Source organism: Sorex araneus, chromosome 1 (genome assembly GCF_027595985.1).
Source record: "Sorex araneus isolate mSorAra2 chromosome 1, mSorAra2.pri, whole genome shotgun sequence".
NCBI lineage: Eukaryota > Metazoa > Chordata > Mammalia > Eulipotyphla > Soricidae > Sorex > Sorex araneus.
The window spans coordinates 93,926,083-94,167,110 of NC_073302.1; the positions used below are offsets into that span (position 1 = coordinate 93,926,083).

A 241,028-nucleotide genomic window follows, 5' to 3' on the forward strand; every position below is an offset into this window, starting at 1 on the left:
CTGGTGGCCACCACTGTTACTGCAGGTTCTGACACCCACCCAGCCCAGCCCCCTGTCAAGGGGCTATCTGGGGAATGGACGCTCTGGCCCCTCTCTGCTCCACCCTCCACCGTCCCTCCCAGCTCCCCTTTCTCATCCTCTTCATTCATCCTGCCATGACTTAACACGGATATCTGCTGCTAAACCCAGCCAGGCAGTTCCCGCTCCGCCCCCTGCCCCCGCCCCAGTGCCCACCTGGGACACTGACTGAAGCCAGGGACTCGTGATGTGTCACTGTCAGCACGTCAATCCACACGGAATCGGGGACTGGTGGTGCAGAGAATGAAGAATGACAGGGGCGATGGATGGTGACTGGATGGTGGGGGGTGTTCAGCAGGACCACGACCCAGAGGTGGAGCCCTAGGGTGGGTACGAGGGTACCCCAGGGGGCGGTGAGGCTGGAGAGCCGTGGGATCATGGGGGACCAGCCAAATTCCCTAGGGGAGATGTGCTTCTTCATAATTCTGGGAAACCCCCTCAGATCTAGCCACATCTTCGGCACCACCCGAATCAGAATCACCTCTTCCCTTTGTGGGGCCACGGCCCCTTCCCTCCCCTCCCCCACTGCCTGACTCTTTTCATCAGCTTAAATGTCACCTCCTCTGCAGATATGACCCAGTAGGGCACAGCACATGCCCTACATGTATAAAGTCCTGGGTTGCAGACGGCAGGCACCACATGCAAAAATGAAACAAACATAAAAACCACACAAAACAAAAATGCCCAATTCCCCAAAAGGTTGCCTCTTCCAAGAAGCCCTCCCTGATTAGCTATCTCAAATAAACTCCCTACCTCCCACACTGAACTCCAAGAGCTCTAGGTTTTCTTTTCCCTGGCTGTCATACGCCCTCCCCCTAGGCTCCCCCACCACTGAGCAGGGCTTCCTTGGGTTTCCACCATGCCTAGAAGAGTCTGAGACATGGCAGGCGTGCAGCAAGGCCAGCGTCAGGAATGGATGGATGGGAGCACAGGCTTGTTCCGTCTCACACCGTGGGCCACCCTGCCAAGGGAGAACTGGGGGGAAGAGTCTCCCCACCCCACTCATAACATCCCCACCTCAAGGGACCATGAGCCTCAAATCAGGGACAATTCCTGGACCCGACACATCAGGAGAAAAACACCTTTCATGCCTGAAATAATAATAAATATTATATTATATTTTTGTTTTGGGGTAGGCCCAGTGGTGCTCCGGATGACTCCTGGCTCTGTGCTCAGGGATCACTGCTGGTGGTGCTCGGGGAACCCTGTGATGTGCCAGATATGGAACCCGGGTCCACCCTCCCCTCTTTACTCTGGCTCTGGGCCCCATGACTAAAATTTTATCCTTCCAGGTCTGTGGTTTCCTCCCCTGTAGGCTGACCCGAGCGCTCCTGTCCCAGCAGGCAGCCAGGTAACAACCCACTTCTCTGTCCCCAGGACAGGCAGGAGCATCTGGCAGTGTCTCCCCGCAGATGGGACTGTGAGCTGGTGTTGAGTCTCCGTCTGGTCACTACATTTGTGGCTCCAATGCAGGGACTTCTGTTCAGGTGGGAGCGGGGCTGGCTGTGCTCCTCTCTGGTGCTCACAGCTCAGTTCTTTCCTCGAAGCCTCCTCTGATCCACAAGAAAAACAAAGGCAGGAGACGGTGACGCGCCCTCTGCCACACCATCCTCAGGCAGGAGAGTGACAAGATGACACAGTGCATTGACAGGTCACACTGGGCCAAGAGTCTCGGGTAGTTTCAGGAAGGAGACGTGGGATGTGGCTCCTGCCTGAGTGACCAGCTCTCTGTTTGAGGCCACTTTTTTGTTGCTTATTTTGTTGATTTGAGTGGGCCACAGTAGTGGTGCTCAAGGATCACTCCTGTCAGGACAGGGGGACTGTATGGGTGCAAGGGGTCCAATGCTGATTACACTAATTTGGATGGTTTTTTTGGGAAGTTGCTGAAGGGGAGGGGCCATACCCAGTGGTTCTCAGAGGGTATTTCTGGCTTGGTACGCAGGTTTTCCATCTGGCAGTGTTAGAGGGACCATATGGGATGGTGGTAACACCAGCCCTACCCGCTGTCCATGGACCCGCTGTCCTGTTACTCTCATGTTTATTTTTGTGCCACACTGGCAGTGCTCAGGGATTCCTCTTGGCTCTCTGCTCCAGATTCACCCCTGAGAGGCATCTGAGACCTCCAGTGTGTGGGGTATGTATGTACCCTAATGGCTACAAATGTCTCAGGCCCCAGGACTGGCGTTTGCCCTATATTGTCCTTCCAGCTCTGAGAGACTCGCCTGCTCAGGCACACAGTCTCACGTTCACACGCTGCTGTGTGTGAAGTTCTGGGCATGTGCCTGTCCCAGGGAGTTGGCGCAAAGGGCCTCAGGGTCGAGTCATTTTTACCTACTTTGAGATGAATTAGGGGCAGCCCTTGTATTTGTAAGGACTGTGGGAACACATTCACTCACTCCTCCTTATTACACATAGTAATATTCATACTGGAAAGTAAACTTATGTGAGCAATGCAGGAAGGCCTACACTATGCCCTCAAGTCTTAGAATCACAGGAGAATTGATCTTGGAAACAGACTCTACATATGTAAGGACTGTGGGAAGGCCTTCACTCAAACTTGGCATCTTATTAAGCACAGAAAAAAATCATATTGGAAAGAAACCACATAATTGACTTGTGGGAAGGCCTTCACTCTGCCCTCTAGCCTTACTATGCATTTGCAATGTCATAGCGGAGAGAAATCTTATATATGTAAGGAATCTGCAAGGCCTTCTCTCAACCTGTAACCCTTACCATATGAAAATGTATACTGGAGAGAAATCTTGTGTTTGTAAATGTCAAACGACCTATGTATATCTCTCAAGCCTTTCAGACATCATAAAATGCACACTGTATGAGTTTATCCCTTCAGAATAGCTCCCACTAGGGAAGACAAGTTTTGTTTGGACCAGGAGTGTTAGGGGGCTGGAAGAGTGCAGCCAAGAAGCAAATAATCCAGGTAGCATGTGACAAGCTTCCAGTGACATCATTACTATAAGGGAAAGGTACTTGCTGATTATCACGTAGGCGTCGGCCATAGCAGTGACCAGCATTTGGATTTCACATGTATGTTAACTTGTAGATAATGGGTCTTGGCAATGGAAGTCAGGATTAAGGTGATTAAATAAAACTGCACTGTACTGCACTGCCATCCCGTTGTTCATTGATTTGCTTGAGCTGCACGAGTAATGTCTCCATTGTGAGACTTGTGGTTACTGTTTTTGGCATATCAAATATGCCACAGGTAGCTTTCCAGACTCTTCCATGCAGGTGGAATATTCTCAGTAGCTTGCCGGGCTTTCCGAGAAGGACGGAGGAATCGAACCCCAGTCAGTTGCGTGCAAGGCAAACGCCCTACCCACTGTGCTATTATGCCAAGAAATAAATATAAATAGGTAATGCCTCTTGAACTTACAAAAAGATTCAAAAATTCTTAGTCTTAAAAACCCTGCAATCAGATATAACAACCAATGTATCACTGTCATCCCATTGTTCATCAATTTGCTCGAGCGGGCACCAGTAACGTCTCCATTCGTCCTAGCCCTGAGGTTTTAGCAGCCTCTTTTTACTCGTCATTCCCAATGGTACTGCATTTGAGGCTCTTTTAGGATCAGGGGAAAGAGACCCATCACTGTTACTGTTTTGGCATATTGAATATGTCACAGGGAGCCTGCCAGGCTCTACCATGTGGGCAGGATACTCTCAGTACTATCTTTCAGATATAACAATACTCACATAAATTTATTTTCTACAACTATTTGAGATTGGAAGTTTGTTTTCTCATCAGTTTTAATCCTTGACTTTTAACAATAGTTTGCACTTTTTGTCTTTAGTAAATAAAATACATACATGCATAAACACCCCTCACTTGGGACTGCTAAGATACACCATTGTCTTAGTGTTTGCTCTGATTCTGTCTTGACTCAGAGGCCCTGTTTTGAAGGAGTTAAAGGCGGACATCAACCACAATGTTGCTGAAAATCATAAATCAAAAATGAGCCAAACCTTCATTTTTCAGGCCTTCCTGTTTTATGCCTGAGGGAGCTGTGGTCAGGCCTACATGTGGCTCTCAGCTCAGGGGGCTCCATCCCTGGAAGAGTTCGCGCACGTTATGGATGCAGGGGTTGGAATACAGGTCGCCCATATTTATAAGCACCTTACCCGCTTTATCTCTCTGCATACATGGTGTTCAAGATATTATTTTAGACTTTTATATGGATTAAGGATACATATTTCCAAAAGCTGTCATCTTAGGAGAATGGCCCTGGAAATGTTCTTTAATAAGGTAGATGGGTTGGGGGCTGGAGCGATAGCACAGTGGGTAGGGCATTTGCCTTCCACGCAGCCAACCTGGGTTCGATTCCCAGCATCCATATGGTCCCCTGAGCACCACCAGGAGTAATTCCTGAGCGCAGAGCCAGGACTAACCCCTGTGCATCGCCAGATGTGACCCCCAAAACCAAAAAAAAAATAAAAAGAGTAGATGGGGAGAGCCCAGCTCCCCCCATGTCAGCATGTCAGAGGGCAGTTCCGTTCAGCTGTGGTTGTTGAACAGTCAGGGTGTCACAACCCGGACCCCACCTTTCCCATTTCAGAGAAAGAAACAGCCCTTTAAGGCTGGCGGAAGTGGAGCTGATGTCACAGACGGGGCCTTCCGGAAGCTTCCTGGTATTGGCGTCACAGTCACTTCAGTCCGGCCGCCTTTTGTCACCTAGTTTGAGGACAATGTGGCCTCTTGGCGTGGAAGGGGACAGTGAGGCCGACTCTGTCGAGGGCGAGCGGTCTCCGCATTGTGACCCGCGGGGCCTCGCCTGCTTTGGGGGGTGCTTTCGCGCTTGTTTGCCACTTGTCCCCGATATCCAGGCGGTTCCTGAGGCGCGGCGGAGGCTTTGGGGGGTGTGGTGGGGTTTGTTCCTGGGTGCAGGGGTTGGGGGTGCCAGTGCGTGATCCTGGGGGTCCCTCCAGCTCAGCGATGGGGAAGCAGCAAGTGGGTGTGGGCGGTTCCGACCCTTCCGACACTGGGCCGAGCTGGGCCCTGTCCTGGACCCTTTGGCCGGACATGAGTGAGCCGAGACCCTCCAGATTCACTCAGGGGCACCGTTAAGCCCCCACTGGCAAGAGGTCAGGTTTTCTCTATCTTTTTCATGGGTTGCCGGAAAATGCGGGCCGCCCAGGATGTGGCTCTCACAAGTGGCTGGAGTTTGCCAAAGAAAATTTACGTTTTACCCTATTTTTGGTTTGCTGTTTATATTTTTTTCAAATGCGTTCCTCCCGGAGATGCTCAGGTTTGACTCCTGTCTCCGGGCTCAGGAATTATTCCCTCGGGGCTAAGGAGGTCATATTGGATGCGGAAGATTGGTCGGGGTCAGCAAGGCAAGCATCCTACCTGATTATCTGTTTTACCCCAAAATTGGTGTTTTGTTTAGGTCAGGAATTTCTATTCTCAACGTCAAGAAACAAACCACCCCTCACTTCAAATCTCCCTGATCTGGTGACCCCCCGGAGACTGGCCACTGGGTGAGTACAGTGAGTAGTTTTGTTTTTCTGGGTCGTGTTTTTGGAGGCAGGTAGTGTTTTGTGGAGATGGGAATTTTACTTGAGGATCACTGGATCACTTCTAGTGTGCTGGGGAAGAGTTTACTCAGCAATGCCCAGAGCCGTAGTACAGAGATTAGGGCGCTTGCCTTGCACCTGCCAAGCAAAGCCTGAGCCCTGCATCTCAGGATTCCTCAGACCTGCCGAGACTGATCCCTGAGTGCAGAGCTTGGAATCACTCCTGAGCACTGCCGCTTCTGGCCCAACACACACACACACACACACACACACACACACACACACACACACACACACACACACACACACTATGTGAGAGCAGAGACAAAGAAGAATGAGGATTCAGGAGAAACCATAGGCTTCTGCAGCATAGAAAAAGCCATTAAACAGGGTTTTAAGGACATGCTCTTTGACTCTTTAAATGTTTCATGTGAGAATTTGTCTTTGCATGTGAATTTTTCTTTTTTTCCCCCTCCTTTGTTAGTTTCCATTTTGTTGTTGCTGTACTTCTGGGCCACACTCTACAGTGCTCAGGCCTTACTCCTGATTCTGAACTCAGGGATCACTGCTGCCAGTCGCCCATAAGGTTTGCCCAGGTATTGGTCTTGGGTAAGCTGATAATACATGCTCTACTATCACTCTGTCCCCCAGAATGGAAGATTTATAGTTAAATAATAGAAACAGTTCATATCATGGTCCTTAGTAAACAGCCAGATATAGGATACTTATACTCTACAACACGCTGTTTGTGCAATTCTCAAATATATTGTTGCAAGACAGGAGCGAGTGCTGGATGAGGCCCATGCAGTTGTGCTGATTGGGATTAGAGTAAATCAGGACCCAGAAGAGACGGGTACTAGCTGGACAGACCTGGGGCTCTACCTTGGGCTGACCTGGACATAGAAGTGACCCTGGGCTCCAGTAGAGATGTCCCACGCACATGTCCCTGTCCACACTGCCAGAGAGTGAAGGTTCATGCATGCTGAACTCCTTTGGCTGCCCCCATGGCAGAGACACTTTCAGGGCTGGGTTCACTGGGGGCAGGGCAGGGGGCAGCCCTAGTGTGGGCCTGCAGGGGGCGCTGATGTGCTTAAGCACCTGGGCTCAGTCAGCCCCTGGTGCCCGCCTTTAGGGACCTTCCTGTAGGGTTCAGGGAAGAGTCCCAGGGCTCAGTTTCCTCTCCTGTAGCCCAAGCCCAACACTCCGGTCAGGTCTGACAGCCTGGTTCCCAACCCACTTTGTGTCTGCAGGAGAAGAAGGAGCTTCTGGCAGGTGTCTTCCCCAGGTGGGTCAGGGATCTGGTGCTGGATTATTTTCGCTGGTCAGAATGTTTCCAGTTCCAGTGCTGGGACTTCTGGTCAAGGTTGGGAGATTGTGCTCCTCTCTGGTGCTCACGGCTCTGACTTTTCCTCTAGGTCTTGCACAGAGCTTATTTCAGATCCTCAGGAATTAGAGACGAGAAGATGATGACAAGCTATCTGATTCACTGTCCCTAGGCAGGAGGAGAGTAACAGGATGATACGAGTAGTGACAGGTGTGAACAGGCTTCCTGGCCGATCTGTCTCGAGCTGTTTTAGGAGGGAGCCCTGGGATAGGGTTCCTGGCAGGGGTGACTGAGTTCTCTCTGAGGCCACTTTTGTCCCTGTTTGTTTTGTTATATTTAGATTTGATGGTGGTCAAGAAGTACTCCCAACTCAGTGCTCCTGGATCACTGCTGTCAGACTCGGATCTTATTGGGTACTAGTGGTACAAGGTTAACTACTTGCTGGGGGTTGTTTTATTGGGGAGGTGATGGGGGGCCACATCCTGTGATTCTTGGTATTATTCCTGGCTCTGCACTCCACATTGCATCTCAGGGTTCTTGGTGGACCATATGGACAGCAGGGATTGCCAGCCCTACCCGGGTTTCCTGGACTCACTGTCCTGTTACTCCATCCTCCTACTTTGCATTCTTTCATTTTTGTTTTTGTGCCACAGTGGAGATGCTCATGTTTTCCTCTTAGCTCTGTGCTCTGGATTCACCCCTGACGGTCATCAAGGCCCAGGAGTATGGCCCTGTATGCGGCCTGGAAACTCCAGTGACTCTGGCCCCGGGATATGCCTTTCCAGTGCTTTGTCCTTCCTCTCTGAGAGCCTCGCCTGCTCAGTCACACAGTCTCTCATTCACTTGCTGCTGTATATGTGCAGTTCTGAGGATGCGCCTGTCCCTGGGAGCGAAGGATCTTGGGCCGGCAGAGGTATTGGGGGCCAAGTCACTTTTACCTGCTTCAGGAAGAATTTGGGGTGGCCCTAAAACAGGACTTCCAAGTCCTACAGGCACATAGGTCCTCACACAGCTTTGAGTCACTCGCTGGACTTGAGGATGAGAAGGATGAGTCCCTTCTCATCCCTGGAACATAGAACAAGGACTGTGGGATATGGCATTGGTGGGGGAGGAGTGTCTAGTGTTTTGGTCCAACTCAGTGTTGCCTTTTTTGGTCATGCTGGGTCTATGCTCAGGTGTTACCCTCTACAGTGTTCATTGGATTTATCCCAGGGGTGACTGAGCGCAAGTCCAGAACCTGCAGGAACCTTCTGGTATAGTGTCATTATAGCACATCTGGCTTCTTGTGAGGTATTTCTGGGCTCATCCGCCTGAAATGTGGGTGAAGGCCGGTTCCTCCTGACAGGAGTTGGGGGGAGAAGCCCTGAGCTCCTCTAGGGCGCTGGGGTGTCTCATACTCATGCCCCATAGAATGGGTTTGGGTATGTTTACTCTTGTCCCCTGTGAGTGTCAGTTCAGGACACCGTGACCTACTCCGATGTGGACGTGAGCTTCACCCCAGAGGAATGACAGAGGTCAGAACACTAAGTGTATGCAGGGTATAGGCGAGCCCCAACCTGCTAGAGTATCTCCCCAGTCCCTGGCTTTATTTCTTATGAGTTCAACTTAATTTTTTGCTTTCATTTTGGGGCCCAGCTGGTGATGCACATGAGTGACTCCAGTTCTGTACTCAGGAATCACTCCTGGTTCGATCCCCGGCATCCAATATGTACCCCAGGCATGGCCAGGAGTATTTCCTCAGCCCAGAGCCCTGAATAAGCCCTATGATTACTATCTGTGACCCACAACAACCAAATAAATTTACTTTTCTTTCCACACTTAACTTGAGTGCTTTGCTTTTGCTCTTGGTATTGTTTTAGGGACACACTTGGCATTTTCATCTTCTCTTATTTGTAATTTTTTAATTCCACTCATTTTTTGGCTTTTGGACCACACTTATTAGTATTCAGGGATTACTCTTGGCCAGGAATTACTCCTGGCAGTGCTCGGGGACCATATAGAATGCCGGGATCCAAACCCTGTGATTTGCGTGCAAGGAAAATCCCCTGCCACTATGCTGTCATTCCAGCCCCTAAGATCATTTATTTCGAAGAGTCTCACCCCCTCAGTTGCTTTTTGGCTCGGTGCTTGGGGTCACTTCAAATGATCTTCGTAGACCAGGTGGCGCCCGGCATCAAATCAGAGGTCCCCGCATGCAAAGCATGTTCCCCAATCCTGTGCATTGTCGCCTGCCTCCATTGGACTCTTTTAGGTCTTTGAAAATTTGCTTTGGGCCAAACCAGCAGGACTCAGGGTTTGTTCCTGGGCTCTGCACTCAGGGATCATGCCTGGCTGGTGGGGGACCATATGGGGTTGTCAGGGATTAAACCTGGATTGATGGGTAAAACTTTTGCTTACCTGCTGTACTATCTCCCTACCCCCCATCTTCCCTTTTTTTTGGGGGGGGGGGTTACACCAGGTGTTGCACAGGGGTTACTCCTGGCTCATGCACTCAGGAATGACTCCTGGAGGTCCTCTGGGGGCCATATGGGATGCTGTGCATCGAACCCGGGTCGGCCGCATGCATGGCCAACACCTTACTCACTGTGCTATGGCTCCAGCCTCCCCCCTTTGTTTTTATCTTAATATAAATTTGGGGGGCTTGCTATCTTTGTCCTTGCTTGGGTGCTTGGGTTTACTCCTGACTCTGCACTCAGTGAGAGTGACTATGGGCCTCCAGAGGCTGGTATCCTGGACACTGGGTCTAGCAGTCATTGTTCACGTGGATAAAGGACAAAGTAGGGTCCCTTCTTGGAAAACTGACTGTAAAGGCCGATTTTGTGGCAGGACACGAGACCTGCAGTGAGAGCCTCGCTCCTTCCCATGTCTACACTGTGAGTGGTCGGGCTGCGTCAGTGTGGGGGGCACTTTCATGTTTGTTTTTCACTTGTTCCAATATCCCAGCAGTTCCTGAGGCTCGGTGGTGGCTTAAAGGGAATGTGGAGTTTTGCGGGATGCTGTGGGGATTGTACTGGGACACAGGAGTTGTGTGTGTGAGTGTGTGATCCTGGGAGACTCCTTTGGCCACCATTGCCACCTCCTCCGGGATGGGGCAGTGGCAGGTGGGTGCAGGGCTGAACACTGGGCCTGCTATGGTGGGGGAGGGGAACAGGGCTTGGCCTTCCTGACCCTAACAGCACAAGACTGTGCTGGACCCTGTCCATGAACCTTTTATTTTGTTGTGTGGCCTTGTGTTGCTCTAGGTTGGTTTTTCCTTGGTGGTCCTCAGGCCGTCCTTTGGGCAGTACTCAGGGAACAGCCCCTGTCACCCTGTACACCTACCTGCTGTTCTTTCTCTGACCCACTAAGAGATTTTCTTCCACATTTATGTTGAAAAGTGAAGGAGTGAGCCCATAGCAAATCTAGTTGTGTGGAGCGACAGTACAGTGGGGAGGGTGTTGGTCTTACCCATGACCGACCAGGGTTTGATCCCCAGTATCCTATACGTTCCCCCAAATATCACCAGTTCTAGTCAAATACAAAAGCCCAAGAATTAGTTTGAGGATTGTCAGGCTCCTCACAGCGATCATCCCAAAGGACTTTCCCTTTGCCCTGGGCCTGTTTGGACTGTGAGAACCACAGAGATGCCCTCCACTTCCTCGGCCTATCCTCCCAGGGATTATTCGACTAATTCTTACCTTGATTGCTGTGATTGATTTCAGAACTCAAGCCACAGCTTCAGGATTTGGTGGTGTTGCAATTTGACTTGAGAATGTGGTCACCAAATAGGAGTGAATGGCAAGATTCACACATGGAATAGACATTTTTATGCTGGTGGGATAGCTCAGTGGAGCGAGCATCCCCACCACCACATCTCTGGTCTCTTAACAGCTCAGGAGGAAATCCAGAGCCTAATACTGGGAGTGGAGGGCCTTAGTCTCACTGGATACTGAAATTAATCAAATTGAAACCTAAAAATATTGTATTATTCTTCATACTAAAGGAATATTGTGCTTGCCTCTGTAGAAAGTTAGTACAAGTGTTAATTGTTTCAAAGAAGCGGTTTGTGGGCCCTAGTGATAGCACAGTGGGGAGGAAACTTGCTTTGTATGGAGTAGAAAGCTGGATCCATCCCCAACACACCATAGACCCCCAGCGCCCCACTAAGACTCATCCCTGAGCATTGCTTGATGTGCCCCCTCACAAAATTAATACAGTGCTGGAGTGATAGCACAACGGTCAGTGCGTTTGCCTTGCACGCAGCCGACCTGGGCTCGATTCCTCCGTCCCGCACGGCAGAGCCTGGCAAGCTACCTGTGGCGTATTCGATATGCCCAAAACAGTAACAAGTCTCACAATGAAGACGTTACTAGCGCCCACTTGAGCAAATTGATGAACAACGGGATGACAGTGCTACTGTAAAAAACATCAAATTATAGCTGAACAATAGGTCAACATATCTGGAAAAAAAAGACTTTCTCCTACACAACCACTGTACAATTCTTCTTGACTACAAATTCAAATTTTGAAGAATTTAATTTTTGTTTCATAATAGCACAGCGGGTAGAGCATTTGCTTTGCGTGCAGCTGACCTGGGTTCGATTCCTCCGTCTCTCTCGGAGAGCCTCGCAGGCTACCAAGAGTTTCCTGCCGGTACGGCAGAGCCTGGCAAGCTCCACGTGGCATATTCGATATGCCAAAAACAGTAACAAGAAGTCTCACAATGGAGAGGTTACTGGTGCCCGCTTGAGCAAATTGATGAGCATCTGAATGACAGGGCTACAGTGCAATTCATCCACTACGAAACTACTAAATGACTACTCATTACAGAGCAGGGAAGGGACCTTCCGTTCATGTGGCTGATCCATTTTAGATCCCAGTTAAACTCAGTGCATAGTTGAACTTGAGCACTGTTTGAAAAGTTGCTGAGCACAGAGCTAGGAGCAGCTTGAGAACATCAATGGCTATGAGCACACTCAGACACATATAAAGGAATATTGATTATACATATAATATACATATAATACTTTTCCATTCACCAATTTCTAAGCCTGATTCTGGGTCACCCACAAAATTAGTTTAACTAATTCTGGGCATGTGATTCACTTAGTTTCTAGCTCGCTCCTGTAACTGAATACATAAACAGTTGGAGCTGCTCCAGCAATTGGAGTTCAGTGCAATGTAAACAAAACAAAAATCAGGACAGTCCAGCTGGGAGGTGCTGACCCAGGATCCATGGTTAGAACCCCAGAGGGTTCCCTAAGCCCAGTTTGGAGTGATCCCTGAGCAGTCAAGCAAAAGTGCTCAGCACTACAGAATGTGCCCCCCAAAAATGGATCAATGAACAGAAAACATTATGATATCTGGATATTTACGCCCAGTGATTTCTAAGCATTGTTTTTTTGTGGTGTTGGTTGGGGATCAGGGTTGGGGAGCTTACTGTGGGTATTTGCAAGGAAATCGTTGTGGATTTTATTCCCTTAGTGAAAACATAAAAACTTTGGCTTCATATGTCATGTGTTCACTCTGTCTATCCAGTACCTGGCGACCCCTGAGATGTCCAGCTGACTTGATCCAATATCAAAAACGGGGAAAAAATCAACTTTCCTGACCAGAAAGTACCCGGTCAGGAATAGCTGGAGTCTGGCCCCTTAAAACTGGCCGGAACATTTAAGTTTTGTGAACTGGGGAACACTCCATTTAAGTACAGAGCTCGGGAGTATTTGGGGAAAATCATAAATGTAATACAGATAAATGACTGAAACTCAAACATGGAAACTTTGTAACTGTAGCTCACGGTGATTCAATCAAAACATTTTTAAAAGAAAAAAAATTTAAAAAAATAATAAAACTGGCTGGAAGTGTGGGTGACGTCACAGAGTTCCGGTCTGAAGTTGGCGGCATTTCCGGTCGGCCGCCATTGTTGGAGCTTGAGGAGTGGGGTCCGCGCCAGGGCGGAGAGGGGGTCCCGGCGGTCACTCTGTGATGGGGGCCAGGGGCAGCGGCCCCCACCTGGGTGCGCCCAGCGTCCTGCTGAGGTTTGTCTCATACATTCCTGCCCTTCAGGGAGACGAGGGGGTTTCTGAGGGAACTTACCTCAGAGCTGCTGATGGGGTGAGAGTCCCAGGGAGGCCTGGTCGCGCCCAGCGGGCCTCGTGGCTGACTCCAGGCTCTGTGCTTGGGATCCTCCGGGGGGTGGGGGACCCCATGGGGTGTCGGGACAAGGCCCACACCCTCCCTGCTGCCCTATCGCTCTGGCCCCCAACCAAAGGGAATGTGAGACAAGAGAGAGAGAGCCTCAGTTTCCCCAGTTGCCCCGATGTCAGTGGGGCGTGCGCGGCCGCCTCACCATTGGTTCCTGCAGGGACACTCAGAGCCCCTGGGGAGTCACAGGCTGGGGCTGGGGATCACCCAGGAATGTTCCAAGACTGGTCTTTTGCGGTCCACTTCCATCATTAGGGTAATTATGGGGTCAGGGTCAAAGGGTTGGTTTCCCTGGAAAGGGGTGGAAGGCGATTCTCTATTTTTTTTAAATTAAAAAACAATGTTTTTTTTTCTTTTTTTTTTTTGCTTTTTGGGTCACACCCAGCGATGCTCAGGGGTTATCCCTGGCTTTGCACTCAGAAATTACTCCTGGCGGTGCTTGGGGGACCATATGGGATGCCGGGGATCAAACCGGGTCGGCTGCGTGCAAGGCAAACGCCCTCCCCACTGTGCTATCGCTCCGGCCCCAAAACAATGTTTTGTTTCATAATTTTTTGATCGACATCCCGTGGCGTTCAGGGTCACTCCTGGCTCTGCACTAGGGGACTCTTCTGGTGGTACTCAGAACCCTCTGGAATGTCAGGCTCAGTCCTGGTCAGCCTCGTGCAAGGCAGATGCTCTCCCAGTGCACTACCCTCTTCACTTGCTTTGGATTCAGAAGTATTTGGCTGACCGTTTGCTTTTCCCAGGTTCCATGCTCCTGTGGTAGGTTTTTGGGATCCTGGGAGATGTGGAGCTGTAAGAGATGCTGGCGGAAGAGGGTGTAGCATCTGGGCTGTGTTGGACAAGAGGGGTTTGTGCAACCAAGTGTGAAAATGTAGCAGAATGTAGCCTGGTCACTTCCAGGATGTACCCAAAGCCCTAACAACATGGAATCTAGGATCACCGTTGGTCACTACACCTTTAATTATTTTTAAAAATTTGTAGTGTTTTTCTTTTTTTCAGGGGAGAGAACACTTGGCAACGTTCAAGAGTTATTCCTACCTCTGCACTCAGGGATCACTCCTGGTGGTGCTCAGGGAAACATGGCATGCTGGTAATCAAACCTGGGTTAGTCATGTGCAAGACAAGAACCCCACCCACTGTATTTTTATTTCTTAATATCATTATTAATAATTGTAGTTTGTGGCTGGACTAGAGTGATAGCACAGCGGGCAGGGCATTTGCCTTGCATGCAGCCAACCCTGGTTTGATTCCTCCACCCCTCGGAGAGACTGCCAGCTACCAAGACTATCTTGTCCACACGGCAGAGCCTGGCAAGCTCCCTGTGGCATATTCGATATGCCAAAAACAGTAACAACAAATCTTACAATGGAGACATTACTGGTGCCTGCTCGAGCAAATCGATGAGCCTCCCCACCCGGGCCCACAGAAAGGACCCTAAGGCCAGGGACAAACTCTGAGGACAGGAGCTTCCACGCAGATGTGGCCCCTGCAGGCCTCAGTGACCACAGCCCCATTGGGGCTCTGCTGTGGGGGCACCCACAGAGAATCTCCAGGGGAGAAAGAAGTGGGTTTGGATAAACCTTCAGCTGCCCTGTTGCAGAGTGGACGGGGACATGGGCCTGGGCTCTTTCTTCCAGGGACCAAGGTCACTTCTGGGTTCAGGTTAGCCCCAGGCAGTCCCAGCTCTAACCTGCTGGCCCTGGGCTCGTCCTGCTCATGATTTACTATAATCCCGAGTCAGCACATCTGCATGAGCCTCATCAAGCACTTGCTCTTGTCGTGCAGGAATATTTCTGAAAACCATACAAGGTGTGTTGTATCACAAAATTATATAAACATCCAGGGCATTTGCTACTATTAACCACGCTATGTATGTCTAACAACTGGAGCTTCTAGAGTGAGTCTACTTTTAAATCATGAATACTGTATCTTAGGGACCGGGGTGGTTAATACAACGAGTAAGGCATTCACCTTGCACTTGGCAGACCCAGACTCAATACCCGAGCCCCGACCCCTGCCAGAAGTGATCCCTGAGCTCAGAGGCAGGAATAAGTCACGGGTTGTGCACGGGCACAATGCAGTCATCCCGTTGTTGCACATCTATTTGCTCGAGTGGGCACCAGTAACATCCCACTGTAAGACTTGTTGTTACTGTTTTTGGCCTATCGAATTTGCCACAGTTAGCTTGCCATGCTCTGCCATGTGGATGAGAGTATCTCAGTAGCATGTCGGGCTCTCCGAGAGGGGTGGAGTAATCGAACCTGGGTCAGCCGTGTGCAAGGCAAAAGCCCTACCTGCTGTGCTAATGAAACAAAACAACAACAACAAACACTCAAGTGTGAATTCTGAGGCGCCTACCCTGGGCCGCCAGATGTGAAGAAAACTGAGTCGGTAGGTCCCATGATCGGATGCATTTGGTGTTCTGTCTCTTCAGAGGAACAAAGAGACAGGGACCACAACAATTGATGACCAATGGACCAGTGCACAGTGGCCCTTTAATTCAGAACCGAATATCATACTTACAGAACATGTGAGGGCATCTGAGGTACAGGACTGCATGTCTTGTGATTCACTATTTACAGGTCAAGTGTTTCAACAGAGGCATTTCTTTTTGGGGAATTAACTCAAGGAGACATTCTGTCTGAGACTATACTGAGAAATTCGCTCAGGGGCTACAAGCATCTGTGTTGCTTTGCTCTTTCCCTGCTAGTACATATGAAACAATTAAGTTTACCTCTTATTAATATTTGCAGTTATCTGGATACACACAGGAAGAAACATACACTCTAAAACTTGCTTCTCTGGGGTCAGGAGCTAAGGTTAAAAGCTGGTTGGGCTTTTACCATAAATTCCACATGGAGTCCTCGGGACAGTTTAGCTTCCCCTACTCCATGGGGTCGGATCTTTTAGGTCATGACGGCCTGTAACAAGATAGTGCTTTATGATTTCTAGACTGTTCCATATTGAAAACAGGGGAGCTTTGAGATTCTCTGTGGATTCAGCTTTCTGGGGTGTTAAAAACTACGGCAACTGAAGACTGAGCAAATTATGACGAAGTAATTATCCCCAGGAGCATATATATTTCAGATCAATTAACTCCCAAATATTAAGAGTACAGATTTAACAGCTTTTCTGTTTTGAATCACAGAACATTGCTCTATAGTAATAGATTATAGATTATATTGGTTATAGGGGAAAGAGAAATACAAATCAATTACTACAGACACGAAGTCCAGAGTCACCAAAAGGTTTGACTTTATGAGTTACAGATAAACTGGGGGGATTGTGAGAGCTCATAAGAGCACTATAACCTTCTATGAGGGAGGAAAATTAGCAATACACTGATCAAGCCTAAAACACTCAGGATTAACATCCAACACTCATGTGTAAAGAAAAATTCTAGAATGAAACATTTAAAGCAGATCCTTAAGCCCCTTTTCTGTTTTTTTTTTCTATGCTGCAGAAATCCATGTTTTCTCCTGAATACAATTACTCTTTCATGGCTCTTTGTCAATTTGTCTAAATTGACAAATTTTGTCCCTAGTAACATTAACAACATTAATTTTGTTCCTGTGCATGTATAATAAACATATAGACATCTCTCTATATGCTAAGTCTAGGCCTCTCCCCCCAACTTCAAACTGTACTGCAAAGCAGTAGTAATTAAAACAGCATGATATTGGACTAGAAACAGACCCACAGACCAATGGAACAGAGCTGAATATTCTGTCATAGACTCTCAAATATATGATCACTTAATTTTTGATAAAGGAGCAAGACGTGAAGTGGAACAAGGAAAGTCTTAACAAGTGGTTCTGGGAAAACTGCACAACTAATTGCAAAAAAATAAACTTGAACCTCTGTCTAATGCCAGGCACAAAAGTCAGATCAAAGTGGATTAAAGACCTCAATATCAGACCCGAATCCATAAAGAACATGTAGGCAGAACTCTCCATGATATTGAAGCTGAAAACATCTTTAAGGATGAGACACCACTGACCAAGCAAGTGGAAACAAACATAAACAAATAGGACTACATCAAACTAAGAAGCGTCTGCACCTCAAAGGAAACAGTGACAAGATACAGAGAGAGCCCACAGGATGGGAAAGAATATTTACCCAATACCAATCTGATAAGGGATTAATATTCAGCATATACAAGACAATAGAATAGTACAAGAAAAAACCTCCTACCCCATCAAATAATGGGGAGAAGAAATGAACAGAAGCTTCCTCAACAAACAAATACAAATGGCCAAAAGGCATAATAAAAAATGTTCCACGTCGCTAATCATCAGGGAGATGCAAATCAAAACAACAATGAGATATCATCTCACACCACAGAGACTGACACACATCAAAAAGAACAAAAACAACCAGTGCTGGTGAGAATCTGGGGAGAAAGGGACTCTCTTTCAATGTTGGTGGGAATGGGACTGGTCCAGCCTTTTTGGAAAACAATTTGGACAGTCCTTAAAAAACTAGAAATTGAGCTTCCATATGACCCTGCAATAACACTTCTGTGAATATATCCCGAGTGCAAAAAAAGCACAGTAGAAATGACATGTGCACCTGTATGTTCATTGCATCACATTTCACAATAGCCAGAATCTGGAAACAACCCAAGAAGACTGGTTAAAAAAACTATATCTGTGGTATATCTACACAATGGAATACTATGCATCTGTTAGGAAAGATGAAGTCATAAAATTTGCTTATAAGTGGATGGTCATGGAGAGTGTCATATTAAGTGAAATGAGTCAGAGAGTGGGATTAGATATGGAATGACTGCACTCATTTATGGACTATAAAATAACATAATATGAGACTGACACTCAAGAACAGTAGAGACAGGGCCAGAAATATTGTTCCATGGTTGGAATCCTGTATCATGAGCTGGGGAAGAGGGCAGCTGGAATAGATATGGGATCACTAAGTCAATGATGGTTGGAGGAATTGTCCGGGATGGGAGATGTGTGCTGAAGTGGATAAAGGACCAAATGTTATAGCCTCTCAGTATATGTATTGCAAACCATAATGCCTAAAGTAGAGAGAGAGAGTATGGGGTATATTGTTTGCCATAGAGGCAGGGGGAGGTGGGATGGGGGGAATACTGGGGACATTGGTGGTGCAAAATGTGCGCTGGTGATGGGTGTTTGATCATTGTATAACTGAAACTCAAACATGAAAGCTTTGTAAATGTATCTCACGGTGATTCAATAAAATAAAAAAAAAACTAGTCCTGGGGCTGGAGCGATAGCACAGCGGGTAGGGTGTTTGCCTTGCACGTGGCCGACCTGGGTTCGGTTCCCAGCATCCCATATGGTCCCCTGAGTACCGCCAGGGGCAATTCCTGAGTGCAGAGCCAGGAGTAACCCCTGTGCATCACCAGGTGTGACCCAAAAAAAGCAAAAACAAACAAACAACAAAAAAAAGACTAGGCCTCTGTATATCATATATTTGTAAAGTTCCAATAATACAATTAAAAATGAAAGTAATAAGTGAGGAATGTCAGCGCAATGTGTCTCAAGTGGTAAAGCGTATATGTTGCAAGTGTGAGGTCCTGTGTTGAGTCCCTGGAACATTCCCTGAGCATTGTCCAGCTCAAACACTAAGCAGCATGGCTCTCAAAATAAACACAAAACAGCTGCAGCTGTTTCCTCTTGGAATATGTCAAATTATTCACTGAGCCCTGTGTCTTCTAGTCTTATTTAGATATTTCTTTTCTATGATTAAAGCAAAGTGAATCTCTTTCCATATGCTTCTGGTCATATCTCTCACTCACCCCAAGTTTGTCTGTTTTCCTCTGGCTGGTAAGAAGGACATGGACAAGACTTCAGTCCAGGCAGTTTAGTGTGTACTCACTCCCTTGTCACTACATGAATACCTTGACCTGTTTGCTGATTAAGGATCTGATTTTCACAAGACCTTGAAGGACATGAGTGGGAAGAGGGACAGAGACTGAACTAGATCATGAAGGCTTGGACTTTTGACAGAAATGGAGGTAAATAGGGGTAAGCATACTCTGGCCGCAGTCTCACTGCAGTCTCCTGTGATTGCTGACGCTGCCCCAGTGTCACCATTTTCTAACTAGCAGAGGTGGCGAAGGCCTCTGAGATGCTCTACTCCTGTTTGCCTCATCTTTTCTCTTGGACAGTTCTTACACATTCAACATGTGTTAGCTTCTAGGGAAAACGTTCCCTAGTCATTCCTCCATTGCATTGGAAGCACTGGTAGACACCGCCATGTCTTCCTATACTTCAGTTTTCTCATAAACTATGCTGCAAATTCAGCAAGAATAAGGTCTCTGTCTTGCATATATCATGCCAATTATAGAATTTCAATAACATTGTTAGATCAATAAGCACACTGAGTGGGTGACCAAAGTTCAAACATTCAGATGGTTCATCAAGTACTGCCTCTCTTATCATTTGTTAGGGAAAAACAAAAAGAAACACCCCAAAGTTCTACAAATAACTGTATAAGAAAACAGGCTTTCTATTTCACTCCTTTACGCCACTAATATACTCAGATCCCCTGACTGAATATCCAAACCACAGAGTCGATAACACTACACACTAGAGATCCAAACTACAGCAATCCAAGTTATAAATGTGCCTATCAAGATGACAAGCTCAGGGGGAGGGGCAGGGTAGGAACCTGGGAACCCTGGTGGAGGGAAGAAGACACTTGCAGTGGGACTAGTGCTGGAACATAACATTCCTAAAACCCAAATATGAATGACTTTGTTCCTGGAGCGAGCAGACTCCATTGGGCTACACTAGCACGCAACAGAGACAAATGAAGACATAACTGGCGCCCGCTTGAGCAAATTGATGAGTAATGGGGTGACAAATGATACAAGTGATACGTTAAAAATATTTTTAAAAGAAAAGCTTTCTAAAATCTAAAATTTAGGTCTTGGCCCAATACTTTGGAGAGTAGGGTGCTTGCCTGGCAAGCGGCTGACCTGGGCTTGGCCTGGTCTCCCATCTGGCCTCCTAAGCACCAGCAGGAGTGATTGCTGACTGCAGAGCCAGCAGTAAGCCATAAACACTGCTGACTGTGGCCCCAAAAGCAAAATCATCTACACAGAAATGATATAAAGTGTTATACATTGCCAAGTCTCCTTCCTGGTTCTTTGACTATCCATACTACTCCCACCCCTCCATACCACTAATAGTTTTTATTAATCTTTGCTTTTTCTCAGTTTTTTATGCATATGAATGTTTTCTTTCTTATTCCCCTCCCCATTACACAGAAGACTATATCAAAGATATTATTTGTGCCCTAATTTTTCCCCTATGTATAATTTGGAGATGTACTGGGTCAGTACATACACAACCCCGTCTCCCCTTAGCTTTAAATGTTTATAATGTATTTGAGGGGTCAAAGAGATAGTACAGTAGGTCATTTACTTGCCCTGAACCCAGCTGACCCAGGTTTAATCCCTGGCATCACATAGGGTCCCTGAAGACCGCCAGAAGTAACCCCTGAGCACAGAGCCAGGAGTAATCCCTGAACATTGCTGAGTGTGAACCCCAAATTTTAAAAAGCTTATACAATGTATTCCAAGGTATAAAGGGCCCATAGTTTAATCAGATCTGTATTAATGGTATGTGATTATTTCTAATATATTTTATTACAGTGTTGTATTGGATAATCTTTAACATCAAGAGAAAATGATCTCCAACTAGTAAAAATAAGAGGGTTTTACATCATTAAATAGTCTGGCAATTAGCTAAGAACAGTCACTTTGTGGATTAAGGGAGGGAAAGGATTGAAACAGGAGCCTGTGAATGACCAGGAAGCTGTGTCAAGGGAAACCTTTCTTTGGGCTAGTTTTCCATAAGTTTAATGCACAGATGGTTTTGGAGAGTATATAACAAGTAGAAAAACTCACTTATAGAAATTATCACTCACCTACGGGGTGGGTTGGGGGTTGAGGGGTGGGATGTATACTGTTTTTTCTTTTGTTTGTTTGTTTGTTTGTTTGTTTTTTGCTTTTGTTTTTGTTTTTATTGGTGGTGGAATATGGGCACTGGTGAAGGGATGGGTGTTTGAGCATTGTGTAACTGAGATATAAGCCTGAGAACTTTGTAACTTTCCACTTGGTGATTCAATAAAATAAATTAAAAAAAATTCTGATAAAGCAAAAAAAAAAAAGAAAAACTCACTTATATAGTTCTAAATTTAATAAATGTTGGTTTAGTGCTTGTACTATAATATCTGTCTTTAAGGAGATGAGTGAATTATTTATTTGCATATTTTTTGGTTTGGGGGCCACATCCAAAGATGCTCAGGGGTTACTCCTGGCTTTGCACTCAGGAATCACTCCTGACAGTGCTTGGCAGACGATACGGGATGCCGGGAATAGAATCCAGGTCTGCCATACCTCCTGTACTGTTGCTCACACCCCCAAACAAATTATTTATAAAAGACTCCTAAGTAGATATGGTACAGCAGATGTTTGGGGCCCACCCAAACTCCTCCCCTTTTCACCCTGGCTGTAGATCTCTGCCTTTGATAGTCCTTTTTCACCTCACTCCCTTTCCCCTTCACCTCTCTCCACACACACACACACACACACACACACACACACACAGACACATACGTGTGTATATATAAACATACATGTATATATATAAATATACACACATAAATGTGTATATATAAACATATATGTATGTATACATATATATAAAAACATGTGTGTGTCTCTGTGTGTGTAACTATAGAGAGAGAGACACATTAAGACACATTAGTTAGAGAACATAGACTGTCTCACTCCCAGCCAGATCAAATCCTGATTGACCTTAGTCAGTGGCCAACTATGGAAAGAGATGAAGATTCTTGCTTGAGTACTTTTTTTTTTTAAGAATCAAATTTTGATTGATGACAGCAGAAGACAAGTCCCCTAAGGGGTGGGTTTGACCGTTAGAAGTTAGTGTTATGGTCTTTTTCTTTTTGTCATGTGCCCAAAGGTAATATCTCCAATGTATGCCCAGTTCTCTTAGCCAGGTCCTCGTGGGAGCAGAGAATCCTCCCTACCTGACCCAATCACTCCAGAGTCAGTGAGAGGTGGACAGTGAGCACCTGAGCAGGTACACCTTCAAATGATCGTCTTAAAGTTTTTACATCATGAATTTGGGGAGAAAGAGATTTTTGAATAATGCTTTACTAGAAATACCTGTGTCACCTGTCACCTGTTATCCTGTTGATCATCGATTTGCTCCAGCGGGTGCCAGTAACATCTCCATCCGTCCCTGTCGCATGCTTTTATCAGCCTCTCCTTACTCATCCGTCCCAATACTGCCAAACTGGGGGCTCTTTAAAACTGGGGGAATGAGGCCCATTTTTGTTACTGTTTTTGGCATAGCGAATACACCACTGGTAGCTTGTTAGGCTCTCCTGTGTGGGCGGGATACCCTTGTTAGCTTGCCAGGATCTCCGAGAGGGATGGAGGCTTTTGGGGTGGCCTCTAATCACCCACTGGAAACACATTAACCTGAATTCTAATCGAAGCAGTCAGTACTGTGAGAACATCAGTTTACTTTTCCTGAAGTTCTTTCTTTCCTAGCTCTTTTTTCATGAATTTTTTGGGGGTTGGGGGAAGTGGGGAGGCCAGGCAAGTGCCGTAAAGGTTTAAAGCAAGATATACAGATCAGGTAACCAAAAAAATCACACCAGGCTAGAGAAAAAATACACTGGATAGGGTGCTTGCCTTGCATGCAACCAACCCAGATTTGATTCCCAGCACCACAAATAGTCCCCCAAACCCCATCAGGAGGGATCTCTGAACACAGCTCCAGGAGTAAGCCCTGAACCCTGAAAGGTGTGGCCCAAATAAACATAAAAACAAAGAACAGATCATACTTTTAAGAGGGACAACTCTATCCACGCGTTTGGTCTTAGAGTCTGTTCTTTTGACATTTGTTAGAGGTTGCTTGTAGGTGTTGCAGAAAAATTCATGAGAAGTCAAAGTCTGATTTAGGTATTGCTCCCCCTCTCCTTTAAATTCCTCTCACTGGAAGTTGTTCAGAAATTGCCAATTTGTGTTTCATCATCTCTATTCCCCATGCCTACCCCCCCACCAAGTGATAAGCACAACAACAATAGACCGGCTCTCACAATACCTAAATGCACTGCTCTGTAACAGATGAATACAATACAAGCCATGAGTGTAATATACAAGTAGAGTGCAGAAAAAATACCTTTTGGTGACGTTTTAGCATAAACTGGTTCATAGTGGGGTGGAAAAATTGTTTCAGAGTCCAAAAAGAGGCCAGCTTTTGCATAGTTTGCAGCATCCAGTTCCACAAAAAAATGTGGGCCACAATTTTAGACAGTTATTAGGATAGTTAAGATAGTAAAAGAAGAAAAATTATGATAAACCTCCCTTGTGGAGTGGGTGTGAGGTTTAATGAAAAGCATTTTGCATAATAGGGGCACTTTTTAGTTGTGGTACCACAGAAAGAGCCTGAGGTGGTACAAACTATGATTGAGTCACATCCCTGATCCTTCTCTTCCTTCTTTAATCTGAGTTGTAATGTCTTTTCTAGAGCAGTTGTTTTCTAAGCATTCTGCTGGGCCAGAATGTCTTATATCCCCTTTCAGCTATCTATTGTTGGAGTGAACTTTATGAAATTGTTCATCTCATTACGTGTGACTTCACTGTATCACTGTATATCACTGTCATTCCATTGTTCATTGGTTTACTCAAGCGGGCACCAGTAACGTCTCTATTCCTCCCAGCCCTGAAATTTTAGCAGCTTGTCCTTACTTGTCTTTCCCAATGATTGGAGGCTCTTTCAGAGTCAGGGTATGAGACCTATCGTTACTGTTTTTGGCATATCAAATATGCCACAGGTAGCTTGTCAGGCTCTGCCCATGCGGGCGGGATATTCTCGGTAGCTTGCCAGGCTCTCTGAGAGGTGTGTGTGTGTGTGTGTGTGTGTGTGTATATACATAAGAGTAGGCAACAAATCATAGATAATTATATATATGTATATATATAATGGAATCCATATCCAATACGCATGGGTGGCTTGCCAGGCTCTGCCACATGGGCTCGATACTCTCGGTAGCTTGCCAGGCTCTCCGAGAGGGGCGGATATGCCAAAAACAGTAACAATAAGTCTCTCAATGAGAGATGTTACTGGTGCCCGCTCGAACAAATCGATGAGCAACGGGATGACAGTGACAGTGACAAAATGGAAATTGAATATGGTTCAACCATATGATAAAGACACATTTATCAGTGTAATTTTTGGTTCTGGGAGGTCATACCTGGCAGTTTTCAGGGCTTACTTCTAGCTCTGTGTTCAGAGATACTCCTGGAAATGCTCAGTCAGAGATCACGTCTACTTGGGACCACATGGTATGTGGAGGATCAAATCTAGATAAAGTAAGTGGAAGGCAAATACTCTATCCTATGTACTATCTCTCCAGCCCTAAAATTCCAGTTCTTAGTGTCTATGTGTTTGTGTGTGTGTAGTGGGGGTGGGCGTGCAGGAATTACACCTGACGATGCTCAGGGGTTACTCCTGGCTCTTCACTCAGGAATTACTCCTGGTGGTACTTGGGGGATCATGCACCGGGAAATGAACCCAGGTTGGCTGCATGCAAGGCAAGCGCCCTCCCTGTTTTGCTATCTCTCTTTCCCTTGTGCTCCTGCTTACAGTATCGTTCCATGATTTAAATCAACACATGTTGATTTAAATCTTTCCTAGGTTAGTATTCGAACCTGGACACCACTTCTTCCCATATCCGCACCTCAGGCATCTCCTCGAAGGACCCTGAGCCTCCCCACCTCCCCAAGCACCAACCCATCCGCCCTGAACCACCCTCCAGCACCACTCCTGGGTTTCTCCCTCTCCCAGGTTTATGCCCCGCACCTACATCATGGAAGTGGGCATGGCCTCTGCAAATGGGTGTGGTCTATTTTGGGACGGGTGGCTGCCACCTAGCCACAGTTATTTCCCCCTTTTCTGGCACTCAGAAATCACATCTTCATTTCCATCACCAAATTCTATGGACATTATCCTGGCCATCTAGAAAACATTAAGACAGTAGTCCAGTAGCGTATTCCAATTGCACCATAATACTGGATTCACTAGAAGCTCCACCAGTCCAATATTAAAAACCACCTCCTCCAAAGCTTCACTAGAGACCTCACCTAAGCCGCTGAGGAGCTCCTGAGAGGAAGAGGGTAATACTGATAGTGAACTGGTAGGTTCCACCACCACCCTACTACAAAACATGAAAAAACAATGAAAATCCCTACCACAAGGAGATGTTGAAAGGGGTCTAGGCGCCTCAACAAGCATTACCCACAAATATGATCTCTCTGGGGCTGGAGCAATAGTACAGCTGTAGGGCATTCACCTTTCACGCGGCCGACCCATGTTTGATTCCTCTACCCCCTCGGAGAGCCTGGCAAGCTATCGAGAGTATCGTGCCCACACAGCAGAGCCTGGCAAGCTACCCGTGGTGTATTTGATATGCCAAAAACCAGTACCAACCAGTCTCTCAATGAGAGATGTTACTGGTGCCCGCTTGAACAAATCGATGAGCAATGGGATGACAGTGACAGTGATGATCTCTCTGATAAAGAATTCAGAGATGAAATATTGAAGATGTTCAATGAACTCAAAGAAATGGCTCAACAGACACCCAGAAAATTAAAGGAGGACATGAAAGAAACAATGGAATGGACAGCAGAGAAAACACAGGAAGAATAAGAGCAGAAATAAAAAAGCTACAAAATGAAGTGTCACAAATTAAGGATTCTGTAGATGGAATTTAAAACTTAGTGGGGGGGCTGGAGTGATAGCACAGCGGGTAGGGCGTTTGCCTTGCACGTGGTAGACCCGGGTTCAAATCCCAGCATCCCATATGGTCCCCTGAGCACCGCCAGGGGTGATTCCTGAGTGCATGAGCCAGGAGTGACCCCTGTGCATTGCTGGGTGTGACCCAAAAAGCAAATAAAATAAAATAAAATAAAATAAAACTCAGTGGGTGCCCTCAATAGTAGAATGGCCACAGCCGAAGACAGAATCAGTGAGCTTGAAGATGAGCTGCAGGAAGCTTGCCTTTCAGGCAAAAACAAGCAATAGGAAAAGACCTCAAAATAACTCTTAGGCAAATCAGAGACCTAGGAGATGATTTCAAGAGGAACAACATTAGAATCATAGGAGTACTAGAAGGACAGGGAGACAACCCCAATGAAAAAGCCACAGTTAAAAATATCATTGCTGAAAAGTTCCCAGAGCTGGAGAATGCTGGCATCCAGATCCAAGGAGCCTGAAGAGTGTCAGCTAAAAGAGACCCTAGTAAAAAGACTCCAAGACATATCATAGTCAGAATGATGGATGCCACAGATAGAGACGTAATACTGCAAGCAGCAAGGTCAAAGAAAGAAATCACATACAAAGGAGCCCCCCTTAGATTTACAGCAGACCTATCAGAGGAAACCTTCCAAGTCCAAAGACAATGAGGAAATATAGTGAAAAACTCAATGAAATGAACACCTCACCAGGAATACTTTATCAGGATAAACTCTCACTCAAACTTGAAGGGACGATACACTATTTCATGGATAAACTCAAGAACTTCATAGACTCAAAACCAAACTTAAAAGAATGACTAAAGGGGCTACTGTAAGACAAGAAAAGCCCTACAAGCACAACAAACCCCTACAGAAAGATGGCACAAACCCATGACAATAATCTCCCTCAATATTAATGGCCTAAATGCACTAATTAAGAGACACAGAGTGGCAAAATGGATTCAGAAACTAAACTCAACATTCTGCTGCCTACAAGAAACACATCTGAACAGTCAGAGCAAACACAGACTCAAAGTCAAAGGATGGAAAACAATCTTGCAAGCAAATAACTCCCTCAAAAAAGCTGGGGTGGCCATACTGGTATCCGACAACATAGATTGCAGGTTCAAAAAGATTAGAAGGGACAGTGAAGGCCAATGTTTACTAGTCAAAAGATATGTACAGCAGGAAGAAATCACACTCCTAAATATGTACGTGTACCTAATGAGGGACCAGCTAAATACTTAAAACAATTGCTAACAGATTTTAACAAGGACATTGCTAACAACACAACAGTAGTTGGAGACTTCAACACTCCCCTATCTCCTCTAGATATATCTACAAGATTAAAACTCAGCAAGGAAATACTGGCTTTGAAGGAAGAGACAGAAGAGAGAGGGCTAATAGGTCTATACAGGGCTTTGCATCCCGAAAAGAAAGAATACACATTTTTTTCCCAGTGCACACAGTACATTTTCCAAAATAGACCATGTGCTGGTTCACAAAACATACCTCAATAGAATCAGGAAGATAGAAATTGTGCCAACTACCTTTGCAGACCATGATGCACTGAAGATAGAAGTCAACCACGCACAGACTGTTGGTGGGAATGCCGAATGGCTCAGCCCTTTTAGAAAATAGTATGGACGCTTCTCAAAAAATTAGAAATTGAGCTTCCATTTGACCCAGCAGTACCATTCCTGGGAATATATCCCAGAGATGCAAAAAAGTATAGTAGAAATGACACCTGCATTTACATGTTCATTGCAGCACTGTTGATAATACACAGAATCTGGGAAAAAAAAACCCGAGTACCCGAGAACAGTTAAAGAAACCTTGGTACATCTACACAACAGAATACTATGCAGCTATTAGAAAGATGAAGTCATGAAATTTGTACATAGGTGGCGCAACATGGAAAGTATCATGTTAAGTGAAATGAGTCAGAAAGAGAGGGACTGACATAGAAAGATTGCACTCATTTGTGGAATGTAAAGTAACAGAATGGAGACTAACACCAAAGAAAAGCAGAGATAAGTACCATAAGGATTACTTCACAGCTTAGAAGCCAGTCTCAAATGCTGGGGGAAAAGGCAGCTCAGATAGAGAAGGGACCACCAAGTAAAGGGTGCTAAAATGGCCTGTTCAGGATGGGAGAGGCAAACTGAAAGACTATAGACCGAACATGATGGCCACTTAATACCTCTACAATAAACCACAACACCCAAAAGAAGAGACAGAACAAAAGGGAATGCCCTGCCACAGAGGCAGGGTGGGGTGGGGTGGGGGTAACAGTGTGGGGGTGGTGAGAGGGATGCAGGAACCATTGGTGGTGGAAAATGGGCACTGCTGAAGGGATGGGTACTCGATCATTATATGACTGAAATGCAGGCATGAAAGTTTGTAAGTCTGTAACGGTACCCCCACAGTGATTCACTAACAATTTTTTTTTAAAAAAATCAACACCTGATCCTCATCTTTGCACCACCACAGTGGTGCCCCAAAATATTTGTAAATACAATAGATACAAAATACAAAAATACAAAATATTTGTAAAAACAACACCTACAAGCAACCTCTAACAAATGTCAAGAGAACAGATTCTAAGACCAAATGCATGGATAGGGTTGTGTCTCTTAAAAGTATGATTTGCTTTTTGTTTTTATGTTTATTTGGGCCACACCATTCAGTGCTCAGGGCTTACTCCTGGAGCTGTGTTCAGCGATCACTCCTGGTAGGGCTTGGGGGACCATTTGTGGTGCTGGGAATTGAAACTGGATTTGTTGCCTTGCATGCAACCAACAAAATATGAGCCAGAGAGACCACCTGAGCAGGGCTTGGAGTGGGCTTTCACCGGTATATAGGAGGAAGGCTGGGGGTGGAAGGGGTGAGGGTAAAGTCTTTGACACCCACAGGTACCAGACCCCTCACTCAGCAATTTTAAGTGGGTTTGGAGAGGAGTACGGCTTCTCTGACCAGCCTATTTGTAAACTTGATTGTTTTCTTTTCACTGCCCCCCGCAATGCCCTTACCCCACAATACACATATAAATTGTTGAAGTTCTCTGTATTCTGTTGCACAGAGCACGCACAAAAATTTACTCTTTTCTGTACTTTCTCCATGCTACTTAAGATCTCCTTAGGATATTTACAAATATTTTGGGCACCCCTGTGGTGGTGCAAGGTGAGGAACACTTGTTGATCTAAATAATGGAACACTACTGTAAGCAGGAGGCACAAATCACAATAATAAAACAAAAAATGTGCCTTTCATGGCAGACTGAGTGTTTGAGAATTGGCAGGGAACCTGACCCTGGTGGGGAGATTGATACATGAACATTGTATACCTGAACAACATTGTAAATAAATCATGGTACCTATAGAAAAATAACTGTCACTGTCATCCCGTTGCTCATTGATTTGTTCAAGCGGGCACCAGTAACATCTCTCATTAAGAGACTTATTGTTACTACTTTTGGCATATCCAATATGCACGGGTAGCTTGCCAGACTCTGCCATGTGGGCTCCATACTCTCGGTAGCTTGCCGGGCTCTCCGAGAGGGGTGGAGGAATCGAACACAGGTCGGCCGCGTGAAAGGCGAATGCCCTACCGCTGTGCTATCACTCCAGCCTAAAAATAAAACAAAAACAAAGATAAACCCTTAGGAGTCAGCGAGTTAGTGCAGATGTTCAGGTGCTTGCCTTGCATGCTGCTGGCCCACTTTAACGTGGGCACCACACAGCCTCCTGAGCAGGAAGTAGCCCAGGGGACCTTCAAGTATGACCCAAAACATGTCCTCCAAGGAATGAAAAATTAAAAAGCCCTTTATACAGATTCTGTTATAAGTATTTCTCCCTTTTACTATCTGACTAATTCTACACACTGAAAATGAGTTTATACATCAGTTTCTCTATTAAATATCACTGACAGTATTCCATACTGTCTCCATACTTCCCAACCTTTACTCTTAGGCAGATGGTGAGGGGGGTATGTGTTGTGTGTGAGCATGCGCAAGTGTTGTAACACACTGTGGAAACACATTACACTGCACTCCAACTGCTTTTTTACCCTAGACAGTGTGAAAACCTTCTGGGCAAGAAAACATACACCATGCTTAATCTCAATGCCTCTTCCCAGAGGTTAGCACTCTGGAGACAATAAAAGTGTGGCATTGTCATGGAGCTCCCAGTTTCTGCCAGTGACCAAGTAGCCTCAGCAGATTAATGTTGTTAATTTGAAATAAGGAAAGAAAATAATGAATGTTTCTTCTTCTTAGAAGTGAACATAATTACCTTCTTGAATAGTAAAAAGTCCTGGATTAAAATTTTAAAAATTCAAAGTGCTTCAAAATAATGATAGAGTATAGAATTAATAAAGTAATGAGCTAAAAATGATGAGCCTAAAATAAGTCAGAATATTTGTCCCTATATTCTTATTTTTTTACATGTCAAAAAAAGTTATAAATCTGGTCCAGAATGTATACAGGCCTGCCTTACACAGCTGACCCTGGTCCCATCTGTGGCACTCACTACTTGTGGCCCAAGGGGGCCAGGTGTGGTTCCTCTGCACAGAGGAGTACTCTGGGCCACCGGGTGTGGCTCCCAAACAAACAAAAACCAATTTTCTTTTAGTTCAGTAATGTAGTTCCTTCTTTAATAGGAGAAAATTTATATTTAACACCAAAATATTAATAGAGTTGGAGGAAATAGGTTTAAAACTTGTGTGAGGCAAGGTGAGTGCCACTTGCTTGAAAATTATTAAAAAGAAAGTAACTGATTTTAGGTATCTATTTTGGAGGGGCTTTGGCAGCAGAGCTGGGACCATTGGCTGCAGGCCTGATGTTCAATGGTGTGTCAGTGGTGCTGGGAGCACCAGCCATTCCCAAATGAAGGGCTGTGGGGAACCACTCAGTGTTGGGTTTCAAGCATGCAAAGTATGTCCTCCAGGTCTTCAGCTAATCTAGCACCCTGAGTGATACTTTTTAATAAACTATTATGTAACCATTGGCACTCTTGGCACCAAAATGGATGAAATCAATACATCATTATGATCTATTTCAAGGTATTCATAATGTTTATATAATAGCTAGAGACACCAAAGTAAGGAAGTGAAATATATTTTTAAAGTAGTCTCTTTATGCAAATATACAATTTGATAACTATTGCAGTGTTGTAATGATATAACTTGGCATTCAAAATCCAACAAAAATACATTCCTCTCAAAGTTTTTCAGAGAGGAAAAATTACTTGTAAGAAGGTATTATCAATAAAAACATTTACTATGAATTGCTATAGGGGTCATACCTAGCTATGATTTGTTACCCTGTTACTGGTTACTTGTTGAATCAGGGCATTTTCTCCATTCAGCAAATTATGAAATAGTCACTAAAATGACTGATATTTGCATGTCTAAGTGTTGTTCTTAAGGAGAAAACCAAGAAAATCAAATGTGATCTATAGTTCGAGAAAAATAAAAGCTGGTTGATTTCACTTATTTCAATCTTATTGCTCATAAGAAATGTTTACTTTGGTAAAGAATTCCTAGATCTTTGTTTTCTAAGCCAGTATAAATAAAATGAAACAAAATAAAAAGAAACTGTGACAAAACAGGTGAAACAGTTTCTTGGCCAGTTGCGAAATCATTTTTTTCCTGCAAGTTATCCTTGCTAGCAAGGGTATCCATGACTAACAACTTAAAATCTCATCTAGCTACAAGATACTTATTATCCTAATTTTTCACAACATTAAATAGTACTTTGAAGATTCTCTTAAATCATAGGAGCTTCTAATTTAAAAAAAAATTTAGGCTATATGAAGATATTGGAAGTTGAGAAAGAATAATGTTATGGAAGACTGGAGGAACTTTACTGATATCCAATTGATGGAGATTTCAAGGCTCAACAAAGAAATCTGGGTGATGTATTCTAGGTGGTAGGAATAAAAATACCCTTTATAACATTGATGTTACATCAATGTTATAAAAGCTTTGTGCTGTAGTTTTTCTAGCCACATTTTGCTTCGAAGCGTACTAAATGGAATGCCGCCTCTCCTCTCCATGCTGAGAGACAGATAGGGGTTTTAAGAACTGGAGGCCTGGAGACCCCTCCTTAGGGGAAGAGATGGCGGAGTTTGGCATTAAGCTCTCGCTCCTTGCTCAAAAGATCCAGACTGTGCTTCCGGAAGGCTTCAGACTGCAGCCTGAGCTCGTCGTAGGCCTTCTGCAGCATGTCGACCTTGCGCTGCAGCTCCTGCACCCGCAAGCTGCCGTCCACCTTGGCGGCTTCGACCTCGAAGCGCTTGAGCGCCCGCCCCCGGGCCTCGTCGGCCGCCTGCAGCTGGTCCTGCAGCAGGCGGGTCTCGGCCTGCTGGCTCTGCAGCGCCTGGCCCCTCTCCGCGCACAGCGCCAGCAGCTCCTCCTTCTCGCGCGTGGCGCTCTGCAGCCGGGCCTGCAGCTGCTGGCTCTGGCTGTGGTGAGCCTGCTGCGCCTCGGCCATCTGCTCCACGGCCTGCTGGTGCTGCAGCTGCAGGCTCTGCAGCTGGCCGCGGAGCTGCTCCGTGTCGCGGCTCTGCAGCGCCCGGAGCTCCTGCTCGCGGCTCTGCGCGGCGCGCGCGTCCTGCACGCGCTCCTCCTGCAGCGCCCGCAGCTGGCGGCCGAGGGCCTCGCTGTGCGCCGTGAGCTGCGCCACCCGGGCCTCCTGCTCCCGCAGTGCCTGGCTGAAGAGCGTCTCGTTCTCCCGCCTCAGCTTCTCGTTCTCCTCCCGCAGCTGCACGTTCTGGCTCTTGTGCTCGTCCTTGAAGCGGATCATGGCCTCGTGGTTGCGCGCCAGGGTGCGGAAGCGCTCCTCCAGCCTCCGGCCGTGCTCGCTCTGCCTGCGCAGGCTCGCGGCGTCGCGCGTCCGCCTCTCCTCCAGCTCCGAGTTGAGCAGCTCCAGGGCCTGGCAGCGCTCCAGGGCCTCGTCGGCCCGCCGCTTCAGGATGCAGATGAGCTGCGACTGCTCGTGGATGCGCGAGCACAGCATGGCCTTCTCACCCTTCTCCTCCTCGCTCAGGCCTCGGAGGTTGGCCAGGGCTTCCTTCAGGCCGTGCAGCGCCTTCTGCTCCCGGCTCTCGGGTTCCGGCTCCGGTACCTCCTTCGGCTTCTCCGTGGCTTCTTCAGCCGCAGGGGTGTCCATCCCGAGTGCCCGGGGCACGGGCGGCTCCTCCACGGCCAGCCGGCCCCACAGGTCGACACCACGATCAAAAGCCACCGAGCGTTGCTAGGGCCTCCTGGCACTTGGCAGCAGTTGGTGGCCGGCTGGTGCCAACAAGCGGCCCAGTGATTAGCCGGCCAGCCTGGAGCGTGCCGTGAGGTAGCGGGCCGGGATTGGGCGAGGCCAGAGCCAACCACAGCCCCGCTCGCTGCCCGGTGCCCGCAGCACCCACGGAGAAAGAGGCCAAGCTCTCCCGGAAGGTACCGAGTGCCACTAATGTCTGGCGCAAGCAGAATGACCAAGGCTCGAAGTGACACACCCCACCCCACTTTGTCCTCAGTTGCCGTTGCCGTGAAAATGAATTCATCACTAAGGAAACATCTTCGGCTTTTGACACAATCGCAATTGTGAAATAGGAGGAGGAGCGGTACTTGCAGAACCGGAACCCACAACAACTGAGTTTGTACCTGTAGTTTGACATCTCAGTAAAAGAGCAAATCTCAGGTTTTTTTTTTTTTTTTTTTTTTTTTTTTTTTTTTTTTTTTTTTTTTTTTGCTGTTGTTGGTTTCCTTTACCACTATTCTCGGCTGAAAATGCATTTTGTGTGTGTGCTTTGTGGGTCACACCCAGCGATGCTCAGGGGTCATTCCTGGCTCTGCACTCAGGAATTACCCCTGGCCGTGCTTAGGGAACCATATGGGATGCTGGGAATCGAACCCGGGTCGGCCACGTGCAAGGCAAACGCCCTACCTGCTGTGCTATCGCTCCAGCCCCTGAAAATGCATTTTATTAAATATTCGGTACTTGTTGGTTTTACCCATCAGAAAGGTTGCAGAAAAAAATGTTATGAGCAGTTAGGCTAACTATTGTAACAGGAAAAAAAAACGACTCGTACCCTCGTATGTCAAAAGTCAGTTCCAGATGAAGGCAAGAGATTTAAAGAGTAAAACAAAAGAACTAAAAAATGGAGACTGGGGATTGGGAGAAAGTACTGTGGTTAGAGCACATATGCATGACAGATTTGATTCTAGATACCTGGACCCTGAGCATCACCTGGCACAGACCTGGAAACTCCCCCACCTCACCCCCGTGCACCCCTTTCCCCCTTCCCCCTGCAGAGGGCCGGACATGCTGGGCACCACAGGGCTAGAACAGCACGGAAATGTCAGGCCCTTGCAACAAATCACTTGCAGGGCTGGCTCTCAAGTACCCTGAGCACTGCTTGGGAGCCCCACCCCCAATAAATACATATACACATAAGATAAAGGTAAAAGAGAAATAGAAATAAGAGGTAAATGTAAATTTCAACTCTCTGTGCCAGGAAGGACTTAGCTTGAGTATTAAGAGAGTAGGATATGGGATATAAAGAAACAAAGTGACAGAAAGCAAGTGGCCTAAGGCATCAGAACTGGATATTTTGTCTACAAAGTTGAGTTTATATGGGTGAAAGGGTGGTGGCTGGGAGGGGACTTTGAGTCACAGGGCAGCCGGCACTTCAGTGATGGGTGTGGGGTTGGAATGATGCATGCATGAAAGGATAATTAACAATTAACAATTGGAGTACCTCAATCAAAATGGTAAAAAACCCAAACCATTAAAAAATCTACTTCAAAAAGAGGAAGGGTAAGGAAAAAGCTTTGTCAATTTGACTTCATTGATCATTTCTAACCAGGTATAATTTTATTGTATTTATTTTTGCATGACACCTGGCTATGCACAGATGCACAGAGGTTACTCCTGGCTTTGCACTCAGGAATTACTCCTGGCGGTGCTTGGGGGACCATATGGGATGCTGGGAATCAAAACTGAGTTGGCTGTGTTCAAAACAAACGCCCTACCCACTGTGCTATCGCTCTAGCCCCAACTAGGTATAATTTTAAAAAGTTACATGACTTCTGAAATCTCTCCAGATTCTTTTTAATATGAAAAAAGATTTTGCTTAATGCTTTTCTATAGTTTGGTTTATAACACTAAAAAATATCAGCCAAAATGTGAAAAAAAATAGCGAAAATGTTAAGAATATTACATTTCCATAAACAAAAAGTGATCTAACCATTAAACACAATCGTGTTTAGATTAATTTTTTTGTCATGTAAAATGCTAATGTTAGAAAAATAACCCAAAGAAGATCAAAAACTTAAAATTCAGAATGAACTTAATGCTGTAAAATTAAGCACTTGGCAAGTAAGAAGTGAAGGAACAACAGCAAAGCAGAATGAAAGTCTAAAGGGAATTCAGGAGGCTGATGCTCAGGAGGTGGCAGTGAAAATGACCAGCAGAGATGAGAAAGAAGCCCAGTGGGGTGTATTCAAAAGGGGTGGGCACGAACCATGTGCATTTGGTGGTCAGGAGCTGCTTCCCTCACCTGGGACAGCAGATGGCAATGGACTAAACGAAGGAGGAAATGGGGTGGGGTGGGGGCAGGCTGGTTGGTGATCAGTCGCTGTTTATTCCAACCTAGATTCCCTCTGCTTCCTTCCAGTCTTACCCACTGCCTTATTCTGTCTCCTCTTGCCCATATTCCGGTCTCCTGTTATAGTCCCTCTCCTTCTAGTCTCCCCACAAGCCCCGTCTTAGTTATAGAGAAATCATCAAGGGTTAGGGGTAGCAATTACACATAGGTGTTGTTGCACAATCAACAGATGTAAAGACTTTCCCTCAGGGGAAGCTTGCCTAGGATGAATTCTCAACCTGCAAGGAGATCCACCCAAGGGCAGATTATCATCTAGGCATATTTCTCCATTCCTTTGTCTATATCCATTTAAACAGTAATCTTAACTTTACTTCTTAATAATATTTTTAAGAATAGAACTCCCAGAACGACTACCAACTGGGAGCTCTTTGACACTATTGCGGCAATATGGGAAGATGCCGTTGTTGACAACATCGATGAGTAATACGATTGACTGGTTCAGAACCTCCATGATTGTGCAAGGAATGCTGAGAGAGAGAAAGTCACAAAAAAGAGGCCTGTCTTCGGAAACTCTCGAGCTCATTCGCCAACATGGTTTGGCGTGAGCCTCAGGCAATCACAAGCTAACATCCAAGCTCACAAAACCGTGCAGAGAAGCGATAAAGACCTCAAAGAGAGAAGAGTGGCAGTGTTGGCTGATATGGCAGAAGTCGGGAAAAGTATTCGCAAAGCCCACCTGTCCTTCGCCAACTATAAAATGACTGCCTTCTGACATTCTGATGGATCTATCACATTTTCCAGAAGGGCAATGGAAAAGGTTATCCACAACTTCTACTCAGATCTCTTTGATAGCCACGTCCACCTGCCCACATACCAAATTCCACAGGATGGAAAGTCATTCCCAATGTCCTTCCTTCCAAAGTCCGACACGCTATTTTATTGGTAAAGAAGTGTACAGCACCTGGTTCAGACAAGGTCAGACCCGAACACCTAAAGAATCTACTGCCAGTACTCATCAATATACTGGCTCGGCTCTTCACATGCTACCTGTCTGAATGCAAGTTTCTGTCCCAATGGAAAACCAGCAGGAATGTCCTGTTGTACAGGAAGGGAGATATCCACAACATCGGCGGCTATTGCCCGATCTGCCTGTTGTCCATCATCTATAAGTTATTCACTGGAGTCATCCTGAATAGGATTGGCAGGACACTAGACAAAGGACAACCATGTGAGCAAGCTGGGTTCCAAAAAGGATTCAGCACAATCCACACGGTAACCAAGCTCACTGAGGTTTCACAAGAGTTCAAGATGTCGCTCTGTCTAATGTTCATCAATTTAAAGAAGGCCTTTGATTCTGTTGAGACTAAAGTGGTCATCGAAGCCCTAGCCAAATAGGGTACTCAAACTCAGTATATCAGGATCCTCCACGAGCTGTATTACAGATTCACCACCAGGATCTCACCATTCTACAAGGAAGTGATTATTAACATGAAGAGAGGGGTTTGACAAGGCGATGCCATTTCACTAAAACTCTTCAGTGCCACCCTCGAGAACATCATGTGATGGCTGGAATGGGAAGGAATGGGAATGAAGATAGACAGCAACTACACCACCTCTGCTTTGCTGATGACATTATTCTAATAACACCAAACATTAGCCAAGCGGCACAAATGCTGGCCAACTTCTACCGTGAGTGTGGAAAGGTCTGACTGCAGCTGAATCTCATGAAAACAATGTTTATGAGAAATGGACTAGTTCCTGACGTTCCATTTGCTCTCAATGGAATGAACACCTCTGAATGCAGCAGTTATGTGTACCTGGGTCAAGAACTCAACATGACAAACGACCTGGCACCTAAGCTGCGCAGGAGGAAGAGAGCGACGTGGAACGCCTTCAAGAGCATAGAAGAAGTTGTTAAGAGGACAAAGAACCTCTGGTCTGGGCACATCTTTTTGACTCCACTGTTCTTCCTGCACTAACATACACCTCAGAGCCGGGCCCTATGAAAACAGGATAAGAATGCTATTCGGGTCTCCCAAAGAGGAATCAAAAGAGCTATGTTTGGAGTATCACGTTTCACTCAAGTGAGAGAAGGAATCCGGAGTTCTGACCTCCGTTGACAATTGAGAATCAGGGACACTGTCTCGTTTGCCAAGTCATCAAAAATCAGATGGCCCGCTCTCCACCCAGATAAGATCCAGAGCTGCCACACGAGAAACGGACCCTCTGCTCCTAAGGACTATGATCCGAGAGGTCTTTTAACCCATTTTGGCACCCAGAGCGGCTTCTTACAGAAATGCATCTAGACTGTGAACTGAGCTAAAATATCAGAAATCCAAAACTGCGGAGCCGCGACAGCAGCCACGGGAGCTCATAGAGTCTTCATTCTCAGCAATGAAAAGAAATTATTAAATGATGCCTTTTCAGCAGGCCTGATTGTTGGGGGGAAATTCCAGACAATAATAGTGAGTTCTCTATTGAAATGTTGAATGGATTCAAAGTATAGAGAGAATAAAGTAAAGACCATTAGCTACTTAGGTGGGGGGTGGGTGGGAGGGGGGTATATTGGGGTTCTTGGTGGTGGAACATGTGCACTGGTGAAGGGATGGGAGTTTAATCATTATATGACTGAGACTTAAAAAAATCAGATGGGGGGCTGAAGCAATAGCTCAGGGGTAGGGCATTTGCCTTGCACGCGGCCAACCCGGATTCGAGTCCCAGCATCCCATATGGTCTCCTGAGCTCAGCCAGGGATAATTCCTGAGTGCAGAGCCAGGAGTGACCCTTGTGCATCGCCGGGTGTGACCCAAAAGCAAAAAAAAAAAAAAATCAGATGGGCTGAACACATAATGTGATTTGGAAATGACCGCCAGACTAGAGCCGTTACCAACTGGATTCCACAGGACATCACAAGAACGCCTGACTGCCCACCTACGAGATGGTAAGACTTTTTTGTCAAGTCCCTGAACGAATGGTGTGCCTGGAGCGAGCAGACACCAGTGAGTTATGCTAGCACGTGACAGGGACGAATGGAGATGTTAAGGGTGAACGCTCAAACAAATCAATGAGCAATGGGATGACAAGTGATACAAGTGAATAATATTTTTAGTCATTTTGTATGGACACAGTAAGAGATATGTTAAGCTTAAAGGGTGACTTTCCTGAGGACATCTCACTATAGATCTCAGACTACAGACCTCAGGCCAGGTTAGTCCTTCCTAACCCCAGCAGGGTTCTTATCTGTTGCTTCCCTTTGGACTGTGACAGAATTTGTCCATGACTGTGCTCTTAATTTAAGTTTTATGGTGGTTGACCTATCCCTTTTAAATCCCAGGGTAGCTCACAGCTTGCCCTGGGTCCATCCAAGTCCCTTTGTTGGGACCCTTCTTTGGGGTGCTAGTAACTAAAGGAAACTGAAGCTTAAGTCGAGTAAATAGGACAGATGCACAGGAGTAAATATTATTTGGAGTCAATTAATTCCCAAGCTACAAAAGCATAGCAGTAACTGTCTTCCTGTGTCTATACTAAGAGGACATTGCTCTAAAGTAAACTATGCAAAGGACATAAAGGAAAGAGCAAAGCAATATTTTACTTACAAATAAAAAGTCCAGAGTCCTTAGAGAAGAATCTGACCTTATAAGTCACAGGGTCTGATTTGGGGATATAAGTGATTAACAGAGGAAACAGAGCGCAAAGGAGATGTAAACACAGAGGAATGGGAGTGCCTTGGGAGCACTGTGATGGGTGTAACTAAAAAACCTAAGCTCCTTCTTGTGAGAAGAAAGGACAAACCAATGTTATCCAATAGAGTGGATTCCTTGGTGCCTCATCTTAGTCTAATTCTCTGGGTGGAATTAGACTAACACTAATGACACTATTCATGCTATTAGAATCCTAGGCCAGGTGAGCAAGCCATGGGCCATGAGTAACCATTACTCACTTAGATGCCGCAGCAATCATGAGGCTGGGGAAATTTAGTTCTCTCTTCAATGATTCAGAAGTGACTCTTTGAAATATCACTTCATTTTCAGAAATTCAGTGAAACTGTGAAGTATTTCCATTTGCAGGGCTGGAGCGATAGCACAGCGTGTAGGGCGTTTGCCTTGCACATGGCTGACCCAGGTTCGATTCCCAGCATCCCATATGCTCCCTTGAGCATTGCCAGGAGTAATTCCTGAGTGCAGAGCCAGGAGTAACCCCTGTACATTGCTGGATGTGACCCCAAAAGAAAAAAAAAGTATTTTCATTTTGGGGAGACCCACAGGTAGCTGACCAACTTTCGATCTCTCCAATATCCATAGGGTAGATTCCCTAATCCAGATGGGGTAAGTTATAAATCTTATTTCTGGCCACAGTGTATGGCCCAAGAGGTTAGAACATGATTCAAGCCTGTCTAGGCTTCAAAAAACAAACAAACAAACAAACAAACAAACAAACAAACAAACACCGCCCTCCCAAACTCTAATCTGAACCCGGGGAGAGGAGTGGGGAGGGAACCACTCGTACTTTTTCCTGAAGTTTCCAGTGACATAATTTTTCTCTGAGGAAGATTGAGGAGGGGCAGTGTTGAATTTCTGGTTTTAGACTGAGTGCCCAGTGGAACATAGCTGTCTTCAGTACATCTTTAGTTTTGTGTGTTAATTCAGTATGTTTCCAATGAGGTCCCCTTTTAGCTTATTTCTAGTTGAGTTTCTTAGGAGTGGAAAATCTGGGGTGGGGGTTGGTGGGTGGGGTGGGATGGACTAAAATGGGAAGCTTAAGGAGTTACTTCTAATTTAAGAAAATATGAATGAAAAATTTATCAAAGTCTGCCTAAAAGTCCCATCCAGTCCAAAGACTCCAACTTGATTCACCGATGAATTCAGATGGCATGAACTTTAAAAAGTGAGAAAGCCCCATTTTTCTTTCCTTGTGCAATTAAGTGCAATTTGGTTGATGATATTCTGTTTTTCAGGAAGAAATAATGGGGAGTCTTTATAGATATCTTGAAGTAGTAGTAAATTCTGAGGGAAGATGCAGAGTGAAATTATTGTCCATTCACTCCGGTATTTTGAAGGTGAAGGGTCTGGTTACAGGAGGAACAGAAAATGGTTTATTTTAGGTAAGAATTCTAGAACCAAGCTCATTGCTGCTCTAAGGATAGTAGCAGAGTAGGGAATGAACCGAGAACTGAGAGGGGAGACAATAGAGTGTACTGTGAAGTGCAGAAGCTAGAACAGAGTTTAGAACAGAGGGTGAGTGTACCCCTACTCAGTTTCTCCTGCACTCTCTAAAACAAAAAGGGCGGAACAAGGGGGAGGGAGAGAAAGATATATATATATACATATACATATATATATACATATATATACATATATGTATATATATACATGTATATGTATATATACATATACATATATGTATATATATATATATAGAGAGAGAGAGAGAGACTAAACACTACCTCCTCTAAAAGATCCCAAAGTAATTGGAAGATTAAGTTGGTACGTTTTACTGGCAAACTGGTAAGACGTTCCTGTATTGGTTTGTGAATGGGTTTGTGAATTTGTTAACTGCCTATTGTCAGATCCCATTCTGACCTCTCAGGATCTCCTAAGTTCTTCAACATTCCAAATTAGTGTTGATTTGGGGCAGGAAGGCTAGTAAAGTGGATAGGTCATTTGCCTTGCACAAAGCCAACCCAGGTTCAATCCCTGGCATCCCATATGGTCCCCTGAGCATCGTCATTATGCTTGAGCATCATTGGGTGTGACCCCAAACAAAGTAAAAACCAAATTAGCACTGATTTTGAGAAATACAAACTGGCTGGGTTCAAAACAGTAGAGTGGAAAGGCACTTGCCTTGTGTGTGGCTGACCTAGGTTTGATCCCTAGTACCACCTGTGGTACTCCTGAGTCAGCCAGGAGTTGTAAAAAACTAAGGCTCATCGAGGGGCGCGTGCACTTGCGGGCTCTCAGGGCAGCTCTGTCTCACCGCCCACATTCGGTGCCCTGGAACCGCTGTGTGTGCCGTCGGTCAAGGGCAGGCGACGGATGGAAGAAGGCCAAACTGGTTGCTCGATCAGTTTATTTCATTCTCTCTCTCTGCTTCTCTCCCGCTCTCGCTCTCGGTCTCTCTCTGGATCTGTGGATCTGGCCCCCAACCCACTCTTACAGCATAGTTAAATCTCCCCAGCACGAGGGGGTTGGGGCGTACACCTAGGTGTGGTCACAATCAATAGGGTAAAGGTTCCTTTCCCTTAGGGGATGCTTCTCCTAGGACTTAATTCTCTTTCAGCAGGAGGATCCACCCAAGGGCGGAATCCCATGAGTGTTTCTCTTCTCCTCAGCCAGCAAACATATAAGAATTCATAATATTAATCATTTTGTATGGGCACAATAAGAGATGCATTAAAGCTTATAGAATTGCTCTCCTGGGGCCATCTCAATCTCAGACTACAGTGCTCAGGCCAGATCAGTCTTTCCTATCTCTAGCAGGGTCCTAGTCTCATAGCTCTTAACTTATAGTTAAGAATTAGGCACTTTGGCCAGGCCCATCTCGATGCCAGGGTAGCACATTACTCACCGCTTGCCCTGGATCCGTCCCGTCCCTTGTCGGGACCCTGCTTTTGGGGTGCTAGGAACTGAGGGCAACTGAGGCTTAAGTGGAGAAAGCAGATGCCCGGGAGGGAATAATATTCGAAGCCAATTAAGTCCCAAGTTACAAAAACATAATATTGTCTTCTTGTGTCTATACAAAAAAGACATAGCTTTAAAGTAAATTATTCAAAAGGCATAAAGAGGAGAGAAAGGCAATGTTATAATATTCAGTGTCCTAGGAAGGTCTGACCTTACAAATTAGCAGAGTCAGATTACGGGAAAGCCTCGGATTAACTCTTTTGGGGAAGAGAGCATGGAGAAGTGATTATAGCTAAACAAAGGGATGGGAGAGATACGGGAACACCTTGATGGGTGTGACTGGGGTAAGCCTAAACTCCGGGAAAAACCTGGACAAGCTACTCATGGCAAGGAGAGAGAGGACAAAGTAATGTCATCCTACAAGGAGTGATGTGAAAATAATCCCAAAATGTCTCTGGGTAAGCCTTTTAAGAAATAAATATTTATTGTCAAAGTTTTGCAATTTTAAAAAATAAAATGACACTATTAATAATATACCCAAATATCCCCACTTGGAGAAAATGCTGCAGTGATGCTCAGAGTTCAAAAAAAGACTGAGAAATATTAGCTCAACAGAAGTTCTTTAGCCTTGCTAGGAAATTTGGATTTTGTTAGATTTATAAAAAGCATGTCATTGCGGGGCTGGAGCGATAACAAAGCGGGTAGGACATTTGCCTTGCACACGGCCGACCTGGGTTTGATTCCCAGCATCCCATATGGTCCCCTGAGCACCGCCAGGGGTAATTCCTGAGTGCAGAGCCAGGAGTGACCCCTGTGCATCGCTGGGTGTGACCCAAAAAGAAAAAAAAAAGCATGTCATTGAAAATGATAAATAAACTTAACAATATAATTAAATCACATAATAATTTATTTTATGGCTTTTTACAAAATACTTGCTTAAAATTATACATAGGAAGTACAGCACATTTTAATAATTTACATTCTAATTAAACTTTCTGACAAATCATGTCAGTGACAATTTTAATATTTAATATAGTAGAGCTTTAAGAAAAAAATGATATTATATCTGCAAGTTTTGGGTTTTGCTTTGTGTTTCATACTTTCGAAAACAGATGGAGACTGGGTTTAGAAAAAAATTAAACCACAAACTAAATTCCATCTGTGGCCAGTGGGTGGCACCAAAGCTCAGTTAAGACATCTGTTTTAACACTGGGAAACGCAGAAAGCAGTTTCTTAAGATTGGAATACATGCAGTAAGTTCGGTCTCATGGCCATACCATTAATTTCTTATTTAAACAGAGATGGATGGGATGGTATATGGCTCAGCGGTAGAATACGTGTCTCGCATGTCTGAGGCCCTGGGTTTGATCCCTACGCGCGCGCGCGCACACACCACACACACACACACACACACACACACACACACACACACACACATTCAATTACAGAATAGTTTCTTCTCACTAATAGGAGTATCCTTCTGTCATTTTTCTACAACCCACATATTTTAATTTTTTGCAAGTCTTCAGCAATCACATGGTAGCCCTCAGTGCAGAAAGGGAAGTAGTGTGGAACATCTGATAGCAAATTGGAAAATGCCACTTGTTAGCTATAGCCCAGACTGAATAGTTTCTTGACAACTTTTGTTTTGAAGCAGCAGCATCTGTTTGGTTTTCAGAGCTTTCCCAAAGACTTTCTCTAATACTGCAGTCTTAAGTCACACCTTTTGATATTACTTTAATTTCTTAGACTCTAGCATTTGTTAGAGGAAATAGGAAGGGAAAAAAAAATCTCTGTCCATAAGGCCAAAATTTCAACATCAGATTTCACCCATTTAGTAGTTTCTAGTGGAAGACTTTGGTTCACTTGGAAATTTTGGCAATCAGCAGCATCCTGAGAGGCAGAGTTGCTTCAACCCAAGTATTGGGGGCATTTACCATCTTCTCCCAAAGAGCAACTTCTTCTGAAGTAGAGTCCATCCAGTCCACTTCAGTACCATAGCTCTCACCTGAAAAGGAGGATGGTTTCATTTAGAAAGGAGTAGCTCATTGGGAATAAAAAAAGATCATTTCCTAACCATAACGATACAAGAAGGCAGCTGAAAAATGTACTAACATTTTAATACATGGCAGGGCAGATCTGGAGTTCAACATTAAATGGACTTTAATTATCTGATGTCTAATAGTACGATGGACTGGAACAGTAGCACAGCGGGTAGGGCCCTTGTTTGCCTTGAATGCGGCTGACCCGGGTTCGATTCCTCCATCCTTCTCGAAGAACCAGCAAACTATCGAGAGTTTCCTATCTGCACAGCAGAGCCTGGCAAGCTACCTGTGGCATATTCGATATGCCAAAAACAGTAACAGGAAGTCTCACAATGGAGACATTACTGGTGCCTGCTCAAGAAAACTGATGAACAGGGATGACAGTGATACCGTGCTACAATAGTACGATGCTTCATAATCTGGACTATTGTAATCAACCAGAGTAATCTTTTCTCTTCACATAAATAGAAATGCTATAGTACATTCTGTCAGGACATGGAGGACGAGTGGGTAAGACACATATATTGGTGCAGAAGAAGCGATGGTTTATCTCTAAGGAAACGTAATTGAGGTGTTTGGGTCTGGCAAACTCAAACTTAAATCTTGGCTTCACCACTTATTAGCTTTGTTACTCTCATAGAACATCAGTTCCTTTGTGGATAACTTTAGTTAACTACTCAGAAAACTGTTGTAGGAGCAAATGAAATAGTGAAAGAAAACACTCAGCATGGAGACTAGTTCTTTATAAATGCTAATTACTGTTATTTTTAAAAGCATTCAGAGCTGGAGAGATAGTATAGTGGGTAAGGTGTTTGCCTTGCATGTGGCCAACTGGGTTCAATCCCCAGACCCCCATAAGGTCCCCCAAGCACCACCAGGAGTAATTTCTGAGTGCAAAGTCAGGAGTAACTCCTGAGCATTGCCAGGTGTGGCCCCAAAACAAAAACAAAGAATGAAAGGGCTAGGGGCTAGAGTGATAGTACTGCGAGCAGGTAGGGTGTTTGCCTTGCTGACCTGGGTTCCATTTTCGGTGTCCTATATGGTCCCTCAAACACTGCCAGGTGTAATTCCTGAGCATCACTGGGATGACCCAAAAAAGCAATAAGTGAATAAATAGACATATAAGGAGACCGGAGCGATCTATAGTGGGTAGGGCACTTGACTTGTATGTGACTGACCAGGGTTCAATCCCCAGCATCCAGTATGATTCCCTAAGCATTTCCAGGAGTAATTCCTGAGTGCAAATTGAGGAGTAACCCCTGAATATCACCAGGTATGACCACCAAACAAACAAAAAAAAAATTAGCCACAAAGAACCAGAAATGTTTTCTTTAGGAAAGATTGCCAAAGAAGGCTTTTCTGTTACCACTACAATAAGTGAAGCTCTGTGGAGATAAACATTACAAAGTCTTTTTTTTTTTTTCACAAGAGTCCCTGGCCTACAGCCTGACATTCCTTTCTTTGCTCATTCATTTAATCACATACAAGACAGAAAGAATATCTATTTTCATTAGTAAGCTGACTCTAGTATCCAGAAGCACTTGGCTCATAGAGATTTAAAATGTATTAAATGTTACCTGTTCCAAAACCAATCCTAAGACCTCCCAAAAATTGGTTGGTCAATTTGTAATGGTCCCAGACGGTCAGCTCGACACAGGCTTCCATCAGATCTTCAGGCCTGAAGCCATCATACACCATCGTGTGGTTGAAGATGGGATTGGTGGTTTTCCCTACAGTTCTTGTCTTCTGGCGACTTTTCTTACTCGTATCTGGAAGGATGATGCTACAAAAGGAAACATTAGTGTGAGAATATTTTAATAAGATAATGGACATTTAGGTTCAGTGCACCTCAATATAGCTACTACTGAGAGGAGATAAGAAGAGGAGAGAGACAGTGTTGTGATCAGGGGCATAGAGGATCCTGAGGAAAAGACTGCACAAAGTGGGTAACACTTGCTTTAAATACTCACGGTAGGTCTGTGTTGAATGGAAAGTTACTTAATCTCTCAGACACTTGCTTCCACATTTATAAAATGGGAATGATGCTACCTACTTTATAATGTTAATACTAGAATTCCATATTAAAAAACAATCACGTTTAGTGCATTTATCAAGAACTAATTTGGGGGGACGGAGTGATAGTACAGCAGGTTGGGCGTTTGCCTTGCAGGCAGGCTGACCCAGGTTTGATCCCTGGCATCCTATATGGTCCTCCAGAACTGCCAGGAGTGATTCCTTTAGTGCAGAGCCAGGAAAATCCCCTGAGCATCCCTGGGTGTGGCCCAAAACGCCAAAAAAAAAAGAACTAATTTGGTAGATTTTCCCTGAGGATTTCTTATAAAGTTAGAAGCATGGTCCAGCATATTATCAGCAATAACATAGGGAAACTGTCTTATATAGAACTTAAAAAAGAAGGGAGCATCTCAAATTTGTTAGATTTGCTAATACTTGGAAAAGATCTTAATGTCCCCATGCTTCTTGTAAGAGTAAACATGTCTCAGAGTGCTCTCAGTACTGAGGGTTAACCTTAGCTGGAAAAAATCTTCCCAGTAGAGAGCTATGAAGACTCTATGAAGGGGAACTCATAGTGATTGCATATAAATAGCTAACATAACTTATATAAAATTAAATGCCTGAGGTAATCACAGTTAGTCCATTGGTAGACGTCACATAGTTAGAGTCAGTCAGGGGAAGTTAGGATAGCTCTCTAACTCCTCAATTTGCACTCATACTTGTTTAGTAACTATCTGCTAGATTCCAGGATTTTGTATGAAAAATAGAGAATAAAGTTTGTCACTTAAAGACATAACAGTCTTAAGCTATTACGAGCTAACAATTATTAAGGGGCGGTTTAGCAAATCATTGCCCAAGCTCCTATAGGCTGGCAAAAATGCCTTTGCAAAATGGGCCACAAAGGACTGGAGGAAAATTTTCCCCTAATCCACACAAGGAATCAAGGGATTTAGCATCGTGCCACTAGTACTCTTTGATATTTAATATTGATCTCACCTGCAGACGCACCTCCTAGAAGATGTTATAATTCTACATATCTGAGTAGGTAGTCTCTGGTTTCACTTATATGAATTCCATCTTATCTTTATGATTTTAAAAGTAGGTAAAGTTTTAGGGAGTTCTGTCACAGCTCTCTTCAATTCATGTCATCACTGCCACAAATTATCTCATTTAAACTATGAATGTGGAGTTTTGCTATTATTAGAGAAAACAAAAACCATCTATAAAGGCCTGGATATCTATCATAATATGAGTGAGGCAGGTTTTTTACTGCTGTTACCATTTAACAAAGGAATTTAGATGGCTTCCCCTTAGCTGTGGTAAATCAATGCATTCCTTCACCCAGATGTGTACTTCTCCAGTTGTAGCAATTTTCTTATCTGTGATATAAAAAGGAGAGAAAAAAAAATCATTTGTTATTCTCCTCTTTGCAACACAGCATTCGAAATGTCAATCTGAAAATATCTGGAGAGATATAACTAGCATCTGATGATTTGATGATAATTTGTTAAATATACATACTTAACTTCATATATTGTAGTCTGACTATACAGAACACAGATAATTCTATGAAAATAATTTATATTTACTCTAAGTTCAGATTATTTCCTCATGCTTGTTGAGTTTTGTTTAGTTCCAAAAGATCAAATATAGATAACAGCTTTGTGAATCATTCATTTATTTTAAAGCCATCTTAATGAAATGTGTATCTCTCAAATAATATCAAAAGGGCCCACAGGAGGCATTTTAATTATATTTGAATGTAAGTTAATAAAAATAAACTTTGACTAAGAAATAGTTACTCTTGGGATGTGGTTCAGAGTAGGAATGTATCCCTCATATATGTGGAGCTCTAGGTTTTATTGCTAGCAACACACACACACACACAAATAATCACTTTTTTTGTAACCATATCTCATGGTGATTTAAAAAAAGCATATTACTAGAATTAGGCTGAGTAATGCCTGAGAAGTTGCCTTAGTTTGAAGTTATTGTCTATGTTGAGTACACATGGGCAGAGCAACACTATCATGTTTTTCTGAATGGGTTAACTCAATCAACCAGTCAATCAGTATTTAATGAGCATCTATTGCATGCTGAGACCCTAAGTTAAAAATGTCATTTAATATATAAGGAAACCTATATCCTTGAAAAATTTGGTAGAGAATTGTTCAGATAAAAACAATGAAAATATAGAACATGCATATATACAATATAAAATATAGAATTACAGAATAAATTACCAAGTTATCCCTATAATATTATGTGATCAGTACCAGTGAATCTAGTTTTAGGAAAAGCTTTATGGATTAGATTGGGCTTCATCTATGACTTGGTAGGCTGGAGAGAAGAATAAGTCATTATAAGGAAGAGACACTTCATGAACAAACTCAGGCCACAAGGAGATACCATGACAAATCAGTTCCTCTAGCTATCTCATCATCACAGGAAGGCTGTGGGAACTGGGTAGAATTTATATGCATATTGACCCAAAGTTATAGGATACAAATTATATACCAAAATTTTTAGAAAGATCTAGAAGCAGTGAATAGCTGGTATAAAAGCCAGTTGGCCTAAATATATACTTGGTTTTCCCTCCTATTCTAAAAACAAAAACAAAAAGCAACCAATACAACAAAACCGAATTAGCACGCTGTTTTTAATGGATCAGTTGAGTGTAGACTTTGTACGTGGGAGGCCTGAGTTTGGTCCCTGGCATATGTGGTCCCACAAGCAAGCACAGAGCCAGAAGTAGCCCCTGAGTGGTGAAAAAAAAAAGAATACTTTCTTTAATTTGGCAACTACTCTCCCTATCCGTTTTATCTTTCACTCCACTAGCTTCACAGCTTGGGTACTGAAAGCATTTAACTTACAAATCCTGATGTCAGCCATAGCTGTCATATAAAACCTTTAGAGGAATGACCTAGGAAACTTGCTTAGGAATTAGAAGAGGGGGGTGGGGGACTGGCAATCATTTCTTGCCAGTCTCTTGCCACTTAACTTGGTTGCATATTGAGTCTTAAAGGATAAAATTAGTCATTTTGATGGGAAAAAAACTTTCCTTTCATAATGAGACTGTGAGAATAAGGGATCAGTGAGCTCTAAGGGTTGAATTCTTCCAATTCCTACCTAGATTCCTAGAATATTCCTAGCCATCTCTAGCCTCATCATCACAGTTACAAAATGGGAACTGGGTAGTTATCACAACATATCAATAGGGTCAAACTCTAAATTGTTATCACAATTGTTATTACAACATAACAATAGAATCAAACTCTAAATACAGGAAAGACCATTCATTGGGCAGGTACAGACTTTTAGACAGTGAGCTGAAAATTAAAACAAGGACTGTACAGTGGACTGGAAGAAATTTCTCTTACTAGACACAAAGCAGAATGAAATTAACAGGGACTTGGTGTAGTGGTAGAAGTATTTGAAGAGTAAAGAGTTTCAGTTTTACTGTATGAGAAATTTCTAAAGATTTCCTTTCACAACAGGAAAGGAATGTAAATGAGAAAACTTTAAAATGGTTAAGATGATCAAGTTCATGCTATATTTTTTAACACAGAATGATAATTTTCTTTGTGTGTGTATGTTTGGGCTTCACCCAGCAGTGCTCAGGGCTTACTTCTGACTCTGCACTCAGGGATGGCTGCTGGTGGGACCATATGCAGTGCTGGGGATCAAACTTGGGTTGCCCCGTGCAAGCCAAGAGCCCTACCTGCTACACTATAGCTACAGCCTCCGAAAGATAATTTTCTAATTCACAATGGTGAATAAACTCACAATATACTAAGTAAATATGTTTAAATATCACAATCTCCAGATATCCTTGGAAAGAAGAGATTAAGTGAGGGCCCAGATATAGATACAGCATTCTTACCAACAATCGGCTCTGGGACGTACTGGAGAGCTAACTTCATTTCCCCTCTGTGCTCTGCTTCAAGGGCAGTTGGCGCTGTCTGGAAAGAAGCACAGTAACAGGTGTGAGCCAAAGACCATATCATTCTTCCTACTTCCAGGTACCCTGCTAGGGACCATTATCTGTGGCATTTCTGGGATTGTGCATCATGCATGAGAGCCCTGGATGGGAACTCCCCTCCCTGTTAAAGCTAGACTGTTTTCACAAAAACACGCTAAATAACTTAAATAGATCCACAGATTACTCACCCATATAAGGAATATGGGGCAGAATAAAAAGGTGTAAAAGCCCAAACAATATATACACATTCTAATTTCCAATGCAACTTTAGAGGAACTTCCTCTGATACTCCAGGCCCTAAATCAATCAAACCAAAACTCTGAACTCACCTTCCGTTTCAGAGGATACCATTTCAATTGTTTATTCTCTTTGTTGTTCCAATCCCAATTTTCCAAATCAAGCTCCACTTCTCCTAGAAAACTGTTGCGCTTAAATGTATCCCTATGCCAAACGGACAGGTTCAGCTTCTGTGTCTTTAAGACTTGTTTTTCAATTTTATACTGCAATCAAAGTAAGAAATGTAAATTAAAGTGGCTTATGTCAAAGTTATGACAAAGATGAGGGGAAATTCCTCTGTGTAGATTAGATTCTCTTTTCTAATTGGGTTTTAGGTCTCAAAAATATTTCAGTCATCTTTTTCAAAGTATCTTATTTCAAAAAGCTAAATTCCATCTTTCACCAAAAAAATGGATTTTCTTCCACCCTCTGGAAAAGCAAACCAGGGTTTAAATTTCATAACTGGTAATAACTCTCTAAAAACAAGAGTCAATTTTACATTTTTTAAAAAACTGAGTGTTTTTAGTTCTACCTAAATTAGTTCAATTCAATCTAAAAATAAATTAAGTTGAACCAGTGCCTGTTTTCTACTTAAGAATACAGTATTTTTAAAAATACTGGTTTTTAGAACAGTTTTATATTCACATGATGATTCATCAGAAAGTACATTTATATACCACTTGTCTCACAGACTACTCACTGTCTTTCCCTTTTTCAGTATTCTGCAAGCATAGGAAGTTTTTAAAAAGAAAAGATACACTCATTTTTCCCAACATCATATTGTCAAGAGGAAAAAGGTTGGCATCCAAAATGTTTTTCATCTAAAATATAGTCATTCCTTGATTATATGTAATCATAGAAGGGATAATAGTACTTCTAATCTAAAAATAATCTTTATTTGGCTTTCCCATGTCCTGATGTTCAGTTTAGTTGTCACAAATGTGCCATTTAAATTAGTTGGCTTTTCCTGAGTATAGGGTTGAAGTAGATGACCTAAAATAGCCAGGGTATTAGGACATATTTCATAGTCAAACTATAATTAAAAACATGGTATAGAAAGTTCACCCATGGATGAAAGAAATTAATTTCACTTTTGCTTCTTTTCTCAAAAGATAGTCAAGTACTTGGACAGAATTTTCAGAAAGAGGAGGTGAATGAGAAGCGTGTATTTTTAGTTTGAAATGATACTAGTCATGACTAAGGCAGCATGATGCAGTTTGAAGGAAACTGGGTATTTGAGCCAGATATACCTTATATTCATTTGTTCATCTATCCTGACAATGAACATTTATTTTTGAGTACCTACCCTGACACTGTAGTAAGAAACAATATCTACAAAATGTTTAACATATGCTAGCCAACATTTTGCACAAATTAGCTCAGTATTTACAATATTAAGGTAGCTAAATAGGTCCCAGGATTGCAGATCCCTGTAGACAGGTTAGGTTATTTGCTCAAGGGTACACTGTTTATAAATAGCACTGGTTCCTACCTCCAATGAACTTAGATTTTTGTGGGATTAAAGAGTGTTTCTCATTGGAAGTTACATTTTAGACTGTAGGAGATGTTGGGGAGAAAGGTTCTATTATGAAGGAACAAAAAGAAATAAAAGTGATTGGAACAAAAGCTATGGGTTCTTTTGTCAGGGCTGTACCTGACTATGCCAGGGACTTGGGTGTCCACAGATATTGCCAGGGATTGCATCCAGACTGCTGCACACAAGGCAAATACCCTCCCCAGTGTACTATCTCTCTGGCCCCTGGAACAAAAACTATGGAAGCGAAAGATGAACTGGAGCGCAGGTGTGTGTTATGAATTGACTTGACCCTGGGGGTTATGGGAATTCTGAAAGAGAAATAACATCCAAATTGTGTTTTTGGAAAATCATTTTGGTTGCAATGCTCATCTTGATCAGCTGTGTATCCTTGAAAAAGCTACTTTTTACTCTAAGCCTCTTTTGCCTCATTTGAGAGATGCAGATTGCTGGCAGGGTTTGTGGAGAGTGAATGTGATGTAAACAACATTATCTTTATCTGAGTTTATCAGCTCAGATAAAGCAACTCTTATGCGTTCTTCTCTCTTGGTGACTGGTTTCATCTGTGGAAACTATCCAGGAGAACACGTTCATATAAATTACTGAGTCAATATGGAGAACTTTTCTAGAGACAAATTTCATAGATACCCGCAGGATCTCGTTATACACAGGATTCAATGTTTTCTTCATGATAAGTGTTTTCTTCTTGCCCATTTTACCCTTGTCTGGTAATAAATAGGTCTTTACATATCTAAAAACAAATGAAAAGGTAAGGTCAGAAAAAATAAAAGTGATGCTCCTACCTTAACAGGTAGTGGAAATCTTTTTTTGTGATATTGAGAAAAAGCAGTAATAAATGTCCTTGTCAACACCTTTAATATGTAACATTTAAAGAAATCTCAGCAGAATTGTGAGTTTTATATTGCTTTGAAGATTTTGTTTGTTGGTTCTTGGGTCACACCCAGGCTTATTTCTGGGTCTGTGCTCAGGGATCATCATTCACGTTGGGGTCAGGGGACCACCACACAGAATGCCAGGGATCGTCCAACCCAGGTCAACTGCTGCAGGCAAGCACCCTACATTGAATTAATGCCTGCGTTAAAGGTTTTTAAAGGGTATTTCCTAAATTTCATTTTTCCTTTAGTCTTACCTAATGTTAGAGAGAGTGGAGAGCAAGACAACTTTCTTTATTCTCTTACTTTCTAGTAAGAAAAAGTTTTGGGAAAAACAGTGTTGGTGTGGATATGGGGAAAAAGGATCCTCATTCACTGCTGGTAGGGATATTGACTGATCCAATCTTTTGGGAAAACAATATGAACATTTATTCAAAAATCTAGTAATTGATCTTCTATACAATCCAGTAATTGCACATTTTGGCATGTACTCTGAGGACCCCAAAACTCAATCTATTTTTTCTTTTGGGGTCACACCCAGCAATGCTCAGGGATTTCTCCTTGCTCTGCACTCAGGAATTACTCCTGGCAATGCTCAGAGGACCATATAGGATGCCAGGGATTGAACCAGGGTTAGTTTGCAAGACAAATGCCCTACCCACTGTACTATTGCTCCTTCCTCACCCCCCCCCCCAGACTCTATTCTGATAATCCTATGTCAGAATAGACATTGAAGCACTCCTATGTCATCACACTCCTATGTATTCACAATAGCTAAAATCTGGAAGCAACCCAAGTGTCTGAGAACAGATGACTGGATAAAGAAACTATGGTACATATATGTAATGGAATACCAGTCAGCTATAAGGAAGGCAAAATCATGCAACTTGCTGTTATATGGTTGGATCTGGAAAATAGCATGCTGAGTGAAATTAATCAGAAGGGGAGGGACAGACACACAATGATCTTTCATATGTGGGATATGAGACTTCCAAGCCTGCTCGGATCGGGACTGGGCCTCTTCCTCCCAGATTCCCCAGTTTCCAGTGTCTAGGTGGTCACACCCAGGAACTGCCCCCAGCGCCGTGTAATCCCACCAACAGCCAACAACTAGAGACTATAACACCAAGCTCCTGGAAGCACATGACATCTTTTAGCCTAGTTCTCCCTGTGGGAGAACCTGGCAAGCTACCGAGAGTTTCTTGCCCACATGGGAGAGCCTTGCAAACTCCCCATGGAGTATTCATATGCCAAAACCAGTAACAATGATGGATCTCATTCCCCTGACCCTGAAAAAGCCTCCAATGTGGCACCATTGGAAAGGACATGTAAAGAGAGGCTTCTAAAATCTCAGGGCTAGGACAAATGGAGATGTTACTGAGACTGCTTGAAAAATTCGACGATCAACAGGATGATGATGATATGGGATATAAAGAAACATAAAGAAAAGAACATAAACATAAAGAAACATAGTAAAGAAATAAAAATTCCCAAAGGCAACAAAAATGGATAACTGGTCTCCAAAAATGGAGAAGTTGACCAGGCAGAGGAATGGGGGTGGTAGATAGAATGGGGTGGGAGGACCTGGACAATGTGGAGGGAAGTGGATATTCTAGTAGGGGGTGTGGTGCTGGTGATGTAGGTAGGTAGATAGGGAAAGGCCCTTGGCAATGAAACAGATTAACAAAGTCTCTAGGAAGGAGAATCCTGAGACTGACCCACCTTGTGGATACAGAAAACAGACCTGATAAGACCTTCAGCAGACCCTGAGGAGGTTGGACCCCTCCCCATGAAGTTCCTCAATTCTGTCAACCTCTCCCTTAATCTGATTAAAATGTGATCCAGCCTAAGGAAGACCCAGCCTCCCTGGTAACCTTAGCAACGGACTTTTACCTGGAAAGAAGCCCCCACGTGGGGGCAGGTTGGAGAAACCCTATAAAGGCCACCTTGAACAAAGGAAGTGCGTGCATATGCTGCCTGAGCCCATGTGCTGCTTGTGCCATGTGGCCGAGCACATGTGTCGCCCGCATCTCCCCACTTGAGATGTGTACTTTCATGCTTTCATGTCCAGTGCTAGGGTGTGTGTAGAGCTTCCTCCACCCTTGGAGAAGCCCGCGTTCTCTCTTGAGCGCGTTACTCCTACTGGTTCTTCTTTTCCACTTATCCCTTCCTCCCTCCCTCAGAAACCTCTGAATAAAATCTATTTACTTCACTGCTTGTCTACTCCTGAAATTCTTTTCCGCGAGCGAGACAAGAACCCAGTTACCGTGGGTCCCGGGTGTTTGAGGCGGTAGGAGAGAAAGTGACCGTCTTTCTCCTCCCCGCTTCACGAAAGTCACCCTTGGGGCCCACCGACATCACTGGAACATTGATGCATGAAACACTGCCATTAACAGTACTATCGCTCCAGCTCCCAAATTTGGAAAACAAAAATAAAATGCAGGTGAGAAAGAAAGAAAGAAAGAAAGAAAGAAAGAAAGAAAGAAAGAAAGAAAGAAAGAAAGAAAGAAAGAAAGAAAGAAAGAAAGAAAGAAAGAAAGAAAGAAAGAAAGAAAGAAAGAAAGAAAGAAAGAAAGAAAGAAAGAAAGAAAGAAAGAAAGAAAGAAAGAAAGAAAGGAAAGAAGAGCTTTCAGGTTAAAAGTTTTCATTGCTGGTGCTGAGGTGACAGCTCAAAGGGCTGGACTGCTTGCTTTGCATATAGCAGTCCTGGGTTTGACGCCAAGCAACTCCCAGTCCTCACCAGCACTTCGAGGGGAGACTCCAAACACTGCACAGAGAAGCCCCCTTCTGCACTGCCAGGTGAGGCTTAAAAACAAACAGAAAGGGGCTGGAGCAATAGCACAGTGGGTAGGGCATTTGCCTTGCACGCGGCCAACCCGGGCTCGATTCCAGCATCCCATATGGTCCCCTGAGTGCAGAGCCAGGAGCAACCCCTGTGCATCACCAGGTGTGACCCAAAAAGAAAAAAAAAGAAAAAAAAACAGAAAGTTTTCCTGCTGTCTTTTAGGGAAAACATTAATACACACCTAAGGTAGATTTAATGTAAAAAAACATGGATATTGAACCCAGTTGTTTCTATAACAAAAGCAAAAATATTGTGCTAGCTAAATAACTAAGTATCATACTTATGTGTATGAATTGAGGGCCAGGGATGCCATTCAAATTTTGCAAATAAAACTAAGTGCAAATAAATTTAAACTTAAATCTAAAAGATGAGTTGTGGGGGCTGGAGTGACAGCACCGAGGGTAGGGTGTTTGCCTTGCACGAGGCTGACCCGGGTTCGATTCCCAGCATCATATATGGTTCCCCGAGCACCACCAGGAGTAATTCCTGAGTGCATGAGCCAGGAGTGACCCCTGTGCATTACTGGGTGTGACCCAAAAACCAAAAAAGGAAAAAAAATATGAGTTGTTCTTTTTCCTAAGAGTTCTTTGTGGAATAGAATTTAAATATGAAAACTACTTCAGAATCTCAACAATTTATGTTGAACATTATAAAATATGCCCCACAGCACCCAAATACTAGAGAAAGTCTGAGACTATAATGAAGAGACAAGAGTTCAACCCCTTATTTTGCTGTTGTCTGAATTTGTGTAAGTAAGAAGAGCCTGGCAAGCTACCCGTGGCGTATTTGATATGCCAAAAACAGTAACAAGTCTCACAATGGAGACATTACTGGTGCTTGCTCAGAAAAAAGAAATTTGTCTTTGCTGGTCTTTTTTCCTTCTCTGTAAAAATCAGTTACCCCTGAAAATATGACTTCAAACATCCTTTCAACTTGAAACACTTTCTGGGACTGTGACATTTTAATTTTTGTAATAAAAATATTCTATATAAATTGTGTGAAGTATGCATAACTTACAAATCATTGTCAAACATTTCAAGATAATTTAATAAGTTCTATATTTAAATTTATAAATACATAAAACAGCATTCCCCCCATTTATTGAAACACAGCACACATGTTCCTCCCCTTATTTTATTCCGTTCCCAATTTCTAAAAGATGAAAAGTTTGATCTCTGGAGCACTGCCAGGAGTGATCTCTGAACACAGAGACAGGACTAAGCCTCAAGCACCACTAGGTGTGGTCCCAAAACCAAAAATGAAGTTTGAAAACTAAGGCGAAATAGTGATACCAAAATGTACTTACGGGTCTGAACGTTGCTTTTTAATATCTGCTGCTGCTAAGTCTTTACACTGGGCCACAAAAACATGTAATTCCTGCAGAGATTCCATGTAGTCAATTGCAAATTGAATATTTCCTTTGACTTCCAGATTGCCAAAATCACCACTGTAAACGCTCATCACACTGCCACTCACCTGAAAACATTGGAAACAGACAGTTTGTCCCTATCTCATTTTTGAATACAACACCAGGGCCAGGGATATAATTCTTGCTTGTTTGTCCCTATTTTTCTAGATTGCATATAGAGGTGGTTAATTCAATATGCCATAAAGGCATAGCAACCTGGCCTTACATGAACTGTACAATAAGATTAAGTATCTTTGGAAAATTGCCTCAGAAGTCACAAATGAAGAGTGAAATGTGAAACGAAATGCAAAGATGCAGGCTCATTTCAAAGTGTGGTTTTGTAGGGCAATCAGTGTTCCATATGTAGGTATGCTCAGCGTTTAAAATGGCAAAGAAAAAAAGAAAGGATGTGACGAGAGGCACACAAATCACAGCAACGTGTGCACTATCAAATTTCCAAGACTCTAAAAAGGAATTTGATTATGTTTCCCATTCACTGAATCTAGGAAAATGCTTACTGAGTCATAGGCTTTTAGAGGTCAACAAGGATAAAGAATGGATGATTGATAGAGAGTGTAGAGGCTTCCCAAGGGCGTTCACCAGATTGTTATCAGCAGAAATTCAATTTAAATATATTCTAAAACACAAAGTTTGAGAAATATAAGACTTGCAAGGAATTTAGTACAGATATTCCTTTTGCTTAATATATCTGCTGAGATATGTCCATAGAAACTTTTGGATGGGTGTATGTAGGCATATTTACATACATATTCCATACACACTATTTGTATACAAAACCACCTCACTTTATCAAGAGGTTCTATGCAAGGTGAAATTCTCTAACACAATTCTGAGCAAAAACACATAGGGAAATTTTTTAAAAAAAAAAAACTGTTTTGAATCTACTTTGGCAAAAAAAAACACACAAAAAAACAAAACAAAACAAAAAACAACCTCTTCTTTAGTGTCTTTAGTATCTTTATCAGAGTAGCAAAAAAGAAAGATACAATTCTGTAGCTGCAAATGACATTTAAAAGCATACCTGAGCTAAGCAGACTTTATCATAGCTACCCCATTTGTGAAATAGAAATAAATTGTGCTTTATCTTATTGGCAATTTAGATAGAACATTTATTTACAATGGCTATGTAAATTCATTTATGAACGGGAAAAGAAGATGATTAAGAAGGAGGAGGAGAAGAAAAGGCAAGAGAAGGAAGAAGAAGGAATAGAAGAAAAAGGAAGATTTAGCTAGCCAGGTTAAAGAAAAACTGGTGGGTTAGAGAAGAAGTGGATCCCCATGGAATCTGAAAAGGACAGCAGGAACAGTGAGGGCAAGGTTCACAGAAGCAGAGAGCTTTTGTTTACATACAGAAGACAAGGACGTCATGCCAGAGGAGCTGCTAAGATTGGTTAAAGAGCCGGGGCTCTTCTTGTATCTGCTGAGCTGGTAACTGCTTTCTGATGCTGTATCTGTTTCTCTGTCATCACTCTACAAAACAGCATACAATATAGATAAAATTTCAATGCAGAATGAATCAAGATTAGAATCTCTGTGGAGGCAAAGAGACTATCTTGGTATCTCACTGCTCTGTGGCATTTCTCGAGGTCAGAGGATAGAGGACACCTGCTCCTGACCAAGGACAGGGACCTGGGGTGGGGGGAGTGGGGGTGAGGAGAGTGAGGACTGCCTGGGTCCTCACCTATGCAGGACAGAGTTTAGTTACTGAAATAATAAAGTGAGTCATTCTATCTGCAAATTGACCCCTGGGGGCTTCTTTTCACTCTCTTAATATAGATGTATTTTGTTTAAAAATTTTTACTGATGTATCAATAATGAAATTAATGAGAAATTTCACTGACCCACAAAAATATAAAGCTCCAAGACTTATTGAAAAACACAAGATGTTATGCTAATTCCTCTCATTAATAGATACTAGTCACTGGGGTGCAGGGGGACACACAGCTGGCAATGCTCAGAGGACTGCCATGCCAGAGATCAAATCCAGGGCCCCTGCAGGTCAAGCATATGCTCCAGCCCTTTGAATCACCTCACTGGCCCAGTCCCTCTCATTCTTAGCAAGCCTTAACTTTCCTAAAAATCCAACCTTTCAGCTGAGACACGATGTGTGATCACATACTCATCTTTATAGGGATGATTCACTTATCTTTGTTAACCATAGGAAAGTACATTAACAAATTCTGCCCAAATTAGATTTTTGTGGAGGGGTGGGGTGAAAGGGACAGCAACAGCGAGAGTACTCATTTTAAATAAATCACAGGGACTGTTCACTGAGATAAAGAAATAAAAGTGGCAATAATAAACTTTACTATATTGATATCTAAAACTTCTGAAGGTAGCTTAAGAAGTTCACGATTCTGAATGTGTTTCCTTGGGAGTTAAAGGGTTGATGGAGACTTTCAGTGCCTCCTGGTGTTAGAAAAACAAACACTAATGGAGTAGTAGTTAGTTCATGCCAACACATTCCAGGGCCATGCAATTATGTGTAAGCATGACAAATGCCAATTCTAATGCATATTAAGAAAGAGTTAAAACAAAATGTATGACTTGGATAAGAATTATGCCTCTAAAGAATTAAAGAAACATCCATATCTTTTTAATGTCTGTTGTCACAATATCCCTTGACATAACACCCTGTATTATAGCACTTTCTGCATCCTGTCTACCATATCAGACCATTAGTGAATTATTGGAAGGATGAACCTTGTCTTGTTGACCTGGAACACCAATTTTTATATAGTAGGCACTCAATACTAATGCTAAATGCAGAAAGCAATAAGGTCTGACTTCAAATCTATTTACTTTAATATTCGGTCCAACCTAATGTACATTGACAGTAAGATGATATGCTGAATCTTATACTTATGATGTACAAACTCAGATGGTTTGAATTCTTCTTTATGTGTAGCTATGAGACAGTTGGTGAAAACTAAGAAAAAGAAAAAAAAAACTAGGAACTGGTATCATTTGCTTCTTAAACTATTAGGAAGCTCATTCATTTAATCAAGACAAAGGATATTTTCAAAGATAAAAAAACATTTGGGACTTGGTGAGGTACTGCCATCAGCCTAAAGATAATAAGTTGGTTACAAAGACTGAGTGATTATTTATGAAGGAAACTACAGTATGGGCTCTTCAGGACTGAATGCCTGCATATACAGTTCATTTAAGGTCTAAGAATGGATAGAAGAGCATGTGAAGGAATGTGATTGGTATGAAGTAGGGTGTCTTCTTGACATGCCATCCACCAAGAAAATGCTTGAGGATGAAGCTTTTTACTTCACCAACAAAAATCAGGTAACAGCTGCAAATATCAACACCTCACATTTACTCGGTGCTTGTTGTGTACAAGGCACCGTGCTGTCTGTGTGTTTTCCCGGCATGATCTCATTGTAGGCTCACAATCTATGTGGTAAAGATTGGGAATTGAGATAAATGGGAACTAAGTAACTTGTTCATAGCTATGTAACAAATTAGTGACATTGCCAGGACTTGGATTTTCTGACTTAAATGCTCAGGGCTCCAATTACCTGAATGTAAGAACATGGAATAATAATCAAATAAAAGTCCCTGATTTATTTTTTAGTAGCTGTTAGACTTGGAGAAAGTAACTTAATCTATTTTTTATAAAATGTAGGAAGTGGGGGCTGGAGCGATAGCACAGCGGATAGGGCATTTGCCTTGCACACGGCCGACCCAGGTTCGATTCCCGGGTTCGATTCCCAGCATCCCATATGGTCCCCTGAGCACCGCCAGGAGTAATTCCTGAGTGCAAAGCCAGGAGTAACCCCTGTGCACTGCCGGGTGTGACCCAAAAAGAAAAAAAACGTAGGAAGTAGTGGGGCCAGAGTGACAGCACAGTGGGTAGGGTATTTGCCTTGCACGTGGCTGACCTGGGTTCAATCTCTGGCACCCCATATGGTTCCACAGGCACCGCCAGGAGTAATTCCTGAGTAACCGCTGGGTGTGACCCAAAAAGCAAAAAAAAAAAAAAAAAGTAGAAAGTATTACCTACATATTTAGCAAGATCTGGATATCAGAAATGAATATTTAGTGGCAGGTACATATTGAATAATGAATAATAGTCATGTCTTTACTTGAGACAGTAGCTATAGTGGTTAACAGCATGGTAGTAACATGTGGGTACCAGTTTTGACTTAGTCTCTTTGTACATGATGAGGTTATTTCATCTCTTAGTTTTAATTTCCTTACTTAATGGAGTTTGCGAGGGATGAAAGTGCCCACTGTCAGGGTTATGGAAGCCATGAAATGAAGATAATGGATGTAAAAAAATCTATATCTAGGAGATTCTTTTCAAAGTGTATTACGTCAATGATACTTCCTTATTTGAAGAATTATTTTCAAGAGTTATTCTACCTCCGCTAAATTTTCACAAGTCAATTTTAAGCTACAGAGCACATGCCTGCATATTTCTCCCCAAATTTCTTTTTTTTGTATCCACTTTGAAAAAAAGAACACATTCAACAATCTATGCAATTTAACTTCATTGACTAAAAGAGCTATGTTCAAGTCAAATGGCAGAGGCCTTGCCTCAGTAGCACCACCTCTATTGATGCAAAAGTCACTTGAGTACTGTTGACACTTTAGTTTCTACCACAGCAGATTACAAATACATCAACTCTGACATAACAAATCTACCTACTTGATCCCATTTTCCTGAAAGTTCAAAAGACAAACTTGCCTCATCTTGGAGGAATTCTGGAACAGACTTGCTCATCCTTTTGAGTTTGTCAGGATGGGAAAACTGATTATCAGGTTGTGAAGGCACTGTGGAAACTAAACAGCAGCATTTCCATTCAAAATAATCCTTACAATTGGCAGACATTATATGTAAGTTGAAAACACATCTTTCTTTTGTTTATGAACAGAGGTATTTTTTAAACAACAACAAAAAAGCACAGTTAGCATGCACAGGTTCATAAAGTAAGCAACATGCAGTTTTTATACGGAAATCATTACCAAGGAGTTGAACCAAAGAGAAAATAGAAATTAATTTGAACATCATTGACTTACACTATATTAGAAACACTGCATGAGAGTTAGTTTCAACATATTTAATCACACTTATTAATTCACGTTGTTTTGAAATAAAAGCTCTTTCATACATTGGTTCATCTCTTTAGGTGCATTTTATACATGCTGCAGGCTGAAAAAACTATTTCATTAGACAGCAGGGCTTTCTACACACAACTTAACAATAAAAGTATCCTGACATTGGGGCTGGAGCGATAGCACAGTGGGTAGGGCATTTGCCTTGCACGTGGCCGACCCAGGTTTGATTCCCAGCCAGCATCCCTATGGTTCCCTGAACACCACCAGGGGTAATTCCTGAGTGCAGAGCCAGAAGTGACCCCTGTGCATGGTCAGGTATGACTAAAAAAGAAAAAAAAGGGGGGGGGGCTGGAGTGATAGCACAGCAGATAGGGCATTTGCCTTGCACTTGGCCAACCTGGGTTTGATTACCAGCATCCCATATAGTCCCCTGAGCACCGCCAGGGGTGATTCCTGAGTGCAGAGCCAGGAGTAACCCCTGTGCATTGCCAGGTGTGACAGTACCCTGACATTGAGTCTTAAAAGAGATTGTTTAGTTGATAATGAAGATTACTTTTCTGATAGTATCTCACTGATGTTAAAGTCGATAATTTGAAAACATTTCTTGAACACAAATAATTTATGAACCTGTAAAGTCAGAGAATTTTTAATAGAGATATCCTTATCCCCTGTATAAATGACTCATGTTAGGCTATGTAGTTTGTGTTTATGATACTGGAGATAAAATTCAGTGCCTCAGTGAGTGATCGTGAGTGCTCAGCCATTCAGCTACATCCTGGTACTTCACGTTAGATTACCCCGAGATCTCAAGAAAATGTAGGTAATGGTTTATTTTTGACACCCTAAGTATGTGATAGTCAAAATAAGGCAAATTCTGTTCTAATCAGTATAACTCTAGCTGGAAAACTCTGATGAGTAAGAGAGGTTTTGTTGAACGAGATAATATTTTTTAAGGTATTTAGAGTAATACCTTAAAAACGAGATAATATTTTTTAAGGTATTTAGAGTAATGCATGTTATAGTTGGGCTCATACCAGTATTTTCTGGTAATAAATATCTCGTAGAGAATCTTTAAGTTGTCTTCAAATATGTCTCAAGTATATGAACTTAGTCTAATAATTGACAGAGGTACTGGAAAATAGAAATAAAATCATTCTTCTATCTATAATTAAAAATGATTGAACATTCTGATGAGCATTAAATTCATCTTTTAAAGAAATATAATGAGGGGGCTGGAGTGATAGCACAGCGGGTAGGGCATTTGCCTGCACACAGCCAACCCAGGTTCGATACCCAGCATCCCATATGGTCCCCTGAGCACTGCCAGGAGTAATTCCTGAGTGCAGAGCCAGCAGTAAACCCTGTGCATCGCTGGATGTGACCCAAAAGCAAAAAAATAAAAGCATCATTAGTAACACTATTCTCGTGTGTGTGTGTGTGTGTGTGTGTGTGTGTGTTTGAATATATTATACTGGCAATGGCGTTAGGTACCACAGGGTGCAGTATGGTCCAATGAGTATGCCAAAAGAATCACTATAACACTATTCCCTGGAGTGTATGTGTTAGGGGGGAGGGCTGTGTGTGTAAAAGAGTTGCTAGATTTCAATCCAGAACCCCAGATGTGTAAAGCATGTGCTCTACCACTGAGCTACATCCCTATCCTGTTTCTATTATTTTCAAAATATATACATACTACTTAAACATAGTTTTACATTTATGGGCTTGAATAATTTATGCTTTGAATGTGTATTTGATTTTTTTCCTGTGGTAACAATATATTCTTTACCAGAGTAAAAGAGTAATCTTGGTTCAGGTATTATGAGTCATTTCAGAAAATATGATGAAAAGAAGTAGTAAGTTATCCAGAATTTTGCATGATTGGACAATCTTTTCGCCTTGACCAATACTTGACCACTAAGTAGGAGATCACAAATGAAAATGCAAATTAATTAGGTATACATGTGTCCATGGATGTTCTGGTTTTTACCTTAGGTTGAATGTTGGACAAAACATAACAAGATAAATAAGGTGCCCAAACTTATGTGTCTACTGGTTCAAATACAACTGGAAACCCAACCCCCCCGAGGAAAAGGAGTCTGGCTTCCTCTGCAGCAGTTGGACAGAGGGGGCACAGGCAAGTGTTGGGACTTAGATTATCTTCTTTCCTAGGTGGTTGACAAGAATTTATCAGGCCATAGGCCAAAGTTGGCATCCTCAGTTCTGGCAGGAGGCCTCTCTGAACAGTGTCAGGTTTCATGGCAGAGGCCTGGCCTGCTGGAAGAGCAAATGGCTCCTTCATTGAGCAGTTCTTCTCATTAAGACCTATTCGCACACCCCAAAGTTGTAGGAAAATGGCCTTTAAAAATCCTGTGGCTTCCTCTGGGTAAGCACCCCTTAGTACCTAACATGATAAAGCTAATACTGGGAGACTAAAATGCTACAAAGATGATACAAATTTGCTAGGCTCCCCACACAGCTATTGATGTACCATCTGTTTTTAAGACAGTAGCTGCAACTACCTAAGCAGAGCAATTTTTGTGTTTTTATTTGGGGGCCACACCCAGTGGGGGGAAAGGGGTGAGGCAGCCACTCCTTGCTCTGTGAGGTTCCAGGGACTGAAGCCCAACCCCCTAGCTAATATTAACCAACCCCTAGTTGGCTGACATTAGCTAGTACAGTGTACATTTCTTTCTTAAAATTTAGATGTTACTTTCCCTTGCATATTGAATTTAAAGTTTGAGTTTGATTTTGAGACTTGGAGTTTAAACCTTGGACAACTTAAAAGTTGTCTCTTGATATATTTAGTACTAATTTTCAAAGAATAGTTTTTCCTCTGGTGCAAATAAATTATAAATGGCTCATGTCTGTTATCTTGTACAAAAGAAAAAAGTGATTCAATGCTCAAGACCACAACTGAACATGAAAACCAAGTAATAACAGAAGTTTGCAACTTGATTTTAAGAAGGTTCACAGAGCAGATTTTAAAAAGTATATTATTAGGGGCCTGGAGAGATAGTACAGTGGGTAGGGAGCTCATCTTGCATGTGATTCATCTAGGTTTGATCCTTGGCATCCCAGATGGTCCCTGGGCCCTGCCAGGGTTATCCCTGAATCCAAAGCCAGGAGTGAACCCTGAGTACAGCCAGGTGTGGCCCAGAGGTAAAAAAAAAAAAAAATAAGTATAATACTCAGTAATAACAGGTGGATACAAAACATGTTTAATCTTGGGGCTGGATTGATAGCACAGGCGGTAGGGCGTTTGCCTTGCACGTGAACAACTCGGGTTCGATTCCAAGCACGCCATATGGTCCTCCAGCACTGCCAGGAGTAATTCCTGAGTGCAGAGCCAGGAGTAACCCCTGTGCATCGCTGGGTGTGACCCAAAAAGAAAAACAAAACAAAACAAAACAAAATGTTTAATCTAAGTGTTACATGGATATGTATATAAATGTTAAAATATATATTATATTATAATATTTAATATACAAAATATATAATATATAGTTCAGTGGAAATATGAATTAATCTTTTGACAGCTATAAAACATTTTTAAATAAAACCCTTGTCAGAATGAAATAGTTTTGCAAACTGAATAAGTTTAGTACTAATAATAAATGATGTGTTATTAATGGGGTTAGTTATTTCAGTTTTACACCATGTAGAATGGCAACATTTAGTCATTTATGACAAAGATCCTGCTACTCACTTCCTGGAATGCATTCATTTGTGTCTGGTTCCTGATCTGCTTTTTGATCTACTCAGAAGAGCAACATTGAGAAAAAATACCATCTTAATAGAAGGATTAAAGTGACAAGAAAGTAAAGTTCCAGTGTCATTTGTACAAATGAGAATTTGAATATAACTGACAGGTTTTCGTCTGGCTTTTATCCACTTCATTCACAGTCCACTTTTACTCACTTCAGTGTGACTCTTTATTAGTCTCTTTAAGGTCTCCTGTTCAACTAAAAACCCAAGTTCCAACATAGGAGATATTCAGCATCTTTTCTCTAACGAATAATCCATACCATGGAGCCTGGAGGGGGCACTGCACTAGGAGTAACAAAACTGGGATCTTATTCACACTCATCTACTGACTTTTCTACTACAGGATATTAGACAAGTCTCCCAGTTCTACAGAGCTTTTACATAAACTATTACATAAATGTATGCAATGACCTTTGAGAAATTCTCTTGCTGCATCTTCTACGGGAAATCTAAGTGAATACATATTTTTATTATTATCATAAAAGCAATTTGGTATGTAAAATTCTAACATACAAATTTAAGTTTATGTAGCAGTACTGCACATATTAAATAATATATTGGGTCTATTGTCAAAAATAAGAAAATATCATTAGAAAACAAAAATAAATTTTAATTTTTCTTTGCATAAATGGTGAACTATAAAAAAACGACTCAATTCCATCCCCCCCAGAAGTATTTCTTGATTTTAAAATTAAGTCGAGAAATTCCTGATTCATTGACAAGATTCACCACTTGAGTCCTGACTATTCAGAATTAATTATATTCTGTCTATATTTATTTACACAATATCAGAGGAGGATTCCCCTTCCTGATCTGGGACCCCTTTGAATTAAAGCTTTACTTGTTCTCAGAGTTATCTAAATGCTGAAGTTGACAATCAAATAACTAGGAATGGAGGACTAACTTAATTCAGGAATAACTTAATCTACTTTCCCTGTCTTCAAAGGACTTCTCATAAATCAGAGTAGCAGAAATCAGCTCATATGCATTGAAATGTAATTGCCTATTTATAGAAACCCTCACTTCCCAAAGGTTTCTGATGAGATCCCCATAATAGGATCACCCGAAGAACCCTTAAGAAAACAAACAATTAGTATTAAATGCACCAAGAAGAGCTGTTTAATAATAACTTAAGCAGCATTCACCACATAGTGGCAAATGACATTCTTTTATTCATACAACAGCTGCGTCCCGGTCCGGGTGACTGCCCAAACCCCCCTGGAACCTAATACACAAACATACATGCAAATACGTAAAGATATTTACCATCTTCAGCACTACGTACTAATTCCTCTGGCAGGTTATCTACATTTGCTTGATCTGTGCAGGAGAAATTGACACACGGTTAACACTGCTGACTCCGGTGGAGAAAGAACAATGCGCTTGTCCCTGGAAGCCCGGGAGTTGAAAGCAATTAATCAAGATGCAGCGAGGGGTGCAAGCAAGATGTCTTCCCCCAAATACTTTCTCTTTGGATGAGGACTGAGCTGGTGCCCTAGCGGGAGCTCCCGTTTCAGCCCTGATGCAGCGTCCCTCAGCGCTCTGCTGCACAGACTTCCCCAGGGTTAGAGGGTTAGCTCAGAGCAAGCAATCCGGGCGGCCGCAAGGGCTTCTCTCCTGCAGAGTCAGATCCTGGCCATGACTAACACCTTCCCAAAACCATGGTCATTAACAAATATTTCTGTGCGTACATCATGGTTGGTGCATGCCTCTGGGGGGCTTGCTTGGGAAGCCAGCTGAAGAGATGGAACTGGGGACCAGCTGCTAAATGGAATCTTGGCAGGCTAGTGTGAGAGTGGGCATTGGTATTTGGAAGGGATCGCGTAAGAATACCAGTCAGCTGATGGCGATTTTTTTTAACCCTACACATTCCTGAGTACTTTAAAGCTGCACCATGGAAATAGCCCCAGGCTTTGCAGGCAAAAGCAGAACAATTGCTGCTGAATTGTTGCTTTGTGACTGTGACTAGGGACCTATCACTAGCAAGGGGTGGGGGGAAACAATCAGGGTGGTTCAACAAAGGATGAGACTTGCTTCCCCTACAAGCATTCAGGCAAATGTAGGGGTCCACCTGTTGAGGACCCTTTAGAGAGAACGGCCTGCATTGTGGGGAGCTTGGAATGGCTGACCTTCAAGGTTCCTTCCAATCCTGAGATTCCAAGACCTCTGAACGGGTCAGGGCTGCATTCCAAATCATACTGTCTTCAGATCCCCAAGCATCTCTGAACTTTAGAAATGGCAAAGTGGCTTTCATCTTTTATTCTAAAAACTTTGGCTTTTTAGTTTTTACTGCAGATATACAAAAATAGTCAAAACATGTCAATGATCAACTTCTAATCATGTCAGTTTGGCAGTGGTTAAATTCCACTAAGTAATTTTCTCATGTCACTTTATAATCCCAAGGGTGCGCTTCAGATTAAAAACAGTAAAAATAGAACTCTAGAAGTGTGTCCTCTTGGTTCATTTTGTCTAGCTCACAAGTTTCTATATACTCGATATGCACTAGGCTTTCTGTTAGTACCCAGAAACCCTTCACCAGTCGGGAAGCAACAGCCAGTAGGGATCAGGAGGCCTAAAGTCAGGCATGTCAGAGTCTTTGTGCTTAAAGTTCCAGTACCCAAAAGAAATGTGTAAATAGAAAAAGATAAAAGAGGAAGTCCTTGAAACCAGTGATTGGCTTATCTCCATTCCGTGCAAAACTTATCAGCATCCAGCACCATTATAATTGGATTGATTGTGTTGATTTTTTTTTTTTTGAGTTCCATCTCTGCTGAGTGACACTAAGCAAATTACCATTCCAATTTCATTTTCCTCTCTACTGGGAATAATAAAATTAGTTTCTTTCATGGTTGCTCATTCCAGTCGCACAAGTGAAATATGTAGGCCAAGTCTTGGCAACTCATGCTGCATGAATGTTAGCCCTCACCACTAATCCCACTCTGCCTGCTAACTGCCTCCACCTTTGGAAATTCACTACACTGGACTAAACACTCAAACTGGAATTCTTCAATTCAAGCAAACGTAGTATTCTTGTAACCAAATATCCTAAGTATCCTTAGAAGCTACTCTAGGGTGAGTCTCCAGATGACCTGGGATAGTTATTTGCATCTGCTAGCCTCCCCCTCTTTTTGGGTCCAGCGCATGCAATGGGCCTTGGAAGAGCACATCAGCCTGTTGAAGCTTAGTTGGGTCAGACAGAGTGGGGCAAGCTTTATTCTCACTTGATGAATCAGATGAAATATCTTCTAGACTTTTGGAAGGCATTTTCCTAGGAGTACTCCTTTCCAGAGTTTTCAAAACAGGCCTGGGTTCTTCCTCTGAACCTGTTATAAGACAAAATTGATGAACACTGCACAATATAAACAAACATTTAATAAACAATGGATGTTGAAATGGCAGGTTGAAAAGAGGTATCATGCCATAAACCTCTAAATTAGTCCTGTCCCATAGTGGTGAAGGTGGGGGGAAGGAGAACAAAATTTCCTCACTAATCATATGAACTTCAAAGTAATTTTACAAGTATAAAGCATACCACAACAAGATCTTTACATAATAGAAATGTAACTGCCTTGTTTTCTACACCTTTATTTCGGACACACAATTTGTTCTGTGCCAGAATTTGAGTTGTCTCACTTCACATTCTGCTTTTGAAGACAGCCATGAAATAACTTTAGGAGTATTTAAAAAATTAACTGAAAACCATGGAAAGAAAGACTCAGATGTTAAACATCTGTATATAATCAGATAAATATATGGGGAAGATGAACAGATGTAAGCTTTTGAACTTCATGGGCTAGTAAAATTCTCACTAAATGTTCTAAATGTTGGGAAATAACATGAGGGAGTCAATTTTTTATTTTACTACGGCTTTGGAAAGTTTGGAGAACCTTGATCCTTATTTCACAAAAGAAGGTATTTTAGGAAAAACTACAAAATAAGACACAACATTATAGTAAGAATAATCCTTTAGATACCTAGTTACAAAAATTGTCTAGAATTTTTAGTTTGTCAATTTGAAAGAGATAACTATCACAAATAAGCCCTGATCTGAGTGCTGTGATTATCACCATTATCTTCTTAGTGACGAAGACAAATTTTAACAACAGGCACTCTATTTTTTACTTTATTTTAAAAATTTCTATGTTTTGGGCCACACACCACTGTGCTGAGGGCTTACTCTGTGCTGAGAGATCAGCCCTGAAGGGTTGAGGGACCGTATATAACTGCTGGGAATCGAACCCAGGCCAACCAGGTTCAGAGCAAGTGCCCAAACCAACATATGAAGTCTTTGGCCCCAGCACTTTAAATACTTGCTAAGTCACTGAATTAGGCCTTTAATGAGTCAATGAATTTGGGGACCACTCCTCTAGATAATATCTTGAAACACATCCAGGTTCTGGGCTAGAGCGATAGCACAGTTGTTGGGCTTTCGCCTTTCACGCGGCCAACCCGTGTTCGATTCCTCCGCCGCTCTCGGAGAGCCTGGCAAGCTACCAAGAATATCAAGCTCACCCGGCAGAGCCTGGCAAGTTACCCGTGTGTATTGGATATGCCAAAAACAGTAACAATAAGTCTCTCAATGAGAGATGTTACTGATGCCCACTCAAACAAATCGATGAGCGACGGGATGACAGTGACATCTAGGTTCTGCCTAATGTTCACAGACATGACACAAAGAAACTAACTGAAAATAAATTAGATTTGGGATGTTCTGGGTTAAAATTTAAAGGCTTCTTTGGACAGAGAGATGGCACAAAGGGCTAGAGTGCATGCCTGAGTTCAATCTCTGGTACCACACTGATACTCCATTTCTGCTTGGCCCTGGGCAGCATATCTGCTTCACTCTGATGGTTCTGAAGCACTACAGGGCCTAAGCAGTAACTTTATATCATAAATATAAGAGCCGAACCATCTGCCTGCATGGCTGAGTTGAGTATTCCTGGGAGTGGCCCCAAGACCCTTTGAAGATGGCTGTAGAGGCCTGCATCCCCGTCAAAAAAAAAAAAAATAGTCTGATTCTGACTATAGACCTTTTGTGAAACTTTGATACATTAATGATGTAATTATCTCCTGGCATTTGTTATTTTTAAAGGAGCATATCTAGAAACTGAGTTTGCCACACAGTACACATGTTAGGGTGCATAAGAGTATTATGAGCTTTGTAGTCAAGTTCCTTCCTTGCTCACTCCCACCACAGTTTGTTTTAAGATAATAAAGTCAGAGGATATAAAATTATCTGCCATTTGGTACTTCTGATTTGTCTTGTAATTCTTAAAGTATATTGAATTCCTCTGGGTGGCTATTTAATTTTAAAGTAGGCCTTTTTTGTTGTTATTCATTCATTTGTTAGAGGAACTTTAACATGATTACTTGAAGTTTCTGGGTCAGTTTTTAAGAAGAGGTCTTATTGTTATTTGAAAAGGAACCCAAACCTTGCAAGTGAACAACCCAGTAAAGCTTGTTTATTCTCACTGAGCCTGAAGGAAATTACAAAATGACAAATTCCATTAAAATGCTAGAAATGTGACAAAGGTGCTGTGCAACTTTAAGATTTCTCACCCAGGGGCAGGGATTGGGGTTTGGTATGGAAATACCTGAATTATGGTGGTGGGAAGGTGTAGTGATGGTGGGATTCGTGTTTGAATATTAAATGTAATCAAATATTGTGAACTACTTTATAAAATAAAAAAAAAATTTTCCACCCAGAAAACATCTTTGTCAATCACTCTAATCAGGTAACTCCTCATTTCTATTTGTCCCTGGATTCTCTGCTAAAATGCAGAGAATAAAATCGAAGTTTGGAGCCAAAGAAATGCAAGGAGCTAGGCAATACCCTGGCTCATGTGGCATCATGTGATATCATCTGACCAAAGTCTGCAGAGTAAGATTCTTCAGACAACTGAAGATGAGAGGTAGAGACAGATATGGCCCCAAAGCAAATACAAAACCAAACAAAACCCACTACTGCACAAGTTATCTAAAGAAAGAAAATTTCAGCTTTGTACTTTGTTCCTGGTATCACTACTGTGGTAAAATATAGTTCCTAAAAGGAAAATCTGTGGCTATTTGTGATACTTCCTTGCCATAAATATTATGACACAAATTCCTCTATGAATTGCCAATAAGAAAGAAATTCTCAATTTCAGGAGCAAAGCTAGCTCGAACATTTGAAAGATACTATCTAAATGCTAATGTTCTTTAGAAGCATTTTCAAAGGATAAAAATGTTATTGGTTGAGTAATGAAAATAAGGTCAGATTCTGAAGTACTGATTTATAAGTTGTCTCTATGTAACTCATTTGATTAGGGACGATAAAAAGAAAATATTTTTATCTCTTCTATTAAGAAATTCTGGGAGGAACTAAAGTTATAAGAATTTTATCACCAGTTGGGATTGCCAAATTAATCCCAATTAAAAATGTATATCATTCTTTAACATTCAAAAAAATCAACTTATTTAACAATAACAACAAAAAAAACCCCTTTAAAATGCTCACTGGAAGTAGTTCTCCAGCTTTCTGCATTAGAACAAATGTTTCCATCTGAAAAATCAGGATCAGAGAAAGCTTCTTTTTCCTCTTCTTTCTCTTGTTTCTTACATGGCGATGCCAGAATCAATTCCACTTTGCTGGCTTTCATAAGATTTTTGTTATCTATCAGAAAAGGTTGTCTGTCTCTGGACTCACTCATTGCTTCTGTGGCCACTTTAGAGCTGGGCTCCTGAACAGGACTTTCTTGAATGTCTTGAACCTCACCTTCTCTGTCTCTGTGCTTCATAGTTTCTTTGTTCTCTCTTTTAAAGTCCATACAAAATTGTGGGGTTTCAGGAATCTCAAGTCCATTTTCAGAACCGTAGACTTTTACAGATAAATTACTCAAATCTTTGTCTCCTCCCTTTACTTTATCATACTGGTTTACTTGAGATTTGAAATCATTACTTTTAAGCATCATTTCAAGGGCCTAAGAGTGGGTCTGGTGAAACTGGGGCAAGGCCCATAAGAACCTGGCTCCCTCTGACTGTGAAAGTCTCTTCTTAGAAGTTTCTTCCTGCATGGACTCTTGGAGCTGATAAGAAGGAGATCCATATGTTTCTCTAAGGAGTTTCTCAAAACCAACATCAAAAGCACTTTTGGTTATGGGTGCAGCCTCAGACTTCTCTATGGTTTCTTTTATTTTCTCAGGATGAAATTGAGAAGAGGTTTGTTTAGTCACCTCAGTGACCTCTGATAGAGAACGAGTTCCACTATCATTTTCATGTTTTGAGATTTCAGTTGATTCCTTCAACAGTCTTTCTATGCCAGCATGGAACTCAAGGAGTTCTGGTTTAGGTTGAATAATTGTTTCCTTTACAATTTCTGCCACTTCCTGAGGCAACTCTTTATCATACTGAGCAACTGTAGAATCAGATGAGTCAAGGCTTTGTTCTGATGGCAACAACTGGGCAGGAAAATGAGATCCAACATGATAAGATTCGTTAGAAACTATATTAAAAGAATAAATATCCTTTTTGTCTGGAACTATGACATCTGTCGTAGCCCATGGTGCCATTAGTCCTAGAGAATTTTGAGAACTGCCAGTTGTTGCCTGAACTCTGTTAGGAAATTCTGGTTTTACTTCTTCAGGAACTACTTCCCTTATAGTTGGATAACTGAACCAAGCTTCTCTAAGAAGTTTTTTCAATGCAGTATTCATACCATTCAATGCAGATTTGGGAGGAAGAACGACTTTTTCGATAGTCTCTGAGATTTCTCTTTGAGGAGACAGTGTCTTATCACAAGGAGCAAGATGAGTATCCCCCAAAGAAGGCATAATCTGAGGAGAATTGGCCACATTTACAAAAGAACCTTTTTTGTGAAGATGGGAAGGTGGAGCCAATGAATTAGAGCCTCTTACAGTTACCTGAAACAGGTTCTCCATGTTTGGCTGGCATTTGCCACTTTCTGATTTCTGGGGAAGAGTTTTATTTCCCAAAGTTTGTTTCTCCTCTGGAAAAGTAGTTAATATCTTTCTCCCACAGGCTGATATGTTGTGATTCCCTTCAGTCTCCTCTTCAAAAACTTTACTCTCTTCAGGTTCAGAGTTGATCTTAGTGGTAATAGAATTAAAACTAATTTGTGAGAGAGATGGTGAACTTCCTGTTTCTTCCTTCAGGATTTTGTCTAGAGTAGCAGTCCAAGTGTCTGGTTTGACCCTGGGAGGAGCTATTGTTTTGTCCACATGCTCATTAGCAGCCTCCTTAGGTCCTATGGAATCTATTTCCATCTCAGCAAGATCCGTCTTTGTGGGCGATGTCTTATTTTCAGAACCCCCCAGTGTGAGCTCTTGTTTTTCATGACCAGAAGGTCTGGTTGCAGATGAAGATGCTACCGAATGCAGTTTATGTAGGCTGTCATTAAAGGTGTCTTTGGAATCTTTAGACAAAACACTCATTTTCACCATGAATTCTTCAACCGCTTGGTCTGCGTAATCCTTTTCTTCCTTGGACATGGGACTAACAAGCCATTTCCTATTCTTTTCCATGGTTTCTTCTGATGACTCATTTCTCAGCAAATGATGAGTGGACTTTATGGGTGGTCTCAGTGGAAATGCGGTTTCATCTGGTGACACCTGGAGTATGGGCACTGAATTTAATTTTTCTATTTCCTCTCCTGCTGGAACATTCCTTTGGTAAAGACGTGTATCTACTTCATGGGTAGTTTCTCCTGATGATCTAATATGACTGAATTCTTTGTGTTTCTGATTGCTAAAAGTCTCAGGATTTTGTATTCTTGTTGTAATATTACCCTTCTCAATGTTTTGGCCATTGTTTGGATTGGCTCCTAAGTTCCAAAACTTTCTCAAATTTTCAAATTGAGCATAATTATAGGTTTGCTCTGTATTGGGTTCCTCCATTCTTTCTCTTAAGGACATAACTTTAAAGTTGGTTTTTGAGTCACCAATTAGAGATCTGTCATCCTGCAAAGGAGTATGCATTTCATTCCTAATATTTGGAGGATATTGCAACAATGGTAAAATAATGTCCCCTCTAGAATGCAAACTGTCTACAACTGACAATCTTTTCACAGACTCATTGATACTATTCTGAAAAAGAACTGCTTTATCCGTTAGGTCAGTTGAAGGAAAATTTTCAGATGAGTGTGATATTTGGAACCTGGCCTCTTTAGGTTTATCTAAGGGATAAAAATTGAAAAGATCTGTTGCTTCATCTTCCTCTTCTAGGAACACCTGTTTGGCAGTGACTTGATGATATTCACCCTCACCTATAGAAAGAGTATCCATGGACACATCCTGTGACTTGACAGCTAGACATTCTTTAGAAATTTGTCCATGCCTATGTGATGTTGATTCTTTATGCCATAGCTTGGAAGACGCTGTCTCACCTTCCCAAAATGATATTCTGTCACTCACTCTTTTGTATTTTTCTCTTTGTACCTGGCTCTTGGGAACATTACCAGTTTCTTCTTGTAGTGCAACTGCAGGCTGCATCCAAGGATATATGTTTTGGGGAGTCTCAGGTGATAATTTAATATTCCCTGGCACTACAGAAATTTCGTTTCTTTTTGTCTTCTGGACATTTTTCAAATTGGGTTCTATGGCAATTGTTGAAGAGTCAAAATTCACTTCTAAATTTACCCCACTTTTTTCATGAGCTTGAAGCTTCAGCTCTTCTTCAGCCAAGCTGCCAGTGTCCATAATATTGCATAGATATGGATCTTCAGCAGCAGATCCTTTGAAATTAATGTAGGAATAGTTACTGGATGGGGAAAATACTCTTTCTTCTGTGCTTCTTGAAACTTGGCCATTGTCCATATTCCTCACTTTATTTGAACTGTAAATTTCAAATGGTTGCGATATACCTGATCTTTTCTTGCCTTGCTTGCTAGATCTGGGGTTGATATTCACATTATAATCTTGGAAATTTCTAGAAGGAATAATATTTCTCTCTACCTGTAATGGTGAAGTAGATCCCATAGATGAGAGTTCAGCTTTGGTGGATGATGGAGGCTTTGAGTCACTTTCTTTTAGATTGGTATCATCTACCAACAAGGCAGTCTGTGATTCTGGGTCTTTTTCTTCAGGCTCTGTTCCTCGGAGATGTTGAATAGATGAATTACTGTCATCTGAATGTGTACTTCGGTTAAACCAGTCTAGAACTTTAGATATGGAATCATCAACTGTCTTCCTTATCTCAGTGCCATATGGATCAGAGGGTGAGGCCGTCTTAGCTTTTAGGCCTTTGAGAAGAAGGGGCTTACCTTGCTGACGATCTTTAGAACTGTGATCTGGCACCCGAGATGACTCAGGCTCAACATGAGACAGTTCATCTGCAACACAGAAATGCTTTTAAAAATAAGAAAAGAGAATGTCTGAAGAGTTGCTATGCAATTACTCATAGTATCTTTTTAAAAAGCACTTTGTACATGATTAACTATACTTTCCACATGATTAGCTGTTTTTATCAGCATGTTTCAGGCCAGTAATTTAAGCTAGTTTAATTAAATATTTTACAAAAGAAAGCAGTAATAGTAAAACAAAAAAGTAAATGTAAATGTTTAAAAGTATGATGTATAGTCTCAATTGGGGCATTTCTTTGAAATCTCTTACTTTAAAAATTCATGTAAATTTTATATTTGCTTCACTTTGTATTTTAAATACTAATTTTCTCCTACTCTCAATTTTTTAAACATAAAAGAAACACTCCAGGAAGATATGTCATGTTGATTTCATGACTATAGCCCTCTCCCAGCAGAATCACAAACCCTCAGGGGACTTATATTCAGGCTTGAGGAACTAACATTTTGATGATTCCAGGAGTTGGAGAAACAACATTAAAGGGTAATTAAATAAGGAAGCCCCTCAAGAGCCTTAGAATGGCATAGCAAAGATATTATTGTTTCTGGGCTTTATTTTTGATAGATTACACTATAATTTCTGAAGATAGAGGCCAAGAACCATTACTAATTATCATTTAACAACCATTGTTTCAAGAGACTTCTCCATAGTCCTCCTTATAATTATTTAAGTTAAAATTAGTTGCTGTGATCCAGTGTACAATGGGGGCCAATGGAGAATGTGACCATTGCCGGTTCTCTGTTACTGGTTAATCAGTAGTGTGTTTAGCTGAGGGAGCTCAGATATTTTCTTTTGCTTTAATTAAGACTCAGGTACTTACAAAGAACTATGGAACATCTACACAATGGAATACTAAACAGCTGTTAGGAAATATGAAGTCATGAAATTTGCCTACAGATGGATGGACATGGAGAGTATCATGCTGAGTGAAATGAGTCAGGAGGAAAGGGACAGATATAGAATGACTACATTCATTTGTGGTATATAAAAAAACATATAATAGAAGAGTAATATCCATGGCCACGGAAAACAGGGGTTAGAAGGACTGGTCAGTGGTTGGAACTAACCACAAGTGTATGGGGGGCTGAGAGTAGGTAAGATAGAGAAGAGACCAATATGACTTAATAGCTGGGGATGATCATGCTGGATAAGATCTGAGGGTTAAAAGGGATATTCTTGATAAATTTTCAGTATCAACACTGCAAACCACAATGCCCAAAAGGGTGGAGGGAAGAGAGACAAAAGCAGAGACAGAGAGACAGAGACAGGGAGAAGAAAAACACCTTCCATAGAGGCAGGCAGGAGGTGAAGGTTGATAGGAGGGAACCTGGGGACACTGGTGCTGGGAAATGTACACTGGTGGAGGGATGGGTGTTGGAATACTGTATGATTGAAATCCAATGATGAACAGCTTTGTATTGGTATATCTCACAGTGATTCAATAAAAATGTAAAAAGAAAAAAACCCTCTAGGTACTTGGATCTTTCTTTATTTTCCTTACTAATGCAATACCTGCCTTTGTAATTTATGTGAGCTGAGTTTTTATGGAGTCAGCAACATCTCAAATACACTAAGAGAATGTCAGTTAAAAAATAGTCTATCTTTAATTTTAATTGTCAACTCTACCTAAATGTAAAAACAACAGAAGATTGTATAACTGTCTCTAATGGATGCTGACTTCTTAACTACACACATTTTGTTGTTAAATAAATATGTGATTTAATTATGAAATTTCTTGGAAAAAGCTTTAAGAATTCTTTGCTAGTCTACTTAATAAGATTCATTATAAAATAACTATTTGTAACATATTATTAGCATAAAAGAGAAGCCTAGAGTATAAATATAATTTTAAATTATATCATGCCTGAAAATTATTCAAAGATTCTACAACAAGATGTTAGCAGCAGCTGATATTGAATGAAGATATTACAGATGATATTTATTTTATTTTATGTTCATTTCTTCTTTTTAGTGTTTTAAAATTAATATGTATTAGTTTAAAAATAAAAATGGTTTATTTAAGAAACTTGATGACAGACAACATTTGGTTTCCACTGAGAGACTCTTCATTTTTTCCAGTATAATAATGAGTATAACAAATTGATTTCTGAAAGTAGGAAAAAAAAGTCAAACCATCATAATTATGACACTTCAAGTTTAACATTCTGGGATCTCAATTTTCCTTTTATGCTCCATTATTTTCTGTATATATATTTTTGTGCTTAGAAAGGGAAACAGCAGGTCATCAATTAATAATCTGAAATATCCATTAGGGCTAAGGCCAGAAGGCCTATCAATCAAAAGGGGCATAGCTGATTATGCTGTACTTTCAAACTTCATGTTTAGTGGAATTAAAAAATTCAGAAAGCACAAACATGTCTTATAATTTAAAGATAATTATTTAAAGATATTTAAAGCTATCTAATTTTTTTTTTTTTTTTGCTTTTTGGGTCACATCCGGCGATGCACAGAGGTTATTCCTGGCTCTGTACTCAGGAATTACCCCTGGCGGTGCTCAGGGGACCATATGGGATGTATGGGATGCTAGGAATCGAACCCAGGTCGGCCGTGTGCAAGGCAAACCCCCTACCCACTGTGCTATCACTCCAGCTCCTAAAGCTATCTAATTATTATTTAAAGATAATCTGTGGGAAAGCAAATACAATTGGCAAGATAAAAAAGTTTCACTCTTTTTCCCACTAAAAATTATAATAATGCAAAATATTACCAAAGAATTTTGTCATCTTCTCCTTAATTAGCTCCTTTATTTCATTTCTTGAAGAAGTATCTGCTGATTTTTAAGTTAAAATAAAACAATCTGTTTAAATGATTTTAAATGTCCAGGGCAAAAAATAGTGAAAATGCTTCACCTTTTAAAAAGCGGATTGAAGAACTGGAAATCATTGGCAGAGGAAACACTACACTATGAGACCCTAGATTTGATCCCTGGTACCTAGTGCATATCTCCCCGCACCAAAAAAAAAAAAAAAAAAGTAGTGGATCTACCTAAACAAATACGAAAATCTAGGAATGAAAAAATTAATGAGGATTAATTTTAACATTAATAGGGGAGAGAAAATAATTTAGAAATTTGACTGTAGTTATTACATTTTTGACTATAAAAATATCATGTTTAGATGAAGACTTAATGAAGGTCAATAAGAGTAAACAGTATGGTTCCCTCCATTGTTTTTATTATTTTTTTCTTAATGTAAGAATTATATAGCAATCATGCAGTCACAGTAAAGTGGTTTGAAGTATCCTCTGAGAGTTAAGATCTTCATGAAAGAGCTAGTAAGCAGGAAATGGTAGTACTTTCATTGCCTCTTACCACACACCAACTGAAGAAGAGACTTTTTTATAACAAGTATTCAAAGTCTAGGTTCCCAAACTTAGAGGCAAATAAAGTGAAGTTTCTATTGACATTGAAAGAGGAATCAAAATTTGATTAAATGGTAATTGCTTATTTGCATTAGGTGAGTAACAATTTTACTCTATAAAGAGGTATTAGCATATAATCTAATTCTTACACTGTATATGTAATCTTTATTTAACCCCAAACATTCTAATTTGTTTAAAAACTGAGAAGTTTATTATTTTAGGGGAAAAAACAGAAACTGTGCCATTCCTGTTCTTTTAGTTATTGGTGATTAAGAAGAGCTTTTAAATCCATCACGAAAGCTAAGAATCCCCTAGTGGGATATGCGTGATTTCTCTCTGGGAAACCTAGAAGCAAAATGGAGCTTTTTGGACAGGACCACTGGCCCCATCATTCCAAAGCTATTAGGTAATCTTTTATAGTTTCATAGTGACAGCTTTCTTACCAGCAGGGCTTTTGGTTAACTCTGATTTAAGCCTTAGTGATTTTGGTGATTTGGTTTTGTCTTCATTGACTGTGGGTAAATTCTCAATAGACTGTGGTCTTGTAGTTAAAACTTCTGAGGAAGAATGGTGCCCACTAACTTGAAGCTGATGTGTTTCATTTTTTGATGCACTTGGTCTTGTTTCTGATTGATGAAAATGCAAAGACTTTCTATCTGGGGAAGGCTCAGGGTCATTGCAAAATGTTTCTGTGACTGCTGCATCTTTGCTCCCTTTCTTCAGCCTGCCAGATTCGAACATACTAAATTCTTCCACTTTGTGGTGATGGATTACCCCAGGGCTCTGGGGAAGCGCCTCCTTCACAGACAAGAATCTCACATGCTTTAATGGTTCTGGCGAGTTTAAGGAGCTGTCATCTTCTAATGAATGCTCCTTCTCAGAAATTCTCTCATGAATGGTCAGGCCAGGTGACACAGTTTTGCTTTTGTGTTCAATGTTCTGAGAAAAACGAATGATTTCTGAATCTGTGCTGCTGGAACTGGAGTTTCGCTTTAGAATACTTCTTGGAGTCCTTTTTGCATTCAGGGAGTCTGTCCTTGGTCTAGGAAATGGCTGGTTATTATTTTGTTTTAAATCATTCGATTTGTTGATCATCTTCCTGGGTCTCGGGACTGGAACCTTGATCTGGGATCCATTCTCAGGACACGGAAAAATCTGCTTTGGTTTTTCTAATTTTTCACTTGAAATATCCATGATAGAAGACTTTTCTTTTGATTTTGACAGTTCACCTAAAAATAAACACAACAGAAAATGCATTCAATAAAGGGTAGCTATAAATTAAAACAGCTATCATAACTGTAGTTATTTAGCAAATTTGTTAAAAGCAAATTTGTTAAAATATTAAGATATGAGGCATATAGCACAAATGCAGACCTAATTGAAAAACCTTTAAAATTTATGCATGAACTAAATTGAACTGCATACTTAAGATTACTGTCATTCAACCTACAAAATGGGAAAGGATATTCACCAAATACCCCTCTGATAAGGGGTTGATATCAAGGGTATATAAGGCACTGGTTGAACTCTACAAGAAGAAAACATCCAACCCCTCAGAAAATGGGACAAAGAAATGAACAGAAACCTTCCCAAGGAAGGGATATGAATGGCCAAAGGCACATTAAAAAATGCTCTTCATCACTAATCATCAGGGAGATGCAGATCAAAACAACTATGAGATACTACCTCACACTACAGAGACTGGCACACATCCAAAAGAACAGAAGCAACCACTGTTGGAGAGGATGTGGGGAGAAAGGGACCCTTCTACACTGCTGATGGGAATGCCGACTGGTTCAGTCCTTTGGAAAACAATATGGATGCTTCTCAAAAAATTAGAAATTGAGCTCCCATTTGAACCAGAAATACCATTTCTAGGAATATACCCTGGAGAAGCAAAAAAGTATAGTCGAAATGACATCTGCACTTATATGTTCATCGCAGCACTGTTTACAATAGTCAGAATCTGGAAAAAACCCGAATGCCTGAGAACAGATGACTGGTTAAAGAAACTTTGGTACATCTATATAATGGAATACTATGCAGCTGTTAGAAAAGATGAAGTCATGAACTTTGGATATAAGTGGTTCAACATGGAAAGTATCATGCTAAGTGAAACGAGTCAGAAAGAGAGAGACCAACATAGAAAGATTGCACTCATCTGTGGAATATAAAATAACAGGATAGGAGACTAACACCCAAGAATAGTAGAAATAAGTACCAGGAGGTTGGTTCCATGGCTTGGAAGCTGGCCCCACATGCTGGGGGAAAAGGCAACTCAGAGAGAGAAGGGAACACCAAGTAAAATGTGGTTGGAGAACCTGCTGGGAAGGGAGATGCGTGCTGTAAGTAGACTATAGATTGAACACAATGGCCACGCAGTGCCTCTGTTGCAAACCACAACACCCAAAAGGAGAGAGAGAACAAAAGGGAATGCCCTGCCACAGAGGCAGGATGGGGTGGGGGCAATGGGATTGTGGGGTGGAAGGGATATTGCGGGGTGGGAGGGATACTGGGTTCATTGGTGGTGGAGAATGGGCACTGGTGGAGGGATGGGTTCTCGAGCATTGTATGACGGAAACACAAGCACGAAAATGTGTAAATATGTAACTGTACCCTCACGGTGATTCACTAATTAAAAAATTAAAAAAATTAAAAAGAAAATATCACAGTAAAAATAAATTGTCATTTCCATCCATACGAAAAAGGATAACATTCAAAATGTGTAAAACTAAGGAACTTAAAGAACTTAAGCAAAAAATGCACATAAAATAAATGGAAGAAAAGCTACTGACACTTCTCCAAAGAAGTTACACAAATAGCCAATAGACTAAAAAAAAATGTTTATCAGCTGAACAGACATTTCCCCAAAGAAGACATACAGGCATATGTCAACATGCCAACTTATAGGCATATGTTAACACTGGCCAACAGGCTCATCATCACTCACGATTAGGGAAATTCAAATCAAAACAACGAGATATTGTCTCAGGCGTGTGAGAATGGCATGTATCAAAAAAGCTAGAAACTGCCAGTGTTGGCAGGGTTGTAGTGAGAATGGAAGTTCATCCACTACTGGTGAGAATTTCATCCAGGTCAGCCTTTAAAAGCAATATGGATACCTGTCAAAAAATGGGGGGAGGAAGGAATAGAACTACTATATGACCCAGTGATACCACTTCTTGGCATCTACCTCCAAATCACAAAAACATTGATTTGAAAGTATATATGCACACATATGTTCATTGAAAAATTTAATACAACAGCCAAAACACAGAAGCAACCTACATGCACCAACTAGGGATGAATGGATCAAGAAGTTGTGGCATATATACACAATGGAATCTATGTAGCTCTAAGAAAGAATAAAATTAGGCAATTCATAGCAGCATGGATAGAACTAAAGAAAATCATGATGAATAAAACCAGAAGCAAAAGCATAGATACACAATGATCGTTCTCATGTGTGGAACTTAAAGAAACATAGAAGGTAACTACAAAGGTCCAAAGGCAACATAACGGGAGAACTGATCCACAAAACTAAGTTGAGGTCCTCTGAGTTAGGATCAACTGAGTTTTAACCCCACAAAACCAAGGGGTTAGGAGAGAGGGGTGTTGAGGTCCTCAGTACACTGGTGATGGATGTGATGTTGGGATAATGTAGGACAACATTGGTTTGTCTTTTCTGCCTTGCCACAGGGAGCTTAGGTTTATTGGGTTACTCCCATCACAGTGCTCCCATTCCTCTGTGTTTATCTGTAACCTCTTTCTTTGTGCTCTGCTTTCCCAACCGGTCAATCACCTTTATCTCCTAATCAGACTCTGTTAACTTGTCAATATTGATTTTCTCTTCTCCTTAAGTTCTTTGCATAGTTAATTCAGAGCAATGCCCTTTTTGTATAGACACAGGAAGGCAGTTAATACTATGCTTTTGTAACTTGAGAGTTAATTGTCTCTGAATGATAGTCACTCCTGGGCTTTTTTCTCTTGACTTAAGCCTCAGTTGCCCTTAGTTCCTAGTACCCCAAAAGCAGAGTCCCGATGAGGGACTGGATGGACCCAAGGCAAGCTGTGAGCTACCCTGGCATCGAAATGGGCCAGGCAAAAGAGCCATGATACTTAACTCTAAGTTAAGACCACAGTCATGGACAAATTCTGTCATGATCCAAAAAGTAATAATTGGACAAGAACCCTGCTAGGGTTAGGAAAGACTAATCTGGCCTGAGCATTGTAGTCTGGGATCTGTAGTGAGATGTTCCCAGGAGAGCCACCCTACAAGCTTAATGTATCTCTTACTGTGTCCATACAAAATAACTAATAAGTAGAATTAAAATGAATGTTTAAATGGTATTGGACTAAGGAAAGGAGAAAAACCCCTGGGTGATATTTCTGCCCTTGAGTCTCCACTCAAGGGCTTTCGTATGCTGATTGTGCTACAGGACCTTTGTGTGTGGTTGCTACCCCCAAATCGGGGAGTTGGTAAGAGATGAGAGAAACCAAGGCAACAAGTTGGAGAGCTGAGAGATGAGTGAGGAAGAGGAGGAGACAGGAATGAGGGGCTTAGTGAGACTGAATAGGCGCTTGAAGAGAATGGAACAAATGGCAACTGATCACCAACCAGCCTGTCCCTCGTTTCCTCCTCTGTCTGCCCATGGCGGGTGGGGGAGCGGCATAAGACCACCGAACATAGGTGGTGAGAGAGAGCAGCAGGATTCATAGTCACTTGGTGATTACACAATCAATAGTACTGTAAACCACAGAATCTCAATCACAAAAAGAGAATAAAAATGTTCATCACTGATTATCAGGAAACTTCAAACCAAACAACAATATGTCACTTCCTATGAGGATAATTTCTACCAAAAACCCAGAAACAAGTGCTGGAAGGGATGAGGAAAGTAACCTTCACCCCCTGTTGGTGGGAATATCATCTAGTTTAGATGCTTTGCAAAGCAGCATAGACACTTCTCACAAAGTCAAAAATAGAACTACCTACCATGTGATCCAGCAATTCCACCCTTTCTCTCCCCTAAAGACAAAAGCAATAGATCAAACACTGTACATGCATACTTATGTTCAAGGTAGCCAAGAGATGGAAATAATCTGAGTGCCCAACAACAGAGGAGTAGATAAAGAAGTTCTGGAGTTCCTGGACACCTCCATATGTCACAATATTGGCATCTCATTAGGAGCACAACAAGTTAGATGGTAAAGTTACAGAAGCCAACTAAACTCAAGAAACAAAAACAAGGAAGGCTCAACTAGCAACAAACAGTTCAGTAAACCCTCAGACAAGGACTTAATGACCTCATGGAAAGGTATAACAATTTTCAAAAATTTTCTTTTACTGAAGTATTTTTTTATAATTCAATTATAATAAGCAATATAATATAAATTATTCAGTGCCAGACTTTTAGGGGTGAGTGGGAAAACCGGGGACAATGGTGGAGAGAAGGTCACACTAGAGGTGGGATTAGAATACCAAATGCCCATAACATCTATATTATGAACAACTTTGTAAACCATGGTGATTAAATAAAGAAAGGGGGGGAGAAAAAGTCAGTACCTCACAAAAATTAATTTTAAAAGAAATGAAATACATTCTAATATTCTGTAAAACATTTTATGCTACATAAAGTATAACATTTCATTTCATGGAAATGAAAAACATACAAATATTAAAATAGACTACTTGAAACTCAGGAAATCTGGGAGCCCCAACCGTAATCCTGGGCCAATGGGCGACTGGTCTGGAACAACGGTCTGATGCTGTGATGCTGCTCTGGCCTGAAGTGCTGGTGTCAGGGATACCTGAGCCAGCCCAGGGGAAGGGTTCTGCAGGGCCACATCTAGTGGTACTCAAGGCTTGCAGAGCCGCAGCTGGTGATGGGGAAGGAACATGTGGTGTCAGGAAAAGAACCTGGGCCAGGAGCATGTTAAGGCTACACCCAAACCACTGTACTATCTCCAGACCACTTGTGGCATATAGTAGAGTTTAAAAAGATTGAATTGTCTTAGTATTTCATCTTAATGGTATGGAAAAATGGTAAAATTCCCTAAGAGGTGAAGGTAATCAATCAAACTACAAACCGACTCAAAACTCCTATAAAACAGAGCTGGGAAAATGCAGATTAGAAGCTCATAATATTGTTAAGGGATCTTTAAGTTTTTCTTCCTTTTTGGGGGGACAGGGGCTACTCCTGGTTCTGCACTCAGGAATGCTTGGGGGACCATATAAGATGTCAGGGATCAAACCTGGGTCAGTGGCATATAAGGCAGGTACTATTGTTCATTCCCTAACTTGCTTTTTTTTTTTTTTAGACAATGTCTTAATTTTAAGTAGAGAACTGTGTCTGCACAGGTATACATCCAATAAAAGTTATTAAATAATGACTGAATGCCCCTGGTCAAAATATTTCCCAGTTCACTGAGGGGAAGCCCAAGGCATAAAGGACATACAACAAATGTCAGCTTCAAGATCATACTGCACAAATATTTAATTTCTCAGATTTCTGATTTCTTCCTTCAGACAGGAAATTATTGAACATTATAAAACAAGAAAACCATCAGGATTTCCCACTTTCACTTGAGGGTTATTTTAGTGAAGGAACTCTGAGAATTTCTCTGTGCCAACAGATAACAAAGATAAAAATATCTAGTCAATAAAAATAATACTTACCCTCTTTTGAAGTCTGAAAGAAACCAGCCCTTCCATTTTTTGACTGCTCACTTTTGGTTTGTTGAGATAAGTGATCTTCTGGTAACTCTGAACTATTAAATGGATTCTTCCTTAGCTGGGGAAAAATATTACTTATTAAACTCATTTTAAATGTCATATCAACTCAGTATTAGAATTGTTTATCTCCAATATATGATAGTTTATTTACTCTGTTATTTTGCAAATTTAAAAGGCGATTATACCAAAAAACCTGGTTACCACAGAACCACCATATATTTTCTACAAAAAAAAAAACTCTAAAATATATTCAATTCCGTAGTTCTATAATGTTAGAACAGAACCAGCCCCTCAGACCTCAAGTCCACATTTTGTATAGGGGCAGAAAACGTAGGCCTGGATCTATGGAAGATCAGATTTAAGGCAGGGAAACATCAGGTCTCCCTTGCCAGACCCTTATCACACCCTCACCAGAGTTTCTACCCAGTGAGGTTATAACTGTGCTAAATTAAAGCTTTTTAAAACAGAGTTTTAACTGCCCGTCTCCATCTATAATAACATGTATCATTGCATCTCTAAATGCTCCAGAGTCTATTGTTCTCTATTACCATGACAGAGTATTAGTAGTAAAAACATTTTTTCATTTTTTGGGGGGGGCAAACCCAGTAGTGCTCAGTCCTTACTCTTCACTCTGTGCTCAGAGATTACTCCTTGGCTGTGCCTGGGGGACCATATGGGGTTCCTGGGATGAAACCTGGATTACTTGCTTATAAGGCAAGCACCCTACCTGCTATACTATCTTTCTGGTACTCAGTAGCTAAAATTTTAAATTAATATAAGACTAATATTTTACTACCCATATTTCAAAAATTTGCATTTCCATCTCATAAGCAGCTCTATAACATAGATCAAGAAATTTATGGCTAACAATGAGGACTATCGTGTAAATAAGATGTTACAGTCTATATGTTTAAAAGAGGCATATGGTCCAGAATCCATCTCCACCCTGAAGGCTGGTCCACATCTCAGTCTGAGACGGGTATACTCAGGTGTTTCCCCTCTGGAGAAGTCCATGTTCTCTTGCCTATGCATCTCTCTCCCCTCATGTTCTCCTAACTAAATTTCTCTTTAAATAAAACTATTTTTGCTTCACTGAAAAAAGGCGTTTCCCCCAAAGCTTCAAATGTTTTGTTTTCTAGGGCAAGAAATCTGAATCTTTAGCATTGCATAACACAGTACCCATCAACTTTTCCATCATAAGAATGATTTACTTTCATAAGTCCATTTTTCTATTAAGTTAAAAATCATTTATATTTGTACAGAAGTATAAATACTACCCCAGTCCCCCTTTATTTCTTGACGTTTTTGTAAATTAGAAGAATGACATTCCCTCCAAAAATAAGATTTTTGAAGTCTGAATATGTACCTTGGATGGAGACACAGGTGTTTTTTTTATGTTTCCTTGAGGCATATCCATCATGGTGGAAGCTGGACGAACCATGCTGAAATTGCAACACAATAAATCAGAGAACAAAAGAAAATCACTCTGAAGAAGTATTACTCATTACTCTGAACCTCAAAAATATCAAGGCTGGGTAAGAATCACTGTCACTGTCATCCCGTTGCTCATCGATTTGTTTGAGCGGGCACCAGTAACATCTCTCATTGAGAGACTTATTGTTACTGTTTTTGGCATATCCTTTATGCACGGGTAGCTTGCCAGGCTCTGCCGCACGGGCTTGATACTCTTGGTAGCTTGCCGGGCTCTCCGAGAGGGGTGGAGGAATAGAACTTGGGTCGGCCGCGTGAAAGGCAAATGCCCAACCGCTTTAAAACTAAACTTCCAGATATCCCCTGCTCATGGATTGGAAGAATTAATATTGTCAAAATGGCAATTCTTCCCAAAGCATTGTACAAATTCAATGCGATCCCTATAGGGATACCCTTGTCATTCTTCAAAGAAATGGAGCAAGCGCTCCTGAAATTCATATGGAATAATAAGCCCCCACGAATAGCTAAAGCAATCCTTGGGAAAAAGAAAATGGGAGGAATCAACCTCCCCAACTTCCAACTCTACTACAAAGCAGTAGTCATTAAAACAGCATGGTACTGGAACAAAGGCAGAACTGCAGACCAATGGAACAGGGTTGAATACTCTGACACATCCCCCCAAACATATGATCATCTAACCTTTGATAAGGGAGCAAGAAATGTGAAGTGGAGCAAGGGAAGCATGTTTAACAAATTGTGCTGGCAAAACTGGACAGCTACATGCAAAAAAATGGGCTTAGACCTCCACCTATCACCATGTACAAAAGTCAGATCAAAATGGATTAAAGACCTCAACATCAGACCAAAATCCCTAAGGTACATTGAAGACAAGGTCGGCAAAACCCTCCACAACATTGAAGCCAATGGTATCTTCAAAGATGACACGCCACTGGCCAAGCAAGTGAAAACAGAGATAAATAAATGGAACTATCTCAAACTAAGAAGCTTCTGCACCTCAAGAGAAACAGTGACTGAAGTACAAAGACAATCTACAGAATGGGAAAGGATATTTACGCAGTACCCATCCAATAAAGGGTTGATATCAAGGATATACAATGCACTGGGTGAACTCCACAAGAAGAAAACTGCCAACCTGATCAAAAAATGGGGTGATGAAATGAACAGAAACTTTCCCAAAGAAGAAATCTAAATGGCTGAGAGGCACATGAGAAAATGTTCAACATCACTAATCATCAGGGAGATGCAGATCAAAACAACAATGAGATATCGTCTCACACCACAGAGACTGGCCCACATCCCAAAAAACAAAAGCAACCAGTGTTGGCATGGATGTGGGGAGAAAGGGACTCTCCTTCATCGCTGGTGGGAATGCCGACTTGGTCAGCCCTTTTGGAAAACAATATGGATGATTCTCAAAAAATTAGAAATTGAGCTTCCATTTGACCGAGCAATAACACTCCTGGGAATAAATCCCAGAGAGGCAAAAAGGTATAGTAGAGATGACATCTGCATTTCTATGTTCATTGCAGCACTGTTTACAATAGCCATAATCTGGAAAAAACCAGAGTGCCCAAAAACAGATGACTGGCTAAAGAAACTCTGGTACATCTACACAATGGAATACTATGTGACTTTCAGAAAACATGAAGTCATGAAATTTGCATATAAGTGTATCAACATGGAAAGTATCATGCTTAGTGAAATGAGTCAGAAAGAAAGAGACAGACATAGAAAGATTGCACTCATATGTGGAATATAATATAGCTGAGAAGTACAAGTTTGCAATGACGCTATTTCTGGCAGATATTTCTCTGGACTTAGTTACTAAAATACTAAAATACAGAAATCCAAAATCGTGTGGCCGCTAGTGCGGCCACTCCACCTCATATCACTTCATTCTCAGCAATGGAAAACAAATTATCAAATGCTTCCTTTTCAGCAGGTCCGACTTTAAGGGGGAGAAACTCCAAACAATAATAGTGAGTTTTGTGTTGGAATATTGAATGTAATCAAAGTAAAAAGAAAGTGAAATTTACCAGTTACACAGGTGGGGTGGAGCTATACTGTGATTCTTGGTGGTGGAATATGTGCACTGGTGAAGGGATGGGTGTTCAAGCATTGTATAACTGAGACTTAAACCTGAAACCTTTGTAACTTTCCACATGGTGATTCAATAAAAGAAAAAAAAAACTAAACTTCCAGAAAAGGAGAGGGAATTAGGATCTAGAGAAAATTAAGCAGTGAAGCAAAAACAATGACAGAAGGAAAATGAAAGACAAATATGAGACAGGATGAAAGCAACCATCAGACTAAGCCTTTAAGTTTTTGTCATAGCCCCAAACACAAAGATTCACACTTTAAATCTGTAAAAAATTAACACGCCTCAAAGGCAGAAGCAAGTATTATATATTATGCCAGAAAGCAAGCAATTGATATCAATAAAGTAAGGTTCCTGCTGAAATAAAGTGCCGGGGATTTCAGGGACTGATTCCACAGATGAGGGTCAAGATTGAAGTGCTTACACTAATTCAGGTATGGACAGCTCAAGGCTCTGGTGAAACAAGTGAATTGGCCAAAGAACATATCTGAGATGTGCTATACAGGAAGGTGATGTGCGAGGCAACTTACTGAAAATTCTCAGCCCAGCTCTTCAGCCTAGCCAGGCATGTTCTTGCTCCGTGAGAGGGAGAAGGACAAGTGGGGACTCCAGGAGACAGGGGTTGCCAGAAGCAACCCCATTCAGAGCACATAGTCAGACACCAAGACAAGTCTCCCATGATTTCCTACCAAAGTCCAGGCCAGCTCAGGGTGGAAGTGAAGAGACATAAATAAATAGATAAAAGATAATGGAACAACTTTGTAACTGTATATATCAAGGTGATTCATTAAGAAAAAAGGAGGTAACATGAAAAAGAGGGACCAAGCTCCCCCCCCGCCAAGTACAACTGTTCTCCTGGCAGAAAGGTCAGAGTGGCCTACAGGGGGAGCAAAACTACCTGTTGGGACTTCTTACTCTGACCTCACCGCAGGTCTAAGAGGTGAAGTCATGTTGGCTAGAATTGCTGTGCTCTGTTCAGCTTCACAGGTTTTCTTAGTGGAATCCGAAAGTTAAAAACTTGGAAAACACCCAGAAAGATACTGGCTAGCTAGCATGCAGAGAAGGAGCTGGAAGCTGGGGTGAGCTGCAGTCCCGCATGTTTCCAGAATCTGGAAACAACCCAAGTGCCTAAGAACAGACGACTGGATAAAGATGCTATGGTACATCTATACAATGGAACACTATGTAGCTACTAGAAGAAAACAGTCATGAAATACACTTATAACTGTGTGGACATGGAGAGTATCATGCTGAGTGAAATGAGTCAGAAGGAGAGGGACAGATACTGCTATGGTTTGCATGGTTTGCAATACAGATACTGAGAGGCCATCATGTTTGGTCCTTTACCTACTTTCAGCACACATCTCCCATCCAGAGCGATCCCTTCCAATCATCATTGCCATAATTTTTTATATTCCACTGCTCTGTGGAATATTAAAAAACATAGTATAAAAAGACACCCAAGTAACACCCAGTAGAGCCTCAGGAGAATTGGTTAATGGTTGGAAGCTGCCTCAAGGACTGGGGGGAGAGGGAAGTTGGGATAGAGAAGAGACAATCATGACAATGATGACTGGAAGGGACCGCTCTGGATAGGAGATATGTGCAGAAAGTGAGTAAAGAGGATGACCTCTCTGTATCTGTATTGCAAACCATAATGCCCAAAAGGAGGACAGTGGGGGAGAGGGAAAGAGTGAGAGAGGAAGAGACGGAGAGGTGGGGATAGAGGGAGTAAGAGGGAGAGAGACCAGGAGAGAGAGAGAGAGAGGGAGAAGGGAGGAAGGGAAAGAGGGAGAGGCATATTATTTAGGTGTTTGACAAATTATTATTTGCCTGCTATTTAGAAAGTGAAATAAAGAGATGAGATATTCAGAGCACATAGTCAGACACCAACATATCAGAAATATATAGTATTCACTAAATTATCTTATGGATGGGATAGCAGAAAATGGGATAAGAGTGGGCTACTTGTTTATAGTTTGGCAAATCTGTATAACTAGAATAAAATTAAATGAGGCTCTTCTTGCATTTCTGTCACACTTGGTGATGCTCAGGGGTTACTCCTGGCTCTGTACTCAGCAATTAGTCCTGGCAGTGCTCAGGGGGACCATGAGGGATGCTGTAGATTGAACCTGGGTCAGCCATGTGCAAGTCAAGTGCCCTACCCACTGTACTATCACTCTGGCCCCAGGATCTTATGTGTCAAATTTTGTCTCTATAAATAGTTTCTTCCTAAATAAAATTTTGTCTTTCCTTTTTTAAAAGAAAGTTTTGCTTTCCTGTCTTATACTGGACAATTATTACAGCTACCATACTAATTACAACCAATGCTTGCAAAAATCTCTGAGGTATGAATCCTTCTCTATATCTTACTCATGAGAAGACTGGGGCTTGGGAATGTAACAAATGTCAATGTCACAAATAAAGTAGAGGAATGGGTGATTTGAACAGTGAATTTCAGACCCTGATTCCAAAGGCAATCATTGTAAGGCTAAACTATATTGCTTCTGACTTCTCATAGCAAAGTGATGGTTTATAGCAAGAAGACCAGAGAAAAGTTCATTAGTTCACCCAGTGATGGTCACATTGTCTGTTCTTTTTCAACTGGATGGATGCTCTTTAATTTCTGTCAATTTTATTTTATCCACATCAGATCTTCTCACCCCAAATTTCTGTCCCATGGTCATTTCACCACTAAACTGGAATGATCACAACTCTGATTATGCCTTTCTTTCTTTCTTTCTTTCTTTTTCTTTCTTTCTTTCTTTCTTTCTTTCTTTCTTTCTTTCTTTCTTTCTTTCTTTCTTTCTTTCTTTCTTTCTTTCTTTCTTTCTTTCTTTCTTTCTTTCTTTTTCCTTCTTTCTTTCTTTCTGAGTCTCAGTCATACAATGATCAAACACCCATCCCTTCACCAGTGCACATGTTCCACCACCAATAACCCCAGCATACCCCCCCTCCCACTCCCCCTCTGCCTGTGTGGCAGATGATTTTCACTTTACTCTTTCCTTACTTTGATTACATTCCATTTTCTTCAGGAAACTCACTACCATTATTTGGAATTTTTCCCCCAACAGTCAGACCTGTTGAAATGGCATCATTAGATTGTTTGTTTTCTATTGTTGGTAACAAAGAGCATATGATGTTGCACAGTCGCGAAAGCGGCCGCCCAGTTTTGGAATTCTGATATTAAGTCCAGAGGAACTTCTGCCAGCAGCCGCTGCATTCCAGGATTGGTTTCTGTGGCTCTGGGATTGTGGCTGTTCACAAGCAGAGGAACTTTTTATAAGTGACCGCTCAGGGTCTCATTTGGGCAGGAGGCAGGGCCGGTTCTGCCTCCCCCATCACAAGATTCCCCATGCATCCTGTCCCATCAATGCAAACTCCTACCTCTCTGTCCAATTGGTTCTGAACAGTGGCGGTCACCATGCTGTCCAGGGGGGAAAAGGCCGAGGGACAGAAACCCTTCCCCTCCCGGGATTATGCCCTTCTTTTGCTCGTTAACTTTCCAAGATTTCTTGCAGCCTATTGGATGGAATTCAAATACTTTAGAAAACAAATGGAGATGCTCCACCAATAGTCCCAACATACCTTTCATTGATTCATGCTCAAGTAGCCTCTGTGCTCCCCACTCCGCACTCATTCTCCCCTTTGCTGTCTCCAAGGGACATATCCCCAGCCTATTCCTCAAGGGTTCCCTCTGCTCTCTTCGTCCAAATCCTCAAAATCATCTTCAAGTCCCACTCGGGTTGAAAGGTGCATGCTGTAAGTAGACTATAGACTGAACATGATGGCCACTCAATACCTCTATTGCAAACTACAATATCCAACAGGAGAAAGAACAAAATGGAATGCCCTGCTGAAGAGGCAGGATAGGGTGGTGGGGGTTGAGGTAGGGGTGGTGGGAGGGATACTGGGAACACTGGTGGAGGAGAATGGGCACTGGTGGAGGGATGCAAACATGAAAGTTCATACCTCACGGTGATTCACTAATAACAATTTTTTAAAAAATCATCTCCAAGTCCAGGCAAAATTTCATCGCCTTCATGATGCTACCCCCATAGCAGTCCAACAAGAATCAATCTCAAATCTCCTGGTCTCAAATATTGCAGCACATTTTGTGATAATTTTAATGAGGAATTTGCTCCATTCCTGGCATTACTCATCATAATTTGGTCAAATGTCCATATACAATATAGTACTTTTCCTAAGAGAATAAATACAACCTCTTAAGTCAGATATTCTATCTTTTGCATATTAGAAACCCTCTGGGTAGGCAGTAAACTGTATCCTACATATATAAGATATTCAATATATTTTACTTCATAAAACTTTTAAACTGTGCAGCAAGCCAATTCCATACAAGTGCTCTATAATCTCTCCCTTCAGGCATACTTTTAAAAGTACCTGCAATATTAGAGGAAGCACTCAACAAAATCTGTCTACTTTGTTGAGACAACATATTAAAATTTTAGACCACCATATTGACATTTGGATTACCCTTCTATAAGTGTTCGCGTAAAGTCAGATACTGTCAAAGCGATACTTGGGTAAAAGGAAAGACTTTTAACAACCTTAAAATCATTCCATAGAGACAACTGATATTCCACCTACTTCTATGTCCAGCCATACTGCTCAGGACATGCAGCAAGTCTATAAATTTTCCAAACCTTAACCAGCCTTCCTCTCAAATCAGTTAAAAATAATAGCAGAGGACCAGCAGGATAGCTCAAGAGTAACACATACCTTGTACATGTGAGGCCCTGAGTTTGATCCATATCATAGCACCATATGCTCTGCCCTGTATCACCGGGTGTGACCCTGGCACTTCTGGGTCTTAAAATCACACTGCCTTACTGAGTCTTAACATTGAACTTGCATTGTCTGGCCAATTATCTCCAGGAGCATGCCCTGAGCGCCAAGGAGTGATTACCACATCCCCTCTTACACACACACACACACACACACACCAAAATAGTTAAAGAGGTTCGTGCAAAGTGTCACAGCATCTGCCTTACAAGTGAGAAGTCACGAATTCAATCCCTGGCACTGCTGCAGGTATCAAGCAAGATCCTGGCAGCACTGCCATTTGGAGCTCCTGGCACCACAACAAAGTGTGGATCACAGAAAATAAAAGAGAGGTTGAGCATCACAACCAAGTATGTATATCTCCCGAGCATCACAACAACATCACAACATCAAAGAAAACCCCAAACTTATACTACATTCTGATGCTTCTTCCATCTTAAATTTTAACAAGTGATCAGAAGCAGAATCAAATTCTACAAGTGATTTATATTCCATGTTTTTTGTTGTTATTATGGATCTCTTCCTTTGGACTAGAATTTCCTTAGAAATAGATGCTGTGATTCATCCCAGAACCCAGTACTGCCCTTGCCCATATTATCTTATATTATATTCAATGAAACTTAAACCAATAGACAAGCACATGAAGAAATGGATCATGGGTAGTTAGAAACCAAATAATTCTGCAACAAAATGTTCATATCAGTATTTTTAAAGTAAAATATTCTCTGCTTTATTCTACTCCAGAGAAGCCTTCTTGAACATATATACATGAATACATATATACACACTCACCCATATACACATATCTCTCCACTCACACTTCTATAAGTAAATTTCTTTCAATAAAACTATTATACTTAAATTAAAAAAATATTACTTTTGTCCAGGGATTGGTGCTCAAACATTGTATCCCTGAAATTCAATCATAAGTAACGCTGTAATTCATGGTGATTCAATAAGTTAATTAAAAATATTATTTTGTGGGATAAGATCCAGAGCTGCTGAGCATGAAACAAACCCTCTGCTCCTAAAGACTATGATCCCAGAGGTCTTCTAACCCATTTTGGCATCTAGAGCGGCTTCTTAGAGAAATGCATCTAGACTGTGAGCTGTGCTACAACTTTGTGCCGCCCAGGGATGGAGTTTTCCTCTCCACCCGGTTTTTCTGTGCGGAAAATGGCAGTGGCAGCAATATTCACGTGGCGAGAGCCACTTTCTAAGACAACCCAGAGGTACGATTTTTGCAGTTTTGTGGCTCATAAGCGATCATGGGAAGCAGGTGTTACCGGCACGCCCTCGACCCAGTTAAGATCCAAAGTTGCTGAGTGCGAAACAAACCCTCTGCTCCTAAAGACTATGATCCCAGAGGTCTTCTAACCCATTTTGGAACCTAGAGTGGCTTCTTACAGAAATGCATCTAGACTGTGAACTGAGTTAAAATATCAGAAATCGAAAACTGCGTGGCCGCAATAGCGGCCATAGTTCATAGAGTCTTCATTCTCAGCAACGAAAAGAAATTATTAAATGATGCCTTTTCAGCAGGCCTGATTGTTGGGGGGAAATTCCAAAGAATAATAGTGAGTCCTCTATTGAAATATTGAATGTATTCAAAGTATAGAGAGAATAAAGTAAATATCATTAGCTATTTAGGTGGGGCTGGGTGGGAGGGGGTATTTTGGGGTTCTTGGTCGTGGAACATGTGCACTGGTGAAGGGATGGGGGTTCAATCATTATATGACTGAGACTTAAACCTGAAAGCTTTGTTTTTTATAGTGATTCAATAAAATAGAAACTTAAAAAAATATATATAAAAATATTATTTTGTGCATACATTGTTCTCTACTCCTATCAAACTTTGTGCTGACTAAAGATTTATCTAACATAAATGTTCCCATACAAGTTCAAGACAGAAGTTATACTAAAACTATTCCTACAACAATTGCTTTGGGTAAATGCAAGACCCTGTAATATTAAGAGGGATTCTTTTTAAAACGAATATTTTATTAAAGTGCCATGATTTACAGTTATTCATAGTTGAGTTTTAGACATACAATTTTGTGGTACTGATCACACCACTGTGTCAACCTCCCTCCACCAATGTCCTGAGGTTCCCTCCCAAATACTGACACCACCCTCCACCCCCATCACACCCTATTGACAGGCATCTTTCTGAGTTTGGTTGTTAAAAATTGGGTCTCTTGATTTCAGTGTTGTTGGCTCTGTGGCTTGGATATTTGGCTCTATCATGCCTTAACAGCATCTCGGTACCTGACTTCCTGACCTGGTTTCCGTTACTTCTCATCCATCTCTTCTCCCTCTCCTCGCCACTCTTTCTTTCCTTCTCTAACCACTTGATAGAAATCACTCTGTGGAGCTGGTCTCAAAGAAATGAAACTATCACTGGATTTTCAAGGACAAAAGAACAAATGTATTGTTCTATAGAACAACTCATCTCTACCTTGTCTTTGGGAACAAGACAGGTGTCTCACAACTATATTGGCACTGGGCATAAGGGCCAGGAGCTAATCCTTATGTGAAAAGAGTGTCAAATACAAACGAAGCTCTTCTAAACCCTTCGAGAGAGTATTAGAGTGTAAAATATTATTTGACTTTAGTTGATTGGTTTCCATTCAACAGGGAATAAGCAGGTATCACTGGAAACACAGAAAATGCAGCTCAAAAACTAGCATTTGGGGTCTATCATGATGATTTGCAAGGAAATAGTGCTTTAATTCTACTGGAAATGAGTTGGAAGAGGGTTGGAGAGTAAGTGGGCGGGGTCCTGCCCTGCATGCACCAGCCGGGTGTTGGTCACGGGCACTCCAGCTGCCTCCCCACAGCCAGAAGTGACCCCTGAGCACAGAATCAGGAGCAAGTCTTGAGCACCACTGAGTGGCCTGAAAAACCCCAAACAAACAAAAAGTGAGGCAAGGGTACACAGTTTCATTTCCAACACTTGTTTTCTTTTCATTTCATAGGGATGTTCCAGAGGGAAAACTGCCAATGTCATAGGGGGAAAAAATCACACCGGGAAGGAAGTCTTTATCCTGCTGAACCTTAACTCATTTTGCAGAGATTCTGTAGAGTTTACTTTAAGTGATGTTACAAAACTCTGCAGCAATCAGGCATCTTTTAACTCCATACCTCATAGTTTGCCATCTTGAATACTCTCTTCTAATTATCCACATTTGGAGATACCCCTCTAATTTTCTTTCATTTTTTATGATCACTTGAACTTGTGATCCTTCTGACACAAGGGCTTCTCAGTAACAGAAAACAATTAAATATGGATGCTATTAATGCTTTTCGTTTTTACTTTTTATTTAGGGGCCACTCCTGGCAGTGTCCAGGGGTTAATCCTAGTTCTGCACTCAGGAACAATTCCTGGTGGTCCTTGGGGAACATATGGGTTGCTGGGATTGAACCCAATCGGCTGCAGAAGGCAAGCATTCTACCTACTGTACCATCTCTTGTGGCCCTCAATGCTGTTCTTATGTTGTAGGGTTTTATCTCCTTTCTCCTTATTTTCTACTCATTCCTGAAGGAATTACTTATTACTTATATATTACAAATTACTTCAAGTATTTTTTCCCTCATTTCTTAAATTAGTTAACCCTTCATTCATCAGACGTCTTTATTTTAGAATTTACACAATTGAGGAGTCTCTCACTCTGTTTATTTTTATTCATTTATGCACTCCATAAGACAATTGTTATGTTGCTATGTTAACATTGTTAGCAAAATAAATGTGTGAGAAATTTTGGGTAGTGAGCAAAATACAATACAGTAGCAAACAAAAATTTCTTTTCCATGTTGATCTGAAGAGAGAATGCAATAAATACATACAAAATAATAGGTTGGGGGGAATATTTCAGTGTTCAAGTGACTACCACATGGAAAGAAGTTGCAGGATGCCATTGAACTCTTGGCACCACCTGGCATCCTGAATGCTACCCTAGCAACTAGGTGAGTGATCCTTGTAACCCTGTAACTAATGATACACGATGAGTACTTCAACTAACTGGCTTGGTGCCTATGATTGCAACAATAGCTAGAAGGCAAAGGGAAAAAGATAATCAGCATATGATGAAATTTTAGATAGTGATAAGAGATGGAAGATGATGAGAGTATTCATTCGCTCATTAGTTCTTAGATATTGCTATATTTATAGATACTGCCATGGTGCAAGATACAGTCTCAGATGCTTGGGACATGATAGTGATAATCTTACTAGTATTCTACCCTTAGAAAAATGCAGTGATGCCCAGCACTGGAAATATTTTTTTTAATTTTTTTGGAAATTCTGACATAGAGGTTATGGTTGAGAACCTCTCACCAGGCTAGCTCCATGTTCTATATCAATAATGAGATACCTCTGCATCATAAAAGTACCTCAAACTGCTTCTAATATTACCCCTAACACTCTATAATATGTTTCTTCTTTTCTCAATTCCTTGATTAGGTTCTTCCCTCCTCTCATCCAAACTTCTCCTATAATGTCCCAATTAAAGTGTTTGATACTATCCTCCACACAGTTAATAGAATGCTTACTATCGAAAGTATATTAGAACAGAAAATCATTTTGTGGCACCCAATGATTCAGAGGGAAAATAATCCATCCTTTTGGCAAATATTTCAAGTATTTCATAGTATGGCTCCAACTTCTTTCAGCAGAATTGTCCTACAAGACCATTTCTAGGTCCCCAACCCGGGAAGTCCTGCCAAATTCACATGCATTCCTTCTGTCTGCACATCCTCTCTCCTTGCCTACCTAACACCCTTTTGCCTTCAAGAACTGCTTCAGATATGTGTTTCTCTACATACTCTACTGAATACCTTCCATTCACTAGGCTGCATCTGCTGTACTCTTTCTGTGTACTGTTTCTTAAATATCCTTACAACCTCACATCACTATCTATGATTATACATGTAAGTTCTTTTTTTTCTAAACAATATGCTTCTCAAGGACAGGGCTCATAATTTTTTCATCCTTGACCATTAATTGTCATTTCAAATAACAGAGAAGGGGCTTTTGAATCCCAGAATAGATCAACCTCTAAGTCAGGACCTCGAAATTGAGTAGACTCTTAATCCACATGACTTTCTCACACCTTGACTTTGTTCTCTCCATGTTGGCTTAGCCATATCCTATGGATTATTGCACATGCTGCACAATTATTTGTGGGGTGGTGGGCAATGATGCACTACTAATATGTGGACCAGTGTCAGTATATTACTGGCTCACAATTCATGTACTAAGAGAAATACATAAATCAAGAATATACATTTAAAATAGTTTCTAGAAATCTGCTGGATGTCCAGATCTGTGAGCTCATATGTTGCATACCTTCATTCCTTTCTGCCTTCCATTTTTCCAGGTTATAAAAGATATATAAATCTGTGATGATTAGAAATAAAAACTTTTTAAAAAAAACCCACAAGTTTGTTACAGTTTATTCCAAGACTGTCTACAGTCCAATCAAAACTGTTGACTGTTAAATATCAGAAACCAGAACTTCAAACCTCTGGAGTTTCCCCTTTGCTGCTTGAAAGAAAACCTCACTGTCTGTCCCTCAGTTCATCAAACCTCTACCTCTTCACCTGGAGGTACAAAAATGCTTTGCTATCAAGGTAAAGAGAAAATGAAGTGAAATTTATCAGCTATGCAGGCGGAAGTGGGGGGGTGGGAGGTATGCTGGGGTTTTTGGTGGTGGGATATGGGCACTGGTGAAGGAACAGGAGTTCAAGCATTGTATAACTGAGACATAAGCCTGAAAACTTTGTAACTTTCCACATGGTGATTTAATAAAATAAATAAATTTAAAAAAAATAAAAATAAAAATGCTTTACGAAAGCACACAGGTGACTTCCAATGTTTGCATATATGCTGGGTGTTTTAGTCCCTTACAGGAAGACCAGAAAGGATTCTGCCTCAAATCCCAGCTAAAAACTCTTAGAAATAGCAATATTGAGGCGCTGTTGCCTCATGCTCTCAGACTCCTGGCTAAGAAAATATTGACCAGGTGTTGAGTCATTCTGTTGAAGTTCACTGAGGTAAAAAGTGTGGGCCTCACAATACATGAACACACCCACTTCTCAAAGGTTAAAGTGTAAGTGAGAAACACTGCAGGAAGCTGAGTAAAGAGAGTTTCTGACACAGAAAGGAAGCAACAAACTAAAGCTCCTTCTAAGTTCTAGATGACTCCCACTCAGGCCATGTAATGAGCACAGCATGCTGGACGGTAATCTGTTTGTTCTTTCCTTCTCACCACATGACATCTGTGTCATAAGTAAATATAATGCCATCTAACAAATTGACTGTTTTCTAGCTTTCTGAGATATGTTAAGGGGTCACCACATCCCATTTCATTCCATTTCACAACATCTTGGTTAGGCAGCTCTGTTCTGACTTTATAGATGAAATCCTCGAATTTATTCAAGGTCATTCATGCAAACAAACAATGGAGATACATATTGTGGAGGCTTTACCAATAGCCTCAAGTTAAAGAAAAGAGGGAGAGGTCCACAGGTCCATCTAAGGTCATGGAGAATAGAGTCAGGCTTTGAGTGTAGTGGTACTACTGGCACTTAAGTCCTTTGAGACAAACTGAGTTCATGAAAGGACAAAAAGTCAACCCAGATAAAACTTTGAAAAGTTGTTTGTCTCTGATACTCCAAATTTTCATCTTTTCCCTCAGGTGACAGACATGTATATACTCCTCCTTTAGTCCATGCTTTACTATTTCCATCCCCCATAAACCTGGGGCTCTTGGGAGCTACTCTCAGTTCCTTTGTGGTTATCCCAAATGATTGTGCACACATTCTAAGCTTTCTGAAATGTGTGTGTGAAAGACGATGCTTCTATTTGCTGAGCACCGAGTATTTGCTAAGAATTCTATCTTCACTAGTGTTACATTTTTCAATAATCTTGCTGTCAAAACATTACCATCCCTATTTTACAGCTGAGTAAGCAAAGTCTCAAAATAGTTAAGCCACTTGTAATGTAAGGTTTGACTTGAGTGTTTGGCTATTGTTGAGGCATTTTAACCCTAGCCAATTAGCCTCTACAGATATGATTAATGTCTCATCCAGAGAGAATGTAATGAAGTTTACTCTGCATGAAAAAGAGAGTATTCTATAGGGAAATAGGTACATGATGGGAAATGTCACAGAATCAATGTTTTATATGAATGTGAAATAACTTCACTAATATTTGACTCTGAAATGCCTCTTGGTGCCTATATTATAGATCATATTCCACCAGAGGGTCAACACAGTGAATCCTGTGTCCACAGCTTTCTATTCGGACACAGTGACTGTCATCCCAACAAATTCGATCCAGTTGGAGATGCTGAAATAAATTGTCTTCACTGAGTTAAAATGCAACTGTCTTCATATCAAAGGTAATAAATAAACCTAAGGGATAGATGCCAGTGGACTGGAATGATAGCACAGTGGGTAGGGTGTTTGCCTTGCACGCGGCCGACCTGGGTTTGATTCCTCCATCCCTCTCGGAGAACCTGGCCAAGCTACTTAGAGTTTCCCGCCCACACGGCAGAGCCCACCACGGGGTGTATTGGATATGCCAAAAACAGTAACAGCAAGTCTCACAATGGAGACATTACTGGTGCCCGCTCGAGCAAATTGATGAACAATGGGATGACAGTAATATAGATGCCAGTGGAATGATCCTTAAATACCCAAAAGCAAATCATATGTGTCGGAGACTAGAGTCAATATACTCTCACAATTGGCTACTTCAAAAGGATGAACTACTGTATATTTTGCTGGTAATAAATATGTAAAGCACCAAAAATCAAGGCAACATTAAGGATAATCTTCATCTTAAGAGGCATTTACTGAGCAACTACTACCTACTAAGATCCAGTTATGATCATTTCTATCCAAATGCTTCGTATGTTGGAGTCCCAGGTTTGATCTCTGGTACCACATGGACCCCCAAGCATTGAATTGGAAGTAGTCCTTAGGCACTGCCAGTTGTGGCCCCAAAACAAGACAGGAAAATAGGTCCAGAAAGATTCGATGGTTTTCCCACAAGCAAATTAAGAAAAAATGACATATTTAGGATTTAGGGCCCATGTGTGGTTCTCATACTTGAGCTTCATCTATTGCATCAGGCTGTTAACATTTGATTATAATTTATTTCTTTCCCCAAATGTTATTTTAAAATACTTCTTTATTTCTACTTGAGACTCCCCCATTACAAATTTGCTATTTGTACCAGAAGAAATTGCTGTTTCATGTTTTAATTTTATTTAATGCTTGAATGTTAGAAATCTGGAAACTGGGAAGGACTACTTCCCAGGCTCTATCCATGTCAGGACTCAGAATTTTCTCATGCCTGCCTCTTCCCCATGCTGTGAGAGACTTCCAGTCAGTCCATGTTGCAAACACACCAGGCATGGTTCCACAGGCAAAACCTTCCCCCACAGCTTCTTACCTTGGATTTGATCTGTCCTCCTCTGACTCAGCAACACCAGCTAGGTCTGGGGGGAGGAAAGCATCTTTGGTGACACTATTCACATAGTTTTTCTTTGCCCCATTTGTTGTGTCTTTACTCTGCTCAGCTGAAACAGGGAACAATCAAGACAGGAAGTTTATCTTTTACCTCTATGAACTACAGTTAGTATCAACTGTTATCACTAAAGGCTCAAACATGAATTTCAAGGCCTTAGGAGTGCCAAGTCAAGAACTAATCAGTCTTAGTACTTGGATTCAGAATTGCATCTCTGAGAGGAGTAGATTCTCTAACTGTGGAGTTCCCTCCTTAGGCTGAGTCCTTTTAAATGTGAAGGTAATTCAGAGAGACCACTGGGAAAAATTCTTAGTGCCTCTACCTGGTTCCCTGAGTATGTCCCATAGCTCAGGAGGGAATGTGTGTGGCTAGGGGATACTCAGGGCAGGAGTCTGACTGAAACAGAAGCACTATCATTCTCAAGCCTTAATGTGGCCACGACAGCACTGGGCTCTGAGATCTTGCACTGGAAACAAAACACTTGTGGTAAGTAGAATCCCTCTCCACTGTCTCTTCCTTTCTCCAGTCATTACATTTCTAAATTCTGGACTGTCAACACCCAACTCAGATACCAGCCCCTATACGCACTCTGCTATTCCATCTTCAGGAAGTAATTGTCCTTGGCCACCTCTGCAGACCCAGAGCTCTTTACCTGTATCTCCTGGATGGTTAGCATCACCCTAATGATAACTAGGTGGCAAGCCCACACATGTATTGCATGTACTATCCTGAAAGAAGGGAGATGTTCTCGAAGCTTCCAGATTTGAAATTGATGATAAATGAGTTCAAGAAACGTGTAAGGCCAGCCAGTTAGCAAATAACATGAATACATCATTCAAGTTGAGAATGGCTCCCAATTCCAGGACAGTATTCTACATAAGTCTATTTCTGAAAGTATAGTTTCTTGATTTGAAAACAGAGTCCCCATTACTGATCCTCTTTCCTTCAAAATTTATGAAAGTTTGGGTGATTTTGAAAATCAAGAAGGCTGTGATGGATGAATGGCATTTACCAAACATTCACTAATCCCTTTTAACAAGAAGTGTGGCTCTTATTCCCAAAGACAGAAATTCAAGCTCTGATAATTGCCAACTATAAGCTTGGGTAAGTTATTTTACTTCTCCAATTTTTATATGTTCCATAGAAAGAATGGCGATAATACCAAACTTACAAAATTGTTGCTATAATTATAAATAATAGAGAACAGTTATTTATCATAAATAATATGCTCAAATGAAATAGCAAATTTTCCTAAAACTATAATAACTAGGGTATTCCAAGGAATAAAGATTTGTATAGACTTGTGCAGTTATCTAGAGAAAAGGCACCCTATAAATATTTTAGGAATGTAACATAATTCCAAAGAACTATTCAAAACAGAGTTTTTGTAATCCTGATATACTGGGTTAATTAAAGAAGTGTCAGGTATCAGGATCATTGACCAGGAAGGTTAATCTTTTCTGTCTAAGCTTTTTACTCCACCCAGAAGATTCTGACTCTTGAGAGAAAAGGAGAAGAAGTGGCAGATATTTTGTAAATCTCAACAGTCTCCACTAGCAAAACTCAACGTAGCATGTAAAAGATTTTCTTTCACCACACTAAATCACTTAGCCTGCAGTTATCACTTAACATCTAGAAAAAGATTTTGAACTAGAAGTGTACAGACATTATGCAGAACATGCCTCCAAGATTTTTCCTCAAATTTCAGTAATAATTCTAAAATCCCTTCTCCTGACTCCTCCTCCCCAAATAGATACTGATTTTTCAATGTATCAGCCAGAATCCACTCACCTGCCACTGGGAGTTTCTTCTTCCTCATAGATGCTCTGATGATATCTGTGCCGTGGATTCTATCCCTGTGCCTTTTTGCCTTAGCTTCATAAAACCATTGGCCACTCATATTCTTCAGCTGTTGGTCATCCTTAATTTTTTCAGGCAAATGTCTACAAAAAGGAAAGAGCTTTACTTTGCTGAGAACTGAGAGTAAATAATGAATTCACTGTGATACTGACTAAGGACCCTTATAAACATACAGTCAAAATGAAGGCTTGATCTTTCAGAAGATCCATCCAGGATTAACAAATGTAAGTTCTCCTTCACTAAAACCAAGGCCAGCATTTAAAAAAATTTAATCCATGATCCCCAGAAAATGCTTGACATTTTTCAGGAGCAAATTTGTCTTTACTGCAGTCTTCTGTATCTCCAATTCCAATGCAGACAACTCACAGATTCTTTAAGCCTTAGTTTCTTTATCTGGTAAGAACGGTTAATAACAGCAACTCATTTCATGAGGTTGGGGTGAGGATTCTATTAGTTACTCCTTTTGTATATGCCTGGCACACAATAAACATTTGGCAAGTAGCTAGAGGGATAGTTATCAGTTTACAGTTACTATTTCAGTGAACAGGGTTTATCACACTTTCCTGGAAACCTGCTGGGGAGAATGCAGGACTTTCCCACTTATTGTTAGAGAGTGAATACCCAGAATTAGGGGATCTGAAATGCATGGGGGTGTGGAGAGGAGGAATACTCATTTTGAGTACTGCTTTAAAAGATTCCATAATCACTCCTGATCTCTGAATTAGGGGATCTGAAATGCATGGGGGAGTGGAGAGGAGGAATACTCATTTTGAGTACTGCTTTAAAAGATTCCATAATCACTCCTGATCTCTGAAATGCTGAAACTTAAAGAACAAACCAAGTATTGTCTTCTGAAACCCTTCCAATAGATACTGACTGGGAAAAACAACACCCTCCTTCGAACATCGCCAGTTCTCTATTCATATCAGTCACATGAAAATCACAACATCTTTAACTTATAGACAAGAACAAAGCAGGCATCTGCCACAGGCTCTGATTAACAGTGTGTCCTTACTCTGCAGTACTTCACCTGCTTTTCTTTAGGGCACTTTTTTTTTTCTTTTGGCCTTTCTTTATCCTTTCTGGGGAATTCCATGTTCTTCTTGTACTTAGCATCTTCCCCAATACAACTATTTTACTTTACACACACACACAGACACACACACACGTGAAATGAATGATGAATGGTATAAAGTAGAACAAAGACCTGACTGAGACCCCAAGCTCTTGGAAGATGATGTGCTGCATGAATCTGAGAGGGTTTTATATTCATCATTCAAGCTAACATGCAGCTTTCCTAAAGTGCCACTCCGTGCCTGGCAGAGAGAGTAAAAAGCAGCCACACAAAGGCTGTGGCAGGGCCAGACATCAGTACTGCTCAGACGCAGGCTCTGGAATAGGGAGGAAAGGAGAAGAGTGCTGTCCACTCTTCCATTCCCTGTCCTTTCTTGGCAAGAAGTGAGCCACTCCCAAGCACTGCCATTCATAACCTTGGGTCAGTCATGACAGTTCAGCACCAAAGTCTGATGAGGAGGTGTCACTCAATACTTCAGGATTCCGACTCACCCTAGAAGCCATGATTCTTATTACAAGTTGTAATGGTTATGACTTACTAAAAGATATAAACTGATGAAGGCTTCCCATTGCCTAGGTTTTCAGAAGAGCAAATAAACTCCACTAAACACATTTAATAAACACATTTCAAATAAACATATTTCTTCCCGATTATCTTGGTTGCTGGAGGAGCATTTGTTTCCTTCCCAAAGAATCAGAATTCAACTCTCAATTCTAGAAGATAAAAGTGCTAGCTCTAGCTGCGTGGGCCTCATGCCTGCACTCAGCACGATGCTGCTCGGGCTCTGCAGTTTATCTGAAGAAGCTAAGGCCCTGATCCATCTGACTTAAGGTTACTTTGTTTTTGGGTTTTTTTGGGGGGTTTGTTGGGGGGAGGGGAGAAGAGTGGGCTTGTGCCACAGCCAACTGTGCTCAAGCTGACTCCTCACTCAGGGATCACTTTTGGCAGTGCTCAGTGGCCCATATGCAGTGCCAGGAATTGAACTGAGATCAGCAAGAAGCTTCCTTATGGATCCAAAGTTATCTTTGTATGTGTGCATGTGTTTAAAAAATTAATTTGATATTTATTCCCCCACCTAGTCCCATGTCTTCACTTGCATTGCAACATGTTGATATAAGACTTCTCACTATTTTCTAAACTGCCCTTTCATGATTTTTGTAAACACTGGAAGCAGGAAGTTGTGGAAGAAAGATGATGGGTGTGAAGTCTCTTCAAATTATGTCTAGACCTTTCCAAAATGTGACCTTGGGAAGATAACTGAATACCTCTAAGTTTCAGTCTCCTTGCTGCTAAGGACAGGGAATAAATGAAAGTAACTTTCCAAGACTTCTGAGATGATTCCATGAGGAATATACCTGGAAGTGTCTGGATCTTTGTAAGAAGTAAATAAATGTGAAGTCTTTGAAAATTTCTCCCATCCCCCACACCAGCTCATTGAAGTTGAGCTCTGAAAATGCCTTCAAGGTGTAGACATCCTAATCACGTTGGCAATGCCAATGTTCCTTCCGATGGAAAATGAGGAAACACACAACCTTTGCTTTGACAAAACACAGGACCAGAAAACACCAAGCCCTGAAAAGCAGCCCTTCCATGTCAACTGTCTTAATGAACAGAAACAAAGCCTTAAAGAAGCAGATTCAAATCATGAGATGCAGTTGCAGCTGAGATGGTATCTATTATGAGGATGTCCCACACTACAGAGGAGGTGTGTGTGAGGGGAGAAGAGGCATGTATGGTTGGTGTTCAGATGCATGTGGAAAGCAATTTCCTGCAGCACAGCAAACACCAGCTCTAGAATAGGTCATTTTCAAAGCATAAAAGAGTGGCTTCTGTTTCCCCTCTGCCTCAGCTGTGGTGTTAGGCCTGCTTCACACCACACAGCTCTGCTCGGCTTTGCTTCTGCAGAACCAGTCAGCGGCAGTCACAAACAAGCTGTGAAACAGACACTAGGGTGAATTCTCTCTCTCTCTCTCTTTCTCTCTCTCTCTCTCTCTCTCTCTCTCTCTCTCTCTCTTCCCCTCCCCCCTCCCTCCCTCTCCCTCCCATAGAGACACATATGTGTCTCAGAGGGCAAAAGTGATAAAATTCATTAGTTACGATTTCAGGTTTGTGAAGGGTTATATTCTATAGTTCATAAAGAATTAGCCTTTAAAACAAAAGTTTGAATTTTAGAGACTATTTTGCCTAATAATGTCTTACATAAGTTAATATCATAATGATACAACTTCTGTTTCTAAAGCTAGAAAGCAACTATAACGAAGAATGGCAGAGCTATTGTAAAATCAAGCTTGAGAAACAAAGACTCTAAATCAATAAAAATATCAAATAACCCAAAACCCTATTTCTAAGGAAAAGGCCCCACTGAGCAGCTCACTGCAGAGATGCCTCTGGACTTTAAGCCAGGCTGTCTTCACTGGGTACCTCAAACTGGGGCAGGCATAGTCCCTCCACTTGCCCTAAAAACCTGGCAACAGCCAATCTCCAGAACCCAGTGAGAAGTGCAGGTACGTGGGTTCAGTGAAAACAAACTTCAGGCTTCAAGTGATAATGGATGGGCCGGTCCTTCTCATTCCCCCTTCCCTCCCCGTGGGACTCTGGGTGTCATGCACAAAAACTGCCTCTGGCTGCTACTTAAGCTCCTTAATAGCCATGATCCAGAGACACATGAATCTCCAAAGCCGAGCAGCTCACTTCAGATTTCTCCAGACCCTAATTATCTAAAATTTTAGAATTCTAGGAGCATGTGGCTGCTCTTGTAGCCACATAACATCTTATGCTATTCATAACAAGCAATACAAATTAGAGTATGGGGGAGATTGTCTGCCATAGAGGCAGGGGGAGGGCTGGGATGGGGGGGATACTGGGGACCTTGGTGGTGGAAGATGTGCACTGGTGGAGGGTTGGGTGTCTGATCACTGTATGACTGAAACTCAAACAGGAAAACTTTGTAACTGAATCTCATGGTGATTAAAAACTAATAATAAAATAATAATAAAATGAAATTAACACTCTGAATTAAAAAAAGTAATGTGGAGTCCATGTCCAATTCAATCAGCTTAATCAATAGCTGAATACTCCTACATTATCCTACAATGATAATCTCCTCATTGGCCACCCTCCAGATCTCAATGGCTGCTCCTCCCAGATGGGAGTATAAAATGAGGCCCCCATAGCCATGCCACCAGACTCTGTGCCAGGCTGTTTTCACTCAGGGCGCCCCAGAGGGGGGCGGGTGAGACACCTGCCCCCCCAAGGGACCCAGCCCCAGAAGCCGACCTCCACTACCCAACCACTGCCACTCTCCAGGCTGCTTTCCAGACACATTATAAGACACTTCCTACCCACTTTTCATAATTACCACACCATATTTGATGGAATACAGACAGTAGGCAACAAATCATAGAGAGCATGATACACACACACACACACACACACACACACATATATATATATATATATATATATATATATATATATATATATCTCGCAGAGCCTGGCAAGCTACCGAGAGTATCCTGCCCATATAGGGAGAGCCTGGCAAGCTCCCCATGGTGTATTAAATATGCAAAAAACAGTAACAACAAATCTCACAATGGAGATGTTACTGGTGTCCGCTCGAGCAAATCTATGAACAGTGGGACAACAGTGCTACAGTGCTAAATAATTGTTTTATAATTAATTTTCTCCTGAAAAATCAGATGAATAAATAGAGAATTGCTTGTTTTCAAAGGAAGAAGTGGTGGAAAGAAATGAAAATGTATATATCATCTGTTATGTACTACAACATTAAAAATTCTTTTTTGGGTGGGCATACCAAGTGATAAGCAGGGCTTACTTCTGGCTCTGTGCTTAGAGATTACTCCTACAGGGTTTGGTGGAGGATATGGGGTACAGGAAAGCAAATACAGGTCAGATATGTGCAAGACAAGCTCCCTTACTTGCTGATGTATCCCTCTAGCCCCTAAAAATTCTTATTTTTGACTTTACTATCAAGGTCATTACTGTCTATGTGGTAAAGGCGAGAGAGTATAAATAACTTGTCCAATGCGCCACAGTTAATTAACGGTGAATGCAGAATGCAGAAAACTCCTGTCGGTTTTGACATCAGTTTTCACCTTTGCTGTTCTCTTCACCGTGGTATTGTTCTTCTGAAAGAATGATGCCAATGAGCTCTATGCAGCAGGGGGTCAGCATTGAGCCAAGAGTTTTCCTTACTGACTTCTCCAGAGACTACTTGTGATGCTGAGCAAATCAAAGCCTGCCTTTGGGCTTCACCTTCTGCTTCTACATGTGGAACCATATAAGAGATCTGATAGGTAACAAAAAGAAAATCTCTTCACAAAAACCTGTCAGCCTGTAACTCTGAGGAATGGCCAACAAGAGACAGCTGGCAGGGAGTAAAGGGGCTGAAAAGCAAAAGCCTATGGAGTAGCACTCTGAAGGACCACGGACCTCCTGCTGGTTCCACCAGTCCAGGCACGGAACACACTCAGAACCATCACGAGTCTCTACAGTTCTGAAGTGTCTTCACTCCCAAGAAGGGAGTGAGAAGCATGGCTCCTCTCATGAGGGTCAGCCATGGTGGCTCCCTGGTCACAGGCTTCTGCCCTGACCCTGCCGCTGGGCCAAGTTAGCATCTGCTATTTGGTGCCTGGTGAGAAGCCCACTAGAACATTCCCTAGATTGTCTAAAGTTCCCTGGGGTGGATGGGGCTAGAGTCACATCAGATTTTTCACTCCCCCAGATATCTTATCTATCAGCTTATAAAACCAAACACCAGGGTACAGCCAGTGGCGGCCATTAGGGCATTTCAGAAATAGCAAAGAAAAGGAAATCAAACCCGCTGAGACCAAAAGACTTGGGGCTTGTGCTGCAGTCGTGGTTGGGCTAGTGCTGAAAACTACATGTGCAAACCTAGTTCTGGGCACAACTTGGCATGTATGCTGACATTTCATCAGGGGCTGCCTGAAGGAAGATTGCACAACCTGTGGCCAAGAAAATGTAGAATGAAGAGGAGCCAGGCCAATCTTCAGAGTCTGATTCGATGCAGGAGGTGGAAAGACAGACCATGCAAACACCTTGGAAGTGGAAGAAACCAAAGGACATTCTCCAATGTTCTCAGTTTTCCGCATGAGCGAGCCAGAGGGAATCAATGTAATCCCTGCTCTTCTGTTCGCTTTCCAAGTCTCTTCATCTCATCTCCCAAGGAACGAAAGGAAAGATTCCCATTCCCCACTATGCTTTTAAGGATCACTGAATAAATTCTGAGCTTCACCGTCTCCTTTTTTTCTAAGTGGTTGTAACAGAACTTCCTTGCCAAATCTCAGGGTTGCTTAAAGGGATCATATTCTCTAAAAGGCATTACACACTGTCAATGAGTAAAGACTTGCTGGGAAGAAGGAATTCTAGCCAGGTTCACGGAATCCTGCGGGTGATTTGTGCATGAAAGGTGATGAACCTCACACTCACTGCTACTTCCAGACACTTCCTGTCAACATCCCAGATCGCTAGTACTATTCCTTTCTCATGACATTTCCTGTAAGGCCTGTCATTGTTTCCTCAATGAGAGGAGTGAGAATCACAGGGATGAGATTCTCAATTCTGTCGCCTATACAGTTGCATGAGGTAGGACAAGTTACCTGACACACTCGAAGTTAATTTCCTTGACATCAAGTGTAAACAATTCCACCCCACTCTTAACTAGACAAGCATTGTGAGCTCAGAAGCAACAATAGTCATGAATCTCCTTGCAATTTGTAAGTTTTTGAGTTGTTATTAGTAGCCCAAATCAGAAGTTCTGGAATGTTTGAAGTGGATTTTTTTTTCCAGAAAGCATCCATGTTCAATTAAGGGTCAAAATAAGGGAAATGGTATGAATAACTCCATTATTCATGATTATCAAGTCCCAGAAAAGAAGAAATTGGCTCATGCTCCTTTTGGATAACTCCCAGGCTGAGGGTCATGCAGCTGATAATATTAATTCATGTTTAGGAAGCCTTTCATTGTTTTCAAAGTCCCAAGATGAGAGACAATAGAGGCAGGGCCTGGACCCCACTCCTTCATCTTCCTGGTCTTGTGTTTCCACTGGCTCACAGGTGAGAGAAACGGGTGGAAACACTGACCAGGAACACCTGGGATCCTCCTAACAAGAACCATGTGCCAAAGTCTCTCTTTTCACTCTTTTTCGTGTGTGTGACACAGATGGAAACTGGCCCAGAGCCAATTTTAATAGCTGTTGAAGCCAATTCAAACATTTCTGGAAATATGCAGAAATGTGAGTTATTTTTCAATTTATTTTTGAAATTTAAAACACTCCCATGATTCAGTGAAAGTAAGTGAATTCAGTTTGGAAAAAAAAGTGGATAAACACTTTTGGATGCATTTGTATTTCATTTTTATAGATATATATATTTCATTTTTAATTCAGTGTTTTATAAGTTATAGGAGTTTAGTTAGGTTTTGGTGTTTATTCATTTTTGTGATGCCAGGGATCCAAGGCCCCACACATGCAAAGAGTGGAATCCACACTGAGCCACATCACTGGCTGGCTAATTTAGGGGTTTTTGAGGGTTGTTTTTTGCATTTGGGGGCCACATACAGCCATGCTCAGGAGTGACCTTTGGCAGTGCTTCAGGGACTGGGGATTAGGTATATGATATATATGAGATATACGATACTGGGGATTAGAACCAGAGTCAAGCAAGACAAGTGCCTTTCCTCCTTCTTATCTTTCTCACCCTAAGTTAGGTATTTAATCAAAACTACTTGAGGCATGAGTCCTAAAGGATAAACTAAGAGACATAAAGGAGAAAAAAGTTCTGTCTAGTATGTTAACCTAAAACTGGAACCCATGAGTTTAGACTCCAAGTCAGAACTCCCGCCTATGATTGAGAAAACAGTATCTGTCTTCTGACTGACCTCCTCCTTCCCACATCCAGGGCACCTCTGGCCACTTACCTGACTCTCTCTTCCTCTTTCATCTTCAGGACTGCATCACGCTGCAGAACCTTCATGATAGCCTCTTGCTCCTCCTCCGTCAAGAAACTTAAGTCAATCATTTTGAAAAGTGTTCAAAAAAATAAATGTAACCAATATGGCTTAAATTACCAAAGCCAAAAATTGTAATAGTCCAGATGATTGAAATATTCAAGAACAAAACAAAATCAGACTGTTCAGTTATGCAACTAAAGTCTTATTTTGCTTCAGGAAGTCTTCAGTGTCCAACTGCAATATCTTAAGGCCAGAGCTGCGGGAACGAAGTAGAAGAGAGGGTTCAGAAGGATGCTCCACACCGTGCCAGGCACATCACTAATTCCCCATTGTCAGTCCTATTCAGGTGCTTTGGGTCTTGATTTATTCCTTTTCGGTCCTTGTCGTCAATGGGATGAGACAATGGCACCTGAGCAGCACCTGCCTAGGGAATCATGAGACAATAATGCCAGTGAGAGGCTGTTTAATAAAACATTTCTTATTGTTTCAAGAATAAGGTTTAACACACGCCTGAGTGAAAATAAAAAACAGATTCCACAAGATGGTTGATCTTTGAGATCAGGCAAACCAGTTCTGCTGGCTGAACAAACAGAAATGGGTTATGACACATGCTTAAACTCAACTCCAGACCCCAACATACCAATATTGGTTCACATACAGAGTCTGATGTGGTTTACCCAAGCACTAAGGAATGGAAAAGATAACTGCAAATAGAAGTAGCTTCTTTCTCTCTCTCTCTCTCTCTCTCTCTCTCTCTCTCTCTTCCTTTCTCTTCCCTCTCTCTCCCTCTCTCTCCCTCTCTCTTCCCTTTCTCTCCCTCTTTCTTTTTCCCTCTCTCCCTCTCTTCCTCTGCCTCTCGCTCTCCATCCCTCCCTCCCTCCCCCCCTCTCTCTCCGCCCCCCCAACACCACGGAACACTGAGCTAAAAATTCATGAGTCACTGCAACTATGTGGACAGGATTCCAGTTGTCAGAAACTAGAAACAAAAACTCACAAATTCTTACTTAAAGCAGGCAAGGTCTGCACAGTATACCTTTGCTCCCTAAAGACAGGGGAGCTAAAATTAAATAAAGGTAGGTTGTACAGTAGTGGAATTATTCCTCTTTACCTAGACCCACCTCTAATTTTTTGCTTAGCATGGAACAACTCACCAAACTTGTCTCACCTCATTTCTGAGGATAAAATACATTGTGTTGTGTATATAGACTAGGGGGAAGAAAAAGGCAAAATTTCAAAACATACTACCAACCAATGTGAGTACTTTCAAAGTAGGACTGTAGGCAAGAATCTTATTTTCTTTGAATCATGCCAAACCCATATGCAATGAGAAAGTGAAACTTGAAGAATGTTTGAAACCACATGAACTCAGAGATAATCTTCCCCAAATTATTATGTGCCCTTTAATAAGCCTATCTCTGAATACAACACTGAACACTAGGTGTTTATTAAATTTTTAATCAATTTCACTAAAAATCTGAGTTGTGTACATTAGTGAGCAATCATTCTAAATTCTTAATTACTTTTTCCAAATAGAACTATTGGGAAGTAACCTCATTCCTGGCTTCCAGGGTATAAGCCATTAGGCAAATTACCTCCACTCTGAAGTTTACTTTTTTAATTTGTACTGGATATTAGGTCATTTCCTCACAGGTCATAAGGATTAAGAGAAATAAGGGACAGAAAACAGCACATCTCTTTATCCTGTACCAAAATTGGTCTTGAACTTTATGAACTCACGCTTTTCTTCCATCTAGTTAAATTAGATTGTAGGTGGATATGAAATTGCTTTTCTCTTTTGCATTATATTTATTTATGATCTCCTCCATGAGGTATGGATATCATGGAAAGTGGCCCTTGTTTTATCTTCCTGTAGCTCTTTGCCTATTTGCCAACAACAAATACTCGAGTAAATATTCAAAATACTTCATTCTCTTCTTTTAAAATCTGTGTGGGAGACCAGGAAGAAAACAAAGAAGAAAAACAACTGAAGTTGTCCAACAGCAGTAATGGTGGGGTTGCTAAAGGAGAAAATGTTGGTTTTCACACCTCTTAGCAGAACTGCAAGTCAACCAGAGCGTCTGTGTTAAACATAGACCTTCAAAGAGCTTCAAAGGGTTAAACCTTCTTCCTAAAATATAGCCTATTAAGGAGACAAAGAGCCAGTCCTCCCTCAATAAAGAATAAAGGGTTAGAAATCTTGACTATTACTTCAGTGATCAGGTGTGTTAGGCAATCAAGTAGCAGGAAAGCCCTCGAATGGTAATTAAGATCTGTCAGTATCACTGCTCGTCCAGATCCCAATATCTTGACACTGTCTATGGCTGCAAATTGAGCATGTTATGCTTCTAGTCATTCAACAAACTTCCAGCGAGAACTGCGAGTGTGCCAGGCATTCTTGGAAGCACTGAAGCAATTGTTAGTGGCAATGAGTATGCTAGAAAAAACCCACTTCCTATCCTAGTAGAGTACATGGGCTTGTTAGGGAAGATATGATTAAATATAATTTATATTTAAATAAAAAGAAATCACTGGAGGTGAGAAGAACTTCCTGTCATGTGTTGTGTGGATGTTGCTTCTCGATCTCTGAGAGCCAAATGTCTGGAGTTTATTGATGTCATGGCGGCTATACCAGGCAGCCCTGAAGCCACAAAATGAACATATTGAGTTATACCATAAGCACTGTGGGTATCTTTTAGGTTACCATAGGAAAAACAGTGAGAAAGAAGGTCAAGAGGCTTGGGGCTGGAGTGATAGCATAGCGGGTAGGGCGTTTGCCTTGCATGCAGCCGACCCGGGTTCAAATCCCAGCATCCCATATGGTCCCCTGAGCACCGCCAGGAGTAATTCCTGAGTGCAGAGCCAGGAGTAACCCCTGTGCATCGCCAGGTGTGACCCAAAAACAAAAAAAAAAAAAAGAAGGTCAAGAGGCTAATAAACATTCAAAGAAAGCAAAAAATGATTTAGTCTGAAAGCAAAGCTCTAACCATAAACAGTCCCATGCTGAGAAAATCACTGTATCACTGTCACTGTCATCCTGTTGCTCATTGATTTGCTCGAGCGGGCACCAGTAACATCTCCATTGTGAGACTTGTTGTTACTGTTTTTGGCATATGGAACATGTCATGGGTAGCTTGCCAGGCTCTGCCGTGCAGGTGGCATGTAGGGAGGTGGCCCCCTTCTCACTCCTCACTTATCTACAATCAAACTAAGAATATATACATATATATTTTTGCTTATATATGTATGTAAAAACATTAATAGTAACTTTACTATCGCTCCAGCCCTTGCTGCCGCTGTACTATCGCTCCTCCAGCTTGGGTTGGAGCTGAAAAAATATAAATTAAAAAAAGACTTAATATGCATGAAAAGAGAAACACCAAACAAAAGAATGATGAAATGTCGCTACAAGGAGCAGTTCTGTGTATCTGCTGGACAAAGAGTGACAATTTGGAGCTAAAGTTCTTTCCAATATGATAAAATAAAAATGAAAAGAGAAAGTTGGAAAATGGTAAAAATTTCCTCTGCCCAAAGTTCATGTCCAGGGAGATACAGAAATATTAAAAGTTATTCAAGAAGAAAAAAAGAGAAAGAGCATGGAAGAGGATGGTTACTAAAGCTGCTTTGTTGGAGATGGCATAAACATGAAAACCACCTAAATATGAAAGATTCATTAGGCCAATGAATTTATGTTTCAAAAAACCCATATAACACCCCTTGAACTGAAAGGTACTTTTTGCCTGCCAATACTTGGTATAAAGAAGAATCACTCATCTCTACTATATACAACTTTGGTTTTTATCAAGAGATATTATTAAAGAGAATATAAGTGAGTTGGGCCTTGTCACATGGGAAGGCAAGATTATTTGGGGGAATATGCCTAGGTTACCAACAATATTGAAAATGACGGTTGCATAAATGCAGTGTTACTGGTTTGACACAGCAGGTTCATACAAATAACTCCTTATAATTATGGAAGACTACATGGCAATCAAGAAAAGCACCACTGACTACCAAAAAGCCTAATAATCAGCAAAAAAACCCACATATGTATATTGTGAACCCCCACATATGTGGTGGAGTAAATTTTTGACAAAGGTGCTTCAAACATAAAATAAAAACTGTCTTTTCAACAAACAGTGCTGGCAAAATTAGATAACCATGTGTACAAAATTGAAACCGAATCCATATCTCACACCTTACATACAAGTCGATTCAAAGTGGATAAAAGACCTTGAGATCAGATCATAATCTATAAAATATATTGAGAAAAATATAGGCAGAACACTCCAAGACTTGGACCTTAAAGTTGTCTTCAGTGATACAATGCGACTGGCAAAGGTGATAGAATGAAAAATAAACAAATGGGACTATATCAAATTAAAGACTTTCTGCATTGGCTAAAACTAAAGACAGATAACTGAATGTGAGAAAATATTTGTGGTCATCATAACAGATAAAGGATTGATATACAGGATATATAAAGTGCTCACAAAGATCAGCAACAAAAGAGTCCAAAAACCTCATCAAAAACTGCAGAAAGTAAATCAATAGTAACTTCTCTGAGAAGATTCACAGATGGCCAACAGGCATATGAAAAAAGGCTCACCATCACTTATTATTAGGAAAATCCAAATCAAAACAAAATGAAGCACCATCTCACACTAGTGAGGATGGCACATACCAAAAATAATGGGAACAATGCTTTGGGGAGTATTGTCATTTTGACAATATTGATTCTCCCTATCCATGACATTCTTCAAAGAAATGGATCAAGCAATCCTAAAATTCATATGGAACAACAAACGCCCACGGATAGCTAAAACAATTCTTGGGAAAAAGATGATGGGAGGCATCACCCTCCCCAACCTCAAACTCTACTACAAAGCAGTAACAATTAAAACAGCATGGTACTGGAACAAAGGCAGAGCCGTAGACCAATGGAACAGGGTGGAATATCCCTACACACAACCCCAAATGTATGATCATCTAATCTTTGATAAGGGAGCAAGAGATGTGAAGTGGAACAAGGAAAGTCTCTTCAACAAATGGTGCTGGAACAACTGGACAACCACATGCAAAAAAATGGGCTTAGACCTTGACCTGACACCATGCACAAAAGTCAGATCAAAATGGATTAAAGACCTCAACATTCGACCACAAACCATAAGGTACATTGAAGACAAGGTCGGCAAAACCCTCCACGATATTGAAGATAAAGGTATCTTCAAAGGTGACACAGAACTAAGCAATCTAGTAAAAACAGAGATCAACAAATGGGACTACATTAAACTAAAAAGCTTCTGCACCGCAAAAGATACAGTGACCAGAATACAAAGACCATCCACAGAATGGGAAAGGATATTTACACAATACCCATCAGATAAGGGGTTGATATCAATGGTATATAAAGCACTGGTTGAACTCTACAAGAAGAAAACATCCAACCCCATCAAAAAATGGGGCGAAGAAATGAACAGAAACTTTACCAAGGAAGAAATACGAATGGCCAAAAGGCACATGAAAAAGTGCTCTGCATCACTAATCATCAGAGAGATGCAGATCAAAACAACCATGAGATACCACCTCACACCACAGAGACTAGCACACATCCAAAAGAACAAAAGCAACCGCTGTTGGAGAGGATGTGGGGAGAAAGGGACCCTTCTTCACTGCTGGTGGGAATGCCGACTGGTTCAGCCCTTCTGGAAAACAATTTGGACGACTCTCAAAAAATTAGATATTGAATTCCCATTTGACCCAGCAATACCACTGCTGGGAATATATCCCAGAGAGGCAAAAAAGTACAATCGAAACAACATCTGCACATGTATGTTCATCGCAGCACTGTTTACAATAGCCAGAATCTGGAAAAAACCCGAATGCCCCAGAACGGATGACTGGTTGAGGAAACTTTGGTACATCTATACAATGGAATACTATGCAGCTGTCAGAAAAAAGGAGGTCATGAATTTTGTAGTTAAGTGGATGGGCATGAAAAGTTTCATGCTGAGTGAAATGAGTCAGAAAGAGAGAGACAGACATACAAAGATTGCGCTCATCTAGGGTATATAGAATAACAGAGTGGGAGACTAACACCCAAGAATTGTAGAAATAAGTACTAGGAGGTTGACTCCATGGCTTGGAGGCTGGCCTCACATTCTGGGGAAAGGGCAACTCAGAGAAGGGATCACCAACTATAATGTAGTCGAAGGCCATGTGGGGGAAGGGAGTTGCAGGCTGAATGAGGGCTAGAGACTGAGCACAGTGGCCACTCAACACCTTTATTGCAAACCACAACAGCTAATTAGAGAGAGAGAACAGAAGGGAATGCCCTGCCACAGTGGCAGGGCGGGGTGGGGGGAGATGGGATCGGGGAGGGTGGGAGGGACACTGGGTTTACTGGTGGTGGAGAATGGGCACTGGTGAAGGGATGGGTTCCCAAACTTTGTATGAGGGAAGCATAAGCACAAAAGTGTATAAGTCTGTAAATGTGCCCTCATGGTGATTCACGAATTAAAAATAAATTAATTAATTAAAAAAAAGTTTTGAAATAAAAATAAATCTATTATGGAGACATATAATCTCACTCTATATACTCTACTTAAGACTACTGAGATTTTGGCTATGTCAAAGTTTATCTAACCTTTTTTTAAAAAAAAAAATAAAACTGATGAAAATTTGAAAAAAAAAAACCAAAAAAAAAATAATGGGAACAATCTGTGTTAGCAGGTATGTAGTGAAAAACTAACTCTCATTCACTGCTGGTGGGAATATTGTCTGGTTAAATACCTATGGAAAATGGTATGGAGGGTTCTCAGTAAACTTAAAATTGAGCTTCCATATAACTCAGCATTCTACTTTTGGGTATCCACCCCCTGGACAGAAAAACATTATTTAAAAAGGACTTATACACACCATTATTCATTGCAGCTCTCAGTACAGTAGCTAAGATTTGGAATAAATCTAGATGTCCATCAACAGATCAGTGGATCATGAAGATATGGTCTATATATACAATTCAATCCCACACAGCTGTAATGAATGATGAACTCAAGCAATTTGTTGCAACTTGGATGGAACTGGAAGACATCATGGTGAATGAAGCAAACCAGAAAAAGAAGGACAAACACAGGATGACATCATTATATGTGGTATTTAGAGTAACTGGATGAAGAAAGGCAGTGGTTTAAAGGGGAGATGCCTAGGTCATCCTCAGCCCAGAACACCGAGAGAAGGTGAGAGAGAGTGAAGAGTGAAGGGAACGGGAGGTGAGATGGATGAGAAGCAACAGGGGCAGAGGTCAAGGGGGTCAGATACATCACTGGTGTGAAGGAACAGTAGCACTGTCTCTAACCCACAGAGTCAACAGCACTGACTGAAATCACAAGACCCAGACTTTAACAACCAAGCTTATAAGGTGCCTGTCAGGGGAGGAGAGGGAACCTGGGAACTCTGGTAGAGGGATGGTGACACTGGTGGTGGGATCAACAAAGGAACACTGTCTGTCCAAACACAACTATGAGTAAGTTTGTAACTCACAATGCTTTAATAAAATAAAATTGGGGGGAGGGAGGGGAAGAAATGTATATGATGCTGAAAAAAAACCTCAAACATTAAAATGGTCTAATTTATTTATTTTATTTTTTTAAGGCAAGAAGAGCTCAAGGGATAACACAGGACAGGGAAATCATCAGGTGGGAAAAGTTGGAATTTTAAAGATAATAAGAGAACTCAAGATGATCTGTGCACAGAGACTTGTGAGAGATGAGTAAGCGTGCCATGGAGGCATGGAAGGGTTGAGAGGGGAATCTCAAGTTTCAAAAAGAAATATGGAGGCAAGTGTCGAACCTGTGGCTAGAAAAGAGAAGACACAGCAGATCAGAAAGGAAACAGATCAAACTAGTATATCAGCACTATTACCGGCCTGACCTGAGAAGGGCTCTGACGATCCTGGCTTTTACTTAAGAAAAGGCAGAGGGTTGAAGAGATAGTAAGCACAATGGTTAAGGCACTTGCCCTGCTCACGGCAACCCTGGTTTGGTACCAGGCCCCACGTATATTCCCCTGAGGAGTGGTTCTGATCTTTCCAGGAGAGGTCCCTGAGCACAGCACTAGGAGTCAGCCCTGAGTACAACTCTCCTCAAAAAAGGTAGGGGAAAAACAAGATGCAGGAAAAGAAATATTAATTGGATGCGTCCTACATGTTTGACACTTTACATATATCATCTCAAAAGGTTCTCATAAAGAATCAAGGAAGGTATTTAATTATTTATGTTTTCCAAATGAGAGGTGAGAGGCTCAGGGGAGTGCTTGCAACAGCTGAGGAATGGCAGAGTGGTATTTGCCAGTGGTTTTTCTCGGATGAAGCCACCCTAATGTTAATATTCCACTGAACTTTCCCCTTTATACTGATTTCTTTCCGCTAGGAACAAAGATCTAAAGTCTTTCTGGGGACTGGGGAGATAGTTCAAAGGTTTGGAGTGCAAGTATGGCATACACAAGGCTCTGAGTTTAATCCCCCATGCCCAGGGTTGGATTCCCAGTGCCACATGGCTATCTGAGTCTTGCTAGGAGTGGTCCTGCTGGCCCCAGTACTGCAGGGCCTGGGCCTGAACACACCTTTCAGGCCAGGGATAACAATTTTTCTGGGAGTGGCCTTTAGAGTACAAGCAATGCTGTAGAGTGACCCCCCACCCCCAAACACACACCAGAATTCTCTTAGGCTAGATATGAGTGGTGTGGAGGTGGGGTCAGAATGGGGGGACACTGAGGCAAGCACCAAGAGGAATACATTTTGGCATCAGGCACCTACGTCCCTTCACACCCACCCTCTGGAATCTACAGAAGTTTTCCCCAAAACTCCAATCTGTCACAGCCTTATTCCCACGGCCTTCACCAGCTCCCACTGCAGCTAGCAAGGCTTGATGTCTCAGAGTCTAGAACTTTATGAACATTCCTCTGCTTTCCTCGTTTTCCCTTAATCCCTGAGGCCCCAGCCACACGCAACCTTTTTCAGCTCCTTTCGTTTTCAGACCTTCACATTTGCGGTTGGTTCCTTCCTCCTGGAGCACTATCTCTGACTTCTTGGCTCTCAGATGAGAGGCCACTTTCTGCCCAGAGCTACCCCAGCCTCACACGCTGGCTTGATGCTGCCCAGGCTGCACAGACACTCATCACACAATCTGAATCCCTCCGTCCAATAATATTTCCCACACCAGCTCAGGAACAAAAAGAGACCTCTGAGTGCTTCATATGTCCAGGACCTGTGCCTTGCATCTACTCAGCACTCACGAACTCCATACATGAACATAGGCAAGACAGAATTTTGGTTTTACTCCTCCCTTATGTCAACCTGACCTAAAGCTTGTAATAGAAGTAGCAGGTCCCTATTATTCATTGGGTTCCAGGTCCAAATGTCTCACATAACACTGTTGCTGAAATGAATCACACTTTTCCAAGCCTCATATTTCTTATCTGTCTGATGGGTATATTCTCTCCTATCTTGCCCTTTTTCATGGAGATTAATGAAGGACACTGTTAAAGACAAGTACATAATGGGCAATAGTATCACAAAAAGGAAACTGGTGAACACTTACTCCAATTTTCTAAGAGTCAGCCCTTCTTTGCCATGTTATTAGAGGCCCAAATTCTTCCTATCAAGTGTCCAAAAATTAAGCTAGAGAGAGGTCTCAAACAGAAGGTACTTGTTTTTTATTGCACAAGGAACTAGACTTGTAGCCTTAATCGCAGTCATTTTACCCAACCAGACCCAGGTTAAGGCATGAAATCCCCCTACGTTCTCTGGGCAGGGTGGAACCTAGAGAGAAGCCCCCAAAGCCAGACCAGTGCTTACCCTAAACTCTAAAGATAAGAAAAACTTATCCCCATTTAATTTTTTCAAAAAAATCCTAACCTTTTATTTTGTTTAGATTTGTAGAGAAGAATTTGGCAACCAGCCCACAGAGAATTTTATTGTTCATTTTGGAACTCTCTGGTCTGAAGTCTACCCTTTCTTCCGTATTCTTTCCCTGTAAAATCTTGAGATCATGTAGACAAGATGGTTTCCTTGAAAGCATGAGTTCACCATTATTTAACCTGCTAACGAGTGGTCAAAAAAGCTCCTTCTTGATCTGTCACAGTATCCTACCCCTGAGTGTCAGTGGAATTGAACCTTCACCATTGAACTCCTTGCCCACATGACTGTGGTTGTAGGAAAATCTCCATATCCCAAGGAAGGAAAGGAAAACTCAAGTAAAGTAGTGACTCTCACATGATGAAGTTTTCAGAGGAGAAGCAAATTGTTCTAAAAGCCTCGTGACATCAGGAATGAATGTTAGAGAGAAAAATCTGGAAAGACGATGAACAATTATGCTTCAGAGGTAGGGAGGGGCAGAAAGAAGTTGTTAGGGAAAGCACAAAGAAGCCCATCCATCCAGTGGCTTTGCCCAGTGAGAAGCCTCACATGAAATAAAATGCTCTAGAAACTTCTGAGATCACAGCAGTGCTCAGGATGAGGGGAAGAAGCCACAGATGGTTCAGGAGGAGGCGAGCAGGAGACTGAACTGGAGCTCATCTTCTGCACAGTGCAGAGATACATCCCCCAAGACCTTTGTGAAGGACCCACAGACCAATAGGGCCACCCTGCTGAGGCGACCCTGCTCAACACACTGTTCTGGGCTCTCCTCATCTCAGGCTTAGTTTGCACTGACTGAACCGCCATGCATTTTCCAGTCCTTCGCCTCCTACTTTCCCGAACTTCTGCCTTCCATGCAATGATTTATTAGGAGGAAGCATTTGCATTCTGAGTCTCCTCTGTAGAGAGGATGAACTTTCTTCTTCCCTCAGCTGTTCTTCACATGATCTTTTCTAAGACTTGGATGATCTTGACAGTTTCTATCCTCCACCCTGTCCCTGAAGTACAACTAAGCAGGAGGGCTAAGTGCTTTACCTGTGTGGTCCCCGTTAATGGTCTGACCTCCAAGAAAGACAGGTAATCTATATACTGCGTGGAAAACACTGGGATTAAGGAATGACTTCACCCAAGAAAATGTGTAAATCTGTAATTGTACCCTCACGATGACTCACTAATTAAAAAATAAATAAATTTTTTTTAAAAAAAGCAATGACTTCACTCACTACAGCACAGACAACTGAAAGGTGATCTGAACCAAAGGCTAGAAGATTCCTCACAATTATTTTTCATTGTTCACCTTGTCCCTTTACTCAAAGAGTGACTGCACAGCTATTGGGGTACATTGATGAGGTTGGACCCCCAGATTTCCTGACTCTAGCCCAGATCTGTTTTCACCTTCTGTTCTTTCTTCGGTGAATTATATTTTCTTCTTTGTCATTTTTCTCTGAGCAAGATGAATTGATTGGCCTGAAAAGTGTGGCAAACTCTTCTGGCACAACTTATTACAAAGAGGAAAATGATTGGGCTCTTTGGGTTTGTTTGATGGATAAAAATAGAAAAGACAAGCATCAGACAGAGAGGGAAAGGCATGTATGTCAACATGCAGGTGTTTATTCATGCCCATTTGCTTCTTAGAATGGGCAGAAATACCAGTAACCAGAAACAACACTAAAAGAACCTCCTTCACAGCTTCTAATCCATACAGAATTGTATATTTTTATACAGAAATGTATCTAGAAGAAAAACCAACCTTAGATTTCATAGCACTATCAGGAAAGAATTGGAGATGAATATTTTCTGGTCTATGTCTTGTCAGAACTTTTATCATATTATTTTTAAAAAATATGTTCAACCTAATTTACTGCCTAAATTGGACTTCTGGAAAGAAAAGAATAATTGTCTTGGGACTGGTTCAATGTTACCTCTCAAAAAAAATGAGTTGAAGAAAAATAAGATAAAAAATAATCTATTATGTGTACAGATGAAAGGTATAGATAGTATTAGAAAGAAAAAAGTCTGCTTGCTATACAATGACTTCTTTAAATAGAGAAACAAATGAAAAATCAAGATTTTGGACACCTTCAAGATACAAAGCTTTTACTTTTGTGAAATTTGTGAAGATTCTCTCAAAAGTAGAAGCCATTTTTTTCCTACATCATTCATTATCTTCAGCTTCTGACTGATGTAACTGACAACTGTTTCCCAAGACAGACCTAGTGGTCTCAAGTGGAGAGTATGAAATAGGGGGAGGAAAAGAAAATGTATGTGTGACAGTTCTTCCTAATCTTAATTCTTAACACAAGGCTTCCTGGAGAAATATGTTCTCTGTCAACCATAAACATAACAGTGATATAGCTGGGAGTTGTATCACTTTAACTATACTTATGGTTGTTTGTATTCAAATCATATCAATAAGCAACAGATTTTCAGACATTATTCAAGGCCTACTGTATCAAAATCTTCAGGGATGAAGCTCAAGAAATAGTGTTTTCTAAAATAATTCCCCTAGAGAGAAAGAAGAAAAGTGCCTGCCACTGAGGTAGGCAAGTGTGTGGGGGAGGGAAAATGGGGACATTGGTGGTAGGAAATGTACAGTGATGAAGGAAAAGTGTTGGAACATTGTATGACTGAAACCCAAAAATGAACAACTTTATAACCGTGTATTTCACTGTGATTCAATTAAAAAAAACTAAACGAAAATAAAATTTAAAAAATTAAAATACTACCATTAGAATCAAGTTTTGGTCTGGACTGGGAATCACATATCTAAAGGATTCTCAATGGTTCAGAAATGGCAGATAACATATTTAAGAGCACAGCCAATGCCAAAAGTAGTATGTGTATTTACATATAAATTGCTTTCTAGCTAAAGATGAGCACACATAAAAATGAAATAACAACTGAATCTGAGTCACAACTAGTTACCTCGTTTCTTAGTTTCTTATCTGATAAGAAAGCTAAGATACAAAGAGATTAGATCATTTTTTTACATCACACAAACACATAATGTGAAAATTAGAATGCCTAGAGGAGCCCTCCTTGTCCACCAGGGCACATATCATTTCAATTTAAATAAGGATTTGTAATTTTTAAAAAAATGGGCTGGGCTATATTTCAACAGAACTAATGAAAGCAGAATGGTGACAATAGGCATTACAGATGGATCCTAGGTTTAATTATTTTCTAGGTCTCAAATTCAGAGGAAGAGAGTGGAGGAAACCAGCTAATTTATTAACCAGGCTGGAATTAAAGCCGAAATTATAAACTCAACTACTCTTTAGCAATCACCAACTCAGACTCTAAAAGGATTATATAAACCTCATTTTTTTTTTTTGTAAAAATCATGCACATGGGGACTGGAGCGATAGCACAGCGGGTAGGGCGTTTGCATTGCATGCAGCCAACCCGGGTTCAATTCCCAGCATCCCATATGGTCCCCTGAGCACTGCCAAGGGTAATTCCTGAGTGCAGAGCCAGGAGCAAACCCTTGAGCATCGCTGGGTGTGACCCAAAAAGCAAAAAAAAAAAAAAAAAAAAATCATGCACATTCCTCTCCCACCTGAAAGTAAAGAGCTGGCTGCACATTAGCTTCACCTAATAAAGCCTAATAAGAAAAAACAAAAACAAAAAACAAACCCTACCAAACAAACAAACAAAAAACCCAAACCAAAAAGCACATCCAGGTTTCTCCACCTGTTTTCCTGCTGCACTTCTTGGATGAGCCCCTACCTGGAATAGGTGACAAAAGCACGGTATCCAAGGAGACAAAGTAAAATAGTCCTGGAACAACCTGGGTGTGAGCAGTGTTGCTGCACTGTTAGAAAGATTATTATTTTTTTTTCTATCTATGATTCCACATTCACAGATTCAAACAACCATTGATGTCACTTGCTTAAATGCCCCCTGTATTGGAAACCATATTAACGGCCAATTCTAAGTTACAGAAGAATTTTTGACTACAAAGAGGGGGCTGTCCCTAACTTTTCATTTTCAAGGCAAAGTTGTCTACAGCCCTGCAAGTGAGCGCCTTCTCAAATGAGAGTATAGACTTAAGGAGACTGGTCTCGGCTGCTGTGAGAAAGATTCCCATGTGGAATGACTTTGTCTTCATAGATTCTGAGTCCTGGGCACGTCACTTGACCTTCCCTAGTCCCAGACATACTCAGTTTCCTAAAGTCAGGCCACAAATGATTCCACTAACAGCACATCAAGGTCATCCTATGTGCCAGTTCTTCCCTGTGCTGACACTTTGACACTGATGCAGGTGAATGATGACTGTGACATCCGTTTCCTTGCCCTTGAAACATAAAAGGATGCTGTGATGAAGCAGAATGTACTGACTTTTGTTTCTATTAAATTCACTGAGGAAAACATAGACAAGATCTCCAAGATCTTGACCTCAGAGAAGTCTTCAATGACACAATCACATTGGCAAAGAAAAGCAGAAATGAACAAATGGGACTTCAACAAATAAAAGACTACAGTACTGATAAAGAAATGAAGCCTAAAATAAAAAGATACCCCCACTGATTTGGAGAAAATAATCACAGTGACATCAATGGGCTAATAAATACAAATATACATTGCATGTAGTATTTATATATTAAAACATGCAAGATATATAAAGCACTTCAAAGCTCAGCAACAAAACAACAAACAACCCCATTAGAAAATGTGGAGGAAGCAGGAGAAATAGTGGGGAGGGTACTTGCCTTACCCGCAGCGGTCCCAGGTTGTTCAATCTCCTGCACCCTTATATGGTCCCCTGAACACTGACAGGAGTTATCCCTGAGTGAAGAGTTAGGAGTAAGCTAAATCACCAGAATTATTGGGCTGGAGACATAGGACACTTGCCTTGCACATGGTTGATCCAAGTTTAATCCTCACACCCCATTTGGACCACGAGCTTGCCAGGAATTATCTCCAAGCATAGGCAGGAATAAGATTTGAGCACCTCTTGGTGTGACCCCCGATAACAAAAACAAAAAATAAATCACCATAATTACCAAGGCTTGAATCAGAGTTAACCGAAAGTGCTTCTGGTAAGAGAGCTATCAATGAGACTATAAGAAGGAAGTGGTTTCAGAATCAAATACTGATTGAAGTGGAATTGACCTTTGAGTAGCTCCTTGGTACTTACTCAAAGGACTCTGGGTTTGTGTCTTCATCTAATATTTATGGGCAGGAAGAGCTACATAACAGGTCTTGTGATAGGGCTTTAGGCTTTAAGAAATACAGTCTAGAATACAGTAAATACCTCATGAACACTGGTTAACAAATATCCAACATTTTACTCATTCACTCACTCATTTTGAGATTAGAGCATTGTCTCTGAGTCTAACCTACCATTTAAGATGTCAAATTCCTGGGTCCTGAAAGCCCCACCTACCTTCCTGAAGACTTTAAGAAGACCAAAATATCTTCTGGATTGTGGTAGGGTGTGGGAGATTGGTAGTACATAGAGAAGTTGGGTTGGGAGGATTCCATTTTTTTAATTATAAGGTTTCATCTAAATCTCTCCATTGTAAACTTGGATCTAATTTTAGAAAACCAAGTCAAGACTCTAACATCTTGGTTTTCAGTTTGACATTAACAGCCTTCATCTAATTCTTCTTTTCTATGGATAATATAAAAGTATACTTGAACATCCACTTACACAACTAGCAAGGTTCAGGCACACAGAAGCTATCTTGTTTATGGAACAAATAAAGGAAAGAAGAAAGATAAAGAAAGAGGATTAAAGCAAGAGATTTTGGTGTTTTTTTTTTCTTTTTGGGTCACACCCAGCGATGCTCAGGGGTTACTCCTGGCTTTGCACTCAGGAATTACTCCTGGAGGTGCTTGGGGGACCATATGGGATGCCGGGGATTGAACCCGGGTCGGCCGCGTGCAAGGCAAATGCCCTACCCGCTGTGCTATCACTCCAGCCCAAGCAAGAGATTTTGTTGGCATACAAAAATATATAAAATGTATATAAGTGAAGAAATATACAACAGTATTACCGAAACATCTAACAAGTCATCTTTCATCAATGTTTCTCAAAATATATATATTTTATACATAATATATATGAGATTATATTTCTCATAATATATAACATCTCTATATTTTAATGCTATTTATTCAGCCATTGTATATCATGTATATTATAATAAATATATCTTTATCATTATACTCATACACATTAACTCTCTGTAGGTAGACTAATGGTCTTTGAAAGATGGCCACATCTGAAAATACCTGACACTCTCAAATACACTTACAGATACAATCAAATCAATAATTTTTGATATGGAATAAATCTAGGTGCTCAACGACAGATGAATGGACTATGAAGATGTGGTATATATACACAATGGATGCAAGAAACAGTGAAATCACGCAATTTGCTGCAAGGTGGCTGGAACCAGAAGGTATTATGTTGAATGAAGTAAACCAGAAGAAGAAAGACAAATGCAGAGTGATCTCACTTATCTGTGGAATACAAAACACTGGATGAAGAAATGTATTGCAGTAAAGGAAGTATGCCTAAATCACCCTTGACCCCAGTGGCCAGAAAAGAGAAGGACAGAGAAGGAAAGAAATCGAAGAGGGAAGAAGAGAAAGGGAAGTGATGGTGAACAGGCATCAGGGCTTCAGTTACACTGGTAACATGAGTGAGTGGTGTAGCCATATACCCAAGTAATAGGCTCAGCAAAACTGAAAATGTAAGACCTAAGCTGCAACCACTGGAACTTTGTAATGTGCCTGTCAAGGTGACAGGAGGCAATGGGTGGGAGTTGGAATGGGGAGGGAATATGGGAACATTAATGGAGGGAAGTTGACACTGGTAGTGGGGTGGGTATTGAAATATTATATTCCTAAAACTCAATTATCAACATGTGTTTCTACTATAACAAATTTTCCAGTAAAGTTCAATTTGAGGTACACAGTTTTTCATGCCTTTTAATTCTATTCCCAGAACAATTATGAGTATATGTTTTATGCTGCCATCTTAATGTCCTTGAGTTCTAGCTCAGAAACAGCAGGTTTTCCAGAACCAGTCAAACAAATTTCAGTTTGCCTCCATCTGCTTTAGTATTCCAAGCTAAAGATGTTCCTTCAAGCCTCAATTAGGTGCAAATCTTGGTGAACATAGCCACTAAGTGTGGAAGCACTGTGGCCTGGCATGCAAATCAAATGACAAAGGTGTGAACACCACAGCCAGACATGTATGTGTGTAATTCTGTCATTGCAACAGCACCAACAATAAAGGGAAGGAAATGGGGAAAGAGGATTGAAAAAAATAATAAAATATTCTTATCTCTAAAATTGGAACTGTGCAAAGCTCACCACCCTGGCTGAATCACTATAAATAGTGAGATTATATTTGGAAAGACATGCTATAAACTACAAAAATGTTATGCCATTATATTTGTTTATTAAATCTTCTAACATTGTGTGAGCTTCAGAAACTCAGGCTGTTAAGGAGGAAGGGTTCATGGTGCACTTGAGAAGAAATAAAGAATGTTTTCACTTTACCTTACATCCTAAAAGCCTGAGATCATATAACTTGATATCTGTAAAGTGTTTAAAGTGATATTCCTGAATGCAAGATGCCATTTGACTTAACTAACACAGTGTTAGTCGGTACCACCTTTATCCAAGCATCAGGCCAGTCTTTAAATCAATGGCATCCCTGTATCTCAAAATTTCACCATAATTCAAGTTAGGTGTATCCCAGAGGATATTCACCATGCTCCAGAAGGCATAAGAAAAGATTTACCACATCTAGGTCCTCACTAACCATAAAAAGAGTTGTAACTATCCTATGCCAGGTTAATTGTCCCTGAACTCAAATCCCTGAACTCATATGAAGACGTTACTGCTTCCCACTTGAGCAAATCGATGAACAACAGGATGACAGTGATACAGTGAACTCAAATCGCCTTATTCCCCCATCCATCCTGACTCAGGCTCAGTGCAATGCCTCCCAGAAGGGCCCAGGCCTAAAGAGCAAATCTCATGAAAAGTTCAGCTGGAGAAAAACAGCTGGAACTGACCTTAGGAATTCCAATAATTCCCCCTACCACACAGCCTAAAAATAGCCAAAGAGCATTTCTAGCTAGCAATGGCCTTTCCTTTAAAGGAAACAACATGCAAGAAGGCATGCTGGGGTCATCATCCCAAATCATGCAGTCCCCATGGTACAAACCCTTGGTTAAGTGTTCCTCTGAGAATCTGTCTTTGCAAAGTCAACACTGAAATTTATTGTAAATTTATCCCTCTGCCTCAGTCCCCAGGCACCACTAGGCTATATAAAGATGAAGACTATCAGTGATGACTACCTGTGTGTCTACAAGGAAGTCACTTCCTTCTTGGGCTTCAGTGTTCAAATATATAAAAGCAGTCCTTGACTCTGACTGTAAATTTCTCTCCTGGTGTAAGACTCCCTGAGTGTATTCAAGGTTCCTAATTACCTTCAAGATAAAATCCAAACCTTTAGTGTTACCTGGCTTCCCTAGGCCGTTCCCCCACTCCACTTCCATTTTATTTCTCCTATACCAAGTTCCTTCATCCTTGCACCCCTATGTGTTTAGAACATGCACTGTTCTGCCTAGAGAGGTTGCCCTTCCCCAGAACCTGCTTCTCTTCCAAGATATAGGCTGGTGTCATCTCCCCTGAGGAAGTGAGTCTAGACCCTTTTTTAAGGCAAGTTGGATTAGAGTCTTCTATGATCTCGCAGAACTCAACATTAAATAGCAAAAATTACAAAAGACAGAGAAAGGTGTTGCTTGATGTAGAGACCCATGTCTGTCTCCTCTGTATTTCCAGTACTTGATTATATGATTCCCATTTAAGATTGACTGTATCTTAAATACAGTATCAAACTCCAATGGACCACATGCATTTTAGTGTGTTATTCCAAAAGACCAGAAATTAATTTCTTTAAGGAATGTTTTCTCTAGTCAAAAGAGAGAAAGTAAGAGAAAGTAAATGATCTCCAGGTTTTTGCCTTATAAGGATATATACATATATATCTGCTCAGAACTGTGACATAATCTTTGTGGTGTTGAAAATATACATTACATTTGCCCCTGAGAAAACTCTCTTTAAACCAACAAAGCCAGTTTTTTAAAAAGAAGCCCAAATTTAGAAATGATATTCAACTTGGCATGTGTGTGTGTTAAGTTTTACCAAGAGGAAGGAAAATGTCCAGAAAAAATAAATTATAGACTAAGCTTTAGAAAAGTCTCAGCCAAGCCCCAGAATATCATATAAAGAAAAGCAAAAAGGAATGCAATCTGTATAAAAAAGAAAAATGCCATAACTTTGAATAACATTAAAATATATGTAAATATGCAGTAAGATATTTAACTTTAAGTTAATTAATATAATAAACAACTGTTTATGGGAGATTTGGATAACAAACATTCTTTTTCTCTACTACACTGTTTTGAAGGATTTAATATTATTTATTTTGATGTTTTATGCGACCAGTTACAAATTGATTTTTGTTCATTATGCCCAATTGACCCAACATATACAAATAAATGTCTGGGTGTGGAGAGCAGACAGGGAGTAGGATGATGCAACATCAGCAAATCTATTTTTCCTAAACTCTCAAATACAGCAATAATCTTTGCATTGATCTGGGAAAAGTTTTGTAGTATTGGTCAATGCATAAAATACTCTCTAATACAGGCAAAAATAATGATTAACACTTCATTTGTTAGGATCTGTTGTGCCCCAACTGGGTTAGAGCAAAGACCAGAAGTGAAAACCAACATTCTCAACTTCACCTGTAAGATGAGGCCTTTAGTTAATCAATCTCTCAGATACCTTCTGATAGTTTTCCTCTCATGAGCACTAAGGCAAGTGACAAGAATGAATTTCAAAATCACTGCCTAAGATGAAGATCTAGTGTAACCCATCTGGGTGACAATTAGATATACAGATAGATTATTATATGAAATAGAGTCATCTTGCAAAAAAAGAACAAAATACCAGAAACTAAACATTTTCACAAGACATTTTAGCTATATTAGAGTTGAAAATAATAATTAGGAAATAAGATTTTAAAACTGTCCACTCTTTGTTCCCTTTTTTTCTGTCCCTACCTCTTTGCTATACTCACTAACAATGTACTTTATTTAGAACTGGCTAAGCACTACAGACACCGCTATTTTTTTTTTTTTTTTTGCTTTTTGGGTCACACCCAGCGATGCTCAGGGGTACTCCTGGCTTTGCACTCAGAAATTACTCCTGGCGGTGCTTGGGGGACCATATGGGATCCGGGGATCAAACCCGGGTCAGCCGCGTGCAAGGCAATCGCCCTACCCACTGTGCTATCGCTCTGGCCCCCCCACTATTTTTTTTTAATTCAAAGTTTTTCAAATTAAGAATTTCCCCCAATCAAAATCCTGAGCCAGATGGGTTTGCTGAGTTCCAGCAAATATTCAAAGATGCATTACTACCTTTACTCCTTAAGCTTTTCCAAAATATTTTTTAAAAGATAGAAATACTTCCTAACAGATTTAATGAAGCCAACATTACACTAATACCCAAAGTTGATAGATACTAACAGAAAATAAATTTCAGACAAGTTTCCCTGATGAACATTGATGAAAAAAGATCCTCAACAAAATCTTACAAACTGAAACCACATCAAAAATATTATACAATATGATCATGTAGAATTCATTCCAGACATGCAAAGATGGTATAACATACACAAACCAATTTACATAATATATCACATCAACAGATACAAATTATATGATCCTATCTATTAATACAGAGAAAACTTTCAATAAGATCCAACATCCATTTGTGAAACTCACCCCATTCACCTTAACAAACAGAGGTGATAGGAACCTGCCTGAAGATATTAATGGCAATCTACAACAAACCAACAGCCATATTATTCTTAATGATGAGAAACTGAAAACATTCCTTTTGAGATCAGGCACATAGCATGGATGTCCACTACCTCCAATTTATTCAATATAATAGAATTCCTGCAACAGCTATCAGACAAGATAAAGAAATTGAAGGGGTCCAAATTGGAAAAGCAGTCAAACTATCACTATTTGCAGACAACATGGCAATATATATAGGAGACCATGAAAAGTCCATTAAAAGGCTCCTAGAAACAATTTGCCAGTATAGCAAGTGGCCAGCTACAAAGTCAGTGCACAAAAATCTGTAATTTTCCTATATGCAAATAATAAATGAGAGGAAACAGAGAGCAGAGACTACTCCATTCAAAATAGTGTCCAAGATCATGTACCTAAGAATCAACTTAGCAAAATATGTGAAAAATATATACCTTGAAAACTGCAAATCACCTAAGAAAGAGAAGATGACTTTAGGAAATAGAAAAATATTCCATGTTCATGTATTGAAAGAACCAATATTGTCAAAATGACTATCCTACTTAAATTATAATATATTGCATGTAATCTCCATCTAAGTTCATGACATTCTTTAAGAACTTAGAATAATCTGTAACAAAGTCTTTTTGAAATCATAAAACATCCCAAAAAGCCAAAGTTATGCTAAGAAACAAGAAATTGGAATTTATCTCATTATATACCTTGAAATTATAGTATAAAGCTATAGTTATCAAAATAGTATGGTATTGGAATAATTGTAGACTCTGATCAATAACGTTAGAATTGAACACTCAAAAACAAATCTCAAGATCAAATAATTTTTGACAAGGGGGAAGGGTACATGAAGTGGTAGAAAGGCAGCCTCTTCAGTAAATGGTGAAGGATAAAATGTATAACCATATGTAAAATATAAAGTTGGATCCATATATCACACCTTAACAAAAGTAAACTCAAAATGAATGAAAACCTGGAGATCAGACCAGAATTCATAAAGTACACTGAATAAAATATCAGAAAACACTGAGAAAAATATCAGCAAGAAAAGGATTTGGACCTCAAAGCTGTTTTGAATTACATGACTTCATTGGCAAAGGCAACAGAAACAAAAATAAACAAATGTGACTACATGAAATTAAAGAATCTCTGCATGGCAAAAGAAACACAGGCTAAAACTAAAAGACACTCAACTAATGGGAGAAAATATTTTCACTCAGCACATCAGATAAAGGTTTAATGTCAAAGATATATAAAATATTCACAAAGATCGACAACAAAAACCATAAGCACTGTCAGAAAGTGGGGAGAGGAAATAAATAGGGACTTCTCTGAAGATACAGATGACAAATAGGCACATGATAAAAGTGCTCATCATTGCTTATAATCAGGGAAATTCAAATTAAGCAGACAATGAGATATCACCTCATGTCAGTGAGAATGGCACAAATATTTTTAAAAATGGAAATGATCTGTGTTGGCTGGGACGTAGTGAGAAAGGACTCTCATCTACTGTTGGTGGGATTGTTGTCCAGTTCAACCCCTATGGATAAGAGTATGGAGATTTCTCAGAAGAGTAAAAATGGAGTGGCCATATTGCTCAACAATTCTCTTTCTGAGCATCTGAAACCCCCAGGATACAAATACATTCATTGAAAAGGACATGAATAATGCACACCATTATTCATTGTAGTAGTTATAACAATAGCTTAAAATATGCATCAATCTCAGTGTCTAATGACAAATGATTGGATAATGAAGGTGTAATCTACAAAGGAATACTATGCAGCTGCAAGGAAGGATAAAATAATAAAATTCGCTGTAATTTGAATGGAACTGGAGGACATCATATTAAAATAATGTAAGACAGAAGAAAGATAAAGACTAGATGATCTCACTTATCTGTGGTATACAGAATACTAGGACAGGGGGACTCAGAAATATAAAGACGGGCTACCTAGATAACCATGTTCCCTAGATTATAGAATTGAGAAGTCCAATGAAGGGAAGTAAGATGAGGATGGGAGGTAACTGGGGCAAGAGACGCAACCTTGAACACATTGGCAGTATAGAGCTGTGGTAAACAGCTATATATGTGACCCATGAAACCAACAGACTATGAAAGCATGGTATCTAAACTACAACAATCAAACTTAAAAAACATACCTGTCAAAAAGGCAGACTAGGGAGTGGGACGAAAACGAGGGACTTTGGTGGCAGGAAGTTGACACAGGTGATGGGATTAATTTTGGAGCACTGGTATACCTTACACTCAACAATGAATTAGTTTGTAAATCACAGTACCTTAGTATATGTTTGCAAAATAAACCACTATCACTGTCATCCCATTGCTCATCAATTTGCTCGAGCAGGCACCAGTAACATCTCCATTTGTCCCTGTTGCATTCAGAGGAATGAGGCCCATTATTGTTACTGTTTTGGCATATTGAATATGCCATGAGTAGCTTGTCAGGCTCTGCCGTGAGAGATTCTGCATCGCTCTCTTCCGGGAGCTTTGTTGTATAGTCTCTGGATCTTGGGCATTGATGAGATTACATGGCAAAATAAATAAAATATCAGAAAATTTATTTTGGGGTTTTTATTGGGTGTGTTTCAGGGATCACTCCTGGCTCTACGCTCAGGGAACTCTAGAAGCACTGGGACTTGAACTTTCGGAGCTGCATACAAGGCCAGTGCCTTACCCACTGTACTAGTTCTCTGGCCTCAGATATAGATATTAAATAGGAAGATCCATTTCCTTGTCGATTTTTGGCTTAGAAGAATGGCTCCGTGTGAAGTGTTGGAGATTTACACTACAGTCTGATATGTGCATTCTTCACAACAACCTTGGAAGCAGGAATGGCAGGGAGGAATAAGGATTATGATCATCCTTTTATTGATATGGAACTGCAGGTTCAGCAAAGTTTAGTCTTTTTTAAAGGTTACACAGCTGCTGGGTTACAGAGGCAGGAAGAGGACACATTTGCATAGGGAGAAAGGACTACAGTAGCAAAGGGGTATATTTAAAGAAGCAACTGTATGGGGAAGCTAAGGAACGGGACCCAAACTGGGAAGAGGTAAGACTCCAATTGAGCTTTGAACTGGAATGTCAACAATTTACATCCTTCACTCACTGTATTCAATACAGAAGTCTACAAGGAGGACAGAGTACAGAAAAACAGAAGGATGTCTTGATTTGGACATACAGAGATTCACATGCCTTTTATTTGAGGCCAGTCTTCAGGTGTTATTAATGACCTGCGTGTGGGGAGTGTGAATATTTCTCCCAGAAGCAGACCTGAGTGGCTCTGAGGCTTTTCCCTTGGCACTCACAGTGGGCATCAGGGAGAGATGCGGAGTTGAGATAAATCTTTCATCTTCTATCACCCAAAGACCAGCATGAAAACTTCTGATCTTGGCAATTGCTCGTACTACCTGCACTCAGAGGCATTTCCCAAGTAGGTGTGATGAATCCCATACTTGTACAGCAAGCCTGCTTTTTAACTCTGCATTGACTGCTACCAAGGTTCAAAAATGCAATTAATAACCAACTCTAAACCTGATTTTGAGACAGGAAGGGAGAGAGGAAAACAGAAGTAGAACTGAATGTGACCCCTAAGCCATCAAGAAGCCCAGCCTGTAAATTCCTCAGGGAACATGCCCCACAGCAAAACATGGGCAGTCTGGAAATTATTCAGGATAAGCTAATCAAGTGTTTCATTGCAGACTTCCTCCATAGCAAGGTTGGGGTGAATTCCTAGGCCTGGTCTTGCAAAGTATTAAGAAAGCAAACTGTAAGAAAAGATGAAATCATGCAATTTGCTGCTACATGGATGAATCTGGAGAGTATTTTGCTGAGTGAAGTTAGTCAGAAGAAGTGAGAAAGACAAAGAATGATCTCAAAGAGAGAGAAAGGGAGAAGGAGAAGAAAAGTGCCTGCCATAGAGAAAGCTGGGGTGGCAAGAAAGCTGGGGTGGCGGGACAGGGGTTGTGGGAGGGAAGCTGGAGACATTGGGGGGGGTTGTAAATCTGTGTGTTGGAACATTGTATGACTGAAATCCAGCCAGGAACTTTATAACTGTGAATCTCACTGTGATTCAATGTTTTAAAGAATGAAGGATATTCAAGAAAAAAAAGAATAAATTTTCTCACTTGTGGGATATAAAGAGGTATAGTAAGGAAATAACAAAAGCCCCAAGGCAACAGAAACAGAGAACTGGTCTTCAGTAGGAAGCTGACCACAGAAGAGGAAAGGAGGGAGTGTGATAGGGGAGGGGAAGACCAGGGACAATGTAGAAGAAGGTGGACACTTGAGAAAAGGGTGTGCTGAACTGTGCTGTGCATGAAGCCCATCAGCAGCAGTATTATAAACCATAGTGCCTAAAATATAAGCATTTTAAGAGAGGAAAAGCAACCTGTGGGATTATACGGCCTTCCTGAAGGGACAATAATGAGCAGCAAAGCTATCTTAAGTCACATATTAAAGCTAAGGGGGAAGATATGTGGCACAGATAATCAAGATGATTTTATTGGTCATTTAAAATCTGGCTTACAAGGAATGTAGCAGAACAGACTAGTAAGGACAGGGCTCGATAATCTATCCAAATGCAGGGTACTGCACAGGACCAGACCTGGCTGTCAAGAGGCAAGCAGTGTTGACTGGCAGCAAAAAAGGGAGCGATTCAGATTAGAAGGTAACAGAGACCAAATGGACGAGGCGAGGCAGAAAACAAGGCAGGCAGACAACACAGACTCCACAGAACAAGATGGCATGGACCAAGACTGCAGGCCAAGATGGTGCTCGAATGAGGAAGATGAGAACCAAGATGAGGAAGGAAGTAGTGAAGAGAAATGGTACTCAAGAAGCTAGAAGCAGCACGCTGACATTAGGCTGCTGTCCCAGATATACAGGGTTTTTCCCCTGTGCCTGCTATAGCTTGTAGAGATGTCGGTACAGAAGCTGTGAAATAAGGAGCTATTAAAAAGAAGAGTAGTGGGGCCGGAGCCATAGCACAGCGGGAAGGGCATTTGCCTTGCATGCGGCCGACCCGGGTTCGATCCCCGGCATCCCATATGGTCCCCCAAGCACTGCCAGGAGCAATTCCTGAGTGCATGAGCCAGGAGTAACCCCTGAGCATCGCTGGGTGTGACCCAAAAAGCAAAAAATAAATAAATAAATAAATAAATAAAAAGAAGAGTAGTAACACTGAAGACATCTTACAAGCTTTCCATAAGGATCTGGAAATTAGCTGGTTAGCTGGTTAGCAGTAATGAGTAACTGCATGTTGGGCCACAAGCCCTTTACTCCCATGAGGCATACAGTGCTGTGTGTCACGGGAGACCCGTCAGGCCAGCACACACCTGCAGGTTGCGTGTAGCTCTTGGAGTTTTGTGCTGACTCTCCTGCCAGTGGACAAGGGAGTGGGTAACTCTGCTCACAAAGTCTTCTGAAACTCGGACTCAGACTCCGGCTCCTGATGCTGTCCTCCGCTGCCTCCCCTGTGTACAGGCACCGGCCTCCTTCCTATCCTGGGAATGCCTTCCTCTCAACAAATTCCCATTTTGCAGCACTAAAGAACTTGGGTGTCTTTAACAGAATGTTTGGGAAATACTTCATGGTGATAATAGAACTTCCACAATATTGAAAGTTTTAATAAAGTGGGTCCAGCATGTGTATATTAGACAAAACAGAATCTAAACCAAAATTCAGGAATTAAAGAGCCTGGAATCAGGATGAAGGTCTTCAAGAGGAAGGACCTCAGACACAAACAAGACCAAGAGTCAAGTTAAACCAAAGAATTTGTTTGGGTAGGGGATGTAGGTCTGGAGTGATAACACAGCGGGTAGGGCATTTGCCTTGCACACAGCCAACCCAGGTTTGATTGCCCCGTCCCTCTCGGAGAGCCCCGGCAAGCTACTGAGAGTATCCCTCCCACACGGCAGAGCCTGGCAAGCTACCTGTGGCATATTCGATATGCCAAAAACAGTAACAACAAGTCTCACAACAGAGACATTACTGGTGCCCATTCAAGCAAAATCGATGAACAACGGGATGACAGTGACACAGTGCTACAATGCAGGGATGTAGATAACAGGAATTCTAAAGCTTACTCTCAGTGGACTTCTAAATTTTATTTTTTTTTACTAATGAGATGTTAATCAAAAACCTTAAAAAATTCTAAGTCTACTTTTATTTCATCAGGTAAGATTAAAAACTACAAGTTTCCTTAAGTATTCTAAAGTAAAATTTATAGTCTTCGTCACACATTATAAGGTCTAATGAAATTAAGCAATGCTCCCTAATAGCCAACCATAGCAACTAGAAATCAATGGAGATGGGTCAGAGGAAAAGACTTACTGATAGTATTACCCAGGAAATGGTTTTAGTTGAAAGTGATCCTTTTTACCCAAGAAAACGTAAGCCTTCTCTTTTATTACACCAAAGCCCTATGCAATTTGCAATCAATGTTTAAGATAGCAAGGGTAAGCTTTCAAGTTGGAGAGCAGAACAAGTTGCAGAATTTTTTTTCTGCTTCTTGAATTTTCCTAGCACTCTTCAGAGCTCTCAAGAAGGCAAGTGCTTTACACAGACATTCACCAATGGAGCCTCAAAGTCTTGTCCTTGAACGAGTCCCAAATAATGATTATCCTCACTGAAATGGAACAAGAGACACATATACTCTACCTAAAAATGGGTGTATGGATATTTGAAACATATGCATATACCTAGTTCTGAATAATTTGAATCCAATTTATAATTTCCCAAGAACACCTCCCCTTATTGCCATATACAGACCAGCTTCTTAAACTCTGCATTACGACCCCCACATGAGGTCATATAAATGAATGTTTGGGTGGTCATGAAAAATTTGGTAACAGTAATAGATTTTGGAACCCACAATGATCAAAACTTAATTCAGAATCAACTACATAATGGATCAAAGTTTCTGGTAATACTCACCTATATTGTCTTTTGAGACATAAAAAGGGGGCCATGATAAAACCCAATCATGAACAGCTTTGTAATGGGCTCTCACAGTGATTCCACTAAAAAGATTTTTTTTTAAAGAGGAGGGGTCATGAGGAGAAAATGTTTCAGAAGCCCAGATATTGAGAAAGCTCAGCAGCACAGTTACTCGATAACTATAAAATCAGATTTTTGGTGCCACATAACAGGTAGTATCATGTGCCCTCCCCCACAACAGAATGCCTGAACCAGGCTTACTTTGATTCTGATGTAGCTGCACTCTAAGAGCATAGCAGGATTGTTTGCTGTTGCTGCTGCTTCTATGAAGAACCATAGTGCTGAGATACTCACATGAGCAATACAACCAATCCCTGCGGCCAGGATCAGTCCCATTTCTGTCTCACAGAGGAGAAACTTAATGTAGAGCAGTGCAGTAACTTTACCCCTATCTTCCTAAATGCAATGTCATATGGAGGTATTTGTATACATGTTGCAATATCAGTTACAGTCTATATACCACAAAACTAGTATTTCATTTAAAAAGTATGTTTTTAAACACATGGATCAGGTAATACTTATAAAAATCATTTTTTCAAACTTGCAAAGGTCAGTCTTTAAAAGGCAAGCTTTAAAGGAATATTGAAAATACCTAGGCACAGCAATATTTCAGTTCAGAAGGAAATTAGCACTCTATAATTTTTCATCAACAAAGGCCAATCGATACATCACCCTCCTGAGTGCTCCTAGCAACATGCTGTGTTATCAGACTTATCAGGCTCATTAGCAGGCGGAGGGCTGTGCCTGCTGGAGAAGAACATGCTCCAGAGCAGGGCACAGTCCTTTCTACCTCCAGTGCAATCATTTGCTAGCTCTGTGGAGTTGGGTAAGTCACTTAAACTCGTGAGACTTCAGTCTTCTCATCTGAAAATAAGATACTTGGAAAACAGGCTCTTTCCCATCGACCTCTTTTAGCAATAAAACACTCTGACTCAGATTGGTGGAAAGAGCCAAGTGCGACCACAGCTGACGTGGGCCGATGGGCCGACACCCAGGCCTCAAGAACATACATTATTTCCTTGCAAAGCCCTCTATTAGACCATCCCAGCCCTGCTAGAGCCAGGTAACAGACTCATTCTTTCAGTAGCTCTCAGCTCTCAAAAGAGTGAAATAGTTTATGACCAAACCTTTTTCCTTATACTTGACAATTAATGGCAACTGAACAAAATTGATCATTAGAGTTAACCACAATACCCCAGGCTTGCATAGCTCTTCATAATGTCAGGCATTGTTCTAAGCCTTATATAGATTTAACTCATATTTATTACATCTACATGCCTGGTAATTATTCAAAAAAAGAAGAAAGCAGGTTTAAAGAGATGTCTCAATAAGTGGCAGTCCAACTCCAGAATCCATGCCCTTGGTCTCCAGACAAAGGGACCTTGCAACACAGTTACTCTCTACATGGCCAGGCTTACTTTCTAAGTCTGGCTAACCGCACCCTCTCTCTCAGACCGTTACATACCCTCTACCTTTGTTCATTTTCTAATCCTTGACAGATTTTTCCCTCAAGCCAGATGTCCTCACACATTCAAGGAGGGGAGAGACTTTGGGCCTCCACATCTGCTAGGTACTATTCAATCTGAGGAGCCCATGTGCCAGGGTCACCCAGGGAAACTTAATGTTGCCCAACACAATATCCTAAATGGATAAAATTGTGAACAATATAAATAAAAATTTGTCTTTTGTGGGGAGAAGTGATGTGGGGAGGAGACCATTTAAATTTTTGGAGGTTATCATTCAATTTACAGGCACTAATAACAGAAAAATGCAGGCTAAGGAGCAGAATAATTAATAGGCAAATTCATTGTCCTAACAACTATTGTGGGGATGCATTAGTGGGGGTAAATCTGATGATGAAGAAGGCACTCAGACTTGGGTGGTGGGTACAGTGCTTTACACACATAGATGTGGGCTACAATTCTGAAACTAACACTGTTTTGTTAATTGATAATAAATTGATGCAATTTCAATTAAAAATATGGTAGGTACCAATGCTTATTTTTAATCTGAGTTTATATTTTTTAAAGCTGTCAAAGCACAAGATAAAAATAAATATCCCATCTCTTCTGGGAGAATGTGATAAACAAAATCCTAACATTTTACTGAGAGAAAAGGAGAGATTTTTTGAGAGAAAAATTTTACTGAGAGACCCAAAAAGATAAAATTTTTTTAAAAGAAAAAAATGTAAAAGTCTTGAGGAAGTTTCTGGGCCAAAAATTAACTAATACGGTATTAAACTATAAAAGTCTCCAAATTATGTGCTCAGGCAATACATATTTGTCTTCAATAACAAGATATAAGCATCCAATGAATTCGAATGTGGCTTTACAGAAATATAATTCATTTCAAAGCAAAAGCATTTTGTGATCACAATTCTAATGTAAACATATCTAATTCATTATGCAAATTAGTTTTATCTGTGTATTTCACTGTCATCGTGTGATAACAAAATGATATTCGCATACCAAAGTATACATATATCAACAGTAAAATGTAATTTTAAATTATACCACTGTTAGAATATTTTGCTTTTTGTAGGATATGTAAGTATGGAAGAGGACCATAACAAATACTTTTCTGGTTCTGGTCCTTAGACAGTTTTTTTTTTAAACCGGTAATGCTTAATCAGCCCCACTGTTACTAGAACTGCAGATTATATATGGGGTGACAGGGTGTGGAAATGGGGGCAGAACCAACTGCGTTATACTGTAAATGTAGTTAGAGTAAAACCACCCACACCATAAAGAATAGTTTTCATAATAAAAGGCTAGCTACGATTAGTTGCACAATGATAATGTTCTTTTGAAAATATTGGTTAGCCCACTAGCATATGAAAACTGCCCTTTCCATTTATGAAAAAGAAAAATATATTCAAAAAATTACTTTGGATACTATGACAAAATCTACATGTCAAACCTAAAATTATAATTTAAAAAAATCTATTAAAAAAACCTTCCTTCCTTTCTTCCTTCCTTCCTTCCTTCCTTCCTTCCTTCCTTCCTTCCTTCCTTCCTTCCTTCCTTCCTTCCTTCTTCCCTCCCTCCTTCCCTCCCTCCCTCCTGTCCTTTCTTTCCTTGTTTTTGAACCAAACCTGGCTGTACTTAGGCCTTTCTTCTGGTTCTGGGCTCAGGTATCACTCATGGAGAGCTCAGAGAACCCGCTGGGGTGCTAGGGATCAAACCTGGGTCAGGTGCAATCTCCCTACCCACTGTTCGATCTCTCAAGTCCGAAAATGAGTCTTTCTTAAACTCAAGGAAAATCCTTGCCTTTGAAAAGAGATCCAGACAGAGAAGAAACATTCTGAAAAACTTTTGATGAATTCAGATAAATTAGGACCAAGCTTTGTAAAAGTTTAATAGTGGAGGTGGTGCAACATAATGGTTTGATAATAGAACTTGGGCTTTAAGACTGTTTAACCACCAAAAGTCTCAAATTCCTTCTGCCTTATTGTTCCATTAGGAAGGCCAAAGCCACCAAGAGGCCAAAACAAACAAAAAACTCCACACACCCAAAAAACAATACTCTGGTGCTTCACGAATAAATGTGCTGTGGAAAGGAAAAAGTAAATTAGCACAGATGCAAAAGAAAATACTTAAAAGGTTTTTCTCTGCCTTATTGATATTTTTTTAATCTTAGATACAAAAGAAAATAAATAGATGGAAGAAGATACCAGTTCAAGGAAAACCAATCAGCCTGCAACTGTCTTTTTTCACTTCAAATTGTGGGCCCATAATTATATAATTGACCCAGATAATGGTTTTCAAATGTTACTATAATCTGGGCTGAGCTACAAGGAAAATGAGAGCTAAACATAGGGTTGAACTTTATCACATGTCCTTTTATTAAATTCATACACATCAGAACCACTTAAAATTATTAATCTTCACAGCAAGAATATGTATAATCTTATATACATAATAATTATATATCTTAGTCTTTAATTTCTGCCACAATTCAATTTCACAGAGCAGTCAGGCTGGAAAGACTATATACCGTAAAGCCTTATATGCAGCTGACCCCCATAGTGTTCCCTAAGCATTTCCAGGAGGAACTCCTGAGCACAGAGCAAGGAGTAAGTCCTGAGCACTGTGTTGTGTGGCCAAAAATGTATTAAAAGATACCCAACTTCTGATTTACAACTACTTTTTATCAGCGCTGGGAATTACTACCTACACCCCAGCCTTTCTTCTGCAACACATCAGCATTTGTATGTATTTCCTGTGGACTCTTATTTGTTATCAACTCTTAGTCAGAAGAGGGAGGTAGGGAGGGAAGTTGTGGGGGTGGAGAAAGGAAAATTTAAGCCTAGAGAAATCCCACATCCACTCCACACTAAAATCATAACTATGGCTGCCCCGCTGGAATCCCCTGGAAAACCTGGACTGCAGAACACAAAGGAGGTGGATACTGTAGGTCTGAGTCTTACCAAAGAACAGAAGTTTTGTGATTCTGAACAAAGCTAAAACAAAAATACATTTACTAAATACCAGAATGGTTAGTACAGTGTTTAAATATGGGCTCAAGCTAACAACACAGCTTGTTTGAGGGCTGAAGGGAAGGAGTCTCCTTCAGGAGGGAGCAGAAAGGTCAGGGTCCCACCTTGTCCCCATCACTCTACATTACCTAGTAGATGTTTACTATATTCTGGGCTGAGACACAGCCCAGTCAGAGAGTATTTGTCTTGCATGGTTTTGAGGTCCTGGGTTTAGTCCCCAGCACCATTACATAAATGAAAGTCTAATACATTTTGCTAGGAGTTCTCATTACTCTACTGGGCCAAGCACTGGACTAATAGTCCTAAATAATAGGCAGAGCATTGCCAGAAGTGTTCCTGGGCCTCTATTTTAAACATGTAAAATACTGCAGATGCAATTTAAAAAAAAAAATATGTCCTTATACTTTCTGTTTATAGAAGCCTAGATGGAATGGGAAAATATATAAGCAAAGATTTAGGGAAAAAAAATCTTTAATTTCTGTAGAAATTTTGTCTATTTCTATATAAAGTCCAAAAATAAAATAAAAAAGTCAAGAAGATAAGTTTAAGATTTAAATGAAAATTTTTATCCGAATGAAAATGCCTGAATTTGTGTAGGTGAATTGAAAAGAATAAAACCCCAGATTTCAGATCCTGAGGTTTAACAGAGCCCTTCAGAGCTTAAATGAGGTCCTCTCTTTTCTGGTTTGTTTTTATCCAAAGCAGCTATACTAAGAGACACAGACCATGGACACCCAAAAGCCAATTTTTATTCATCTGTTTTTCAGTAGAATGTGAGTAGTACAACATGTAGGTTTAAAAAATAAACACTGGTTGCTTGAATGCTAAATGAAAGAGAAAAAAATGTCCTCAAGGAATGAATGACGATGATTCCTATTTTATGTTTTGCCTAAGAATTACAGTGTAAAAAATTGTTCTGTTCCTAGCAGCTTTATTCATAATTGCCAGAAATTAGAAATAATCTCAAAGTTGTTAAACATCTCTAGGCAAATAGTAAAACTGTGTTAAATCCATCCTAGTGCATAATAAGGAATAAGAAGATAAAAATAAGAAGTGTCTATTTTTTTCCCAACAATCTGATATAATCTCACACCACAGAGACTGGCACACATCAAAAAAGAACAAGAACAACCAGTGCTGGTGTGGATGTGTGGAGAAAGAGACTCTCATTCATTATTGGTGGGAGTCCCAACTGGTCCAACCTTTTTGGAAAACAATATGTACATTCCTGATAAAAAGCTAGAAATTGAGCTTCCATATGACCCAGCAATACCACTTGTGGGAATATATCCTGGGTGCCCAAAAACACACATCAGGGACACCATCTGCATTCCTATGTTCACTGCAGCACTAGTCACAATAGCCAGAATGTAGAAACCACCTGAGTGCCTGAGAACAGATGAATGGACAAAGAAACCATGCTACGTCTACACAATGAAATACTATGCAGGAAAAATGAAGTCATAAAATGCGCTCATAAACAGATGGACATGGAGACTATCATGCTGAGTGAAATGAATCAGAAGGAGAAGGACAGATACAGGATAATTGTACTCATATGTGTGATATTAAAAATCATAGTATGAGACTAATTCCCCAGGAACAGTAGAAAGACAGGCCAGGAGGATTGGTCCATGGCTGGAAGCCTGTCTCGGGTGCTGGGAGATAAGGCAGTTGGGATAGAGAAGGAATCACTATGACAAAGATAGTTGGAAATGGTCACTCTGGATAAGAACTGTGTGCTGAAAGTAAGTGATGGAACAAGCATGATAACTTCTAAACCTCTCAGCATCTGTACTGTAAACCATAATGCCCAAAAGGACAGAGAGAAAGAGAGAGAGAGAGAGAGAGAGAGAGAGAGAGAGAGAGAGAGAGAAGTGTCTGCCAAAGAGGAAGACTGTGGATGGGAGAGAAACTGGGGACACTGGTGAGGGGAAGTGTACACTGGTGGAGAAATGGGTGTTCGAACATTGTATGACTGAAACCTGATAATGAACAGCTTTGTAATTGTGTATCTCATGGTAACTCAATTTTAAAAAATAGATATATTTCTTTTTAAAAAATACTTTTATATAAAAACTAGCTTATAAATAAAAATACATTTTATTTTAATCACAATGCCTTACTCAGCAATAAAAAAGAATGAACTAAAGTTACACACAACAAATGGGATGATTCTTAAAGGAGTTATATTCAATGTTAAAAAGTCACACCTGGAAACATCCCTTGCTCATGGATAGGGAGGATTAACATTATCAAAATAGCAATACTGGGGCTGGAGCGATAGTACAGCGGGTAGGGCGTTTGCCTTGCATGCGGCTGACCCGGGTTCAATTCCCAGCATCCCATATGGTCCCCTGAGCACCACCAGGGGTAATTCCTGGTGGTGCAGAGCCAGGAGTAACCCCTGTGCATTGCCGGATGTGACCCAAAAAGCAAAAAAAAAAAAATGGCAATACTGCCCAAAGCACTATACAGATTTAATGTGGTCCCTATCAGGATACCAATGACATTTTTCAAAGAAATAGACAAAACACTCCTGAAATTCATATGGAACAATAAATCCCACAAATATCTAAAGCAAAACCTTGGGAAAAAGAAGGTGAGTAGCATCACTTTCTCCAACTTCAAACTGTACTACAAAGGAATAGTAATTAAAACAGCATGATTTTAGACTAGAAACAGACCCGCAGACCGATGGAACAGAGTTGAATATTCTGTCATAAGTTCTCTAATATCTGATCACTTAATCTTTGATAAAGGAGGAAGAAATGTGAAGTGCAACAAGAAAAGCCTCTTCAACAAGTGGTGCTGGGAAAACTGGACAGCTACCTGCAAAAAAATGAACTCTGACCTCTAATGCCAGGCACAAAATTAAGATCAAAATGGATTAAAGACCTCAATATCAGACCAAAATTCATAAGGTACATGGAGGAAAATGTAGGCAAAACCTTCCATGACACTGAAGCTTAAAGAATCTTTAAGGATGAAACAGCACTGACCAAGTAAGTGGAAACAAAGTTAAACAAATGTGACTGCATTAAACTAAGATCCTGCACCTCAAAGGAAACAGTGACCAAAATACAGAAAGAGCCCATGGAATGGGAAAGAATATTTACCCAATACCCATCTTATAAGGGGTTAATATCCAGAATATACAAGACATTAGTAGAACTGTACAAGAAAAAATCCTCAAACACCATCAAAAACTGGGGAGAAGAAATGAACAGAAGCTTCCTCAAAAAAAGAAATACAAATGGCCAGAAGGCAGATAAAAAAAATGCTCTACATCACTAATCATCAGAGAGATGCAAATCAAAACAACAATGAGATATCATCTCACACCACAGAGACTGGCACACATTCAAAAGAACAAAAGCAAACAGTGCTGGCGTGGATATAGAGAAAAAGGGACTCTCCTTCACTGTTGGTGGGAATGTCGACTGGTTCAGTCTTTTTGGAAAACAATATGGGCATTCCTCAAAAAACTACAAATTGAGCTTCCATATAGACCCACAATACCACTTCTGGGAATATCCCGAGGGTGCAAAAAAGCACAGGAGAAATGACATTTGCACCTATATGTCCATTGCTGCACTGTTCACAATAGCTAGACTCTGGAAACAACCTGAGTGCCCAAGAACAGACAACTGGTTAAAGAAACTTTGGTATATCTACACAATGGAATACTATGCATCTGTTAGGAAAGATGAAGTCATGAAATTTGCTTGTATGTAGATTGTCATGAAGAGTATCATGCTAAGTGAAATGAGTCAGAAAGAGAGGGACAGACACAGAATGACTGCACTCATTTGTGGAATATAAAATATCATAATATGAGACTGACACTCAAGGACAGTAGACAAAAGGGCCAGTAATATTGCTTCATAGTTGGAAGCCTGTCTTATGAGCTAGGGGAGAAGGCAGGTGGGATAGAGAAGGGATCACTAAGTCAATGATGGTTGGAGTAATTGCTCAGGATGGGAGATGTGTGCTGAAAGTAGATAAAGGACCAAATGTGATATCCTCTCAGTATCTATATTGCAGACCATAATGCCCCAAAGTAGAGAGAGAATATGGGGGAAATTGTCTGCCATAGAGGCAGGGGGAGGGCTGGGGGGTGGGATACTTGGGACATTGGTGGTGGAAATTGTGCACTACACTGGTGGAGGAATGGGTGTTATATCATTGTATGATTGACACTCAAACATGAAAGCTTTGTAATTGTATCTCATGGTGATTCTACTAAAAAAAAGTCAAGTCACTCCTAAAAGGTACAAATATTGGATTCCATTTATATGATGTTTTCAAAATGGCAACATAATAAAAATTTAGGACAATATCTTGGGCTGCAAAATATGTGCCTTGCATGGTGAGGACCTAAATTCCAGCCCCAATGCCATTTGGGTGGCACTGGTGACCCCTGAGTGCCACATTGCTGGGACAAGCATTAAAGAACAGGCATAACATTGCCAGGAGTGTTTCTGGCTCCGTGTTTGAAACTGTAAAACCCTACAGATGCAATAAACAAAGGTGTACTCACAATTTCTGTCCCTTCATTGCAGACTAGACAAAATGTGGAAATACAGAACAACAGAAGGATACAATCCTCTGGATTGTAAGCAGGAAGAGCCAGTTGTATTCCAGGGAAGAATATATAATAATTGAGTTTACAAGGGTGTTAGAGTTATTTTGGTTGTTTGCACTTACAAAAGTTAAAGAACTGAAGCTAGTAAAAAGATGCCAATGATACAATTCTCCATGCTATGTGACTGCAGTTACTTAGCAGACTGCATTACTCTCCACCTCTGAAAAATGTAAAAGATTGATGCTGGTTGGAAGGTGGGGGAGGAAGGAAGGAACAGAGGTGGAGATGGGTATGAAAGAACATTCAGAGATATCACCAAGAATAATAGAACTGTATTTTGACAATGGTAGTAGATGCACCTGATGAAACTGTAAGATATACAGGCACACCCACATGAGTATCTATAAATTGGAGACATCTGGATCAGATTGACATCAACAGCTTTCAGCTAGTATTCTATAGTTGAGCCAATGTTGCCATTGAGACAGATTGGTAAATGGCACAGGGCTCTCTATATACTGTTCCTTATAAATGCATGAAAATTTATAATTACCACAAAACAATATTTTAAAATACTCTTTGAAGCTACCTTTCCTCTACTACCATAGTACTAGTTTGGAACTGTGTAGGGGGAGTGTGGGGGGGGAATAGGTAATATATAAATATTTCTTGGGATATTTTATTTTTGTTTTGCTTTAGGGCCACAACCAGCCATGCTCAAGGGTTACTTCTGGCTTTGCACTCAGAATTATTTCTACAAATGTTCCGGGGGTCAAATGGAATGCCAGGGATTTAACCTGGGTCAGACATATGCAAATCAAGTGCTCTCTCTGCTGTACTCTCTCTCTCTAGTCTCAGATCTCCCCCTTTTTTTTTTGATGTGGCATTTAAGATTGAACCCAGACCTAACACATCAAGGCAGACACCCCACCACTGAGCGACATTCCTGGCCCAATGCATACATCTCACACTTCATCTCTCACATTTCTAAACTCCCAATACAACAACTTTAATCATCCAATCCAACTCCTGTTTTTTCTGAGAACAAATATTTCAGAACTATCTTTACCTAGGATAAAAACTACTGAAGCAGAGCCATTTCTTTTCAAAAATTTTATATTCCCACAATGCATAGAAAATACTGAACAGGAGGCTGAATAAACATGTTTTTAATTAATGAATAAGTTGAAGAAGAAATGTATCTATTTTGCTTCATTTGGAGGTCACACCACAGTGTTTGATGGTTACTCCTGACTCAGTGCTCAGGAGACCATGTAGTCCCAGGTATGGAACCCTGGCATTCCACATGAAAACCGTGCTTTGCATGCACTCAGTCTGTTGAGCTGTTTCTCTAGACATAAGAATGATATCGAACATAAGTTAGATAAACTGAAATTCATAATACCCTTCATGATATCAATCAATTCTCAACAAGCTTGAGTGGATTTTCTTTTCCCGATAAATAGGCAATGCTTTATTCAAGTTGCATCTAACTACAGAAAAAAATTTTGCTTCTGTAGTTTATAGTGGCAAAAATAATGTGGAGAGAATCGATGGAGATACAGGTTGGAGGAGATGAGGAAAACCTGTTCAAGTGAGAGGCAGCAAGGGACCATTTAAAGGAAGTTCTTGGCATAGTGCTGCCAAACTCTGTCCCCATCTCTCTGAAGGTTGTCTGCTTTGAATTTGTTATTTTTCCCAAGGTTTAAAGTAGTAGTGTTACCTAACCACGGGCAGGCTAGACACTAGGGGAAGCTCCTGAAAAGCCTACTGACAGGACACTTGAGCCCTAGGAGTGGTGGGACTGGGAGTGCTGGAGGGGAGGGGAGACCTTCATTTTCTCTGCTAGGGAAGTATTTGTTTTCTGGGTAAGTCTGTTTCTTCCTTCTTAGATCTGGGAGTGTCTTTGTCTGTTCTTACTCTGAGGGTGATCTTCTCTCTTAATTGTGCAGCTGTTTGAAAACAAATTTGCTCTTGATATGTTACTGAGTCATGAGGAATCTGCTGAGAAATACTTTACACATGGGTGTCTCCAGGCCAGGCAGAGCAGATTAAATGCTGACCCATGAGGCAAGGATGAACAAACAATAGATATGGTCGAGGTTTAATACATTGTCTGCCATGGAGGCAGGGGGAGGGTGGGGAAGGTAGGGTATACCGAGGATATTGGTGGTGGGGAATGTGCACTGGTGGAGGGATGGGTGTTTGATCACTGTGTGATTGTAACCCAAACATGAAAGCTTGTAACTATCTCACAGTGATTCAATAAAATTTAAAAAAAAGGAAACGTGATTTTCAAATGTACATTATGGAACTTTTTTCCATAATGCTAAAAACCATATACACTCTGCAGAATATAGAAATTCATTTTTTACATGCAACAACAATAAAAAAAATAATATATGAACTCAGTTTCTCATTAAATAGTATTCTGGACCTGTTTAACTCCTGGTGCCAGCTAGGAACAGAGGACAGTCACCCACAACTATGGCAGAAGAGGCCCCTCTGCCCTGTGGAGCTCAAACTCTAATTCTGCATCCTCATGCTTATTTGCACGACTTCTATAATGATCTTGCATAGCACAACAGCACATTGTTACAGCAAAGGTCTTAAAAATAGGGTATTACTCATCAAGGTAAAGAGAAAATGAAGTGAATTTTATCAGTTATGCAGGTGGGGGTGGGGGTGGGGGGTGTGAGGTGTACTAGTTGTTTTTTTTTTTTGGTGGTGGTGGAATATGGGCACTGGTAAAAGGACAGGTGTTTAAGCATTGTATAACTGAGACATAAGCCTGAGAACTTTGTAACTTTCCACATGGTGATTCAATAAAATAAATTTAAAAAAATATTCTTTCCATAGGTATCTGTTCTTTCTAGTATAAGCAAACTTCAAATACAGTTTAGTGTCTTATGTTCTAGGTTGAATAAACAACTGATGTAGAAAAAAATAGGGTATTACTCCAAGAATATTTCATATAAGTAGCAGAAGCATGAAGAATTTAAAGAAAATCCCATATTAGACAATAAAGATAGAGACAATAAAGGCACATCCCATAGATTTCATAAACAATGAATTGACTTACCTGAAACTATATTTAAAGACTTAGGAGTCTTATTTTCTTCCTTATTAATATAGTGGATTATAGAATATATTTAAGCAGAGTCTCTTGTCTGGTCGTCTTCACTGGGGCCCTTCGGAGGGGGTGGGTTGAGTTTCCCTACCTGCCCCAAGCAGAGCCCGGGCAGCCAAAGACCTCCGGAACCCATCCACAGCCATGCTCAAGGCCCCTCTCTACTCGTCCTTCCAGTGCTGCCATACTGGAGGCTCTTTCAGGGTCAGAGGAATGAGACCCAGCTTGTTACTGGATTTGGCATATTAATATACCATGGGGACCTTGCCAGGCTCTCCCATGCGGCAGGAAACTCCCAGTACTTTGCTAGGTTCTCCCAGAGGGAGAAGTAGGCTATAAGATATCACATGGCTGCAAAGCAGCCGGGCACTTCCAGGAACTGGCTATTAAGTCTCTGGATGCTGACCATTGACAGGATTACACGGTGCTGGGGGCAGTCCCTGGGTGTGACCGCCTAGCTACTAGGAGATGGGAAATCTGGGTGGAAGAGGCCTGGTCCCGATCCGAGCAGACTTGGAGGTCTCAGCCCTGGGTCCCACACACCTGGGTTCCTCTGCCAGTTCCTTCATGCGTGAGGCTCATCTGAACTTGTGGAGAGGGACCTTGAGCATAGCTGTGGCTAGGCTCCGAAGGTCTTCGGCCACCAGGAGCTCTGCTTGGGGTGGGGAGGGAAGCTGGAGCCCATCCCCTCCAAAGAGGCCCCAGGGAAGACAACCAGGCGCGTGGGTAAGAGACTCATTTGATTCAGAACCAGTTTCTTTTGTTGCGTTTGGGGGTTTTCTTAGGTTTTTTTTATTTTTAGGTTTTGGGGCCACTTATGGCCAGTGCTCAGGGCATACTACTAACTCTATGCTCAGGGGTCACTCCTGGTGGGGCTTAGGAGACCATATGTGGTGTTGGGGATCAAATCCAGGTCAGCCACATGTAAAGCAAATGCACTGCCCACTCCAGCCCCAGAACTAGTATTCTTGACCATTCCACTAAACAACAATTCTATAATGTTCCTTTGTTTAGACAGATACCTAAATTATTGCTATTATTAAAAGAATAACATAGTATTTCTCCTTCAATTATTAAGTTGAAGAACACATAATTCCCATATAGAGCTATATGACTCACAGAAATGTAAATTTCACATGATCCAACCCAATACATTACCAAGATAGAATATCATGTGGCTAACTTCAAAACAGCCCCTAAACAAATCTATAATGCGATTGGACAAGTTACATTTCTAGTTTTCTAGTTTGGGCTTTCTTCATCCCATAAAATGAGCAGATTCAGCAGTATTTTTCTTCAGGTTCCCTCCAGTTCAATGAAGAAAGGAAGGGAAGAAACACCATAACCTCTTTGTTCAAAGTTTGAGTGTGCCAAACACTGCTCTCTCTCCCTCCTTCCCTCTCTCCTTTCCTCCCTCCCTCCCTCCCTCTTTTCCTTCCCTCCCTCCTTTCCTTCCTCCCTCCCTCCCTCTTTTCCTTCCCTCCCTCCTTTCCTTCCTTCCTTCCTTCCTTCCTTCCTTCCTTCCTTCCTTCCTTCCTTTTCTCACACTCTGTTATTTTTTTGGTTCTGGATCATTTTATTCATTTATTTTTACTTTTTCATTAAATCACTGTGACATAGACCCTTACAAAACTGTTTATGATTAGATTGAAGTTCATACAGTGTTCCAACACCCATTTCTCCACCATGTACATTTCCCAGCATCAGGTTCCCGCCCATAACCCCCACCCCCTACTCCCTGCCTGCCTCTATGCCAGGCACTTTTCTTCTCTCTCCTCTCTCTCTCTCTCTCTTTGTCCTTTGGGGAATAAGCTTAACTAAGGAGGTAAAGGACCTGTACTAAGAAAAATACAAAATGCTGACTTGACTTTGGTTTGAGGGCCATACCTGGTGGTGCTCAAGGTTTACTCTTGGCTCTGTGCTCAGGGATCACTTCTAGCAGGCTCTGGGGTGGGGATGACAGAACTGGGTCAGCCATGTGCTAGTCAAACATCTTACTTCATGTACTTTTTTCTGGCCCCTATTACTTCTCTTTTATTTAAAATTAATTGACTTTCAAGGGCAGATGGCTTCCTCCGATCTGACATGTTAGAGACAGACAGACAAATTTAAGAATAACCTTGCTTGTCTGTTATTTAAGGAAACCAGGATGAGATGATGCGGGCAGCTCCTACACTATCACAACTCCACAGCAGAAGAGAAACTCAAAGGACCAGAAACCAATTAGAGTGCAAGAGATAAAGAGGGGTGTGGAGAGGAAATGGTACCATGCAGACAAACTATCTTTCAAAACAGTCAGCAGCGAACAGCATTCTGACTCACAATGACTTCCATAAAACATTCCTCTCTTCCCTAGACTTCACTTGTTCTCCCCACAAAGACAGTCACAAAGTCTTGCAAATTAAAGGGAGAGACAGACAAACAGAAACAGAGATCCAGAAAGGATGATCATTCAGCTTTTCTGCAAAGAGCATGGGTCACCTTTGCAACAATTAAAGAGGACGGATGGGTGCAGAAAAACGGGGTAGAAATGGGTAGAAAAACAGAATAGAAGTGACAGGCTGAAGATGATTTAATTTAACACTGGCCGTGTGGTCCAGAAATTATTCAACCAGCCTCCGTGTCCTCGTCTTTAGAATAAATACTGAGATAGACAACTTTTAGGCACCTTTCCTATTCTAAAGGTTGACCAACACTTTATCTATAATAATGTTTGCACTCTACTTTGCCATCTGTTCCCATTTGCACTGGCATTGTGGAAACAGCAAACAGCTCTATTACAACACACCTACAATAGCTCTTCAAACACATACTTAAAGACTCAGAAGTGCCCACTTGGCTCCTCTTCTGGACTACATCAAAGGCTCTGATGAAAGTGTGGTTAGCTAAAGAACTCATATAGTGGGGTCCTGATTCTGAACTGTGAACTCCCCAGGAAGGGAATACACACAACAAATGGCTGTTTGCTTTCTCAACCTCTTCATCTGAGAAAGACCCACAACACCTCAGTTTGTATGCTGGGAATTCTACCAGATGTTATAGGAACACAAAAACTACAAGAGAATGACCTTGACTTACCAAGAGTCAAGATCAAACCTATATAGAGTAGGTAACTGGTGAATTAAATGGGAAAATTGTTAAGGTGTGCTAAATTTAAGTATTGAAAATGCCAAAAGAAGTCAGATAAATAAGGTCAGATGAAGTGTGGCCTCCCCTGAGAGATTAATTTACTAATCAGTGCTTAGATCTTTAAATCAGAGACAAAGATCACTGGGAAAACCCTGCTACCAACCCTGCTTCCACCTCTAGTTGAAGGTAATCTTCAAATTAGCAAAGGTTTGCCTTTGTCAATAAAGCTCAAAAGTCTTTAAGATCAGAATGACAGGACAGCAGAGGCAGTGACAATCCCTTCATTGTCATCAGAATGACAGGACAGCAGAGGCAGTGGACAGCCAAACATCCCTTCATTTTCCAGATTCCATTGCAGGTCTGTCTCCATTTACTTGGTCGTTTAATGCCAATCGTCCTTGAATGGAGTTCTATGAATTTATCAGTACCTTAATCCTCAGAAGGATTCCCCCCAGCACACATACACACACTTTAAACAAGAACATTTTAGAAATAACAAACTAAACAGTAAAAATTATTTCAAGCAAATGAGCAGAAAAGTAAATTTTTAGCAAATAAATTACTCCCATTTATTTGTTTTAGACTGATACTTAATTTCCTTCATGCTGAAATATAAAAAGGAAGCAATTTGAGAATTATTATTAAACCAAATTGTGTTTCAGAGATGCATTTTCTGTTTTTCTCCACAGGGACTTTGAATTATAATCCCGAAATGGGCAAATACAGAGAAAAATTTAGCCACCTCAGAATTTAACATTCATAAAATATGAACTGATATATCATGCAACTATAGTTTTATAAGCCTTTGTTTAAAAATCAAGGGCACTAAAATAAAAATTAAGAAAATTAATATTTTATTTTTAAAAAACAAGGAAATTCTCCTCCTACTTCCTATCCTGGAAACTATTCAGTGAAATAAATAGGTGTTTTCATGGTTAAATCCCCCTGGCTGTCATATTATTTGGTTCTTTACAAAACCATATTATTACCAAAAAGTGGAGACTATGAGCCAAAATCTGGCAAATAATTTCATAATATTATTTTAATCAATATGCTTCCTCAACACAAATATGAATCCTGTAAAATAATTAAGAATAGCTATGGCTGCCGCCAAGATGTGATCCCGGGGGCCACACGTGTGTGCGGCCTCTCCGCAGCTGCACGAGCGTGACTCCAGACGCCAGCTACATTTTTCAGCATGGGCAGCTCCTCACAGAATGTCTCCAGACTGAGAACTAAGCCGTGGCCCCATGCCCGCCCAGGAGGGGAAAAGTATTTCTCTCTCTCTCTCTCCCTCTCTCTCTCCCTCCCTCTCCCTCTCTCTCCCTCTCTCTCTCCCTCCCTCCCCTTCCCTCCCCCTCTCTCCCTCTCTCTCTCCCTCTCTCCCTCTCTCTCTCTCTCTCTCTCTCTCTCTCTCTCTCTCTCTCTCTCTCTCTCTCTGTCTTTCGTGCGCGTGCGCATGAGCCTCTTCCTTGCCTGGGGGTGAAGGGCGTGGTGACCGCCATATTATGAGGACCACAGATGGGGTTTACAAGCTTGCAATGATCCAATATCTGGAAGAAATCTCCCTGGACTTAGTTGCTAAAGTACAAAAATCCAAAACCGACCTCATGTCTCTTCACAACAGGTCTGACTCTAGTGGGGTACTCCTAACAATAATAGTGAGGTTTGTGTTGAAATATTAAATATAATCAAAGTAAATAGAAAGTAAAGTGAAATTTACCAGTTACAAGGCGGGGAGGGTGCGGGGAGGGTGCGGGGAGGGGGCGAGGGGGCGGGATGGGAGGTGTACTGTGTGGTTTTTTTTTTTTTGGTGGTGGGATATGGGACTGGTGAAGGGATGGTTGTTTCAGCATTGTATAACTGAGACTTAAGCCTGAAAGCATTGTAATTTTCCACATGGTGATTCAATAAAATAAAATTATTAAAAAAAAAGAATAGCTATGTGTATAAAACACAAGTCCAGCACAGCTTGAAATATGCCAAAATGAGAAGCTAAAGATTTTCCATCATTAATTATTCTATATAACTTACTGGGGAAAAGAGGTCACAGTTTCTCAGTCCCCAATGCTCTAGTGATCCAAAGGTACAGATCTGAAATCGAAGGGTCAATGGAACAAGAAATAAATTCTCCCATTTCCTCAAGATCACAAATGGACCTTCACAGAACAAAACTCAAAATAATTTATATTTCCAAGTGAGTGTCACATATCTCCTTGCACTGGCCCCTCAGCAAGGGAACTTGGGCTTACAAAAATGTTGGCTGCTCATTTAGAATTGATTTATAATATGGCTGTTATTTGAGGAGAAAAAAAGTTATATTGGTGGAAGAGTAAAAGTAGATACAAAGTGAATTATCTCTCTCTTTTTCCTTTTTTCTTTTCTTCCTACAGCAGGAGCTTTATTCTAGCTGGATACGGGTACGTGCAATGGGGTGTAAGTGTGGTGGTGGGTGGGATGGCTCCAGAGGGCTGGAGCCAGGAACAGGAGGTGAATGCTCAGGGGTCCTGGAACACAGTTGATGATCCAAGGCACAAAACTCGGCTGTTCTGGGGTGGTATGGGAGGAACCAGAGACAGGCTACACTAAATTTAATAAAATCTCAAGGCAAGGAAAGAGAATGAGTCCCACCTCCTCTGTCTACTGCTGCTCCTAAATTGTCCTCTAGGTAGATTCCATTTCTTTGCTCCTTTATTATTTGACACTTACAAGAAAGTAAAAAAACAAGCATAATTGCTAGAAATTTATTTATAAATTATGATGTTGGAGACTTTCATCTCTACTTTCTATTTAATAAACCAATAAATTGGTTGATTATTATAAGGCAGCCAGGACCAATGAATGGGAAAGGAAAGTCTTCCAATAAATAGTGCTGGGAACACTGGATACTCATAGATACACACACAATGTGAACTTAGACCCTTACCTAACACCATATATAAAAACTAACTCAAAATTAATCAAAAGCTTAAATTTTTAAATCACAAAACTCTTAGAAGAAAGCATAAAACAAAATGGTCAACATTTGGTTATTAATAAATTATAAATTACATACAAGTTTAATAAATTATTAATGATTAATAAAACATAAATCTATAAAAATTGATCAATTTGGCAATAATTTCTTAGTTTACCAATGGCAGAGGAACTAACAGAAAAAAACACAGAACTTCCTGAAAAAAAATTTAATTGTCTCCATCAAAATGAAGTATCAACTAACCAAAGAGGCAACCCACCAGCAGGAGAAAATATTTGAAAAGTTAAGTTTGATAAAGGATTAATATACAATTTATATCGATAACTATAATTATTATCAATTAAAATTTTACAGCAACAACAACAAAACAAATCCAGGTATGACACTGAGTAACATCAGTCAAAAGGAGCAGGTCAGATACAGAATGATACCTCTCATGGGTGGGATAAAAAATATATAGTAAGGGAACACAAGTGACCAAAGGCAGCAGAATCTGAGAACTAGTCTATGGAACTGAGCTTACCAAGGGTGGGGTGGAGAAGAATGGAAGGGGACACTGAGCAGTGGTAGGGGAAGCAGACATCCTGTGGAGGAACGTTGTGTGAATGAAATGATATTAAAATATTGTAAATCACAGTGCATAAAGTTTTAAAAAAGCAAAATAGGCAAAGTACTTGAATAGACATTTAGCCAAACAACATATGTGAATATGAATATATTCTCAACATCACTAGTTATTAGCAAAATGCAAGCCAAAACTATATCACCTCACATTCATTCACATGGTTACTGTCAGAACAAAATACCAACAACATTAATAATAATAATAATAGGATCAGAGAGATAGCATATTAGATGAGGCACTTGCCTTATACGCAGTCAACCTAAGTTAGGTCCCCCACATAGTATTTGGTCCCCAGAGCCAGGAATGATCCCTGAGCACATAGTCAAGTGTAAGCACTGAGCACAGCCAGGTGAGGCCCCCAAACAAACAATAATAAAAATAATAAAGTATTGGGAAAGAGATATAGAAATTGGAGCCTTTGTCACGGCTTGGAAGCTGGCCTCACATGCTGGAGGAAAAGGCAGCCCAGATAGAGAAGGGAACACCAAGTATAGGATGCTTGGAGGGCTCGCTCAGGATGGGAGATGCGCGCTGAAAGTAGACTATAGACCGGGACATGATGTTCACTTAATACCTGTATCGCAAACCACAACACCCAAAAGAAGAGAGAGTAAAAGGGAATGTGCCTACCACAGATGCAGGGGTAAGGGTTGAAGAGGGGGAGGGATACTGGGAGCATTGGTGGTGGAGAATGGGCACTGGTGGAGGGATGGGTACTCAATCATTGTATGACTGAAATGTAAGCATGAAAGTTCATAAGTCTGTAACTATACCTCACTATGATTCATTAAAAAATAAAATAATAATAATAAAAATAAATTGGAGCCTTTGTTCATTGTTGGTGGGGTACTAAAATAGTATAGTAGCTTTGGTAATGGTAAAAACTAAACTGTAGAATAAACAAATGATCAGCAATTCCAGCTCTTAGTCTATACCAAAATAACCAAGGGCAGAGTCTCAATGAGGCATTTGTATATCTATGCTCATAGCAGCATTAAAAATATGGAAGCAATCCAAGTATACACAGACAGATGAATGATAAGCAAAACATGATATATATATAAAATGGGATATTATTATTATAAAAGTGAGAAAATTTTGATATATGCTACAACATGGATTAAACCTAAGATATCTATCACTAGGGTATCACATGAGCCAGTCACAAAAAAAGAGAAATACTCACTTATCTGAGATAGTATAGACAAACCAAAGAGACAAAACAGCATGGTGGTCACCAAGGATTAAGAGTATTGGAGGGACAGGACATTATTATTTGGACGCAGCTTTTCCTGTTTCCTGTTTTCTGTCTTTATTTATTTATTTATTTATTTGGTTTTTGGCCATACCTGGCAGTGTTCAGAGCTTACTCCTAGCTCTGAGCTCAGGGATCACTCCTGGTGGCACTTGGGGGACCATATGTGGTGACAGGGATGTAGCAAGGTGGGCTGCATGCCAGGCAAGTGCCCCACCCTTCTACAAAATCTCCAGCCCTGAGACACCAGAAATCCTATTTCACAAGGTGAGTGAGGAGAGGGATGGAGCTAGATAGTGGTTGTACATCATGATGCCACTGGCATTCATGAAAAGTTAAACTGACCACTGTTGCTGAGAGCTTTACAATGAATACATTGAGGGGGAACCTATGTTCCTATTTCTCATATCCCATCAAGGAGAGTCTAAGGACATGTTCAATATTCAGAGCTACATTTTGGAATAACCACCTACTGTACCTACATATCTCTTAGACTCTCTGTATTTTAGTTTCCTCGTAGGTAAAATATCTAGTTAAAAGTATGGGTGGATATAATGCCCAAAAGGAAAGAGAGAGAGTGAACAAGAGAGAGAGCAGGAAATTGCCTTCCGTAGAGGCATCCTGGGGTGGGGGAGGGAAGGAGACACTGGGGATACTGGCGAAGGGAAATGTGCAATGTGAAGGGATAGCTGTTGAACACTCTATAACTGACACTCAATGAAGAATAACTTTGTATCTCATGGTAGTTTAATAAAAATAGAAAAAGTTAAAGAGAGAGAGGCAAAGTGCCTGCCATAGAGGCAGGTAGGAGGGGAGTAGGAGGGAACTAGGGACATTGATGGTGGTAAATGTGCACTGGTGAAGGGATGGGTATTGGAACAGTATATGACTGAAACCCAACCATGAACAACTTTATAACTGTGCATCTCACTGTGATTCAATCACTGTCATCCCATTGCTCATCGATTTGCTTGAGTGGGCACCAGTAAGATCTCCATTGTGAGACTTGTTATTGTTTTTGCAATATCGAATACGCCATGGGTAATTTGCCAGAAAAAGCAAGCATAGACAGGTTTGTATGTGAAAAGCACTAAGTCTAACAGAGCACATAACTATTATGTTATTATTATTTCCACCACTGCTAAATCCATTATCAGCAGTTCAAGAAAAATTATATTCCATCAAGGAGGAATCACTTGCATTTCATTCTCTGATGATAGCCTGGTTCCAGGTTTGACATCTGATATTTTTATAAATGACTAGCACTAGGGATCTTGAGGCCAGAATATGGCTAAAGGACTGAAAACACTGACTTCACATGAATGAGCTCCTTCCCCTCCTCCATGCTCTGAGCATGGTCCTAGTAGTTAGGCCATCTTTAGTAACTGGCTCTGCTGGACAGTTCAGCTGCAGTGGCCCAGCTGGGTGCAAGCGCCACAACTTAGGGTACAGGGCACACTGCCGAAAGTGTGACTGTGTCCCTTTCACCCCAGCAAGCTCATGTGTGAGTACCACAACTTGAGCATGCAATCCCAGGATAGCACTCCAGCCAGAATGTGTGCGAGCACCACGACTCAAGACTGTGACTGATGGTAAGCACATGTGCCTGTACTACAGCCAAAAGGGCTCAACCCCAACAATCACAACTGAGTGTGCAGCTCAATAATTGGTAAATAATTCCCAGTGGACACAAAAGCCGAGTGTGATGCCTAGTCAGCACAATGAGTATTCTTAATGGAGGGAAGGGGTGGGGCGTTGTGAATTATTATTTTTTTATATGAGGAGTTGGAGTGATGGTACAGCATGTAGGGTACTTGCCTTGCACACAGCCCATCCAGGTTGGATCCCTGTACCCTTATGGTCCTGTGAGCCCTGCCAGGATTAAGCCCCGAGTACTACTGAGTTTGGCCCCCAAATAGAACAAACAACAATGCTTTATTTTCAAATTTAGCAGATTTTCCCCAGAACCATCCTTGCCCCAAATCTGCCAGGAAGATTTGGGCAAACGTTGAGTAAACACTTTTTAAACTGAAGAATGCTAGAGCATGCCCCTCTCTGCGCATGCTGATGCCTCGACCTGCGGCGTGCTTGAGAAGTGAGCTGCGCGCTGCAGGCGGTGTGCCTGGAGACTCACTCCAGAACACAGCCCACACCCAGCACAGGCAGCCCATTCCAAGGACAGAGCCCCCGAGTTTCCAGCCTGACACCAAAATCTACAACTTCCCCGAACTTAATATTTCCTGAAGCAAAATTTTGACATTGAGGAAAAAAAATAGCCAAGGTAAGGATTATTCTATGAAGTAACAGCACTGAGTTCAGAGCACTGACTAGCACTCAGACCGGAACCAGAGTTCCAGGGCACTCACTCCATACCTGTGTGAAAAGGCAAATATTGACTTCTGTTATGTCTCCACATCTATATTATATGACATGAAATTCCTGCCTTTGGGTATCATTGTGAGGACTAAGGGAGGTGATTCATGTCAAACACTCACAGCTACCTGACACCCAGGAATGTGCATGACAAATGTCCTCCACACCCATGTGGGGCAGCGGGAGAATGTCCCAAGGCTATCAACTCCTAATTAAAGATAATAGGACTAGGCAAATATCGATTCTGTGTTTTCTAAAATCCTAGTTCTAATAATAGAAAATGCTTACTTAAAAAAATGAACCAAAGCTTTCCCAAAACTCTTTTTAATCAATATTTTAGAGTGGGAAGTCAGGAAGTTTCTAGTTTTATATTACAAAACACCAATATTTGCAATATGTTTATATTATATTGTGTTACATTTATAATATATTTACCAATATTATATACAATTATATCTACAATATTAAGTCCCAGGAATTGGAACTCACTTAAGATTAATAATTTCTTTGAATCTTTAGTATCTCTGAAATTTTAAAAAAGGGAAAGGGGAAGGGAAAGGAAGGAAAAAGAGGAAGAAAGGGGGTAATGATGGAAAGAAAGAAGGGAAAGAGGGAGGGATGGCAGTAGAGTGGGAAGGAGGGAGAGAAGAAGAAAGGAGGAAAGTAATAAAAGAATGTATCTCCCCTAGTAGAATCTCATGGAGCACTGAAGGGATGACCAAGAGCAGCCCTATGTTTGATTGCAAGGAGCACTCATCACTCACGGGGTGTCATTAAGTCTGATACAATCACGGTCTGTTACAGTGAAAAGGTCTCAAATCAAGTTAGCAAGGAAAAAAAGATACATAAGGTAAAGTCTGGGGGAAATCAGGGACAAGCTTCTAAGAGTCTCTCCCAGTGGAGTTACCAGCCACCTGCAAGAAGACTCCATAGTGTCAGGTTTTTTATCGGGCACTGGTCAGGAAGACAATTCTGGCATGGCACACACCCAAATTTCAGACTACTCAAAGAAAGGCAGATCTCAGCATTAATCAAGTTGTTTGTACCAATAATCTCATTATTTAGTGCATTGTGCACCCTTCTGAAATCCAAGTTCTCAGATACCAATCAAGAACTTGGCATTCAAGTAAGTATTTCTAAGAATAAGTCACCTCAGGCTTATTGTGTCAATTCTTCTGGCACACAAGCCCAAAAATCCATACTTACCTACCCATTGACTGTTCGTCTTTTTTAAGACAGGAAGACCACATGTGGTGGTGCAGGTGGTGGTGTGCAGTGGTCGGATTAGAATCGCAGCCAGCACATACCTGGCACATGCGCCACCTTTCAATCTATCTCCCTGGCCCCTACGCAACTCCCAGAGACAACTGGATATTAAAATTCATTTTTAAACTGCTGGGCCTTTGGGGACAGAAAGATAATACAGACACTAGGGCACTTGCCTTACATACACCCAGCCCCATTTCAATCCCTGGCACCACCTATGGTCCCTTGAGTATTGCCAGGAGTGATCACTGAGCACCACCAGAAGTAGAACTTGAGCACAGAGCCATGAGTAAGCCCTGAACACAGTCAGATGTGGCCCCTAAACAAAACAGAGCAAAGGAAAGGCCCTTTGGATCATTATTGGAGGGAAGCAGGAAGTCTGGTGGTGGGTGGGTGCTAGAACTATGAAACTATTATGCAATTATCAATCGTCAACAGTGCTATAAATCATGGTACCTCAGTAAAGATGGGGGGGAATAAAACGAAATAATAAAAAATTTTAAATAGTGAACATGAATCAGTGTTTCAAGATATTCTTTCAGTACTTTAGTACTGTATCAGCCCACGGAGTCCTGAGCATTAAGGAAGTTATTAGTAAGTCCCTTTGAGTTATCAGGGAAGGCGGGGTTATAAATAGTGATGACACAACCAGCTAAATCAGAGACAGGAAATCAAACTTTCTGCTGAAATGAATCAGGAAGGTTTTATTGAGAATTAGTGCGGGGCTGCAATGTGAAGGACAGGTAGAACAGGCAAGTGCAAGACCAGGAAGGTAAGACAAGAGCTCAAGGGGGCTAAAGTCTCCTTCAAAGCACAGGAAGCCACTCAGCGAAGCACAGTGAAAGGGGAACATCACCTGGCACCACAGGAGAACACAGGTGATGAGGATGAGTGACAGAGCCAGAGTGAGAGTTAGGTGGGGAAAGTGCTTACCTTGCATGCAGCTGGCCCAGCTTGATACCCTGTACCACACAGGGTCCCCTAAGCACCTCCAGGAGTGATTCCCGATGACAAAGCCAGGAATAACAGAAAGAAACCCTAAGCACCCTGGGTGTGACCCTTACCCACCCACAAACAAAACAAAGAGTGAGTAACAGAAGTGTCAGGGATGTGTTACAAGTGGCAGAAGCTCAATTCCTTGTACTGGATGCCTCCCAACCCAGGGTAGACCTAGTGGCTCCCACAATGAACAACAATAACAGCAAAAAATTAATAGCAGAGGCCAGGATTAGACCATCAAAGGTTTCAAATGTCAGGCTAAGGAGGTTGTTCTTTATGCAGTGGGTGAGAGCAACTCCATATATACATACATGTATATGCATGCACGTGTGTGAATGTTAATATTTAACTTTTAAAAATCATGCTACAAGTGAAGGAAAAGGGTGGCTACAAGTTGAATGGCCAAGACTTTCTCAGTGGACCTCAGAAGAGTAAAAGGAGACTAGAAGAAGGAGAAAGAATGAAATATGTGTCACCTGGAGATGACAGGAAGGCTGTTGAAACTACTCCTTGGAAGAAATGATCAAAGACATCTTGTCTAAATCAAATTAAAATCAAAGTTCTTTTATTTACTGGGGGGGAGGTTGGACCACAGAAATCAGGACTTACTCCTGACTCTGTGCTCAGGGGTCACTTCTGGCAGAGCTCTGGGAACTACATGTGGTCCCAGGAGATAGCACATCCCTGTCCTGTACTTCTGTACCCCACCTCCCTGCCACCCCACATCAAGACTCCAAGTTCTTAAACTGAATTAACGAGGTGACTTGCATACTGAAAGAGAAATGCTTTGAAGGGTAGCCAAATTAAAGGTGAAAAGAAAAAGCCCAGCAGAGAATTTTGTGACCACATCTGGAGCTCCCACAGACCCAAGGCGGTGGGGCGCAGGAGAGAGGCATGGCTGGAATCATCAACAGGGAAGTCACCTGCCTGCAGGCGTGACTGGAACTGCAAGGGTGGTTGGGCTCCAGCAAGGGCAGGAATGCTGGGGAAAGGCACGAAAAAGAAAGCAAATGACCCTGTCCTTGTTGACCAGAATGAGACAGCAAAGGGCCAGTCAGGTTGGAAAAAAACAGAAGAGTGTTCTGTTTCAGGAAAAGGAGTTATTTGCTTGGCCAGCCGCTGCCAGGGATGGAGGTCTCAGGGCAGCGTCAAGGAAACAGACATGCTAAGTGGCCCACTCTGTGTGTGGACTTTGCCAGACAGTGTCAGGGAGAGCAGAAAACTGCAGGAGTCAGGGGCCCCCAGACCTAAGGGGGACAAAAGAAGTTCTGAAGGCTGAGAATAGAGAAAGTATATACAGATGGAACATGCCCTTTGGGTCAGTCTAGAGAAGAGACAACTGGGAGGGCAGGATCTGAGCAGCGTGGCACAGACCAAGGTGTGAGAGCAGCTGCCTGCCCTTCTCTCTCCCCTCGGGGCCAGGATGCTCTGCACCATCCCAGTGGGGAGTGATGCTTACGCAGTGGCAGCCTGGTGACTGCTGCAGAGACAAGTAGAGCCAGGGCAGGCTATCCTGGACCCACCTTCAACACACACAGGGCTGAAAGAAGGTAGAACTCTGATTTTCAATAGCAACTTCTCATCTCCCAGTTCAGTGAATGGAGTTAAACTGCCTCACTGAGACAGATAGCTGACTTCACCCCATACGTGACATCTCCTGGTCCCCTTTGCTCCTCTTGGGGAGAAGGGACAATTGTCAGAGCTTATCTACCCCAGTGTCCTGCAGGAGATATTCCCCTCTCCCCCCCATCCCGGTACAGAACCTGAGTGACAAGCATTTCAGAGAAGCCAAACAAAGGAGATCCACAGCTATACACTTATTCTGCCTCAAGCAAAGGTAAGTGAGTTCTTAAACTGGGCAGAGAGGTAGCATCACACTCTCTCTCTCTCTCTCTCTCTCTCTCTCTCTCTCTCTCTCTCTCTCTCTCTCTCTCTCACACACACACACACACACACACACTCATGTTCTGCTGCTATATGACCACATTCAAATCTTTATTCCCTCATTCAAAAGCTTTATGATCTGAGTCAAGTTACTCAACTTCGATGCCTCTGCTTTCTCATCTGTTAAATGGGCTTAATAATAGTATCTATCTCATAAAGTTGTGCTGGGGATTGAGTTAATTCATGGAAATAACCTAAAGTCTGGCAATTATTATGATCTTATATGAGTCTCACTACAAAGCTAGGAGATAAACCCAGGCAATAATTATCATCTCACATTACTAATAAGGAAACAGGCTGAGAGAGGAACTATTTACCAGTTTCCACACCGTGCAAGACACAAAGCAGGACTTGAAGGAAGTCCAATACCCTCAACAAAATGACGAGAATTCTCCAAGATTGTCTGTTCCTTCTCCCTCTCCCTGCCTTGGTTCCTGTCAGGCTCACACTGACCATGAATCCAAGTCCAATCCTGGACCCTTTATCCTGCCCTTCTTAACTTCTGATCTCAATTTCTAGTTTGTATTTATCACTCATCTCCTTTCAACTCTTCTCTCTCCCAGGTTGCACTTGATCATGCTGCCCTCTCTCTTCATGTGTGACTATCAAAACCCCACATAGACTGGTCATTTTCCCATGGACTCTGAGCCTGAAACAATTTCTGCTACTCAATAAACAGTAAATCCATAGCATTTGTTGAGTGAAGTAGCTCTTGCATCCAAATTGGATGTTTTTCTCTCTAGAGCATACATATCCCTATTATCAGTCATGGTCCCTATTTAAAAATAATTTTTAAATTGTGGCAACAAATTTCACCAACAATAAACCCACCAGCCATACTTAAATTCTCAGTTAAACTTGAGTTCATTATGTCTCTGTGTACACATCCTACGGGCACACCTTTAATATGCCTTGTCTCAAAGACAAAATGTGACTCTATGGAAGATTTCTTCAAAAATTTTACTGACCCCATCAGAAGGCCCTGGATCTTGACTCATGAAAGAAAGTAGATTGGGAAATCTCCTCCACATCTAAGGAGAGATTCCTGAAGGACTTCATTCACCCGAGGCCTTCTATTTTTGACAGCCCAGAGACAGATTCTGGAGAAAAAGGTGCTAGATAAGGAGGGGAGGAGCACACCTACGCCATCCTCACGTCTGCACCCAGAGTGAAGCTGCACTGGCCTCCCTGCTAGAGACACATCTGGCAGGATCTGACTAGTGGAGCCACATCTCCTTCACAACCTTGGCTTCCAGCAACCCCTGGTTCATGTGTGAAAGCACATGAGTCTCTAACTTTGGGTACCTCTAGTAACCAAGGCTAATCACCCCAGGGACCATCCCAAGGAACCTAGATACAGGTCAGGTTTTCCCTCAGGTCTGGGGAAAACAGACAGCACTTGGGAAAACATAAACACAGACCTAGAAACACAAAAACACACTTAGGTCTCACCCCCTCTGTCTGGGTGAAAAGGGCCACGCAGATTCTTTCAATTTGACTCAATGATAATTCTGTGGCCAACCCTCCCCCAGCCCAGGAAATTCAGAGACTATAAGCCACAGTAGTGCATGCTGAACACACAGAAATTCTACAAGGCACTAACAAAGCACAACATGCCTTAAGTGTCAACTATTCCCCAAATATTATCATCAATTATGAAGACAGAAAAAGAACCTTAAACAGCCACACTTTCTGGGTCCAAGCCTCAGCTGTCTTTGCCAAATGCCTACCTGAGTTCTTTATTGAAAAGTGGCAAATACACTTAACTCCACATTAAGTCATACTTATCTTTTTGGAATAACTTATTTACACTATAGCCATGTCCACAATTACTTAAAGAAGTCACTATTTTCCAGCACCTATGTATCTTCAAGCACAAGTCTTAAATATTCTAAAAGTACCTCTTCAAACACTTTAAAATGTCAACCACAACCACAAGCCCAAATGAGCAAGTCTTCAATCAACCTCAAATCCATCTTTCACATTTTGTAAGCTGTTACTGTTTTTAAGAGAAATTGCATTACTTTATTCACAATATTGAAACACAAACATTAGTTCCTTAGGCAAAGAAGCAAGTGTTTTGCCCAATTTTCCAATACACCACAGAAACAGCGTCTCCACTCAGAGCTTCTCCACCTTGTGTGCCTGCTCATCCTCTTTCCAGAACATCCCGGAACCTTCCTGACTCCAAATTTCTAAATGTGGAAGTTCCTCAACCTGTTCACTCTATCCCAGTTCCTTCTTAACTTGGAAAACTCAGACTGGTTCTACCTTGACCTGGAAATCTGTCACCTTCCTGGAAATCCAGTCTACCTGCAATCTCAAAATAAGCTGTAGGAATTTCTCTGGACTATGTACCACAACATGTTAGAAATATTAATTTATTATTGTTACTCTTAGCAAGAGGCTGGAGCAATAGCACAGTGGGTAGGGTGTTTGCCTTGCACTCGGCCGACCCGGGTTCAATTTTTCTGTCCCTCTTGGAGAGCCCAGCAAGCTATCAAGATTATCCCACCCACATGGCAGAGCCTGGCAAGCTACCCGTGGCATATTTGATATGCCTAAAACAATAACAACAGTCTCACAATGAAGATGGTACTGGTGTCCGCTCGATCAAATCAATGAACAATGAGATAGCAGTGCTACAGTATTACATTATTGTTGCTCTTATATTGGATATTTAATTATTGTTTTAAACTCCCCAAATTTGGCTATCAACTTAATGGTTAATGAAAACTTAGTATAAGAATGGGACAAATACAATCAATTCCAATTTTCTCTAATTGGGAACCAAACTTCATCAAGAAGTAAGGGCCTTGATAAAGTTCAGTCATATAACAGCAAAACATGTACTGTGGAAATACTGGAGTCAACAGAGGAAGCCAAGAGCAAGGAGCAGAGAAAAAGGGAGAAAAATGAAAAGGAAAGAAGGGGAAGGAACTGGCATTATTGAACTACTACTCTGTGCAAGACACAATGCTAGGCATTAACTTAGCTATCCCTAGAGTAATTTTGTGAAAGATCACAAGTATAATTTTTCCAGAAAGGGTAATGAAGTGGATTGTTTAAGGACCCTTTAAGTGGAGCCAAGATGTAAAGTGTGCTTTCTTATTCTGAAACAGGGTATCTGCTACCACAAAGTGGCCTCTACAAGAAACAGGTTTTATACTTGCCTGCAGACTGGAACTGGTGACCCCCCTTACTAGAGCTCTTCCACCATGGGAGGTCAGTGCGTTTCACACCGTTACAAACTGGGACTTTCCACCAACTATCGTGTCTCACAACCATCAGTTATTAACTATCAGAGAACAGTCGCCCGGGATTCTAACAAAAATAATGTGATTAAATTTGAGAAAAATGGTATAATGCTCAAATGTTCAAAACCATGCTTGTACACTATTTAAAAAATAAGGAGTGGAGAACTTAACATAGCATGCACAGAGGTTTCTACTGATGCGCACTTGAAACCTACTGTCATAGGCACTGTCACAGGCATAAACCAACTCACTTCAATTACAAAATATTTGTGTCATAGTGAAGGGTCAGCGAGATCGATCAAAGGACTTTGCATGCTTGGGGACTTATTCCTGGCACTGCAGGTTGGCAACACCAGGAGGGACTCCCAAACACTACTTGATGTGGCCCACAAACAAAAACAAAAATATTCCTATTGGACTCAGAGAGCATAGCAGTTGAGACGCTTGCCTCTCCAAGCCCAGCCAGGAGTAGCCCTCCTGGCTACTCACCCACCTCCCTCAAATATGGTCTATTTAAGGAGTTATTTAACTTTAAAAAAAATCCCTACACCATTAAGCCCAACCTTATGTATTTTATTTACTTTTTTTGTTTTGTCTCTGGAGGGCCCACACCCAACATTGCTCAGGGGACCGAGTCTATGCAGTGCCAGGAATCAAACCCAGGTTGACTTCAAAAAAGGCAAGCACCTTCCCTACTGTACTATCTTTCTTGAATTTTATTCAAATTTTCAATATGTTCTCTTTAGTTTATTAAGTTCCAAAACCTTTTATTGTACTTGAGATAATTTACAAATAAAACATAACATGATAACTAGTCTGTTATCAAGAACAGAGGTTTTCAACCATCTCCTGACCTTGTTCCTCTCCCAACACTGTTTCTTCCCTGTGGCCCCCTATCTTACTGTTGTTCCCCTAGTCTGTGCTGGGGACCCCTGAAGCATCCTGGAAGCCCTGGGCCCTGGCAGAGAAATGCTGGTCTAGAGTCGACTCAATTCTCCTAGTTCCAGACAGTGCTGGTGCCAATGTTCCGGGCTGTTGCCACTAATCTCAAATTGTCCTATTTCATTTCCTGACAGAGACAGTCATCTTTACAATAAGAGAAACATTCCAGGTTTTCTGAAGTAGTTCTAGTCTCTGATATTTTACTTATTAAGAGACTCCTGCTAAAATATGTCACAACACAGGAATCAGTAAACAGAAGCCTAACACCTTTCCTCCACAGAACCCTCCATTTCCTGCCTCTCAAAGAGAAAGTACTATGTTGAACAAAGAGCACACGTTTGTATCCCAGGTAAGTGACCTAATTTAAATGTTTATCTGGTACCTTCTCACTGTGTGAACCTTGGCAAAGGTGCTTAACCTCCCTGTGCATCCGTTTCCTCAGAGGTAGCACTGTAGCACTGTCGTCCAGTTGTTCATCCACTTGCTCAAGCAGACACCAGTAATGTCTCCATTGTGAGAATTGTTGTTACTGTTTTTGGCATATCAGATACACCATGGGTAGCTTGCCAGGCTCTGCCATGCAGGTGGGATACTCTCAGTAGCTTGCTGGGCTCTCCAAAAGGGACAGAGGAATCAAACCCAGGTTGGCTGCGTGCAAGGCAAATGCCATACCTGCTGTGCTACCCTCCGGTCCTCCTCACAGATAGCACAGTGCTGCTGTCCCATTGTTCATCAATTTGCTTGAGCGGGCAACATGGATAACTGTCCACAGGTTCATAGGGCTGTCCTGGGAATTAGGTAAGAAAGAATCCTGGAAGGGACTGACAGTGTATGCTCAATATATGGCAGGCATTCTTTTAATATCTTATTTTTTTCCTTATTTATTATTATAAGCATACTTTGTAATTTAAAGTGTCCTTTATCATTTCAGTAAAGGAGTGGAAAGGAGAAATGTAACTTCCAGTTTTTAAGTGAAGGAACTTAATCTGCTGTGACTTCCCTGATGTAAATAGAACTAGTAGTCTTCTTAAGGCGCAGCACTGTTTGCTCAGCAGTCCAGACACTGAGATAAAGTACTAGGGTGCTGACGCATAACTCTGTAGTCTAGCACCACACACACAGACACTCCCTGAAATACTTGAATTATACTCCATCCTTGTAACACAATTTTCTAAATTTCATGAAAACCTATTTTATCTTCTCCTCTCTTCTTCCTCTTGTTAACAATGTCAAGTTGAACAATTTATTTTACTTATCTGTGCCTTAACTTCTCCATCATAAAATAAAAAATTAATAGTGTCCAACAAGGCAGAATCTCCTGCCCCCGCACTTGGCTATCTTCACCAGGGCCCCTTGAAGGGGGGCGGGTTAAGTTTCCCTCCCCACCCCGAGCAGAGCCCGAGCAGCCAAAGACCTCCAGAACCCAGCCACAGCCATGCTCAAAGCCACTCTCCACACGCTTGGACGAGCCTCACCCATGAGGAAATTGGCAGAGGAACCCAGGTATGCAGGACCCGTGGCTGAGAGCTCCAAGCCTGCTCAGATTGGGACTGGGTCTCATCCACCCAGATCCCCAGTTTTCCAGTAGCTTGGCAGTCACACCCAAAAACTGCCCCCAGTGCCATGTAATCTTATCAACAGTCAAGATCCAGAGACTATAAAATAAAGCTCCTGAAAGAAAGCAACACATTTTTCCTGGAGTGTGTGACCTCTTATACTCTAACCTACTGATGTACCCAAAGCAGCACACATGTGTTTGGTTTTAACATACTTGCTTGTATTCTCTTATATATGGGCTTAATGGGCCCCAGAATGAAATCAACAGCCTTTACACACTTCCCTCTTATAGTGGTGGGAAGATGCTTGCTGGTTGGGTGGGTGTTTGAATATTATCTGTAATAAACTAATGTGAACTATGTTATGAAAATAAAATGTATAAAAATTGCAAAAAAATAGTGTCCAACAAGCATCAATAACATTATTGTTAGGATAAGTAAATTGGTGCAGATATAGTGAAATAGCAACTGTTCAAAAGACATCAGTTGGAAAAAATCATCTGCTGCAACCAGATGTAATATGCTATATTAACATAAGATAGCCAACCAGATCAAAACATTTTAAAAAACTGAAGTTCAATTCTACAAAATCAATTACTACTGTAAAGTGCCATTATTATAGTAGATTCATAGTGGTTGCAGACTGACTGCCTGTGACTTCACTATTTGTTTTTTTTTTTTGCTTTTTGGGTCACACCTGGCAATGCACAGGGGTTACTCCTGTCTCTGTACTCAGGAATTACTCCTGGCGGTGCTCAGGGGACCATATGGGATGCTGGGAATCGAACCCAGGTCAGCCGCGTGCAAGGCAAACGCCCTACCCGCTGTGCTATTGCTCCAGCCCCGACTTCACTATTCATAAGGCACCTTGAATACTTATCCCATAAAAACTGCAGTTAAATCCCATATGACAATAGGTAGGTATGAGGTGTACGGGGTTAGTTCTTGGCTGATGACTTCAGGCCACCACCCAGAAGTAGCAGCATCTCACTCCATTTTTGGTTTTCATTAAATATATGCCCTCATTTAATCCTTTGGGTGACCTTAGAAGGTGGATGCCATCATTACCAATTTCTAAACACATCAAAGATATAAAAAGTTATGGTGATGGTTACAGGCTTGGGAATAGAAAACATCCCAGGAGGTACTCCCTAAACATGTATTAAGATGGTAGAGCAGAAACATCCCTAGAATTCATTTTAAAAATAATCAGAGATTAAAGTGAAAGTCCAGATCCCGCTCCCCACTTCTTAAACTCAAATGACTAGTCTACAATAAGTAGAGGCAGAGACTATGCCTTGAAGAATCCAATGTGCCACAGCTGTCATCTTGCCACAGTGGATGGCTGGAGGAGAGGGCAGGCTCGGCTGAGGTGGGGATCGACCCAGTGGCTTGACTGGCCTCCTCTCAGCTGGGGCCTCCATCTCCCAGTGGGTTGGCTTGGCCTCCACTTAGCTGGGGCCTCCATCTCCCAGTGGGTTGGCTTGGCCTCCACTTAGCTGGGGCCTCTGTCTCCCAGTGGGTTGGCCTGGCCTCTGCTCAGCTGGGCCTCCATCTCCTGGTGAGACGTTCTCAGCAGCTGACTCAGCCGGCACAGGGGGCTGGGCGCCTATGGTTGTGAGTAACGGGCAGCACAAAGCATGCCTGTCTGCTCAGCGCTGGGGGAGTCAGTGTCCAGCCTTCCAGCCTAATGATGCTTTCACAAGAGAAGGCCAGTCTACTGATCCAGAGCTGAGGAGTGCCTTGCTCCCCGCCTCTAGTAAGGCTTGTGGTGCTGCCCACTAGTTCCTATGCACTCCACTCAACTATTTCTCTGTGTGTTTATAGAAAAGAAAAAAGATTTCCCTAGGTACTATAAAGCAAATCTATTTCTACTAGCAGCTGTAAACTGTCTAGAAAGTCATCAGTCAAAAATCATTAGGCAATGCCTTTATTTTCTCTTGCTTTTACCTTTGTCATTACAAAGGTAATGTAAAAGAGGTTTCTGTAAGTTTTAAGTATTTACCATACATAAGATACCACAACTACATGGAATCATTGTTCCATGCACATCACAGCAAAGACTTCATTTCTGAAGAGTCAGTCCTTCATTTGGTCACTTAAAAAATCTTAAAAATATTTCACTACATTCCCATTGAGTGCCAGGCAACCTGCATGCAGAATGAACTCAGACAGCCCGAGAGCTTTTCCCAAACTGGTTTTTTCATTTCCATTGTATTCCAACACTTGCTGGTATTCTTTCTTATTCCCTATCTTTGTCCCTCCCTGTCTTTCTTTCTGAACATTCTCCCCTCAAATTCTGAAATCTTGAAAATACTCACCCCTTCATTTCTGCACAAGTCCTAGCACAAGACTAGGTGCCCACTGAGCCCTACAGTATAAAATACTGCATTTAGTGATTTTAAGACAAAGTGAAATGATCCCCTGGACTTATTGCCATTGGCAGGCTACCTTCCTAATGGTTCCCTGAAAGCAGTTGCTTTCCAGCAACAAAAGAATGTCAAAACCGAAGAGAACAGTACTTCCCAGAGCTGCCTCCACATCCACTCACCCACCAGCCTTCCTCTTCAGATTCATGAGCTATCTTGCCAAAGAGATACAAGCCAAGCAGCTAAAATTCATGGATACACAATCTCCCCCACACACCCCTGACTGAAAACTCTGAGTCACCGTCAGGAAGGGGGCAAGCTGAGTCCCCTCCTTGCTGATGCCCCAGCAGCCTAACTCCACAGCTTCACTAAAAATCTCTGCAGACTCATCCCAGCTCTACAAATCCCGAGGTTTCTGGATCTTTCAAATTTTACAGTAGAAATCCTAGTAAGAGCACACCAAATTAGATGAGAAAGTAACATAGACACCAACTCAACTCAAAAAACAGTAATACAGAAGGCTTAAGAAGTGACAAACAGCTTAGCCAAGGACTTAAAGACTCAAAGACTTAACCCATGGTGAGACATAGCAATTTTCACAAATTTTCTTTTACTGGAGTAATTTTAGTAATTCCATTAGCCATTTGGTTGTAACAAGCAATATAAAACAAATTATTGTGTGTCTGCTTAGGGGACAGGATAGGAAAATGGGACAATGGTGGAGGGAAGGTCATTCAGGTGGTGGCACTGGTGTTAGAGCATCAAAAGCCCATAAACAACTGTATTATGAATAATTTTGTAAACTATGGTATTTAAATAAAATAAAAGAAAATAAGAGGAGCAAATTGATGAGTGGAAATAACTCTACTCCTAACGATCTGTGCATCACTTCTGTGAAGGCTGTGAGCAGAGAAGACTTTAGTCATTCAAGGAGGATGAGGGTGGGCACTAGCAGTTCAAAGCAATAGAAATATGAACATTTTCCATTTCACCTGGATGTGATAATTCTCTCCCAAATGTCTATTAGGACAGAAATGGAGGAAAGATAACTGAGACAAGTAGATTTTTCTAACTAAAAAGTGGCTCACGTAGGCCCATTCCCTCACTTTGGTGATGGAGGATGCAACGGGAGAGTCCAGACAGGAAGCACAATGGGAAGGAACTTGCCTCAACAGGGTTCCATCCAGACACCACAGAGTGAGCACTACCAGAAGTAAACTCTCAGCACCCCTGGGTGTGGTCCAAAAAACAAAACAAAGAAACCAAAGGGAGAGGACTTGGTTAAGGTCAAATTCAAATTGCACTCAGAGCTTTCTCTGAGTGGAAAGCCAATTTGCTTTCTCAGGAGCCAGGTTCGGACTAGGAACAGCCTGGCAGCAGAAGGTGCCGGCCCTCAGCCACAGCTGTACCATCTTCCATCCTCTCGCTGCTTCCTCCTTGCATGTCTCTGCCTTGCTTAGGGCAAACAGACAGCCCTGGGGAGCTCTAGAACTTCCAGGGCAGAACAGGCTTTCAAGAAAGCCAAGTATAATTTTCTTGTGTGAAATAACAGGTTAGTTTCTGTCCTGTTCCTCCATTCAAGGTTGTGGTAAAAAATCAGTGAGTCTAGCCACCCAGGAATCCTGTTCTGAAGAAAAACAGAGTGGGGATCCCAAAAAGCACTTGCACGTAGATCCCAGCATTTTGTAGATGCTTACAGTTATTTTCATTTTTCTATGAGGAAGGAAGGAAGGAAGGAAGGAAGGAAGGAAGGAAGGAAGGAAGGAAGGAAGGAAGGAAGGAAGGAAGGAAGGAAGGAAGGAAGGAAGGAAGGGAGGGAGGGAGGGAGGGAGGAATGGAGGGAAAGAAGGGAGAGAGAGGGAGAGAGAGAGGGAGGGAGAAGGAGGGAGAGGGAGGGAGAGGGAGAGAGAGGGAGGGAGGGAGGAAAGGAGGGAGAGAGAGCAGGAGGGAGGGAAAGGGGGAAAAGCATAGAACCAGGCACAGGCTGTTACAGAAGTGGCAGAGCACAGGCTTGACATGTAGAAGACCCTAGATTCAATATTCAGCACACCTCTGCGCCCCCCTCAACATACCCACGTGCAATTCAACTAACAAACACTAACACCTGACTCAATCCTCATGTGCTGGCTCTCTCCTCCTCAGTGTGCAGTTGTGCCTGAAAAATTTCTACTCCCCATTTCACAAGCCAGCAACAACTAGCAACCTCTTCTTTGGCATTTGAAACATCAGGCACAAGTAAGACTTCACAGGGCACATGGCTTGCCCTTGCCACTTCCCCAGCAGACAGTGCAGGAACCTCTCTCAGTTGGAAACTAAATGACACAGAAAAATAGGATTAATACCTGTGGCATTAATTTATTATCAGCATTCTTTGGGAAACAATTTGATATGGCTCTTAGCCCAGATACTAATCCAATCAAAACTGAGAGATGTATTTTTTTAATTACTACACAAAGATACAGAGACTAAGAGTTGGAAACTTATATCTCAAATTTTCATTAGTGATGAGGAGTGTACTTATTATTACATTATTATCATTATCTCTTTTCTATAAAAAAATGTATATAGCTGTTTTAATCAGAAACGAAAATAACTATCACAACTAGTTGAAGACTAAAAGTCTGAATTTAAACAGGTTGTAGAATATATATTAGCAGGAAGATGGGATAAATGGGGAGTGGGCATAAACTTCTAGTCATTAGATAAATATGTCCTGATATCTAATATACAGCCTGGTGACCATAGGAAATAATATGGCATACTTGAAGGTGGCTAGGAGAGTGGAACTTTAGTGTCTTCACTACAAAAACAAAACACTGTGGTGCATGAGATGATGGATCTATTCAGCAACCACTTCCTCAATATCCACATACATCAAAGCATTATGTGTACATCATATACTTATAGTGTTTATTAACAAGTTTTAGTTCAACAATGGAGGTGGGAACATGGGACAAACAAAAATATTTTGCTTTTTAAAACATACTCTTTATTCTAAGAAGAGAAAAAGGAGCGGTGCCCACAAAGTGTTACAAGACTCTATCAATATGAACTTGAGTGGAAAATGCAATATCTGTATTTTTGTTTGTTTGTAGGTCACAGCTGACAGACCTCGGGGTTTGCTCCAGGTGATGCTAGAAGCAGATTCAGGCTCAGGCAAGGCAAATACCTCATCCTTTATGCTATCTCTGACACACAAACAGCACTCAAAGCCCCATTTGCCCTGCTTCTTCAATCAGGTATCCCTAGCCCCCTAAGGACATACAATTCTCCAGGACACCAATTTCATGCAAATATTTTGCATGGAAAATACCTTTGTATGTGTTTTCATTAAATCAAATCTGAAAAGATGCATAATTCTGAAAGCACTTTTCAAGTTTGCTGGGGTCCATGAGAAGTACAATCTACTCCCAGAAGCATTTGTTGTTTTTTTGTGATTGGTGACAATTTCATGGGGGATTCTGGAAAGCCCTTATGAAAATAGCACAATCAGTTTTTAAGAGTTTAAGAGTTCAGTATTGCCACTAATACTGTATTATTCCTTTAAAAAAAAAAAGAACAAAAAACAGGGGCCAGAGTAATAGTACAGAGGATAGGTCCTCTTACATGTGGCCAACCAGGTTCAATACCCAGCACCACAGTACCTGAGACATAAACCCCCAAAAGCTACCAGGAGTGTTCCTTGAGTGCATAGACAGGAGTAAGCCCTGAGCACAGCCGGGTGTGGTACCAACCCCTTCCAACACAACCAAAAGGAAAAAGGAGATGAAGACTTGGTCCTCAGCACCACAAAAACAAACAATAAGTTAAATCATACAGGGTCAACGAACATATCCAGGTAACTCCAGAAGACCACATGAGCACAGTTTACCCTCCCATTTTTGAGGGGAGAACTGCCTGGCCTGGCAATATGGGTGCAGGATAGGGGGGCCCAGGCCCCTGAGCCACTCCCATTTCTGCAGAAGGGCGGATCACTCCTCACAAGTTGCTAATTCATTCATTGCCCAAATGTTTATTGAGTGGAAGCGGAGAAAGGCTTAAGGACAGTAGAATCATTCACAAGTCAACAGTCAGCTCTAACGGACCAGATGTGGACAATAAGTCTTTCATTAGTCTTCAACCACCTCTAGGATTCAGCAAACAGGGTCTTTTCCCTATACTCACTCAGCTAGGTTGGAACAGGCTTGGATCTGAAGCAGGATTGGCAGTACAGAGGCAAAAGCAGTTGCTACTTCCCACCCAAAGATGAAAGCTCCTACAACCTAAGTAGCATTCATCCCTCTGAAACACTTTGAACAGTATTTGACACCTAGTGAAAACTCAATAACTTTAGCCATTGCTTTTCTTATTCCATCTTACCCCTTAGGAAGGAAGGAAGGAAGGAAGGAAGGAAGGAAGGAAGGAAGGAAGGAAGGAAGGAAGGAAGGAAGGAAGGAAGGAAGGAAGGAAGGAAGGAAGGAAGGAAGGAAGGAAGGAAGGGACGGAGGGAGGGAGGGAGGGAGGGAGGGAGGGAAGGAAGGAAGGAAGGAAGGAAGGAAGGAAGGAAGGAAGGAAGGAAGGAAGGAAGGAAGGAAGGGAGAAGGGACGGAAGGAAGGCAGGGAGGCAAGGAGAAAGAAAGAAAGAAAGAAAGAAAGAAAGAAAGAAAGAAAGAAAGAAAGAAAGAAAGAAAGAAAGAAAGAAAGAAAGAAAGAAAGAAAGAAAGAAAGAAAGAAAGAAAGAAAGAAAGAAAGAAAGAAAGAAAAACTTAAAACCAGGAATATGGGCATGAGTAGCAGGAGTGGCCCCTGACTAGCCATGAAACTAAGGAAGGCAATTCTTCAAGCCTCAGTTTCTTAGTAAGATGGGGTCTGGGTTTGTGACAACCTCTCAGGGGGCTCTGTGAGAAATAAAGAAAGGTATAAAAAAGAAGAGTGTCAGGCCAGACATAGTACTGGAGTTAAGGTGCTTGCCTTGCATGAGCCTCAGCACTCCAGATGGTCCCCTGAATGTCACCGGGGTGATCCCTAAACACAGAGCCATGAGTAAGCCCCGAGCACTGTAGAGTGTGGCCGCCCCAAAGTGTCTAGCCCAATAAAAGTCAGTTTTGCCATTGTCCTCTTCCCCATCTCTCTTGGGGTCCCAGAATCTTATTTCAACTGGGGAGAGCTGGGTAGAACCACCAGGACAAGGCAGGAAGAGGGGCGGGCATGGCCAGCGGCCTTCGCGCGGAGATTCGTCCACAGCTCCAGACTGACCCTCCTCTCTGCGCTGCCTGGGGCTACGGAGCGGCTGAGTCCCCCGTCCCCTCCCGCCAGAGGGCAAAGGGGGCCTGAGACTGGACGCTGTGTGGATGCGCTCCCTTCCCGGGTCGCACGGGTCAGGAGACCGTGATTCACGTCCTTATCTAGGTTTGCATCTCGGCCCGAGCTGGGGCCCCCGGGCTGTTGGTCGCAGACCCGCTCTGCTGGCAAACAAGGACTTTCCGCGCAGCCAGGAGCGGGGCACGGTGCGGGGCCGCACTCGGGGCCCACCTGCCGCCTCGGCGCCGCGGGAGCAGAGAGGGAGGGGCGGGTCCAGCCGGGTCCCACCTGCAGGCACCTCGCCTGGGCGCGGGTCCTGCCCGCCCCCCGCCTGCACGAGCGCCTCAGGTCACCCCCAGCACAGCAGGTGGCCAGCCCGGGGCGGCGGGGCTGGGGCAGGAGCGGGCAGGAGTGTCCGGAGCGTGTCCAAGCGCGCCGACCCCTTATTTGGAGCGGGGGGGGGGGGGGCACGGAGGGCGTCGCCGCGGACCCGGACAGCCCCGAGAGGGAGAGCCCGCGGGGGACACGGGGGCATCGTCGCGACCACCGGGACAGCCCGCGGGAGACAAGGGGGCGTCGCCGCGACCCTGACAGCCCCGAGGGAGAGAGCCCGCGGGGGACACAGGGCCATCATCGCGACCACCGGGAAAGCCCCGAAAGGGAGAGCCCGCCGGGACACGGGGGCGTCGCCGAGATGGCCCCGAGATGGAGAGCCTGCCGCCCGCTGAGCCCGCGCTGGCGGAGAGGAAGCCGAGGCGGCCTCGCGCGTTACCTTCCTCGCAGGACCCGGAGCCGCCGCCGCCGCCAGCCCAGGTGTCCCGAAACGTCGGCTCCGCGGGGCGCCGCGTCTCCCCTAGCCGGCCGCGGGGCGGGGTGGGGCGGGACGGGACGGGGCGGGGCGGAGCGGGGCCACGCCCCCCGCGCCGCCGGCCAATGGTGCAGCGCCCACTCTCGTCGGCCCGCCCCGCCTGGTCCAGCCCCAGCGGAGCGCGACCCTCGGCACGGCCCTCTGCCGCCCTGGCCTGGCCGCTTCCCGAGGGTACCCCCTCCCCTCCCGCCGCCGTTTCGCTGCAGGTGCACGGTGCAGGAGGTGGACGCTGTTCGTCCGCGCAGTGGAGTGGAGCGATTCTTCTGTCCGCCGTGCGTCCCGGCTCCAGAGAGGGCAGTGCCTGGACTGGGGGCGGCAGGGTCAGCTGGAGGGCGCCGCGCCTCCGCGGGCCTCAGCGTGTCCCAGCTTCTGTTTCCCCAGTTCAAAATGCCGCGCAGGTCTGGAAACTATTAAATGAGTGGATGCTTTGCCATGATGTTGAACAAATGAGCGCGAAGGGGCTGGGTTGAGGGGGCTGGAGCTACGGTACGGCGAGCAGGCACCTGCCTGCGCGCGGCTGACCATGTGGGCTCCATTTCCAGCACCCCAAATGGTCCCAAGCTCTCTAGGAATGACCCCTGAGCCCAGAGCCAGAATAAGCTGAGGACTGCAGGTGTGCCCCCCCAAAACAAAACAAAAAAACAAAAAAATGTCTGGCTTGAGCCCCCAATAGGGAGTGTGCAAATAAGTCAGGTAGCATGGCAAAAAGTGCCAGCTGATAGGGAGAAGGAGGAACACGTAGCCGATCAGTTCCTCCTAATGAGCTACTTCCTCAGTTTCTTGCCTGTCACTATTGTGTGTCTAGCCAGCCAAGGATGACCCTTGGGTTCCTCTAAAGAATCCTTTCTCTCAAACTGCCAACCTGATTCCCAGCATCTCATTACTTGCCTTGCTGGGTGCTGTGGCCCCCATGTCTGGTGAGCTTGCTGGCTCTCACCCCAACTCTGACTCTAGTGCACCCCTGTGCCAGGTTAGCCCGCAGGTCGCTAGTGAGTTGTGTGTTGAAACATGGAATGTAATTGAGATAAGCGCAAATGAAGTGAAACTTATCACGTATAAGGGTGGGGACTAGGGAGGTGGGAGGGGGCGGCAGATAGACTGGGGGGGTTGGGGATGGAAGATGGGCACTGGTGAAGGGAGGGGTGTTTGAATATTGTATAACTGACATAATCCTGAGAACTTTGTAACCCTCCACTTGGTGATTCAATAAAAAAATTTAAAAAAAAATCAAAAAAAAAAAAAAGAATAAGTCACTCAATATGGTCCTCTAGGCACTACCAAGAGTTATCCCTGAGCACAGAGCCCATAGTTTGCACTGAGTACAGCTGGTGTGCCCTGCAAACAAACAAACAAGTAATAAATATATATTAAAAATTAAAAAATTAAAGAGTAAAGAATAAGTTGCTAGCCGTGTTAAAGAAACAGATACGCAAATAATTTCAATTTGGCCTAACCAGTGCTGTACTAGAAATACAAGGTATTGCAGAGTCACGCATGCTGGGAGAGTAGAGTAATAAAAGTTTATTGCCTCTATCACACAGAAGTAAAGCCAGCGTGGGCCCACTGCCCACTGCACCAGAGAATCAAACACCAACACATGACTCTGCTAGACAGGAAAGACTTTTATTGCTGTTCTGAGAGCAATGAAAGTCAGAGCAGTACTCAGGCCCACCTCACTGGTTTTTGTTTGCTGTTTTTTTTATCTCAGAATATTTATGTTGGTAGAAAGGGGAAGAGAAATATCTCTCTTCTTGAAAAACTGGAGATAGGTTTTGAAATAAACCAGATAAACCCTGAAGTGGGAAGGCCATCCCAATCTTTGCCCACGCATTTCTTCCTTGTAACAGGTCTTAAAATTCTGTTGTACACCTGGAGGCAAAAAGCAAGCAGAAACTCAGAGTTATTTGAGTTCTTCCTTGTTCTTTGCAAATTTATTTTTAACTTGTTCAAGTCTCTGCAAAAGAGTTCCTGCAGAGTGTAAAAGTTATTTTGTTGAACCCCATTTATCTGCCAATTCGCCTCCTCCATCTAAAGCCATGTCGGGTAGCCATGTATCTTTAAGGCTGTGGTTCCCAGCCAGCAATACTGAAGGCTGGCTCTCACTTGGCTCTGATGGAAGAGCAAACAACAGAGAGACAGACATGGAAGAGTTGTCCTATGCCCTGGCTTTTGCTCGGGTTAGATAACAATGAGGTAGGGCTGTCGCTCAAAAGATCTAGAAAGATGGAGAGCAACATGCTGACCTGGTTGAGGAGAGCACCCTCTTGGTGAGGACTGCTGGTGAACGATTTTAAGCAGGCATGTGGCTAACCACGTTTGCTTTGGGCATCTTAGTTCCAGTGTTGATTGTGTCAGCCTTGGTCATCTTCTTCCTGCCCCTCTAGCCTGGAGGGCAGGCGCTGAGTGTAAGGTGAGTACCTGTATACTAAGTCCTGCTGAAGAACTTCAAAGGAACTCTGTTCTCTGCTCCTCCCTCTGATATCCACCAGTGATAGGAAGGCTCTAAGGCCTATCACAGGCAGCTGGGAAAGAAATGTTGAGAGCGGGTCTTGTTGGGGCACTGAACTCATCCCATCAAAGAGCTCTTATGGCTCAGAAGTTCAATGCAAAGACTTACATTTTTTTAGTGAAATAAAATAGTTTTACTTAAGGAAGCTTACTCAGAGCAATGTGAGGGGAAATAAAAGAGGGATCTGTAAAGAACATGGGCTTCTCCAGAGCGGAAAGGCAGTTGTGATGTGAGCTAGTCTTCAGGATGGAGAATGAGGCCCCACCACTTTACAAAGTTGGTTTTATAACTGGACTCTTTCAAACCGCCTTGGCCTGGCATTCTCTGCTACATAAAAGTTAATCTGGGTATTGTCACAGGGGGAGTTTTGAACTCTTGATAGTCCTTGCATATTCTTATCAAGACCTTGAAATTCTTTTGAGGCTTTTCCCCTTCTGATGAAGTTCACCCTTTTCTGCATGGTAGCTCCATTTCTCAAAAAGCAAGAACTTTTATATTTAGTGGCCAGGGTTTATGTATTGGTATTGTCACAGTGGAAACTGGACTAGCTCTTGAGTATGAGGGTCCTTGTGTGATGTATGAAAGATTTTTTCAGGGGGGTTGAAGGGTGGGGTGTTGGGTCACACAGAGCAGTGCTCAGGGCTTACTTCCTGTTCTGCACTCAGGAATCATTCCTGGCTTAGGGGACCATTTGGGGTGCCAAGGATTGAACTGAGGTCAGCTGTGCACAAGGCAAATACCTTACCTGTTATACTGTCTCACTGGTCCTGTTGTGTGAAAGATTTGTACATAGGACCCCAGATGCTTGTGACATGATTGTTATTTATTTAGCCACTTTAAAAGGCAGTTTTATGCCCTGATATTCTATGTCCAGGCCTCACAGTTGGGTCTCTATCGGGACCCCCGGCTCCCGAGTACACTTGATCTATGTGGTATCTCTCTGGTTCCACCCCTCTGAGTTCAAGTTTCTCATTGGTTCTGTCTCTCAGAGTGCACGTTGTCCTCCCCATCTGCCACTTGTTGTTCTGTCACTGAGCTCTAAGGCTGCCCCTCAAGACTAGCAGCTGTCCTGTGTTCTCAGGCTACTTGCTGGTCAGGGAGAGCTGTTCTTCCCTGTCCCTTGCCTATGCACAGACAAGAGGAAGTTACCAACCAGTGTTCGCTTTCAGATATTACTATTTCCCACCCTCCCCCACTTAGATGGTCTATTTTGACTGGCTACCTCTTAGGCAGGTGAGATTTAAAAGGACCAATTAAATTAATTAACTAAATTATTTCTGTGATGATGGGATAGTACAGGGGTAAAGTGCTTGCCTTGCACACAGCTGATAGGAGTCATCCCTGAGCACAGAACCAGGAGCAAACCCTGAGAATTATCAGATGTGAGCCTCTCCCCCAGGAAACAAAATTAAATTTACTATCTGGCACCCATCTTCACCCCTCCATTTTCACTGTAACAGCCCCACCATGTACTGTTAGTACCTCAAGCCATCAGTTTTACCCAAACTCTGCCTCTATCTGCTCACTTATTAGACATGGTAATAATGCTTTAATATAATGCACAGAGACACTACTGTACTACTTTTAGTTAACATGACCCTATCAACTCAGCAGTGACTGTACCACTTAAGTACAGAATATGGTCACTCTTTGAAAAGATTTGCTGAAGTGAGGAGAGTGGGAGGTAGTAGCAGGAGAAAGGGAGGAGGCGGAGAATACCATATTCAGTCAAAATTTCTGGCTTTTCCAGAAGGGAGCGAGCAGAGTATACATATCCCAAGTTCAGAGGTACGCAGGCAACCCCAGAGTGGTTATGTGCATTGCCTGCCTTTGCAAAGTTTATAGGGTTTTCCCCAAACTGCCCTGTAGGATAACATGGAGTTTGTCCTTTCAGCCTTGCCACAGAGAACTTAGTTTACCTTAAAGCAATGTCCTTTCTGTATGGACACAGGATGACAGTTAATATTATGCTTTGTAACTTGGGAGCTGATTACTCCAATAATATTTACTCCCGGGTATCTGCTTTTTCCACCCAGTTGCCCTTAGTTCCTAGAACCCCAAAAGCAGGGTCCCAACGAGGGACAGAATGGACCCCGGACGAGCTGTAAGCTACCCTGACATCGAAATGGGCCAGGCCAAAGTGCCACAATACCTAACTATAAGTTGATAACATGGTCATAGATAAATGCTGTCATGATCCAAAAGTAACGATGAGACTAAGACCCTTCTGGGGTTAGGAAGATTAATCTGGTCTGAGGACTGTGGTCTAGAAAATATAGTGAGATGTCCTCAGGAAGAACCAAACTTTAAGCCTGATATATATCTTACTGTGCTCATACAGAATGACATTGCTAGAAATATTTGAAGTAGATTCATTACAACTATTTAAGTGGATTACTAGCTGAGGAAGGAAGAAAGGGACACACCCTGACACACCCTTGTTTGGATCCCACCCTTGAGCAGATATACTAGTAATATCCTTAGATGATATTTTGTTAATCTCCTCAAGAAATGGTCTTACCCTTCTTTGTTGATTTGTTAATATTCAACCCACCTTTGTGTTACCGCCCTATGTGATTGCTATATAAACTAAGACTGTAACCGGAGAAAGAGAAGACACAGAAGCAAGGGCAGAAGACACAGAAGAGTATAACTGAGACATAAACCCGAGAACTTTGTAACTTTCCACATGGTGATTCAATAAACAAATAGATAAATAAATAAAATATAAAAAAATTAAAAGCTGTGTTTATATGAGATATATACATATATATAAGATGTCTATAATTAAAACTAAAACTAACTCCTCGCAAGAGATAATAGAACTTGTGAGAAGTGGAGGTGAGGTTACTTGTCTTGATTATGTAGTTTGTCTGCTGTCAAGTAATTTCCTCAAGTATCTAAGTATCCCTTATCCATTACTGCTTCCTCTGTGCTATAATTAATGATTCCTTCTCTTCAGAAAGTCACTCTATCCTCTCTCTGTAACTATGCAAGTGCTATATAAAGTAGAATCATTAAACACCTGTGGTTAATTGAGCATTAGAAGTATGACTAGTCTGAATTGAGATGAACTCTCAGTGTAAGATTCTCCTAGTTCCCCAGCAAGCACAGGCATAAAAGTAAAAAGTAAAATATGCTATCAATTTCTTTGTACAAATAGGTGTTTATTGGTCTGCTTGAGAATTCAAAGCACAATAATTACAAAATTGGGATTTCTTTTCCCAATTATTTTGCAAGTACAGTGGAATCATGCTTAACTAATAATCATTCATAAATAGAATGTCTAGAAAAATAAAACCTAATCTTCTCCCATCCCCTGTTTTTCTCAGTTATACATTCATCCATGCATTTATTTTATGTATAACTATTGAGTTACCATTATGTACATGGCCTTTTTCTATGAGAAATTGAAATTAGATCAGCTCAGTGTCTGTTGCTGTTTCTCTTTATAAAATATGTTAGTTTATTCCCCTGATTTTTGTACTAATATCATAGGCATGATGATATAATTAAAAATCACTATTCCAGAGACCATAACACCTGGAATCTGGTGCTAGCTTTAGGAGCTATGTGAAGTGAACAGGTCTCTTCAAATTCAAATCTGAAGTTTTCAATCTATAAAACTGGAAAAGATTTTTATAAATCTACTTTATTATTAAAATAAATTAATATGGAAAGAATAATCTACAAGTTATTATTTCTTATCTATTAAAAGACATTCCACTAGAAGGCAACGGTTCTGGACCCTAACAACATACTATGTGGCTTTGCAAACCTCAATATTCTTATCTCTATAATTAAGGGGTTTTCTAAAGAGATTCCAAAATCACTTCCAGTTCAAAATCCCAAGTTTTACAAACTTAGGGGTATTAAGATACTCATTGTCTGAAAAGTTACACTTAAATCACTAGAGTCATAACATCTCAGTTCTCTACCTGTAGCTCTTATAGGATTAAAATGTCACTGTCACTGTCATCCTATTGTTCATTGATTTGCTCAGGACAGATAAATCTTTCCTAATCCTCACAGGGTCCTAATCTAGTTGTTACTCTTTGGATCATGACAGAATTTGTCCATGACCATGCTCTTAACTTATCTTAACTTACAGTTAAGTATCATGGCGCTTTGGCCTGGCCCACTTCGATGCGAGGGTAGCTCACAGCTTGCCCTGGGTCCATCCAGTCCCTTGTCAGGGACTCTCCTTTGGGGTTCTAGGAATTGAACAATTGGACAATGTTCTGGAGACTGTATGGGGTGGTGGGGGTGTGTGGATTAAAACTCATTTGGCTGAGTGCAATATAAGTGACTTACCCATTTGTTATCTCTCTGGTCCCATAAAATACAAGGTTTTGTGTTATGCTTGCTACTGTTCTTTTGGCTAAAGCAAGTTCTGCAGCCAAGCATGAGTCTCTGATGGAGAAACTGAATATTTGGAGGCTCATTTCACTGGGACCACCAGTGTAATAGTGTATCACAACTTCCATTCAGTGGAGAAACCTCACCTCCACTTCTCACAAGTCTACATAAATTATTGATATTCTTTTGTGTTTTCTGCATTTATTTCTAATCCTGCCTATGCCATTCTGTACTCTGGTCATTACTTTAGAGTTCAATCTTCACTCATCAAAATGGCAGATTATTGATCAAATTAAGGAAGAGACAGTATCTTAACTCAGCATTTCTCAGTAACTCTGTATTTGGCATCTACCATAACACCAACACATAGGAGATAGTTAATAACAGTAAACCATAGAAAATTGAATTCGCTGTAATTTTGCCAAATGTAGAAGGAAGAACATTCCATTTCAAATTGTAGGAGGCAAGGATTCATTCCTAACCTAGGTTCTTTATTTTCACTAACCTCTACATGAATCTGTTAGTTCCTTTTATTATAAATAGCAAACCAAAGTAGTATTATAAGTTGCAACTTTTTTACCAACAAAAACATATTCATATATTTAGATTTTTCATATGACATTATAGTTGGCTTGTTGCCTATATTATAAAGATGAAAATTTTAAACTAAATATATTTGAAAAAATTATCTTAATGCATTTGATCCTACTTATGGTACTAAATATTTTGCCTCATTCCAGTTGTTTTAGAAACATTTTTGACATGGGTTAAAAGACAGTGCAGGCTTGCCTTACCCTTCACCATCCCAGTTTTTATTTTTAATTTTTTAAAATTTTTATTGAATCACCGTGAGATAGTTACAAGCTTTCATGTTTGGGTTACAATCTCACAATGATCAAACACCCATCTCTCCACCAGTGCACATTCCCCACCACCAATATCCTGGGTATACTCCCCCTTCCCCACCCTTCCCCTGCCTCCATGGCAGAGAATATTCCCCATACTCTCTCTCTACTTTTGGGCATTATAGCTTGCAACACAGACACTGAGAGGTCACCATGTTTGGTCCATTATCTACTTTCGGCACACATCTCCCATCCCAACTGGTTCCTCCAGCCATCATTTTCTTAGTGATCCCTTCTCTATTCCATCTGCCTTCTCCCCTCCACTCATGAAGTAGTCTTCCAGCTATGGGGCAATCCCCCTGGCCATAGTATCTACCGTCCTTGGGTGTCAGCCTCATGTGATGCTACCCCACACTCCACAAATGAGTGCAGTCCCTCTATGTCTGTCTCTCTCTTTCTGACTCATTTCACTTAGTATAATACTCTCCATGTTTATCCATTTATAAGCAAATATCATGACTTCATCTCTCCTAACAGCTGCATAGTATTCCATTGTGTAGATGTACCAAAGTTTCTTTAACCAGTCATCTGTTTTAGGGCACTCGGGTTGTTTCCAGATTTTGGCTATTGTGAACAGTGCTTCAATGAGCATATAGGTACAGATGCCATTTCTACCGTGCTCTTTTGAATCCTCAGGATATATTCCCAGAAGTGGTATTGCGGGGTCATATGGAAGCTCAATTTCTAGTTTTTGAAGGACTGTCCATATTGTTTTCCAGAAAGGCTGGACCAGTCAGCATTCCCACCAACAGTGAAGGAGCGTCCCTTTTTCCCCACATCCACGCCAGCACTGGTTGCTTTTGTTCTTTTGAATGTGTGCCAGTCTCTGTGGTGTGAGATGATATCTCATTGTTGTTTTGATTTGCATCTCCCTGATGACTAACAATGTGGAGCATTTTTTCATGTGCCTTTTGGCCATTTGTATTTCTTTTTTGAGGAAACTTCTCTTCATTTCTTCTCCCCATTTTTTGATGGGGTTGGAGGTTTTTTTCTTATACAGTTCAACAAGTATCTTGTATATCCTTGATATTAATCCCTTATCAGATGGGTATTGGGTAAATATTCTTTCCCATTCTGTGAGCTCTTTCTGTATTTTGGTCACTATTTCTTTTGAAGTGCAGAAGCTTCTTAGTTTGATATAGTCCCATTTGTTTATGTTTGTTTCCACTTGCATGGTCAATGCTGTTTCGTCCTTAAAGATGCTTTTAGCTTCAATGTCATGGAGAGTTCTGCCTACATTTTCTTCTATGAACCTTATAGATTCATGTCTGATATTGAGGTCTTTAATCTACTTTTAATCCATTTTAATCTGACTTTTGTGCCTGGCATTAGACAGAGGTCAGAGTTCATTTTTTTGCAGGTAGCTATCCAGTTTTCCCAGCACCACTTGTTAAAGAGGCTTTCCTTGTTCCACTTTGCATTTCTTGCTCCTTTGTCAAAGATTAAGTGGCCATATATTTGGGGGTCTGTGACAGGATATTCACCTCTGTTCCATTTGTCTGCAGGTCTGTTTTTATCCCAATACCATGCTCTTTTAATTAGTACTGCTTTGTAGTAGAGTTTGAAGTTGGGGAAAGTGACACCACCCATCTTCTGTTTTCCAAGGATTGCTTTAGCTATTCGTGGGGGTTTATTGTTCCATATCAATTTCAGGAGTGTTTTGTCTATTTCTTTGAAAAATGTTATGGTTGTCCTGATAGGGACTGCATTAAATTTGTATAGTGCTTTGGGCAGTATTGCCATTTTGATAATGTTAATTCTCCCTATCCATGAGCAGGGATGTGTCTCCACTCCCTAGTGTCCTCCTTTATTTCTTGAAGTAGGGTTTTGTAATTTTCCTTGTAAAGGTCCTTCACCTCTTTGGTTAAGCTGATTCCAAGGTACTTGATTTTCTGAGGTACTATTGTGAATGGGATTGTTTTTTTAATGTCTCTTTCTTCTCTTTCATTATTTGTATATAAGAAAGCCATGGACTTTTTTTGTGTTGATTTTGTAGCCTTCACTTTACTATATCGACCTATTGTTTCTAGGAGCTTTTCTGTAGAGTCTTTAGGGTTTTCCAAGTATAGTATCATATCATCTGCAAATAGTGATAACTTGATCTCTTCCTTTCCTATCTGTATGCCCTTGATATCTTTTTCTGTCTAACTTCTATGCTATCCCAGTTTGATTCCTGACATGGGAAGAAGTAGAAGTAGAGCACGTGGTCCACTGAACACTGCCAGGAATGACCCCTGAGGAGAGACCCAGGAGCAACTCTGAGCATTGCCAATTGTTTGTATTTATACATTTTATATTGTTGATTTGTTTGTATATTTGTATGAACAGTTGTATGTGTATATATATACATATATATGTGTGTATGTATGTATGTATGTATGTATGTATTTGAAAAGGAGTACATTGGCTTAGCCACAATGCCTAGATTGTCAATGGCAAAAAAAAGGTCAAGACTCTCCTCACTCTCAGCAGGGTAGACACCCGATTGGAAGAGATTTATACCTTAGGAAGAACCTCCCCAACTCCACCAGCATCAAAAGTACCCTGGAGAAAAGTAAATTCTTCTAAGTCAGAAACTCTGGAGTGGGACCCTGCAACCATCTATAGGTTCTTCTAGCTGATTCTGATTCAGGATAGACTTTCTTTTTTTTTTTTTTTTTACTCTAGAAGCAATTATCTTCTTTATTTTTTTTAATTAATTTATTTATTTTTAATTCGTGAATCACCATGAGGGCACATTTACAGATTTATACACTTTTGTGCTTATGCTTCCCTCATACAAAGTTCGGGAACCCATCCCTTCACCAGTGCCCATTCTCCACCACCAGTAAACCCAGCATCCCTCCCACCCTCCCCGATCCCATCTCCCCCCACCCCACCCTGCCACTGTGGCAGGGCATTCCCTTCTGTTCTCTCTCTCTAATTAGCTGTTGTGGTTTGCAATAAAGGTGTTGAGTGGCCACTGTGCTCTGTCTCTAGCCCTCATTCAGCCTGCAACTCCCTTCCCCCACATGGCCTTTGACTACATTATAGTTGGTGATCCCTTCTCTGAGTTGCCCTTTCCCCAGAATGTGAGGCCAGCCTCCAAACCATGGAGTCAACCTCCTAGTACTTATTTCTACAATTCTTGGGTGTTAGTCTCCCACTCTGTTATTCTATATACCCTAGATGAGTGCAATCTTTCTATGTCTGTCTCTCTTTCTGACTCATTTCACTCAGCATGAAACTTTTCATGCTGATTCAGGATAGACTTTCAAAACCATTGATCTGGTGAAATAGTAGGATTCAAAATTGAGGTATACAAGGGTAACTGAAGGCCCTTTGATCAGTCAATAAATATAAAAAGCTACTGACAGATCTCTGCTGGGAAGAAGTAGAGTAGAAAAATGTTCTGTATCTTAATTTGAATAATCATAATACAGATTTATGGATAGAAAAATATTTTATATCGGGACTCTAAACTTACTATTAGTGCTCTTTACCTTATGTTATATGTCATTTTAAAAACAAAGTTGCAAAGGCAGGCCAAGATGGCAGAGAAGGCTGCTCTTTGAAGAGTGTACTGTGTTTAAAATGCAATAGAAATGACCAAAAAAGTGAGTAAGTGGTTCTGCAGAAAACAAGCATGACAGTGATCTGTTCAGAGCCCAGAGAGAGTTTCTACAAAGAGATGTACAAGTTTGCATGACAAATGCATGACTACAGGGCTGGGGGAGTGGTGAAGAAGCTGGGCAAAGGGAGACTTCAGGAGATGGAGGTTGACTGAGATGACACAGTCTGTGCAGTGAAATCTGTGGATTGGAAATATGGTTTGGGCTATAGAAACAAATTTGGGAAGTTATTCTTACTAACACTTCAGGAGAAGCCTTGACTTCAGGTGGCAACAGGCAAAGACAAAATATAACCCCGTCTCAAGGCAGGCATCTACCTAATTAGAGAAGGCATTGAAGGGGGAGTGGAGGAAGAGTGTTGAGGCAAACAAGAATGTACAGACTGTTGGCCAACAGCACTAACTCAAGGACTGAAACAAGAGCTGGAAAGAACATATAGTGGGCAAGATTACCTGGCCTTGCATGTGACCAACCCAGGTTTGATCCCTGACACCCCATATGGTTCCCAAGCCCCACTAGAAGTGATTCCTGAACCAGGAGTAAGCCCTGAATGAACACTTTCAAGAATGGTCTCATCCCAAGTAGATAAAACAAAAAGCTGAAAGAACAGTGGCAGGGTTGAATCACTGGAGCCTTTGTTTAAAAAGATTTAGTACAGAGGCACAGATTTGCATTTCAGAAGCTGAGCAGCAGTCGGACACAACACACCATCCTAAACAGAGCAACAGAAATTCCAGGTGGGGCTTTGGAAACCAAGTATCAGATTGCTATCTAGGCTTCCACAAAACCAGACCCTCACCCATGGCCCTTATGCTGTAGACATAATGAAGAAGTATAGGAATGTACCACAATTAATGGATGAAGATAGTGGTATTGGAGGGTCTCCTCAGTACCCATCAGCTCCATAATATCTTAGATGATAAACTTCAGAGTGACCATGGTAAAGTTGTTTAAGGAACAGAAAGAAATAATAGTACAGATTTCCACTAGAGAAAGAGAAAACTGAGAAAATCATAGTCATAAATCACAGAAAAGCATGGAAAGTATAATTTTAAAAAATCATTGGAAGACCTTAGTAACAAAATGACAGAACTGAGGAATGAATCAGTGAACTTGAAGACAAAATTCAGAAAATCATCAATAACGAACAGATAAGGGAAGAAATGCAAAAAATGAATATACCAGAGAATTATGGAATGTGTTCTAAAGGAACAATATAAAGATTATACATAAGATAAAGGATCCATCAGAGAACTGTGGGTCACATAAAGTATAACTTAAGAATTTCCCTGACTTGAAGATTAAGTCAGGCACCCAGATTCAAGAGACTCAAAAGGTTTTTAAGAGTTAAAAGAAATCGAAAGGGCAAAACTCCAAAGCACATTGTCTAAGTTCAAATCACAGATGCCAAAGATAGAGATAGAATCCTGAGAACGCCAAGATCAAGGAAGAAACTTAGGTACAAAGGATCCTCAGAAGATTCACAGCAGATCATTCAAATAAAACTTTGTAGGACAGAGGAAAGTGGTGAGTTATGGCAAACAAGCTGAATTAAATTAAAATTATGTTTTAAAACATAATTTTAAAAGAAAAATACAGACCAATATCCCTGATAAAGATAAAAAGACCTGGAGCCCAAGTGATAATACAGCCAGTAGGGTGCTTGCCTTGCACACAGCTGACCCTGGTTCAACCCCCAGAATACACATGGTATCCCCTGTGAATCATCACTAGGTGTGATCCCCGAGCACAGAACTAGGAGTAAGCCCTGAACACTGCTGGTATAACCCCCAAACGAAAAAAAAAAAACAAAAATCCAACAAACAAACAAAATAAAGGCAAAGACATTAAACATATTAATGAACTGAATACAACAGTACATAAATACATTAAAAAATCATACACCACAATCAATGAAAAAGAATTTAGATCCCAGAGACAGGCTCTTGGGTACATGGAGAAAGGTATTCGTGCTTCAACAAATGGCATTGGAAAATCTGGTTAGACACATGCAAAAAAAAAAAAAAGAACCCTGGATTCTTCACACCATACACAAAGCTTCCCAACCCCCACACACCCCCTCTTTTTTTCAGTGAATCATCATGAGATACACAGTTACAAAGTTATTCATCATTGAGTTTCAGTCATATAATGTTCCAACACCTGTCCCTTTACCAGTGCACATTTCACACCACTAATGTTTTCAGTTTCACTCCTGCCACCTCTCCTCCAGTCTGCCTCTATGGCACTTTTCTTCACTCTCTTTCTTTTTCTGTCTCTGTTTCTCTGTCTCTCTGTCTGTGTCTCTATCTCTCTCTGCCTCTCTCTGCCTCCGTCTCTCTGTCTTTGTCTCTCTCTGTCTCTCTGTCTCTCTCTGTCTCTCTGTATCTCTCTCTCTCTCTCTCTCTCTCTCTCTGTCTCTCTCTAGGCATTGTGGTTTGCAGTCCAGAGAGACACCTGCAGATCTCCCAGCTCCAAAGCACCTGAAGCAAACAGTAACATATGTGACTGTCCAGTGCCTCCAAACTTCACAGAGCTGACAGCTCAGGAGAAATAAGAAAATTAGAGGGGAAAATTGAATAGAAGCCTATTAAACTCAGTGAGTGAAAACAATGACACATAAGGCCTAACTCACACCTAACAGCGCAGTAAATCCTCAGGCCATGACTTTAGCAAAACCAATATAAGATATATGTTGTAATAAGCAATATAATGTACATTAATTAATACCTGATAAGGGAGCAGGCTTAGGGGGGTGGGACTAGGGACATTGGTGGAGGGAAGGGCACTTTGGTGGTGGTGTTGAAATATTGAACACCTGAAACAACTGTATTGTGAACAACTTTGTAAATCATGGTGTTTAAATAATTTTTTTAATTGGGAGAAGAACTGAACAGACAGTTTATCAAAAAAAAAAAAAGAGGGGCTGGAGCAATAGCACAGCGGGTAGGGTGTTTGCCTTGCACGCGGCTGACTCGGGTTCGATTCCCAGCATCCCATATGGTCCCCCAAGCACTGCCAGGAGTAATTCCTGAGTGCATGAGCCAGGAGTAACCCCTGTGCATCGCCGGGTGTGACCCAACCCCCCCCCCAAAAAAAAGAAAGAAAAAGCTGCTCACTACCTGCCACGGATAGCACAGTGAGTAAGATGTTTGCCTTGCACTCGGCCAACCCGGGTTTGATTCCTCCGTCCCTCTCAGAGAGCCTGGCAAGCTACTGAGAGTATCTTGCCCGCACAGCAGAGCCTGGCAAGCTACCCGTGGCATATTTGATATGCCCAAAACAGTAACAACAAGTCTTACAATGGAGACGTTACTGGTGCCCACTTGAGCAAATCGATGAGCAATGGGATGACAGTGATGATAGTGATGACTGCCTGCCACATCCTACCAATTACACTTCCTATCACTAGGTGAAGAAGGACAAAAAGGAAATGAGCAATTTCTAGCCTATCCTCAGAGACCTTTGGTGGACTAACTACAAAAATCTACCCTCAGCACAGCAGGAACATGGCAAACCCAGTGAAGAAGGTGGATAGACACCCACCACGCTCAGTGAGCGAAAGCATTAGTACAGCTCAACTGGCATCAATCAGCTCAGTACATCCTCAGACAGACTTCTGTGACACCATTGTGAGGAAATGATAGCAAGTCACATGAAATAATGCTGAAACAAGAAAACTACAAGCTAAAATGAAGAGTATAGTACGTGATATAATAAAGAAATAAATTAATGGTTTTTAAAAATCTCAATAGAAGTTGCAACAGTAGATTGATAGTAGCTGAGGAATATATCAAGGAGCTCCAGATGAAATGGAAGAAACTACTAAAAAACAGCAGAATGTGGAAAAGAGTGTGAAAAGAAATGAGCAGCATACCACAGAAATATTGGAAGAGTTTAAGAGGAGCAATATAAAGATCATTCGAGTTCCTGAAGAATAGGAAGGTAAATATGATGAATAGATTAGTGGATAAAGACTATGGGGTGTGTGTGTGTGTGCGTGCATACGCGTGCATGCATATATATGTGTATGTGTGTGTGTGTGTGTGTAAGAGAGAAAGAGAGAGAGAATGTGATGAAATACTACTCAGCTATAAGAGAAGATGAACTCAATGAACTCATGTACCTCCCACCTTGACACGAACATTTCAGAGTTCTGTGATTGTATTTTATTTACAACATGTTTTCAGTGTTGTTGAGTCTGTGCTTTAGATATATAGCTATACCAATCTCCTACATCACTGGCACAACCTGACCCTGACCCCTGCTTCCCCTATTCTCTTTCTCTTCTGCCTCCCCCTTAAATTCTTTTCTTCTGTCTTTCTCTTCCCTGTAGTCTGGGGTCAAAATTGATCTAGACATCCCCCTTTACCACATTACATTTTCTATTTACCACTTATTAATGAGGTCACCCTGTATTTACACTACTCAACACAACATGAGACCTTCCACTTTCACCCAGGTTTCAGCAAGTTACATGATTTTATCTTTTCCTGCAGGTACATAGTATTCCAGGAGTTTCACCAGTAACGCTGAAAATCTTTTAGCATCACTGATAATATCATTAGGAAAATTTATATCAAGGAAACAGTGAGATATCATCTCACACCAGTGAGAATGGCACATATCAAAAAGAGTGTGAACAATATGTGTTGGCAGGGATGTGATGAAAAAGGAACTCTCATCCATTGCTGGAGGGAATGCTGTCTTCTTCAACCCCTCTAGAAAAAAGTATGGAGAATTCTCAGTGAACTTAGAATTGAACTGCCGTATGACCCAGCAATTCTGCTGTTGGGTATCTCCCCCCATGACAGAAAACATTCATTCAAAATAACATATACACACCATTATTCTTTGCAGTATTTGGTTCAGTAGCTAAGATGTGGAATCAACCTAGGTGTCCAATAACAGATGAATGGATCATGGAGTTGTGATGGTATCGTTTCATGTTTGTTACTGAATTTTACTGGCTCTTTATACAGCTTGGATGTTATCCCTAGTCAAATGTATGATGTGCAAATATATTTTTATCCTGGTCCAGTTCAACTGCATCGATCGTGTGCAGAGCTGGAACGGGAAGCTACCAAAACATGTGGACCAAGAAGGGCTACGACCCGGCCTTCCGCTTCTGCTCCTGCTGCTGCGGCCAGGGCCACCTGAAGAAGGACACCAACTGGTACCAGGTGAAGAGGATGCAGGAAGAGGAGAAGGCGGGCGCTGATAGGCCGCCGGGGGACGCCGCGTGGGGGGCCAAGAAGTGTCAGGCGCCAGCCAATCCCCCCAAAGGTCTGAGCCATGAGGGGCCGCTGTGGCACTCCATGGACTGGCAGAACTCCCAGGAGAAGGGCTATGGGACCCGCTCGTCCTACGGCTCCCCGGGCCAGTGTCCGCCCGCCGGCTACTCCATCCAGTCCCCTGCCCACTTAGGAGGGCCCCGCGCCTCCCGCTACCTCCGCGAGTTCCTCAAGAACGCCATCCACCTGGAGCCGCGCAAAAAGGCCTGGGCACGGGCCACGTGTTCCGCAACTTTTGACTTCAGCCCAGCCGCTGGCGGCTTGTCTGGGCACTGGGGAGCCCACTTCGACGCGCCCATCCAGTTCCTGCGGCGCCTGGACCTCCCGGAGCTGCTCACCCACACCCCGCGGCACAAGCCGCACCCTTTCCACATGCACATGGAGGACGACGCCCAAGTGCACCAGGGCAAGTTGCTGCGCAAGTTCATCCTGGCGGCACTCAGGGTCAGCCAACGAACTGCGCCCTGTGCCACCAGGCGCTGCCCGAGTTCGAGCAGTTTCCGTTGGTGGGCGGGACTCTGTTCTTGAGCCCATCGCGGCACAACGAGGTCGAATACCATGTTCCTTGTCACCTCCAAGGGAGGCTCATGCACCTGTACGCCGTGTGAGTGGACTGCTTGGAAGGGGTGCACAAGATCATCTGCATCGAGTGTAAGTCGCGGTGGGACTGCAGCTGACACCAGCTGGGCACCTACAACACCCTGGCCGCCTCTCATGCTGCAAGCACTGCAGAAAGCCCGTGACCAACGTGCGAATCGGGATGCAATACTTCTCTGAGCACAGCATCGTCCAGCAGTGTCCGCACTGCGGCAACCTGGACTACCATTTCATGAAGCCATTTTCCTCCTTCAAAGTCCTCGAAGCTTATTGATGAAAGCTTTTCTTTTAGTAATCACTTGTATCACTTGTATCACTTGTCATCCCGTTGATCCTCGATTTGCTCGATTGGGCACCAGTGACGTCTCCATTTGTCCCTGTCAAGGGCTACTGTAGTCCAATGGTATCTGCTTGCTCCAGGAATAGGAAGTGCCTTAAATCATTCATTCAGGGTTTTAATGAAGTCTGACCATATGTTAGTGGGTGGCCACTGCGGTCGTTTGACTCTACTTTCCTTTCTAATTTAAAGGAGAACCCCTTTGTGTACATGTGCCACTGAAACAGGGGTGCCTGCTGCCCTCTTGCCTCCCGAGTGTTGACCTGTGGTCATGGCCAGGGTCCAAATGAGTAACACCCAGTTGTGGGGTGGCAGTTCACTATCACCAAGTCTCTCGAGCAGCTTTTGAGGTGGGGGCAGGGGAGAGGAGAGGTGCAGTTAGCAGAGGGAGGAGGTGTCTATAAACTAAGCACAGTAGGAGTTGGGAGGAAACTTACTGAAAACACAAACTTTCTCAAGACCCATGTTGAGACCTCTGGGGCTTAGAAAAAAAACGGTGGCAAGTGAATGTAAGTCTGTACCTGGAGAACTGAGGAGGTCCGAGTTTGCTCTGGCTTAGCGTTGTGCGTTGTGTGTGCATACACACCTGCAGTCTTCCCCCCTTGATAGACTACTCGGAAGTGAACACAGCGCTCTTCCTGTCACAGTTGCAATCCAACAGTTGGTTTTCATACTAAAACTAATACCCAGATTGCCAGGCAGGAAAGCTATGATGCTGCAAATATTCACAGGTGTGACATGCAACAGAATTAATACTACATGAATTCGACAAGGAGACCCACTGGGCTCAAGAGTTTCACAGAAAAAAAAAAAAGTCAGAACCCTGTTGTTTGAATTGCTCACATGAACCTCTGAGGAGAACCCATGAATATCACTATTTGATGATTTTCTGTTACCATTATTCATAAAACCAGTTGTTAAAATAACTGATTTCAGGGGCTGGAGCAATAGCACAGCAGGTAGGGCATTTGCCTTGCACGCGGTCGACCCAGGTCCGATTCCCAGTATCCCATAAGGTCCCCCGAGCACCACCAGGAGTAATTTCTGAGATACAGAGCCAGGAGCATCGCCTGGTGTGACCCCAAAAGCAAAAATAGCAATAATAATAATAACTGATTTCAGTAGGTGGTACTGATTTGAAAACTAATCATTTCCATACTTAACTTCCCTCGCTTAATTAATTATTTGCAGTCATGTTTTTCCATTTTATACTGTGCTTCCAAAATTAAAAAATTTACCCTAGGAAGGAAAGGAAAATTCTGTTTGGAAAGATAGTACAGAGTAATTTTAAAATTTCAGTAAGTTGTCTCATTTTGGAAAACCCACAGCGCAATGGGTAGGGCATTCACTTTGTACATGGCCAACCTAGGTTTGATTCCTCCACCCCTCTTGGAGAGCCTAGCAAGCTACCGAGAGTATCTAGCCCACACGGCAGAGGGTGGCAAGCTACCCATGGTGTATTCGATATGCCAACAAGCAGTAACAACAAGTCTCACAATGGAGATGTTACTGGTGCCCTCTTGAGCAAATCAATGAAGAATGGGACAACAGTGCTACATATATATGAAAGTTCACAAGGCTCAACCTTTAATAACATGTTAGTAATATCTTATAGAAGGTCTTAATGGCTCCTACCAAAATAGAACAGTCTTCACACTCTTTCCTCTATGGATAATTTTTTGTAGCATTTTCAGCAGTTTTTCATAACAAACAATACAAAATATATTATTTCGGTTTTGCTTTGGGGCAGGGATTGGGGTTTGGGATGGAAACATCCCAAATATGGTTGTGGGAAGGTGTAATGGTGGTGACATTGGTGTTTGAATATTAAATGTAATCAAATATTGTGAATTTCCTTATAAAATAAAAAATAAACTGAGAGGGAAAAAAGGATTTAAAATCCACATTAAAAAAGATTTTTAATTTTGTATGACATTTGTTTACTCTTATATTTGTTTCCCATGTTATTGAAGATAAATCCTATAAAACATCTGAATCCAATATTATTATTATTTTGCGAGTTATTTTTCATTGTTTTATTCATTGTATTTTATAGTTTCAGATCTAGTATCCAATATTTTATCCATTTTCAGTAATTTGTAAGCATAGGAAATAGTGATCCAGTTTTATTAATTTGCATGTAGCATTAGTGTTTTCTTAATGCCATTTATTGAAGAAACTTTTATTTGACTATTTGTGCTCTTGGCTCCTTAGTTCTAAATTAATGTATAGGATTTAAGTATGGATTCTATTAATATTATCTTTACTAATACCAAGTTGTTTGAATTTGTGGAACACAATGCTTCTATTCTTTAGTATCAGCATTCCTTTGGATATGTAGAATCTCATGTGAGTACATATGAATTTCAGTAATGTTTTCCTATTTTCCTAGAAAATGTCATTAAGATTCTGATAGAAATTACACTGAATCCATGTTCCTTTAAACAGAATAATAATTTTAATCATCCAAGAGCATGAAATATCTGTAATAGATGAGCATGGAATGTCTTTGAATCTTGTTTTCTTCTATCTTCCTTAATGGTTACTTAAATTTTTAACTCTTTCATTTTAGTAATTTCTCTGTTCAGTCATCTACTGAGTACCAGGTAGTGTGCTAAGTTGTTAGGTATGCAACTTTGAATGTGCCTAATATGGAGCCTGTCCTCATAAAGGGGTGAAGGAATAAACAGGCAATTATTCATTGATAATGTCTGTTATAATTATGAATAACATGTACCACTAAATAATTGTTATGTTTTGCTGATTTTAAGATATATTTTAAAGCTTATTTTTAAAATAAGAAATTGTCTTACTACAGAATCATCTCACATTTGGGATATAAAGAAACAAAGTAGGCTGGTGGCAGGATCAGTGATGGAACACTGTATCTCAAAACTAAACTTGAATAACTTTGTAACCAAACATGCTTTAATAAAATAAACTTGCGAGGGGGGGCACAAAATAGGGATATAGCAAATGCCCAAAGGCAACAGAAACCAAGAACTGGTCTTCAGTAGGTAGCTTGGGGATGGAGGCAGGGAACATTGAGACAACAGTGGACAATTTCTTCATGAGGAATGGTGTGGTGAGAGATTGTGTTCTCCATGATACCTATCTTGTTTTTTTCTTTTTGGGTCACACCCGGCATGCTCAGGAGTTACTTCTGGGTTTGCATTCAGGAATTACTCCTGGGGGTGCTCTGGGGACCCTATGTGATGCTGGGAATCAAACCCAGGTCAACCTTGTGCAAGGCAAATGCCCTATGCACTGTGCTGTGATAGGTAAAATAATGGGCTGGAGCAATAGCACAGCAGGGAGGGCGTTTGCCTAGCACGTGGCCAACCCAGGTTAGATTCCTCTGTCCCTCTTGAGAGCCTGGCAAACTACTGAGAGTATCCCACCCGCACAGCAGAGCCTGACAAACTACCTGTGGCGTATTCGATGTGCCAAAAACAGTAACAACAAGTCTCACAATGGAGATGTTACTGGTGCCTGCTTGAGCAAATCGATGAACAATGGGGCGACAGTGCTACAATGCTACATAAAATAATAATATAGCTCAAATTAGTGGTTCCTTAGATTTTTGTGAAATTTGATTACTTCATGGCTTTTAATTATCACAGAACTTTAGATATATGTAGGTCTGAAAAAAAAATTAGCAGCCAAGTGACAGCAGGGAACATTGTCAGTTAAAAACCAAGTTGAGGGGCTGGAGGGATAGTACAGCGGGTAGGGCGTTTGCCTTGCACGCGGCCGACCCGGGTTCAATCCCCAGCATCCCATATGGTCCCCTGAGCACCGCCAGGGGTAATTCCTGAGTGCAAAGCCAGGAGTAACCCCTGTGCATCACCAGGTGTGACCCAAAAAGCAAAAAAAAAAAAAAAAAAAAAAAAACAAGTTGAGGGCCGGAGCGATAGGACAGCGGGGAAGGCGTTTGCCTTGCATGCGTCCAACCTGGGTTTGATCCCTGGCATCCCATATGGTCCCCCAAGCACCACCAGGAGTAATTCCTGAGTGCAAAGCCAGGAGTAACCCCTGAGCATCGCTGGACGTGACCCAAAAAGAAAAAAAAAAGCCAAGTTGATAAAAGAACAAGTACTTTTCCCTTCCCTTCTCTTTGGTATTGCTGCAATTATTGGAACTCGGGAATTTTTGGTTATGTTATGGTGGTGATTATTTACTTTGCTGTGATATTAGAATGCCAGGAATCCCCAATTATAATGTCACCAAGATCACGGTCAGCATATGTGCTGGCTGGTCCTGGGGCTCTAGAACACAGGATGGAGCCTCCCTGTAGGAGAGCTTACTTTCAGAAAGGAGGAACATGGCTAACTTGAGGTAAGGGTGTTCTTTGAGGAAGGGGCAGGTTTTGATTGGAGGCAAAAGTTTCAGTGGGACAGGAAGGGGAATATTAGGAAGTGAAGGGACCTGGGTATTAATGAATTGAAACCAGATTCCAAAAGGCCTAGAAAATCAAGCAGATAAGGATCCAAATGATGTAAAGAACTACTGGAGATTTCAGAGCAGAAGAATGAAAGGTTAAGTCTACTTTTGATATGTGAAATACAGTTGACAGTAGGGGCCATGCGTGTTTCAATTTTTGATTAACGCTATCTGAGCCTAAAAAAGATGAAACACTGCCTGAATACTTAAGGTCATGAGCTCCTGGTAGAATCATGGCAAACATCGGAATCTGGTATGCATAAGAGTATTGAGCCAGAAATTAGCACTGAACCAGGCTCCCACAGCCAGTGGAAACACGTCTACTGAGTGTCCTTGCTGGGCAGTCAGACCTAAGTGACTGAGCTAGAGCAAACTTGTTTACCAGCTTGTATAGACTTCCTTTTTAAAGAGATCTCATAGTCATTCCAAATTTCTTAATTTAATCCTCACCACACTGTGTAAGGTAGAAACACCTATATTCTCTTTATTGTAAAGAAGACTAGGAATCAGAGAGAGAAGCAACTTGCCAAGATTAAGATTCGCAAACTCTTTTGTGTCTTCTAAAAGCTTGTACTCTTAAGCGGTACTTTCTTTGCATCTCCACTCTAAGACTCAAATCAGTGGAGTTATGGATTCTGAAATTAGTACTATCTTAGTCATATCACTACCTTCTCTCTATCCCCCGTGATGCCAACCTATAGATAAGACTGCATCTTAACTTAATTTTTTGCTTTATACTTCTGGTTGCCCTGCCAGGAAGAATGTGAATCCTGACCCCTTGACAGTCTCCTCTTCCCAACCATGGACCTGATCCAATTAGATAAACCCCTGCCTCCCAAATCTTGATGCCTGCCTTGCTGACCACCACTGCTATTTGGAAACTTTTACCATCCTAGTCCCTGGAACTCAATTTCTTAGTATTAAGTCAGAAAGTGTTTCAGTCTTAAATCGAGAACATGGAGCTAAACTCAGACTGATGTGGTGCTGGCCAGTATCTGGGGGAGACAGGGAGAAGAAGAAATCCAAGAAGAGCATTTAGGCAATGAGGAGAACCAAGATCCACGTCAAATCAATCCCAGTAGAGGAGTCTGGCAGAGGGCAGAAAGCAGACAGGAGTCCTATCGTAATTAGATCCATCATTAAGGGCCAAGTGGGTAGAAAGCAGCAGATAAAGGTGAAAGCTTCCAGGCTTCCCAAACTCTAGACTATGCAAACAGGGTTGAGGAGTGTGGAGACAACGAGGACAGCCACTCACCTGCTTAGATACCTGAAACTGACCTTCTGGCTCTAAGGACTGTTAGGGGGGTGCTGTACAGCATTTGCCTTGGATGCAGCTGACCCAGATTCTATCCCCAGGATCCCATATGGTCCCCCTAGCACTGCCAGGAGTGCTAGGGGGACCATAGCACAGATTACCTGAGCACAGATTCAAGAGTAACTCCTGAGTAGCTGGAAGACTGCTTCATGAGCAGATGGGAGATGGCAGATAGAATAGAGAAGGGATCACTAAGAAAATGATGGCTGGAGGAACCAGTCAGGATGGGAGACGTGTGCCAAAAGTAGATAATGGACCAAACATAATGACTTATTAGTGTCTGTGTTGCAAGCCATAATGCCCAAAAGTAGAGAGAGAGTATGGGGAATATTGTCTGCCATGGAGGCAGGGGGATGGGGGGAAGAGGGTGGGGTATACCAGGGATATTTGTGGTAGGGAATGTGCACTGGTGGAGGGATGGGTGTTTGATCATTGTGTGATTGTAACCCAAACATGAAAGCTTGTAACTATCTCACAGTGATTCAATAATTTTTTTTAAAAAAAGACTAATTCCTGAGTATCTCCAGGTGTGGCCCCAAAACAAACAAAAAAAAGGAACTACTAGATATTGTTGATTGCTCTGCCCATGATCCAGTCTAAGCATTCTTCCTCTCTTCACTCTCTAAATGATTGATTCACTTTTTCATTTGACAGACATTTGAGTTAGAATTATGTTCTATAGGAATAAAAGCTCCAAGAGTGAATAAGCATTGTTTTTGTTTTGTTTTGTTTGCAGCACCAATAATCAAGCCTAGTTCCCAAAGATGCAAGGCATGTGCTTTACCATTGAGCCTCATCACTTATCCTTCATTTTTAAGACCTGTCACTGTCACTGTCACTGTCATCCCGTTGCTCATCGATTTGTTTGAGCAGGCACCAGTAACGTCTCTCATTGTGAGATTTATTGTTACTATTTTTGGCATATCCAATACGCCACAGGTAGCTTGCCAGGCTCTGCTGTGTAGGCGCGATACTCTCGGTAGCTTGCCGGGCTCTCCGAGAGGGGCGGAGGAGTCAAACACGGGTCGGCCGTGTGAAAGGTGAACGCCCTACCACTGTGCTATCACTCTAACCCTTTTAAGACCTAAAACCCAGAATACAAAGTCTAATTTCACAGACATATATAAGTGAAATTAATGAATAATTAATAAGTATTTCAAAAATGTGTTGAGTCTGAGAGTCTTATTTTTATATATAATTGTTCTAAGTTTTATTTATAAATGACTAAACCATAAAATTAACATAAACATTGTTATTTAAAATTGTTTCTTGGGGCCCTAGATATAGTACAGTGGTTAGAGTGCTTCCCTTTCATGTGGCCCACCTTGGTTCAATTACCAAAACCACATATGGTGAGCCTGCCAGGAGTGATCCCTGAGCACTGCAGGACATGTACCAACTACCCCCCCAAAAAAAGTTTTTTATTATATTTAAATATTTAGGAATAATTTTTGTAATTACAGTGAACTAGTATTTATAATTACTTTAAAAGTGTCTAACAGGTTAACACACTTATTGAAATCTGTTAAATAAAAGAAAATTTAATAGATTAACCATATTTAAGAACATTTTATAGCTCACTTCATTTCTTTTATTCCCTAGTTTTACTTCTGTATATCAGAGCCAAGGCTGAAGTACTAGGTTTATTTACCTCTCTTTAGGTGGGTAAATAAAAAGCTACCCAAATTATTTTTAATAACTTTATTAAGTCATCAGTTTAGTTACAGACATTCAGTATTCCAATACTAATCCCATCACCATTGCACCTTCCCACCACCATTATTTCCAATATTACCAGCCAGCTTTAAGCCTTCCCCCATGGCAGGCCCTCAATAATTTATTTTATATTATCACTGTATAGTCATCCCGTTGTTCATCAATTTGCTCGAGTGGCACCAGTAACGTCTCTGTTTGTCTGTCGCATGTTAGTGTAGCCCGATGGCATATTGGGGGCTCTTTCAGGATCAGAGGAATCAGGACTGTCGTTGTTACTGTTTGGGGCATATCAAGTACACCAGGGGTAGCTCGCCAGGCTCTGCTGTGTGGGCTGGATACTCAGTAGCTTGCTGGGCTCTCTGAGAGGGATGGAGGCTTTTGGAGTGGCCTCTAATCACCTTTACAGGTATTTCCAGTCTTTCATGTAAACTCTTGGTTGACTGGCATGTTGCAACAATCTGCAGACTGACAAACACACACCTGTCTGCATCTCTGGGCAGCACCTGGGACATCTTCGGCCTCAGGTTGATCTCTTTGAGGTTGATGGAGTGCACCCAGAGGTTGTTAAGCAGCTAGCAAAGCAGGACCCTATCGAGGAGGTCCTGTGCCAGGCCGAACACCTGTCCTGAGTCCCAGGTCACCCCGTGGTTGGCTGACAGCACCCCACAGTGGATGAGCCACTGCACACGCTGCCGTCATAGCACTATGTCCTATGGCGCTGCAACTCGGCCTGGCTGGGGCAGGCGGTGACACTGTGGCCACCACCACTCTTTCTCCCTGACCTGCCAACGCCATTGTGTCCAAATCTTGCAAAACAGCTGGTAATGTCCATCAGGAATCATGCATAGAGTTCCAGCAGGGATCAAACGTAGAGCTCCATATCTGGCGTGCTGAGCCGCGCTTTGTCTAAGGTGAGATGGTGAGCCGGGTTTGGGAGAGTGTGAGGGGTTCGGGCAGCATTGATGCCATCTTGCCTCCAATCAAATATGGTGTGGTAATTATGGAAAATGAGTAGGGAGTGTCTTGTGATGTGTCACGTGGTGTAGGAGTATGTTCACTCATACGTGAAGCGCGGCCTGAGTGTGTGGAAAGTGGCCTGGAGTGTGGTGGTTGGGTTGTGGAGGTTGGCTGCAGGAGCTGGGTCCCTTGGGGCAGGGAGGGCTCTCACCCGCCCCCTTCTGGGGTGCCCCGAGTGAAAACAGCTTGGTGCGGAGTCCGGTGGTATGGTTATGGGGCCTCATTTTATGTTCCCTTCCAGGAGAAGCAGCAGTGAGTTCTGGAGGGTAGACAATGAGGAGATTATCTGGCACCAGCAGGAGGTGGCTTATGGACGTGACCCCTGGGCCGCCAGAGACTGGAGGAAGCAGGCAGAGGATCTCTGCTCCCCAGTCCTGTTGAGCCCAGAGTCCAAGCTCCAAAGTTTATACTACTTGTTATAAATAATTTGCTTAAAAAAGATCAAAAAATGTTTCCAGAGAAGAAAGTTAGTGAAGATTATTGTACCTCACCATGGAACCATTGAGCGCTTGTATAAGAGATTACTAAAATATTGTTACAGGTTAAGCCTTCTGTATTGATATTTTGTTACTCGAGATTGGTTGCCTTCTACATTACATCCCAGCCAACCTGATGTGCTATTCCTAGTTTATCAGTGTTATAGAGCTTGAGATGGCCAAGTGCTCCAGGGTGTCCAAACTTTTTAACAGGGTGATACAGCTGGTGTTAAACTTTTAACTGGGTGGCGGCTTTGAGGCATACGTATAAGTGCAGGGAGATGGGGGGAGGTAACCCACCCCTGACTCTGTGAAAGCCTGGCGATTTCAGTCACAAAACCCACAGACCTGAGTTGTCCAACAGATTAATTTTTGGATGAGACTTGTCCCAAGCAGTTGAGTCTGACCAGGAGCATGGTGGCAATTGTGGAGTGTGGAGATTTTCAGCAAACGGGGCTCTATTTGGGCAGAGTCTGAGCTCACCTGCCCCCCGCTCCTGGGTACCTCTGATGACAGAGCCTTGTGCAGGATCCGGAAGAAATTCTGCTGAGTCTGAGAGTCTTCTGAGTTGTGGTAATAATTTTGACTTGAGTGCCCAACATGTGTTGCCTCATAATCCCCATCAATAAAATTTGATTCCAATAAACAAATGGCTATCAGTATGTTCAGTTTTTAGTCAGACACTTCTATGTAAACTTTTAAAATATAAGGCAAAAAGTAACAAGTTGATTTAGAGAAAGTAAAAGTATACTTTAATTGGAGCAGGAGAGAGAGTACAGCAGGTAAGTGGCCAAGCAAGGTTCTATCCCTAAGGCCCACTAGGAGCAGTCTCTGAGCACAAAGCCAGGAGTAAGCCTTGAACACTACTGGGTACAACTCACAAACAAATAAAAAATATAAACTTGAATTAGTTAGCTCTTAGGACACCTGAAAACTGATTTATCTTTTCCCTTTTGTTAACTTCAAAACTAATTTCTAGTCAGTACTATCAATGTTACCAAGCATTTGCCTTTGCATTCAAAGGAATGTGTAACAAAGAACGCCTGAAAATTGCCAAAAATAAACAGTTTAACAAAATAAATTTCAAGATGAGTAGAATACAAAGGGAAAATATTGATGTAAAGCTTTAAAATTTAATTCTTAATCACTTCTTAGAGCCCTAAGTCAAATAACACTCAAAAAGTTTCAAAATGTATGTGAACTCTGGGCAAGCCCCAAATTTTCACAACTATGTCATCTTTGACTACAGGATGCTGTGGTTATTTAAGCTGATGCTCCAGCAGCCATCTCCATGTTAAGAGTAAACAAATGGTTCTGGAGTTTGCATCTAAACCACAACGAACCTTGAGGGGACTGTATCTATGAATTAAAGGAAACTGCAAACCACTGATGACCATAAACATGTTTACATTTTGTCTTCCTTGGGGTTAGTGCAAAAGAAGCTGGGTTGACTTGTAGAGGGACGATCCTGGTGTGTAGTTAAAGTAGCCAAGGAGTGTCAGGAGAACTGGGGTAAATATAGCCACATGTAACTCTAGGGCCCAACGCTCCGGGGCAAAATTTGGCCTGGCTTTAGTAGTTTGGGGATGGAAGTGGAAGGAAGGAACACTTAAATAGTGGTCACTCGACCTCATAACTCTTCATCCTCAGCAATGGAAAACAAATTATCTAATGCTTCCTTTACAGCAGGTCTGACTTTAGGGGAGAGTCTCTCCAAACAATAATAGTGAGTTTTGTTGAAATATTGTATGCAATCAAAGTGAAAGTAAAGTGAAATTTATTAGTTACACAGGCGGGGGGGGGGCCGTAGGGTGGGGGGGCTAGGGGTGTGGGGGGGTTTGGGGTGTGAGGGGGCGGGTGGAGCTATACTGGGATTCTTGGTGGTGGAATATGAGCACTGGTGAAGGCATGGGTATTCGAGCATTGTATAACTGAGATTTAAACCTGAAAACTTTGTAACTTTCCACATTGTGACTCAATAAAAAATTAAAAAAAAAAACAGTGTCAGATGTCACCAAATTGACATAAGATCTATAAACGATTGCCTGAAGTCTAGTTTGTGATCATTTCAAAAGTCCATACGAGTATGAGAAAGTTTTCAGATGTTTTTTCACTAGAGCAAACCCAGAGGAATGGCATGGTGGATTCAAATGTCTGTCTTGCAAACTTGTGGCCATTAATTCAAATCCCTGGTTGCTATATGCCAGAGCACAATCCTGGCACCCCTTCTGACAAAGAGTTTGACAGCTCTGTGACTCCAGCGCTACAAACAATTTATGACCATGCCACAACTAGGTATGTATAAGCACCACAAAGTGGTGTGATCCTAGCAAGCACCACAACTAAAAATAATGTGAGTGCCACATGCAGTGCAAAGCCTGATGAGCCCTTGTGTGAGCACTGCAATGACCCCTAGGGAGGATGTGAGAAAGCACCACAAGAGCAGACCTCATTGAGCAACCAAACCTGAGGTGCAAGTCCTGCCAAGCACAGAGCTAAATGCTCCAGTCCCAGAGCCAGACATGTGTACATCCAACCCGCAATCATGATAACAACGTTGATAACAGCAAAGAGAAGGGGGAGGAGGAGCTATTTAAAAAACAAGATATCTCACTAATTTATGCTGTTCAAACTGAGTGCCCTATAATAGAATGGATTTCAGTGAGTTACAATCTAAGAAAGCATTGTCACTGAGGACTGACAGTGAAAGGTTTCAATTTCTAACACTTGCCACTCAAAATAAAATAAAGCAGCAAAGCAATAGCAACGATATCCTATATTTCCCTGCCCCACCCTGATAATTTAAATGGGAAAGCCTGAGCCAAGAGAAAGTAAGTTCCTTGAGTACCAGAGAAGCAGGTCCTGCTGAGAAGGACAGCAGGCAAATGAGGAAGAAGCGCTAAGGAGGTCAAATCAAGACTAGAATCCCTTTGGTCTGTATGCCATTGTCCAGACTATTCCCCTCTCTGCTCAGTCCAGAGTCACAGAAGGTAAGTGCAGGAAGCTGAAAATGGGATTTGGACTATGGACTCAGCTCACTGCTGTATTCATTCCTAGACTGAGGTTGTCTGGACCATTTAGGTTCACCTCCATATGTCAAGATGCTGGAGGATGGAGCTTACTTAAATCAGTGCCACTTCTTTCCTTCTCTACAAGAATCCTATCACATAAATACCTGATAGTGTGAAACGCCAAAGAATTCTGGAGGTGGGTTATCAAGGAGAGGGTACAGTAGTCAGGTGGCTAGTTCCTAGAAGTGATTTGTGATGTGAAATAATGTTTTGAGTAGCCAAGCATAGTGGACCGTCCAATAGCAGGCCCCCAACTGGTGGCTGGGAAGGTGAGGAAGAACTTGAATAAGAACTAGGTGCATGTTGAGTTGCCAAGTGGGTTAGGGTCTGGTGCAGACGGAGAAGAAGACTAGAAGGTAATATTAGGCAGGGAACCAGGTAAGAGCCCCCACTGTATGAATTTTGACAGGAGTTGAGAAATGGTGCCTAGGGTATCCTGGGAAGTACAGTAGCTGAGCCTGTGCACAGAATCCAGCTGTGCTTTCCCACTCGTGTAACTCTGAATGCTGTATTAACTTCCTTACGCTGTTTCTTTGTTACAAAATCATCATGACACTGATCTCATAGGGATTTTTTTCTTTTTGGGTCACACCCGGCGATGCACAGGGGCTACTCCTGGCTTTGCACTCAGAAATTACTCCTGGTGGTACTCGGGGGACCATATGGGATGCTGGGGATCGAACCCGGGTCCGCCGCGTGCAAGGCTCTACCGGCTGTGTTATCACTCCAGCCCTCATAGGGACGTTTTAAGTGTGTGCTGGGGAAATAGCCTAGGGGTCAGGAATGCATACTTTATATACACAAGGCCTCAGCTGTGATCCCCGGCACCACCTGCCCCCAGCACCACTGGTGACATGGTCAAGCACTGCTGACATGACCCTGCTACCCCCTGAGCACCCCAAGGTAGATCTGGGTGGCCTTCAGCTCTGCTGGGCCCTGAGCCTGGATAGCTATTATTGCTTGGAAGACTCGCCCAAAAATAAATAAAATAAAAATAAGCTAAAAATAAAGATTTTTGTTTTCTTGGGTTGGAAGTTGCTTTGAAAACAGAGAATTCTTAATAGCATGCCAGTGGCCACACAGAATGCTTAATAAATGTTTGCTCTTGAGTTGAGTATCCTGTCACAGACCCCCAAATGTATGGCCACTTAATCTTTGACAAAGGAGCAAGAAATGTAAAGTGGAACAAGGAAAGCCTCTTCAACAAGTGGTGCTGGGAAAACTGGGTAGCTACCTGCAAAAAAATGAACTCTGACCTCTGTCTAAGCCAGGCACAAAAGTCAGATCAAAGTGGATTAAAGACCTCAATATCAGACATGAATCTATAAGGTTCATAGAAGAAAATGTAGGCAGAAGTTTCCATGACATTGAAGCTAAAAGCATCTTTAAGGATGAAACAGCACTGACCATGCAAGTGGAAGCAAACATAAACAAATGGGACTCCATCAAACTAAGAAGCTTCTGCACTTCAAAAGAAACAGTGACCAAAATACAGAAAGAGCCCATAGAATGGGAAAGAATATTTACCCAATACCCATCTGATAAGGAATGGGTATCTTTATCAAGGATATATACCCCTCTCGCCGCTGCTGCCGCTCCAGCATGACCGAGGAGCCCAAAAGAGCTACTTTGGACACCAGCAGCCCACTGAAATACTTCCAGAATGTGAACTGAGCGTTTCCGCCAGGCTGCCACAGCGGGGGCCCAGTATTTCTCTAGGTTTTTCCATCTTATGAGCACCATAAAAGGGTAAAAGTTTGTAGTGATAGAATTTCTGGCAGAATTTTCCCTGGACTTTATACAGAAACCCAAAACCGCGCAGCCGCTGCTGTGGCCGCGCGACCTAATGTCATCTAATCATCAGCAATATGAAATGGTTCCTTTGTAATGGGTTAGACTTTGGGGGGATAATCCTAACAAGAATAGTAAGTCTTTTGTTGAAATATTGAAGGCAATCATAGTGGTAGCCATCTCTCTAGACTGAACTAAGCTATAACCCCACACCGGCTGAGGGGAAGAAATATTTCTTTCTCGGGAAGAAACGTGGTGTGGCGTTAGCCATATTATGATGTCCATTAAGCAGACACGAACCTGGTGGCGTGGGAACGGGATATAAGGAAAAAAAATTATGTACATGGAACAGCGGGACGCTGGTGGAGCCGGGGCCGATACCAGCGCACTACTATTGGTTCCAGAAACTGCTTGCAGACATGCTGCTAGACTATCAACTAAGCTATAGCCCCACACCAGCTGATGATGGGAAATAACCATCTTTCTAGGTTTTTTCTTCCTTTGTCAGGCAGCGTCGCGTCAATCATACTATGAAGATTAATAAGCAGGCATGAACTTGGTGGCGTGGGAAGGAGGGGGAAAAAAATGAAGAAAAGTTATGTAACAAACAGAGGGACTTAATATCTCTGCATTCTCAGCAATGGAAAACTATCAAATGCTTCCTTGGCAGTAGGACTGCCTTTTTTTGGAGGGGGGAACTCCAGCAACAATAATGAGTTATGAGTTGAAACATGGAATGTAATCAAGTTTCATTTTGTTTACTCTTTATCTTATTACTTACAAGGGAGGGGGCGGGAGCGGGGAGGTATACTGGGGTGGTTGGTGATGGAATATGGGCACTGGTGAAGGGAAGGGTGTTTGAGTATTGTATAACTGACATAACCCTGAGAACTATGTAACTTTCCACATGGTGATTCAATAGAAAAAAAAAGGATATATACCTAGGATATACAAGACACTAGTAGAATTGTATAAGAAAGAAACCTCCAACCCCATCAAAAAATGGGGAGAAGAAATGAACAGAAGTTTCCTCAAAAAAGAAGTACAAATGGCCAAAAGGCACATGAAAAAATGCTCCACATTGTTAGTCATCAGGGAGATGCAAATCAAAACAACAATGAGATATCATCTCACACCACAGAGACTGGCACACATTCAAAAGAACAAAAGCAACCAGTGCTGGCGTGGATGTGGGGAAAAAGGGACGCTCCTTCACTTTTAGTGGGAATGCCGACTGGTCCAGCCTTTCTGGAAGACATATGGACAGTCCTTCAAAAACTAGAAATTGAGCTTCCATATGACCCCGCAATACCACTTCTGGAAATATATCCCAAGGATTCAAAAGAGCACAGTAGAAATGGCATCTGTACCTATATATTCATTGCAGTACTGTTCACAATAGCCAAAATCTGGAAACAATCCGAGTGCCCTAAAACAGATGACTGATTAAAGAAACTTTGTTACATCTACACAATGGAATACTATGCAGCTGTTAGGAGAGATGAAGTCATGAAATTTGCTTATAAATGGATAGACATGGAGAGTATCGTGCTAAGTGAAATGAGTCATAAAGAGAGGGACAGACATAGAGGGACTGCACTCATTTGTGGAGTGTAAGGTAGCATGAGGCTGACACCCAAGGACAGTAAATACAAGGGCCAGGAGGATTGCCCCATAGCTGGAAACCTGCTTCATGAGTGAAGGGGAGAAGGCAGATGGAATAGAGAAGGGATCACTAAGAAAACGATGGCTGGAGGAACGAGTTGGGATGGGAGATGTGTGCCGAAAGTAGATAATGGACCAAACATGATGAGCTCTCAGTGTCTGTGTTGCAAGCTATAATGCCCCAAAGTAGGGAGTATGGGGAATATTCTCTGCCATAGAGGCAGGGGGAGGGTGGGAAAGGGGGGATATACCAGGGATATTGGTGGTGGGGAATGTGCACTGGTGGGGAATGTGCACTGGTGGAGGGATGGGTGTTTGATCATTGTGAGATTGCAACCGAATCATGAAAGCTTGTAACTATTTCACAGTGATTCAATAAAATTTTAAAAAATTAAATATATATATATATATATATGTTTGCTCTCACATTGCCAACAACAGCAACATATACTAGACCCCCTCCCAGGAGAATTGAGATAGTCAATCTGTACATATGCTCTTCTTCCCCTTCAGAGTGATCTGAACCTTTGGCATCACCTACAAGCTTCTTAGAAGCTCTACTTGGTCCGGGTAGACTAGAGGGATAAAAGGCCTAAGCCTCCAGAGAGATGACAATTGTTTTCGTCTGGGCAGGACTTTGGAAGGCAGGAGCTGTCACCTAAGTTCAAACTAACATCTTTGAGTATGCTGTCTGTTCCAGAGTAGCTGGCCTGAAAGTGGGGTGCAATATGTGTGGCAGAGGCAGTTTGCACATATGAGAGTGAAGGTGTGTCACTGTGTGAACAATATGTGTGGATGCATGTATGAAAGTGTGTGCATGTGCGAGTGACTTTGTAAGTGTGTGAATGCATATAAAAGTATGTGCATGTGCGAGTGACTATGTAAGTGTGTGAATGCGTGTGAGGGTGTGTGTATGTGTGTGTGAAGGCTGAATTATCAGCCTCAGCTTGAAGGCAGTGTTCAGGGGTCACTGAAGTAAGAAGTCAATTTCTGGGGATTCAGATTTGAAAGAAGGAAAACAGGTTGTGCTGGTCTTGAGAACAAGTCCAGAACATTATAGACTGGGAGAAGGGGAAAGCGAATGATTCTATCAACACTTGCTAAGCACTGATAAAAAAGATTGGGAGCCAGTTCTGTTCAGAGAAGCTGGTCTTCATTCTTGGCCTCACCCTTCTTCAATATGTGCTTTTAGCTCAGTGTCTGCACTCTGAGTCAGTCTGTGCTTATTGCTGCTGAGCCAGAAAGAAGAACAGAATTGACAGGGATTTTTTTTTTCAAATCTGTGAAAAAATGTCAAGTCTCAGCACATTTGTTCACATCATGACCTTACTGTTGTGAAAAGTGTGAGACAGGTGTCCTTTGGTACAGCACGTTCTGTGGCCAGGAACAGCCCCCCGGCCTCCCCAGGGGAGGAACCAACAGACAGGGACTGTAGCTGATGGGCAAAATGGCCATTATATTTCAGGGTTGAATAGCCTATAGAGACAATCTGAGGGGGTTCAAGGCATAGGACTACATGTAAGTGTGATTGCTCATTTAGCAGAGGTAAAACATTTTGACGAAGGCAATTCTTTTGGGGGATTATCTCAAGGAGACACTCTTGAGTCTATACTGAGAAATCTGCTCAGGGGCAATAAGCATCCATATTGCTTTTCTCTTTCTTTTGTTGCTAGTACATATTAAACAATTAAGTTTACTTCTTATTAATATTTGCACTAATTTTTATAAACACATAAGACATATAGATCCCAAAACTTAGTTCTCTGGGGCCTGGGGGCAAAACCGTCTGGCCTTTTACTGTAAATCACAGACTAAACATGGGCTGGTTTAGCTTTTCCTACCCCTCAGGGTGCTGTCATCACGGCTTGTATGAAGATCATGCTTTATGATTTCTAAACTGTCCCATTTTGAAGCCAGCATAGCTTTGCTGTCTTGCCCGTGGGTCCATCCAGAGATCCCTTGGTGTTGGGGTGTTAGGAACTACAGCAACCGAAGCCTGAGTCAAGTAATTATGATGGATGCCTAGAGTAGATATATTTCAGTCAATTAACTCCCAAATATTAGGAGCATAGCATTAATGGTCTTTCAGTGTTTAAGCAAAGAACATTGTTCTATAGTAAAACATGAAAAGGTTATAGGGGGAAAGGAAAAGCAAATAATTCACTACTGTAGCACTGTCATCCCATTGTTCATTGAGTTGCTCGAGCGGGCACCAGTAATGTCTTCATTGCGAGACTTGTTACTGTTTTGGGCATATAGAATACACCACGGGTAGCTTGCCAGGCTCTGCTGTGTGGATGGAATACTCTCAGTAGCTTGCTAGGTTCTCCAAGATGGACGGAGGAATGGAACCCGGGTTGGCCATGTGCAAGACAAATACCCTACCCTCTGTGCTATCGCTCCAGTCCAATACAAAAATCCAGAATCACCAGAAGGTTTGACTTTATAAGTAACCAAGCCTGACTTGGGGAAGCCAGAGCTAACAGAAGGAGAGGTAAAGTACAAAAGAAAGGTTAAAGATAAACTCAGGGATTAGGGGTGCTAATAAGAGCACTGTAAGCTTCTCTGGGTGGGGGGGGCAATTCACTGATGAAGCCTAAAATATGTAGCATCAATATCCAGCAGCCAGTGGTGTCTGGGATGGGCAACCTTTCATGTAACCCAAATGCACCCATCAGGCACGATATGGATTCTTAGTATCTGAGCATGTCAAGTGGGAAAGGAGCCAGTGTGGTTTTCAACCATTAGGGTAGAAACATATTTTACCTGAATCCCTATTGTAAACCACTTTGTAAATCATGGAGTCTTGAGTGGGCATCTTACTGGTGCCATGATTTACAAATCATGATTTATACCATCATTTACAAAGTGATTCACAATAGGGATTCAGGCATAAAATGTTTCTACCTTCAAGCCACTACCCCATGCCCCATATCTCCACCAATTACCCCAAATTCCCTCCCAAACCTCACCCTGATTCTTTTACAAATCTTTTTCAGCTTAATTATTGTAGTCTGAGTCATCTGCTTATAGTAGTGTTGGACCTGGTGGTTTGGATATATATAATGCCCCAAACAAGCTTAAGGGCCCTGTTCCTTGCCCCTGTGTTACTTCTACTATGTTATTCCCAATGTTACTCCACCTCTTGCTTTCCCCTCTCTGTCTTTCCATTTGGGGCTTTTTTGTTTTTGTAACCTAGAGCAAATTAAACCACTCTCTTCTTGAGTCACATCTGGCAGTGCTCGGTGCTTACTCCTTACTCTCCACTCAGGGATCACTCCTGACAGGCTTGGGGAGCCATCTGGGTTTAAGGGATCAAAACCAGTTGCTGCATGGAATTGCATGCACTGATCCCCACTGTACTATCTCTCCAGCCATTTATTAACCATTTTCTCTTATTTTTAAAAAATCTTTTAAAATTAAGTCCCCATGAAGTTACAAAACTATTCATGATTGGGCTCCAGGCATAAAATGTTTCAACACCAATCCCATCACCAGCACCCACTTCCCTCCCCCAGTGTCCTTCCCCATTTGCTTCCCCGCCTGCTTTTACAAGAGGCACTTATTTTATATTTATATGTACATTTTCACAATGTGATTTACTGTACTATTGCTGATAAGGTTTCAGACACAGCATTTTACCATCTTTCAGCATCACCTCCTTTTCTCAATCACTTTCTTTTAATCCATGGAGTTCACCCACTGCCTTCCTCAGATTCCCAACATTTGAAATAAAAATTGGTGAAGCTGTTCTTTCTGAAGGGGAAGTTGGGAGCTAGTGCCATTCCCTTCCACTCCTCAGACCCTGAGGCCCATAGGTGTAAGCCCCTGGCCTCCTGCCACGCTGTGAGAAGATCATGCTGCAGTTTTTTTTACAGAATCGAGGAAAGGGAGCCAGCTGACATCTGCTTTGACCCACCATTGGCCAGTATTCTTTAGTGACTTGGTTTGCAGTGAACTTTGGAGAACAATGCTCATCCTGTGGCCGGTGGATTTCCTTCCAATATTGGAACACACTTTGCTCTCTTCTGAGCCTTTTTTTTTTACCCTACTGCACACTTGCTCCTAATACTTCCATCACTAGTGTTTCTCAGCTGTTCATGGAGTCAAAATACAGTCTAACCAGTGGTAAATACTGGCATCATTTTGTGAGTGAGTGAGTTTACTTATAGGAGACTTGTTTCAAGACTGCTAGCTAGCTCAGAAGATCTGGAAAGCTGACAATCACTCCATGAGGTGGTCATGAGTAAATCCTTGTCTGGGCTGTTTTTATTCCTTCTCAAGGAGTTCTGTTAGCCTTCAAAGGGGTTATTGACATTCAAAATCATGTAGAAATGTCTTCAAGAAAGCTGGCAAAGTTATTAGCCTCCTTAGGTGGGTTCCAAACACCCGAGGCCCTCTCCCTGTGCTGTCTTGGATCCAGCCCCTGTTCTGCTGTCTGGTTTGAGTGAAAAGTGGCAGAAGGTGCTCTCATCATGACCTCATTATTTGTTTCTGCCTAGATGCCCACAAAGGAAGGATCCCAATGCCCACACCACAGAGTCATTTTGGAACACCTTCCCCAGAACTGCATGGACATCATTTTACACCTGCTGGAAAACCACAGGAGCTCACTACAAACTCAGACCGCTACAATCGCTCGCCTTTTTAAATAATGGGACACACAATTCATTGTTTCTTATTGGTGCCACTGTTTGGACAGGGGTGCCACTACTCCCTCCTTTCCAGCAGCTGTACCTTTCAATCCTGAGTTGGCATGGACTTGCTTGTCTTTGCCTGTAGGTCAGAGGTCCCAGCACATCATTACAACTTTAAACTGGTCAGAAGTCACAGAAGTCAAACCTCACACCACAGCTGCTTTGTCAGATCAGAAGCTCCTTTCCCGATTCTTCTTGACATTGTATACTTCCCCTCTCTGTTCCATCTTCCCTGGGAGCTAGGTCTGTGAATTCTGAGGGATCCTGGTCCCAGTAGGTGAGCATCAGTTGGGTGTACCATGCATCTTTGCCTGCAGGTGGAATAGTTTCTTGGGTTGAGAACCACAGGACTACATGATAGCTCTCAGTTTGCAAAGATATAGTACTAATAGTAACTCATTGCTAACTTCATCCACCTATCTTTTACCTAGAGGCAAAAAAAAAACCCATACAAGACAATTCCGGTAGTAAACAATCATAGAACCCCAAATTACACCCGTCCAAGAGGGAGAGACATTGACATTTAAGTAGCACTGTATTCTATACCCAGAATAGAATAAACAACAAAGCATAAACAGAAAAAATGTCTGGGTTAGGTCAACATGGAAGGAACAGAGAAACACTCATCTGAATACTTTACAGAGATCCTCAGGGGAGGGGGCTAACAACAAAGATTCATCCTTAGTCCACAGCAGGGAAACCTCATAGAGACTCACCAAGTTAAATGAGTGTTGATGATAGCCCAGAAGGCTCTACCAGTAAAAATCAGATAATAACTTTAGAGACACCATGAGGAAAATGTTAATAAGCTCAAAGAAATAATGGTATCAGTACAACAAAGCATGAGCACATAAAAGAGAAAATTATAGTCAGAAATGACAGAGATGGTAGATGAAAAAAAGATTCAATGGAAGACCTCATCATCAGAGTGCTAGCAGCGAAGGAAAGAATCAGTGAGCTCCAAGATGTGATACTAGAAACCCTTAGAAAGCAACAGAAGATAGAAAAAACATATCAAAATAAATAATAGCACACACACTTTTCATCCCAGAAAAGCAGAGTCCACTTTTTTCTCCAGTGTACATAAGACATTGTCTAAGATAAACCACATGCTGGGTTATAAAACATATCTCCATAAAATCAAGAAGATTGAAATTGTTATCGCTACTCTCTAAGACCATGGTGATTTAAAAATGTAAATTAATCAAAAGAAGAGATGGAGAAAAAATCAAATACTTGGAAATTAAGCAACTTACTACTAACAATCAGTAGGTTCAAGATTAAATCAGAAAAGAAATCAGAAGATTCTTGAAAACAAGTGAAAATTAAGACACCTGTTATCAGAATTATAGTAGTGCTAAGTGGGAAGTTCATAACAATGCAAAGATTCACTAGGAAGGAAAGATGGGCCCAAATAAATAATTTAAAAGTACAATTTAAACAGTTTGAAAAAGACCGACAAGGGAGACCCAAAGCAAGGAAATAACAAAACAGAGCAGAAATGGAAACTAAGTCAAATTTCCATTAATCAAAAGATTAATGAAACCAGGATCTGGTTCTTGGAAATAATAAAGAATTACCTAGATTCACAAAAACAGTAAGACTCTAATGAACTGAATCAGAAAAGAAAGGGGAGAAGTGACAACAGATTCCACATAAATTCAAAATATCATCAGAAAAATAATATCATCAGGAATTACAATGAAAATCTCTATGCTATGAAATTAAAGAACCTAGAAGAAATGGATAACTTTTGGGAATCCTCTAGTCTTCAAAAGTTGAACTAAGAGGAAAGAAAGAATTTGGATAGACCAACTATTATCAAGAAAACTGAAATTAAAATCAATAATCTCCCTCACAACAAGATCTTGGGCCCAGATAGATATGCTAGCATGTTCTTCCAAACCTTTATAGATCCACTTCTAATTCTTTTCAGGCTTCCAGAAAGTTGAAGAAACAGAAACCCTGCCAAAATGTTCCTATATAATCCCCAACTGGGTTTTATCCCTTAGCACAAAGATGGTTTAACCTACAATGCCTTTTTAATATTAGAAAAACAAAATCATATGATAATGTCAATAGGTTTTAAGAAGACATTTGACAAAATCCAATATCCATTCATGATAAAAACAAAACTCTCAATAAAATGAGAATATAAAGAATTTTTCTCAGTACAGTTAAAGCCACTTATCACAAACCCACAATTAACATATTAACATATTCAATGGAGAAAAGTTAAAGCCTTCCCACTAAAATAAGGCACAAGACAAGACTGATCACTCTCACCACTATTATTCAATATACTATTGGGAGTCCTGGTCATAGAAATTAGGCAAGAAAGAGTTATTAAAGGCATCCAGATTAGAAAAAAAATTAAACTATCACTATTCACAGATGACATGATACATGACACAGCAGTTAGAAAATTTTAAAGACTCTCCAAAAAAGAAATCCTATAAACAATACACTTGTGCAGTAATATCAGACTAGAAAATCAACATGCAAAATTCTATTGCATACCTACACACAAACAATAAAATAGAGGAGAGATAAATAAAAGAAAAAAACATTCACAGTTGTACCTTAAGAGTTCAGGTACTTAGACATTGACTTAACAAAAGAGGTGAAAGAGATATAAAGCATACTTTAAGAAACAAAAGAAAGCAAAGAAATGGAAACATATTTCCTGTTCAATGGATTGGAAGGATTAATATTATCAAAATGGTAATCCTACCTAAAGCAATATACAGATTCAATGAAATTCCTATAAAAAACAGTACTCATGACATGGGGCTGACGTGATTGTACAGTGGATAGGGTGCATGCTTGTATGCAGATGACACAAGTTCAATTCCTAACACTCATAAAGTCTCCTGAGCCTGCCAGGAGTGATCCCTGAACTCAAAGTCAGGAGTTAAGCTCTGAGCACTGCCAAGTATGGCCCAAAATACAAATAAAAATACCCATGATGTTTTTAAAGACATAGATAAGATGCTGCTAAAATTTATAGAGCTCGAGCTATAGCACAGTGAGTAGGGTGTTTGCCTTGCACTGACCCAGGTATGAATCCTCTGCCCCTCTCGGAGAGCCTGGCAAGCTACTGAGAGTATCTTACTTGCACGGCAGAGCCTGGCAAGCTACCCCTGGCATATACTATATGCCAAAAACAGTAACAAGTCTCACAATGGAGATGTTACTGGTGCCCGCTTGAGAAATCGATGAGCAATGGGATAACAGTTATACAGTGATACAGTGAATAAAACTCCCAGAATATCCAAAGAAATCCTAAAATAAAGATGAGCGGCTTCTCTTTCCCCAACTTTATACTACTGTAAAGCTCTAGTAATGAAGACAGTGTGGTACTGAAATAAGGACAGACTCCCATACCAATGGAATATAATTGAAAGTGCAAATGGTCTTATGCGTATGGTCATTTAAACTTTCACAAAAGAGCTAAGAGTAAGGAAAGTCTCTTCAGCAAATGGTGTTGAGAAAACTATCGTACGTTGGAAAAAAAAGAACTCAGACCCTTTTTCACACCTTACATAAAAGTCAATTCAAAATGGATTAAAAACCTCTAGTCTAATAAGTCTAAAGGGATCTTAAACAATTCAGTGCCACTGGCCAAGCAAGGAGAAGCAAAGACAAACATCTGATTAAGAAACTTCTGTACCACGGCGCGTATGCTGCCTGAGCCCATGTGCTGCTTGTGCCCACGTGACTGAGCACATGTGGTGCCCAAGCACATGTGTCGCCCGCATCTCCCCCCTTGAGATGTGTACTTTCATGCTTTCGTGTCCAGTGGTAGGATGTGTGTAGCGCTCTCTCCATCCTCAGAGGAGCCCGTGTTCTTTCTTGAGCGTGTTACTCCTGCTGTTTTTTTCTTTTCCACTTATCCCTTCCTCTTTCTCTAAAACCCTCTAAAATAAAATCTGTTACTTCAAAAAAAAAAAAACAAACTTCTGTACCACAAAAGAAACAATGACCAGAGGAGGGGGCCCTATGACAGTGGTGGAGGGAACAGGCACTTTGGGCAAGATGCAGTGAGAATGTTGTATTCCTGAAATTCAGTATTGACAGTTTTGTAAAATTTTAAATAACAGTAACTAAAATAATTTTTTAAATGTCTACTGAAGATGCAAAGTGAGATGCTTTTAGAAAATCTTTGTAGGTCTCTGATATCTCCTTCCAAGTGTCCAAAGAGAGAATTGGCAGGTGTCTTTTTCTTCAGATGGGTTCTCACCATGCTGACCTTCTGGGCACCCTAAGGGGTTGGAAACAAATAGGTCTTAAACCTGACTAATTGGCACCCTGAGGATTTGGAAATAAATAAATCTTAAACCTGACTAACTCTGGAGCCATGCCTAGCTGATCATTTTTTTAGCTGATAATTTAAACTAGGAATTATTAAGACTTTCCTAATGATAAAATAGTCATAAAACAGTGTTTCTTCAGCATTTCTGAGATAGACAAATGTATCTTTCCCAGAAGATACCAAAAAAAGTCCAATAATTATGTTAATATTGTACAAAAATCTTTCTGGATATAAAAATCAAATGCTGTGAACCTATTCTAAAATTGACCTTCCCTATTAGAATATTAGGAGTGAAAAAAACTAATTATCCCAAATAGTTAAGAAAAACCAATTATCCAAAATATTAGTTTTATAAATTTTGTAGAATGGCTCAACACTTTAGTCTGTCAAAGCATATTGTTTAAAGTGAAACTTTCTGGTAAGCAGGTTTTTAATTAAAAGAAAAATTATATTTGTATCCCTAGAAGATAAAGAACAAACTACATACCCTATCTATACCTATCTTTGGCACAAGTTACAAAGAAAACTGCCTGGAAGGATTACTTCTCCATAAGAATCCTTTCCAATTAGACAGGTCTTAGCAATTTATAAAGTATGTTTGCTTACAAGATTTCATTTGATATTCTCAGCAACCCTGCAATACAGGTACAACAAGAATTTGAGTTAACATTATTTAATAAGTGAGGGTGCTAAGGCCAAGGAAACTGGCCTATGGTTACTGTTTGTAGAGGTGTATGCTGGCCTTGAACACAAGACTTGTAATCTCAGTTCTGTCTCAGAGTTAACATGTTTAAATAAATTATTGTTAGGCCAGCCTGATATATTATATCACATTGTGTAGGAATTTTGAAGGTGTCGTGGTGCTTAGGACTCTAACTTTTAGAATCCGAATGGCCTTGAGCAATGCTGCTCACCACTAGTAAGACTAGTTGAGACTAATTAAACAACATTAGGTAAGTAAGACTACATAAGAAAGTAAGAGTACCAGGCTGGTATTCCAAACAAGGAGTCCTGTTTTTATATTTCATATACTTCTATTTTGGAAGAAATATTTTACTATTTAATAAAAATGTTTGAAATTCTACGTCACTTAGTAATCTCTAATCCAAACTCCTCATATATTTTGTAGCTTGAAAAGTATCATGAAGATAAATTGTGCATGTTTGTATCCAATGAGAACTTGGACAGTTATTTCTATACCAAGTCCGCAATTCTATAATTAAAATTAAAAACTCTTAGTGCAATGGTTTGTCCCTATATGAAATTCTCCAACTTTAATCAAGGTCACTTGGAGGACTTGTCACAGATTTCTGGGTCTCATCTCCAGAAGTTCTGATTCAGTTCTTGAATCCAAGAATTTGTGTTTCAGGTAATATTGATGCTGCTGAGTCAGAGAGCACATTTTGCAAGCCACTTGTCTGTAGAATACAAAACAACTCAACAGTCAACAAACCTCACCAGTGAATTGCATATTTTGTCCATTTTCCTTCATTATGGGAAATATTAAAAATAAATTCCTTTCAAACTTTATAAACCCATGTTTTACCAATGCTTTTAATACATTCCTCCAAATCTAGTATTGATATCCTCTTTTTTTTTTTCTTTTTTGGGTCACACCTGTCAATTCACAGGGGTTCCTCCTGGCTCTGCACTCAGTCATCACTCCTGGCAGTGCTCAGAGGACCATATGGGATGCTGGGAATTGAACCCGGGTCGGCCACGTGCAAGGCAAATGCCCTACCCACTGTGCTATCGTTCTAGCCCCTAGTATTGATATCCTAACACATCAAATATCCTAAACTATCTGTGAGCAAATGACATTGATGGTCCTATCTCTGAAACCCCTCACCTAACCTTCATAGTTTATCTGTACCTGTGGTGGAAAGTTTCTGTGTATAGTGTCAGTTCTCTGTCTCAAAGCTGGCATCTCAGGCTGGAGAGATGACTGTACATCAGATAAGGCTCTTGTCTTCCAAGTAGCAGACCCAGATTTGATCACTGACACCACATATGGTCTTCTGATTCCTGGTAAGAGAAAGCCATGATTACAACTACGTGTAGTCCAAAATCCAAACTAAAAGAACTGCTATCTCTGTGTCTTTTTCTGAAGATTTTCTGTGGAGTGTGTGTGTGTGTGTGTGTGTGTGTGTGTGTGTGTGTGCATGCGCACACAATTACTGCCTCCCATTTCCAGGGCACCATTAAAACAAATGGGAACACAGAACATGCATAGAAATACTGTAGCTTTCCTATTCCTCTCTGAGGTAATTTTGGAAGTTCATTCAAATAGCTCCTCAAGGGCACATAATGACCTTGATCTTATTTCCCATGGGAATAAAGGGCTCATTACTCTGCCCTTACTCATTTTTCCTGATCTCCATCTATTTGCCCAACTTTCTCTTGTGTGCTTCCTGGGTTCTCTCCCTAAGTAAACTTTTACCATGCTTTTTCTCAGACCTGATTTTTGGAGGAGAAACAAAGGCACTCTATCTTAAAGTTCTTTACCAAATTCAGCCAACTTCACCTTTGCCCATTTTCAGTTCCATGCCCTGGGGTGGTTTATTCAGAAGATGAGCTGTTTAACTCAAGTCTGAGTATATTTAATGGGTGTTAGCAAACAAATGGTACAATGATTGTTGCTACCTTAACAGTAGTAGAAATAGACCATAAATTATGTGCAGATACTAATGATTCATTCATTGTATGCTTAAGTGGTCACTCTTTAGAAAGAGAGACCACTTCATTAGTATCACTGCATGAGTCAGCTTCTGAAATTTGGCATGCATTTTATATAGGCATCACTATAAAAAGCAGCTGCCAACTCTGAAATAGAGGTAAGTTCCTGTTGTACTGCCAAAGCAATAATAATGAAGGCTGGAGAGATAGCAGATAATGTCATTGTCTTGCATGCAGCTTACCCAGCCACACCAGTAGTGATCTCTGAGCACAAAGCCAGAAGTAAGCTCTGAGTACAGCAGGGAGTGGTCCAAAACCAAAACAAAACAAGATTAACTTTAGCAAATATTAACATTTGAGGAGTGGAACTTCAGTAGTAAATGAATCAACACTTGTCAAACTGCAGGGTAAAATTTAATTTAAAAATAAAAGCACTAAATAAGAAACATTATGAAATTGTCTCCAGATTGAAGCCAAATAGTAGTCAGATCCTTTTGGTTAAAAAATAAATGAATAGGGGCTGGAGCAATAGCACAGTAGGTAGGGCGTTTGCCTTGCACACAGCCGACCCGGGTTCGATTCCCAGCATCCCATATGGTCCCCTGAGCACCGCCAGGAGTGATTCCTGAGTGCAGAGCCAGGAGTAACCCCTGTGCATCGCCAGGTGTGACCCAAAAAGTGAAAAAAAAAAAAACACAAATAAAAAATAAATAAATAAAACATCATCCTAAACAGTAAAACAATTTCATTTTGCTCATCATTGATGGTTTTTTTTTAAAAAAAAATATCTTAACAATAAAAAGTCAGTACAACTTTAAAAAATTAAGTCAGGCAGTAGCGTAATCAGTTTAAGTTCATACTTTGCATGTAGATGGCCCAAGTTTGAGCCCTGCCACTGTAGGATCCACAGAGTACCACCAGGAGCAACCCTGAGCACAGATCTGGGAGCAGGCCCTAGCATACTTGTGGGTCTCAAAAAATTAATTTTTCAAGTTAAATTAAAACACTGAGTAAAATATTGGCAGCATCTCTAAGACCTAGACCTCGAAGGACCTTTTAACAATATGATGCCATTGGCAAAGGCTACAGAATCAAAACTAAACAAATGGGACTACATCAAATTAAAAAGTTTCTGTATGGCAAAAGAAACATGGGCTAAAAGTAAATGAAGCTGAGTGGGAGAAAATATTTGCAATTAGTTTATCAGATAAAGGGTTGATATCCAGGATACATAAAGTACTTACAAAGATCAACAACAGCAACAAAAACCTAAAATCCCATCAAAAAATGGGGAGAAGAAATGGACAGTTCTCTGAGGAAGACCAACAGATGGCAAACAGACACATGAAAAATGTGCTTGTCATCACTTATTTTGGGGGCAATCCAAATCAAGACCACAATGAAACGCCATCTTATACCTGAGATACATCTTACATGGGAGCAATCTGTATTGGCCAGTATATGGAGAAAAAGGAACTCTAATCCACTGCTGGTAGAAATGTTTTCTGGTCCAATCCCTATGGCAAACAATATGTAGAGTTATCAGTAAACAAAGAATTGAGCTCCCATAAGACTGAGCAATTTCACTTTTAGGTTATCTACCCCCAGGACAGAAAAACATTCATCCAAAAGGACATATGCACACCACTATTCACTGCAGCAAGTACCACTTGTATCACTTGTATCATTTGTCATCCTGTTGCCCATCGATTTGCTTGAGCGGGAGCCAGTAACGTCTCCATCCGTCCTTGTTGTGTGCTAGTGTAGCCCAATGGTGTCTGCTCGCTCCAGGAACACGAAGAGCATCAAACCATTCATTCAGGGTCTTGATGATGAAGTCTGACCATCTCGTAGGTGGACGACCAGGCGTTCTTTTGACTTCCCATGGAATCCACTTGGTAATGGCTCTAATCTAGTGTTTGATTATCTATCCAGCATCTTTACCCTCTGAGTTGATTATTGTAGTTTGCATCTCAAGCTTACAGTGCTGCTGGATCTGTGATTTACATACACCTCATCTCTACATCACTGATGTGCCCAAAGTCCTCTTATTTCCTATCTATCTCTTCTTACTTCCCTCCTTGATTTCTTTCCAGGAAGAAATAAATACATAACTACTTTCTGATCCAACAATTCTACTTCTGGGTATTTATCCAAAAGAATTGAAATCCAAGGGCTAGAGCAATAGCACAGCGGGTAGGGCGTTTGCCTTGCACGTGGCCAACCCAGGTTCAATTCCCAGCATCACATATGGTCCCCTGAGCACCACCAGGAGTAATTCCTGAGTGCAGAGCCAGGAGTACCCCTGTGCATCGCCGGGTATGACCCAAAAAGCAAAAAAAAAAAAAAAAGAATTGAAATCCAAATCTTGAAGAGATTCTGCATTTCCTCATTGCAGCACTATTAACAATAACCAAAATACTATTAATAATAAACAAAATATCTGAGTGTCCATTGATGGGCAAATAGAATGTAAAATGTTATGTTTGTAACAGTGGAATATTATTTTCCCTTAAAAAGAGAAATTTTACCATCTGCAACAACATGGTTGGATGTATGTTAAGTCAGTCACATAATGACAAATTATAAGTAATTCTGATTATATAAAGTATCTGAAAATGTCAAACTCAGGCTAGCAGAAAGGTAAACTAGGGGTTCAGGGGAAAGGGAAATAAGAAGCTGCTGTTAAACCATTACTTTGTTTTAATAACTAAAGATGAGTAAGTTCTACTTATAAATATATGTGTATATAAATAGAATGCCTGTCATTAACAATAAAGTAGTATATACTTAAAATATCATTAAGAAGATAGATAGCATGTTAAATGTTTCTACCACACCAAAAAAAAAATGACTAATTGAAAAGTCATACAAATGCCATCATTAAAACATGGAAGTTTGAATTTACAGAGCCTCATTCCCCAGACGTGAGGTAGTGTTACTTCACGTGTTCTCATTCTTTCAATCGTTTGACTTGTGATGGGACAGCTGCATAGGCAGCTTCCTGTTGTGGGGGTGTGAATCTCACCTGAGTCATAGAAGAATCCTGATAACTTGACCCAGGGAAATGAGCTCATTCTTTGTTGCCCATCACTGCAATCTTGCATATCTTGCCTGAGACACTGCAATCTTGCAATCTTGCCTGAGACACGTTTCTTTCACCTGAAACTTGGCCTAAGAGAGAGATACAGAGGCAAGAGAGTTTAGAACTGTGCTCAGCAAAGTTCATCCTGGAGCCTGTCTTTATCTTGACCCCTTCCACTCTAGCCAGAGTAAATTTTCCTCATTTTGAAAGAGCAGGGTTCAGAGGACCTTCCTCAGGAGCCCCTGCTCTCTTCTCAAGCCTCTTATTATCTAACTCATCTCCTCTCTCTGGGACTCTAACCACAATAAAATCAGGTTACTCCTGGTTCTGTACTCAAGAACTACACCTTACATGTACAGGGTACATTACAGGGTGCCAAGAATTGAACCTGGGTCAGCCATGTGCAAGGCAGGCACACTACCCGCTGTACTATCTCTCCAGCCCCACCATTTGATGGAAAAATTAACAAAGAATTTCAGATTCAGGTTGTGGCTTGCCTTTTCATCTTTTGTAAATTAATGAAAGAGCATGAATTTTTATTATTTTCTTCTTTTGATTTTCTTTTTTCTGGTGCCCTTTTTAAAAATATTTTGTTATTAAAAATATATTTTGTCCTATATACAAAATCTTTGCCTACCTCAGTTCTCAAAATGTTCTCCTATTGTTTCACTCTTGATTTATAGTTTCCCTTTAATATTCAGATCTATGATTCCTTTCAGTTCATTTTTTGGTACAAACTATGATCAGATCGAGGTACTTACATTTCCCAAATAGATAGGTAAGTAGCATTTGTTGGAAAGCTATCCTTTCACTCTTAGGAAGAACCTGAATACATACAGGTGAACATGCTGAATACAAGCAATGTAATACAACAGACATATACTGCTGAAATGTAATCTCTAAGGGAACATTTTACTTCCTTATGGTTTTTGTTCTTACTGTCATTTCAAAACAGTAATTTGTTCCAAATTTGTCAGGTTTTTTGTTTTGAGCAAAGTTATAGGGAAATTTTTTTTTCTTTTTTTGGATCACACCTGGCGATGCACAGGGGTATTACTCCTGGCTCTGCACTCAGGAATTACCCCTGGCAGTGCTCAGGGGACCATATGGGATGCTGGGAATCGAACCCGGGTCGGCCGCGTGCAAGGCAAACGCCCTACCCGCTGTGCTATTGCTCCAGCCCCTATAGGGCAAATTTTTTAGCTAAATTTATAGCAGGTTTTTTCTGTATCCCAAAAGTAACTTTGCTGTCAGTAAAATTCTTGATTTACTCTAGGTTTGAACTGGTTTAGAAAGTTATAGGTTAATCACTTGCTCAAATCTCTAAAAATTATTCCAAGGATTCATATTAATATATTGAGTTAACTGTCATAGAGCCTGTTTGTGGAGTTGTGACCCTCAATAAAAACAGATTTTTTAAAAAAGTATGAAACGTTTAACAACTTTTCTTTTCAAGAAGGTTCTTTGTGGTTTCGTCAAAATTAGTCAACATATTGGCTTTTTCGACCACAAAAATTTTCTTCTCTCTGCACCATTCAACATGGCAAAACGGCAAGACAAACAAAAAACCGAACAAACAAGGTCAAATGAGGAAATTCAGCGAATGTTTTTCATTTGGCTTCATTGTTTGAACACCAAGAAGAAAATACTATAAGGAAAAAAAAACTGTAGGGAAGATAAATGATAGAGGCAAAAGCATGTTCTTGACCATGGACTTGAAAAATAAAAAAGCCAGCCAAAATTTATAGAAAATTATTTGGGAATGAATTCGAGGTACTAGAAAAGAGAAAAATTGTTTTTTCACTTAATCAAAAGCAAAATTTTAAAAATCCTCATGCTTAAAAAAGACCCCAAAACAATGTGGTGGTTTTTTCTCTCCCACATCTGTACTTGAATAATTTCACATAATGATCCCAAGTGGGTATTGTTATCTCAAGGAAGACTCAGTAAGTAAAAACCTATATAAATGCTCGATTATAGCAAATTATCGATCCATCAAATACGTAACAACAGATAAACTAGAAAGATTCAAAGTGGAAGAGTTAAATAAAGGTTCAAAGGTTCAACAATCTCTCCCATGGGTAAACTTTCCAATGCCATTCACTTACATGAAGCCAATGGTGAATGTGTTTTTATTAATTTCTTCTTCTTTAAAAAGTTTTTGAATTGGGAAATAGTTCATAGGGGTATATGCAGGAGGTGTCTGGTCAGATCCCAGAGGGATGCAGCTAGCGGGGCTGCGGGTGGTGGGGCTCGGAAACAGCAGCATCTGAGGGCAGCATTGCAGCGCCACCTGCAGGCACCTCTGGGTGGGGCGGGCCCAACCCCACACATTCCCAGCTGGCCTCTCTGTTTAAAATAACATTATATGTCTAAAACTTAACCATCAATAACTTTGTAAATCACATTATTTAAATAAAATTTTTTCATTTAAAAAATTTATTTTAAATGTAGACGAAAGTCACAACTGTTGGTACAATTCTAGAGCTGAAATTGATCAGATAATAAAGTTTCAATATTAAAATCAGTAAGTATAAAACATAAATTCTTATATGAAAAGTGTTATATCTGATCACAAAGTAGTTAAGTCCTGTCTCAGAATTTATTAAACTGTTGCTAGTTGAGCCATTTGTGATTTTGAGCCATCTGTGTTGTTTTTGTTTGTTGAGTTTAGTTTGCTTTTATGTTACTTTTCATCTAACTTGGTGTGCTCCCACTGGTTTTAGTGTTGAAGACTAAGAAGGTGCCCCAGGCTCCAAAGACTTCAGGGTCTAAGGTCTGGGCCAATGAGTTGACATGGCAGCAGATATGGGAGGTAGGCATGGCTGTCCAGCTGCAGAAGGACAGGGTGAGGGGAGGCTGCCCACCCTGACTCTGAGATCATAGAATTCTCAGCCTGGGCACCAGGGAACCTGAAAATATTCACAGTTTGGTGTCTCTGCAGAGAAATTTCATGAAGCAATGGAGTTGAGCCTTTGGCATGGCTGCAGTGGGGGGCTGTGGTGCAGCTCCTGGAGATTTGGCTGGGTGGGTACCTGGCCTCCCAAAGCCGCCCTGGAGCTGTCAGCTATGGGGACTGGTGTTTCCCTGACTTTTAGCTGCTTAGCATGCATCCTCTCGGACATTTAGTCGCCGTCAGGAGAGCAAGGCCGGTGGGTGAGTCAGCATGGCTGTAGGAGCTGGCTAAAAAAAAAAAAAAAAAAAAAGACTTTAAATAAAAAATAAAATGGAATTTATGCTATGGTGATACAATAAAAATGCTATGGTAATACAATAGCATTACTAACCAAATTTTTTAAATTACAACTAGTTTTTAAAATCAAATTTAAGGATATCAAACAGGTAACCTAAGAAGAAAGTGGAGAGCCAGGGAATGCCTCAAGTGTCTTCATGTGGGCACAATGATAAAGTAATTGGCCCAGATATAACTAGTGAAATCAGAAACTGCCAAGTCACAAGACATTATGCAGAAGATTGAAAGGGAAACTTTAAGTGTTGCAGATGTGTTGAGATTTTGCTGTTCTTAACTCCCTAGAATTAGGGAAGTTACACAAATTAAAAAAGAAATAGGGAAAGAGGGAGACAGGTCTATATTTGGTTTTTCTGAGGCTTAGGAATAAAAGGTGAGAAGGCAAAGGGGCAAATGGAGGACTTTTTAGGAGTAGGAAGTTGGTACAGAGGTTGGCAATTCTATTTGACCCGTCCCCCAGCCCCCAATCCTTGTGGTTCCAACACAGGACCCAGATGTTATACACACACATACACACACACACAAATACAAACACACATCCTTGTTCCAACACAGGACCCAGATGCTACACACACACACACACACACACCCTTGTGGTTGCAATACAGGACCCGGACACTATACACACACACACACCCTGGTGATTCCAACACAGGAGGACCCGAATGCCAAGTCTACCTACAGTGGGACACATTTATTTGTAGGCCTGGAGGGTGTGCATGTGTGCAAAATTAGCTGCAGTGAAATTCTCCCATCCCTCTCGGAGAGCTACCGAGAGTATCCCGCCCCCTCGGGCAGAGCCTGGCAAGCTCCCCTTGGCGAATTCCATATGCCAAAAACAGTAACAACACGTCTCACAATGGAGATGTTACTGGTGCCCGCTGGAGCAAATGGATGAACAACGGGACGACAGTGCTACACTGCTACAGAAATTCTACCAGCTGGGAGCCAAAGCGCCAGACCCTCAGCTCCAGACAGTTTAGACAACGGGTAAGGAAGGCGGCGCTGGCAGGTCGCCGTGGAAACGAGGGCGTGGCCTCAGAGCGCTCGCGGGTCGCCCTGGAGACGAGGGCGTGGCCCCAGAGCTCGCGGGTCGCCCTGGAGACGAGGGCGTGGCCCCCACGCTAGCCGAGTGGGCGGTTCCCCGGCGGGACTGAGCTTGCAGGATGGGAACTAGGCGCTCGCCGGCTCTCGAGGAGGTCGGGAGAAGGACAAGCCTCTGGGCTCGCCTCCTAGCTCCTTCCAGTCTGACTGCGAAACTTTACGAGGACCTGTGACCGATCCCCCCGCCCCCACCAAGCCCCTCAACGCCTACCTGCACCCCCAAAGGGGCGGGTGTCCCAGTCCCTGGTCTCTTCCCCACGCCGTCTCGCGTCGGGCTGATTTCCCTAGGCCCCAGGTCTGGAGGGGCAGCAATTCGGTAACCGTCGCTCTCCCCTTTTGCAGTAGACCCCTGGACACTAGAGTCTGCGCCCCTGGAAAGCAGAATTTGTGCCTGATTCAGGTTTGTGATTTTCCGCGCTGTTAAGCACACGGAAGCGACTCAGTAAGCGCTGCCTTTGGGGCTTTGTCACTAGGCAGTGTCTCCTCCCGCCTCCCCACACCCCCTCACCCGCAGAAAGCATTTGAGTGTCGTGAACATTTCCCACTCCAGGTAGGAAGGATGCGGAAGAACTGAGGGCCAGAAAGCTTTAAAGAATTGCTCGAAATCCTTAAAAAGACCAGAGACTGACTTGATGCCAGATTCACCGTTGTTTATCACTTGGGTGCCTTTTGGGTGACCCTCACGCACTTGCATCCTTCTCAGCACCCGCTCAGACTCCCCACTGAGGGTCTTTTGTTGAGGCGCAAAGCCTCAATGTGGGGGTGTGGAGAGGGTCCCAAGCCACTGAGCCACCAAGGCGACAAAGCATATGTGAACAATACTAAGAATGGAACTTGTGACCTCGTGCTGGTGCTTTGGCCACTAAGTCCATCTGTGCAGTCCCGCACCACTGCTCATTGGAGATGATGTGGACTTTTCACTTCCATCGAAATCTTAAAGTACCATATGTATTTCCATTTTCCTCCCACTATTCTTTTCATGATTGTTTTGGACGTTTCTAAAATTGAAGGACATTGGAAGAGGGAAGGGTAGTCCTGGTTGCTAGAGAAGTGAGCATGATTCCTGCATTCCCAAATATTTGTTATTAGCAATCCTGGACCTAGAGCAGAGATAGACCAATTTTAAAGCTTAGAATCCGATATAATTTGAAACTCGTTCAACACTGTATCAGTGACCAAAGGACGTGTAATGTAAAAGAAAATTCGTGCTAATGTAGTGCATGTATATGAAAATTGAAAATGTCATCCATCCTCTTCATTTGAATATATGGGAGCCACAGCCACTACCTTCCCTCCTGCACCACCTCCTGGCCCTGGAGACATCTTCGGACAAAGTGATAATAAACTAGACTCAGGAGAGACTGGGGCCTGTGTTCACAGCCCATCTTTCTCCTGCCCTCATCATGTAAGTTCAGGAAAGCCAGAGCAGAGCTGGGAGAGGCAACACCCAGGGATGCAAGGGCGGCCACCCACAGAAAGATCCAAGTCGCTATTCTTTCAGTACCTGAACAATTTTGTTTGTCTTCTAATGTTGCTCATTATTTATTGGAAAGTCCTACAGAGCTGTGTTTTTTCCTCCCTAGCAGTCTTAGTAAGATCTGTGTTTTAACCCGAATGTTGGCTAGATGCTTGCAGAAACCAGATAGTCTGTTTCTTTGTCAGGAATTACGTGAAGTGAAACCTCCCACAGAGAAAATTTCATATGTTTTATGAATGTCCCCCTACACCCCCTAGCCACAGCCCCCCCCACACAAGTCCTACCCTTTACTAAAATAGAAATCCTCTAGGAAGCTATAAGTCCTTTAAAAACGTTTATGAAAGTTTCCATTGTTTATATGACATTATCAAATGTGAAAGTACATCTTAAGGTACTGTCATTAGTGACTGCAGAAATGCAACTTCTAAGCAGTCAATTCCATTGGGTTTCTAGTCTTCTAGAAAGGGTTTGAAACAATGGCTCTAAATATAGCTTATGCATAAATCATTTGTTTTTAATGGATCCATGTGTTCCATTATATTTTATTAAAATCCTTTGCCCTAAGCTGCAGTTAAGTAACTAATTATACATTAGTCAGAGAGTTGAAAACATAAGAGCCAGGTAAGTGAGGTAATTGGACAAGATGAGGTCAATTTTCCTTTAGTGACAGATGGGGACCACAGGTGGAAACCATCACTGATACTTGATTTCTTCCATATGACTCCAAGAAAATTAGAAAATTAGAGATTAATGCTAACATATGTAATAAAAATAATTGTTAAATGCTGTTATTGGTAAGTTATTATCATCATTCTTTTATGAAACAGCAGGTTAAACATTTTTAAGTGGAAAAATATCTAAAATTCAACCTAAAACAAGATAAAGCTGTTTACTTATTGATAGACTTATAAATAAACTGTGAAGGTATAACAAATTTTAATAGTTTATGGGATTATTAATATTTTCATAATCTGAGAAGAGACCACCTAAGATATTAATGGGTTTTTTTGTTTGTTTGTTTTTTCTTTTCTTTTGCTTTTTGCATCATATCTGGAGATGCTCAGGGGTTGCTCTGCACTCAGGAATTACTCCTGGCAGTGCCCAGGGCACCATATGGGATGCTGGGAATTGAACCTAGGTTGGCTATGTGCAAGGCAAACGCCCTCCTCCTGTACTATTGCTCCAGCCCCGATACTAATGTTTTAATATATGACATTTTCTGCCACTCCTAGCTGAACATACTCCTGGCTCTGCACACAGGGACAACTCACTGGACCATATTGGTTGCCAGGGTTTGAGCATGGGTTGGCCAATGTTGGGTAACATTGGGTTGTCCTTGATCTTCCCACAGGGAGCTTAGGTTTACTGAGTTCCTTCCACAACAGTGCTCCTGAGGCATGCCCAATTTCATCAAGCACTAATAATCCTATATTGCTTTTCTCTTTCTTTTATTTCTTTTATTTCCTTTGCTTGGTTTAGCAATGTCCTTTTCGTATAGACACAGGAAGACAGTTGATGCTATGCTTTTGTAATAGGGGAGTTAATTGACTTCAAATAATATTTACTCTTGGGATCCATCGTATTTACTTGACTTAAGTCTTAGTTTCCCTTACTTCCTAACACCCCCAAAAGGAGTTTCCCAGAGAGAGACAAGGATAGACCCAGGGCAACCTATAAGCTACCTGGTATCGAAAAGGGACAAGCTAAGCACTATAAGAAGTATAAAATGTTAAAAGGAAGGTCATGGACAAACTCTGTCATGATCCAAAAAGAAGTAACTGAATAAGGACCCTTCTGGGGTTAGGAAAGACTAACCTGGCCTGAGGACTGTGGTCTGGAATATATAGTGAGATGTCCCCAGGAAGAGCCAAACTTCAAGCTCAATATATCTCTTACTGTGTTCATACAAAATGACTAGAAATATTAGTAAGAAGTAAATTTACTATGATTGTTTAAATGAATTACTAGCTAAGGAAAGGAGAAAGCAGTACACCCTAGATGGGATTCCAGCCTTGAGCAGATCTCCTAGTAATCTGGAGTGCTGAACCCTCAGATGAGATTTTGTCCTTGAGTTAATCTCCTAGAACTTCCCCTTGAAGGAGTGGCTTTACCTCTGTTTGTTGCTATGACAATGTTCAACCCCACCTATGTGTTACACAGAAACCACTTTCATGGTTTCTGTGTAACTGCTGTAAGGGGAGAGAGGAGAGGAGGCAGGGAAAAGGGAAGAGAAACGGCTACGGCAATGATGAGAAGAGGAGAAATCACTGTACTGTAAGAAGACATCAGACTAAATTGGGGCGGGCGGGGGCGGGAGTGGGGGGGGGAATAATCCACCTACCAGCCAGCCCAGGGCTCTGTCTCTCCACTCCCCCAAGTCCTTCGTCTGTCTGTTGCTGTGGGCCAGCCAGGGGAATGGTTCTCTACTGCCAAAGGCTCTTGTCCTATGTGCCTATGCTGTTTTGAAACTCACAGGCCACGTGGGTTTATCTGTTGTACTATTGCTCTGGCTCCATTATGTATGACATCTTTCTATTGTGTCATCTGTATGCTTTCCAGTTAGAAAATATTATAGTTTACTCAAGCCTATTAGACTAGAGAGAGAAAAACACACGGGATGGAGGTCTGGGTATATGAGCAGTGTGAGTGCAGGTGCTTCCATTTCAGTTTCGCACTGTGAGTGTGAATGGAACGTGTAGATTCCCAGCACAGTGCTCTGAATCAGTGATGATAGGTTAACAACAACAATGGATTTGCCTTTCTACATATTATTAGGCACCCTCTGCTTTACAGTTACCTGTGGAAATTACAGAAATATGATCTATTTGTTTTTGACATTATTTTTTCTACTTCTACTTCTAAGTGTAATTTCTTTGCCTTTCTTTAGTATTTATTGAAAACCAGTCTAGAAAAGAGGAATTCATATAATTGTTGTTTATCTGAAAGCTCTTTATCACTTCTTAAATTCTCCATGATAGCCTCACTACTGGGTAGAATCTTGATTACAGCACTTTTCTAATCAGCACTTTGAATATCATGACAATCCCTTTTTTTTTCTTTTTGGGTCACACGACAATGCACAGGGGTTACTCCTGGCTCTGCACTCAGGAATTACTTCTGGTGGTGCTCAGGGGACCACATGGGATGCTGGGAATTGAACCCAGGTTGGCCACGTGCAAGGCAAATGCCCTACCTGCTGCTGTTACTATCACTCCAGCCACCATGACAATCAATCACATTTGGCTGAGAAAGTTTCTGTTGAGAAATCTGCTGATGTTTTTTTTGGAAGTTCCCTGACTCTTTCTGCTTTTCTCTTGCTGTTTAATGACTCATTCTCTCTCTTTCTCTCTCTCTCTCTCTCTCTCTCTCTCTCTCTCTCTCTCTCTCTCTCTCTCTCTCTCCCTCCCTCTCCCTCTCTCTCCCTCTCTCTCCCTCCTCCCCTCTCTCTCCCTCTTCCTCTCTATCCCTCCCCCTCTCTCTCCCTCTCTCTCTTTCTTTCTCTCTCCCTCCCTCCTTTCCTTCCTCCCTCTCCCCTCCCTCTCTTGATCTCTGCTCTCTCTGCTCTCTCTCTTTCTCCTTCCCTTCCTCCCTCCTTCCCATCTCTCTCCTCTCTCTCTCCTCTTGTTTGTTTGTTTTGGGGCCACACCTGGAGATGCTCAGAATTACTTCTGTCTCTGTATTTATAACTCAGGAATTATATCCGGCAGTGCTCAGGGGACCATATAGGATGCTGGGGATTGAACAAAGGTCAGCCACATGAGGCAAGCACCTTACCCGCTATACTATGGCTCTGGACCCAGATTATCTTTGATTTTTGCCAGTTTAATTAGAATGCATGTTGGTGTATGTCTGTTTGGGTATGTTTTGTTTAGTATTCGGAGTTTCCTGCATCTGGATATCTGTTTTCTTTACCAATTTGAGGGAGCCCTCAGCTATTATTGCAAATATGGTTCCTGTCCCTTTCCCGCTCCTCCTCCTCCTCCTGGAACTCCATGATATGAAAGTGTTTCTCTTCATGTTGTCCCATACAGTTCCTATAATCTTCATTTTTTTTTAATTTTCTATTTGTTGACCTTTTGGATGCTTTCTAACTATACTACCCATTTTTGGTCTTGTTTTGTTTGGGGCCACATCAACAGTACTCAAGGATTACTTCTGACTGTGCTCATGGATCATTCCTAGAAGTGTTTGGGGGACCTTATAGGGTACTGGAGATTGAACCCAGATAGCCACGTGCAGGGCAAGTGCCCTGGACCCACCGAACTATCAGTCTAGCTCCCACTAAACTGTTTTAAGCTGATGCAGTCCACTTTTCTGTTGTTTTTATTTTATTTACTTTATTTTCCTCTGGTTTATTATTTAGTTCAACTAATATTATTATTCAGCACATGATTTGGAGTTTTCCTTGTGTTAACTCTGTCCTTGAAACTGTCTTTAATTGATTTGTTTTAGTGAGAATCACTGTAACTATTGCTTTGAAATCTTTTTATGTCATTCACTTAGCTTTTTTGTATTAAGAACTTCCCCCAGAGTTTTGTCTTGATCCGTTAGTTGGGACAAATTTCTTTTTCTCCTCATTATATATGGTATTCTGTTTTTATTTATATGGAATTTACTCGATTATTTCTTTGCTAGTTATGATATAACAATTTTATCTTCAAAACTGAAAATCGCCAAATACTGGCCTAGGATTTTTTGTCTTAGATGCTGGCTTTTCTGTTGTTATTTGAGCTAAAAACTGGTCAACAAACACAATGGCTGGCTCTCAAGAGCAAGGCTGTCCATGCAGAGTGGTGTGGATCCAAGCGCACAGCCTCCCATGTGGGCTGGCGGTAGGCAGTAGGAGAAAGCCTTGCACTGCTGAGCGCCAGGAGGCAGCCCTTCCTCTGTGCTATAGATGAACTGAGATGTGGAGGGGGGAATCCACATTCACTGTCAACTTAAGGGTCGATTATACCAGTAGAGCTCTTCTAGAAGTCTTAGGTTATATCAGTCCTCAGTTATAATCTAGTTCTGCCCCTGGCAGATTTTGCAAACAGTGATTTTTTTTCCCTCCTGCAGTGCATATAACAGAGATGCTGGGAGCAGCGAGCATGGGCAGCAATCAGGAATCGGTGGCAGTTAGAAGCCCAGTGTTAAATA

At 41.6% G+C, this 241,028-nt stretch overlaps 2 protein-coding genes and 2 pseudogenes across 2 annotated transcripts; 2 read left to right on the forward strand and 2 right to left on the reverse strand.

The window, feature by feature from the left end:
- Positions 1–31,076: 31,076 nt before the first annotated feature.
- Positions 31,077–33,224, reverse strand: CCDC89 (coiled-coil domain containing 89). The gene has a single exon (XM_004612974.2). It carries the CDS (start codon positions 33,121–33,123, stop codon positions 32,059–32,061), a length of 1,065 nt encoding a protein of 354 aa, XP_004613031.2. The 5' UTR covers positions 33,124–33,224; the 3' UTR covers positions 31,077–32,058.
- A 10,694-nt stretch (positions 33,225–43,918) lies between these two features.
- SYTL2 (synaptotagmin like 2) lies at positions 43,919–182,179 on the reverse strand. Its single transcript, XM_055144848.1, is given in 20 exon segments — positions 43,919–44,179; positions 45,794–45,999; positions 47,509–47,608; positions 50,113–50,191; positions 50,541–50,711; positions 52,670–52,772; positions 57,066–57,235; positions 58,539–58,658; positions 61,891–61,985; positions 65,968–66,015; positions 67,293–67,346; positions 69,248–69,349; positions 72,523–76,350; positions 80,203–80,988; positions 86,439–86,553; positions 87,862–87,937; positions 103,313–103,439; positions 105,179–105,330; positions 113,280–113,736; positions 182,081–182,179. Coding segments are annotated over 19 exon segments (6,579 nt in total). The 5' UTR covers positions 113,381–113,736; positions 182,081–182,179; the 3' UTR covers positions 43,919–44,033.
- LOC101537841 (ribosome biogenesis protein NSA2 homolog) lies at positions 115,924–117,247 on the forward strand (annotated as a pseudogene).
- LOC129402014 (headcase protein homolog) lies at positions 182,014–199,725 on the forward strand (annotated as a pseudogene).
- Positions 199,726–241,028: the final 41,303 nt, after the last annotated feature.

Excerpts from the sequence above, each read along its gene's own strand:
- CCDC89 (XM_004612974.2), bottom strand. The coding sequence starts at position 33,123 with ATGGACACCCCTGCGGCTGAAGAAGCCACGGAGAAGCCGAAGGAGGTA.